Here is a 266019-nt window from a genome sequence, read left to right as displayed (position 1 = left end):
AAGAGCCAAGCTGGGCGGAAGATCCCTCGCAGTCTCCTGTCAGGCGAGGAGAGACGGGCATACAAGACTTTTGAGTTGCGACTTTTTTTTTCCGTTTTTATAGGCTGCTTTGGCTGAGAGCTGGGTAAGAAAAGAAGCCCTTTGAGTTGTCGGGAACAATATTGCAAGGTCCGAAATTGCAGAGCAGGACACTCCGGCAAGCATCTCGCCGAATGCTGTCCTTTATTGAGTACCCTTTGTGTCGTGCAAAGGCCATGTCGCATCGTAGTTGTCAAAGAGTCCCACGCCGTAATGGTCTGTCCCTAATAGTCCGTCCGTAAAAGTCTGCCCGTTAAAGTCTGTCCGTCAATCTTCGCTCAAGGCCGTGCCAGTGGAGTTCTGTATCCGTAAAGTCCTGCGTCTGCCAAGTGGTCGAAAAGAAATCGTGATTCTTCATCCATACCCCCCACGAAACGGGCCTCGGGGTAGTCATGCCACAGTTGCATACCATGATCTCTGTGTTCCGTCTCCGAGATTCAGGCACCAGTGTCCTCCTGCTCCCCCTATAGCCCTTCACTCCTCCGATACATATTCGGTATCCCACGCGGTTGGCATATCCACCTCCTCGAGTCTAGCCACAGCCACAGCTTGCCATCCAAATCTCGTGTACGTACGTTGTCGACAGCACGGGAGGCACTTCATAAGGCATGACGTAGACGCCATGCAGAGAAAGCCGAATAATCCGTGGTCGAAATACTACCGGGAGCTCTGTCCGACCTGCCTGATTGAGGCAGGAGATATATAGTTTTCTCCACACAGCATCCGGCAACAACCTGTGCTTCAGTCTCTGCCGCAGTCACACAAGACTATCACTGGCAGCTAGAGACTGTGGCGACAATGCAAAGCTGTGATAGGAATCAGAGCTGCCGCAGAGCTTGTATCTTTGTTCAACCCTCGTGGGGCTCACGAGTCGACCAACCCCGGAGATTCGTGCGAATACAAGTATATCACGGGACGGCTGGTGATATTTGATGCTGGCCGCAGCATGCCGGTGGAGTAGATGTCGGTAGGCTGTCCACTACAGAAGTTCGAAAGGTCGTTAGTGCATGCCATGTGCGTCTGAGATGGGTCAGAGAAAAACCTACAGCACAACCCAGAAGTGGCATGTGAAAAGTCGTCACCATCCATGTGAAAATATAACCGCCCGCTGGCCTGTCCTTGTTCCCTTTCCTAAAGGCGCATCGAAGTGTCCTTTTCCCCTAAACCAACCAGACACCTCAGTGCGCTTACAATCTCATAATCAGCCGTGTGCCTGATTCCTCGTCTTGTGTTGGCGCATTGTCAGCTCGTCGGCCCGCAGGAACTTCCCCATAGGCAGGCTTGAAAACAGAAACCCCTCCGGTCGGTCATTGCCATCTCAGACGTTCTCCCGGTGCTATTGGACATAATGATACTCCGTATCCGTCGGTGATTATGACTTTAGCCGGCACTGTTTCCTGTTGTAAGAGAGAGGCAAGTGGAATCAATGCTCCAACTCTGAGTGATGCTCGATTGCGGGGCCTAGAAGGTAACCCGGAGTCCGATTCTGCGGTCAACCTCATCGCAATGCCATGTTTCTTGACAAGTTGGTGACAGGGGCTGTAGACAGTCTGCCGTCAGCACGTATTGCTCGTCTATCCGACGGGATTATCAGCCTGCGTCTTCCGGCCTTGGGATGACTATAAATATGGTGCGGCGCCGAGGGATAGTGAGGACGGAGAATCATATCGTCTTGGGAAAGAGACTCCAGTACCAGGTGTAATCGGTAAAAGTCCTTTGTCGACATGCGCGATTCCCTCCAGCTGGCCTGCACTCTCTTGCGCTCAGGGGTTTCCGTGGCCGCACAGTCGCCAGTTGTGAACCTCGGATATGCCACATATCAAGGCTCGTCAGCTGGTGGAGTCAATAGATTCCTGGGTATGCGATATGCTGCAGCACCGACAGGAGATCTGAGATGGAAAGCCCCAGCGCCCCCTCCTACAGTGTCTGGAGTCCAGGCGGCCACTCAAGTGTGTTTCTCATTCCCTCATCGTGAATCTTCTCATCATGGCTGATGCTTTCATGCATAGTTTGGTCCCGTCTGCATGGCCGTAAATGCCGGGCCATCGCCGCAGGGACAGAGCGAGGACTGCCTCTTCGTCAATGTATGGGCTCCTTCTGGTGCTGGTACCGACTCCAAGCTGCCCGTCTGGGTATTCATCCAAGGTGGTGGTTTCGAAAGCCTGGCTTCCGCAGGGACAGATGGCAGTGGAGCGGTGGCCAACTCGGGAAACAACATAGTCTTGGTAACGCTGAACTACCGAGTGGGAATCTTTGGTTTTCTGGCCAGTTCTCAGATCCAGGCCAACGGAGTAGCAAACGCCGGCCTCTATGACCAGCAAGCCGCCCTGCTGTGGGTGCAGCAACACATTGCTCAGTTTGGTGGTGATCCGGCCCATGTTGTCATCCATGGACAGAGCGCTGGTGCAGAGGCGGCATCGCTGCAGCTTGCTTCATTCGGAGGCAAAAACCAAGGTCTTTTTGTAGGAGCCATGTTCGAATCTCTTCCTGCAATCACCCAGCCCAAGGTATATGAGATCCAGTTCCAGTATGATGCTCTGGTGGGCAATGCCGGATGCAGCTCCAGCTCTGATTCTCTGTCTTGCCTTCGAAGCCTCAGCACCACGGCTCTGCAGCAGTTCAACGTGCCCATCGTCTATCCTGGGCGGCCGAATGCTCCGAACTACCCGTATGTCCCTTGCATTGACGGTGTGTTTCTTCAGACCACTGCGTATGCGGCATTCCAAACTGGAAAATTCATCAAGGTGCCCATGTTCTTTGGCAGCGTCACGGATGAGGGAACAACCTTGGGCGCCCCCAACGCGTCATCACCTGACGAGGTCGAGACTTTCTTCCAGAACAACTACCCCCGATTGACGAGCCAGAACACGTCTGCCATCATTCAGCAGTATCCCGAAAACATCGAGCCTCCGTTCAACGGGCATGCTGCTTGGTTCCCTGCTACTGAGCTTGCTTATGGAGATGTGCTCGTCACTTGTGTTGGGCTCAACCTTGGCAAGTATTTTGTGCAGGCCGGCGCAACCAATCTGGACCTATCGCTTCAATGTATTGACCCAGAGCAACATTGCAAATGGAGTCGGCGTTCCTCACGGATTCGATCTGGGTGCAGTCTTTGGCGGAGGTTTCGAGGATTCCGACCAAGCCAACGTGGCTCGTCTGCAAGGGAACTACATCTCCTTTGTCCGGTCGTTGAACCCGAATACCTTTGCATTCTCCGGTTCGACGTCGTGGCCGCAATGGAACGGGCAGGCCGGAGGGCAGAGGCTCGTAATCAACAACAACAACACAGTGGTTGAGGCTGTTCCGCAGGCTCAGATGAAACGATGTGCCTTCTGTGAGAGCTTGGCTGCCGAACTGGAGACCTAGTCGTCCAGAAGTCGCAATATTGCAACATTGAAGCCGTTTTGCAAAGTCGTACATGTCCGCGAGCTCGTGTATAGGGTTGGGGAGATTTCGATTGTGATGTGAGGCTCGGTCTGTTTCCTAACAAAATGTCAGAACATGCAAGTCTTGTGAGTGTCCCTCGAGTAGTGAGAAAGAGCATGCACGTACTTGGTGTGGGGACTCAGCCAAAGGAGTGAAGGCGGGTTGGCAGAGGCCGAGGCGTCCAGTAGGTTCAGACTTTGAAATGAATAGGGGCGTGTTCGCTCTGAATCCCCCTCTCCTCCTCTATCTTCCAGTCTGCCTCCTCTTCTTCTCTCTCTCTTCATCTTTTTCTTCTTTTTTTTTTTCTCTCTCTCTCTCTCTCTCTTTATTTTTTTCTTTTCTTTTTTTTCTCTTCTTTTCTTCTTTTGTCCTTTAATACTTTCTTCTCCCTTCTTTTTCTCCTCCCTTTTCCACTTGCTTGCGTCTCCCGAATTCCCAGACACCCTTGAACTACAGCTCATGTATCGCCTCATAAGATATTCTGTGAGCAGAAAAGAAAGGGAGGGTTGTACGGTGTGATGCGGTTTCCTTGGCCTCAAACTACACTGTTGCGCCCGGAAACCTGCTCGAAATTGAAGCACAGTAAAGACAAAGACGAAGCCTGAAGTTGCAGATGAACATGCGCCTACAAGAGCACATATGAGGCAGAAACATCCGGTATCTAGGTCATCCTCGGAGCCATGCAGACATCTGATGGAATGGTGGCAACGGTGTTGAGTGATGATATGAAGCAAAACGAGTGAGGAGGCGGATCATATGCAGAGATGAGCGCGGTCAGGGCCATCCGAGCTTCTATACGGATAGCCATAGTGGTTGATTTTGGAGAGTTGTGATGGTAGGGGCCGCGTCGAGATGGCTCAAGGCATTGGAGGAGTGAACAATCTGGATAAAGAGAGAAAATCAGCATTTGCCGCTTGCAGGCTTACGAGGGAGATAAATCGTACATCGGCCGATTCTGATAAACCATGAGCGGAAGAAGCGACTGTCACGATTCCGTTAAGGAGAAGACAGAAATGTTGCTATCATGGTGCCCGGCTGTGGCTGCGTTTGTTGGTGAAAGGGAGTCGAGCACGAAGATGAGGAGTTGGAAGAAAGAAAACAACAACCCCCCCCCCCCCCAAAGCACGGTTTGCGTGCCCCGCACTGCGCCTGCCGCTTTTTTTGAAGAATTGGCATATGTGACGTGTTTGTCGGCTGTTTTCACCTGGTGACCGCTTGATAGGGGAGCTTTGTAGGGCAGTTGCCCCCTATATGTCTCCGGTATGGGGCATAAGGCAAGTGGTGCATCAGACATTCACCAGGGGAAGGTGCAAGAATCTCCCCTGGGGCTGCCTACCTACCTAACAATCAGGAACGGTTGGTAGTACTTGCAGGAAACTGCTGTGCTGCAGAAGAGAGTGTCAATGAGGTTGATGGGTAACGATTCCGACTGCTGCAGTGTCTTGATGCCTTAGATATTACCGTGACAGCAGCACCTAGAGCTATCAGGACAATATGGTCCTTGAACTGCATTGTTGACGTCTGGGAGTCAGGACCAGTACCTTTGAGAAGCTGTCACATGCTGCGAATATACCGAGATATCCCAATGGAACAGAATGCATCAGTACAAAGCGTCTCCTCCATCTTCTTCCTTCTATAACCCCCATCGCCTCCTTTTCCAGCAGTCACATATACCCAGCAAACAGCGAGTCGTAGTTCAGAGTCCTGAAGCTACTCAATGAACTTGAGCTGATCAATATCCTCTTGGCCAGAAACCGTGATTCGACAACCTTTGATATTCCGGTCGGCAACGATGGCCTCATATGCACGAGAAAAGACAGACAACTGGATCACATCAATCTCGCCCTTCTCCTGGACAACCGAAGCATAGTCGATGCGATAGCCGAGCTATAATTCATTGAAGCGAACAGGCCTTGAGATCCTCGAGACAAGTCATGCTTGCTAAAGAGAAGACTGCACCATGCGAATTGATCAGATAGGGGGGATAACGCGGTAGGCTGCTGTGAGGAAAATTCAGCGTGAGCTATACCATAGTGGAACTGGGTGCTTGGTTACGAAAATTGCCCTCCAGTTGATGATCATGGCATTGCGCAAGGCTCAGGTTATGGTGAACACAATATCTCGATACCGCCAACTTGTCAATCTACCACGTCTATTTGTGAATTACAATGATAGCCCACAAGAAGTCGAGTTGACCAACTTTTAGAACTTACCCGCAGAGGGCTGGCAGTTTCCGGGCTTTAACCCTGCCAACCACTTTCTGAACGCTGTTTGAATCAGTTACCTGGGACTTTATCAAGGTAATATCCTTCTTTGTTTCTAATTGCTGAAAGAAACTTGAACAGCAGCGTTGTTCCGAACCATGGCCAACGCTCTATCTCCGCTTCGAAGGGCAGCAATGAAGATGGAGACTCCTATATTGCCAGACACCACCAGTACTATCTCCCTAGCGTTCGTTCAACCAAATGTGCGATGGGCGTACAATCGAAGCGAATGGTTTGCGAGCCATTGCTTGAACTTTGCTAGTCTCGAGCCGTGTCCAGACCTGCAGGAATCCTGGCCGCTCCTTCGCATGAGAAATCTCCCTGCATTGGGTCTGACAACATGGTGGAACGGCGTTCTTCGTTTACTGCCCCTGAGCGAGCAAATAAATGAACGTGAAGTTTCATCCAATTGGACAAAGGGCTTACTTTCAAATTACCAAACCAGGATTCGCGCTCATGAGTTTACCGAGCTTTTTTTCTGTAAGAACACTGAATGAAGGGAAATTCGAAGATGTAGCTGACCTCGTCCGCAACTGACACTAAAGAAGCTAAGCAGTTAGACATGCATTCCTGGGGACAGATCGGGCAAGCATCGCCAGTCTATAGCTTAGAGTTACCTCAAACGGCTCCAATAAATTACTTTTCGCCGTACCAAGGGCTCACCTCGATGACTCCCATCAACAACTGAAGCATCTGGGGATTCGGAACAAAAAAACAAAACCCTGAATCGAACCCCCCTAGGCTCTCGGATCCCAGCCGGACCAAACTTTATTACAAGCCGCCGAGCTTGCGTGGCTCAAGCTGAACTTCAAACGCCCTCGAGACGGCCGACGAATGATTCGATGCTGGATACCAGGGATGGACTTTGGGGGCTGTGCTAGGATGATCTGGACCCCTGTTGACCCAGGCCCTCGAAATGTACCCGTCGAGTTCAGACACGTACCTGATGTATGTGGCGTTGGGATCGTGACCATGGAAAGCGAGCTGGAAGGGCTTACGCGGGGTAAAGGTAAATCACCAGTCAAGCCTTTATTACCAATCTGCATTGACTAAAGTTCTAGATAGATGCGATGCTGCTCCTCTCCTGAAGCAGTTTGCGTCCCTTGCAGCTCGCTCGTGTGCGGTGTCTCACGCAAGCACCAACACCAATGGCTACACAAACAGCTATCCAGATGAAAGGCCCTGGCAAGGCCGAAGTGGTCACGGACACTCCCATGCCTCGCCTTCGCGACGACTACATCATTGTGAGGACAGCGGCCGTGGCCCTGAACCCGAACGACTGGAAGCAGATTGACTACCTCGCCAGCCCTGGAGCGATTGTGGGATGCGACTACAGTGGCGTGGTAGAGCGTGTTGGCCCTGCTGTCAAGCATGGACCACGCGTTGGCGATAGAGTCATGGGAATGGTTCATGGCAGTGAGTCATCTTTTACGATTTGAGCCTACCGGAGGAGATGAGGAGACACTGACACTGGCGGTTTCCCTTGCCACTTGCTAGGTAACCACTCGAACCACGAAGACGGAGCGTTTGCGGAACATGTCACTGCTAAAGGGGATCTTCAGATCAAAATCCCCGACTACATGACGTTTGAAGAGGCTGCAACGCTAGGCGCCGGGATCGTCACCGTTGGCCAGAGCCTCTACGAATGCCTCGAGCTTCCCCTGCCCGATGATCCTCCCATGCGGCCCTTTCCGGTGCTGATATACGGAGGCAGCACTGCGACGGGCACCCTTGCAATACAATTTGCGAAGCTGTGAGTTGCACAAGTCCAGAAATCGCAGTACCAAGTTCTCACTACGGCACAGGTCTGGCTTAGAAGTCATCACGACGTGCTCCCCTCAGAACTTCCACCTCGTTCGCAGCCTCGGCGCGGACTACATGTACGACTACAACTCACCAAGCTGCGCCCCCTCGATCCGCAAGATCACCAAGAACCGGCTTGCCCACGTCCTCGACACCATTTCTACTGCCGAGACGGCAGAGCTATGCTGCTACGCCATCGGCAGCTCAGGCGGCAGATATACTGGCCTCAGCGGCCTGGCAGAGATCCCTCGTGACGACGTTGCGAATCTCCACGTCATGGCGTACACGGCCTTTGGAGAAGCCTTCGACTTTGGAGATGAGGTCATTCCCGCGGACCCCAAGGAGTACGACTTCGCCGTCAAGTTCATCGGCCTGGCTCAGGGGCTGCTGTGGCAGGGGAGGATCAGGCCGCATCCGCAGAGCATCAGGGCGGGGGGGTGGAATGGCATCTTGGATGGTTTGCAGGAGATGCGGGAGGGCAAAGTGTCGGGCGCGAAGCTGGTGTATCCGGTTTGACAGATACGGGAGCAGCCCTATAGATTCTGGCTTCATGAGGATTGACGTTGTGCTTCTGCTGTTCGCCAGAGTCTAGATGGGGCCGATGATATCCAACATACGGGTGGTCAGGTGTGGTGCTCATGTACGATAGGAATAAGGATCTGAATAATCGAATACCAGACGCATTGAAAGAAAGTCTTTTACTATGATCGAATGTGCTGTCAGTTGTTCAACGGACCTAGAGTACTACCAAGCTCAAAGGACCTGTTACGGTACTAACCAAGCCAGTGATCTCCCAGTCCCCTTTGTTCAATCTCTATTGCAGCGGGAAGGAAAGCATCAGTTGGCCATCAGATTACGTTCAGAAATTTCCTTTGTCTCTCTGGCTCGATTCTATTGAAATGGGCAGAATCTAGAATAACTACCAAAAGACGTGGGTATCCGGTATCAAAGCCTCTTCCCTCAAAATCCGAAAGGGGTGTCCAACAAAAAGCACTTCGGCTGGTATGGAAAAAGACAGAAAAAGATTATAAAAAAAAATTAAAAAAAAAAAAATAAAAGAAAGAAAGAAAGAGACAAAGAAAGTAAACGCCTATCTTTTGCGCCTGTAAGACCTAGATGTCTCTTCGCCCGGCCAATGGCATATTCACACATTTTCGTCTACCCTCGACAGAGGTCAAAAAGAAAGAAAACAAAGAAAAGAAGTAGAAAGGAGACGAAAAATCGGGGGAAAAAAAAAAGAAAAGAAAAGAAAAGACAAAAAGAAAAAGCATCCCAACGCCCGCATGACAACTCTAGTGCAGCTCAATGTCCTCCGCAAAACGCTTGAATCCATCATTTGGCTGGCGGAATCGATACGACTCGCCTCGGACGACTCGATCAATTTCTTCGCGAACAAAGGGGAACACATCTCGCCATGCATTGCGTCCCATCCAGCAGTCTAAGTGGCCATATCCCGGTACAACTCGCCGTCTATACTGGATGCCTCCGCCGGGAAGGCCGGCAGATATTCCAAAGGCATCAATCAACCGCTCGTACGTCATCTCCGTAGATCTCGGCGACAGGACGCCGCTGTCCTGGCCGGTGAAGAACAGGAAGGGAATGCCTCGGAGGCGCTCCATGTTCTCCGGGCCCGTGAGCTCCTTATACTCGGGAGCGTTGGTGCTCACCTCGCCGCGGCTCCCCATTCGCTTCAGTAAGCTCATCAGGTTCATGCTCGCTCCGCCAAAAAAACGATCAATGTTCCGATGAGTCGCCTCGTTGAGGTTTTGGTGACTCCAGCAACGCCCAAACAGCAATGTCGTACGGTGGCAAGCAGCATTTCTGCACATTTCGTTCCTCTTTTCCGGGTAAAAGCGAAGCAACTGATCCAAAGCTCGCTGGGCCAAAGAGTCTTCAGCCAATGTGTTGAACTCCAGCCAGTCTCCCAGCACAGAGTTGAATATTCTGTCCAAAGCCACGGGTGAAGTGGCCTTGATCATGTTCATAGTGTTCCATATCGGATTCATGAAGACCTGGCTGCAGGTGATTCCAAGAATCCAGTCGGATGGGATGGTTCCGTCAAGGAGACCGCAAGCAAAAGACACAGATCCCATGCAGTGGGAGATGGTGTAGATCTTCCCGCTGCCGTAAAGGCTCCGAATCTTCTCAAGGCAGGACTTGATATCGAGCCTCGAGTCGTATGTTGTCCACATCTGCTTGCGCGTTGACCTCAACTGGCAAATACGATGCACAGCAATAAAGACGCGATAGCCAGCTCGTGTGAAGTAATTGACCGCGTTGAAAGGGATAGTCGGCAGGGCAAAGATCTGATGGTCAACAGAGGCACCTGGGATCATGAAGATGTTCTCAATCTTCACCGGAGAGCCTCGCGAGTCAGTAGCAACAGCACTTGAGCTTGGCTCCCACATGTGCAGCTCGGTTTCGACACCATCAGCAGCGACGATGGCGTACGACTGTGAGGGAGGCGTATAGTTCATATAAGGCACGAACCCCTGCTCTGGATACTCGAGGCTATTCAGGGGCGTCAAGAAGTGTGACAGAGACTTGGATGTGAAGAAGGACATGAACTTGGACATATTCATGGCTCTGTCGAGGAGACTGCTGCCAGCAGGCGTGAGTGTCATCATCTCTGACACAAAGTCCGTCGGGCGTAGATGCAGGATACCTCTTGCGACCAGCTTCTCGCTGGCAGAGACGGGTATATCTTCGTAGTAGTCGGCAATATCATCGTCCAAAGTGTCGGGCTCCTGATTGGTATGATTGTGCATGACTCTAGCTGTGATAACAACATAGAGTGTTGTAGTAGAGCGCCACAGCTGGAGAGGGTTCAAAGAAACAGAGGCGTCAACCACCTTGTAGCCACGAAAGCGAAGGTGTCGACCGTTGGCACCAGCCATATCGCAGTCGTACGTCAACCTGCTGGTTCCTGTGACCTTTTGGCTCTTCTTGAACATCCCCAAGTCTCCTCTCAGTATCATGAACGGCGACCCTTCGATGCTCGGGCAGACAAAAGTGCCCGTGAGCATACCGCTGGGTTGAGACTCATCTCCGAGACTGGTGCTGTCAAAGATTGTCGCGCTGACCAGCAATCTGCCAACCTCACCGCCACCTTTGGCAGCGCGAAAGGCAGATTCGAACGCGGCCCTGTTATCGACTGCCGCGTCTGACGAGCATCTGTGTATGAAGCCAGACATGAGCTCTGTGAACTCGATGCTCTTCAGTTGGAGCATCTCTGCCATGCTCAGCATTTGGTCAGGAGCTTCGGGGCCAGAATGACAGGGGGTCTCGGAAGAGCGTCGGTCTCTTGGCTTGTGGGCTGGCTCGCCAAAGAGATCCAAGAGATCGTTCTTTTCCTCGTTGATGACGAGGCTGTTCGCTCTGGCATACGCTTCGACTGTTCGCTCCGCTAGGGCCGCAATAGTTGCAAGCGGATTCACTCCAATCGCGGCAGGAATGAGGGCTCCGTCAATCACGATGAGGCCGGCATGGGTCTCTGAGGTGTCGTTGCCGATGAAAACTTGGCCCAAGTGGTTCGTTGCGCCGTTCGCCCCCGTGTTATCCCGAGACATTGGCGCGCCACTACACATTGAAAAAGCAACGTTAGAATTAAATCATATGCAAACCTAGCAAGCGAAGGGGAAGCCTCTTACCCAAGAGGATGGGCCGTGATCTGCTGCTTGTTCATGAGGTTGTAAAAGGGGGTGTAGACCAGCGTGCCGCCAACGGCATCTGTCGCTTTTTCGAGTATAGCATTAAATCTCTTGACTCGGTCGCTTTTCCCTACGCCGATGAACTCTAGCACGGGTTTGTCGTTCTTTAGGCTTAGAGTTGCTTGGCTCCCTGACTTGGTCAGCAGAGTCTTCAGATATTGTTCCATCTCGATCGATGGGTGTAGGACAAGTTGGACTTACCATCGTGGGACATGATTAGAAAGACCTGAGTGTTGCCCAGAGTCCCTGATTTCGAAAACGGTCCAATCAGTCTGCTCTTCCACACGCCCATGGCCTGCTGGGCTCGCTGGAGAAGCGGCATGTCAGGGGCATGGCTGCCCGGCATGAGGTCCAGCATGCACTGTAGCAACTGGGAAAAGGCCTGTGGCATGGCGCCCTCTTGGATGATGAAGCCGTTGAGTGGATTCTCGTGGCCCTTTCTGTTGTCAATGGCAGAAGTGATGGTTGGGCCGACGGGCTTCGTAGGATCCGGCGACGGCTTTCCGAGAGCGTTCACCTCCTGTTCGCAGTTGTGTCTACGTAACACCAGAACCATCAGTCTTGTAAATTGAATGCCAGAGGACAAGGAAGATATATATTTATATAACTTACCCGAATGCCAACACGTCTCCGTTGCCGCTCATTCCGCGGCCAACCCAGTCGCTCGTATTCAAGCCCATCTGCTTGCTCCGTAGCAGTATTTCCGTCGTGCCAATGGCACCGGCTCCGAGGAACACGGCCTTCTTTGCATGCACCCACATCAAGTCGCCATAGGTATCATCTTCCGAGAAGCGGTTGCGGCCACGGCCATGCCAGGCAAAGTAGATGAGATAACCGCCCCTATCATCTCGGACCTTCTCAACGTACCGCACCTCGCACTTGCAGAACATGTCGGCACCCCAGTTCCATGCGTCGGCGAGGTATGTCACCAGCGTCGTGGTCTTCGATCCGTCGTTGACGCCTGTGGTGTCTTGTCCAGTGAGTGTCGATGCTTTCATGCTGACGCCGCAGCCGTTGGGGCCAGATCGGAAGCGGGTTGTAAGAGGAACTCTGCGGAGCTTGTCATCTAATCCGAGGACTTTAGCCTGTTGGCTGAAGACATCCATCTTCTTGAGTGCTGGCCATTCCTCTGGATACGGTTCTGGCTCGAGCATGTCCCTGACTTTTTGGTAATCTGAGTATTGGCGAGAAGAAGAGTTAGTCCGACAGTGTTTCGGTTGATCCTACAGGAGATGGACAGGAGGAAAGAGGTAGCTGTAGATGGAAGGGAGAGAGAGAAACTGATGATGACTTGCATTTATCCAAACTGGTGGGGTCGTTTCGTATCTCGGGCGGCCAAAAGCCCATCTTGAGAACGTCTTCGTCTGCTTCCAGAAACACATTCGAGTTGATGAGGCTTGTGCCACCCAGACCTATACATACAGCATCAGTATAACGTGAGCGAGAAGCTGCAGACGACGACCGTCTCTTGAGTAGCCACCACTTACCATTCCCGACAAGGGCACTTTGATCGCGTCCAAAGAACAGATGATACATGCCGGTGGTGTTTCCGCTGTCAACACCAACCCCACCAAAGGAGCTCGGAGTAAAGTCCCCCGTAAGACGGAACTGCTTGACTGCTTCCATGGTAGTCGTAGGATACTCGCCCGGCCATCTCTCTTCTCCTCGCTCCAGCAAGCAAACCGACTCGCCTGCTCGGGCCATGCGTGATGCAGCTACGGAGCCTCCATAGCCGGAACCTATGACGACGCAGTCATAGGAACCTCGCAGAAGCTCCACAGGCTTCGAGATCCGGGGAAATGGGTTCGTACGAGGGCCATCTGCAGCGATGAGGCCGTCTCGGGGGCAGGCCGATATGCCAGAAGAAGAGCCATCTTCAGACTCAAGCGAGGCAGTTGAAGGCGGAGTAGGATACATTTGCTCATTATACAAGCAAGCATTTGGCATCCTTTTAGGCAACAAATGCTGATATGAACTGGCCGTAGTGGCCCCAAAATTGTCGATCTTCTTCGACTGCTTCTCTGCTGTTTGATGTTGAAATGTGGATGAAGAAGGCTGGCAGCGCTTGTGCGCAGGACCATGTCGATATACTCCATCCATGGTATCCAAAATTCACCGAGGTTGGACCCCCACGGACTGTGAAGATACTATAATCGGCCTGCCCGGGCCACGCCAGCTGCAGCTCGACGGCGTTGGTAGTTGCAGAGACAATAGAAAAGACGACGCTGTTGGTTCCTCCACTAGTGTTCCGCTGCCAATTGATGAATAGAAAGGGGGAGCCGTTCGAAGCAACAATGCGGAACTAGCAGCACATGGGCCGGCCTGTGCTCCCTTCGAGTAGATCCGAGAGAACGACGATGGGATGTATGCGAAGTCGTCTCCTTTTCAACTTCGCAGAGCACTGGGCTGGACCCTCGTGCTGCCAGCGTTCAGCCGCCACAGGCCGGCAGCTGCTGAGTTGTCTGGTCGGTCATGGAGCCCACCAGGGGGGATGGCAGTCGATTCAGCTGGTTGTAACTGTCAATCACAATGGGCACTCATCGATGGGAGAGAGAACAAACATGGCAAGTTCTTTCATCATTCAGTTCCCAGGGGCATGGGCTACCGTTGCAGCGGATGGACGGGGCTTGGAGAGGACGTCACATCATGGGTGGCACCTCGGAGGGGCGTGTGCTTTTGACTGTTGAACTTAGCCGCCACGCCCGATGCTATCTAAAAGCTTGGGCACTCGTAAATATGCAGCTCGATGCATCGTGTCTCGGACCTCGAACCAGCACACGGGGAAGCTGATCTCGGCCTCATTGTCAAGAGAGGAGGCTGTTCCTCTCCACTCCACCATCAACCCAATGCATCGTAGCTTCTTCAAGGTTGACCGAGGCTGTCCGGCGAAGAGTTCCTTGTGACCGAGACAGTTTGATCAGCTGAAGAGATGGAGTTTCAGAGGCTCGTCTGTGTTGATGGAGGATCGACTCGAGGAGGAGAAGCATGTCGAGGAGAGGTCGCAGTCAGAGAGAGGCTCCTCCTTCCCTAGGGACAAGGTTCCATGTATGCATGACTAAGCGTTAAGAGGGCGACGGATATCGAGAGAACTTACATGTGACTACAAAATGTTATCACGATGAGCCTCACTTGCCAGGTCAGATCCAGCCCTCACAGTCGAGACTGTTTTCTGCGTTCCTTTTCGATCGTCATGCAGTCTTTCATCACCGTCTAGCCGAGGGTGATGACAGACCCCTGGCGAGCTGACGAACCCTCCGATCGATCTGCAAGCTCCGTATGTGTGCATGTTAGTAATATGGCCCCCCTGTTGCTGCTACTTCTGCAGGGAACGAGGGTGTCGATTAGCCCATTGTTTTGGAAACGAATCCAGTCGAACTTGGCAACGTTGGCCTGCTGAGGTGGTAGCTCCAAGTACCTGGACATGCACAACTAGCATCAACAGGGCGCTGGAAACACGGACCCAGAAAGGACTCTCAGCCTGGCAGGCTGTCCCGATTCCCTGGCAGTGTCACGTCACAAACGGCCCCCGCGAGCAGGGAATCGCCAAGAATCTGCCTCACCCAGCTTCTGACTGCCGAGCATGGTTCTGGACCTAGCCCTGGCTCCTGCTTGCTTGCGTTGCTGAGCAGCCAGATTTCTTCTGTCTCTCCAGATATGCCATCAATATCCACCTCGAAATGCGTGAAGAACCTCTTTGACAGAACAAAAAGCTGCTGCCAAGTCTCAGGATGTACGAGGTATGTAGAATACTACTAGTAAGCCCGGACTCCGCCAGAAACGTGGAGACTTGGGTCTGGCCCTGTCTGCTCGTACAGTAGCTCGATAATGGCAGCATCGCAGGTGGAGCTACCGAGGAGTTGACAGCTTGATGGAGCTTAACGCTACCCGTGGCCCTGCTCGTCCGTCTTGGTTCGCAGTGGTTCTTTCTTCCTCCCTCCTAGTCGCAGGGCTAGCAAATTCGACGGGGATACGGCCCGGGACTTTGACCAGGTCCGACGGCAAGAGAATGACTAAATATTGCTTCCCATGTTGTGAGAGTATTTCAGCATGGTTGCGGACTCACGTGTCTTTTTAACATCAAGAATACGTGTCGAAGGGGGCATGGCAGCATATTTCGGCTCAGTCACGCAGAAACAGCTCGTCACAATCAATATTCTGGGTTCGCAACACCTCGGCTGGCTACCAACAGTCTCTCGAACCGTGAGGCAGAAGAGAGGCTGTTCAAGCCTTCTTGCCAGCGCCCTTTGTTTCCCCTCCATGTCTCCAAGGCTGGTATTGAACACGCTCCGCAGCCAGCTGAAGAGAAAGGGGAGAAGAGAAAACGGAGGGTGCGTTATTATCAGTTGAATGGTTACAGCGAAATACGCAACCAGGACGAGCTCGGCAACTGAAAGTCTCGAGGTAGAGACCTCTATCGACCATTCAGCCCCTGAAGCATCCATCCCCTCGTCCGACGGCCTCGATACAACGCGCGATTTGCCCTCGAAGGTTGCCAAGCTGATATGACTCGTCGGTCATTTCAGCCCTCGCTTCAACAAATGCAAGACATGCCGTCACATTGCGCATTGCAGCTGTGGAGCTGAGTTCGTCTGCATGACGGTCCGCAGAGACGCCGCTCTTCATCACATCTTGCCCCATGGTTGGGTTGCAACGAACTTGAGCAGCCCCGAATAAGTTCCCTCCAAAATTGTGTCATTGGCAGATTTCTAACAGTCACATCGCCTAGATTGCCTCGTCAACAGGGACGTTCTAGGTCGGCAACATCTAGATGTCTCGTCGCACTCACTCAAGAATCCCTTCCCTTTTCCCTTTCTTTACTCGGAGCTGCCTAAACTTCAAGCAGGCTTATTCGCAACATTGCTATTCATCCTCGGCATGCCGTTTTCGATCACCGGGTAGTTGGCACTCGTGATTATACACGCACTCACAGACACACACACACACACATATACTAGGTAAACTGCCGTTTCCTCTTGTCGTGCGTACCTGAGTCGGGAGCAGCATTCGTCTTGATCGATAGGACGTCAGATCAGCCCTTGGTATGCTATCCCCGCGTCAACAGATAGAATACAGAGGCATCTGAGTAGACGGTGAAACCGTCTTTGACGTAACCGGATCCGACGGTCACATCGGAGTTGCATTCGCCCACATAAGACCACCATCCGGGTATATTCCAGTAGTCGTTGCGTTATGTTCCCGAATCTCCCCTGGTCAGAGACGCGTCATATGCTTGATTTGATATCCTCGATGTTTGTCTTCAGCATGTGGCGGAGCCAACAGAAACCACGTTTTCTCCCTCACTCTGCTCGGCACTTGACGGCAGTCCACCAACAAAGCAGTCATCCAACAACAGTCGACCAAGATCCCGGTCCAATGTGACGGAATGGACCCAGGTGACGAGTCTTTTCCCCTCGCCTTGCTTCCGCGGTATAGGATTCCCCTTGCCCGTCGCCGTCACATTGACGAGTGACGACAACAAGCTGGAGTTACATCGTCGCCTCCCTACCGATCGAGCAGCGCGGTGGTGGTATCTGCTCGTTATCTGATGGTGGTAAGAAGCTTGGCGTTGAGGAGACGGCGGAGACACGTTGGCCTCGTCGTCTGCCCATGGAGTCGTAAGTCATGGCCAGGCCCAGAGTCGTCTCGCTTAACAATAGGGAACGTCAGGAGTCGTGGACATGTGCATGTGCAAGATTAAGCCCTGCTAGGGCCATCTGCCGAGGGAATGATGTGCATCTACCCGCGCCAGTTGCGGAAACCAACAACTGCGGCAAGGCCCAACAGCTGTTACCAGATTCGAGGCAGTTCAGGTTTTCCTCGTTTAACAGCCTCGTATCTTGCGACACACAGCCTTGAACTGATTTATGAAGACATGTCCTCTTCATGATGGTCAAACTCGCCTCTGTTCAAAATCGCCGTCCTATTCATCAACATTTCCCAGCGGTTCGCGCGCCAAGTTCTCTCCGTAGAAAGCCAGGATTGTTGCCATGCGCTAAACAAGGGGCGAGCAATGCCCGTCTCCGCCATCATGAGGTCTCAGACTTCAGTGACGGACTTGACACATAGCCCACCGACTGCTGCGCCCGTCCCGCTGTTGAGTCACCACGGGATAATGCCATGCTTTGAGGCAAGCCTTGGGAGATCCGTGGGCCGACGCGTATGCACACGATAGTTGCGGCTTCAGGGGGATCCCGCATCGTCTGCTCAATCTGGCCAGGAACCCGATTCAGCCGGGCAAGGGTTCTGTTTCCACCTTGTCATCGTATTGCAACTGCTCCCATTCAGCTGATTTCTTAGCATCTTGAAGATTCGTATTCCATCCAGTCCAGCGGCGTAAGAGATTGAATCAGAGCTATTCACATCGGGCAATCCAGCCTCATATTGGGCTGCAGTCATCCGAATATCTGCTGCGGAAAGTTGCATCACGAGCTGATCTTGCTTCAGCTACTCCGTATTCGCCGACGGGTCAGGCTTCTTCGACGGTTCTATGAGCCCGAGATTCCATCTGCAGTTGTATGCTGACTTGTTCAGCCCGCGCAGGATGATATGTGAAACTCTCCCCTTGTCCTGTCGTTTTCTCGGCCAAGAGTAAGCACAAGGGCCGAGAATTGCTGGTTCCAAGCATCAGCACTCTCGAGAAGATGCCCCCTTGACTGTAGATATCAACCCATCCGTGACGTCTTCTGTGCAAGCCTCCGCTCGTGAATGGACAGAGCTGGCAAGTGTCTGAAAACGCCTGCAAGACTGTCAGTTGACTTGGCTCTGACCTGTATGAACCTGGGTTATCCTTCGTCAGTAGAACAGCAGAGATTGCAGCCAATGGCCCAAACCACCAGCCAAGTCACCGAGATGGATATCGAATGCCACAGAGCCCCAGGAAATGAAACTTGAAACATCTTCTCTTGGCCGCAAGAACCGGCAGTCCCGCTAAATATACACATTGGGGTCCCCCCGCCTAGTTGCCGCCCGCCACCCGCTCCGCCTCCAGTTCCCTCTCGGCCTGCTGGTAGTACTTGGCCGTGTCGACGCCGTGCTGGTTGTGGTTGACAAAGTTGAACCACGGTACTGTGCTGAAGAAGAGGGCCGAGTATCTGCTCTGGCGGGCCGCGACGCCCTGCAGGTGCGGGCTCAGCCTGCTCTGGCCGTACAGAGGCTCTCCCGCCTTGACCTTGGCGACCATCTCTCGCATGTCCATCTCCACTTCCCTCGAGTTTTCGGTGGCGCCGTAGAATCGGACTGTGAATCGGGGTCAGAGTGTCAGTTCCAGTCGTCGAGATTCCCACATGTTCCTGCTTGTCCGCTCCCCCTCCCCCGCACATAAACTCCGGATGCAAGGACTCGAGACATGACGTACGGGCTGATCGCTGGTAAAAGTAGAGGAAACCGCCGGCCAGGCCAATGAATCCGGCCAGCCGCATGGCCTTGGCAAAGCCTCCCCTGCCCACGTGTGACGGGGCGAGCCTCTCGAGGGCATAGAGAGCGGCGGGTGCAAAGGCCGCAGAGGCCGCACCAGCTACGTAGTCTGACGTTCTCGCATATCGAATGACCCGTTTGAAGTGACTGTCCAATTTCCATCTATCAGCGGTCGCCCAATTCCCAACGGCCTCAAAACACCACTATAGAGATCGTCCCGCGATATCAAAGAGGGAAAACGTACGGATCGTTGTCGATGAGCTAAAATATCCCCAGTCAGTCATTCATTCGTCGTCGTGCAGCCAATTGAGCGCCAATTACATACCGGGTAGCTGGTCTCGACGACCTTGCTGGTCCCGACAAAAGTCGACGGGTTCTGCTTGGTCGCTGTCGAGGCCATTTTGGATTGTTGGATTCGCGACCCCGAAAATTGCAGCACTCGATTGTATCTCGAGATCTGATGCCTGTCGCTGCGAGCTGCGACTGTTAGTGCCTCAGGAAACAAAAGATCACGTGGCTTTGGAGACTTTCTGAGGTTGGGTCTGATCACGTGCATCAATTAAAGTTGGTGGGTACCTGCCTCAATCGCTGCGACGCGCCTGCCCCGCCATGCTTGAGAGGGAAGACGCGTCGAGTGTAGCCATTCGTTAAAGAGCAAGATAGGGTCGATATAACCAAGACAATTACTGGGCCAGCCGATTGCACAGAAATCAAATCCAGAGGAATAGATAAAAAGCACAAGACCGTTACCATGCCCTCAGCGGCGGCTTTCGAGCGGTTGCTGGACCATGGCGACGACCTGGACGACTACGGTCTCGACGACTCAGACAACCCATTCGCATCTCCCCCGCCAGAATCGTCCACCAAGAAGCGAAAGGAGCCCGACTCTGGGCTGGGAATCGAGGAGGAGGTTTCCGTCCAGAAACGTGCACGAGTACCGAATGTCAAGCTTGACGAGGAAAGGTACCTTACTATATGCCCAGGCAACAACTATATGATCAACCATCCTACGTATAAGTGATGATGTGCTGACTCCATCACCAGATTGCTGGGCCCAGATGGTATTCCAAAGCTGAGGAAACGAGCCGCCGGCCTCAAACTGAAGGGCAAAGGCCACGAGGTACGCACCCAGTATACCTACATTGCTTTTCCTCGCACAATTCTAAATACCGTCTTTATGGCCCATAGTTCTCAGACGCCTCTCGCCTCCTCTCCTTCTACCAGCTATGGCTCGACGACCTCTTTCCCAAAGCCCGGTTCCTAGACGCCCTCGCCATGGTCGAAAAAGCCGGCCACAAAAAGGCCCTCACGATGGCACGAAACGAATGGATCAACGAAGGGCGTCCCAAAGCGAGCAACGAGGACGACGAGGACGACGACTTTGATATTGGGGCCGTCACCATCTCAGGAGACTCGCAGGCTGTTTCAGAAGGCAGACAGAGGACAGAAAAGACGCCAGAGAGGGACAACGATGTTCCCGACGAAGATGACCTCTACGATGCTACTCCTCGAGCGCCGAGATCAACAAACGCGCTTCGTGCTGCGCCGTCAAACGATGTCCCTGACGACGACGACCTGGAAGCGCTCATGGCCGAAGCCGAGAGCAGAGACAGCCGGCCAGGTCCAGCTGCTCCTAGTGCCGCTGCCGCCAAGCAAAGGAATCAGTCTATAGAGGAGGAAGACGATGATCTAGATGCCCTCATCGCCGAGGCCGAAGAGCATGACCGTTCCAGCGGACAGCCGACGGGTAAGAATGCGGGTAGCAACGCTTCCGCAGACAAGGGACACGACTTTGCGGATGAGGAGGAGGCCATGCAAGAGATGGAGGGGCTGTGGTGAGAGGGTTGGAACGAGGGTGGTGGGTTTCCTTGTGTTGACGGGTTTGATTTTGGGGGCATTGAGCTGGCGTTTGGGCGGGTTTTTATGCTTGTTTTGCCTCGTAATTGGCGTTGGACGGTTAAGAGGACCTGGCCATGACTTGATTCACGTCTGATACTATCACGAAGACTATTCCGTACCTATAGATAGGAAGTATCACTACAACTTACGACTATATCGTACAAATCTTCCGCCCTGCCGCACAAACTATGGCGCTGCTTTCCGTAAGGTTAGGTATTTTGTGTGTTTGGAAACGCTCGTGCTTTGATGATAGACTTTACCCAGAAAGACGTCACGTTCAATGAACAAGAAATAATGTAAAATGTTGCTAGACAGACGTTGTATTTTGGTACAGGATATCATCACTACCATCTAGAGAGAAGAATAAAGGGAGATGAAGAGGGTTCATATCATAAATAAAAAGGCCCATGATAGCCTTGTCAGTGGTGTCGCTTTGCGCCGTATCCTTGAGAGGTAGCCAGCCCTTGTTGCCTCTACCTTTGTGTGTGCCGTCCGCCCATTGCCTCATTAAAACACATATGCTAACTAGTTTGAAAACGAAGGAATCTGAAGGTGATGTTGTTGTCGGCGTTTGTCTGCCGAGGCGCGCTTCTCGGGGTCGAGAGCGGCGGCCTGCTTCTTGTGCTGCCTTAGGCGAATCCTCCTCTCCTCCACCTTCAGGGCCCACCACAGGGTGATGAGGACTTCCCGAGACGGCAGGGCCACGCTGCGTAGGCACCGGTCCAGCTCGCAGTCGCCGCGCGTCGCACAAGACTCGGAGGCCGGGATCCCGCCCCGATCGTCGCGTCCCTCAGACACCAACCGCAATGCCGCCATCGTCGCATCCATGAGAGGACGCGCCAGACTGGGGCTGCTGGATAGAATGTCTCGAAGGGATCTGATTCTCAGGGTCGTGGATCTCGAGGTCGAGCTCGCGGTCCGCAGCGGCATAGTTGCTCGCTGCCACAATGTCATAGGCGGCGTGGTTTGCGTCGTCTGTGAGGAAGTCGTTGATGTCGAAGTCGTAGTCGGAGGGGAGAGGATTCGTGAAGCAGGCGGCAGAGTCACCAGCCAGATAATCGTCGTCAACAGTTGAGGCGTTGGGCGAAGCGAGAAGTTGGCTTTCGAGGAGATAGCGATCTGCATCAAGGGCCGCTGACAGGCCGAAAGAATGGCCGATGCTGAAAGGAACATCATCCTGATGAACAGGGTCCAGGCCAAGGCAGTTTGCACCGGCGTCGTCTGAGAAGACAGGGACTGCGGCATCTCCACCGATTGACACTGCGGGTCGCACAACATCTCTGCAGGACGTTGTGTCGAATCAGTGGAGACGCCGGTCTGCTTGCTGTTCTTCTCCTTGGCGGCGGCCATCTTGTCGGCCTCGTGCCATGTCTGGTCCATCTCTTCATCTTCTTCCGCCTGTTCCTCGTCTTCCTCCTTGTCGGGGACGGGGGGAAGGGAGGGAGAGAGGGAGGCGGGGTTAACGGTAGGGTTAGCCGCGGATCTCATCATCTGGTCCATCAAGGACTGATCGGCGTTGGACATGGCTTGGCCATCCCGCGAGCCGAAGAGTTGCTGAGACAGAGTGATGCTGTCCTGGAGAGAGTCGAGGGGGGAGGACGAGCGGGTGACGACGCCGGAGCTGCGTCGGAAGCGGTTGAGCTCCTCGACGAGGATCAGGTTGGTCTTTTGGACGTTGATGAGGAGCGTCTCGAGCTCCTTGTTGCGCTTCTCGAGAGCCTCGACCTCGAGCCTCTTTCGCTCGCGCGAGGACTGCGCGGCGCGGCGGTTGCGGAGAACACGCTCGACGCGGCGCTGCTCCTTTTCATCTTCAGTCTTTGCACGTTTCCTATACAACAGCTGGTTAGGATGCGGTCCATATAGAGTGTGTGTGTGTGTGTGTGTGTGTGTGTGTGTGTGTGTGTGTGTGTGTCGCAGTGACATACCTGGGAGGGAGGTTGGTCTTGGGCTCAGGAAGGACCTGGCCCCATGATTTCCTCTTCTTGACGGGCTTCTTTTCTGAGGTAGAGGGCGCCGTAGCGGATGTGGAATGTGAGTCGTCGTCCTCCGCGTCCTGTGACTCGGGTATGACGGACAGGCGCGAGTCGATGTCGGCGACGCTGTCAGGAGTCATCATGTCGCGGGGGTTTAGAGTTGAGGGGGTTGAGTCGGCGAAGAGGGATGGGAAGTTGTCGCCGGGGGCGGAGAGGAAGGATTCGGCGGGAGAGGCCTCGAACTTGACGAGGGGAGACGACTGCTGGAACGCCATGTTGCCTGTCGTGTCGTGTTGCCGAGCGCAGTCGCTTTGGTTGGTGTGCTGATGATGACGATGCTTTTCTCGGTCTCTCTCACTGCATACGCCTATAGTAGATTGTGAAGAAGGCGTATTATGTGCAGGTTGATGTTTGATTTTTGGTTGTGCTTGTGATGTCAGACCAACTGCTTCTTCAAGAGCAAACAGTCTGCCTTTTTGTCACGGGCCGGGTGGAGATGCAAGAGAGAGAGAGAGAGAGAGAGAGAGATCAAATCAAAGCGAAGCGTGTCAGTCGATGGTTGATGACGACGATGCGAACAGTCATGACAGGCAACGGCGCCAGTCCCAAATGAGTCAGCGGGAAGCGGCGTGGCTGTGTCCAAGTGCAGTGCCTTCCCCTTGGTGCGCTGTGAGTTCGATGATGAGTCAGGCAGAAGAGGACAGAGTGGCCTCTTGAAAGTTCTGTCTAGCTTGAGCGAACGAGAAGCCGAGATCCAGCGGCGATGGTGGCCTCTTTATCTTGAGGACACGTAACCCCAAAGACGGGCGGTTGGCCCTGTGGTTGCCTGAGGCAGCCGCTACATGTTGCCGGGGGCAGGAAAGGGGCGGCATCGCATCGAATCGAACATGGAAGGCACCACCCAAGGGGCGGGGCGCAGCCTTCGAATCAGGCTCCAGGGGGATTAGCGGACTCTGGGGTGGACCTGCAGGGGGTCTAGAGGGTGCGAGCCACAGGGGGGGGGGGCCGCTGGAATTCCACTGGAGACCTCGCACAGTATCCTCGAGGTTGATTCGATCGGGTCCAATCACTCGCAATCCTCCGAGCCTCGTGTGTCCCTTTTTCTGAGCATGCCGGCTGAACCGGATCGTGGGAGCACGGCAAGTAACGTTTTGTAAGATTAGGCGGGATTCCAGCAGTTCCATTGATGCTTCCTGTGCCTGATTGCGAGGCTGTTCCTGGTTGACGAGGGCGCGGCAGAACCGCCGAGACACAGTACTCCAAGCCTCAACTCTGCTATCAGTGTACCTTATTCGTCCGGACAGCCAATACTGAACATGGAATATCCTTCACCGTGCCGAATTCTGACTGTCAAACACATTCTTTTGTGGTCTGCTTACTCGTCCCTCGTTCCTCGTGCCGTCTACCAAGGCAAATCACTGCCTACACGCACCTGCATTGGTTGGTAGTACATGTACCCTGCTGGCCCTGCCAGGATAGACTCTCTTCCCGCAGGCGACACGTTGCCTACATGTACATGGACATGCCTGCAGAGAGCGTGCGTGTGTTTTGTTGGGCTTTTCTGTCTCTTGCAGATATCCATGAACCATGATGCCACTCGTCTCATCGCATCGAGAACTCACAAGATTCCTCTCACATGTCATCAGGCCTTTCTCTCTCTCTCCCTCTCTCTCTCTATCATATTCTACTCCTATGCTCCGCGTACTCGTACTGGGTACGCACAGCGGTATCAACGTCGCAAGAAAAGGGGCTGAACAAGAAGATGGATCCTCCTCCTCCTCATCGATCCCACTTGTGATACGATCTACCTCAGCTCGTCAAGTGCCAACACAAGAGACGGTGTACTGCCGCTAGGAACCAGCCTCAAGTCTCCGAGTCGCCACTTGGGTTCCTATTCTCATTGCTTCATCAATCAATCATCGTCAATCAATCAGTCAATCAACAATCAATAGCAGCGCCACTCGGGACAGGCGCGCTACCCTCCGTCTAGCCCTTCTGAACCTCCAAGACACCTGAAGCCAGGCTGCAATTGCGTGTCTGCCTGCGCGACGCTGCATGTACTTGTCATGTATGGAAACGGAGCCCATGTGTGCTCGAGCTGTACTTCGTACATGTCATAATACGTGGTGAGCTCCGACAGGCACGGTCGAGCCCACATTGCTGCCGCCAACAATGGGGCGTCGGTCCATCCAGCTCTCTTTTGCTTCTCTTGTTCAAGTCCCTATTCTTCTCCCCCCGAGACAGGATTCCATGTCTCCATCCTCTCTGTGTTCTTGTGTACTGCACGAGTACGCTCTTTTGGCGTTGCGCACGTAATCACTAAAACCACGGGAGCAAAGGTGCAAAGTCTTGCGGATCCCGTGTAAGCCCTTGTTGATTCGGGACCCTTTCCATCCAACCAATTGGGAGGACGTGCGGAAGAGAGTGGCTGGTTGACATCAGCCATGCAATCCCCTATCTTGGGTCTACGGGGCAGCTGGTACGAGCAGAACATATGGAGCACTGTGGTTCTGGTGCTGATAACCCCCAGCGGTAGCTCGAGCTCACGTTTCTGCTGATGCTGCTGCCGTTCATGTTTGGAGCCAGACATCGCCAGGTTCCGGCTCCGGCATGGACTTTCTTCTCGCAAGGGTCCTAAAGGGAAGCGAGGAGAATCCCATCGATCGAACGGGGCCCGTTCGTGCGAACCCTGGCGTCTCGCCTCCGACCCGGGCAAGGGCAGGCTGATGTCGCGCAGACAGGCGAGACAGGACGACCCTAGCAGGCGTTGCACAGTAGGACGGACATGGAGCGTGTGATGCTGGACGGCACAGAAACCGCCAAAAAGAGCAGCTGGATAACATCACCACACGCGCGAAGTCTGCCTACGCAAACTATTAATACCGGTAGCGTCTCCTCTCTGCTCTGGCTGAATTGATAGCTCTCGACTCGGCTCGACTTGACTTTGACCAAGGCAGGCATCACGAGTTGGTCCAATAAACAAAAGAGGGACAGTCGAAAGGGGAGGCGGGCCTCTTCTCCCCCCCTCCTTCGGCCCTACTGTACCTGTAACCATTCTGCTCAGGCAAAACGAAGGTGCTTCTCCAGAAACAATGTCGTACCAAGTCCTGCAACTAGCGCCTTTGGTGTGGCAGCCGCTGCTCGATAGCATCTCATCTCGGAGTGCGGGCCGTTGGTGCCGCCCCTTTCTCTCTCTCTCTCTCTCTCTCTCTCTCTCTCTCGCCTCGAGGCATCCGAGAGGGAACCTCGAGCATGGTCGTACAATGAATGGCGCTACAGTACTATCGAGTGTTTCGAAGCACATTCGAACGAGCAACGTCAGACCGTTGGAGCAACAGACACAGCTCACTACCGCTGTACATATCTCACATGTTCCTCCCGGCTAGACACTCTGTGAATCACATACCCCATGCCATCAACATCAATCCAACGCTACTACTAGTATCAGTAGCTCAATATCGAACCGGCATTGTCACGGCGGATGGACCCCCTCCCTGCCCTCCCTCCAGCTCCTCCCCCCTGATTAGGCCGATGATTCCCCTCTTTCTCGCCGACAGCCCCGGATTCATCAGTTTACCCTTTGCCCTTCCATCCTTCCCATCTCTCCCGCTCTGCCGTGCTAGCGATAAATACTCCGGCTTCCAAAGCCGTTCCATGTAACCCCAGACGGGGACAATTGATCCATTTCTACCACAGTTGATTAGCAGTTTAGCCGACAAATGCTCTGATCTTCTGTCTGTTTTTTTTTTTTTTTCTGATTCTCTTCTCAATTTCAAAGTGTGTGTGGCAAGCAGCATCGGATCATCTCAGCTCTCTAGATACACACTCCCTCGAACCATCCATTTGCTGCAATGGCGCCCAAGTGGCCAAGACTGCAGCCCTCATGCGCACTTGGTTTCTGCCGAATCGACCCAATGATTGTCACCACATGAACGGAAACGAGTACGAAAGACGCCCGCTTACGCAGTTCAGAGTTTTCGAAATTACCGCCGCAGCACGGGAAGCATGTGCTCTTCACGCATGTGCGTCGTATGCGGGGGAGAGGAATTGTCCGTGTCCTGCATCCCTCTTCGACCACTCGGGCGTGCAGAATTCCTGCATACAAACATACCTTGCCTTACTTCGTGCATCCAGGTTCAGATCAACGGGCCAATGATGAGACAAGGAGAGTCCAGAACCAAAAGAAACCAAAACTCTGTTGCTGCAACGGCCTCTCACCGCAACTCATTGAGGAGTCAGCTATCGTGACCAAGCCCAACCTGCCATCGACACCAGTGCTCGACAGCCGCTGGGCTGCAACAACACGGACGCCCACTGTATTCAACAGGGCCAGCGCCTTTGGTCGTGCTCGTGCATGTCCTATCGAATCCTCTGCGCAAGACGGCGGAGAGCCCGTCGAGCATGGGACGGTTCAGCCGGTAAGTCACCGCATCGCGAGCCAGCAGAAAAGCAACAAGGAAGCAGAAACGACAGACTTTTGCTGAGCGTTCCGACGTCTCGTTTACACTCACGTCGGTGAGCCTTTGATCGACCATGGTGCTTGAACTGCTCCTCGTCTCAGTGAACACCCGCACAAGCATCCAGGCCCGTCACATGCAAGAATGCTTCTCCTCCAGCAGCTCGGTGGTGGAGTCTCGCGGGCCCAGAGCGAGCCATGTACTACGAAGGAAAGCTTGCCACGTTGGACGGGCTCCAGGCCAAGTGCATGGGCCATGATGCGCTTTTCGCGCGGCAATTGAGTTCTTTGGGCGTTCTCTTCGTTGAAGACGGACGTCGTGCATGATGTAGACGGTCATCAGGCCACAGGCACAAGCGTGTGTATGCGTGTCTTGGGCCCCTGGACGTGGCTGACAGGGGTGCAGTCGAGCCCAACAGAATCCAACGTGATCCCGGAACGTTATCTGCAGACCGCTTGTTGCATGGGCTTTCAGATGTGCTTGTCTGCTCCGGTTGGCGTAGGATGTCTTGTTCCATCGGCTGGGTGCAGGCAAGGCATGTAATCTGACTCGATGCCTGTGGCTGAGCCGGGCGATGGTTCTCGTCGTTCATCAATATGACAGCCTGCCTTTTGATGAGAGGACGCGCAAGTCCATTGTCACAGAATCAATCCACCCATTATTGATATTTGTCATGGTGACCCAAGTCAAATCGACTCTGCAACCCGATTTTTTTTTTTTTTTTGTTCTCGATTGACTTTGATCGGATGGAGACATGTTCCCATGGACCTTCAGCGCGAAGCGTAGAGTTAACTTGAACATCCGTCTTTGTGTGTCCACCGAGATATCAGAACGACGGGGGCTTCCAACATCTTACACTTTACTCGACAATCCAATAGTCAACGAGAGAAGCGAATTATTGCCGTCAAGCCAGCCCTTCCATAACGATGCCGATAGCTTTCTATGTGCATCAGATTACCCTGCATCACACGCTGAAAGAGCAATAAGCCCAACCTGAAACGCTCACCGGAACGTCCGTGTCGAACATGTGGAAGCCTTTACTCGATACAGCCAAAGGTCAGGCAGGATACACCAACCGGCTTCCCGGGTACGACGCCCATTCAGCAAAGCTCGGACTCGTCTGTGCGCCTTGAGTGAGCCAGAGATGGTGATGTGATTATCAAGCAAGGGTGCAACATCAGCACGAGCAAGCTGCCGTCATCCGGCCGTACGTACGACCGTCACACAACGGGATCCAGGTTGCCCGTCCTACCCTTGACGATGCCCCCAATCTCGCCCGTCACCCATCCGCCGTAAAAGTCGCCCGGCTGAGGCTCCACCCGCTCGCCGTCGACGAAGCAGTCCCACGGGCCGGCATAGAAGCTCAGGTACCCGCGCAGGGGCTCGAACCCGGGCGTCGGGCTGTTGTACGACCAGATGCGGTTGGAGACGATGCCGTCCGGGAGGCCGATGCTGTAGTACGTTGCAGCGCCCTTCCACTCGCACCAGCTGGAGCGGGACGTGGGTTTGAGGGGGACCTTGATGCTGGAGGGAGGGAGGTAGTAAGCTGAGGATTGGTCAGTAGAAGCAGCTTCGAGATTGGGGTCTTGGATATGTAGCAAGGCTGTCAACGCATCCTTGCATTTGTGTGGTTTATGGATCAAGTTAGTCCAGAGACGCACTTGGCGGGTGATGCGTCTCCAGCACCCAATACGCATCGCGAGTGTCCGCAATCTCGACGTCTTTGTGCGTGATGCGGAGATGCCGTGAGATTTTCTCCAGCCGCGGCGGTCGAGGAAACGACTGGACATTGAGCTTGGTTGTTTCAGTCATTCTGGTAGTTACTGAGAAGGCTATATTTCGAATCAATGACCTGAAATGTAATGCTTTCATTAGATGACTTTGACGTTCAATATCTCTGAGACGTTCAGGTTAGCTGTTCGACTTACAGGAAACGGATCATCGATTCAGTATGATGATGCGTGGCTGGTGATGTGGCTGGTGAAGAAAACTCCCCTTTCCCAGACAAGACTAGATCCAGTCTGCATCTGTGGCTGTGCCTGTCGAACCTTCTGTTGCGTCACCCCGCCTAATCCGCCACTTGATTCAACCAATTCCAACCTCCAGCCTCGAGAGAGAGAGAGAAGAGAAAAAAAAGTCATCGGAAATCAACGACACCATCTCAAACATCGCCAGCCTCCATCCTCCGACTCTCTCCCTCAGCCACAGTCCCTAAGAAACATCGCTACCACACAAAGCGCTCCTCCGCATATCCTCAACCTCCCCCCCCCCCCGGCAACCATGTCCAACCGCCAACTCGCCCGCGACATGCAGGTCGAATTCCAAGCCCGCTTCCAGGCGAAGCAGGCCCGGCGCGAGGCCCAAAAGGCCGCCAAGCAGGACCCCATACTCCGCAAGCAGATCCAGGACCTGCTCAAGAAGGGCGAGACGCAAAAGGCCTACCAAAAGGCCAAGGTGCTGCTCTCCAAGCAGGCGCTGGCCGCCCAGATGGACCAGATGGCCGACATGGCCGAGCTGTCGAGCGCCCAGATACAGGCCAACAACGCCATGAACCGCATGACGCACATGATGGCCTCGTCGTCGCGGACCATGAACTTGGCGCAGAAGAATACCAATCCTGAGAAGGTGCGTTTCCGTGTTGCCCCCCCAAATCTATCTCTCTCTTTGTTGAGTAAAATGACTGACCGTGGATACGCAGACACTCGTCACCCTGGAGCAGTTCAAGCAGCAAAACGAAGAGTACGCAATGACAAACGGCATCTACCAGGACGCAATCACCCAGTCCACCTCGGTCCAGGTCGGCGAGGACGCCGTCCACGAGCTGCTCGGCAAGCTGGCCGACGACGCCGGGCTCGAGCTCAGCTTCGAGCTCAACAAGGCCACGCCCGCCTCCGCCGAGCCGCAGACCGCCGAGCCGTCGGCCGAGGAGGAGGATAAGCTGCAGCAGAGGCTGAGGGCCCTGCGGGCTTAGCCGATCCCGGGGGTGGATTTGTGATTTTCTTGTGATTTACAGCGGATTTGCCTCTTTTGTTTTTTTGTCGGGTCTTCTTTGTTTCTTTGTTGCCCTCCTTGCTTTGGGCTTCTTTGCTATAAGCCACGGTCGAATAAATGCACACGCTGATGGAACGGAATGAGACCGACTTATCTGGCGGCTACACTTCTGATACATCCCTCGCTTCTCTGGTCTCATCTTTTCTTATCACTTTGGACAAGGGAGTTGTGGCGTTTGGGGCAAAGAATGCTTGTGCCGGATGGATTCGAAATGGCTGGGATCCAGATCATGTTGGACTTCTAACAACAAGTAGAGCTGCAACCTTGAACTTGACTCTTGTGCATTCTCTCTTTTGTTGCCTCGGGAACTTGATTCTGTTTCATACATCCGTATAACGCAAACACGCAGTCCTACCTACATACAGACATACATACGCTGCCATCCTATGGCGCCTCTATAGCCCCTATTTTGCGTCTCATTGGTATCGTATCAAATCCCGGCTCATTCCATGCGTTTGGACATGATGCGCCCTGCAAGTCTAATTGCAAAATGACCCCTTGTGCATTCCATGCAAAAAAAAAAAAAAAATGCAGAAAGCCAAATAAACGCGCCATTGCCCCAATTCACATGTACAAGCTCGCCACCGCCGTGATGTCCCTCTTGATCATCTCCTGCGCCTGCTGCATCTTCTGATACAGCTCCGGGTCGCCAATGATCCTCGCCGCGTTCTTCACCTCCCGGCACGTCTCGTCCAGCCGCGTAATCGTCCGGACAATGGTGCCCTCGAGCACGTCCGTCAGCGCCGTGATGTTCTTGAAGCTCATGCCTCTGGCCCACTCGTACACCACCTCCATCAGGCCGAACCGCGGCCTGGACACAAAGTCGTTGGAGTCCTCGCTCGACTGGATCACCTGCAGCCTCGTCTGCACGTCGTTGACCTTTTCGGAAATGGCAATGATAGTATCACGTCCACGCTCCAGGTTGCCGGTCAGGGTAGGCTCCGTCAGCGTCTTCTCTTGGAACACAAACGAAGATAAGAGGGCCGCAATCTCGGCGGGGTCAAAGTCGGCCAGCACGTTGTCGAGGATGAGCTCCGTCAGGACAAGCTCGTCGCCAGAGTGAACCTCGCAGGCCACCTTGCCCTTGAGCTGGATGCGCGATGACTCGTCGATGAAGTCGAGCTCCCTGAGCACCTGGACGCGCTGCTCGTAGTCGGGAAGCAGCTGAAGGTTCTGATCCGAAAGGGTCTGTTTCAGCTGAGCAATGTGCTCCGTGATGAGCCACTCATCGTGGCACATGGCAAACTATCGCAACCATGTTAGCATATGAGCCAAAAAGAAAATGGGTTGAAGGGAGGTGGGTTCAATAAATGGGAAGGCATTTGAGAAAGGAAAATCATCAAAAACTTACGTGCTTCAAAAACGCAGGGCACCGCAAGGCTGGAGAGTTGGCCATCGTCTTGGACAGCTGCCATCGCTGCTCCATCAGCTCCTGCAGCGGCAAGCTCTTCACCTTGCCCATGTCTATCTCGTCCCACCGGTCATCCCAAGACGAGCAGATCTCCTGGATCTTGTCGAGGGCTTCGTGTGCGGGAGCACCTCCCCTGAAAATCTCCGGGATGACTCCCTTGAGAACCCACTTGGTAAGGCACTCGACATCGCTCAGGGGCACAAACATATTCTTAGTAGTAAGACGCCTCTTGCCCTGGGGAAGCTTCTGCATGTACTTGCGGAACGCGGGGATGAAGGGCAGCTGGTCCGTGATGTCGCGACGCTCCCGAAGCGGCTTGATGGCGCAGACATGCAGGATGGGGTCCTCAAACGAGCCCTTGGGGCTCATGCCTTCGTTGAGGAGGATACCGGCGGTGCGGATGCCGTCCCAGTTGAAGACAACCAGCCGCTGCGGCGAGAACATCCTTCGCCCAAAGGAAATCTTCAGCAAGCCCTTGTACAGCTCCGTCGTCAGCCGCTTGTAGTCCTGGGCGGCCTGGTGACACTCGTCCACCACGTTGTCGCATATCTTGCAGGGCTCCCTCTTGACCTTGGCAAGATCTGCTTGAGCCAGCTTGACGTCCTTTTCGTGCTCTGGGAGAAGCTGCTGCGTTGCATGTTCGGAAAAGCTCCTCTTGATCATCTCTTCAATTTTGAGCGCTTCCACTCTCAAGAGGTTGAGAATCATGTTGTAGGTCAGTCTGAACTGAGACTTGAGCTTTGATGGCTCCCCCAGGATCATGCTGCGCAGCTCGGCAACAGGGGGGACATCGTCGCCGCCCGGTGGCACGATGATGACTGAGCCGACCTTGTCGAGACCTCGACGGCCGGCTCGACCAGCCATTTGCGTGTATTCGCCAGGCAAAAGGTTGCGGAACGAATGGCCATCGTGCTTGCGGTATCCAGAAAACACCACTGTTCGAGTGGGCAGGTTGAGGCCCATGGCGAACGTTTCGGTGGCAAACAAGACCTTGACAAGCGTTCGAGCGAACAGAATCTCCACCAGCTCCTTCACGATGGGCAGCAAGCCACCGTGATGCACCGCGATACCTCTGCCGAGGAGCTCTCGGAGCCTGATGATCTGCGGCAGGACTCGGTCCTCGGGCTTTAGACGGGCGATGGACTTCTCAATCACCATGTGGATGGCGCTCTTTTCCGAAGCAGTGCAAAAGTCTTGGTTGCTCAGGGCATCGGCGTTCTCCTCGCATCGCTTTTTGGAAAAGACAAAGATGCAGGCCGGCAGAAGAGCCTGCTTCCGCAGGAACTGGACCATGTGCACCCAAATGTTCTTGTCCTGGGCAGCCGATGTCCGTCCGCCAGGGTTTCCGGCACGTCCCATGTGGCCAGGGGTGTGACTGGCTCGAGGGGGGCCTCCTCGGCCTCTCTGCTGGCCGCCTCCACGACCTCCGCGTTGCTGCTGGCCTCCCCTCTGGGCGCCGCCTCGTCCTCCTGCTCCCCCTCGCTGGTTTCCTTGAGAGTTGCCTCCCCTCATGGCGACAGTGTTGGTAGCGGCGGGTGCCTTTTCCTTGCTCTGCGTTGCCTTGTGCGCATCCTTCCAACCGCTCTCCAGGAACTTCTTGTCCGCATCCACAATCTTGTGAATGTTCTTGCCAGCCCAAAGATAGTGCTCGAGGGGAACGGGTCTCTTGGCCGTAGAGATGACGTAGATGTCTCGTTGCTTGGTTCTACCAACCCAAGAGGCAAACTCGTGCGTGTTGGGGACGGTGGCCGACAGCAGGATGAGGGAAATGTGCTCAGGCAGCATGATGATGACCTCTTCCCACACGACACCGCGCTCGTAGTCGTTGACATAGTGCACCTCGTCGAAGATGACAAACTCGACATCGCGAATCAAGTCTGCACCACGGTACAGCATGCTGCGCAGAATCTCCGTCGTCATGATGAGGCAGCTGGCCTCCGGGTTGATCTGGACGTCACCCGTCAGGATGCCAACCTCGTCAAACTCCTGCCGAAAGTCGCGGAACTTTTGGTTGCTGAGGGCCTTGATGGGCGATGTGTAGATGGCCTTGGTCATGTGCTTGGCCGCCAGAGCAATGGCGTACTCGGCCACGACAGTCTTTCCGGCCGACGTGTGAGCTGCCACAAAGACGGAGTCGCCATTCTCCAGATGATACACGGCCTCCTTCTGGAACGTGTCCAGCTCAAAGGGCCATTCTCGAGCCATGTCGGGGACGAGCTCTCTAAAGTTGGGCATGTCGTGCTTGATGTCGACCATGTGCGCCCACTCACGGCCTGCCTTTTTGGCGCTGGAGGCTGCGAGGATACCGTGCGGCTCGAGAGATGGAAACTCGACGGGCAGCAGGTCGTCAATGTCGTCTCCGTTTTCCTCGTCTTCCGCCGAGTCTCCAGAGGCGTCAGCAGCTGGCGCCGAAACCTCCACGCTGGCTTCCTTTGCCTCTTCTGGGTCCTCCTCGAGCTCCTGCTTGATTGCCTCAGCAGCATCGGCATCCAAGCCCGTCTTCTTGGCAAAGTCGATGCCGCGGGTCATTCCAGGGGCAGTCTGCAGAAGTCCTCCCTCATCGCCCAGCTGAATCACCCGCTCCAGCTTGCTTCCCGCGGCGGCGTCTTCGGCAGCAGCAGTGCCTGCATGAATCTGGTCCTCCAAGGCCGCGGTAGCCTCGATGCCCTCCAGCCCGCCCGGCGCAAAGGGGAAGAACCCAGCGGCGCCCCTCACGAAATCGGCCCTGCTAGCTGGCTTCCGGAGAAGACTGGTCGAGTTCTTTGCCGTGGCGCCGCTCATGGGCACCGTGACGTTCTTGTATCCCGTCACGCGGCCCTCGAGCCCGTGGCGCAGGAACCTCGTCAGGGTGCGAGTCTGGGGCGGAGCAATCCTGAAGAGATCCGTGTAGTCGGCCTCAAAGTCCCATCGCTGCTGCAGGCGGTCCAGCCACTCGGTGGAAAACTCGTGGGAGGGCATTAGGAGCTCATTTTCCAGGCGCTGCTTCAGCTCTTGGGGGTCTGGAAGCCGCCGTTTCTTGAGTCCAGAGCTGGAGGTGCCCTCTTCCTGAGAGATGAGCAGGGCATCGATGCCAGCCATGGCGGAGAGCGGCTGGAGATGCAGCAGTCTTTCCGGCTGTCTAGAGTTTCTGCTGTTTCTTGTGGTGTTTTTATCTGATTTTTGTATTGGAGGTTGATGAAGTTTTGGCTGGACAACGAAGTGTGTAGAGGTTGGAGTTTGAATCATTGACGAAGCTGTCGAGGCTGCCCAGCTTGGAGGTTGAAATTGCCCCGCTAACGGAAATGCGGGTCTGGGCAGCTCTGTTGGACCATGATGCAAACAAGGCCTGATTGGGCCACTGCTATGATACGGATTTTAAGCGTCGAAAGATGATCAATTTATGATAATCTGGACAGACACAAGAGATTGCTCGACGGGCTGTTGGCTGGTTCAGGCTCTTTCTGAAGCCAATAAAGGCGAGTCCATTGCCTCTTGACGAAACAAGACACCGTTCCATGCCTTTCACAACGGTATGACACGGCAAATGGCGTGTATGAGAAAAGCGCAGAGGTGATTAGAGTACAGGTGCATTATTTTCCTCTCCGTCCGTCTATCGAGATTTTGTGACTAGAGGTCCAACCAGATTGCTACATAGCCAGATGCGCTTTACCGTCCCCGAAACCTCCTCCCTCCTGAAGCCAGAAACACCCCTTCCGAGCTTGAGTCTCCCCCCATTGAGATATTATACCGCCCACTCCAGATAGCCACCCCCTCAACCCCCCTCCTTCTTGTTTTCTCTTTCTGTTTACTTTGATTTTGGGTTCGTTAGATGGGAAGCAAGGATTGCCGCCCTGCTGCTCAACTTGCGCTGGCAATTTAGACTCGCAGCATCTTGGCGGCAAACTGCTCAATCAGCTGCTCGTTGGGGAAGGACATCTCCTCCAGCTTCTGGGCATAGGGAGTGGGCACCTCGGCACCGGTGACTCGCTGGGCAGGGCCGTCAAGGTAGTCAAAGGCATACTCCATGGCCAGAGCCAGGATCTCGGCACCGACGCCAAAGGCAGGGTAGCCGGACTCGACGACAAGCAGACGGTGCGTCTTCTTGATGGACTGGACGATGGAGTCGAGATCCAGGGGCTTGATGGATCGCAGGTTGATGACCTCGGCCTCGACGCCGTAGTTCTTCTTGAGGTTCTCGGCGGCGACGAGGGACTGGCCGACGCATCGGGACAGGGAGACAATGGTCAGGTCCGTGCCGGCGCGCTCAATCTTGGCCTTGCCAAAGGGGAGGACGAAGTCGTCCTTCTGGGCGGCCTCGGACATGGGGAAGCTCTGGCCGTACATGAGCTCGTTCTCGAGGACGACGACGGGGTTGGGGTCGCGGATGGCGGCCTTGAGCAGGCCCTTGGCATCCTCGGCGCTCCAGGGGGAGACGACCTTGAGGCCGGGCACGCTGCCGTACCAGGCAGAGAAGTCCTGCGAGTGCTGGGCGGCGACACCGGCGGCGAAGCCGTTGGGGCCACGGAAGGTGATGTTGCAGGGCTGGATGCCACCGGACATGTAGAGGGTCTTGGCGGCCGAGTTGACGATGTGGTCAATGGCCTGCATGGCGAAGTTCCAGGTCATGAACTCGCACTAACAGGTGGGAGAGTCGTGTCAGTGATTTCCAACTACAGTTTCCCAATGAATGATGCCTTATGCAGTGGAAGAACATAGAAAGAAGATCAAGGATATAGGACAAGGACAAGGACATGGCGGCTGTAACAAGGCAGTTACAGCATGGCCATCGGGGGCATGTATAAAAAACTCACCACAGGGTGCAGGCCGCTCAAGGCAGCACCGGTAGCCAGACCGGCAAAGCCCATCTCGGTGATGGGTGTGTCAATGACACGCTTCTCGCCGAACCGGTCCAGCAGACCCTTTGTGACCTTGTACGCTCCGTTGTACTGGGCAACCTCCTCGCCCAGGATGAAGACCTTGGGGTTGGCCTCGAGCTCCTCGGCCAGCGCCTCGTTGAGGGCATCTCGCACCGTGTACTCCTTGACGCCCGAGCCCTCGGCGTACGACCTGCTCTGCGACGAGCCGCCAAAGTAGACGGGGCGGGCAATGGCCTGTGACAGGGACGGCGCGGCGTGCGCCTTGATGGAAGCGGCAGCTCGTGTCGAGGCAGCCAGACGGGCTGCGGGTCGGAGGAAGCGGGACATGGCGGGCGGAGGGACGAAGAATCGGCCGGAGAGGAAACACACGAGATCTGTTCGACAGAGGGGAATCGGCGGCCGCTCACAGCTGTGCCGTCTGCTGTGTCTGGACGATGGGGAGGCGAGAGGCGGGAGTTGAGGGTTGGTGTGTATTTTTTTTGCGGTTGAGCTGGAGGTTTGCTCTGGCCTTCCCCAAAAAATGGCCAAGAGGGAATTTCCGGCTCCGAGCCCAAGCACAACTTTTTTTTTCTGCGCGGGCTCCCGTCAAATTCCTTTGGGGGGGTTTCCTTGCAGAGCTACAGCGCTGTTGCCACTAACGGCCAGGGGCCTCACAGCGGGACGTGGGCGCTGAACCCGCCTGTAGGTGACGGGTTCAAGTTGTTGGGGAGGGGCAACTGCGGCCTGTCTTGCTGACTAAGAGGGGCATCCCGATGCTCTCCGCTGCCGGAGTTTGGTTTCGACCGCGATAAAGCGAGAGGCTGTCGAATCAGAAGGGCGAATTGGTTGTTAGATCAGCAGCATCACAAGGGGGAAAGGTTGATCATTTGGACTCTTGAGCTTGAATGTCAGATTTCAATTGAGTTTCTCTTCGTCTCCAACAGACTCCAACTGAGTTGCTCCGTCCGTTCCTGTGTTGGTACAACATGATCTTGTACGATAAGGCACATGTAATTGCGCAGACGCAGTGGTGACAAAAGACGGGCATCTCACGAGCGTTGGTGGCCAGTCATGGAATGCTAGAAAAGGCAGAATTATTATAAAGATGCAGCTCGCATCTTGGCTATAGCCATTACATATGCGTACATAAATGGGCCGTTCGTGTCATCAGGCCAAATTGCATCATCGTCCCGTCCAAATAACCATGCTCGACGCCGCTTTTGTTTTATATCCCCTTAGTAGGTAACGCCCTCTTCCTGGGGTCGCTTCATCCTTCCACATCGATCGAGGTATCAAAAATCCAAGATGGTATCAGTTGCTGATCCCCTTCTGTCTGTTTTACGTCATCGTTTCCCATCTGCAGACGCATTTTTCTGCATCTAAGCGGCGGGCTTGCGGCCAACCATCAGGTACATGGGCGTGAACAGGTGCTCGCGGCCACCGGCAACCAGGCAGTCGGCCGCAAGAGCCAGGCTGTCGGCCGTCTTCTTAGTGCCGGCAGGGGCAAGGCCGACCTTCTCCAGCAGACCAGCCAGGTTGTGGGCAATGGTGCGGCCCCAAGTGGTCATGCGGACAATGGTGAAGATGTCTCCGACCGACTGAATGTATCTCAATTCGCCGGACAGAGGCCAGTACCAGGGAAGAGGGTCGGGCCGGTCGGCCAGATCCTCGTGTCGCAGCAGCTCGAAGCCTGCGGCGCGCATGGCGTCCAGGGCCTCGGACACCTTGCACATGTTGGAGATGCCGTCGCCCTGCTCGATTCCGAGGCGGATCTCGCGGTGGTGCAGGTTGTTGTTGTCGTAGTCATCGGTCATGAGCCACTCGTAGACGCCAAAGACGCCGCCGGGCTTGAGCACGCGGAAGATCTGGCTGTAGATGCCCTCCAGAGAGGGGGCGTGGACGGTGGCCTCGATGGCGTAGACAGCGTCAAAGGTGTTCTCAGGGAACGACATTTGCTAGGGGGGCGTTAGCGGGAAAGAAGAACGGTCCAATGTCAATGCCAGAACATACCATGAAGTCGCCCTTGACAAAGGCCAATTGCTTGGAGAGGCCCTCCTTCTCGGCATAGTGGGTGGCTCGGTCGATCTGGTAGTCGTTGTTGTTCAGGCCGGTGACGTGGCAGCCGGTGAACTTTGCAATCTCACGGGCAGGGCCGCCGACACCGCAGCCGACGTCAAGCACCTTCATGCCCTCCTTGATGCCGATGGTGTGCGCCAGATAGTGCTCGTGACGAGCAATGGCCTGGTAGAAGGGCTCGCCTTTGGAGAAGCGGCAGAAGTGGAAGGACTGGCCCCAGCCGTACTCGTACAGATCCGTCGCCAAGTTGTAGTAGTGCCTCGTCAGAGTGGCATACTCGGCCGTTCGTTTCTGTTGCGTTCAAGTCAGAATTGATACTCAGTCGGTCAATTCGCCTCTGCTTTCAGGAGGCAGGAGGCTGCGGGACATAAGGGGGCAACTCACGGCTCGCTCCTCTGCCGTCTCGTTCTCAGCGGGCTTGTTGTCCCAGTGCTTAAAGTACTCGTCCACGGCAGCCTTCTTCGCGTCGGCGCCCTTGGAGAACATGGCAGCAATGCCGCCCTTGGCCTTGGCCGAGTTGCCGTGCAGGGCCTTGTTGAAGGCGGCATCTCGCGCCTTGTCCTCCTTCTCGAGAGCTGCAGGCGCCATGTTGAATGATGGCTGGGAGTAGAATTAGAAGAGAAGAGAATGAATAGCAGTAAAACTCTCTATTAGTTGCGTGAAAAATAGGGTCAAGGAGAGAATTGAAGAGAGCAGGGAGAAAGACGGCACAGAACGAAGACGGACGAAAGAAAAAGATGGCGATTCTGGGGCCACGCGAATGAGCGGAGATGGGGGGGCTTTTATGCGTTGTCCTCTCACGTCGGCATCAAATCGTGAACAGCAAGCAATTTCATGGGACTTCTGTCCGCGTCTCTACCTATTTTTTACCCCTGACGAAACGGCAAACGCCAATCTCCAATCCTAATTCTGGGCTTGTGATATCGCACTAGAAGTGGAATTTGGCCCTTTGGTTGGCTGGATCGAGGCCGCATTTGCCTGCAAGTGGTAGGCGGTGAAAATCCCCGCGGTGTGCGAATACGAACGCGAGCTCGGATTGGGCTGCCCTGCATGCGCCTCTTTTTTTCCCGCCTTCCATTCCCTCCGAGGGTTCTCTTGCGGTGTGTTCCTCCGGCCGGCTACTAAGGTGCCAGTTGCTCTTATTTGCGTGCTAACGACCGGAACTGTGCGGCAGAAACTCCATATTAGGGGACGATTATCTGCGGAGCCAAGCACCAATCTCTCGAAATACGCGTATAAGCTGCGTCTAGTGCCTGCTAGGTACTATTCGCTGTTCTTACTAAGAGCTGAAGCCTGGGTTGATGTTGCAATGGGCTCGTGTATCCCGAAATTGGTGTTCAGTTTGGTTCACGGACGAATACATATCTGCGTGCCGATTCCTCAGCACGTGCAAATCATGGCGATTTCTGGCATGCTTCTGGAAGGCGTCATTTAGAGCCTAGAAGTTCCTGAGCCGCTCGATTACCTAGAACTTCAAGGTTAGTATTAGTCACCACTTTTCTTTGCTTTGCAATACGCAGTGGCGCTTTATCGATAAGATTCCAACATCAATCATGGCTTATGTAACAAGCTTCGGGGCGGGCTGCGTCAAAGTCTCCACCTAGATTTTGCTCGTCGCGATCTTGGGTTTGCAGCTTGCGAACTTGCCCACCAGCACAAGGTCATCTCTTCCTCACACCCACAGACAGGCATCGACAATCGAATACGGCAGGTCATTGCCCGTCATGCCGCCCCAGATCAAGCAGGACCTCAACCGGTCGGGATGGGAGACGACCGACTTTCCCTCCGTCTGCGAAAACTGCCTGCCCGAGAACCCATACGTCAAGATGCTCAAGGAAGACTACGGCGCTGAGTGCAAACTGGTAAGTCGCCGTCGCCTGGTATTCTCTGTCAATGATCGTATCCGTGTGCTAACCGGCTTCGTCAGTGTACGCGACCGTTTACCGTCTTCAGCTGGGCTGCTGAGCGCGCACAGGGCCGCAAGAGGCGGACCAACGTGTGCCTGACGTGCGCTCGCCTCAAGAACTGCTGCCAGAGCTGCATGCTGGACCTCAGCTTCGGGCTGCCCATCAACGTCCGCGATACCGCACTCAAGATGATCGCCCCCGGCCCGACGTCCGACGTCAACAGAGAGTACTTTGCGCAGAACAACGAGAAGCTGATTGAGGAGGGCAAGGCGGGAACGGAGGAGTACGAGAAGACGGACGACAAGGCCCGCGAGCTTTTGCGGCGTCTGGCCAACAGCAAGCCCTACTTTCGCAAGGGAAGGACCGTGGACGAGTCAGAACTGGCCGGTGCGAGAGCTGGCGGGAACCCTGCAGTAGGAGCCGGCGTAGGAGGCCCAGGCCCAATCCGAACTCGAGACTCGAGGGCCGCAGCTGCTGCAGGCGCGCGGCCTGGAGGTCGGGGACGAGGCCGACCGGCATTCCCCAGCGCGGCACAGCTGCCCCCGAGCCCCAAGGACTGGCTGCCACCGGATGACCCCAACATCATGTCGCTTTTCGTCACAGGCGTCGAGGACGATCTGCCCGAGCACAAGATTCGCGACTTCTTCAAGGTCCACGGCAAGATCAAGAGCCTGGTGTGCTCTCACATGTCCCACTGCGCGTTTATCAACTACGAGACGAGGGAGGCGGCTGAGAAGGCAGCGGCCGCATGCCAGGGCAGGGCGGTGATTGCCGGATGCCCGCTGAGGATCCGCTGGGGACAGCCAAAGGCGATTGGAACCATGGACCGTGAGCAGCGCTATCAGATGCTGCAGGATGCCCGCATCCGCCAGAACAGACCACAGCAGCAGCGTGCCCTGGAATCGGGCCAGCAGCCCAGCGCGGCGAATCGTGCAGCTGCTGCGGCGCCGCCTCCCGGTGCGGAGGACACGCCCAGCTATGCCAGTCTGGCTGGAGAGTAGAAGGGCGTCCAAACCTCTCCTGTATTAGTCTCTTCTTCATGGCGCTTATTCTTTTCTCTCATCTGCTTATTGTTCACGTCACGGTCTTGGCGTTGGGGTGCTATAGGGAGGATACAAAGGATATCTGTTGCTCCGTCTTTGTAGATTTCGCGGAATTGAGCAGGTGGAATGGCCAATCTATCGTGTGGCATTGGATTGGAGGGTATCATGAGTCTAGTAATGGTACAGATTTGTTTTACAGTGGGACATACACAAGCTGCCTCATTTGCATCCACAGCCTCCGCCGCTGGCGCTCTTTCCGTTGCCTGCCGTCAATATGCTGTCGTTGTCGCCTCGCTCGGTATGTTCGTGGATGCGGAGCTCTGTTTAGCGGCGTCAGCATGGTGATGATAATGTAACAGCTGTTCCTTTGTAGGGCCATGCTCACTGTACGTATGATCGTCGCCTTTGTTGTCCATCTTTCGGCCCTGGACGACGTTTTGCCGCAAGATCGTGGCCACGTCTTCGGCGTGCTTAATGGCGGACTCGATGCTGGAAGTAGAGTCGAGGGCGCGATTCTCCTGGAAGCCCTGTCGGATCTGGGTTTGGGCAGCGGAGAGGACGTGGACGTCGCCTGGTCAAGTCAGCCTCGCTGAGGATCGTGAGGATTTCTCTCTGTGCTTGCGCAACCTACCCTGAAAGGCGATTCGCGCAGCGCGCAGAAGATTTCGATAGGCCGCCAATGACATTGTGTCGAGTAATTGATTGGGCTTGCTGTATTTAAAAAAGGAGAAGAAATAGAAAACAGAGAGAATTGCACAATCACGCAGACTTGGTTCAATATCGAGATGCTTTTACAGTGGAGGCTCAACCATAAAGAACGGAGGCCCGGTTCTGCCGCCTTCCGCTAACCGACCGCTGGCTCAAGAAGCCCCGCCATTGGTTTAGGTGGGAGCAAAGAAAAAAAAAGAAAAAAACTGGAGATTGCCTCAACGCCTTTAGTCGAGCCGTTTCTCTTCCTCCTTCGTTCCTCAACCCCAAAACTGCCGTCATTGTCTCAATCGTAGTCACAATGGCTTCCGTCAGTCAGGTTGTCACTCTTCCGCTGCCCGCCCTGCCCGAGGGCTGGAGCGCCGACAAGGACTTCAAGGCCGTTGGCAAGCTGTCGGGCGCCGTCCAGCGCAGCATCGAGCCTGTCGGACCGCACTTCCTGGCTCACGCCCGCCGAGCCCGTCACAAGCGCACCTTTTCCGAGGACGACCGGATCCAGGCCCAGGAGAGCGCCAAGAACGTCGAGGACGTCGACGATGGCGAGGAGAGCGAGCCCGAGGACCCCATGATGCTGCAGCTGCAGGCCAAGGACTGGAAGGTGGGTTGGACGTGATGCATTCCATCTCAAGTTGGTGTCATCATGTCAAAGGATCGTGCTAACGAGAGACACCAACCAACGCAGACCCAAGACCACTACAAGGTGCTCGGCCTGTCCAAGTACCGCTACAAGGCCACCGAGGAGCAGATCAAGAAGGCCCACCGCAAGAAGGTGCTCAAGCACCACCCCGACAAGAAGGCCGCCTCGGGCCGCACCGAGGACGACCAGTTCTTCAAGTGCATCCAGAAGGCCACCGACGTGCTGCTCGACCCCGTCAAGCGCCGCCAGTTCGACTCCGTGGACGAGGAGGCCGACGTCGAGCCGCCCACCAAGAAGCAGCTGCAAAAGGGCGACTACTACAAGCTCTGGGGCAAGGTCTTCAAGTCCGAGGCCCGCTTCTCCAAGATCCACCCGGTGCCGACCTTTGGCGACGCAAACTCCACCAAGGAGCACGTCGACGAGTTCTACAACTTCTGGTACAACTTTGACAGCTGGCGGTCCTTTGAGTACCTGGACGAGGACGTCCCCGACGACGGCGAGAGCCGCGACCACAAGCGCCACGTCGAGCGCAAGAACGCAAACTCGCGCAAGAAGAAGAAGGCCGAGGACAACGCCCGCCTGCGCAAGCTGCTGGACGACGCCTCCGCCGGCGACGAGCGCATCAAGCGCTTCCGACAGGAGGCCAACGCCGCCAAGAACAAGAAGAAGCTCGAGAAGGAGGCTGCCGAGAAGAAGGCTGCCGAGGAGGCCAAGGCCAAGAAGGAGGCCGAGGAGAAGGCCAAGGCCGACGCCGAAGCCGCCGCAAAGGCCGACCGCGAGGCCGGCAAGAAGGCCAAGGAGGCGGCCAAGAACGCCCTCAAGAAGAACAAGCGTGTGCTCAAGGGCTCCGTCAAGGACGCCAACTACTTTGCCTCTGGCGACGCCTCTGCCGCCCAGATCGATGCCGTCCTGGGCGATGTCGAGCTGGTGCAGGGCAAGATTGACGCCGATGAGATTGCTGCTCTTGCCGGAAAGCTTAACGGTCTGACGGTGGCGGATGAGATCAAGGGTGTCTGGAGTGCCGAGGTGAAGAGGCTGGTTGATGCGGGCAAGCTGAAGGAGGGCGATGTCAAGACGCTGGCGTAGACGGGTCTTGGGACGGAGGTGACGGGATATAGAATTTAAAAGCACATTAGACTGATGGCAACTAGATTCGATTTCAAAGCGAACTTTTGAACATCTTTGCACTGATTTTAATTGTATACTGTGATCAATACTTCCTTGGGGTCTGTATAACTACCTAGGTATGAAATCCATGAGAGGCCCCCTCTATGTATCAAGCACGCGGCCATAGTTCTCATCACTTATACCATGAGCTGTGATTTGACACAGTCTACCGGCTGTTGATGAACATCAGCTGATAGCAAATCCTAACAAATATGCCAGCTTGATGCGAATCCTTCAAATCCCACGGGAAGACTCAAAATGTTCATGACTACCTAGTATCGTATATCCCAACCATCGCCAAGGCTGTACATGTACGTAAGTCCTCAGCCTCTCTCGGCCCCCGCGGATCCCGAATAATCCGAACCGTTGTCCATGTACCTCGCCTCACACGACGCATGCATGAGTAGGTACATACATCAATGCCACTCAAGTTTATTCTCCGCTGCAATCCGTTTAGCCTTGGTCTCTCATTTCTCGGCCACCAGCCTCTGCATCTTTGCCGTCTTAGTCCAGGGATTAGAAGACAGCTTTGTTGGAAAATTCTTTTGTGCTTGGTTTGTCTCGGACCCTGATATCGACCCCAATCTCGAGTACCTGTAGATTTTCACTGAAGATACTGGCAAGCAACAAGCATCATCCGTACCCTCTAGTGAAGCCCTAGAACCGACACTCCTCGTCTTCCTCTCATCCATCTTCTTGTCCTGCACGGAAATAATAATCAATCATCGATACAGGAGGTAAAGAAAAGAGTCACGGATCGACGTTGAATCTCCTGAAGTACGGCCCTAGAGAGGGAGAGCTACAGCCTCTTATATAATCCGACAACCAACAACATCTTTGGCAATAAGAACAATGCAGAATCTCGCGCCGTCCGCGGCCACCGACGCACGAGCGCTCCGCAAGGCTGTAAGTGCATTCTGATTCTTCTTTGCACGTGAACTCAGCTAGGAACAAGGTATAGACTGCATATCAGTCTCGGCTTCTTGGCGAGATGATACTGTAAGATGGAGTCGAAGAGATTCGTTAATTGGTTGATTCATATACAGCTGACAAGCACGTCTCCCTTATGTGAAATAGTGTGACCAGTGTCGTCAACGCAAGGTGAGTGAGCCCATCAAAGTATCTTGTCATTCTTCACCCATGAACTCGGTCGCTGAGCTCAACACGGTCTCTTCAAGATCCGCTGTGACAAAAACGACCCGTGTTCCAACTGCGTAACGGCCGAAAGACGTTGCACCTCGACTGCGTGGCAACGGCCCAAGGAGCTTCGCCAACGGGTCCTCATCTCGTCGCAGTAGTGAGTTGCCCTCCCCCTGCATCTCCAGCTTCATTCTCATCCTTGCATGAACGTTTGATGCGTCTCAACTCATCATCTCTGCTGACTCGACATCGTATGAACCTCTCAAAGTGAGAAGAAGATTGACCGGATTGAAGCCCGCCTCGCCAACATTGAGAGTCTCCTCAAGAACATATCGTCCTCAACCACCACAGACGCCTCGAGGTTCATCCACACGCCACAGACAGACCCCGCCGTGCCAGCCACCACTTCAACCGCCGACTATGACAGCTCCGACGAGGAGTCCGTCCTAGGCGGCGACTCGGGCCTGACCGTCCACACGACCTTTGCGAGCGAATTCCTCGAGCGCGCTGTCCAGAAAGCGCCCCTACCGGCTGTGAATCCCAAGATGGAGACGGCTCTCGCCAACCTGAGCCAGCTTGTTGAGTTGCAAAAGCACCGCTCCATCAGTCACGGGCCTCGATTTCCTCTGCAGCAGCCGGTGCCTCCAGGGGGTGTGAGCAAGCTGCCCATGCCCCCTATGGCAACGGTGGTTGCCCTGTTGAAGCATGTCAAAGGTATGCAACAAGCCAAACACCGGCTCCGAGCATGACTTCCTCCTATTTTTTGGGAAAGGCCGGGAAAGGTTGAACAAAAAGAGACATGCAATCTGACTCAAACCACGCTCATCCAGCCGCCCCTCCCACCTTCTTCACCATCCTCTGCACCCTCGTCGGTATCAAGGACTTTGCCGACCTGTGCCGCACCGTCTACTTCCCCGCCGAAGACTTTTCAGACGCCACCTTTGCCGTGGTCAACGCCATGCTGTACAACCTCTTCGTGGAGCAGCACTCGCTGGCCAAGGACGAGGCACTGCGCGAAGAGTACAACTCGTACGTGACCATCTGCAAGACGAATCTCGAGACGACGCTGGCCAACTTCCCGCTGTTTCTGTCTCCGAAGATTGAGAATGTGCAGGCTCTGCTGCTTGGGGTGAGTGTGCTTCTCAGTAACATAGCTTGTTGTATGCGTGATGGATTTGTGATGTGCTGATACAATTCGACGACTCTAGTGCCTCTATGCCATCGACGTCTCCCGACCCTCGGTGGCGTGGCATCTCATCACTATGGCGGCCTGGCTGTGTCAAGCAGGCGGCTACCATCGTACCGAGTCTCTCCGGAACGACCCCCCGCAGGTTGCTCAGCAAAAGAAGGTCATCTTCTGGCATGTGTATACTCTGGACAAGGGCCTGGGCCTCAGGCTTGGACGGGCGTCGGTCATAGCAGAGTGCGATATCGATATCAAACGGGAGTTCGAGGTCAACGGCTTCGACCATTTGACGTCTACCACGTTCCCGACGCTGTGGGTTGAGATTAGCAGCCTGCAGAGCCGAATCTACGAACAATTGTGAGTGGTGTAGTCGCAGGATGAAGGAGCCCGTTTGCAGTTTGGCAGGAAAAAAAAGCTCGCTAATGACTGTTGCCCCTTGCAGATACAGCCCAGTCGCTCTGGCAAGCCCTCAGTCAGATCTGATCCAACGAGCTCGAGCCCTGGCCGCAGAATGCAGCCGCCTAGAAGTTGAGACGGACGAGACGCGAGAGAAGGTGTACACACTCCTCAAGTCGATAGGTACTTCGGACGTCGTCGACGTCTTCATCAAGGGCGACGAGGTGCAGTTTTACGTCACCAAGACGCTCATCTACCGCGTCATACCGGCTCCGGAAAACTCCATCACGAGATTCTGCGACGAATGCTTAGATGCGGCCCGTCACGCAATGAGGACGCACCAGGAGTGTGTTCGATTCATGGACATTAGCACGTACATGCGGTCCATGTACATCCACTGGTAAGAAATGAGTCTCAGCCTCGTTGAAGCCAGATCTTGCCAGATACCAGAAAGCAAAACAACGAACCGCCTTTGTTGAGTCCCGAATTGCTGACCGTGTGTCTCCCCCACTGAACAGGAACCTCTTATTGACGCCATTCGCCCCGTTCTTCGTTCTCTTCTGCTACGTCATTGAGACGGCTTCGCTGGTAGACCTCAGGGTCCTCCAGGACTTTGTCGATTCCCTCGAGGGCGCAAGAGGGCTCTCGGAGCCCATTGATAAGCTCTACCGTCTCTGCCGGGTCATGTGCGACATTGCCACGTTCTATGTAGAAGCCAAGGGCCAGCAGCAGCAAAGTGAAAACTCCATTTCCATAGGAGATGAATTCGAGATGTACTTGAGCCAGCTGGGCTTCATCCCCAACGACGATCAAGCCATGGCCAACGCGGACACCACCGACGCGGGGGCGCCTATGCAGGGCAGTGACCAGGTGGCGCAGCTTGCGGATTGGTTTGTAGGCAGCCGCAACATGATCGGCCTTCTGGAGGAGGACTTGTCGCAGATTGAGTCTCATAGATGGATGCAGCCCGATGACGAGCTGTGAGGGTTCTGGACGCTTTGGATAGGCTGTTGGATATGAGCCGCAGCAGATGCAGCGACGATATTCGGTATGATCACCATGGACATAGAACTAATCGCCTGCAATAATAGAAGATGGAATCCAAACAAGTATCGACGCAGCATGTGACGTCGTCTTTTGGGCATGTCAATCGGTGGGAAACCTCGGGTCGTAGACTTCGTAGCCTTCATCTTCCGTATCGCTTTCCACGAGGGAGCCCTTGTAGAGACGCGCGGAAGATGTCGCCGGTTTCCCCTTATCTGTGAGAGCGCCAGCGGTGGGATTCGCTTGCTTGCGGGGCGAGTCTGTCGACGCTGGCTGCGATGCGGCAGCTGAAGTCGATGCGTCTGCCGGCGCGAAAGCGCTCTTGAAGCCCGTTTTCTTGAAGCCGCCCTTCTTGAAGCCACCGCCTCCGCCGCCGGATGACGGCGCATCCTGGTCGCTGATCTTGATGCTGACTATGCCGTCTGCCTTGGCCTCGGCCCTCCTCGCCTTTGCGCCGGCGTTGGGATCGCGCACCATGGCCTTCATGTCCTTGAGCCGCTGCTTGTGGCTGTGGTCATAGCTGCCGAGGTGGGCCTCATATTCGTTCATGCGGGAGTAGCCCTTGGAGCAGAGGGTGCAGTAGAAGGACTTTTGGGCCTCTTTCGCGGAGGATGTTTGCGCGGGAGGAAGGGTTTGGTGTCTCTGGAACAAGGACGCGTTAGTTGGTGATGCTGTACTGAAGAGTAGGGAGTCTGTGAGACTGCTGGAGAAGTACGTACTGGAGGCATCTTGACGGCTCCAGCTGCAATCGCGGGAGAGCTGAGCGGTAACAATTGGGATGTGAATCGTCAAGGATCGTGGAGACTGTTCGTGATAGCTTCACACTTCAAAACGTCACGCTTCTCGTTGGATTGGAGATGTCGGAAGATCGGAGGCAAAGGCCCGACAGAGCTATGGTGGGGCAGACGGAGGAGACTGTCCACTCTCGGTCCTGGGATTTACTGCTTACGGAGTAGCTGCAAGTACTCTTTGGTACGAGATCTACCGCAAGAATACCGTATAGTACCTTAGATCTAAGTGCCGCCAGGTACTGCTGTCGCTGTCCTAACAGCCCTACCACTCACTTGGATTTATCAACCAACTTGTCAAAGTTCTTTGTCACAGTATGAATTGCTGCCGTGTACGAGGCCCCATAACTGAACTGGCCGTTGAAAGTGCCCTTCGGCTCTGGCCTGGCATTGGCTCTCACAGGATGGGCAATCATCTCGCTACTTCTGGTGGCTCACGCAAGGGAGAAGGGCGATATCATAGCGTCGAGCAACTACTTGGAAGGTGACCGGTCCAAGACCAGTGGCTTGCAAGGAAGATGCCGTAGCCTCATCCGACGTGGTCCTACAGTACATACAGCACAGGGATACCCCGTCTGCAGAATAGATGAAAATCTTCTGACGCCTGTGTGTATGAAGTACATCTACACCATACATGCCCTGCTAGAGCCAATGAGACAAGGGAATTCTTGGAGGGCGTGAGGAAATACAACGTCTTAATCAAGGTGCGGGTGCTTGAGACAACTGTATGATTGCGGAACTCCCGCGGCCCAATCAGACGCCCATTGAGCGAGCCTGGTGGCTTGCATCGTCTTCCAGAAAGGGAAGCGGAAAGGAGAAGACATGTTTGAAACAGACGAGACTCAACGGCAGCTAGGTATAAACAAATACATCAAGCCGCCTCAATGTGTCTTTGCTGGTTGTTCTGTCCATCCATCACCGTACCTAAAGTAGGCAGTACTATTGAGTTGAGATATCAACCAAGTACTTCTCGATTAGGCATAGACTATCCCCCACGATCTTGTGGTCCATTGCCATTGGCAGCCTTTTTTTCCTTCTTATTTTTTCCTTCTCAACGTACTCCGTTCTCAGACCATGCTTTGATGCTCGTACGGGACATGCAGGTCTCGGGAAATTTCGTCTCTGCCTCAGACTCTTTCTCATAGCCAAGAGCCTGCCCAAGTACTTCAGTTGTTGATTTGAAACAATTCCGCTGTGAATACCGACCCCGAGCAAGGAAGAGAGGGACCGTCCAAGGAAGCCCCGTCCGCCTTCTCCATGGAGAGCGACTCAGACGCCGAGAGCCCGCGAGGCTGGCGTGAGCGGAGGAACTCGACGCTGACGGCCATTTCGCTCCTCCAGCTTGATCCTGCACCCATGGAGGACTCAGACCCGGACACACCCACGGAGGAGAAGGGGCCAATCGATCCCTTGGCTGCAGATGCCGCCATGGAAGGCGGTGCGGGCAGTATCAAGCCTGGCTCGACCATGGCGCCGGGGTTGAGTGGCAGTGGCCGAGGCGCCATCTATTACCGTGGGTGTTTTGCCTTCCTTTTCACTCTTCACTGTTCCTTTCTGTTTTTGCCTGATTCTTCTTTTCGATTTCTGCTTCTATTTTTATCCCTGTTTCCACTCAATTTCACCTGCGTTGCAACCCTGTCTCATGCGGGCTCTTTCTGAGAGCACATATCCGTCCATTACAGTTCTTTTGTGCTAATTCCACACATAGTCACCCGGTTGCAAAAGTATTCCAGCTATGCCATGTCCGCCTTCACCACCATGCACCTTGCCAATGTATCTCTCATTCCCGCAGTCACACGAAGCGTGGCTGGCTCGGAGACTTACCTGCTTATGGCCCGGGAGCTCTACCAGACCGCCATCACGGAGCCGTTGCTGGTTGGCCTGCCGGTCCTGACACACATCGGCTCGGGCATCGCGCTGCGTCTGCTGAGAAGGTCCGAGAACATTAGGAGGTACGGCGGATCGACTCCCGGCATGTACGCCCTGCTGCGTTCCCGGACAGACGCAACCGCCGCGCCGTCTCGCTCCTCGGTCCAGCTCTGGCCGCCACTCAGCTGGATATCTTGGTCCGGGTACGTCTTCACGGCTTTCTGGGGGGCCCACGTCTGCGTGAACAGAGTCTTGCCGCTGGTGGTCGAGGGCGACAGCTCCAACATTGGCCTGGCCTACGTCTCCCACGGCTTCGCGAGACACCCTCTGGTCGCCTCCTTTGCCTACAGGGGCTTGATTGGAGTGGGCTGCGGCCATATGGTCTGGGGACTCGCCAAGTGGCTTGGGATTGCGCCGTCGACAAAGGGCTGGTGGGGGAGTGAGGCGGTCACGGTGGACAGGAAGACCAAACGGCAGCGCAGGCGGCGGTGGTTGGCCATCCAGGCCGCAGTAGTGGCAGCTGCCGCATTGTGGGCGGTCGGAGGACTGGGGGTTGTCGCGCGAGCAGGGCCGGCGGATGGATGGGTTGGGAAGTTGTACGACGATCTGTTTGCACGAGTTGAGTTGTGACGATGGAGGCTGTGGTTGCAGCAACTTGCGTGGGAGATCTGTTGATGTTAGCAAGTGAGAGAGGGCCTAGACGCATCATGATGAATACACACGATCTTACGAGCACAGCAGTCACATCCTCAACCTGATTGTGATGTAGAATATCCGAGATGATGCTATGAACCACGGTCAGGATAACCACGGTCAGGATAGCCACGGACCGGATAGCCACTGGTGACTATCTCTATGCAAATGATTCACGCTGGGAGGGAGACACGGCATTTCGGACATCTATAAAGTATCAATGTATAAGCGTAGCTACATCATTCTCTTCCCCTCTCCCTCATTGTGCAATTGCGTTGGCACTTGTGCACGCTTGAAGACACTGAGCATATATGAGACCTGTGAAGAGTGGACGGAAGACACGGGGGTGACAAGAGACGAGATACAAGAGCGGACCTGAACGGAAGGCGAAAACAAATATGATCGAAGAGGGGGGGGGTATGAGAGACTGTGAAATTACATAGACGCCTTCATGGATCCATACTTGTCGCTGGGGGGTTGAGGCTCAGCCCTGCTTGGACTTTTCTCTCACTTTTCTTTGAGAGCGAAGATCAGAGGGCAGAGACTGGCCGCATCAAGAGAGAAAGGGGGGTTTGATGAGCTGTTCTGCAGCGTGCATGCTTCGTACATGCACGTACATACATTAGCAACAGCGGGTATGCTTGCAGGTAGATTTTTTTTTTTTTTTTTTTTTTTTTTTTTTTTTTTTTTTTTTTTTTTTTTTTTTTTTTTTTTTTTTTTTTTTTTTTTTTTTACAAGCCCTTTTTTTCTTTTTGCTTGCATGCGTATTGCATGCATCTCGGACTCTGGACCATGGCTTGGACTATGGCGACCTATTGGCCTGACATCCACGGCTGATACAAGCGTACCTGCAGGCGACTCGTTTGAGAAAGTGACTTGTCGTAGAGAGTGGGAATGGATCGAAGCCACGGCTGAAGTATGAGGACGAGGACGAGTCAAAGATGGGCGGAAGAAGGCCTGACGAGTGAGTCGCTGGCGGCTTGGGAGGTGGATGCCAGAGCCGGGTGAAAGCGAGGGGGGAAAAAGCAAAGAAAGATATCATGGCACATTATTCTGGTGTTTCTTTTTGATTTTTCAGAGGGGCTGAGGGTGCTACTAGTGGCGGGAGCAGTTGAGAGGTACCCGTCTGCGGAGGATGCCATACCAGGGTTACTTTGTCGAGACGGGAAGTCCTCAATGCCTGATCCCTGGCTAGCAGGTGGGAAGCAAATGGTGCCTATTCGTGGCTGAAGAGCAGTCCAACTGCGATTGGACAGGGACCCTGATGAGGGAGGGAGGGGAGGGGTAGGATTCGCGATGTATCATGTATGTAGGAAGAGTCGAGTCGACGCAAAGTACAGGTATCGAGCTGGAGCAGAGAGGAGAGAGGAACCTTTGAAGGGGAGGCAACTGTGCTCAGCTTGCATGTAGGCCGAAAGAGACGGAACAATCTACTAACCTGGACCTTGACGCGTCCCATTATTATCATATGGCCATGACAAGTGCAAGGACTATTGTATTTCTGTACGGCGGCACTGGATGAACACGGAGTCTCGAGGTTCCAATTCTCTCTCGTTGGAGGGGAGCCCTATATAAGACGGCGAGGGACCCGGAAGCCAGCACCAGCTTGGGAGCCCGCTCAAGGCTCTAAATCCCGGCACCTCGACCAGCAGCCAACAGCGCGGCTTCGGGGCCCCTTCCAGCATCCCCAGCGCTATTCCTTCAGCGGCCTTCAGTTGGCGTCGATTAATCATCTCACACTCGAATTTGCCCCCAACCTCACCTCCAGCCAACTCCTCCCCAGAACACAACATATCCCACGTTTGTGTCACCGACGTTGGGAACTCCCCATCCGCTCCTTGTCTCTCCCTCCCTAGAGAGACGCTTTTTGATATCTTACCGTTATCTCTCTCTCTCTCTCTCTCTCTCTTTTTTTCTCCGGGGTTGGAAAAGCAACGGTTGCCGTGCCCCTCACATACTCGCACCATCACCCTCTTCCACAACCTGGTCCACTGCATCCTGCATGCTGTGACGACGCTGCAAATCGCTGGACGAAGAGCTGCTGCTTGCTGTCTTGTTCATCGGTAGGGCGACTCGCACAATAAAGACATGCACTTCCGCTGACGATCTCTGCACCGAAGCGGGCAGTTCGTCCACAGTTTACAATATCATCTCTGTTCTTTTCCTCCCTTCTCCTCTCGGTCTTCGTCTCATCTTCCTTGATCCTTTTGTCGGACACGCTCCGACCTTGTATCAACCAGCCACATCTGCACATATCCATCCCACAGGCAAACACCGTTCCCCAGGACGATGTCTGTCAGAAACATGAAGAGAAAAGGGTCGCACAGCGACCCTGGCAGCAGCCACCTCCAGCCAGACGGGCGTGCCGCCCTCACCCTCCCTCGCGACGACGAGGCTTCGGCCAAGCGGCTGCGTCTCACCAGCAAGGCCGCCACCGTGGAGCTCAAAACGCCCTCGTACGACCTCGCCCGCCATGTGTCGGACGAGATCCTGCTGCGCATCTTCTCCTACGTCGACGAGCACACGCTGCTGGCCGCCTCGGCCGCGTCGCGTCGGCTCTACAGGATCGCGTCGGATCCCCAGCTGTGGCGCGTCCACTACTACCACCGGTTCATCCTGCCGCGCGCCGACCGCATTCCGGGGCTCAAGCTCGAGGCAGAGGCCAGCGGCCAGGGCGAGCCGCAAGCATCTGCAGGGGCCAACGCCGCCCAGGGAGGCAGCGGTGGCTCCAGCTCCTTGAACGACTCCAGCTCCCGAAGGCTGGCCCCCACGCTGGCTGCTCACGCCGATGCCGAGCCAGCTGAGCCGTTCAAGCCCGCTGATCCGGCCGACAAGTCCGGCCATCCCACGGACTACGTCGACTGGAAGCAGCAGTACCGCCTGCGACACAACTGGGCCCGCGGCCTCTGCGAGGTGCGCCAGGTCGAGGTCAGCCCCATCAACTGCTCCCTGGCCCCCGTCCTGGAGCGTCGGACCTTGGTCAAGGTTGTCCATGGCATTGCCGTCACCGTCGACCTGCAAGCCGGGCTCCGGGCCTGGGACCTGCGGACGCAGCTCTCGATTGCGCAGACAACCACAGAGACCCATGACGGCATCCGCCTCGTGCCTACGGCGCTCTCTCTGGACGGCCAGAGGTTTGACGCTGGGGTCTTGGACATCATGCTGGGCTTCAACGACGGCACCTTTGGCATCTGGCGGCTGACGATCAGCCAGGGCAAGCTGGCCGTCCTGTATCGCCAGGACAAGAGCTACGTGGGAAGACTCACGTCGGTCGCCTACTCTTACCCGTACGCCCTGACGGCTGCCGAGCTGGGCTTCATCTCCCTGTACACCTTTGACTCACCAGCCCCCGAGCCGGAGTCGATGCCTGCTGCTGCTGAGCCGAGCCGCTACAGCGGTGACGCGGGCTACCTCGACGACGACGAGCTGTCGACGCTCCAGGTGGGAGGCGAGGTCGACAAAAGCGCGGATCTCTCACACCCCTTTGTGCTCTCGTCGCTCAAGTCCGACTACTCGCGGCAGCCGCTGGTCTTGTCCCTCCGCCAGCTCAAGGACTCGGCCGTTGCGTCCATTGCCTACTCGTTCGACACTGTGAGCGGCTGGGCCATTGGTATTCAAAACTTTGACATCCGGCCCTCGGGCTGCTCCAAGCCCGACGTCATCACGTCTCGCGTTGCCTACACTCTGCCTGCCGATACTCGCGGCCTGACCGCGCCGGCTCACTACCGGCCAAAGTGCCCTACATGCGCCAACTTTCCCGACTCGTACTTGGACGACGACGAGGGCGGGCCGGCCAAGCTCTGCTACAGCCACCCCTATCTGCTCGCGACGATGCACGACAACACGCTCGTGCTCTTTGTCGTTACTGCAACCGAGAAGTCTTTTGCCATCTCGAACCCTACGAGGCTCTACGGGCACACCTCGGGCATCGCTGATGCCGATGTCACGCCAGAGGGGAGAGCCGTGAGTGTCAGTGAGCGAGGCGATGAGATTCGCGTCTGGGATCTTGAAGGGGGCCGTCGCGACATGAGCGTCGAGGTGAGGCCCCGGCCTGGCAGAGAATCCGACGATGTAGAAGACGAATACGCCTCTTCGGACGCGGAGCAGAGGCGGAACTGGGTTGGGACAGACGACCAAAGAGTGACTGTCCTGAGCGAGACGCTGGACGGTCGGGAGAGTCTGGTCACCTATGACTTTACCTGATTCTGTTTCAGCGGTCCATTATTTGCATACTTGTCACAGACGGCGTTTGGAAAGAGAGGGAATAGGTTACAGCATCTACAGGATGTACAGCCGTGGATATACTAGGGATCGGGAAAGCGATGGCTTTTTGTTTTTCTTTCTTTTTTTTTCTCCCTTGGGATGGATATGGAACACCTGGCAGGCGGCTCACGTTTCGATACAAGACGTATGCATTTCTGAGGACGTTTTTTCTTTCGTCCATCTGTCGGATATGATGCAAGATTTCAAAAAAAGGAAGCGTATACTGCGACTGAAGGATATAATCTGGGTGCTCGGGGTCTCTTTTGAATTTTGTTCTTTTGCTTTTTTAGCACGGTTGGCTGTGACATAGACCTATGTTTCCTCTCCGTCATTGCTATTGCTACTCCGGCTCTTATCCAGTGATGTCCCCCATGCTTGGCTGCCACGACACCTCTGATCTAGTCACCGTGGCTTGGCTGCGAACGACTTCAAGATGAACACTCATGGTCTGCCGTCGGGGGTTGACTTTGATAGTCACTCTGCTGCTCCAGCACGCGGCTAGACGAATGATGCCGTCAGACGAGAGACGCAGCTAGACGAGAGGCATGGTCATGAAACAGAATCCTGCGGAATTCAATAGCCGTCCATATTGAAGATCTGGGCATTGCGTAAAGGGGCCCCAGTCGAAGAGGGATAGACAGACAGACATGCTGAGATTTCTGTGACGGGATCTGCTGAGTGAATCTTGTGGTTGTTCCGTGTTGCAATGAGGCTCTTGACAAACGTATGCGAGACGTAGATCAACAAGAGAAATGAGATTTGACGAGTTTTTGATTCTCGATTTTACTTGGTCGTACAATTTGCTCTCCGGCAATTATGCAGTTGTTAAGACTATTATACATCTTTTATTCCCATCCAACCATCCATGCTCTCTCAAACAGTCCCTCTCACACTCGATTGATTCATGGCATCTCCGACGCAACCTGATCTGGCTTCATAGGCTCCTGCTCCGAGGCGGTAGGATGGTCCGCACTGGCGAAGCCTTTCTGGCCCTTCTCGACGCCCTCGGGCAGATCCCATCCATGGTACCTCACGGGATCGACCCTATTTGCTTCCGCAGCAATAGCTCCCAATGAAGTTCCCTCCTTCTTGCGACCCCTCGGGTGCACCCTGGACTCAGTGTGCTTCTTGCCCGGCAGCTGCGCGGCGACTTCTCGTCCTTCCTGGCCCTGCATGGGGACGCCGACGCCCTTGTATACGTCCTTTGATGTGGCGCCGGGGAAGTCGAGGGGATCCGTCCAGGTGGAGGGGTCGACGTCGGGGTTGTTGGCCTGGCCGGGGATCTCTGAGATGGGATTGGGGCGGAAGGAATGCTCTGCTGGGGCGGTTCCGGGGGGATATATCTCGAGGTGGGATTCGGGGAGGCGGTCGTTGCCGACTTTGACGCCGGGTTTGTGCTGCAAAAGATGATTGAGTTAGCCACTGTTTTTGAAGATGACGAGTCAAATTGAAGTTACTCATTGATGACTTACTCCTCCCTTCATCATGGGCTCGGATGGCGGGCGGCGAGCGTGGAATTCGCCAGTGTAGTGTTTAGGCCCGTGTTCAGCCATGTTTGACGATTGTATGTTGTGATGTTGCGTTTGACGGAGTTTTGTTTGGGTGTAACGTGTCAATGAGTAAGTAGTGGATGAAAAAATAAATATGAATGTCAATTGAGTTAATTCGAGTCACTTAATGTTTGGTTGTCGTTCAGTTTATATAGGCCTCTTGCTCTGAATCAAACGTGTCTATGATTTCATCGCCTGCGGTTGTCAGAGGATTACATCATACCGCGTCTCCACTGAAGGCAATGGATTCAGTTCGGTTTGGAGTGTTTCCAGGCGTTGGATCTCCAAGCGAGGATGATGAAACGGCTGCATCATTCTTTCGAAATGCATCTAAAACGGGCAGCCAGTTGCAATGAGACGAGGGTGGCGACCAGCCTCATCTTTGATGGCGCTTGATAAGTGGAGAAGGGGTCTTTGAACTTGCTATGAACACTTCAGGAGAGAGAGAGATATGGAAGATGGACGACGTTGATTGAATACATTTCTTGTGTTCCTTGATTTGTTAAAATCGACGAGATGCAGATGAGCGAGCAATTGTCAACGTTGTCGTCTCGTGTACGTATGTCTTGAACAAGTGGTGAACACAAAGTGAAGGCCTCGTGTTAGTTCGAATTGCCTGGTACTCCTATGTACTGTATGCAATTGCCTAGTCTTGATCAAACCTAGAGCTATACATCGCTGGAAAGCTTAATATCCTTTATCTGCCCATTAAATCCCCGTCCAATCGTCTGCATCGGCGCCTCAATCGCCATCGGCCCCTCCTGCATGTATCCTCCCCAGATGCCCATCAGGATCGTCACCTCCTGGCGCTGCTTGCCCACCGAGATGAACGTCTGAGGACCAATTCCCTGGACGGTGACGTCGCTCCATTTGTTGAGAGGCAACGTCAGATTGACTGGATACGCAATGTTATGGGACACGAGCATGAGGTTCGTTGACGAGCCGTTGCCGTTCAGAAAGCTGCTGTCAGGGCCAGAGAAGAGCGTGCCGCCGTGAGACTTTGGCATCACCGAAAAGCAAAGCGTGTAGTTGCGTCCCTTGCTCGTCAGAGGAGTCTTGAGATGGGCTCCGCGGCCGTTGAGCTGGAGAGCGCCGCCGCTCACATAGGCGCCGTTTTCGAGGTGCCCGTGATAGTTGTTTCCAGAGCCATCGAGGACAGCAACCGCCGACAAGAGGCCACCATGGCCGAAATTGTAGGATACAATGGTCGGACCCTTGGAGGGAATGCGCTGGTCGAGATTCTGATCCGGCACTGCTGGCTGCAGAGTAGCGAATAGGCTGGCATAGTCCTTCTCCTGCAGCGAGCCTCCCCATTGCTTGTCGGCCAGAGCCGGCAAGCCGTTGCGGACCATGTAGTAAGCTTCGTGGTATGTACTCGCGTTGGGGCCCCAGTCGTTCCATACCACGGCCAGATGGCCAAGCACGTTTGGGCTACCTCGAGGGGGATTGTTTGTCGCGTTGGCATTGTCGAGAATATTGGGCGCGAAAGCACTGCCATCGGGGGCGCCGTGGAAGACGCGCTGGGTATCGAGCTCCTTGGGATAGACGTCGCCGTCGGAATACTTGAGATCGAGGTAGAAATAGTCGTCGCTGTTAACAATGTTGTATCCCTTGTCGATAAAGTCGAAGAGGCCGTTGTCTTGGCCAATCTGCCAATGCTGGATCGTCACGTCCTTGTCGACGTTGACGGAGCCAGGGGCAGACGAGGGCGGGAACGTGCCCCAGATGCGAGTGCTCTTCCCAGAGATGGACCGGATGTAGGCGCTCATGTCGTTGACAAACGTGCTGTACTCGTCAATGAAGTTGCTGTCGTACTCGTCTGCCCCGATGTGGACAACCTTGGAGTGAAAGTTGTTGATGACGGCCTTCCAGTACGACTTGACCGTGGGAAGCGTCTCCGGATGGCTCAGGTTGAGCATGCTAAAGTCGGAGAGCGCAATCTCGGGCCTCCAGTCAGTCGTCGCCATCGAGTGTCCCGGCGACTCGAGCTCAGGCAAGATGGTCACGCCACGACGAGCACACTTTTGCTGCAACTTGTCGAAGTCGGACGGGCTGTATGTCTCGTTGACGGGGCGAGCGAGGCCAGCGACTGCCGGGTCAGGGGAATCGACTCGAAACGCCGCGTAGAGCTGGAGGGCGAGCTCGTGAGAGCCGAGCTTGGCGGGGTCCCAGACGTGGTCGCTGAGGTGGAGATGGAAGACGTTTTGCTTGAAGAACGAGAGGTAGGAGCACATTTCTGCGAGGAAGTCGGCTGGGTAATAGTGGCGACCGACATCGAGCTTTAAAGAAGCGAACAGGCAGGACACTGGTCAGTCGTTGGGTGTTCAAGGTGAGCTGTTTGTCCTGACTCTGTGACATACCATCATGCCTCTTTCTGACCATCCAGGAGAGTCGACACCCGTCCCAAGCTTGAGCTTCTTGTCGTTGATCAACGACTGCTGCAGGACTGTCCGAGTCCCCCACCAAGCTCCAAGAGGGCTGGCACCGCTGACGGTAACTCCTGAAGAAGTCACGATAAGGCGGTAGCCCTCTGAAGTCCTGTTTCCCGCGGCGTTGACAAACTGTGGCTTGTCACGGTCCAGCGTGAGATAGATGGAATTTTTAATGGCCTTGGATCCAGGGACCAAGACGGCGTCGATGCCAATGCCGGCCAGATCATCTCGAAACGTCTCTGCAAACTCCCACAGGGTGGGAGGAATAAAGGTGAGGCCATCTTCATCGCGGGCAGACGAGTGGGCAAGTTCGACAACGATGGTGTGGACCTTGCTCAAGTCGAACGTTCGGTCAGAGGAGATGTCGAATGGCACCGTCGGTATTCCTAGGAGTTGGGTGCGTGCTATCTGCTGGATTAGAGCTGATCAAAACCTGCTTCAATGAACTAGTAATCACGTACCTAGGGCAGCCAAGCTCGTAATCACCACGAGAAATTTCATAGTGTTTTCAATGGCAATCCCTCCGTGCCACGTCCCGTTCCTCGCTATGAGAAGTCCTCTCCATGCTGGGACTGGGCGTTATATTCCATAAATACCTACGATGGCTGTAATTGCCCGTATTTTCGATCAGTATCTTGACTTCAACCGCGTAACGTTACAGCAGCAACCCCATGGGGATAGCTCTGCCGGTTGGGGCGGAGACGTGCCAGGGGTGAGGGAAGCTAGCGTGGGGAGCATCGTGGTAGATAAGAGATTCGACATTTCGATGCGTCGAACTGCTTCGGCAAGTGAAGCTGGGGTTTCGAGAATTACTGGCGAGTGATCTTGGTGTCAGCTTTTGATGAGGAGAGAGAGGAAGGAAGAAGAGTTCTCTTGGGGCTCACCTCTGGTAGAACCGAGCGAGTGGCTGGCGTTTCTGGAGCTGATGGACAAGGATGGGGAAGATAAGAGTTAGATCGAATTTGGTTCGTGTGGGGACGGAAGATCTGCCTGTCAGATCGCATAGCTACTGCTGCAGACGATGGTCGAGCTGAGGTTGCTCTGATATTTGGATTAGATTCTGATGGAGGGAACGAAGATGAAGAGGGAGATGGGAGCTGCGATGGAGGTGAAGATGGAGACGAAGATGACGGTGAAGAAGAGATGGAGCTGGAGCTGGAGATGGAGCTGACGATGGAGTTGAACATGTAGCTGAACATGAAGCTGAATATGGAGCTGAACATGAAGATGGAGATGCAGATGGAGGCAAGGATAGAGCTGGAGAGGCCATCAAGCTGGGTCGACGAATCTCGAAAAGAGTTGGAATAAACACGGCCGACGAGGCAGACTACGGGCAAACACCACAAGGCAGGATCCCCGACAGGTCATCATCATCAAAAGTCGTCGCAGTCTCTGCCAGACATCATAGCTAGCTTCAGCTCCCAAACATTCTCGCTTCTCTACGTTCGTGTGATATTGTGTTTCCGTCCTCGCGTGCTTTCTCCTCTCTCTTCACCAGCAGTCCACAACGCCATCAAGGCAAAGCAGCATCTGTCTGTTGATTCTTCCTCATGCCACAGGACAAGCCTGTGCTCACAATGAAAAGTGAAGATCTGCAAAGCAGGTAAATCAAAAATTGTTGCTGACTAGGCCCCCCCTCGCTAGTATTCCGAGTTCTTGAGGTCGGAATACTAGAAAAACCCTCAGGGTTCTGGGGAAGGGTTGAGAGGGAAAAAAAAAGAAAAGGGAATCAAAAGTCGGGGGGAGCAGGAGATGTTTATATAGACGGCCTCCTGGCCCGTGCGCCCTCGTTGTCTATGCATAGGTAAGCAGATGCAGTGAATGATGCCTCCTCTGCCAGCAGCTCGGGAGTGTTGACAGCCAATGAGGAGGGAGAAATGGGGGGGGGGTGAGCTCCTTGATGTTGCTGGAATGTGCTGGAAGATTGTGCCCAGTCTGCTCTGTGGCGGCTCGGCTGACATCTGAGGCTTCTGGAGAGTATCAGGGCGAAGTAGATCGAGGATTACTTGATAACAAGTCCCCTTTTCCTCCTCGACATCTCCGCTGGCTCTCTGGGTTTCTTTCAAGGAGACGAACCTCGGAGACATCCCCAGCCGAGACTTGCTCACAGCATTAGACAGATGGACGAAATCAAGTAACAAAAGTTGAGCAAACTGAATCTCCACGGCTGTGACTGAAATGGAACGCGTCTTAATATTCAACTGGTGGGATTTGTTCGGTTGGTGCTTGTTCTGAAAGACTGTGAGACAAAGAAACATCCAACAGTGTACCGTACCCAGACCCGAACAACGTAAGATGATTCTTTCAGTCTGAGCCTCAAGGTGTGAGAATATTGTTCAGCACCTCCGTACCCAGCTCCAGAAACCTGACATCCTGAGAGCTCCCCGACACTCTCCCCCCTCGAGTCCACCATCAGAGCCACAGAGTTTTACGACACGACGACCTACAAGCAAGAATCCTCAGAGAAACGCCGCAATCGACAAGATGACGAAATAATATTCGCCAATATTAAGACTTTTCTAGCCAGCTTTACAAAATCGACTTTCTCTGTACCACCAGATGGGCCAGCGATCCGCAGCTCGTCCATTCCTGGCCTTGCGAGCCTGCTTCTGAAATCAAACCTACTGTTGTTCTTGCCCCTGTCAAGAGAAGGCGGCACTCTGATGGTGATATCTCGCCTCGCGGTATAACGACCGAAAGATGGCATCAGATGCCTGCTGCAAATCTCACAATCCGGTCAAGCTAAATCGACAACCCCTGACCACATGCAGGTAAGCTGCCTGTCACCTCTTTGAGAAGGTCCCTGACTCCAGATTCGATTACAACTAACAACCTTCTCCGCACAGTACGAACGGTAGATGCTGCTGATTTGATCCCATCCCACTGTCCAAATCCGACCTTCCTGATCGATCGAGAGAGGCTCGCCAGCATTGGTCAAGTCAGGCCACAAAGAAGGGTTCAAATAGAGGCAAGTCTCCACTCAAATGCGCGCAACAAACATACTTTTAAATCACAATCACATTCCTGACGCCATTTTTTAAAAAGAGCAAGATGAAAGTCACAGTGACATTCGGAGCTGCAGCCTGTTGCTTCGCTCAGCTGCGTGCCATCGAGGGATCCTGCCCCCTGCCTCATGCATCGCAAGCGGAAGCTCGCCATCGCTGCCACGATTGGAACCATTTCACCGTCTTCGAGCAGTCAAGATGTAACAAATGAGACGTTACGGCCTTTCCAGGTATCGGAGTTGAGCTGTTATGCATCTGGTGGTGAGGATATATAAAGCAGAGAGGGAAGACCCTTCGTGAGACGAGCTTCTTGTCCACCTTCCGGCCAATCAGTACGCTCGTTAGGAGCTCCATTACCAGGCGCTGTTGCCAATAGTTGGACATGGTGGCCTACCTCCGTTTGTTGCCCGTTTTGGGCTTGCTTCTAGCAGATGGCGCCCATGTGGCTGCTCAGGGCTCTCACGGAATAGCTAATGGAAAGGAGGACTGGACAAAGGGAGAATCGAACTTTATCCCAGGTGCTTACATTGTCGAATTTGAAGACGGACATGTGAGTCTAACCGATTGCTTCCTCATTTCAGATTGTTCTCCCCCAAACCTATCTTGTCGAGTTCTAACCCCATGGTCGACTACAGGGTGAAGCATCACTGTTCAGCGACCTTCAGCGACGCGGTCTTGCTGCAACCAAGCGGTTAAACCTCAACTACACCCTGTTCAAAGGGGCTTCATTTCAGCTGAACGCTGTTGACCTGGATCCCCATTTCGCCTCCTCCAGAATCGCATCGGTTCCCTCGGTAAAGCAGGTGTGGCCTGTTCAACGATACAAGCGACCGGCCAACACAACACTGAGCCCCATAAGCAGCAACTCCAGTCACTTGCGTGACCTTTCGAGTCTGTCACGCAGAGAAACATCGGGGAATGACACTTATGCGGTCCACGCTCAGGTCCAGGTTGATAAACTCCATGCGGAGGGAATCACCGGCAAGGGCATCAGGATCAGCATCCTTGACACGGGAGTCGACTTCAACCATCCCGCCTTGGGCGGATGCTTTGGCAAGGGCTGCGTTGTCAGCTACGGAAGAGACATGGTTGGTGATGACTACGACGGCAGCAACACCCCTGTGCCTGGTCCTGAGCCCTTCAGCACATGTGACGGCCATGGAACACACGTCACGGGCATTATCGGAGCCTTGCCCAACCCCATGCGCTTCGTTGGTGCTGCTCCCGGCGCGACAATTGGAATGTACAGGGTCTTTGGCTGCAGCGGCGATGTTGGGGCCGATGTTGCCATCTCAGCAGTCAACCAGGCTTTCGAGGATGGAGCGGACATCATCACCCTCTCCCTTGGCGGAGCATCTGGCTGGACGGAAGACTCTTTTTCGGTTGCCGTGTCGCGAATCGTCTCAGCGGGCGTCGTCTGTACCGTGGCCAACGGCAACTCGGGTTCTGCAGGGCTGTTTCTCGCGGGAACTCCAGCCAACGGCAAAGGCGTCACTGCAGTCTCTTCAGTCGAGAGCACTCTGACGCCATTCCTGGGCACGGGAGCTTTCGTGAGTACGGACAACTCGACGGCGAATCAGACCCTCTTCGTCTACACCCCCGGAGCCTTTGCGTTCCCCAGCAACATCACCCTTCAAGTATGGCCAGTGACACCAGATGTCACTACAGACAGTACTTATGGAGCTTGCAGTCCTCTCAGTGACAAGGCTCCGGCCGATCTCAGCGACAAGGTCGTTCTCGTCAAATACGATTCAGCCTGCGGTTCGTGGACAGAAGTGAGCAACCTGCAGAAGAACAACGCCACGTACTTTATGTTCTGGTATGATAGTCCTGGAAAGTAAGTGTGGCCAAGTTCCCCTCTTTCTTCTCTTCGGACACGGAAAGACTAACCACTTCTCAAAATGACAGCCCTTGGTCTATTGGGGCTACCAGCGCCTCCGGTCTTGGAATGACAGGCTACTCCCAAGGTGTCCAGTGGCTGGATGAGCTCAGCAGCGGCAAGGACCTCTGGTTCACATTCGTGGAGTCATCATCGTCCACCAAGGCCGGTGTGTTTGTGCCCAATGCCATCAACCCCAACTACATCGATACCTTCACCAGCTGGGGCCCGACATGGCAGGCTGATGTCAATCCTTCCATCACCACTCCGGGTGGTACCATTCTCTCCACTTGGCCGTTGCCCTCTGGTGGCTACTATATCGATACTGGAACTTCCATGGCGACGCCGATTATGGCTGCTATTTACGCCCTCATCATGCAAGCTCGAGGCATCAGAGACCCAAAAGCTCTCCTAAACTTGGTGTCGTCAACGGCTCTGCAGCTACCCTTCTATGATGGAACCAACCTGTATCCGAACGAGCTGGCTCCCGTAGCGCAGCAGGGCGCAGGGCTGGCCCAAGCGTACAAGGCCGCCCATGCAACAACGCTGCTCAACGTCCCCAACATTGCGTTCAACGACACCGACAACTTTGTCAAGAAGACGAGCTTCACCATCAAGAACACTGGGAAGCGAAGCGTTACTTACACCATTGGCCAGACGCCTGCTCTGACCATGTATACATATGGAAATGGCGACAGTCACTTCCCGGCCCCCTTTCCGAATCCCATCGCCGAGGGCGCCTCAGCTAAGTTGTCCTTTTCGCACAGCAAGATCACGGTGCCGGCAGGTAAGTCGGCCGATATCACCGTGACGGCCACTCCTCCCCAAGGACTGAATGCCTCTGCCATCCCCGTTTACAGCGGATATGTCACTGTCAATGGCACGAACGGCGATGGACTCGTCATTCCTTACCTGGGAGTTGTCGGCAGCCTGGCCAAGCTCCCAGTGCTCGATCCCGACTTCAACTACATGATCCACTACAACGTCTACTCAACCGTGCCGGCTGCTGACAACACCACGTACATTGTGCCCTATCCCATCTCGACGGCCGCACAGCCAATCGATCCTCCACCAGACTATCCTGCTCCTATCATTCAGATCGACGCTGGCACGCCCCTCCTCCGAGCTGACCTCACCGCGGTGGGTAATACAGCGGACAAGGTCAACACGACCAAGGTGCTGGGCGTCGATGTCGTCGGTAGCCTGGCTGGCTTTCCCCTTGCGTATACTTCGAGGTCTTATTTCGTTACTGCATTCACGGGAATGACCCAAGAGGGGACCATCGTGCCTGAGGGGAGTTACAAGTTCTTGATCCGGGCGCTTAAGATATATGGAGATGTGAACAATCCGAAGGATTATGAGAGCATGCTCACGCAGACTTTCAACATTCAGTACAACACCACAGCCATTGCTTGATTCGGAAGGTCGTGAAGCACACGCGGTTCACCAGTTTGGAAAGACAAGGAACAGGAAATGAGCACAGTTACCATGTTGAGAGTGACCCTCGGCTTTGGACGCAGATTCAATGATATGAGACTTATTTTGGAACCATGGTTCTATTTTCCACTTCAAAGCCTGGAACCAGCTGAAGAGTTCATGAATACTTTTCTGAAGATCCAAATCATACAAAAACATCCGATATGGTGTAGTGGCTAACATCGCTCGCTCTCATTCCTCAAGTGCCGAGCAGCCCTGGGTTCGATTCCCAGTATCGGAGATTTCTTTTTGCAGATTTTGCCACATATTGAGTCATTCAATGAGCAAAGAGCATCTTGCTTCTTTTTTTCTTCTATCCCGACTCTTTTGTTCATTCTGTACAATGTGCTACGGGGCAAAATTACTTCAGTTGGTGAGTGAAGTAGCGCAGCAGGTGAACAGAGCTGAGAAACTAAACACACAGAGGCGCATACATTGGACAATGCAAGCTCAAGGGACGATCTGAACCGAACTTCTCTCTTTTAGGTGTTCAATGATCATGAAGCAATTCTTCTTTCTTTTCATAAAATTGAGGAGAAGCGTCATTCACCTCGGCGGATGTGAGCAGCATGGTCGGATGGAAGAGTGGTGGCTCAGGGGCCGTTGCGGCTATATTCATTGAAGACTCATACATTCATACTATCATAAACAAACTCTATCATAACACTTCTTGGACTCGTCACAACCTCTCCAGCTTCATCTAAGCGCAAAGAGTCAAGCTTACATCAGCATCGGCCGCGCAATTCTTGACTTGGCTCCCGGCAGGGGGGACACCGCTGGTCCAGACGATCTTGGGGCAGGCAGTGTTGGCACTGGCAACAACCACCTTGTGGCCGTTGAAGGCATCGCCAAAGACGTCCGAGAGGTCGTACCAGATGGTGTTGCCGTCGAGGTTGGTGGCGAAGATGGTCTGGGGCTTTCCGGTGTAGAGGCCGTCGGGCTGGACGGTGACCTTGATGGCGCGGCCGCCGGTGACGGGGTCTCGCGAGAAGGTCTCGCCGTAGGAGCCGCCCTGGGCGAGCGTCGTGGGCGCGGAGACTGCGCTGCCGACGGACCAGAGGGTGACGCTGAAGGGGCAGTTGTTGACGACGCGGGCTTTGCCGAGGGCAGAGGCCGACTCGACGAGCGCGGTAATGGCGAGGACGGCGGTGGTGCTGAACTTCATGGTGGAGGTGTTTGAAGAATTAGATGCTTTGAAGGAGTCGTTGATGGTGCTGTTGCGAGCCTTGGGAGTCTGTGAGAGAGTCTTGAGAGTGTGAGCTGATGATCTGTCTCGAGAGTCTCGCTTCAAGGGAACAAACCTCTCCTTTTATATCTCCCAAGCTCCCACTGCTCCTCGCGGCGGATGCCTCTTTCGATGCCTCATACTGCACTTCGTATCGAATGCTTCCTCACGAGCATCCCGTGTGATTCCTGCTCGTTGCGCATAAGCTGCTGGCACCAAGCCGGCCAGCACATCTTCGCAGCCTCTCGCATTCCGGGGGATCTGCACTATCCACATTGCCACGTTAAGCTTAATGCCTCTCAGAATACGAGCACCGCGATGCCCAAAGCAGCGTCGACCTGAGCGGTGAAAAGGGGCTCGATGCGGCTGAGAGCTGCAGCATATTGGGTTGGACAGTCGAATACGAGGCCGGAGGATGCTCTCTTGTTCGTTTCCATTCGATTGCGTAAAATAAAGAGACGGCCCAGGTTGTTTGCCTGCAGAGCAGAAGAGGAGAATAGAGTCAAGACTGGAGGCTTCGACTGTATGTCAGGGAGTGCCGGTCCGCTGGCGGAGGAGCTTTTGGCGGGATCGACGCGCCAAGCATCGTATTTCTGGGATGCGGGGGTTTCCAACTCAGACAAGTCCCGAGGCTGGGATTCGCCAGAGGCAGAGATACTAGGATGCAAGCGGCATGGTGTTTTGGCTCGGGCCTGGCATAAGCTCAGAGGGCTCCCGAGCCGTGCCTCCTCCTAGAAGCTGAATTTCATATACCTTGGATGAGATCATGTGTGCTGGGCTCAGGCATCAGCCCACAGACGGCTGGTCAGCGGCGTGACTGGAGGTGCCCAAGTCTGGAACATTTCCGCTCCCATTCGGGTACCAACATCGGGCACCGCGTCGGCTCGTGGAAGGGCTGAGCTGTGGGATGAGCGGGAGGATGATGCACCAGGTGTCGTATTATGCAGCCAAATGCAGGGCGGAAGCATGGCCACGGCTTGGGTGGCACAATAACGTATGACAGGCACCACGCGTAACGGTTTACCACGTTACCTCGGTATATGCTTAGAAGGAAGTAAGGTACTTTGTCCGTCAGTTCTTTGCTAGAACACTGTGGAAACAAGGTCTGCTCCAAGATGCTTCTCAGTACGATGTACTCCTTGAAAACTACCTACGTATGCTTTAAACCATGGTGCGACTTGGAAGCCATCGTACGTTCGGATCATCATGCAATCCAGTACTTAAAGAATGAAGCTGTATTCTATCAATCTATATGATCTACACTGGCGCAGTGCTATGCGGAAGATGAGTCGAGATTGACCAATTCCCCCCAGTTCACTCGTCATATCTTCGTCGTCTTCCCATGACGACCTAGTCAATTGCTCGCCTTGGTAAAAGGTCCCGGCAGCGCCTTTGCCCCCTCCACTCCATGCCACCAGTTGACACGAGTCGCCGTGAAAATCTCGTACTGGGGCCGTAGCTTGGTCTCGTGCAGCGTGAAGTCATCGACCGTGCCGATTCTCATGAAGCTCTGCTCAGGCGTGAGAGCGCTTCTGCGATACATGAGGGTGCCGCAAGTCTTGCAGAAGTAGTTTGCCATTTCCGTCCTCGAGGTCGGCGTCTTGTCCTGGCCCCAGCGGCTCAGGTTGTCCTCACCTCGGAGATGCCTGATGTAGGAGTTGTCGACGGTGAAGTTGGAGGCGAACATGGAGGCGGTGACTTTGCGGCAGTCGAAGCAGTTGCAGACAAAGGTGTTGATGAGACCTGGAGCTTGCGTAGGCTATTTGCAATCAGTCAGTCAATAGATTCATCAAGATTTGTGAGTTTGTCACAATGGTGTCGAGTTGAACGTACAAACGCCAGTTGCACAGCGCCGCAGAAGCAAGTAGCTGTAGCCTCAGTATCGGTAGACCAGCCATCTCGAGCAACCCCGGAAAGAGGAAGATTTTGAGATTGAGTTTGGCTGCTCATGATGGATGAAGGAGTTTGTCTTTTCTTTCTGATCTTTTTGGAGAGATTGGTTACTGTTTGCTGGAGTGGTTGCTTGTTGATGCAGTGGTTGCTTGTTGATGCAGTGGTTGCTTGTTGATGCAGTAAAGGATCGATTCATCGTCTTCAAGGCTCAACATAGTTCTATATATACATGAGGTTCTCACAGGGATTCTCAACACATTTCTCGTCTGGAGACTCAACATCAATAATGTTGCATCGACAGCTCGACATGACAAACGTTTCCTTCCATCGCCGCCTTCTCTCCCATTTCCCCATTCAGTAATTTTCGTCTTACAGGGTAGTTTTGCTTTCATGATGTCACTAGCTCAGGAACTCGTCAGGTCCGTTTAGTAAGGCTGGAATGGAGTACGTAAACGGGGCCGATGGTCGCCACTTCCCCATTCGGCAAATTTAGCCTGGGGGAGTTTAGTGCCTACGGAAGATGCCGCCTGCCTTCTTTGAATTCCCCATGCAGCAGATATTCCCCAACTGAAGGTGTCTTGGTCAGCTCGCCTTCAGTGGGCAATCAATTGGCTTCTAGATTCTACACGTCGGTGGCAGCTTCTGCGTATTTGCGACTGCCTTGATTTTCTTGAATTCTGCTTCAGTGTCCCTTCCCAAAGGCTGGAGAATCAGGATTACCCAGCCGAGAGGAGATGCCTCAGGCAACAGCATCGTACCTTGCTTATTACGCTGCAGCCATGGAGAGTGAAAGAGGCAAGAGCGACGTTGTTGGCAATGTTCTCGCTTAGAAGGTGGGGTGTGTTCAATCGGGGAAGGAAGCAGCGATGGCGAGCTTGGCAGATACTTCACCACCTTTGATCAGATAACAGAAACGGTCAATCATTACAGCAATAAACTACCTACCTACACCAATTACCTGTCTTGATCATCCCCAATCAACATCAATCAACATCACCGCAGTCAACACAAACCCATACGGATGACCCGGTTATGGTCACTCCTTTGTCCAAACTCCCTCGATCCTCGACTTGCGCAGCACCAGAGCCGCCAGATCCGCAACTCGCCCGCTTGTCAGCAGCTCCAGGACCTGCAGATGAGCCTGCAGCTCTTTGCCAATCCAGTTCCGTAGCTCAATGGCATTGAGCGAATCGAGCCCAAAGGCTGTGATAGACGTGTTTCCCTGCCGTGCCGCCATGACCTCTTCCGGCAGCATCAGGATGGCCCCGAGCTTGTCTCGAAGACCAAGCGTCACGGCGTCCTGAGCTTCTTCTTCAGTCGTGCATCTTCGTAGCTGCTGAGAGATGGACATATCCTCAGACCTCGACAGTTTGTCCGCATCGGCTGATGAGGCAAGCAGAGCATCACGGAGGTAAGAAAACTTGGCATCCAAGGCATAGAACGGCATTGACGATGCGTTGTCGAAGCCCAGTCCGGTAACCACTTGCCCCTGGCAGAAGCAATCGACTTTGCCTGTCATGGCGGATTCGATCAATGCCAGAACCTCAGCCTCGCCCACAGTGTTATCGGACAAATTCCTCATGACCTGGGACATCTTGGCCGCATTGTCAGCTAGGTACCCGACGCCCTCGACCGCGGCAAGGTCGATAGACGCGGCTGACAAGCCCTTGCGGCGTCGATGCAGGACAAGGGCATCGAGAAACGTGTTGGCAGCAGAGTAGTGTGCTTGGCCCCTGTTGCCCACAATGCCAGCAACGGACGAGAGAACGATGAAGAATTGGAGAGGAGTATCGTTGAGTGCGGTATGGAAGTTCCATGCCCCGGATATTTTGCTTCTGACAACGGCCTGATAGTCTTCAAATGTCATCTTTTCGAACAGGACGTCCTACGAGGTCGATTAGCGACGAGCCAGGCAACAGCAGCAAATGCTCATTCAATGGCTTGGTGGGCATCAAAAAGGGGGAGACACATACTCTGAGAACCATGGCAGCGTGAATGATACCTCTGATCGGAGGCAGATCATCCTGCAGCTCCTCCACCAATGACCGGACGCTTTCCGCATCTGCAACATCACAAGGCACAACGTATATCGAGGCACCCAGCTTTCGGCTCTCTTTCGTCAACTTGCTCACGTCATCTGTGATCTTGCCGCTCCGAGAGAGCAGGATGATATGACGAGCACCTCGCCTTACCATTCGCCGTGCAATAGAGCGCCCAAGACCACCTGTCCCGCCAATGATGATGTATGTCGCATCGCGCTCCAACATATCCGAGCGAGGTGCAGGGTGTGTGACCCTGACTTGGCTTTGGCCACTATGCGTCACCACCAGCTTGCCTGTCGTCTTACCGCTCTGCAGCCTGCGAAGTGCTGCTTCAACGTCTTGGATGCTCACGGATGTGATGGGCCCAATAGGATTGATTGTCTTGTTCTCGAGGAGACGCATGACGGACGCAAAAGTGCGCTCCATGATCTTGGGCCGCTCTGCCGCAACAAGCGTCAAGTCCACTGAGCTGAACGTGCAGTTGAATTCGAGCTTGGCCATCTCGAGCCTTGTGTTTTTCGTGATGTCTCGCTTCCCCAGCTCGATAAAGCGGCCAAACGGTGCAAGACACTCCCATGTCTCGCGAAGGAGATCACCCGCCAGCGAATTGAGCACAACATCAATGCCGTGACCGGCAGTGGCCTCTCGGATGGCCGGACCGAACGAGGTATCTCGACTGTAGAAGATGCGATCTTCCGGGATGCCATACGTCTCCATCAGCAACTGCTTCTTGTCCGCACTTCCAACAGTGGCATATATCTCGGCGCCTATCATCTGAGAGAGCTGGATGGCCGCTTGGCCAACACCGCCAGTTGCAGCATGAATCAATATCTTTTCACCATGCTCCAGCCGGGCCAGGTCCACGATGCCATAATAAGCAGTACAGTATACAACGGGAATGGAAGCTGCCACCTCAAAGCTCATATTGTCGGGGATGACAGCAGCGCTAGTCTCGAGACATCGGGAGTACGTGCTGTAGGCGCCCAGAGACATGGCGCAGACACGGTCGCCAATCTTGAGGGAACGAACGTGCGTACCGATTCGAGATATTACGCCGCTGCATTCGACCCCGAGGTACGGGCTGGCCACTTGGCCCATGGCGATGACTACATCTTTGAAGTTCATCCCTGTGCACGCCACTTTGATCTCAACCTCGTATGAGCCCAAGGGCGCCTCGTCCTCGTCCTTCCAATACAGAGAGTCGAGAGCGCCATATGTACCGACGGCGACTTGGAGGCGTCGTCCGGGCTGCTCGAACGGCTGCGCATATGGCGGTGCGGCCGAGGCCTCTGTGTCGTGATAGATGGCGAGGTTCATGTCATCTTGCTTGACAAGACGGGGGACCATGAGTTTGCCACCCTCTTCGGCGAACTCATAGTCCATAGGGGTGTCGCCTTCTGGAATTGCCATGGAGACTTTGGCGGCACGAAGAATGAGCTCGGCTTTGTCGCGGACATCGAGTTCAGAATGGGGATCCAGATCGAGAGAGGCTACGGCCTTGCTTGCCTCCGAGCGGACGGTACGCAGGAGCCCCTGCGAGATGTTGGCCTCTGGACGTTCTGCGAATCGATACGCTCCCGAGGACACCCAAAGTACCGACTGGCAGTTGGTGAGCAGATTCTGCATCTTGTCAAATGTTTTTGCTGTCATGTTAGCAAGGAGCGGTTCGTCTATCTCTGTCAAGCAGATATAGCAAGAAGTGGGCTCAGGAATAAGGTCAAAGAAATTGACGACTCGTGGCCTCTTCGCGGTACGCAGCTCCAGGAGGTCGAAGAGAGCCTCTACCAGTGGATCGCTTCTATCATGACGAGATACGAGGACAAACTCGGCATCAGCTAGGCTGTCGACTTCACCTGATACAGCCCCCTCGCCATTTGTTCCGTTGCCGTTGCTAGTTATAGTCCCGTTCTTGGCTACTGGATCTTCTTCCAGAGGACTGTCGGTCTTGTGTCTTCCATTGCCATTGACCTTCGCGCCGTTTTTTCCCCCGAAGACTTGAGCAGATGATTCGAGATGGCTGTTTTCCCCGTTACCACTTGTCGCCGCCCCGTTGGAAGAGGTACCATCCACATGTCCATTTTCAGCGGACGTCGGTTCCTTTTCTTGTCTTTCCGTTGTCTCTCTTAACTCATCAAAGGACTCCCACTCTACCCTGTAGCATATAGATCGCGGGCTTGGACTCTCATTGATGTCGCCATTTACGGGTGTCATTCTGAAGCCGCTAATCTTTATCACGGGCTCAACGGCATCTTTGTACCACGTGTCAATGACAAAGTCAACAGGTCCAGGAGCCGCAAAGTCTGGGCAGCCGTGAGCAACAACTTGCACCTGCTCGCCAGGAGACTTTGGTAGTTTGCTGCTTATATCGATCTCCTTGACGGCTGACGGCATGAAGAGAGAGGGCATCTCGCCGCTGCCGGCGCCGAGTATAGGAAAGGTGAGCTGGAACAACAGATCCACGAATGCTGCGGGTGCAATAGATGCTGACTCGAATGAAGCAGGCATTGTCATCGCTGTGTCGGGAATGGCCAAAGATGTGGTCGAGTACTGCTGGTGAAGCTTGATGTCGGCGTTTGGAGAGATTCGAAACACTCCGCTATATCCAGCTCCGCGAGTTTCCAGCTCAGAGTAGAAGCTGCCCAGGGGGAGCTGTTGGCAGCTCATGCTCATGATGTGTTGGCGACGGATAGACGCGGCACGCAACAGGCCAGAACCGATCGGATTCAACGGCGCAGCTTTTTTGATCCCGACAAGGCCGCTGCAATGCTCCAGCCAACCCCTGGCTGGGGTCCACGAGGAGACGCGGAACTCATCCCAATCATTCGAATCGGACCTTGTACCCTCGGCATACGGTTTCAGGGAGAACACAGTCTCATATGGAGCGCCGTCGTCGAGGATAAGAGCTTTGGAGACTTGAACTTCACGAAGGCGAAAGCCTTCGATCTGCTCAGCTGGGATACCTCGCAACTGAGCCCGCTGTGACGCCGCCTCCACAGCCATACAGATGTAACCTGCGAGAGGGAAGGTGGCCAAAGACTGCATCCGATGGTCCTTGAGCCACGGCACATCATCTGTCGAGATGACGTTCTTCCATTTCGGCTCAAGCTCACTGTATGAGTCCTCCAAGAGACCTAGGAGGTCGTGGCGTGCAAAAGGTTTCTGGCGTGACTGCTTCGACGAACGAGGCTCGAACCAGTACTTGTATTGCGACCAAGGATACGGGTGAAAGTCTGTAACAACAGCAGGCGGTTGGACACCTTCATTCGGATGGTTGAGTCTCCCAAAGTCAATGGTGTGGCCCTTGACGAACAAATTGCCCGCGCAGTTCAAGGCCGTGAAGGTGGCGTGTTGGTCTCGAACGAGGCAAGGCATATATTTGGTTCCCACGGCGGCTTGAGGGCTGATACCCTTCAAAATCTGCTTGATTGGGCCCTCAAGGGCAGAATGAGGGCCGACTTCGACAATGACATCTGGCTTCTCTCTCAGGTGCAACTCTTTGAGAGCTGTAGAGAAGAGCACGGGACTTGTCAGATTTTCGACCCAATAAGATGGACCGAGGGACGATGTCGAATCGAGCTTGCAGCCCATCAGCGAGGAGTAGAACTCGACGGCCGAGGTTGCTTGAGGTGCCACATACTTGATGGCAGCCTTGTAGTCCTCTGCAATCAGCTGCATGTGAGCAGAGTGGTATGCCATGTTCACCCGCAACTTGCGGTTGAAAATGCTCTGACGCTCCAGCTCTGCAGCAAGACTATCGACACCTTCTTCGTCTCCGGAAGCCGTGACAGAATTTGGAGAATTCTTGCAGGCCACGGTGACTCCCTGCAGCCCCTGGGCCTTGATGATGCTCCTGACATCTCCAGCCCCCGCACCGACAGCCAACATTGCACCTCGAAGATCCGGGTGCTTGAATTTCATTCCCCAGGCCACCTTTCCGCGCCAGTAGGCGACAGACATGGCATCCTCGAGGCCAATGGCACTAGCAGCGAAAGCGGCTCCAATCTCTCCGCTGGAATGGCCAATGACCGCTGACGGCGTGACTCCCCAGTTCTCCAAGAGCTTCGTGAGGCCAAGCTGTATCGCTGTGCAAGCAGGCTGCGAGATGTGCGCCTCGTTGATCAGGGTGTCTTCTTTCCCCTTGGCCAGCTCGTCCAGGAGGGAAAATTCGGCACCAATCTCTAGCAGATAGTCACTGCATCTTCGGACGGTGTTGGCGAATACCGGATGGCTCTCCATGAGCTCCTTGCCCATTCTTGCCCACTGGGCTCCTTGGCCGGTATACACGAAAGCCACTTTGGGCTGCTTGGAGGAGACAGCAGGAGTGGCCCCAACGCCGTTGAGGGCATTCGCGAGCTCATCGCAGGACGATGCCGTGATTGCGATGCGCCACTGAAGATGTGTCCTCCTCTCACCGAGCGTGTAGGCCATGTCCCGGGCCAGGCGCTTCTGAAAGACTTCGGGATGCTGCTCAATGTAAACGCCGAGCTGTTCGGCCACTCGCTTGGCCGCACTTTCATCATGGGCAGACAGGACAAACAATTTGGGAGCGTCGTTCCGGGTATCTTGAGGAAGGTCGGCAATCGACAACGGAACCTTCTCCAGCACGACGTGCGCATTGGAACCTCCGAAGCCAAAGCCGTTGATGCTGGCGAAGCGCTTTTGGCGAGGCCACGGCCGTATACTGGTCGGAACCTTGATGTTCCATTCGTCAAGGGGGATGGCTTCGTTGGCCTTTTCGAAGTTGACGTTGGGAAGAATGAAGCCCTTTTCGAGCATCAGGGACGCTTTGATGACGGATATGATTCCACTTGCATTCTCCAGATGGCCGACATTCGACTTGACGGAACCCATGTACAACGGCGCGCGCTTCGTACGGCCGGCTCCGAAGACGCGGAATATGGAATGAGCCTCTATGGGATCTCCAGCTCGCGTCCCGGTTCCATGAGCTTCGACATATCCGGTGTCCTCGGGAGAGATGCCAGCTCTGGCATAAACATCGCGAATCAAACGCTCTTGGGCTTCCCCACTGGGATTTGTCAGTCCCGTTGTCTTCCCGTCTTGATTCGTGCCGGTGTTCACGATGATGGAGCGGATCTTGTCGTTGTCCTCCAGAGCCTTGTGGAGAGGTTTGAGGATGAGGCAGCCAGTGCCTTCACCCCGGGCGAAGCCAGACTTTGCTCTGTGATCGAAAGCAAAGGTTTTGCCATGCTCGTTGAAAAGACTGCAATCATGTCAACAGATGCTCATCCTGTTTATCGCAGTTTGCTAGGGCCACGTGAAACAAACGACTCACCCCAACAAGGACATGGAGACCATATCGTGAGGCTGCAGATGCAAGCTGGATGCCGCGACAATTGCCGAGTCTGACTCTCCTGAGCGGATGCTCTGTACTGCCAAATGAAGTGCGTATAGGCCAGATGAACAGGCCGTGTCTGCCGCGAATGAAGGGCCATGAAGGTTGAAGTAGTATGAGATGCGTCCGGCTTGGATGGACTGATGGTTGCCCGTGGCATCGTACATGGGTATCTGGTCAACTTCTTTCAGATTGCCCAGTCGATAGTCCGAGGAGGTACCACCAATGAAGACGCCCATGTTGCTTCCAGAAACGGCATGTCTTGGAAGCCCAGCATTTTCCAGAGCTTCATACGTGCACTCCAAAAGATGCCTCTGTTGAGGATCTACCAACAAGAGTGAGTCTTCAGTCTACATACACAAGCAGCCGCTGCTGCTGCACAAGGAGAAGGAGATATTCATACCCATAGCCTCGGCCTCCTGTTTGGTGATATGGAAGAACGGAGCATCAAACGTCGACAAGTCACCATCCATGAAATAGCCACCTCGGTTGTTGAAGCACCCCTTTTTCTGCGGATCCGGGTGATAGAAGGCCTTGGTTGAGAATCTCTCCTCAGGAATTGGCCGCCAGCCATCACGGGAGCGCGACAACATGGTCCAGAAGTCGTCAATTGTCGAGACGCCTCCCGATAGACGGCATGACATGCCGACTATGGCAATGGGCATCAGACGCTGCCGATCCATGTCCTGCTTTGAGGATGACATTTTGATCTGCGAGAGAGCCTCGATTGCCAAGTTGTCAAAAATGTCAATGGATAGCTCTGCGTGGGAACGATCAGGCCCTGCCTCCCTTGAATCGTGGTTTGAAGAGAAATACGAAGTGAGAAGCAAAAGTCGGTGCGGAGAGGATGGTTTAATACACTAGACCTCATCTTCATTTTACACCCGCAGATCAACTTTAGCTTCGCCGATGAGAGAACACGCCCTCGATACGAGACATGCCAAAGCGAAAAGGGAACCACCGATGCGACTGTCAGACCAACACAGTCCTAGTTTCCGTGAACATCAGCCAGACACCTCATGGCTGGTGGGTATCAACAGTTTGCGGCTTCGAGGCACGGCGCCACGCTCCCGCAGGGCCGGTAATTACAGGAGAATCAGGACCGAAAATCAGCTCGCGGAGCGTCCAGGAATGCTGTATTTAGACAAGGGGGCCGTTATTCCGTTATTCTCTTGTCCTACAACTGGACAACAAGGGCTGCCCCCAATGAGTCCGTGTTGGAAATGTCTTACTGAGGTCTGCCCCTTGCACTCTGATTTGCCGCCGATCCATGTATTTTCAAATGTCTTTTCAACCTCATCCTGGCCATCATGAGTGGCTCTGAGGTGGGTACTTGAGACATGATGCGTCTGCATTTGCGGAATTGAGGCTTGCTCATTTCACAAAACCCGGGAGATGCAGTCATCAAGACGGAGCCATCGCGGTTGACGTGATTCTGACTGCTGTCACACACGCGCGATAACGAGGGCAAAAAGCTTACTATCTACGTGCATGTTGTTCTTCCTCAGCTGTGCCGAATGTCCTGTAATATTACATGTGGTGTAACAGTGGCCAAATTGCCAGATGCAGGGAGCATCATTTATGGCCAAAGCGACGAGGCACGCTCAACAGCGCGGCTCGAATCGGCCATGGTCGATATGAGCTGTCAGTTATCATGAACTTTTCAGTCTTGAATCAACCAAATGATAGATGGCAAGGGCATCATCAGGATCTTCAGGACACGTGGGTGGCTTTACATTGTCACTTGTTCTGCACGGGCGAGCACTGGACGATCGTGGGAGTTCAACTACGAAAGTACTAAAAATGCCAGATTGTGGTACTCATCGACCCAAAGGGAGAGGCTGGCTGGAAGGGCTTCTTTGATGTCACAAGGAAGAAAGATTGGCAACCTACCGGTCATATGTGTGTGCGCCTGTGAGTCTCCCTCTGCTAAACATGGACACGGCCTGGTTACCCGGAGGCGTTGAGTTGTGTAACAGTTTCATTTGACGGCTTTCACGCGTGGCTTTCTCATGCATATCTGGCGGCATTGCCACGATGAGCTGATGACCTTGCTTGCTTGCCATGGTTTGTAGTCTCAATCTAGGCTTGCTGGCTTTAGCATGCTCTGCCGGTTCTCCTTGCACATTGTTTGACAGCATGTTCGAATCCTTGCCCAAAGGGAGCGTTGAAAAGGAAATGTGGGGTTTCGGAGCATTAACCAGGCCACTAGCGGTTCAATCCGTCAACTTCATGTTGAAAGCGACGTGTTCCTGCGGGACTGTCTCAGACTGAACACGATTTCTCCGACTTGGTGTCGCCCCGATTTCGTCTCTTACAGAAAATTGTGGGATGGGGCGAGCAAGGGACTCTCCCTCCATATCCTAATTTTAATTGATGACATCCATATGTTCCACATACAACCAACACAAGGAGAGGAAGAACGGTCTCCTTTCTAAAGAGGGACAGTGTGGATGAAGAAGGGATCATTCTCTCGACCTACTTGCTCTTGCCTTGGGAGCTTGACTTGACGATCCACATTCAAATCCGTACCAGGCATCATTCCCGGGCATTATGAAGGTTCTTTGTCTTCACGGTGCCTTTGGCAGCGCTTCTGTGAGTCTTGAAAGGCCATCAATGAAGAGCGTTGGTGTGAATTACTGATGATTTCCCTCTTTGCGTGCTCAGAACTTCAAGGTCCAGCTCGGGGTCTTCACCGATGCCATCAAGCAGCCGGACATCGAGTTCAAATGGATCAATGGCTTTACGAATGCGACGCCGCCATCCGGCTTCGACGACTATTTTGGCGCTCCGCCGCTGTATCGATTCATAGACGTTGATGGCATGAGCGAGCTGGAGCAAATGGTCGTCAAGATCAGGGACATTCCTCAAGGAGACTCGCCTGAAGAGACAATGAGGAAGCTGGTTGCCGACAAGGAGCAGTTCACTACCCCGGCTGTAATCATGGCGCTGAGCCAGCTTCTGCAGCTTCTGGACGATGATCCGGAGATTGATGTGAGATGAAGTTCTGTCTCGTGATATGGAGTTTCTTTATCACTGACACGGCTGGACAAAGGCGATACTTGGCTACTCGGAAGGAGCTACAGCTGCAGGATCTCTGATTCTCGAAGAGCAGCGTCTATTCAGAGAGCAAGGGCGCCCTCGACACATCAAGGTTCGATGCCATTATTGTCTTGCCTCTCCTGCTGTGGTTTCTCGCTCTACTGACAACGTGCGCAAGTGTGCCATTTTCTTTGCGGGCTGGCCGCCTGTTCGTATCGCCGACGGCCGTGTGAAGACGCTGCTTGCAGACGAGCACGACGAGGTGATTGACATACCGACGTGCCATGTCGTAGGCTGTAACGATCCATACATTGATGGCGCCGTAGCGCTGTACGGCATGTGTGATGAAGATATGGCGATCTTGTTCGACCATGGGAAAGGACACACGGTACCGCGGGACGAGACGACGGTGAGGGAGTTGGCTAAGTCGATTGAAAAGACGTTTGATCAAGCTGCGTCGTTTGTCCACTAAGTGGGAATTCTACGGATTCGAGTAAGAGTTGGTCCACACGGGTATCGTGTCTATGAAGCAAGGTGTCTCGCACCAATTGTAGCTCCCGCGCTTTCCCGCGTTCTTGAACGGAATAGCAGTTAGTGTTGACAATGGATAAAACAAGCTCAGGGGTAGTTCTGCCCACTTAGGCCGGAAGCTATCGTGGGGGAACAATACCGTTCCGCGTAAGGTTCGATCCGAGAAGCGTTGGTGTCTTTTTATACCTCCTTTGTCCGGAAACGGCGTCATTGGAGCTCGAGTTCATCGATGCTGTGTGCCTTTTGTTCGGAAAAAAAAAAAAAAAAACCACGATAAGTCGGTCCTTTTCCACAGACGCTTGCAGCGAGATGAAGAGTCTCGACGCCGCCAAGAGTCAGTGATATCTAATCCAATGTCTGATTGCACACGTATTCACAGCTGCAATTACTGGTGCTGTTTTTTCAACACTGACTCGTTCAATTCATCGAATAGGGAGAAAAGATAACAAATCTTGAAGGGCTGATTGTATCAAAGCAGCCGTTTGAGACAAGAGAGTGAGACTAGGACATTTGCAACGCTTCCAATCCGGGGGTTCGGAATAACAGAAGCTCCTCGACGAATTCACTCAAGGAGAGACAGACGCAGAGAGAAGGGGAGAAGACGCACTGGGGGCCTGCTCGAACGGTTCTGCTTAGGTACTGAGTATAGGTAGAAAGTAGGTAGAGATTGAGAAATATGTGAAAGCAAAGTGAGGCAGCTGTCAGGCAGCTGCACGCCCCGGCCAAGGTCAAGCAATTCACTCCATCGAGGCCTGCAGCCAAAACAAGGAGAAATTTCCAACCTTCCTCCCGCAAGACATTTCTTCCTTCTCCCAACCTCCTCCAACAACCCTTTCTTCAACCCTGCAAGCCAACAAAGACGGGTCTGAGACAAGCCCTGACCACAAGCCATGGCTCCCTTCATCTCCAAGAAGGTGCTGATGATCACCAACATCGAGCGTGGCGAGATCAACATCTTCCTCGCCACGGCGGCGGCTCTCAAGGCTGCCAACGTCCACCTGGACCTGCATCTCGCGACCTTTGCCGGCGCTCAAGATGTCCTCCCCGAGGGCGTCACGTATCACCAGGTCAATGGCATCCCGATGTCTGAGGCCCTCCAAAAGCACTTCCTTCGCACGCAGGGACACACCAACTTCCCGGACTCCTTCACCAAGAAGCCTGGCTTCGTCAACACTCAACAGGCCATCAAAGATGCCATGTCGACCTCTGTTCCCTATACGGGACCCCAGATGGTCGACGTCTTCACCTCCATTGCCACCATCATCAAGGACGTCAAGCCAGACTTGATTGTCGTGGACAGCCTCATGGCGGCGGGCCTGACTGCCTGCTACGAGGTGGGCACCAAGTTCATCTGTCTTGGCCCAACTTCCATCAAGGAATTCGCAGTCTCCTCGCAGCCTCGCGCCGCGGGACTCTGGAAGTTCCCAGCGTAAGTGACATGAGGGAGCGACTCGTCCTTGCAAGCCGAGACATAGGACTGACGATTCTGCCTAGCCTTTTCTCGGGCTTCTCGTTTCCTGTGCAGTGGCACAAGATTCCGCTCAACCTTTGGTATGCCTTCTCCAAGGTTAGGGCCTTCAAGAAGGACAATCAAAGAAAGGATGTTCAATCGTACCTCAACGCGCACTGCGTCATCAGAACCCCTGTTGACCTGATTGAGAACCGCCCCAAGGACGTCAAGATCCTCGTCAGCAGCCTTCCCGAGCTGGACTATCCGCTCAAGGTCCCTGCCCACATCATCCCCTGCGGACCTGTGGTTCGAGCCTACGCTCCCCTCTATAGGACCAACCCCAAGCTGGCCGAGTGGCTTGCCAACGGACAGACGATCCTCGTCAACATGGGAGCTCTGGTCAAAGTCTCGGAGGCGCAGGCCGTGGAGATGGCGCAAGCCCTCAAGGCGGCCATCGACCGTTTCGACCAGGACTCCGAGAAGAAGCGGCTTCAGGTCTTGTGGAAACTTCAGAAGAAGGGAAAGTACTCCGTCTTTGCGCCCGAATGCATGCTCGCCCAGGTCCTTGGCCGAGAGTTTGCGTATGATCGCGTCCGAGTGATTGACTGGATCCAACCCGAGCCTCTGTCCATCCTCCAGACCGGAGATGTCATATGCTCTGTCCATCACGGCGGCGCAGGCTCGTTCAACGAGGCCATTGTGCAAGTTTCCGCTTCTTAACCCCATCTCCCCCCTCCTAGGAAGTGCACAACTAACAACCGTCTCTTTTGATATACAGCACCGGCGTTCCGCAGGTCGTCCTTCCCGCTTGGGCGGACAATTACGACTACGCTCAGCGCGTTGAGCTTCTCGGCGTCGGCCGCTGCGGCAACAAGACCACGAAGCCTCGCTGGACCTCGGAGGAGCTTTCTCATGAAATGCTCGAGGTGTTGGTGGGCAACAACGCAGCAGCCATCAAGGAAAAGGCGGTTCATCTGCAGCAAGTTTGCCAGAAGAATGGCAGCGGCGCTGAGAATGCGGCCATGGCCATTCTGCGTGAGTGCAACCTTCTCTGACCCTGCACTCTCTATTGAGGACGGATGAAGAGCCACAGGATTTGCTTCTTCAGGGCTGGAGTATGGCCATACTGGGACATGGGATGGATGACGATTTGATGAACAAAAACGGGGCTCGACAGTATCAAAAGTCGCCCGCTTTGCTATGTTAACAGGGACTTTATTTCCTTATGGACAGGAACGGGGTTCAGGGTTTCAGTATTTCCTTCGCAAAGGAATAGGTTTATGGACGGAACAACAAGGAATCATTACATATCAGCCAGCTTCGTCGTAGTTGTGCAACACGTGTCGTCCGTAGGTGCCTCATCGCCATGTTCCAGTGAAGAATGCCGGCCATCTTCTACCTATTCCGAAAGAGAATAGTAGAAAAGCTGCTAGATCTGCCTGTGCCTTAATATATGCGAGTCGACACGAAAGCACGTTTGATCTGCGCGCCCCAGCCTGGCCAGGGCTTTGCCTCCCAAGAAAGAGGCGCCCCATCTTCCAGCCACATGGGAGATTCCCTGTTGCATAGGGAGGGGGTCGTTCGGGTTATGCAGACGCTGCATGGTGCGCCTCGTATCCCCCTTGTTTCCCCCCTCTTTTGGTTTCCCTTTTTCTCTGTTGCTTGCCCGGGACAGTTTCCAGGAGAAAGATGAGTGAAGAGAGATAGCAAGGGTACCTTAGGGGAAGATGGGGGAGGATAGGAGCGGGGAAGGCATCACGCACGAGACCGAGGGAATTCCGCAAAGTGCCGTTGGGGGAGGAGGCGATGCAGAAGATGGAGAAGAGGGAGGGGGTATCTTGCTTCTTGGGTTTGGCCCATGTGCCAATGGGGGATCAAGATCTAGCAGCCATGCCATCCTCGGAGCCGAAGCAGTACATGGAGAGGACGAAGGAAAAGGCACGATATCAAATCAATGACGCAGCTTGTCTCACGCATAATGGCTCACGACTGGCTTCAGACTGGTTCCATCTATTACTGGGGAGGAAAGGGTTGCCCGTGACCTCGTTAAACACCATCACCCGTCCTTGTCACGATGTCGCATTCTGGCAGCCCTCTTTTCTGCTGTTGCTGCTTTTCTAGACTACGAAGTACCGATAAGCATCCCTTCCCGCTAGACTATGGCGCAAAGCGGCCCGTATCGTTTGGCTTTTCCCACCCAAGGGAGGAATGAAAGGAGGAGGAGGTGGTGGTGGAAGAGGAGGCCAATCGGGCGGGCGCTTTCTTCACCATGTTGGCGCGATAGGGCCTTGTGTGGTGGTGGGAGTTGCCCTTCTCTCTTGCTCTCCTCCGCATCTTCGTACTCAGTTTTCGACCACGCCCCCCAAATCTTTGGGTTGCTTCTGGGGTGTCATGCGCGGGCTGTCGCGGGATAATGGTGTCGAGGACGGCATGGCCCTTCTGGGCACTAGCGGAGAGGGCTTGAGGGGGGGAAACAGAGCCTGCCGGCTGGGGTGTGATTCTCTGGTGGTCTGCTAACGGACCCCGTGGTTGCTGATCAATCACCGCCGCTCTTTTTTTATCTCCCCGGAAAGCCTGGGGAGAGGGATGATCGAAATTGCCGTAGAGCAGGCAGTAATTGTTCCTACACGGTCACCGGAAGACTGGGAGAAAGAAGGGGAAGGGCTTCCTTCAGTGGGCAGATCCGGTCAGGCCGGATCGTCCCCCTTTGCGGTGCGAACGGATGCTTGTTTCCCACGTTTGGTGCGCCTTGCTTGTCGAATCAAGTCAAAGCGAGCGGAAGCAAATCAAAGCAATCAAGATACAAAGCAATAATCTGGACCGCATCAGCAAATCAGACCAGGCGGGCTGATCTGATCGTTGTCAAGCGCGAGTCAGACTGACGAGAGACGATGACGATGGCTGACAGGCCTGGAATCCCTCATGATGGCGGCTATTGCCAAAACCCGCGACCAGAATCCGATCCGAGACTGAAACCCAATGCACAGCCAAAGGCCAATCCCAATTGCGAATTGCGAATTGCGAATTGCCCATTGAGTCCCGAGCGGCGGCAAAAGGCAATTGATGGGTGGACTGGACGGATTGATGGAATCATCGGATTCAATCCTCCCAGCCCTTTCCTCCTGTACGGGTACTGGCAGCAAGCTGATGTGTCTCTAGACCTCTTATCGGGAGCAACAATGATAATTGCAATCTCGTGTCACTCGCTCATATTCCTTGTCCGAAGGGGGAAGGCAATGGAGAGGGACTCGCCAGTACTTTGCTCCGGCGAGTCTTTTCTTCTTTCTCCCCTTGTCATCTGTCGATACTTCGCGGGCCTCATTAACGACACCCCCCCTCCCTGGCCTGCATCTTCATCCTTCTGGCTCCCCCACACTCCAAAATCAGACCGACCCCGAGCTAACGAGGTGCTCGAACCGCCCGCTCCAGGAGGCTTGAAGGCATCCGCTGAGATGACGTTGACGTACGTCTGGCATGACTGAGCTCTTTGCTGCGGTTCTTCACATGGCAGAGACAGTAGTAAAAACAGATAGGTGGTGGTAATAGCGGCGGAACTATTCGAAGTGTTCGAATTGCGCCTCATATGCAGGCGACGGAATCCGTCACTTGGAAGCCCAGGCAAGACACATTCCAGCCGCAACAGGGCTGAAATTCCTCCCGTCATCAGCCGCAGCTAGGCGAAGAGGAAACGAAATAATGCCCAATACATGCTGCCTACGGTATTACCTGTTTGAAGTAGAGTAGCCAGTTTCTCATAGTCACGGCTGAATTCAGGATGGAAGACGACCAACAGCAGCAGGCAGCCGCGCACCGATTCTCGCCGTCTTGTTGATTCGATAGATGCAATGGATGCCTTGCGCGGGATGGGAGAGTTGAGATGTTGACGTATCATCTTCAGCATCGCGACAACAAGGAGAGGGAGTCGTGTCAGCTTATCGATAGAAACGGCTGCCTTGGGTGCAGAAAAAAAGGCACCTGAAGCAAGCATCGTCGGTACAGCTAGGCCGGGTCGAGCATAGAGGCAATCCCGCAGCTTCGGCTCCCCTTTTAGTGGCCGTCATGCTAAGACGACGATGCCTCGTCAGCCCCATCTTGTGACTCACTCTCCCGTGGGCTGCTTCTGCGCTCAAGGAGGCGTAGCATGAGCAGCTAGCCGGTGCCACTAGCGGCTGGTCCTGCGGTCTTCATGCACGCTGTTTACGCTTCTCAGATCCAGATGCTGCCTCTTGACACAGCTGACACGCCCCTCGCCTGGTTGCTCTGATGGTAGCGGGAGGTACCTTGCCTCCGCTCGTATCTGGTGCTGCGACGAAGTACCTACACGCACGTCCAGACTACCTACTTTCAGAGGTACCAATAGCGCTGCTGTAAAGGTAGGTACCTATCTCTCCTCCTACTACCTAGTTGGATGATTGATTCATGTTCGCTCCCGAGCCCTTTTCATCGCATATCACATTGCATGACAGTACAGTACCAGCAACTACATCACGGAGGGCGTTTTGCTATCGAATTGGCCAAGAGCCCGAGACAAAAAAGACAAGAAACCGCCTACCAAACGGCCAAAAAAAGGGGGGGGCTCCNGGGGGGGGGGGAACAGCAACGCTCAGGTGGAAAGAGTCACGCGAGTTACGGTGTGGATGCCGAAGCGCAACCCATTGGCCAATGGAGCTGCTACTGGCCAATTGTTTTGGAGGGGGAAGAGGAAGGCAAAAATCACATTGCCTTTGGGAGTCTTGTTCAGCTTTTGCCTGTCTCTCTCTCTGTGGTGTGCGCACGTTTAATTCTTGTGCCTGTGCGCTTGTTGCCTTGTCCTGTGCCTCTGAGCAGACACGACAGACACGACACACGATGTCGAATTGGCCATTCCGATAGGCAACCTGAAATGCTTGCTCTATGCATGTTACGAGTACAGCACATGTGCGAGTGGTGCCGTCAGTCACTGACGAGCTGACTCGATGGGGGACGTGGCGGGAACGGAATTGGCCAGTAGGCCTGCGCCAGCAAAACAAAACAAGGCGGTCATGTTTCATCTTCTCTTCTTCTCTTCATCGAACGTCGTCATCTCTGTTCCGCTTCTCCCATCTTCGGACTCCGATCTCTTGGACCCTTCTCCTCCTTGCTTGGCGACGACTAACATACAAGCAACGTCAGCCAGTCGTCCCCATTGCTACTAGCAGTTCACGCCAAGGCAACGCGAAGCCGGAACCGATCCAGAGAGCGAAATACTTGCGACATGAACGCAAAGCATAGCAAGGAAAAACAGAGCGCGCAAGCAGCATGTGAGAAGGGGGGGTCACGGCTCCCGCAATGGCCCGTTTCAAACACGACGACGTGCCTCTCGCGATTGGGCTCCCTCACTAGCCATTACCCAGAATAGGTAGTCCGGGGGGGCCCATTGGGCATCAGGCACCTGAACTGAACTGACCGAGATATGGGATCAACAGACATGGATACGGATACCTGGTAGGTATATCCAAGTCTCCCAACGGGGGTGGCACTGTGAACACAAAGTCTCGGGCTCTTTGCCACGGTCACGGAGAGAGAGCGAGAGTCAGTCAAGTCGGTCCAAACCGGGGGGAGCCCTGCTCTGTCTCGCGCTCTCGGCAACCTTGCCCAGAATCTTCATTCGTTTCTTTTTCCTTGCGGTACTTGTTGTTGCTTCAAACGTTCCTCTGCGGACTTGCAACGGCCACTCCCCCCCCCCCTTTAGCTCTCCTCCATCCTCAATCGCCGTCCAAGTCACCCCACCGACGCAGCCCACTTGTTCCATCACCCGTCCGCCGCTGGGAAAATCGTCGCCAGAGCTGAAGTCCAGTCCCGTCCTTATCGCGCCACTGCCGCCAGAGATGTCGTACATGTCGTCTGCTGCTTGCATTGAGCGCCAGATGCACGGCCTGCATGAGTGCTCCTTCTTTCCCCCATTGCCCACCTTCTGATCTTTCCTTTCTGCTCGTCGTTCTTCTTCTCTTTCTCACCAACTACTGATATATTCTCCGCGGCCAATTACCCGAGCATGCCAGGGCAGAAACAAGTTCCAGTTCACGAAAAGAACCATCCCATCAAACCGCCCCCCCCTCTTTCGTGGTCCAATCCTACCAAGCCGGACCCAGATGGACCGAAGACGATGCTACGCCGAGGCCCTTATCGACGAGGAAGTTGAGGGGTGATAAACCAACTGCCCCTCCTTCTCCGGCTCCTCTCGCGGCTATCCGTCTTTTATCGCCAAAAAGATGCCCCTCCGTCTATGTATGGCCTCCCTCGCCCGCCGATGATCCAAGCAAGCCTCGCATCGCCATCCATTTTTAGTCCGTCAGTCGCCCGTTTCTGCTGAGTCTTTGGACGGTGCTACTGATGCAATTGAGGTCTCTTGACGGCTGCTACGTGACCCAGATGGCTCATGGCGTCTCTCGCTGCTGCGACGCTGGAGAGAGGGCCAATTGCCTCACTCAACGGACGGAGCAGTATTAGTAGATTTCCCCTCGCTTTACGAGATACACGCCTCTTGTTCTGTGCCTGATTGCCATGCTATGATTAATAGTTTGCCTCAAGCGGCAATTGGGCATCTCTCATTGTCGGGAAATTCATCCATGCCAGGCGCTATTATCCCATTCCCCCTCATGCTGTCTTCTATTTTTCCCTTCTCTGTCGTTCCTTTGCGTTCTATCTCGCGGCGCTCTAGCCGCCAGTCGACGGACATGCCACCCACCAATTGATGCACGTTTTGGGATCCGGCCCGTTCTTGTAAACTTGTATGATAGAATCATCCATCACTCGATTCAAGTAGAAGATACCTAGAGAGGCACCAGACCGGCGCAAATGAGGCCATCTACCGCTATGGTAGCGGGTACGTGAATCATCGGATACGTCAATTGATCCTTTCCTCTCCGCCTTTTCACCTGGTCTGCCCTTTCCTTGGTATTTGATATTCTGATTCATTTCTGAAACCAAAGAGTTCAGGGCTGGCTTGTCAAATGGCTTGTGATGCGGTGAGGCTTCTCAGGCACCACCTCATTCTATCTACAGCCACACTCCCGAAGGAAGCCCTGAGCCTTGGCATCAAACAAGCCCATCGATATATCTGTTTTTGTGTAGCCAACATTTCAGGGCGCAAGTTTGCCGAATTGACTGTCTGGCATGAGTCGGGCTGCTGCTGTGTAAAAGCAAACAGGCAAGTTTTCCACTCAATGCTGCTACAGAGCAAGCAATCTGTCCTCGTCTTGTTCACATGAGTTCTATCGCAAATTCGCCTACGAGATGACAAGACACCACCACTCAGTGGACCTACATACTACAAGAGGCACCATCAAAGAATGACGGCGCGGGAACGGACAGCTGCTTGTGCGAGTATGTAGGTACTGTACACAAAGATGCGTATCTCTGGGAGCTGCCCCAAGAAGAGCAAATCAAATCATATCAGCCACACCTTCTTGCTCGGCCGGTGTGCCTGATGACCGCCTCGAGGCCGCACATGACTGGGCCGCGCAAGATGGTGAAAGAAAGGGAGGGAGGGTGAGCGTAGTGAAGGAGTGGAAGTGCGTGCGTTTTGAAGTTGAGCGTGAAACTCGCCGTGCAAATCCCGCGAGAGGTTTCTGGAGATTTGCGCTTTCAGCAGGATTGACCTGAGGAGAATCTCTTGCTCTTGGCGGAGCAAGATTGATTCACACTTATCATCTAGATGACCAACTAACTGGCTTCTTGAGTACCAATTCGCCAATTGACGGTGAAGAGACGAGATGGATTGATTGCGCGTTGAGACTGACGGAGAGAATCATCAGGTGCCTAGCGATGAGGTCATAGCCCGACTTCTGACCGTACCGTAGGACTCACAAGGCACCTCTGTGCTATGTAAGGAGTACGCAGGTCCTAAGTAACCGCCTTGCCGCCTTGGTACTAGCAGGTACTCCGAGGCAGAGTCCCCATGCGATGATGCAAAGGTTTCCTTGGTGCTTTAGCATCCACGTTTTTGCAGGGCATTTATGCAGCGCCTTCGCACGTACCTACATTGGCATGGCAGATGGGAATCTAGGGAGGCAGCATCCGAACAGTGACTTTCTTTGCGTTCTGCTCATTCTCTTTCGATATGATCTAGAGTAGCGTAGATCAGGTAGACAACTTCAAGCTGTACGGGCTTGAACGTGCGGAATACGTATGTAGATCGATGCTTTGAAACACAAATCGGTGCTTCATATGGACATGTACCGAATCTTCCTGATCAGCTTGAAGACATGCTCACACCCCCTCGCTCCTTCCCTCCTTCCCCTCCTTCCCCCTTCCCTCCCTTGCGCCAAGCCCGCCCCAAGTGCAGCCTGACCCCCCAATTGAGCAGCCGCTCCTTCCACGCCGTCCTGTCATTGCGACTTGCGGCTTCCTCAGTAGCAATTGATGGGTGGCTACCTAGTACGATTGTGTAACGTGAACGCCTCAGATACGAGATGCGCTGGGCCGAGGCTTATGTCCAGAGCCTCAAAGGCAGCAGCAATCAATCAATTGATCAATCAGCAGAAGTAGGCACTTCTTATTACTCATAACAAACAATTTTCTGAGTAGTCCGGCAGGAAAAGGACCCAAGAGAAAGGAAAAGGAAGGAAGCATCCTCAGATGCCTGTCCTCCGAATGTACTCCGTAACTTGGTCTCCCACTCACACCCCCTTCCTGCCCCCCCGTCAGGATCCAGCCTCTTATCCGCACCCCCCTCCAGGCACCAAGTTCAACTCAGTGATCGGATTTTAGCATATACTTGTCGGTACTTGCCCGCTACGCACACGCCCCCTCCGTTTTCCCGCCGCTTCCTTTGTGTCTTGGCTTGCTCCTCCCTTGCGGGGGGGCGTGCGCGCGCGTGTGTGCCTGCATCAGGGTCTCGCTGGCCGCCACATCACAGCTTTTAATAGCAGGGCGGTCCTTCCTGCTCATCGGGTATCAACACTGACAGAGTGCAAGAGCGAGTCACTCGAATGGCAAAATCCGATTTCGCCAGCAGCAACTGACTTGACTGACTCCTTCCCTCAACACTCTGCCCGGCTCTGCTTGCCTCTCTTGAACAACCCCCATCGTACCTTACTCAGGTACCTGTCGTGAACCAGAACAGAAGAAGAAAGAAGTACAGAGAAGGCGAGAACCAGACGAAGAAGCGGCCAAATAACACTGTGAATATTTCAAATATCTCGGCCCTGGGAGAAGGCTTACCAAACGGACGTCCTCCTCTCTTAACCTAGCGTCAATTCGAGCGGCAAAGATTCCAGTTGGACCAAAGACAAAAGAGTCATCGATCCCCAAGACCCTTCCTTAGCCGTCTCTTGCCTTCGTCGCCAAGCGCAACACATAAACAAGGCAAGCCCCCCATCTTCCCCCAAAGAAGAACAATTCAGATACACACAAGCTTCGGAAACTGCACGCACAACGGTATCGCCTCCTTTGTTCACGGTCCCTTTTTTGCCTTGCTCAATTTCTTGACCGTAATATCAAATATCCGCTGCCGAAGGGGGGCAAATCACCGTTATTTCTGTTCCTGCATCTGTGCCACAGAAGACGAAGAGAGAATCCCTTTTCCCCCTCGAAACTCAATTTCCCTCCCATTTGCGATCGTGGGCCCTGGTTCCAAGGTCAATTCGAACTCGGACTCGGCTCGCTTCTTCCTCAGGACCTCTGGGCCGCCTCTTTCTAGGATCTCTTCTTGGAGCCAGTTCGTCCTCGTCTTGGTCTATTTCCGGCCCTTGTTTATCCTCCATTGACCATTCATCATCCTCCCTCCTCCTCACACTCATCACCATTCAAGCCAGCGACAGTGTTTGCGCAAACAAAGCAGACCAAAAACGCACACAAGCAAGGGCAGACTCCAGGCAGCAATTGGTCGGCCTTCTGATTCCCCCGCGGCCTCCCGCATGCTTGAATGGAAGCTGCCTGTTCTATTCATCCACCTTGGACAATCAGCTCGTCCCCGCCTGCCGCTTGACTGACCTGCTGTCGCCGGATTCACAGTCAAAAGAGCCTCCCTCTATTGTTTCCAGCCAGATTCACTTTTGACTTCTTCTACCTTATCCCTTCCTCTATACCCTCGCTCCCCTGCTTTCAACCATCCGCCACCTCGCCTCTTCAGCATCGCCATCCTCGCATCTCTGCCTCAGAGGAAACGGATGCACAAGAGACACATACAGAGACAAAGCACAAAAGGTAAACAAGTCCTCCATCCGGCCTCTATCTCCGGCAGGGCTAAATTCCGAAAAGGTTGTGACCGATCTTGACAGCTTCGCCCGACCCACCCGCTGTGTTGCCTGCGTCCGGCTCGTAACGGCTTCGCCACCCAAGGGAAAACACGTCAGACGGGGGCATCGCCATCGAGGAATGGCTGACAAACCCGCGGCAAGCCACGCATACAGCCACGCCAAACCAGCTTCCACCCCGTTCGACAACATCCGGGGCATTCCAGCTCCTCGGGGTCTTTCTGCTGCTACTTCATCAACCTCTACTCCCTCCCCTTCATTCATCTCAGCTCCTGGTCCTTCTCCTTTCTATCAATTCCTTCACAGTCGCCAGCCCGCAGTCGAATCTCGCACAATGGCGACCAGTTTCACCCGAGGCGACCCTGCCGCCGCTTCTAAGGAGAGCGGCAAGGTCGAGATTAGCAATCTCATGTCGCCCCCTGACAACCTGCTTGAGACCTTCAACCAGAGCCATGGCCGCCAGCAGTCAAAGATGCTCTCTGCCATGGCCACCGTCGTCGGCTCCATGCCAGCAAGCGGCGGCCTCTCCTCTGATAAACACCCGCTGCCCATGTCGCCTCCCATCTCACCCTACAACAAGCATGTCTCGAGCAGCGCCTCGCCCAGCACGCCGCCCGGCCAGGCCATCCAGGATCCCGTCCTCTATCCCATTGACGAGACTTCGCCATCCAGCCCGCCGCAGCCGCCTCTGTTCGCCCCTGCCGAGATTGAGCACCACAAGCGCATCGTGGACGAGCATGTCCGCGCTCGCCAATCGTCCACAATCATCTTTGAAAAGGTGTCGCCGCCGCTGCGCGAGGACTACGAGCTTGCCTTGACCTTCCGCTCGCAGGTCATGAAGCACTTCACCAGCGACCGCCGCGGATGGCTGCTCAAGGAGCGGGCCCTACTCGTGGCGGATCGACAGGCGGGAGCCGGGGCCCAGCGCTTCCCAACAATCCTGCCGGCCAAGCCCATCGCGGCCAAGCCGGCCCGATCCCAGCGCGCCGATCGAGTCTCCAAGCCTCAGGCCACGGCTCCCCGTCCGATCCGCTCCGGCACGGGTCCCTCGGTCGTCGCGCGACCCGCCGCTGGCCGCCGCCCAAGCGCCACGCCCGAGCCATCCCGCCGGATCGTGGCTCCCAACCGCGAGGACAAGGACTTCAACGCCCTCCCCGACTACTGCCCGCCTCTCAGCTCCCTCCCCAGCCGGGCCAACAGCCTCAAGGTGGACTGGAAGGGCCAGCCCATCGACCTGTCCAACGACCCGTACCACGACTTGCTTCACCCTGACGAGATCATCCTCGCCGGCAATCTCCGCCTGGACTGCGCCACTTATCTCACCAGCAAGCGTCGCATGTTTGAGCGTCGTCTCCAGTGCCTCCGGACTGGAAAGGAGTTCCGCAAGACGGACGCTCAGCAGGCCTGCAAGATTGACGTCAACAAGGCCTCGAAGCTCTGGACGGCCTTTGACAAGGTTGGCTGGCTCAACGCCGACTGGGTTCGACGGTTCTTGTAAATGCGAGCCTTTCACAGATACCTGGACGGACAGAAGATGGCCGGAGCCCTTGTCTTCATCCTCGTCGTCTCTTCTCTACTCTCATGCCTTTCACCCTTACATTAACACAAACATTCTTTCTCCCCCCCCCCCCCCCCCCGGCCTTTACGATTTTGACGACCATCAGCACTTCATCAGCGTTACGACACATATTGCCGTTTTCATCCGTTCTTCGTCTTCATTTCTTGCCCGCCATTGGTTTCTCGCTTGATTGATTGCCTTGGTCTCGGCTTGGTTCAGCGTTGCCGACATGATTTTTGTCCGTTATTCGGCAATAAATCTACGCAGCAATATCACGCAGGCCACTTACGATTTCGTTACTCATCTTCCCGACTTTCCCCATCAGCCTGTTTCCCCCCTTTGTTCATCTCTTACACGATACAACGCGTCTTTCTTGCATTCTGATCAATTTTCATTACATCGTCTCTTTGCTTTATCTCCCACTTCGTATTTTCACGGATAACGCACATACACCAAGCATGAGGGGGGTTTTTTCCACCATGATACCCAGTGGGCGATCGCGCCAGGCTCTTGAAAGACATGACGCCGCTCCAATCACGATTTCCTTTCTGTCTTTTTTTTTGGCTCCAGGTTCACATCTCTTTCCAACATCCACTCTGTTCATATTGGTCTTTTCCGAATCCTTGGATTCGGCTTTCGTTTCAGGACGTGGGCTTTCAAGCTCACACCCTTGATGAGACTCTTTCGTTCTCTAGGGACACGGCTTTGGACGAGGACGAAGGGATTCGGATATTGCATGCGTGGCGTTTGATATCTTTCAAGCCTTTTCTCTGCTTCCTCCATACAACTGATCGGTCTGCGCGAAGAAGATTGGAGACGATGGGATTCACCTTGACGGTGGTCCCCAATGAGTGCGCATACAAGACCGATTCAGTTGTGGAACAGAGGGAGGATTGAACTTGCTTATTTCCTATTATGGTTTTCCTTTTCATTTTGGGCCTGTCATTTGCGTATTGTCATGAAGCCCGGCTTATGCATGGAAGGCTACGCTGGAGGAGTTTCTCTGCCCGAATTTCCTTGTCAAGGAAAGTTAGCGGCGAGGGGGCTTTCTACCAGTAGCTCATGGTTTGTGGTCTATGGCAGCTAGTTGTTTCGCGGGAGCAATCGATGCCCCAGGGATTGCCATGGGTCATGCCGCATTTGTGCAAATTAAGATACCATTTCATCTCTCTTAGCAACCCTCAATGACTTATGATGATGAGTGACTGTTTCGGTGCTTCACCTTTTCACGTAGCATCATAAATCCATAGGAATGATGAGCGACAATAAGGTACATGTAGGGTTGCAGGTATCATTCTGTACCTCTCAGCCCTATGGACGGGGTGCAAGATCTGGCACGATCTCCAGACGTGCAGCGGGATCAACGGCCTTGCTCCAGCTGGAAGAGGGTGGATGTACGTATGTACCACGTAGTCTGCTCTCCGGAGTAAGGGTAAGGTGAAGAAGAAAATTTTCTGGTCATCATGCATGACAAGCATGATACCTGATCGATCGAGGGGCGCTGNGGGGGGGTCAAGGATTGGGCTGAAAGGAGGGATGTGAGTGGACAGGAGGGGGTTCCTGGGACGAGCTTTGTGGGGGAGACAGACAGACCCCAGACGAGGCAAAATTCTCCGGATTCATTGATTGTCATGGTACGTACCGTGTAGGAGTTTCCTATGTCTCATGAGAGATCTTTGAGTTGGATTGATGAGACGGGGGCTAGATTCTGTTGTTTGGGAGAGGGTTGAGAGTGGTTGAAGAGGGAAAGGCTTCAACAAGAACCTGAAGACATGTACATACGCCTGTTGTAGCTCAAGTCACGAGTCCGTATCGATAATCTTTCTTCAAGCCATTACATGACAACAATCACATCGCCATCCTGAAAATTGCTTCTCTTCTTTGGAATTCCATACCCATCTTCTTCATCCTTCGTGGCTCTCACAATCTCTACTCCGCAGTGCTCAATGCGTCATGTCTGTTCTGAAATACGACACAGATCGCCTTCGTAAAAGCAAGCTAATACAGCACACGCATCTCGCATTCTTCGCCTTTTTGCCGTCTCAAACCAAGCATGCCTCCCTCTTCCGCTGCCATATAGGAACCTTCCCGACGGCTACCTAATGAAATAGGCAATATTGTTACAAAAAAGAGACGTCTATAATTAGGTACTAGGTATTGTGCGTCATTCATCACGTCATCCTCCCGAGCCGGCCTCCCTTATTCATACATCTACATTCAATCAGGGCTCCTTTTACCGCACCTCGATATGCTGCACTGCAGCCATCCACTTCTTCTCATCAGACCTATTCGAATAGGTTAGTCTTTTGTTGGGTCGACGGTACAGATATTGAACGTCAAAACTCACTTGTCAAACTTGAGAATCTTGCCCAATACGGGGACAAGCTGAGCTCTCAGACGGCTGTCCTTTTGCTCCAAGAACTGCAGCAGAATCGTCTTGAGATACAGCATGTCTGACAGCTCTGTTCCTCCAGTGGTACGGTTCGAGTCCACCGAGGTCCGAGACGTCGAGACGCCCGATGATGATCCCGACTGTCTCACCGATGCTGCCGCAGCCTTGGCCTGGGCCGCCTTGAGCTCCTTGGATATCTTGTCATACAGCAGCTGCAATGATTCGTAGTCCTTGCGCAGGTTTGCCTTGACCTTTTCCCCGTCTTGAACCTGCAGCTCTGACGCGTCCAGCGCAGCCCTCAGCGATGAGATGGTGTTTCGCATCTCGGTGGTTTCCGTCTCCATCCTCAGCTCGAGCGCTTCAAGCTCCTCCCGCCGACGCCGCCAGCTCCGTTCTCGCCCTTCCAGCTCGTCACGCTCTTCGCGCAGCTCCTTGACCTCTCCCTCCAGCTCGCGGACCCGGGACTTGAGCTCTCCCGTCAGCTTGACATTTTTCCTCACCACAGCGCTGGTCTCGTCTTCCAGTCGCTCTCGCTCGGCGGTGACCGTCTCGACGCGGTTCCGCATCTCACGAAGCTTGGATTCTGCCTGCTGCTCTGCATCTGCAAGCAACCGCCGCATCGTCTCGCCCTCCCGAGTGCGTTCCTGCAGCAGATGCTGCACCTCGCCGAGCTCCTCCTCCAGCGACCTCGCCTGGGACTGCGCCTCCTTTAGCTGGACAGTCATCTCAGATGCCTGGTCGCGCATGCTGCTCAGCAGGCCCTGGGCTGTCGTGTACTGCTTCGCCTTGAACTCGGCTTCTTCTTGAGCCGCGGCCTTCTCGCGCCTTAGCTTGTGCATCTGCTCCTCAAGCTCGCCCACGCGCGGCGATGCTCTGGAGAGCTCCTCCTGGACCTTCTGCAGCTCTCGTTCCATCTTCTCTGCCTTTGCGCTCAGCTCAATCTTCTCGGCCGTAGCTCGCCTAAGGTCCCGGCCCGCGACACGCTGGGCTTCCTCCAGCTTGGCCTTGTCTTCCGTCTCGGCGGCCAATCTGCTCTTGAGAGTCCCAATCTCCGAGTTGCGGATGTCAATCTCTTGCCTGGCACTCGCCAGGTTTCGCTCGAGCTCTTTCGCCTTCTTCTCCAGGTTGGCGAGCTCTTTGCTTTTGGCGGCCAGTTCCTCCCTGGCGGCCTTGAGATCCTCAGAGTCTTTGCGCAAGCGCTTGAGCTCTGGTTGGGCCTTTTGCAGAACCTCGCGCAGCTCGGTCAAGTCCTTGAAGCGGCTCTGCGCCAGCTGCTGTGCAGCACCAAGGTCGGACTGCAGTGTGGCCGACTTATCCTTCAACTCTTGGTAATCTTTCTGGAGAGCCTGCATCTCCTCCTGCAACTTCGAGTTGGCCTCGGTGTTTGAAGAGAGCGAGGACATCTTCTCCTCCAAAGCGGTGATCTGTGCCTCCAACTCCGCCTTCTCTCCCACCAGCTCCTTGATGCGGATCTTATCCTCGACGTGGTCTTGCCCAATGTTGAGGAGATTTTCTTGCAGCGTCTCAATTTCTTCGCGGAGGTCATCTTCCGTCTTTCTCCTCTTCGACAACCGCTCGATTTCCTTATCCTTAGTTTCTATTTCCTCCTTCAGTTTGGTGACTTCTGCTTCAAGGGCTGAGGTATCTTGCCCCTGGCCAGCATCAGGAGCACCTGAAGCAGCGGAAACGGCGACAGGAGAAGTAGGGGTAGCCGGGGGAACGGGACTAGTAGCACCACCGCCGCGGCCCTTCTTCTTCTTGTTCCTCTTGTTTCCTCCGCCACCGGTCGTAGGCGGTGCAAGGGTTGATGGGGGTTCGGCAGGGGCAGGAGGCTGCTTGGCCGCTTCGTCCAGCTTCTTCACCGTTTCATCAAGCTTGCTCTGCATCTCAGACTTTTCTTTCTTCAGCTTGTCGAGTTGGGAATTGAGCTCGTCAATCAGGTTCTTGGACACTGTCCTGGCAGCCATGGCCCTGGCAAGCTCTGCAGCCGCATCGCCGGCCTGCTTGGTAGATTTAGCAAGTAAATCCTCCACCTCCTGCGCCTTGGCCGCTGCTTGGTTCTTCTCTGCCTCCAGTTGGCTCTCGCGCTCCTTGTGCTGCTTTTCCGCCTCGTCTAGTCTCTCTGTCAAGCTCTCGATTTCCGTCTTTCGAGCCTCCAGCTGAGTCTGCAGGGAGTCCTTTGATGCAGAGGCTTCGCGGGTCTCGCTCAGCTCCAGGGCTGAGTTCTCCAGTTTCTCTACCAGACCTGCGCTGTCCTGCTTAAGGGAAGAGAGTTCTTTCTGGAGACTGTCCACTTCAACCTTGAGTGAGTCGATTTCTTCCGTTTTCGCAGCAAGCTCGGCTTGGAGCTGGGGGATCTCTTCATCGTAGGAAAAGAAATCCTCGCCATCCTTTCCTGCTTTATCTGATGCTGTGCCATTGGCCTCTGGCTTATTTGTTTCCGAGGACTTTTCCGCCTTGAGGGCATCGAGTTCGTCTTGCAGCTTCTTGATCTTGTCTTCGTTCTCGTCATTCTTCTTCTTCAGCTCGTCCTTGTCCGCAGACACTCGCTTCAGCTCATCCATGACCATGTCGCCTTTCAGCTTCAGCTGGTTGAGGTATTCAATCAGAGCCTCTGGGTCGCCAATCGAGGCTAATGGTGTGTTCTCGCGGAGGGCCTTTTCAAACGGCTCGATGGCAGTAGCGCGCCGATGCGCAACACGGTAGGAGCGGAGGAGCTCTAACAAAAAAAGCCATGATCAGTCTCTGGCCCTCTTCGTTGGTTCCTTCTTCCACCAGGTTATCAGCACACTTTCCGTGAGAAGGACATACCGGGATATGTAGCCTCGAGCTTCTCCAGCTTGCGGAGCTTTTGCCGCAACTCCGGAGTCAGCGCCGGCTTGGGCGCATTCGCAACCCCATCGTGTGACGACGCATCTTTGCCATCGGCATTGGCGTTTGAGGGGCCTGAATTCTCTCCAGCCTCTGCATTGCCGACATGCTCTCCGGCAGGCGCGTCCTTTTCAGGAGGCACCGGCTTGGGGGTTCCAGCTCGGCTCGGCTCCTCGCTGTCGTCGATCACGAAGGCGGCTTCGAATACGGCAGGGTCGGGGTTCGGCGCCGAATCGCCAACATCGGAGCCCGGGTCCTTAGGCCGAGATCGTCTGCCTGAGACGCTCTCGTTTCTTCGCGACGAGGTTGAGGCGGATCTGTTGACGGACGAGCCGACTTCAAGCGCCCTCTGCTGGCGGGCTTGCTCCTCGGCGATGGTGCGGTCGATGGCACCTTTGATTCTCTATAGGTCGAATTCACGAGACAGTTAGTAAATCGCCATGATTTGTAAAACAAGAGTTTCGGCCTCGACAGAGTGTGCGCGCATCGAAAGGAGACTGACTTGGAACATGATGTGAGGGGTGGCCTCTGGGCCGGTTGTGGACAGAAATCAGTGATTAAAAGGTGTAGATCATAAGAGGCTTTGCATTAAAGCACTGCGGAATAAAGAGTGCAAGAGAAAAGAAACATGAGGAGATCGCCAAAAAGCCAGCAAAGGGGGTGAAAAGATGCGACCCTATCGAGGCTTTATCATGCAGGTAGCCTCGTGGCGTAATTGTTGGAGTGTCGAATTGTTGGATGACCAGAAGCTCAGCCTCGCTCGCATACGGAGTACGTACAGACAGCGCTTTTGACCATTTAGGCTTAGCGGCGGTCAAGTTGCTGTGCTCGTGGTAATTGTACGTACTTCGTACCTTCCAAGCCGTTGGTGGCTGATGAGACCTGCTGAGAGGCAGGAGCGAGCAATTGATGTATTGTACCTTCCGGGTGCTCAAGCGCTGTCCAAGGTACTTCCTCGCCTCTGTGCTTTCCTGAAAGCGAAGCGAAGCGGTCGCCTCGCAAGAGAAGGAAGGAAGATTGAATTGCTCGCTAATGAACATTCTCTGCTCACCGACTGTTCTTCTTCGTCTCTACTCCCTCCGTATCGCTTTTGAAATTCAAAGCGGCCATGTTTCTTCATTTTCCATTCCAAACCAGAATTCCGGTGCAAAAGATGCACTTTCTTCACAGAGACGATGCATGGCGTTGGAGCCTTTAGGTGCAGCAATTCAATGCCAGTCCGGGGTGAGTCTTCTGGGCAGCTTCCTCTCCAGTTCACCCATATCCGCCTTGTTCTTTTCACTTACTGATGCCACCTAGGTACCTTACTTAGGTACCATCAGTTGTATCATTGGCATTCTTTCTAGCTGGTCCTCGCATCCTCCGATTGCCTGTTGAGGCTTGACCGTATTTCGTGGTATGGCAGCGGCTCACCTCCTTCGCAGCTTGCTAACCTGGATCAGGGAGTCAATAGCCCAATCTGGGTTGAACCCGAAGCCAACGAACCTCTTTCTGCCTCTCTGCGCTCAACAGCTCATGGACCAGCGAGATTCCCTTTCCTCCCATCGTCGTTTCCCCAGAACATGAGGTCTCCAGTTCGAGTAGGTAGTCTGCTGGGTAGATGGACATCCCTCTCAGCGTGTCGTTGCGCCTACTGACAGTAGCATTGCCAACAGACACCGACCCAAGACCATCCTTCTCTATCCCCTCTCCACACCTCTCTATAACATAGCCCGACGATGCCAAGTACGATCTCATCGCGATGGCCATCCTTAACCATCGTTGACTCGCACATCGAAGGCCTTTTGCCTTGCCCCAACGGTACAGTGATGGGTTGGGACAGAATCACAAGGCAGTCCATTTCGACTCGAATGCCTGCCAGAACTGGTTAGAGACCGCTCGTCTGCCAGACAACCCATATCCGGTCAGCGCCGTGTCGTACCTCATACCCGGACGGTGAGATGGGACAAAGCAGTATAGCGCCCCGGGGTCCCTAATCATTCGCTTTACCTCATACAATCAAGCTCAACAACGGCTCGTCTATCAGACGAACCTTACCTGTTCAGCGCGGTGTCATTTCAGAACCGACTGGGCCACTCGAGTACACGCGGTACTATCCTGAGGGAACCTTTGGCGGAAACCAGCTACTGGAAGGTTTGATTAGCCTCTCGCCCCATGCCCATATTCGAGATCGATCTGCACGTCGACTATATGCTGAATATGACTCGATAGGACAACGACGATGAAAGAGATCAGGAATTTGGCCACAGTTCCTCAAGCCTCCGGATGATGATACAGGATCGCCAGTGGCTCTCAAACGAGTACACCTTAGGGGTGTGGGTTGCTTGGGAGAAAGGTCATGTTTGGGAGAAGGGTCATCCGATTCAGTCAAAACCACCTGAGTTAGTTGATGAAGTATATACACACAAGGCATCACGAATCGCTCGGCACAGCTCACTGCAAACTATCGACCCTCATGGTGGGTATGGAAGAGTCACACGATAGCAAATCTATCTGGCCTCGATAAGTTCCAGGCTGTGCCCTTTTCCTTTTGCTCAACCAGCCCTTTCCCATCCCCCGGGCATGACTACCTGCAGTAACCCGTCGCAGTGCCTGTAATCTCCGTCTATTCGTGGTTGTATGCTCGATGATATCGTTAGCCGTCGGCGCTTTCGCTCACCTAGCAGCATGATACATCCTCCATAAATCCATTCACTATAGCTTGCCCTCTGAAGTCTTTTTTGGCAACGACAAGCCAGAGAACCATCTTGTGATGTTCCAAGCTGCCTCTAACGCCAACGTCTTGTCTCGAGTTGGCTATGAAAGAAGATTGAGAGGAGTGAGCTGTCGGCGTCCTATTTGAGAAGAGGCATCCCATTTGAGAAGAGGCAGTCACGGCATCATCTTACCAGGAGACCCTGTGCAAGTTAATCTTACAATCATCTTCCTCAGACATTTCGTACAGTAATGACGTTTGCCTTTACATTGAATGAAGAGGTGAGTGTCTGGTACGTGAAGGCGCTCGAGCGTCCAATTTCAGTGCCTATACCAGTTGTCCGCCCCAAAGCTCCGCGGCTACGATCGAGATCACTAGGAGATCCATTGATTCAACATCTGCCTCGGTACGTTCAATTTCTTCTCGGCCTGGCCAAAGGGGCTTGATCACGACATGGTCGTGCAGGTGCCTACGTGCATCGTCTGGCTCATTCCATTCCGTTTCTCTGCCAAGAGCAAGCAAGTCATGGCAAGCATGGACACGCGTTCTACGATCCAACGTGTAACGTTAGGCCCTCATGGCTTGCATGGATTGGAGGTTACACAGAGGAGGCAGCCACCGCAACGGTTGATCAAGAGACACATGGCACGCCGCTCGTCCGCTTCTTGTGGTCGGATTAACCGGACCCCGGCATCGGTTCTTCTTACTTCAGAAGACGCAGAAGCCAATGAGCCAATGTGGTTCATGTATGTCAAGAATGAATGCGTAATGCGGTATCCTTGGCGACTTTGTGTAATAACGTGATAGACTGGGTGCTTCAGCAACTCGACTTGTCTATATGTAATTCAGAGCGGATTCGGAAGAGACGGACTGAGTGCGTCATCAACATCATCTACGGAGCAGTTCGTACTTGCAAGAGAAACCACGTTGCTATCTGATCTCTTTCCATATTTGCTTGGCCTCCTATCAAATGACGTCCAGTACTCTCTGAGAGNGGGAGCCGACATATCTGAGCGATCGGCTACGGGGGGGGTTGACGGGTACGGCGAGCCGGACTTGGGGCGTCTCAGCCGAGCAAAAAGCAACAGCAATCCATCGCATCCACGATTGAGGAAAGGAAAGGAAAGAAACGCGTCGTATGAGACAGGGTGAGGGGTATGTACGAGGACGCCAGTTGCATATTTCTGCTTCATAATACAATCTGCCAGCAAAGCAAGACTGCCGGTCAAGCCAATCGAAGGTCATGCGTGTACAAGGATCAACAGCCTCAGCGGAAGGCGAGCAGTCGTAGTTAGAGGTTCCGCAGGCTCACCGGTTCGTCTTGCAGCAATCTCGGCTAAGCGACTGCGACTGCATGTATGTAATAGCATGTCTGTGATGGGCTGTGATGGATTGCCATGGGACTGCCGAGCGGGCTGGTCAATTTCAAGGCGGATTTTTTGGGGGCGGTTTGGCTTCTCCGTCGTCCCATCATAGTTCATCACGTCGAGGCCGCTGTTTGGAGCGAGTCAATATGCAGTCGCCTGTACTTGCGTCAACCAAAGCATCGACCGTGAATGCCGGCCGAGCTGTCATGCCATGCAAAGGAGCCCGAAGTCCTGGTGGTTGGGCATCTGGACAGTACGGATCGACTCAAGTAGATCAGACAAGCTGGGGGGGTTCCCTAGGCTAAAGTCAGCCGGCCAAGCGCAGCTCTCTGCAGGCAAGAGAGCGAAATACATATCGCGTCACACGAGAGTCGAGAGGAGGTGCTCTTTGTGGCTTGCAGTACAAGGCAGGGAGACGGGACCTTGTTTGACCGCTAGAACAGCAAAAAGCAAGAAAGAAACTTGTAAGTGGACAGCCAAGTTCCGTGTCTCTCAAGGGAGGGAGAGACATGATCGATGGAGCCTCGATGAGTTGACACGGCAGTGAGGAAGTCGGCGCTTTGAAGAGGAGACGTCGATAGGAAGTTGGAAGAAAAGTACTTGGATAGGTAGAGGACCTTTTATAGAGGAGTGTGAGCTCTTGAATTTCAGCATTCGAGCTTCGTGTGAAAGGAAGAGGGGGATCAAGCCAAGGCCAACAATGACGAGAGACTCGGAGCCGAGATCTGGAGATTGGTTAGAATCAATGGACGTAGCTCCGTATGTACCTCGCTGCCGACCTCGTACCGGGATAGGTGGAGGTATGTTTGGTAGGTTAGGTGGATTGGAAGGTCTAGAGCTCCAAGATTGAAGCTGCACGATGCACGAGAGAACGACCAGAGTCAACGTGCGCGCACACGTCACGGGCGGGCTCATTGGTGGGTTGTCCGCACTGTGCGGCTCCTTCCTTGCTCCCTTGCCTCGAACTCCCCTTCCTGCCTTCCCGCACTTGCCACTTGCCAGCAGCCCCACCTCTTCCCGCCAGACCAGAAGCCGGGCCTGATTCTCCGACTGCGTGCCTGCCCAATCAGTGGCCGCATGGCTCGGGGGGGGCTGAAACAAGGCCCCATGCTGCTAAGGCAGGCGCAGAGCAGCAATCCAGGTAGCCAGAATGATACATGGGTACCTACTTGGCCGAGCGACTACCTACTAGGTAGGTACGTTGCCGTAACCGCTTGTGTAAGGCAATACTCGAGAATACAACATCTTTTATGTACTTGTCCGGTGATACCTAAGGTACCTAACATCCTCATCCCATGTTTGCTGCCGCTTGCCCGTCAGAGATTCCTTAGCCGCCCGTGCCTGGTTCTGCTAGTGTCCTCTCGTCTCGCCTCGTCTCGTTGCTTCGGAGCCGGAGGGTTGGGATCTCAGCTAAAGGATCGCTAATCGACCTCAACTAAATAAACAGGCGGGCATGGGGGGAGCATTGCGAGGGCACCAGGAGCTTGACAATGATACAACCATTGCCGGAACAGACCGGCATCGAATTCGGCTTCACTGCTTCACTCTCATTGTCGCCCATCTCCACCATCATTCTCCTGCTCAGAGCCATCCGCACATGTGTTCCACCACCCATGGAGTGCGTCGAGTCTTCTGCTAGTCTCTCCTCGCAGACCTCCTTCTCGCACCCCTCTCACAACCGACTGCCTGCCTATCAGATACCATGGCAGCTAATACAGTACATACATGTCTAGCTTGGCGCTGAGGCTGAAGCGTTCTTGTGCAGCTGCAGCCAGCCACTTAGTGACGGATAGCCTCGTTCATCTCTTTCCCTTCCCTTCTGTCTAATTGCTCTTTAATTTCCAGTTCTCTGGGGAGGCCATGCCGTCCTGACGATCCACCTGGACTGTTGTCCTCAGCTTCTTGTGCTTCTTGTGCTTCTTGTGCTTCTTGTGCTCCCTCTCCTGGCGAGATTCGATTCTGGTATATAACTCTCCTCTACGCTCCGTGACTCGACTCCTCATCTAACATTGTCTGATCAGCAGTCTTCTCTTTCGGCATACGGGCATCGGCGTCTTTTGCTGCTTCAAGCTTCTACACCTTCTTACTATTCTCTTCTCCAAAGACATATGTAGACGAAGGCAACATCTCCACCATGGAAGCAAACAAGTCTCTGATCGAACAAGATGGGAGCATGATGCAGCAAAACAGCAAGAAGACGGGACTGCTCAGCATCCCAAACGAAATCATCAGCCATATCGGAGGGTACCTCACCAGCGATCACGACATTGCCGCCTTTGCGAGGACATGCAAACTCTTCAACATCATGTTTGGCGATGCGTTATACCAGCGGAATGAAATGTATAACGGGGCTTCCTGCCTTACGTGGGCAGCCAGCCACGACAGAGTGGAGACTCTGGAGAGAGCCGCCAAGGCCGGCATCCGCCTCGAAGACCACTCCTATCTCGTCTTTGTTGTTTCTTGCCACGGGAGTAGGGAGGTTGCCAAGCTGGTGCTGTCGATGCCTGGAATCGATCCCATGGCCGAGGACGGGAGAGGGTGGACGCCCATCACCCTCGCCGCCAGCTACGGACACACCAACGTTATCCGGGTGCTGGTAGACAACGGAGCGGACATCAGGACACCCACGAGGAGTGGCTGGTCGCCGATCAACGTGGCTTGCAGCCATGGGAGCATCGATGTTGCGAAGCTGCTGCTGGAGGGCTACGGTGCCTCGATGGAGAGCGACGAGGAAAACGGATGGTCACCACTGAGATCCGCCTCCGTCTTCGGCCACGCAAACATACTATGCTATCTTATCCGGAGGGGAGCCGACATATCTGAGCGATCGGCTACAGGCTGGACCTGCCTGCACTCGGCAGCCGAGGCCGGCCACACAAGGGCAGTGGCAGAGCTTCTTGACCATGGCTTGGATCCTATGGCTCTGACTGATATGGGGTGGACGCCCATGATCCTGGCGGCCGACAAGGGACACGACGACGTCGTTCATGAGCTGCTCGACCGAGGTGTTGATATAGAGCAGGCCTGCCGAAACCTCTGGACTCCTCTGTGCATGGCTGCAAGTCGGGGCGACTATAACATGTGCGGGCTCCTGCTCAGCCGGGGGGCCAACATCGCGGCCCGGGCAATGGGTGGGTGGTTTCCGCTCGCGCTGGCTGCGTCCAACGGCCACGATCCCGCCGTCAGTCTGTTGATTGGCTATGGCGCCGACATCCATATGACCAACGACAACGGATGGACACCTGTCATGGCCGCTGCAGACAATGGCCACAGCTCGACAGCCATGATCCTCATCGACAAGGGTGCCGAGGTGGAGGCCAGGAGCACAAACGGATGGACGGCTCTCATGTGTGCTGCCGACGGCCGCCACCTGCACACTGCCAAGCTGCTCTTGGGCTACGGAGCCAAGATCATGGCCACTTCGGATGACGGCTGCACTGCAGGCATCCGAGCCGCTCACTCAGGGGGCATCCGGCTCTTGAACATGTTCCGCAGGATCCCTGGCTTCGAGCTGGACCACCTGGACAACCAAGGCCGCTCGGCATTCTTCCATGCCGCCATGCGAGGCCACGCGCGCCTGGTCAAGAAACTGCTTCCCTTGGTGAGCACGGCCAACAAGAGAGACCAGTACGGGACAACACCCGTCTTCGCGGCCGCTAGAAACGGACATCGCAAAGTGGTCGAGGTGCTCATCAAGGAGGGATATGCAGACTTTGATGAGAGAGACTTCCTCGGCTGCACGCTTCTCGCCTGGGCACAAAGGTCCAAGAGGCGGCAGTTTGTCCGGTTCCTCAAGAAACACGCGCAGAAGGCCGGCATCCCCATCTGGCTGGAGGACCCGGTAGGCAAGCGCACGCAATTCAAGTACGACTGCTCCATGTGCCTCTGCAGCATCTGCTGCCGGACCAGCCCGCATCTGGAGCAGGCGTATGTATGTGAAGACTGCAACGGGGGCATGCTCATCTGCGCGGAGTGCATCGACGCCGGCATGACATGCGAGGACAGCTCTCACACGTGGAGGGCGCATCAGTGTTTCTGGAACCACGACTATGACAGTGATGCTCCCGAGTACCTTGCCGCCAGCGCCAGCGTGAGAAGCAGGCTAACTGCGGATGCTGCTGGGGGTATTGACGGTTTTGTTGCTGGCGTTGAAGGTCAATGAGGACATAAAGGGCTTTGTTTGGGAAATTGCAATTGGGGTTCAGAACATCATTCGTTTCATATGCACAACATATACACATTACACGGAGGTAGGTTGGGTCCAAGGAAGAAGGTCAATCATGAGTTTGTAACTCGAACCGTTTGACTTGAGTTTCACACAAGGCACGCTTTTTCGAGCCATTTTCATGAATTGACGATTCACGGCCTACGGCGTGATTCAACAAGCGATTGAGCATGAAGGAAACTGAGAATACCTTATATATAAAAGACAAGGAAGAGAAAGAGACAACAGATATATAGGTGCCGCATTTTCCCTTCAATCGACTCGTCATGTCAAGCCGCATCAGAATTCATACCTTATGCAAGATCCAAAGTCCCTGAATCTTAGCGGCCGATCGGCCAAACAGTGGTGCCTGTCTCAAGGGTTGCATTTTTAATATATGGAATCCGCCGGTAGAATACGAGAGGCTGCAACTCGTGGCGTATGACTCTATCGTGGTTTGAGATATTGGCTATTTTCTTCTCGTTGCTCGAGAAACCCTTCGTTTCAAAGTTTCTGACGATTGTGGCGATGATATCATCTCCATCACCGCATCATAACTTGGACGCTCTTTCTTCGCACACTCTGTCATACCTTCTCCAGTAGGCAACTGCCCGCCCATCCGTCTGTGGCTCACCATCTGGGGTAGCTGCAAGTCTGCACCAGCTGTGGCTGTGCGCCAATCCTCACGCCCAATTAGCCACCGCGGATAAAGTGACATTGCCCCACCTGCCTGTGGCGCCGCGCTCCCACCTGCCCAATGAAGTCACCACGAGCTCATTCCTGCCTCTGTGTCCAAAAAGGTACTTCTTCATCCTGCCGGAGCTACTCGCTAGACCCAAGTCACTCGCTTTGCCTCCGGTCCTGCCATCTGCCTTCCAGTCGTGTCTCGTGCTTCTCCTCCGCGAGGGCTCACGAGGGCCTCAACCAGCCTCGACTCGTTTTGCCCTGAGGCTGCGCCGTTTCCAGAGCACCAGCTGCAGACTCTTGCTTACTTGCAGGGAACTTGCGCAACCCCCTTTTAATCTCCGTCTTCATAACAGTCGTCCTCCGCCAGCTTGATCTTCCCTCTCAACTGCCAACTATCCGGTATACCAGGCCGAGCTTTTGTACAGGGAGAGAAGCTCTGTCTCTCTCTGCTCGTCTACTGTCCTTCTACCCTCCTCCAAAACAGCAGCCCGCCATGGTGTCCTTTTGGCCGTGGAAGGTAAGCTTTCAACCAGCATTGACTGCCTCTACTACCGACTCTCCCACCCTCCTACTCCTCCTTCTCCTCCTTCTCAAGTTTGTCACTGACTAGCTGGCTTTGCGCGCGCACAGAGCGACGACTCCTCGCCGGCCTCGTTCGAAAAGGCTCTTTCGGCTCTCTCCAAAAAGATTACAACCACTCAGTCTCGCCTAGAATGGACCCGCCTGCGGTCCCGCAAGATCAAACTGCTGGGGACTCTATACACCTCCTTTGCCTACCTCGTCAGCGTCATCGTCCTCCTCCTGGTTGTGGGATATCCAAATCTCGGGCCTTGGGAGTGGACCGGAATGGCTGGAGGACCCGTCCTGTGAGTTTGATTCCTTGACCCCCCCTCCTGCTCGATGAGTTTTTTTGCGCAATTCATGCTGGGACTTGCGCACAAACCGCATACATACGCATGCACCGAGCCTACGCATAGTTACTTGCTTCCTTTCCCCCTCCCTTGGGTCCTTGGCTGACGTTTTTTGCCCCTCCGCCCTTCATCGTCGCACAGCATCTACACAACTCGCGTCGTCATCACGAGCTACTACAACTTCCGCATAGACAGCCTCGAAGCCAAGCTCAAGGCGTTGCAGGAAGAGCGCGGCAAGACGATCCAGAAGCTCAAGGACGCGACCAAATATGACTCCACCATGGAGCTCATTGAGAAATACGGCGGCGCCGATGGAAGACCGCGCAGCAGACAACAGGAGGCGCCCGAGGAAGCGCCAGACGCCAAAAAGCCACAGCAGGGCTCGTGGACGATGCCGGATCGCATTCATATCTCGCCTCCCCCGACCGCCAACGTCCCTCGACGAGAATTTTCACCCGCCTCGCTGGCTCCCAGCAGCCGGCCCGTGACGCCGCTGGCCCTGAGCGTCGGCTCCCTCGACACCACGGCCGAGTTTGCGCCCAACGCCTTTGGCCATGCTCCTCCTCCCCGGCCTCAGTCGGCGCAAAGTCAGCAGACGTACAACATGCCGCCTCCGGCCCCCTCCGAGCCTCACTGGTACGATCGCATCTTCGACGTCCTCCTGGGCGAAGACGAGACGGCCGCCAAGAACCGCATCGTGCTGATATGCCGCTCCTGTCGCCTGGTCAACGGGCAAGCGCCACCCGGCACTAAGAGCCTTGGTGAAATGGGCATGTGGAAGTGCATGGCCTGCGGGACGCCCAACGGCGAAATGGACGAAGGGAAGCGCATCGTAAGAGAAGTCCTCAAATCACACGAGAAAGAAAAGGACGCGAGCTCGAGCAAAGAGCCGACGACGCCGGAGACTGACGATGGTGCCAAAGAAGCCGAGGACAGCGAGCTCTCAAGTTCCCATGCCGATGGCCCAGCAGCTTCAGTCAAGGCCAGGAGATCGACGAGAAGTAAGAAATAAATGGTTGCGGATGGCTCTGCACCGGGGCAGGCGTATCGGTTTTTTGCAGGCTGAAACAAAAGCCTAAAGGAGCGAAGGGAAATGATATCAAAGAAAAGAAAACGAAGTCTCTTCACTTTGGAAAGGACATGAAAAGTAAATGCTTCTAAAAGACGGCAAAAAAAGGCAAAGGGAGAGGGGAAAGCTTCAAAAAAAATCAAGGGGGCTCGGTGGAAGGCGTCCTTTCTTTTTTTGCAGTGATATCTCTCCGCATGGGTTTCCTATGGGTTCCTGTCGGCTTTCCCCTTTCATTATTTTCGTCTTCATTCTGCCCTTTGTCATTTCACTGCGACACGCAATTTCTCTACGCAATTTTTTCTCTGTATCGGCTCTGCCTATCTGTTGTCTGGTTCTGGTTTCTGCTCTTTGGCACATGGAGCTTGACTTCCCCAAGCCGCCCTAGGTGTCATTTCAACTATACCTATACCCCTATCCTTACCTTACTTTTTAGCTCTCGCTACCATGTTCACCTACCACCTACCCTTTTCATCTTACCCTATGTTGCATGGCCAGGACATGAGAAAGATACATGTGCTTGATATAACCGTATCGACAGCAGGACGGGTCTTCAAGGGCGAATGGAGAAGCCCACGATCAATATCATCGAGACAGGGCATGCATACGTCCCTCTAAGGGGCATTCGGCTTGTTTACTCGTCTCTCGCGATAGGGTGGACTGAAGGACGATAGATAGATAGTCGGCACTACCACTGACTTGACTCCGCCAAAGGGAGCGCATCTAGGGATTCCAAGGGATTTCAAAGGACTTTTAAGGAATTTCAAAGGGACTCAGAGGCTCATAGGACGGGGCGAAATATCAAGGTGTGATGCAAAATCGTCACATTGCAAAGTCTATTTATCTTGACGCCCCTCCGAATCATGTTAAACATCGTAGCGACCAGCTTCCTCCAAGAACCTCACCTCCCTCCGAGTCTCTCTCATCTTCTTCCCGGGTGTGCTTCGTTGTTTGTGTTCTTTTTCTTCTTTGCTTCGTAAGGGAATCATTTTTTCGTATCTACTTCGACATCTGCTGAAAAAAAAAGGCTACCCTGAGCGTCTTCGATTCTGCCCGGGAACCACAAAAACCCTCTACTGTCCACTCATCATTAACTGGCGGCGTAGTATGGTTCAAAAAACAACAGGCAAAAAAACACACAAGCGCGGCATGGCCCTGATCCATGACTTCTGCTCCGTCTATAGGGCAGCTCCTCCAACTCATCGCTTCCGCACCTCGCAGGCCCAGCCCTCAATGCCCTCACCCCGGCTGCCAGGCTCGAGCCCCTCGATCTTGATGCCCTTCATGCCCGGAGTGTCGTCCAGCCAGGGGTGGGCGGCCATGCCGCCGGCGTTGGCCCGCTTCTCCGGCACCAGCTCGAGCATGGGAGTCAGAAAGGCCGAAATGCGCTTAGCCTCGTCCTCTTTGAAATGATATTTCTCTCGGAGAACATCGGGGAGAGCCCAGTGCCGCAGCCTATGAATGTTCCGAAGCTCTCCCTTCCTGTTGAATATTTCCTGGCTCCACTTGCCACTGAGGCACAACGATCGCGGAAACGGGCCGAGCAACTCTATGATCTGCGCGATGTGGTCGTCGTCCTTGCCATACTTAGTGCCAGACTGGGGATCGAAGAGATAGTCGCCGGTAATCAGTTCAAAAACCTGTTGACGGGCATTTGTTAGCTTGACCGAAAAGCGTAGACGAAGATAGGACGCCGGGGTAGTCAGAACTACTCACCATGGCCGACATGCTCCAGACATCCGTGCTGGCTCCCCATTTTGCGCCCAAAATCACCTCGGGGGATCGGTACTGTCGCGTCTGGATGTCGTTGGTGAAGTGGTGGTTCACCCAGCACGCGTTGCCCAAGTCCGCAATCTTGACGCTGATTATGTCGTATGCATGCGGATCGTCCGCCTTTCGCTTGTCGCTGGTCGAGGCTGACGACGGTGTGCTAGATTTATCTAGCGAGATGCCCGACACTTCGCGGGTCAAGAGGTCACTAGACGGCGAGGAAAAATCAAACAAAGGAGTGTCAGCAGGAGGACAACCTGGAAGAAACAAGATAGAGAGGGGCTGTGGCAGTTAGACTTACGCGGACTTTTCTCTCTTGCTCTGAGCATCATCGGCCGTTGACGACTCATCCTTTTGCTTACCTAGACATAGAAAACGAGGAGAGCGCCAAATGTCAGAAAAAGCCACAAAAGGAAGGAGTTGAATCAAACACCAGACAATAGGAAGGCCATACCTTCTAGCATGCCGCCGAGGCTGCCCTGAGAAGCAGACGAGGGGAAGAGGTTGTTGTGGTTGAAGTTGGCGTTGAGAGGAGATGGCAACGGCTGGCTGCCGGTGATGAGCGTCCTACGTCTCCGGCGGCCGTTGCGATTGTTTTCCTTGTCGGGGGTCTCGGGCTTGACGACCTTCTTGACAATCTGCTCAACGTCTCCAATCTCAATCAGGACGTTCTCGGGCTTGAGGTCCGTGTGGATGATGCCGCATTCCCGGTGCAGGTAGTCGAGGCCGAGCAGGACCTGCTTGGTGATTTGCTTGACCAGCGGCATGGGGATGCCGCGGTGGTTCCATCTCTTGATGAGGCCCAGCAGGTTCTCGCCCAGCACCTCAAAGACCATGCACATGTGGGTGCCGTTGGGGCCCTTGTGCTCAAACGAGTCGAGCAGGCTGACGACGTGCTTGCGGCCGGGGTGGTTGGGGTTGGCCTGCACAATCTTATTGAGCAGCTTGATCTCGTCGACGGCCGTCTCGGTGTAGTGGGTGGCGGATCGCACCACCTTGAGCGCGACGTGTTTGCCGTTGGTGTTGTCCCGCGACAGCCAGACGGTCGAGAAGTGGCCCCAGCCCAGCTTGCGCACGACCGTGTACTTGCCGTCCTTGAACTTTTCGCCAATCTGGACGGGGTGGTAGCCGCCCTTGCAGTAGTCTTCGGAATCTTCCTCGTCGGCCGTGTTTTCGGCGGGGTCGTCAGCGGCTGACGATGAGGACGGCGAGTGAGCCATGGCGGCGCTGGGGAATTGGCGGGTTCTAGATGGCAGGAAAAAAGGAAGCAGGACGGGTTAGCGATCGCGATTCGAGGCTCTGGAAGCGCGCTCAACAGGCGGGATAGAGAGGGGGTTGATGTGATGATGGCCAAGGAACGATCTGGCAGCAAGTCGACAGGAAACAAGAGAGAAAGGGTTGAAGTTGGAGAGGCGGGCGCAGGGATAGTCGCTCCTGATTGGGCGGTCTATCTGAGAAGGGGGGGGAGAGGCTAGTGGGCAAGTCGAACCAAAGAATCCTTTGCGGGGTGAACTGGCATCAACATTGGATCCCATGTGCGTATAGTTGCGGTTTCTCTCGCCAGCTTAGACTTTCTAGCAACACTGCCTCCTCTTGCCACTTGACCAGCCAGCACTTGCTAGCAGCAGTGGAGGAGTTGGCGAGAGCAGCAGGAGATACCGAAGGCACTCGAGGCACAGTGAGGCAAGTGGTAAGCACGTAACACTACTCGACGCTACTTGGCAGCATACAAGCCGCAAGTAGGAGCAGTCTGTACGTGAGAAAGCGGGCCGCCCACTTGGGCACGAGAACCTCGAAAGGAGCCCCTTGCAGCACCTCAGCTTCAGAAGAGCCCTGCGGCTAGAAAGGGGATTTTGAAAAGGCGATGGCTTCGGTGAGAGGAATAAGGAAAGGTGAGGGGAACCTAGTCTTGAGGAAGCTCATGCTGCCTTTGACATTCTGCAGCGTCTCTCTGCGGCAAATGGCTGGGCAACGATACTCGGGGCTGGCTTCCGGAGACGACCTCCAAGAGGGACGATGAGATAGCGCCCGTTGCGGCTAGCTAGGAAAGGGAAGAGCGGAAAACAGACGCAAATAAAGATGAAAAAGAAGAAAGAATCAAATAGGGAAAAACAATAGCAGAGTGATCAAACAGGACACGGGATAGAGCCTCGGGCGTTTTCCCTCCTCCCCAAGGCAGCAAACCGGGCAGGGTGGACAAGGTGAGGTTTATTGTGGAAAAGGGCGGTATCGTGACAAGGTGACGGAGGGGAGAAGGGCAAGCAGGGCGTGGCAGAAGAGAGTGAGACTTGGCTGAGCTCACACACGCGCGCGCACACACGTCGAGAGAGCCATTGGCTGGGCCCAATGATGACGGCGAGCAGCTGAAAGCGGCAGCACCTGCAAAACGCACTTGGGCCGTAGCAAAAAGCTGCTTGATTCATTACCCGCCCGAACCTGCCCCTCCAGCGGGGCAACTGCAAGCGGCGAAACGCCCTGAAGCACAGCCTGAACTGTAATATTTCGTATGCGAGCCGGGGCGGCAAACAGCACTGGAGAAGGCAAAAGAGGCTCGCCAGAGGGAAGGGACCCAGGGGATGGCGGCGCCGAGGCCTATCAGTGCAGAACAGCAGACAGAGGCCAGGAAAAGGACTGCTCGAGCCCAAACAGAAGGAAATTGGGAAACGGGAACGGGATGCCACCGCCGGAGCAGCCAACGGAGCCTTTGACGGGCAGCAGCGGGTAACCCAGGCCACATTGGATGCAGCAAACTTGGGCCCGAGGTGCGAGGTCGTTGCTGTAGCAAGCAAGCAACAACGACGAAGGCGCGAAGGTCCAAATTGAAAGGAAAGAAATCAAACGCAAAATCAAACAAAGCACACACCGGCTCGGTGCAGGACCCAGCCCTCATCAGCTTCGGGAGCGGCCTCCCAGGCAGGTCTCACTCGAACGTTGTTCGCGGTCCCGCTGAAGCGAATAGCATCCGTACAGGGAGCATCCTCACCACAGCCTCCTTCAAGGAATGTAGGCAGTATCATGGGGCATCAGGGATAAAGGTACACATGAGGTAATCATCCTCATCTGCCTTGTTTTTTTTCCTTCCCTCTCCTGCAGCTTCTGGGTCCCTTTGGGCTCAACTGGAGCAAATGCCGGGCTCGGGACAGCCAAGATGGTGGAGCCGGCCATGTCATAGAGGGGGCTCAAAGCAACGAGGGGCAACAGCCAAAGCGAGTTGCCGTCCGCAGCGGGTGGTAAAGGCCATGCAGATGCCATGCAGAGAGCGCAAAGGGGAATAGAAACGAGCCTGCGGGCTGCGAGGGGGAATGTTGAGTGATGTGACGGTGGAGTTGGACAGCAAGGTCAGCCAGGCACCCGGCCAGTGCTTTGCCAATAGCAGCGCAGATACATGAACGATGCCAGATGCACATCATGCTCATCCCGTCACTTTTATGGCTCGCAGGGCTCTCAGAGGGGAGAGGGGGACGATAGGCACGGAAAAGTAAGGTAGGCGAAGAGGTAAAGGTAAAGAGAGGCGTAACAGAAAAGGTAAAGAAAAGCGACGGACTCACTCGTGCATATCAGATGCCTGCAGGTGCCAGGCCGGGTTGGACTTCTCCATGGTGACTATGGGCTTGCGGTCCTTTTTGCGCTTCTTGACGATGCTGGAGCCGTTGGAAGTTGGTGGGAGGGCGTCGTTCTTGGTACGATCTGCATCCACGTCGCTGCCGCTCATAGCTGCAGACGCTGTTTATTGCTTCAGGTGCAAAAAGAAGGAGAAGAAAAGAGCAAGCAGAGAAGAAAGCAAAGAAAGAAAGAAATCGCCGAGTCGGGAGGCGAGGCGAGGCGAATGTGGCGAGAAAGAGCGGAGAGGAGGAGGAGAGTCGCGATGCGACAAGGACGAGGCTGAGTTGGGTAAGGTAGGTATCGATAAAGGCTGGCAGAAGAGGAAAAAAAGGTGCAGGAACGGTGCGTGTGGTTGCTGTTTATCGGGTTGCCGTATCTAAGGATAATATTGTCGTGGCAGGTGGCAGGTTCGGGGCGAGGGCAAAGAGACACTGGACAGCTGTAAAAATAGAATGCGAATGGGTAGGTAACTAGGGAAAAACTTCCCTCCATAGACTACCTACGGCGGCTGTTGAGCTGCTCGCGCTTCCTTTCGCTTCTATCTATCTACGTTTACGCCTTGCTATGAACATGAGAAAGATATCTGGCGGCATGTATGCATTTAGAATTTCTGAGATGAGGTTATACCAGGTACCTCGCCTTGCTCGGTTTTGATATGGAGGCAGGTACACGGGAGGCGATGGAAGGAATGACAGTGGTGAATACCTTACCTTGCTCTCCAGCCTTTGACCGACATTGGTTGTTTCTTTCATGGTGACGAAATCGAGAGCATGGGTAGAAGGTTCAGGAAGGCACTTGAGACAAACTAACGGGTCGTGCCTGTCATCAACAGAGCTCTCCAGGTGTCCCTTCCTACCTACCTTACTGATCATATGGCATGCGAAGGCGTCGTGATAGCATCAGCAAGTTGGAAAAGAAGCTGTCGGACCTCGTTCGGTTTCAGTATGAGACAAATGGGTCAAGGAACAGTCAGTATCCTCCAGTTGAAGGGTGACAAGCGGACTCATCGCCAGAAAGGCAACATCTCCAGTGCGTCAGCTGAGATCGACCAAGCGAAACTCAGCATAGCGGCAAAGGCCTCGTCGACTGCGCCGTAGGGCTGCTGCGCAATTTATTCCACCGAGGATCTACAAACTACTAGCAGGTTTGTTGATCACCGCTACAGCTCGGCGCTAAGGGACTTCGGGCGACTCATCCGTGTACAGTAATACGATGCCGGCCACATATCGACACGCATCGACATGCCTCATCCATGACTCGGCCGAGAAACACCAAGCGCACGGGAGGTATCACTCAAACGGACCCAACAAAGCCACAAACGACGAAACTGCCGGGGGGATCTCGATGGGGGTCTAGGAGCGGTCCGGTCCGGCTTGGATATCGGTTGGCGGCAAGCCATGAGAAGAGCATCGAAATCTCCGGCATTCCATACGCCAAAAGCTCCGGAAGAAAGCAGAGCGATCCCCAAAAGAAACCATACAGGGAGCGGGCCAGGGCAGGAAGAAGGGGAGCTGACATGTGAGAAATGTGTGAATCTCGTGACGCCGCTCCCGCACTACCAGCACTACCTAACCTTGACACATACACGCCATTCTCGTGCAGAAACAGATCGACCGAGGAGAACATCGGTGACGCAACTGAGGCAACAACCACCTCCACGCGGGACGCCTTCCTCCCGTCTTCTAGGCTACTTCTCTTCCCATTCTGTGCCTGTTCTCATCTGATCTCGGTGCAGTTGTCTTGATGCGGAACGAACCCTCGAAACTCTCCACATCCCGGATACTACACGAAGTACAGGCTCTGGACCTCGGTTTCATGTCCTAGCCAACGACGCGATTCAGACTTCATCATCCTCGGAAATCGGCCTCTCCATGCTTGATAGCGGTCAAGGTCAAGCTCCTGGAAGCATAACTTTTTCCCCCTATGATTATATCTCAGGAGTGACTGATGAGTGCCAAAAGCAGAACACATGTACAGCAACAACAGGCATCACCAGCCGTCGGCCATCATCAGCCGTATCTTCAGACCCCTGTACTCCGTACGAAGCACGAAATGCATCATGCTCTTACAGCAGGACACTGACTGGATATAACGCCTCAAACATTACCCGAAAGCTATCCTTGTCATATGGCATTCCAGATACTACTCCTCTCCTGGGAAGTAACATTGTCTGTGGGCTAAAGAAAATAAGGCAGCTGAATGGATCTCGAAAAGGAGACATACTGAGGGTCATCGCCTCAATTGAGAAGAGCGACCACAACTCTGACAACTTGCTGCACTTGTGCTACTGCCCAATACTCGAAGGTAGCGCAGGAGAGCGCATGCAAGATATTTCATGCACGCGGCGGCTCACCCGTTATGCAGTCGGCCGGGGCAGTAACTTTCCATCAACGACTGCAGGGAGGTCATCCACCTTGCCGGCAATTCCAGCGCGGTCCGCCGCCCTGGGCGCACGGTTGGATATGAAGGCAATATGAAGCTGCCCCTACAAGTACGGTCTTCTGATGCTCAAAGCGGGACATGGGCTGATTACAAGGTCCGAACTTGGTCGATAGTCTGTCATGCTAGAAGAAAACCGTTGCAACTAACATACCCCTAGTAGTTGATTAATGCATCCGCCACCAAACTGCGGCCCGCGATGCCAACACAGGCGCTCGGACATGTACCTCACATGAAAAAAACTCCGTATCCCAACTGCCTGCCGAAACCCTTTCCCACAACGGTTTTGACGGGGCTGCGGCCTCAGCTCCCATGGACGCTTTGGGACGAGAAACCCATCATCACATGTGGCGACGCGACAGCTACCTACATGTAGCTCTTCCTCATCGCGGGAGCGTTGGCCGAAGCCTACGGGGCAGCAAACCCGGAGAAACCCTGAACGCCTCCCCGTCCATGACGGATATTGTGAAAAGCTGCCGATGGTGAAGCCGTTTCCATTCGTCATTTTTCCAGACGTGATTGGTTGTCATTGTACCCCCATGTCCCGGTTCTCGGCAGACAGCACTGCATGTGCGCGCAGGAACATGTCAATATCCATCTGGATAGAGATTTTCTTTTCCAGCTTGTGGCGTGTTTGCCGCAATCTCCATATTTTGTCGTTCGATATGCCAAGGGGAGTCCACAATCTGCAAAGCCCCTGACGCAATCCGTGGCTGGGCTCCGAGCGACAAGATGCACCAAGATGCCGGCCATGGCTGCTCGCGTGCTTTGATTGCTCAAACGTCCACTTTTCCCATTCCAATCTTGATTCCGAGTCGGCGGCACCAGGGCAGGCATGGCCATTCTAGAACGTGTTTGGAAATGGTGTCAGCCCGGATCCAGCCCCTGGCCCATATCGTACGATTCGCCCAAGCCTTCGTCAAATGCGATCTGGACGGCCCAAAACGCCCGTGGTATTCGGTGGTTGGTTGAGATTATGGAGATGGCTTTCGGTTTTTCCTTCTTTTTTTCTGTTCCTCATGATCCAATATTTCCTCAGCCGCTGATACATACCGCCGGAGTGGACCTTGTGAAGCGTGAAGCGGCACAATGCGGCGCATCCGGCTCGTCACGGGGGACGGACAATCATCCCATGGACTTTTGACCAAGAGTGTTCAAGGAGTGAGGCTCGATTTATTGATAAAGCTCCATGTCCGCCCTAGAATCTTCAGTCTTCTTCTCCGCATAGACACTGATTGCTGTTGGTTCTTACGTGCTGCGACTACCTGCTTTCTGCTTTCCTATTCGCAATTAGTTGTATGACCTTGATACCCTTTTTTTTTTTTTTTTTTTTCCCTAGTCCCTTGTTTACCGGAGCTTGGATACATACCTACTTTACATCTTGATATCAAGGCATATCCTACACGCCTCATAGCCGCCTTGTCAACAACTTGACTCTACAGCACTCAAGCGTCTCTTCTATCAAGCATCCCGAACATGGCCTTGACTTTCCAGCAGGTCAAGCTCGTCAGGGACACGATCCCAGCCCTGACTGAGCATGGAGAGCTCATCACAACGACCTTCTACCGAAACATGCTGACGGACCATCCGGAGCTCCACAACTACTTCAACACCGTCAACCAGGCAAACGGCCGCCAGCCCCGTGCCCTGACGGCCATCATCCTCAGCTTCGCCAACAACATCAACCACATCACCGAGCTGATCCCCAAGATGGAACGCATGTGCCAGAAGCACTGCTCCCTCGGCATCCGGCCGGAGCACTACGACATCGTGGGCAAGTATCTCATCGCCGCGTTTGGAGAAGTCCTGGGGCCGGCCATGACTCCCTCCGTTCAGATTGCCTGGAACAAGGCCTACTGGCTGCTCGCAAAGATGCTCATCGGGCGAGAGGCCCAGCTGTACCACGACTGGCAGCACTGGCAGGGATGGAGACGGTTCCGCATCGAGCAGAAGGTGGAGGAATCGGACGACATCTACTCCTTCTACCTCGTCCCCGAGGACGGCAAGCAGCTGCCGAGCTTCCTACCGGGCCAATACGTCTCTGTGCGAGTCCAGGTTCCTGATAAGGACTACAAGCAGCTGAGGCAGTACTCACTCAGTGAGCAGCCCAGGCCAGACTACTACCGCATCACGGTCAAGCGGGATCGAGGCTCACAGACGGTTCGACACCCGAGCTATCTGACAAACTCGTTTGGCGCCAATCCGGGCGTCGTCTCCAACGTGCTCATTGACCAGAAAAAGGCCGGGGATATCATAGAGCTTACTCATCCGGCGGGAGAGTTCTTCCTCGACACCTACAACACCTCGAATGCTCCTCTTGTGCTCATCTCGGCCGGCGTCGGCGTCACTCCCATGGTATCCATCCTCAACTCTGTCATTGAGAAGCAGCCCAACAGGCAGATATCGTGGGTCCAGGGATCCCGAGATTCGATTCCGTTCTTCCTCCATATACGGAAGATCGCCCGGGATAAGCCCAACGTCAAGACGAACATATTCAAGACGCGCCTGGCCGAGTCCGATTTAGCGGGCGTCACGTACGACCACGACGCGCGGGTTGATCTGGACAAGGTGCAGGCGGAAGACCTGTGGCTGGGCAACTCGTCGACAGAGTACTTCATCTGCGGGCCGGAGCAGTTCATGATGGAGATGGCGAAGCGGCTGAGGGAGTTTGGCATCGGCAGCGAGAGGATCAAGCTTGAGCTCTTCAGCACGGGCGATACAGAGTTTCAGGTTGATGCTCTGAGTATTGCGTCTGGACGTTCAATGGCGGCGACGCCTTGCAGTAGCAGTAATTGAGCGTGCTGCTTGTCTACCGATGGCACGTCTGAGGCGGAAGACACGAAAGCTTGGTGCGGATTCAAATCGATTGATGACGGGAAGAACTAAGGGCGGTCATGGCACGGGAACATAGAGATGGGCTTGGGCAATATTGCAAGGTCTGGATGGCATACACTGGGTAGATACGGCAAGATGTTAATGAACCATACGGAATGATAATGAGGCCTTTCAAAGGGGGGAAATAAAAGCGATTTCTCTGTTTGCAGATGAACAGCGCTCAGCATTGTGATGTGCCGGTTGAGTGCTCATCTAGTTCATTGAAAGTTCATGAAATCTAACGGAGCGTTTTAGATGGCTCGGCACCAGTATTTTTATGAATTGAGAGCGTTTTGGTCCATGAGTCCCTTCATCCGAAGAAAAGACCCGACGAATTCAGAAACAGCTTTGTAGAGTCAATCGGAGATCAGGTGGAATCTCCCTTGACTTTCTCAACCACCCACCTCGCAATCGCGCACTTGTGTCTTCTGACTTCTCCGGCCCAACGGGATGCGCGGCCTCGATGACCGTCTCAGTCAGCCTCATGCAATCTCGTCTCGTGATAACGTCGGCTCTTGCAGTTGGTGCCGAGTCTCCTCAACACCGGTTTCTTCTAATTCCAGTATTCATTCCTGATGTGAACCGCAAAAAGTATTGGGATTCAGGGTAGTACAAAGCCCACGTCCGGGGATTTAGTGGGAGAGGTTGCCGCCCGCGGGCGCTCGCCAGAGTTACGCGGGATCGTCGGGGCTATGCAGATCCAACAGACGTGCAGCGGAGGTGAAACAACCCGGAAAAGGACGGGCCCTAGGGATGCTGATGCCTGCTAACGAAAAGACGGAAGAGAGGGAGTCTAATACAGAGCCAGGCTGGAAGATGCGAGGTTTGCAGAGCCCGGTTAGGCAACTGGACAGTACCCTGAGCACGTACGGTAGCCTCGAGGGGGGTTGCTTTGGTCTCGCTTGGCTTCAGGATGGCTTCACAGCCCTTGTCGCTCTCCGAGGACGCCAAGATGGCCGGACGGCCCCCGAGTTTCGGGCATCCATGAATGTGTGTCTTTTATGTGTGTCCTCGCGCTTCCCGCCCCCCCCGCCGATGGGGGGCATCAACTTGCTACCGGTAACGGCTTAGGCGGTGCCCATGGGGCGGTTCGTGACGCCTCGCAGCACCTCAGTCAGCACTTTCGGCGCGGGTGTCGGTAGTGGATGATTTGCGCTGCGGATTTCGAGACGGGAGGTCCCTGGCATATAGGTAAGGTCGCCGGCATGTCAACGACGTCGACGCCCATTCTGGTAAGGGGGGGGCGATGTCTAGGTNTGCGTTGCGCTCCGCCGGGTGCGCAGGGGGGCCATTCTTCCAAGATAAGGTGCGAGATAGCGAAGTAGGGCCAGTGATAGACTTGAGGCCTAGAAGCTCGAGGTCAGCAGGATGAATAGACAAGAATAGCTCGGTAGGCGTCGCTGGCTGTTGCTAGTCGGAGCTTGATGGCTTGGGCTTGTTGCCGCCATCAGATCCGTCTATTGCTCTTCATCCAACGACTTCGCATGTTTTTTTTTTTTGCTAGACTTGACATCTTCTGCGATGAGCTCCTTTGCGTTGCCTCGTCTCTTGGTTCAACTGCGTCCAGCTTGGTACTAGTAGTAGCAGCTGTCAGATTCAAGCTCTGGCTTGTTCTCGGCCCTTCCCCCTTTTTTCCTGTTCATGCTCCTCTCTCAAAAGTCCAGGCTCCGGCCCATCTGGTTCTGGCCCTGCTCCCCATCTATGCTTTATGCTCCCGCTCTCAGCTTTCCCACACCCCTAACCTTGCTCCTTCACGAAATGGCGAATTGGCCCTCCCCGAGCAATCGACGGCAACCCAACCTCGACGGACATTTTGCAACGCCAGCGGTCCCTTTACCCCGCGTCTTCCCGGCTTGCCTGTGGCTCCTTGCTTCTGGCCCTGACCCGGGTTTGATTTGCTCATCCAGAAAGCTTCCATATCCATCCAAAAGCCCATAATCCATCTCAACCCTTGCCCGGCTCTTGGGGTCTTTTTTTTTTTTTTTTTTTTTTTTTTTTGCTCTTCCTCCATCAATCTCAAACCCCGGCACTAGGGCGATTTTCATTCTCCAGTGTTCAATCCCAGAGCCGCCTTTTGTTTCCCGCGTCCTCCTTCTTTTTCTGTCTGGATACCGCCGTGTTGATTCTCACGGCGTCTTCCGCTACTTCGCTTCTTCGCCTCTTCATTTCTTCGTACTTTGATTTCAATTTCCTTTTCTTTTACGAGCGATATTGATTCAGTGACTCTTCCTTTTGTCTTGACCTTGCCTTCTCATGAATGCTTCTTCTTGTTCAGCCATGTCTTTCTGATTCTCATTTCACGACTTGTCTTTGATTGCAACGATTCTCTTCATTCCTCGCTCTAGGCATCCCCCCACTCACCGACACAGCGCCTCGGGGATTTCCAGCTTGCATGAGGAGCTTGTAAAACGGCCTTTTCATCATTTGAGCATCACTTGTTCCTGGATGGCGCGCCGGATCCGAAAGACGCCATGGAGCCGCACGGGTTGCAGTACGTGCAAGCGGAGGAGAAAGAAGTGTGAGTTCCTTTTGCGTTGCGCTCCGCCATTCTTGGTCCTGACAGGTGGCTTGGGGGCGGCATCTCTGCTGATGGATGGTCTCGGGTGGAGTGTCTGTTACGTGAGATGAAAACTGGACTTACTGACGCTGAATACCTACAGGTGATGGCCAGAAGCCGAGGTAGGCCCTTCATGTTCAGCTACAATCTTCTCTTATTAGTCTCAATATCGTCTCCTTTTCCATACGCTGTTCGTCCATCCTACTTTGTCATATAGCACTCACGCAAAGACGTCACCCCTACAAGAAGAGACGAAGAAAAGTCTACAATGACGAGAAGCTGCTGGGTCTTGGCCCTTTGGTACATGCAGTCTCACTCGACCTGTTCCCGCTGACGGCTCGGCGACTTGCAGGTGCCAGACATGCCTCCGGCTCGGCCTCGAATGCGTGCAGTTCGACATCTTCTGTCCCATCAACGTCGTCACGCCGACACGCGACACCCGGCCGTCGAGATCCGTGAGCGACGCCGACCCGGACCCGGATCCGGACGAAGCGAACCACTCGAGCCCGGCGTCGACCTCGTCGGCGTCTTCCGGCGGCTCGGCAGAGGATGCGGAATCCAGCTCCGGCCGCGAGCTGGTGCCGATGAAGGCGCGCAGGCTGTCGCGATCCTCGACTCAGTCGCAGCCGGAGCTGCAGTTCCAGACGCAGTTCCAGCTCGTACACCCGGGCCGTCGCCGCCGCAGCAATCGCGACAACCAGGACCGCCAGGCCGTGGCCCTGCGGGCTCGCGGCGGCTCGCGGGAGATTCCGTCGCTGTCCGAGTTTTCCTATCTTTCTACGAGCGAATACTTCTACCTGCAGTACTACCTGGAGCGGCTGAGCAACGTGCTGGTCAACGCAAACAGCCGCGTCAACCCGCTCAAGTCGCTGATCCTGCCGCGCATCGCCTCGTCGAGTCTGCTGCTCGACGCCATCTGCGCCACGGCCGCTGTGCACCGCTCGAGCTCGTCGGAGGTTGATCGCTCGGAATACGCAACCATGGCGACGCGATACTATGTCCGGGTGTTGTCGGCGGTGCGGGAGTTGATCCCGCGAGTATCGAGTTCAAGTTCCGGTTCCGGCTCAGTCTCTGGCAGAGCAATAGACTTGATAACTGATGGGGAAGAGTCGAACCCGGTCGACGACGATACCGAAATGGGCGGAGACGATGGTGGCAGTAGTAGCAAGGGCAAGGGCAAAGGCAAAGCGAAGAACAAAAGGAACATGGCTATCGAGGACAAGGACACGGCCGAGATGGCCATCCTCGCCTCCATCTTCCTCTGCAAGTATGAGATTATCAAGGACGGCGTGGAAAATTGGCGCTTCCACCTGCGAGGTATCGAGTCTCTGTGCCAGTCGCTCGATGCGGACCAGGCCGCCTCCATGTCGGAGACGCTGGCCTACGTTCGAAGCTTGTGAGTGGTGCCGCCGTCTTGCCCCTGACTGTCCCCTTTCTTCCTCCTCTGCACCCCTTGGCTAACGAGCAGCGAATAGCATGTCGTACCATAAGAACATTGCCCGCGTCACCGAGTACTCACCGCAGCCCGTCGACGAGTTTGAGCACGAGCCCTTTGAACAAGGCAGGCTGTTTCCGGTTGACCCCTACATGGGCTTCTCCCAGAGCCTCATCATCCTTCTCGGCCGAGTCAACGACCTCCTCGTCATCGACGTCCGGCAAGAACCGGAGAAGCTGGAACAAGGAATAAGGGAACTGTATGTGAAAGAGATGACGAGACTCTCCCTCCATGACTGAGCGCCTGGGTGAGGGAATGAATGACTGACTGAGCCCGTCTTTGTGATAGATTGCGCCTGCTTGCCCTGAGGAGCTGGGACGCGCATCGATTCGCCATTCCGGAGGGCATGAAGCCCGAGACGATCGAAAACTCGTCCCACATTGCCGAGGCGTATCGGTGTGCCGTCATTGCCTGCACCCATGCCGTGCTCGAGCTTCTGGCGGAGAGGGAGGCAAAACCAAAACCCGTCGTGTTGTCTCCACCAGCCCTGACGCCGCTGGACGTGTCGTTACAGTCGGAATCGCTCTCGCAGTTGACCTTGTCACCACAAGCCCTGTCACAGGCTCAGGCACATGCCCAAGTACAAGCTCCACTTCGAACCCAATTCCAGGCACAGGCCCGGCCCACGATGCGCATCAACTGGGTTTACCTGCATTCTCTGTTGCCCACGACAAAGGCCGACGCTCTGACAGAGTGCCTGGCAGCGATTGCTCGGGTTCCGCTGGGGTGTCCGGAAGAGGCCGGCCTGCTCCCTCTTCTCTTCATCGTTGCCTGTGAGACCAGCCGGCCGGACCAGGCCCGGGAGGCGCTGCAGCGTGTGGAAGCGCTGGGCAGCCACATTGGGCTGGGCAACGTAAAGTGTGCGAGTCACTTGTTGAACCAGGTCTGGAAGAGGCGGTCGACGCAGAGCAACTTTTCGGACTGGAGGGGCTTGCTTGCAAATGCGAATTGGGATCTTATCATCACTTGAACGCTCACTTGAGAGGGATGTAAAGGACGTCTTCGTCACCTCTCCGGAGATAAGGTCATCGTCCCTTGAAGTGGTAGCCTTCACTTGAATATGCGAGAGTGAGAGGCCTTCACCACTCGGGATAGACATCTCACACCCCCCAAAGGTGACAAGCCCCATCACCAACCATCTGTTGCCATCACCATCACTAGCGAGCGATGAAGACCTCCTCACACACGCAAAGAAAGGAAGACGGAGATGGCGCCTTTCCACTCCGTGATGATGTGTTGCTTCCCTCTTCTTTTTTCTTTCCTCCGTTTCCTTTGTTCCCGCTTTTCATCATTATTTTCCTTGGTGCGGTTCTATCCATTTTCCTTGGCCCGTTTTCGTCGTCGGTTCGATATGGATTCGCTCTCTCGATGGTGTCATTTGTCTTTGAATATTCGTATGGGAATCATGACTGGGAGCATGGCGTCTAGCTATAAGCACATAGCCAAAACTAGTAATTCTGTGAGAAAAAAAACGCTTCCCATCACCGGAAAAGAGAGAGAGAGAATGGGGACAAGGACAGACCTTGGCTTTAAATGTCATCGACTAGCCCGCCCGACCACGCAGAAACTAGCAAGGGAGCTGCTCCATATAGCAGCACTGTGATGTGACCAGAAATAGTGTCAAAGTTCGGGATGGGGCCCAAGCTGATGATGTGCTTGCTCTGATTATCAAGGAGCTGTTTGCTTCTTTTTTTTTTTTTTTTTTCTCCTTTTTGTGCCCCCTCTCTCTTACTGACATGGACGACCAGATGGAAAACAAGGAAAAGCCAAGGGGAAGAAAGCCGCCTCCACAGCGGCTCTGTTGACTCTTTTTTTTTTTTTTTTTTCTTTTTCCCGTTTTGGGCGCGTATCTTTGGCCCAAATCGGAATCGGAATGACGGTTGCTGTACTGGAGGGCGTCCTTAAAGAGAAGGGAAAAGTCGACTAAGGCAGTGCTTGGGGCCACCTCCGCATTTTATGGCGGTTGGTTCGATGGGCAGAGCAGGCAAATCGGATGTTGTTGGTTTTCGTCTTTTTTTTTTTTTTTGCTTTTGATCTCTTTTATTTGCCTTGCTGGGCCCTGGCAACTTGGGTTAAATTCGCAAGGGGGGGATCCTAAGAAAGATAGTCGATAGATAGATTGGTGAGGGGATGGGGGGTCGTTCGGTATTCGGTTTCCCATCCGATTTGGAAGTTGAAGCGTAACTTGTACATTACGCTGGCGCCGGTTTCCGATGCTCGCATGTCTTTTTCCTCTCTGCTTATCGAGTGGAATGGAGAAAGTAGCGGGCGTGATACCAAGGGGACGGAGTTTAAATACCTGCACGAACGGGTGGTTGGACACGTCTGAACCTTGTATCTCGGTCCACGTCTGTGGGTAACTCCCAAAATGTGTCGTGATGGCGAACAAATAGGCAAGACGGAATGGAGCCTTTGCCAAGCTGCGAGTTATCGACGGACTTGAAGGAGGTGATACGGGCATGGTTTCAACCGTTAGTGTTGTGCTAAGTGAGGTGGTGGAAGTTGGAGGAGATAAAACGGCCTCCCGGCCCCCTCCTTTCTTTGCAAGATCATGTTGTCCCGCCTTCTATCAACTTGGGGAAAACTTGACTCGTCAGCTTTGGGAGTCTCGGTTGGAAGAAGATTCACGGCTGAAGGAGAGCGCATGGCCAATCCTTGCTGGTTGACCTGGGTATTGCGATTCTGACTACTGCGGGCGAGAGCTTTTGGATATTGGAGGTAATCAGGATACTATTGCGGATACTGGACGGTTTGCCGCTATTCCCGTCAACACCAAGCACACAAGATGCATCCCTTCGACCCCATTCGCCCAGAGGAGATCACTCTCGCCGCATCCATCCTCAAGGCGTCTCTCCCCGGCATCAGCCTCCGCTTCAAGGTCATCGACATCCAGGAGCCCGTCAAGCAGCATGTCATCCCCTACATCGAGGCTGAGCGAACGGGCCAGCCTCTCCCCAAGCCGCCGGCCCGGCTCGCCTACAGCTACCTGCACCGCCTGGACACGCACGCCTTCCTCAAGGCCGTCATCAACCTCGACACAAAGGCCGTCGTCTCTCTCAAGGAGCTGCCCAAGCACATCCAGGGCCCCGTGGACGTGGACGAGATGATTGGGCTCGAAATCGTCTGCCTCAAGCACCCCAAGGTCGTTGCCGAGATCGAGAAGCTGCAGCTGCCCGAGGGCGTCACCGTCTGCACGGATCCGTGGATCTACGGCACCGACGACGAGGCCGAGCACCGCCGGCTCGTGCAGTTTTACATGTTCATCGTGCCCGTGGCGCACCCGCAGTCGAACCACTACTCGCTGCCGTGTGCCTTTTCGCCCGTGCTCGACGCAAACTCCAAGGAGCTCGTGCGGATCGACTATCTGCCCACGGGCCGCGGCCACGAGGTCAGCGCTGAAACTCAGCCGTGGAAGCCCGTCAAGGCCGTCGAGTACGCCCACGAGCTGCTGGAGACGCCGCTGAGGACCGACCTGAAGCCGCTGGTTGTCCAGCAGCCCGAGGGGCCCTCCTTTTCACTCGATGGTCACCTCGTCAAGTGGCAGAAGTGGCGGTTCCGCGTCGGCTTCAACTACCGCGAGGGCCTCGTCCTGTACAACCTCACATTTGACGGCCGCAACGTCTTTTACCGCCTCGCCCTCTCCGAGATGACTGTGCCCTATGGAGACCCTCGTCGGCCGTATCACAGAAAGCAAGCGTTCGATGTTGGAGACGTCGGCCTGGGCATCACCTGCAACCAGCTCAGCCTTGGTTGCGATTGTCTGGGCCACATCAAGTACTTTGACGGCTTCCGCATCGACTCCGAGGGCCGGCCGGTGCATCTCAAGAACGTCATATGTCTCCACGAGCAGGACGCCGGCATCCTCCACAAGCACACAAACTACCGCAACGGAGAGGCGACGGTGGTGCGGAACCGGCAGCTGGTGGTGCAGATGATTTGCACCGTCTCCAACTACGAGTACATCTTCGCCTGGGTGCTGGACCAGGCCGGAGGGCTCGAGTTTGAGGTTCGAGCCACGGGCGTCCTGTCGACGATTCCCATTGACGATGCCGAGGGACTGGATCTGCCGTGGTCGACCCCTGTAGGACCGGGCGTCTCGGCGCCGTACCACCAGCACATCTTCAACCTTCGCGTCGACCCTGCCATTGACGGCTTCAACAACACGGTGACATACGAGGACAGCGTCCCCCTCGACCCGGAGGAGCACGGCGTCGAGGACCCTTACGGCGTGGGCTATGTCGCCCGGACGACGGTCCTGGACACCGCGGGCTTCGCGGACACAAACGTCGAGCTGGGCCGCGTCTTCAAGATCCGCAACGACGGCATCATCAACGCCGTCAGCCGCAAGCCCGTGGCCTACAAGGTGCAGACGGTCGCCAGCCAGCGGATGCTCATGTCGTCGCGCTCCTTCAACGCCCGCCGCGCGCGCTTCCACGAGCACGCCGTGTGGGTGACGCGGTACCGCGACGGCGAGCTGTTCGCCGCGGGCGAGTTCACCAACCAGAGCCGCGTGAGCACCGGGGTCGACACCTGGGCCGCCAGGGGGGACGACGTGCGCAACCAGGACGTGGTGTTTTGGCATACCTTTGCGCTGACGCACAACCCGCGGCCGGAGGACTTTCCGGTCATGCCCGTGGAGCGGCTGAGCGTGCATTTCAAGCCGGTTGGGTTCCACGAGAAGAATCCGGCGTTGGACGTGCCGAATTCGCAGCAGGGGGTGAATAAGTCGACGTTGGTGGAGGAGGTGGCCAAGGAGATCAAGGAGGCCAAGGAGTGCTGCAAGCTGTGATGTTTAGGATGAATATTGTAGTCTATGGAGCGTGCGTGTATTGGATAGAGACGTTGAACAACGTGAGAAGCCTATACGGCCTGTGAATATGAGGCAGATTCTACTTGGATATCTGTAGATGGACCCTGGCAAGAATATACAGATGATGATGATGCTGATGAATAGTGAAGAACTGGATCGAATACTCCTTACATCTCCTCGCAAACCCTCGTGATACACTTTCGGGGTCGTCTATATACCAACCATAATGATCCTTTGAGTACTGAAATATCCATCATGGCATCGATCACGTCTACCTCAACAAGCTCATCACTCACTTCCCCAGCAAGGCCTTTTCAATCACCCGCGCCGCCTGCAGCACCAGCCTCTCGTGATACCGCTTGCCCACGACCTGCACTCCAACCGGCAATCCCTCGGCGTCCTCCGGGGAGTAAATCTCCCAGTAGTGCTTCTCCAGCTCGTTCTTGGGCTCGTACGCCTCCCTGAGCTCGGCCGCCGTCGCCGCGCCCACCAGCTTGTTCGCCGGCATCGCCACGGCAGGGTACTGCAGCAGGTTCCAGATGGCCGTGTAGCCCCAGTACCTCGTCGCCCCGTGCGGGCCGGCCACGCTCGGGTATATCGGGGCGAGCACCACGTCGACGTCGAACTGGTTCCAGTGGTCGCTGTACTGCTGGCGGAAGGCGTCGCGGGCCTCCTTGAGCCCTTCCGGCGACGAGGCCACCTCCGCCCGCCCCTTTTGGCACTCGTTGATGATCCATTCGGTCAGCGGCAGGACGGGCTCGCCCCCCTTTTCGCAGATGGCGCGGATGTTGGCGCCGCCGTCCTCAAAGTAGTTTGCGGCGATGATGCTCCAGCCCCTGGCGTGCTCCATAGGGGAGAAGGTCACGACCTGGACGTCAATGGCGCGGCCCAGCTTCTCGGCGATGCGGCGCATGGCGGTTCGAACAGGAGGCAGGGGCGAAACGACGCCGTCGTCCATTAGCAGCCCGACCTTGAGCGGTCGAGTCTCGTCCAGCTGGCGGCCCATGGCGGAGGACAGGATGCTGCCGGGGATGAGCGAGACGTCGTCGATCCAGGGAAGCGTCGACGAGTAAGCCTTGCAGAAGAGCTCAATGTCGCGGAGGGAGCGCGCAAAGGGGCCCAGAGTGCCGACGATGGCGTCGTGGCCCGGCGTCGGGACGACGACTCCCTTGCCGCTGAAGCGACTGGGTGAGGGCATGAAGCCGTAGAGCTGCGTTGCGTCAGTGAATGTCGCGTACAAATTCGTTCAGAGCAACAGGCGTCCTATGCTTCTTACCCCATTGAAGGCTGCAGGAATCCGGATAGAACCCCCGATATCACCCCCTATGCCCAGCACCGACGCATTCATGCCCATCAGCGCCGCCTCGCCTCCCGTGCTGCCTCCCGCCGTCAGCTGCCTGTTCCGCGGGTTCACCGTCGTGCCGTAGATGTTGTTGGACGTCTCCAGGTGCATGCCGGCCTGCGGCTGGTTCGTGCGGGCGAAGACGACGGCGCCCAGCTTGCGGAACGTCTTGACGATGGCGGCGTCGTCGCGGCTGGTGTTGTTGATCCAGGCGACGAAGCCGGCGTTTGTCAAGTGCGAGGCGACGCCGATCTGGTTCTTGAGGGAGAGGGGGATGCCGTGGAGGGGGCCGATGAGGCGGCCGGTGAGGGCGAGGTGCTCGTCGCAGGCCTCTGCGTCGTAGATGGCCTCGGCGAGGAGTTCTGTGAGGCAGTTTGTCTGTCCCTGTCAGCTTGATGGAAGAAGAGAGCACTAAAACTGTGAGAGAATGGAGAGGTGACGCAGAGCATGGGAATTCAAAGGAAACATCGCCAGTAACTCACACACTGCTGGGCTATCGTGGCCCTCTTGCGAAACGCCGACAGAAGCTCAACCGCCGTCACCTTCTTCGCCGCCAGCATCTCCAGCAGCGCCGTGGCATCGTACTCCTCCGTCAGCTGCAGCTCCGCGTCCGTCAGCAGGTCGCTGGATCGAGGCACCGACGTCACATCCTGGGGCAGAGACGTGATTTGCGAGAGGGAGAAGAGGACGCTCTTGTCGAGGGAACCGTCCCGCAGGGAGATGGCGAGGCGGATGTGGTCCTGCGATTCGGGCATTTTTGGTGGTGGTTGTTTGTTTTGCTAATTAGTCTGTTTATTCCAGGTCGAGAGCATATGCGGGATTGGACCGCAAGTTGGCAGACTCAGGGACCCCGATTAGTCTCTGACTGATGCGAGGCTATCGATTCAACTGCAGATTCCGAATCTCAGGTTTCTGCTCAGGTCACAAAAGCCTGAAGCTACCTTATCCTGCATCTTGGTCCCCCAGCTTGCGTGGTTCAACCCCTCATCAGTTTGCCTTCCAAAAGCAGCATTCAGCTACCCCATGGCTGCCCAACATGCATCTATAGGAACTCGATGGAGCAAAGAGGATCAGGAAGAAAATGGAAAAATGAATTATCCAATTATTCGATACGAAACAAAACACCATCTGTTATCGAACATCTCAAATCGAAATGCATGCATTTCCCCCTCCCACCTCTAGCGTAGATATTGCCCCCTTTGGCATAGCCGTCGATGCGGGCAACAGGAGCATGAAGCCGGAGGAGGATTGAGCAGCTTCCATTCGGTCTGTTCCCGGCATTGAGAGACGCTGAAACAACCTGCATCCTTGTCCTGTCATGTCATGCCACTTTGGGCCTGCGTGTGTGTGTGTGTGTGTGTGTGTGTGTGTGTGTGTGTGTGAGGGTATAGTACTACTACTACCGTAGATAACGACCTTGTTAATCACATCGCCCTCCCGCGCGGGGTTTTGCGAATACTAGGTAGAGCTACCAAGAGCCTAGACCGGGGTTGTTTTCCTGTTGTTACGTGTAGTTTTCGAGTCAGAAGCGGCGGGAACGATGGGGCTCGGGAGAAGCACATGGGGTCAAGTGTCGGTAGTGGCCTGTGGAGCAGGATTGGATTGCGACGCTGTGTTGGTTGTGATGAGAAATGCGAACCGGCAAGGTGGTTCGACGGCAGTGCATGGCTGCATCGTGCATGGAATCCGCTGGCCCGGATGCGACGGCCATGTTGATGTCATGAACGACATGAACAACATGAACAACATGAACAACAACGGTCATGATGCTGAATGGTGGTGGTTTACATCTGCAACACGTCGTTCCTTCGAGGAACACCATCATGATGGTAGAGTAGAAACGTCTCATTGTCATCTTGTAACTTATGCTCGAAACCGAGCTCGTACATGTTATGGGCGTATCAATAAACAGCCCATTAATCCCATTCCCGTTTCCCATTTCCATGCCTGCCTTGAAAGACATTCATCCATTAGTTTGTATAGTATATCGTCGTCAAATCAGATCCCATCGGTAGCTCCAGACCCCGGGTCAGTCAATACACGCTCAATCAGATGAGTAAAAGAGAAAAGAAGACAGAGCGAGAGACGGCCGCTTTAATCCTTCTGTGAGCCCGTCGTCTCGCTCTGGTCGAGCGACTTGTCGTGAGCCTCCTCAGCGTGCTCGTCAACCACGTCCTCAAACGCTTCGGGAATCACCACGCCCTCCTCCTGTCCGTACTTGGTCTCTGTGGTGTAAAAGTAGATGCTGATCATGGTCAGAATCAAGCCCAGCATCATCATGCCGAAATAGGCGCCAGCCTCTCTGACGAACTGCACGCCGTGCGTGTCAATACCAAACGCCGTCGCCGTGCCAAACGCCTGGAATCCCTTAAAGTATCCGCTGTAGCGTCCCAGAACGTGCGGCTCGTTGGAAAAGGTGCTGTATGTCCAGTGGTGGAAGTTTTGGAAGATGGGATAGCAGGCTCCAAACAGGATGTAGATGACAAAGGGGCCGGCAAACTTGGTCGTCTCGGTCCAGTCAATCGCCCTCGGGGTCTCGCTTCGATCGATATCGTTGACGGTGAGGAAGGAAATCATGGCGATCCACGTTCCTCCAATGACAATGGCTACGAAGGATCCAGCAGCAAAGGCTCGGCGTCGACGGGATCCCAAGATTGAGGCATCGCAGATCCAGGCAATAGCGAGGGCTCCCATAACTTGGAAGATCCAGTAGCAGAACTTTCATCGCAGTTAGTTTAGGACTCGACTGTATATGACACTCATGAAAGATAAGATGCTCACATTGGCCAGGGATCGTGTTCTAGCGTTAAAGTACCACGCGTTAAAGGCTCCCGTCAGCGACAGATACATCTCGCTGCTGTAGATGGACAGCGTAATCAGCGCCATCTTGGGCTCCAGCATTGTCAGACCGAGAGCCTTGAGCTCCTGGTACCATGGAAGAGGCGTGAACGAGGCGATCGGGCGGCCGTCGTTGCGTCGGAGTTTGGACGGATCGAGCAGCAGGCCGGCAAGCACGAGACCGACGCACTCGAGGCAGATGAAGATGATGTAGACGGACGAGGGCACTCCGGAGACGGAGGTGTTGTTGATGGTGACGCCCAGGACGATGGCCGCTCCGACGACTGAGCCCATGGCGTTGAGAACCCATGACGTGGCAATGTATTTGCCCTTGTCCGCTTCGGTAGGATAACATGTCGTGATGTAGCCTGGGTGTCCCTGTATGAGCATGGGAGCTTGAGCAACGGATGTTAATGGTTGGTTTGGTTACCTTGCGTGGACCAGAGAAGACCCGCGGACAGTCCCAGCCAAGCACCACCAAACAGCACAAACCAGGAGCCTTCGCCTTTATCAATCCACCTTTGATCACGGTCAGCTCGAGCACTCCAATTCCTTGTAGCAGATTGTCTGTAAACGTACCACAGAGACCCAGCATACATGGGATAACCCGTGGCTCCAATCATCAGCGCCCATCGCGGTCCAATCTTGTTGATGATGCTGCCTCCCAGAATGCCAGACGCTCCAAACAAGCAGTACAGAATGACATTGGCCTTGTTAACGATACCAATCAACTGCGGCTGCTTGCCACCAGCACCCAGGCCGGTGATGGCGAGGTACGTTCCGGGATTACAAAAGAGCACGAAGCCGACAATGATGGTCTGGACAAAAGGCCTATTCACACGAGGTTGAACGCACGAGTCAGCAATCCATGCTTACAATCACCGCAGTAGAGTCAATGCCAGAGACTTACGAGTTGTAACGCCAGGTGGAAAGACGCTGATGCTGTGGCTGCGCCTCGACGATGGCGGCTTCGTCCTTTTCAGCGGCCATGATGAGAATGCCGAGAAGGTCTGCAACGAGTTCAGGCTGCCAGTCCTTTTGAGCTTCCCAAGTGGTTGATGAAGAAGAAAGGAAAAGGGATGAGAGTGGGAAAGGCGTTGAGGTAGGAGACCGGTAGTATAGAAAGAGCGGACCGCCTTCGGTATTATAAGTGCATGCCCTCTATGGAGACGATTTGGCTTGCTGCTTCCCGTCTGGGCAGTCTCTCTCCTCAGTAGCTTCCAACAGCGACTTGGCAGGCAGTCACAACCGGGGAGACAACTGATAATTCAAAGGGAAAAAAAAAAAAACGGCGAGATAAAATCAAAAAAAAAAAAAAAAAAAAAAAAAAAAAAAAAAAAAAAAAAAAAAAAAAAAAAAAAAAAAAAAAAAAAAAAAAAAAAAAAAAAAAAAAAAAAAAAAAAAAAAAAAAAAAAAAAAAAAAAAAAAAAAAAAAAAAAAAAAAAAAAAAAAAAAAAAAAAAAAAAAAAAAAAAAAAAAAAGAGACAAAAGCTCGCAATCTACCTGGACTAGTATCGATTCACCCCAGCCAACGCTTGATGTGGCGCCCGCAAGTCAAAGAGCCAAAAGAAACAAAATCGACACCATCTAGCCGTCCCCCGGTCTGCAGCTTAAACTCTTCTCGGAGGCCAAGCGTATCTTTATCCCTGAAAGGGGGGCGAGGCGAGCGAGGAGAAGAGCGGGAAAAGGCGATTTGTGACTGCCGACTGGGAGAGGCGGAAGGGCGACCAGAGCGTCAACGGGCGCCCTTGTTGAGGGCGAATGCCGATTCGCATGAGTCTGGCAGGGACATGGATGCTGGCTTTCTTGGAGGGGGGAGAGGAGGAAGAGAAAGGGCTGGGATCATGTCACTGCAAGAAGCTGAGAAGAGGAATAGGAAGAACGTAGCTCTGAATCAGAGAGACTTGCGGTAAGAGAGTTGAAGAGGGGAGATGTCTGGTGACAATGTCGAGTTTGTTGATAGAAGTTGTTACTGTCGATGATGGAGTTTCCGTCTTCATGAGGACTGCGCCAATCAGCCAAGTGACGGGTACGAGACGAGCCAGAAAGCCTCGTTTTGATCGGACACGAGTCCGGGCGTACAGGTACCGGCCCAGCAACAGCCAAACAATAGATGCCGGGTCCAGGTACGCCAGCCACTAAGCGGTGCTACCGACAGGCGGGTATGGGTTACATTCTCCCCATACGCATAAAGTCATCGCTTGCGCATCAGTCGATCCCGGTTCAAGCAGACTGCGTCAAAATATCACTCAAGGGCATGGGCGCATTTGCCTACAAATCCGCCTGCCAATGGAATGCATCTTGAAGGGGATGGGAGGCCAGCGTCAGTCAAGCCAACCGAGCAGCTTGAGGATGAGGCTAGAACGCTGTCAACACATGTAGGTAGGAAATAGCTTCAACTCTAGGCCGTGGTTCCCGATCAAACGCGGCCGTGCTTGTTTGTACACCGATTCTTTTCTTGCAACGGCAGCTAGTAACGCATGGTTACGGGCTCTCCCGTATTAAGCACGGGTCTCCAGGTCTCCATAATCGACATCCATGGCCCTTGCAGAGGCCTCTCCAGCCCCCTGTTCTCTTACGGCGTACATACAGGCATCATCGGCCCTGCTAAAGCATCACAGACCCCGGTGCTCCGTACAGCAAAGACATCCATATGCAATCCATGACTCCCAGGCCCAGCAGGCCAGGCGAACAGCTGGGCTGAGCTGAGCTGATAGTTGAAGCGAGCAATCCATCACTTTTCATCCTTTCCTCGTCCTCGTCCATCCATGCAATCTGCAATTCTTCTTAGCCACAGACCATACCGCCTGGTGTTGCTGCACGTTTCGCTAACCCTCACAGAAGATGCCCTTGGCGAAATGATCCATGTCCCAATAGTCCCTCCAACCTCAGCCGTTGCCGCTCCGATGACTCGTTGGACACGGGTTGACCCCAGACGGCTCGCTAATCTCAAGACACCGCCACATGCCGGCGGCACAAGCAGAGCCGTGAACATTGGTCCCATAACCAGTCAAAGATTTTCAAGGCCTCTTTAGAGTTTGGAGTTTCAATCGCTTCGCCGAATTCTTCAGACCACTCTTCCGACCGTCAAACCTGTGTCTTTGAAAGACTGCCCCAAAGGACTTGGATTCAGCAAGTGCCGCTTGTCGAGGAGCTGACTTTGCTGGTGGCTCTTCCGCACCCTTGGAGGGGTGAATCTCGGGAGACGAGACTAGAGCCGACTCCAGGGTTGAAAGACATTGTTGGTGAAGACATCGTTGGAGTTCGGTTGAAAAAAAAAAGGAAAACAAAAAAAGGTGGAATCTGTGTCGATCGAGTCGGTCGAGTAGAGTCTGGCGAACAGAGGCCCTGGAGTTGGCAGAAACTGTACGACCAAAAGACGAAGAGAAGGTTGAAACGAGCTGACTCTGGACTCTTTTCGTCCATCATGGCCGAAGACCGGACCAGCACTTGTTCCTCAAAGTCATCAAAGATCTGCAAGGAATCTTCCATTAGGCGATCAATTTCATGAGGGACCGTGGTCTTCTGAACATGTAGTACACTCGCCGGACGTATTACAGCGAGGATAGCGCTGTAAACTGACTGCTAGCCGGCCTCATGTTGCTCACGGCGTTCTTGCGTGGCTCAGGCGATCCATGCCTGCCCGGCCATTATTAATGATGAGGATCAAGTCACTCCGTTCTGACGGACTTCCCACAACGTCCAACTTGGACAACGTCTGAATACCACCAACTCCCTCGTCATTCGCTTTACCGTCTTCAAAAACTACTAGGTACATGAGCAGGCTCTAGAATCGCATGTTTTGCTGACCAGGTCTTATTTGATCAAGGGTAGGAGGCACAAGAGGACATCGTCTGCTATCCTACGAGCATCAGGAACTGCTAATATCACATATTAACCGCTGTCAGTAGAAATTCCTCACGATCCTTCTTCGAACGCGAGGCGAATTGCATCGACATCGAGTAACGAGCCTCGAGGAGGGTCTGAGTCTTCCAGTCTCCGCAAGTCCCTCCACGGTCCACAAAGTCTACATATTACAAACAAGAAGCTTTACGATACGATTCTCGCTTGCGTGGGAACTTTGACCATAAATCGCGCCTCAGGATCTTGTTGCGGCAGTTGAGATTAGTAAACGCAGAGGCTTTCTCGTGAACCGCAACTGGATCCTGGTCCTCGATATCACTTGTAGGTAATCGAGATCAACTTGATTACTCACGCAATGCAACGTTTGTATTTAAAAGGTTGGTTGCTGGGACTCTTGACGGCCATTGTACCAACCAAACTGTGCCACAGCTGCTCAACATGCGTCCTGCCCAACCATACACTCCCTAGTGCCCGTACATTTCGATCAGATAACCACAACATCCTTTGTCCAACTCTAGGTACTTCGGAGGTGGCAACTGATAGGAATCTCCATATCTCTTCGGCCTTTCCGTACGAGAAGAAATCGGTCGAGGTACCGGGGAACCGCATGGTCTATGTCGATGTCGGCTCTTCTTCTTCTTGCCGGTCTGTCGTCATCTCCCTTCACGGCAATCCAACCTCATCGGCTTCGGCGATTCGGACAAAGTGCCTGGACTAGAGTATAGGATCTGCGACCACCAGCGCTATATCCATGCTTTCCTTGATGCCGTCTTGCCAACAGCGCGCATCACTTTCGTGATCCACGACTGGGGCTTTGCTCTTGGCCTGGACTGGGCCAGTCGCCATCGAGATCGCGACGCCGGCCTCGCTCTTATGGAATGGATCACCACGTGCTGAGCAGTAGGGCCTCTCGAGATCCGGGGTTTTGAGACCATTTTCAGAACTTTCGTACGCATGATGTTGGGAGAGCCATGATTATCGAGCGCAACTTCTTCGTGGACGCGATTCTACCCATGTGTGTCGTTCGAGGGCTGACGGAAGAAGATATAATCAACTATCGCCGGCCGTTCCTGAAACATGAAGATCGTGAGCCGGCCTGGATATTCCCCAACGAGATCCCCATCGAGGGACGCCCAGAGGTTGTGTGGGAAAAGGCTGAGGAATACACTTCATGGCTTCTCGCATCGTACGTACCAAAACTGTTCTTCTGGGTGAAGCCTGGGTCGTTCGTCACCGAAGAGGACTTTGTGAGGCTGATAAGAGCAATGAAGAATGCCAAGCCCATCTTTCTAGGACTAGGAAGGCATTTCGCGCAGGAGATTATCCCCACACTACTGGACAAGAAATTGTAGAATGGATGGCAGAGTCGACTCTGATAGAACACAGTCTATTGTTTGTGTAGATGTCCTAGGTAAGTAGGTAGGTAGGTAGGTGGTAGGTAGCTTTTGATGGGTCACTGCAGTCACTTCAAGTTGGCAGTATCCCTATCGATACAATGGATGCTATTGTGAGAGTTGACCGCCTTCTTCTTCCTTTCCACGCCGCACCTGCCTCGAGAATCTGAGAGTTAGGGCAGAGCCCGCACCAACCGGGTTATTCACTTGGGCAGGAACCTCCGGTATGGTTGATGCCCACCGCTTTTCAAACAATGCGCCAAAAGCAAACTTGGAACCTGAGTCTTCTCTTCCATCTGTGCACACGCCACACGGCGCCGATACCATCATTCTATTTCTTGCCAGGACAAGGAAAACGCCCATATTCGTCATATGTGCCGCCCCAGCCAACTCCCTACCTGACAATGTCTTCAGCCTGGCTCAGCCTGCCAGAGACCTTGGTGCCAGAAGCTGGCGTAAGCCCTGCCTCTCCTTTCTGACAGAGAACGGACAAAGCTAACAACAACAGTGAGATTTCAGCAGTGCCTTGCCTTGCTGGCGACGAAGCTCCCACCTATTCTACAGAACACCCCCAGTTCTGCTGCCCTTGCACGGAGGGGTGCCCGGGCTTTGACTCTCAAAGACGACCTGTGATTCCATTTCGACTCTCAAACCCAATCTGTGGTTCCGGCCTCCAGTCATATGTGAGCACGCCAGCCGTTGGCCAAAACGGACGAATTATACAGGCTGGTTGAGCTCGTCCACTCTCCCATCCACCTTGCCGTCGACCATATCGACCACTCTGGCGCCCAGCATGCCCTCGACGATGGGAACATGATGACGCCTGCTTTGGGAAATTTCATGACCCCCGGAATGATGCCCGTGATGACGCCGTCCCCGGAGCACAAGGCCGGGGCCACTGTGAGTAGCCCACACTTCAGCCACTCCCTGCCCTTCCACCATCGAACGAGAGCTATGCTAACATGTTGAAGCCCGACTTCCCCATCAGCGACGATGAACTGGCCATGATGCTCATTTTTATCGATTCCTATCACAAACAGTATTTTTCAACAGATGTACATGAGCTCCGACAGTCGCAGCACAGACAGACAGAAATCCGAGGTCACTGTGAGTACACCACCGACACTTCGTTCATTCCGCATCCATGATCTAATGAGATGTATACTAACAGGCTGGAGCCCTGTTATACAATCAGCGATTATGAGTTGGCCATGTTGCTACAGTACAACGGCACTCACCAAAGAGGATGCGACTCCAGGCACGATAGTCGCAGCACATACCGCCGGCAGATGGCGTCTTCATCGAGAAGGGAATGGAGACGCTCTGCCACAATTCGACCCCTTTTCAGAATCGGCCCCTGCCAGCATTTATAGATACTGAAAAGCCGAAAGAGCATGTCGAGCTTGATACATTATCCAAGCTCAGCTATACATTATACGGGCAAAAGTTCCTCGAACCTTGCTTTGAAACGATTCATCGCCGGCACAAAGCCTGTCGATTCGACTAGTTATCATGGTTCTCCAGATCAAAAGAACCCAATCATTTGGGGAGCAAAAGAACCTATTCATTGGGGCGGGGGTCCTGGCAGGCGCATGATGCCTCTGGGAGTTGCTGGGGTGCTGGACAGCTCGATAGCCACTGACTTGGACAAATTGTACTTCAGTTCGTCATTTCTCTCTCGTCAACTCTTTGCCACTCAAAGAATCTGGGAGCATGCTGCCCCCCGTTGCCGAGTGAAGGCCGCGTGCCGCAGAGGGCCAGCAGTCCACTGAACCCAACCGTTTCCTCGGGCCACTATCGAGGCACACCTGGCAAACGTCAAAGAGGAGCTTAAAAAGGCAGAGTTTGAGCTTGGTGATCTCAACTAGGAATGAGAAGGCATTGATTGGTCCTGGTCTTGGTCCCGGATGAACGGTGTTGGTCCTGGTCTGGACGGAAACCGATCGTTCTTGATTTCGGAAACGTAACAAAAAAAAGTCAAGAATTCCCAGGTCCCTTTCAGTTGCAGTCTCAGGAGGCTGTACGATCACGAGTGGCCGGTCTCTGCTCGATCATTGCCTGCTTGCCAATACGCCGCAAGAGAAGAATATATTCACATCAGGGCGTGTTCAGAAAGCTGTGGTATCAGTATTCCATCTTCAATGGTCAAAGTCCTGAGTTCTATAAATCAGCAACAGCATTTGCCATCAGAACCGAGTATTATCGGCGTTCACCTACCAAATGTCATCATCGATACAGTAACGCAGAAAGTTCAGTATCAACTGCGCCAAAGAACATGCAGCATCTAGGCAATGAGTGCGGCAGACTAGGCATTGAATATCAATCCTTGGCCTCCCTCAATGCATGAGACCTGGCTCATATGTATTAGCACAGCCTCTTCCTGCCACAACCATGTTTCGTCGTTGTTTTTGTCAAGCCTCGGGCATCCGGCTTTCGGATTTCGGACTTTGAAGACTGCACGTCATCTAAAGGAACGCTCTCCCCATCAGCTCATTATTAGTCAAGGACTCCTCACTGCTTCTCCGAATTTATCCTCCAACCTCTTATCTATCTGGCATTTTGTCACACGAGCTTTGGCATCTCTCGACGTAAATGCTGTGAGCAGCCACGCAGGGCCAATTTCCGACTCCTATCCAACGGATCCAGATCGCGAATCCAGACAAGGTCAACATGTCAACCTGGAATCCGTCGCACCTCTCGTCTTCTGTGATTGCTCATATACGACATCACCCCATACTCTTCAGTTCCGCAATCGCGATTGTGCCGCTGGCGGCTTTCTTGATCCCTTCGTACCGTGGCTTCATCGAACTTGGTCGTGGCGGCCTCCCGCACAATGTCTTTGGCTGGCTTCTCCAAGGTGCCTTACGCCCATTAGCCCTGAACAGCACCCGCGACCAGAGCGTCTTTCAAAAGCCTGGAATTTCTTCTTCCTACGAGCCTCATGGAACCACTCGATTTCTACAGGGCGAGCTCTCACCGCGTCGAGGCGAAAGACCAATCATCCCGAATTACGTGGCACCTCAGAGGCAGATGACAGAAAAAGGTGATGAGGCCCTTGTCAACAAAATGAACAGCCATCTGAAAGACTTGGCGAGTCATCGTTCCGAGACGCTGGCCGTGCAGGGGTCTTGTCTGGAAGCAAGAGACAGCCCTGCGCTGTGGATGGTCGGCACTCGGTTGCCCAAGTACCTGGCGAAGACCACAACGGGAGAGATTGTCCACGTACACCCAGAAGCCAGCTCCCACATGGTCCTCAGCCTGAGTGATGCAGAGGAAGCGATTGCAAAGGGTTGGGCTGAACTGCACCCGCTTAGCGGCGTTATGGGATTGATTCCGCTGCCGTATGTCATGGTGTATGCGCCACGAGATGAGGAGGAATTTGGAGTGTGGACGAGGTTCGTTGATGCAGCTGTGGCTTTTACGACGGCAGAACTGCAGTAGCATATTCACGTTGATGGCAGACGTCATCTTTTCTTTTGCATCTGAACAAGGTCTCTTTGGGGGCATTCATGATTGTCTTCACATTATTTCATTCATTTACACGCACGTTCAAAGGGGGTCACTGTCCCTGTCCGTGTTACTGTTTCTGCGTAAAGCAAGTACAATAACAATCGAACTATCATTGAAGTATTAGGCAATTCGAACATTTCATACTCTTGGCAACCTGGCTGGCCCCTGCAACAACCTTCATCGGCATACTTGAGATTTCTTTTAGCATTTGGGCTCTTATCTCGGGCTCCAATAACAGACATTGAGAACCGACTTACGGGGAGAACTTGGGCGATCAATCCACCAGCCCGCGACCCGGCCCAGACTTCGGCTACCCGAGACCACGGCAGGCAGGCCACTCTGGTATCACAACAGCAAGAGGAACATCCCCAGCTCGCTCATTACAACAATCCAAAGCCCAATAGCCTTCCATCATCGTATTTGAGACTTATAAAGAAGATCTGGACATGAGCATCGCTTGCGATAGTCCAGCGATCTTCATCAGCGCTCTGCTACCCAAGGTTAAACCCCAGGAACCCGTCCGAGGTTTCATGTTTCTTACATGATGGTGTGAGATTCGTACAGTGCGAATGGCTTGCGCTGAACCGATCGTCATATCGCTGTACTGATCGTCTCCAGTGGCTATGATTCGCCAGAAGAATGTCAAATACAGTGCCGAGATATTGCTCACAATATCAGAGGAATTTCTAACCTGGAAGACACAGGACAGATGAACTACCACATGAAGTCGCATAATATAAGATAAGCCCTCCCGGGAATGATCATGCGGGGTCATTATCTGTACATCTCCTTGCTTTAAATCCAGCCATTCATTCTCTTCAGAATCTCGCATAACAGCTTCACCTGAACAGCTCCCGATATGCACCATCAGAGGACGTAGACACTATTTGTTCATGTATGTTAATCCAAGTAGAGAAGTACTTCCCTACGTCTGCATAATATATGCATCTATCAAGATTTCGGCTTCAAAAGGAACGTCTCATATCATCGCGACATTCAGCTTCTCTTTTCTTCCTCGCATACAATCTTGGCAGGTCATCTCTCTCCTCGGTACGTGGAACCCACAAGGCAGAGAGACGCTAGAGGCGGCGATACAGAAGGTGGGGCGCCGTATTCTGCACCTGTACCTAGGCTTATCGATTGCTTGGTGGGGGACGACCGATGACTGCGAATCTCAAATTTTGTTTCCAGCCTCGTCCGAATTATCTTAGCCCTGCAATCTTCCCTGTACCGACCAGCCCAGCCGACTCCTCCCCGTCCGACGACCTCGCGCATCGCCTCCTTCCGGGTCCTCAGAGTCGAAGCGGATTGAATCGATATCATGTCTTCATGATCAGCCGCGCAAATCCAAACTCCGCGCAGGCGAATCCGAATTAAAGAGGCGACAAGATGGCGCACGCCGCGTTCGTGGGCTCTACCAAGGAGCAGCTTGTTGACAACCTGCCCAAGCGCTTCAAGGGAATCAAGTTTGGAATCCAGTAAGTGTCCGACTGTGCCATGCCTGATGTTGGAAGCATTCCCGGTGTTCTAACCACTACTCTCTGTCAGGTCCAACCAGGATATCGTCAACCAAGGTGTGCTGGAGGTTTCCCAGCGCATGCTCTATGATATCGACAACAACCGAGCACCGCTTACCAATGGAGCCCTCGATATCCGCATGGTGTGTATAACGAGTTGAATCTATCTCGGCATCCTCATATTGACTCTCTTCTAGGGAACGTCCAGCAAGTCTGGCAAATGCGGGACCTGTCAAGAGCCTCTCAAATTCTGCATCGGCCACTTCGGTCACGTACGACTAGCGCTCCCTGCTTTCCACATCGGCTACCTTCGCTTCATCCAGACGATTCTCCAGAACGTGTGCAAAACATGCGCCAAGGTGCTCCTCACCGAAGAGGAGCGGCGATCGTTCCTCCAGGACCTGCGCCGACCCGGTCTCGACAACATCCGCCGAACCCAGATTTGCAAGAGGATCAACGAACAGTGCAGGAAATGTAGGCAGTGCCCGTACTGCGGCGAGATCAACGGCCAGATTCGAAAGGTCGGCGTCCTCAAGCTCACCCACGACAAGTTCTCCGCGTACAAGAAGTCGACTTCGCAGAAGAAGCTGCCTCCCGAGAGCAAGATCGCCTTCGACGCCTCGTTCGACGAAGCCAAGAAATTGAATCCCGACTTGGATAAGCATCTGGTGAGGGCCATGGAGGATCTGAACCCGCTCTGGGTCCTGAACCACTTCAAGATGATTACCGCTACGGACTGCGAGTTGCTGGGTCTGGATCCCACCGAGGGCCGCCCCGAGATGTTCATCTGGCAGTTTGTTCCCGCTCCTCCGGTGTGCATCCGGCCGTCGGTCGCACAGGAAGGAGCCAGTACGGAAGACGACCTCACGGCAAAGCTGGCCGAGATTGTCTACATCAGCGGGCTGATACGGACGGCTCTGAACAAGGGCAAGCCGATGCAGACGATAATGGAGCAGTGGGAGTACCTCCAACTGCAGATTGCCATGTATGTCAACAGTGATGTTCCCGGCCTTAACCAACCGGGCTTCGGGAAGAGCATCAGGGGCTTCTGCCAGCGTCTCAAGGGCAAGCAGGGCCGCTTTAGAGGAAACCTGTCGGGAAAGCGAGTCGACTTTTCAGGCCGAACCGTCATCTCGCCCGATCCCAACCTGGGCATCAACCAAGTAGCGGTCCCCCAGCTTGTCGCCAAGAACCTGACGTTCCCCGAACGGGTGCAGAGCCACAACATGGAGAAGCTGCGGCAGTGCATCTTGAACGGGCCCAAGGTCTGGCCCGGGGCCAATCACGTCATCAAGGACAACGGAAACTGGAAGCAGGACTTGCAGTTTGGTGATAGGGCGCTCGTTGCCCGAGATCTCAGGATTGGCGACATCGTGGAGCGTCATCTGGAGGACGGAGACGTGGTGCTCTTCAACCGACAGCCGTCGCTGCACAAGCTCAGTATCATGAGCCATTTGGCAAAGATCCGCCCCTGGAGGACCTTCCGTCTCAACGAGTGTGTCTGCGGCCCTTACAACGCCGATTTCGACGGAGACGAAATGAACCTCCACGTCCCCCAGTCCGAAGAAGCCCGAGCTGAGGCTATTACCCTCATGGGCGTCAAGAACAACCTGGCCACGCCCAAGAACGGAGAGCCCATCATTGCAGCCACGCAGGACTTCATCACAGCCTCGTACCTCCTCAGCAGCAAAGACAGATTCTACAACCGAAAAGCCTTCACCTACATCTGCACCCACATGGTGGATGGCGTGACTCACATTGACCTCCCTCCCCCTTCCATCATCAAGCCTGAGGCCCTCTGGACGGGCAAGCAGATCTTCAACGTGCTGATGCGTCCGAACAAGGAATCACCCGTCCTCGTCAACCTGGACGCAAGGTGCAGAGAATACTCGGCCAGGCCGGGGCAGTGTCCCGACATGGATCCGAACGACGCTTGGCTCGTTATCCGAAATTCGGAGGTGATGTGCGGCCGCATGGATAAGTCCATCATCGGCTCCGGAAAGAAGAACTCCGTCTTCTACATCATCCTCCGAGATTTCGGCCCCGATCATGCCGTCTACGCCATGAACAGGCTGACCAAGTTGTGTGCCCGACAGCTGGGGAACCAGGGCTTCTCGCTCGGTGTTGGCGACGTCTTCCCCAGTACCGAGCTGACCAAGTCCCGAGACCGGCTCGTGCAGGACGCCTACGACAAGAGCGATGCGCTCATCGAGACGTTCAAGCAGGGCAAGCTCGAAAAGGCGGCCGGATGTGACATGGAGCAGACGCTGGAGATTTCCATCTCGGGTATCCTCTCCAAGGTTCGACAGCAGGCCGGTCAGCAGTGTGTGGACGCGCTGAGCCGCAACAACGCTCCCCTGATCATGGCCAACTCCGGTTCCAAGGGTCTGCACATCAACGTCGCCCAGATGGTTGCCTGTGTCGGACAGCAGATCATCGGCGGCCAGCGTGTGCCTGATGGCTTCCAGGACCGCAGTCTGCCGCACTTCCACAAGAATGCCCGCCAGCCAGCTTCCAAGGGTTTCGTGCGCAACAGCTTCTATTCAGGGCTGTTCCCGACCGAGTTCTTCTTTCACGCCATCTCTGGACGAGAAGGTCTTATTGATACCGCTGTCAAGACGGCAGAAACAGGATACATGTCACGACGACTGATGAAGTCGCTGGAGGACCTCTCCACGCAGTACGACAACACCGTCAGGACATCGTCGGGAACCATTGTACAGTTCCAATTCGGCGCGGACAAGCTCGATCCCGTCGACATGGAGGGTTCGGCCGTGCCTGTGCAGTTTGACCGCACGTGGACTCACGCAGAGAGCACCACCTGGGACAACACTGAGAGATCACTGCTGCCTCACGAAGTGCTCGAAGTGTGCGCCAGCATGCTGGACAAGGAAAAGCTCCGCTACAAGAGACGACGGCTGGTGGACAACGCCCTGCTCGACTATTCCGATCCGACGGACGAGGCTCTCGACGAGCACGAGAGCGCACGAGGCTTCATCGACACAATTTACTCATACGTAGCCGAGCGAGCACAAAAGATGTCCAAAGCCCGAGCACTTGTTGGGCTGGACCCGGATCCGAGGCACGACGAGGATCTTGCCAACGCCTCAGCGGACCTCAAAGCCCGGCTGGCCCGCGTCGACCGAGTCTCCAAGGTCTCTCTCACCACTCTGCAGAGGTTCGTCAAGGAGTGTCTGGAGCGGTACCACAAGGCCCACGTCGAGCCGGGCCACGCCGTAGGTGCCGTCGGAGCGCAGTCTATCGGTGAGCCCGGAACGCAGATGACTCTCAAGACGTTCCATTTCGCAGGTGTCGCTGGTATGAGTATCACCCAAGGTGTTCCCCGTATCAAGGAGATCATCAACGCGTCCAAGAACATCAGTACGCCCGTCATCACATGCCCTCTGCTCAACGACAAGCAGATCGAGGCGGCGCGCATCGTCAAGGGGCGCATCGAGAAGACGTATGTCATCGACGTGCTCAAGGCGATTGAGGACGAGTGGGTGAGCGACCGCGGCACCATTGTGCTGTACATTGACATGGAGGCGCTCCAAAACATGCACCTGGGCATCGGCATCGTGGACATTGCAGAGGCCATCCTGCGGTTCAAGAAGCTCAAGATCCAGCCGACCGACGTCTCGGTCGGCCCCAACTACATCAAGATCTACGTGCTCAATAGTTGGGTCGACCCCGACGCGGCCAAGAAGCGCCAGCGCAGCACCGCCTCCCTGACGATGACGGAGGAGGCTTCCGACTTCCTGCTGCGAGTCAACCACCTGCGCCGCATGCTTCCCAAGGTGCCCATCTCGGGATACAACGAGGCGACGAGGGCCATCATCCAGACGTCGGAGCAGAACGAGCACACGGTGCTTGTGGAGGGATACGGACTGCGCGCCTGCATGACCACGGAGGGCGTGATCGGCACCAAGTCGCGATCCAACTCGGTCATGGAAGCCCGCGACGTGCTGGGCATCGAGGCCGCTCGAACGACCATTGTCGACGAGATTTCCAGCGTCATGGCGGGCATGGACATTGACCCGCGCCACATCCAGCTGCTGGCCGACGTCATGACGTTCAAGGGCGAAGTCCTGGGCATCACGCGTTTCGGCCTGTCCAAGATGCGCGAGAGCGTCCTGCAGCTGGCCTCGTTCGAGAAGACGCCGGATCACCTGTTCGAGGCGGCCGCCGGCATGAAGACGGACCGCATCGAGGGTGTCTCGGAGTGCATCATCATGGGCCAGACGATGAGCGTCGGCACGGGCTCGTTCCAGGTCGTCCGGAGGCTCAACATCCAGGAGTGGGAGGTGAAGCCCAAGAAGACGCTCTTTGAGGACGCGTGGACGGAGACTGTCAAGGCAAAGAAGGAGCGGCGAAAGCTGCGAGGGATGGTTTAGGCATTGAGATGTGTGTGTGTGTGTGTGTGTTTTGAGTTATTAGGGAATGCTCTTTTGGACTTGCTCGAATCCATGTGTTTATACAGCAATTCTTATGGCCGGATGATGTTCTAGGGCGGTTTGGAATGGCAAAAGTATATAATGAACATTTATCAAGCGGATGGATAATAGAGGACTACACGGTCAAATGCACCTTGTTCCTTTGATAGCACGGTAGATGTTTGTGATTAGATTTGTGAGAACATCATGCAAGCAACGTATAAGCATTCTTGCGTGGAATGATATGACCCCCAGCTCCCCAAACGCCGGTTCCCCTTGATGCCCCTGGTTGAAAGAACAAGGATAGAAAACAGAAAAAAAAAAAAAAAAAAAACAAGGAATATGTCGAGTCCCTGCCATAACGTGCCTGGCTGACGGTACAAGCAAGGTGGTTTGGAGAGAGTAGGTAGCCGACCATTTAGGCAGCCCTCTTCTTGCTCTTTTGCGTCATCTTCCGGAAAGCCTCCATTCCTCCAGCGCCAAGCGGCCGGTGATCCTGGTTCCTGGTCCCGTCAAAGGTGCTCTTGGGAGCGATGGTGTAGCTGGCAGGGAGGTTAACCATGCGGGCTCTGTTGCCACCGCCGACAGGAGCAAGCAGCCGTTCGCGCTCGGCATCGCGGGCAGACTGGGCGGGACGCTGGGAGAGGGTGAACTGAGAGCCCGTCTTGCGGCGTTGAGCCAGTTTAGCAGCCCTGAGTAGTTTGTCATGTTAGCACATGTATATACCACAGAAAGACGTCTGACGTATGACCAAGGAGTCGGTGAGGAGGGAACGGGCAAACGTACTCATAATCAAACTCGCGCGTCTCGATATGGCGCTTCTTGTAATCGTCGGTCCGCTTGAGGATGGGGCGGCTCCATTCTCCCAGCAGCCGCTCGGCCATGCGCTTGATGCTCGGCTCGGGCTTCTTGCTCCTCGTGTAGAACAAGACGACCTTGCCGATGCCGCTACTAAGGAGAGCCTCCTTTTCGATGTTGAGTCGCGTCAGGGCCGTGAAGATGTCCCGCTGGATGTTGTAGGCGGGCAGCGAGCCGTCGTTGAGCGGCTCGAGGAAGAACTTGACATGCTGCAGGAAGTTGGTGTCGGGATCCAGCACGGCGTGCTGCACGTTGTTGCGGTTGAGCAGGCCGGCGACCTCGGGCAGCAGCTTGAGCTTGTGCAGGGCGGGCTGTCCAGACTCGCGCGCCTGGTTGTCTGCCTGGCAAGCACGCTCCATCTGGACCTTGAGGGCGGCCAGCTGCTCGTCAATCTCGTCCTCGAGATCCTGGCATCACGACGGCGGTCAATTTCTATATCGGACAAACACGAAATGGCGCGAGAAGGAGACTTACAATCTCGTCCTTTCTCCGGCGCTTGGGCGCAGACCCCCGGTTCTTCATGGCGGCATCGAGCGCCCTGTCGATTTCGCGATTCTGTCGCTGTTCCGGCGTGAGGTTCTCGTCGTTCTCTTCGGGCTGGGGCGACGTGGGCTTGACCCGGGGCCGCCTCTCGCCATCCGCCCGCTTCCTCCGCGGCTTCTTCTCCGCCTCGCCGCTGGAGCCCTCGTGCATGGACGCATCCTCGTCTCGATCCCGGCGCTTCTCGCGACGGGTCTCTCTGGGCTTCTTGGCCGCCTTCTCGCCCTCGGCGCGCTTGCGTTTGGTGGCCTTGAGCGTGCGGGCAATGTCCTCGTCAATCTCGACGGGTCGGTCCTCGATGTTTGCCGTCTCGGGATCGTAGTCTTCGAACTGGTTCTCGTCGATTTCGGACAGCAGGTCCGAGTCGCGGTCCGAGTCTGCCTCGGCCAGCTCGTCGAGGTATTCCTGCTCCTGGCCGTCGTCGACTGGCCCGTTGGCCGGCGAATCGAGGTCAGACATGGTTGAGCGCTCGTGTGCCGGTCGGGAGGCGGCGGGAGGGAGAGAAATGAGAATTGATAACGGAAATGAGCCTGAGATTCAAGAGGAATTCGCCACGCTCGCAAATCGATGGGCCTGGGAATGCAAAGAGAGGGAAAAGGTGAGACAGTCGTTGATTTGGGAGAAAAAGATTCATTCCTCTGGCTTCCCTCGAGCCTCTCCAGCAGCGCGTGGCTGACATAAGCACGCAGTTCTGGGCGGAACAACGTTGTTGCCGCCTGAGGCAGACCGACGCACGCCCCCGGGCTTTGTTTACTTTGGCCCCGGTTGCCACTGACGATACATACTACTACAGTACTACCTTACCTAGTTATGTGCAGGTGTGGATAAGGTAAGCACATAAGCCTGATCAAAAGTATCTAATGCCCGGCATTTTCGAACAAGGGTGCTTCGTACATACATACAAGTCACTTATCCGCTACCTCATTAGACCAACATTTCTGAATCAACACGAGCCGGACCAGGGCAATAATACTGCCTACATATTGCTTGCAGGAGCACGCCCCGAAAACTCGGATCATGCATTGCGCCAGCCATCTTTACGACTAGCCGCTACTCGCTCGCTTGACATCGCCATCGTTATACGAAATACCCAGCTCGAAGCAGCTCTCGGCCATGGAGCGCCGAACCTTTGAAGCCCCCATGGAATGGGAGTACCAGAACTCCGGGCCCGTCGATCTGACCAGCCCGTTTGCGCAGGTGGCCAAGAAGAGATCAGAAAACTGTTGGTGCTCTCCGTGACAAGGGGTGGTCGAGTCGAAACTCGGTGCGACGACAGACAGCTAACCACGACGTGTGCCGTTGCTTTCGCAAACATTCAGTGTTCAATTCGCCGCTCAAGTCATCGACGACGCAGAGCACTCCGTTTTCCGCCTTTGGCACGCCGTCGAACCCGCCGTCGAGATCGTTTTTTACTCCCCAGCTTGCGCCCCGCGTCGTGGCGCCACCCTTTCGAAACCCGGCATTCACGACGCCGCGAAAGCTCGACGACGCGGGCACCTCTGAATCGTCCTTCGCCGAAGCGTCCTTTGACACGGCCGACGCCTCCTTCACGACGGCCCTCGAGGGCAGCCCAGCGCGCACCGAAGTCTCTTCGTTTGCCAACGGTACCCCCGATTCGGAGCACATGAGCGATGCGACGGTGGCCAACAGCCCGACGCCGACCAAGATCGACAAGAACTCTCGCTACAACAGGGCCTCGCCTCGGAAGCACGTGGCCGGCAGGGGAGAGATTCGGCCGGCGAGGGATTCGCTGCAGGTGCTCAGGAAGAGGAAGCGGCACAATTTCGACAAGGACGTGAGCAGCGTGATCCGGCACCTGCCGCGCGACTGGGAGGGCGATGCGTCGGATTCGGACAGTAGCATCGTCTCGTACCAAGGCGCATCGCCGAGCAGGATCGCGCCGCCGCCGTCTTCATCGCAGCACAAGAGCCAGAGAGCGGCGTCTCCCCCGAGCCGCGAGGGCTGGTTCGTCTCGGCGCTGGGCACAATGGACCGATATCCCGGGGCGCCAGACCACATCTACAGGTGGCTGCAGCTGGGGCTCAACTGCTTCGTCATGGGCATCGTCGTCTTCTGCGTCTGGGCCGTCGTCGAGGCCGTGCGGTCGGACATTCGCAACGCCAACGAGGTGGCGCGGATGGAGATCATGAGCCGCATCTCGGAGTGCCAGAACCACTACACCAGCAACGAGTGCACCAAGAGGGACAGGCCGGCGCTGCGGGCGCTGTGCGACGAGTGGTATGACTGCATGACGCAGGATTCGGAGGCCATCATGCGCGTCAAGGTCACCATCAAGCAGGTTGCGGAGGTGATTAACGAGTTTGCGGACGCGATGAACTTCAAGGCATGGGTGAGTACCTTGGCTTATGGATGATGGTCGCCGGCTGGTGCCGGCTCAGGTCATTGGTTACTGACAGCTCGTGGCATCTACCACACAGGTCATGTTTGGCACAATCGCCGTCTTCATCATCTTTTCCAACGTCATGCTGCAATGGGGACGGTCCAAGACACAGCCGGCTCCCGTGCACGCGGCCGCCTTCTCGCATGTGCCCATGATTGGGCCCGACGCCACGCCAGCGCACTTCAGGGGGCGGTTCGAGACGCCCAGGTCGCAGCGGTACGCCTACCTCGAGGACGACGTGAGGGACGCCGACATGTCGCCTTCCAGGAGGGCGCTGGGGCCGGGCTTTATGTACACGCCCTCAGGCCGGCGCAGCCCAGGCAAGGGAGAGCGACCGCTCAGTCCCATCAGGTATCAAAATCCTGGCAAGGGTGTCGAGCGATCCGGGGGGTCTCTGCGCTGGCAGTGAAGGAGCGTGGCGGCGGGATTTGGGCTTGATTGCATTGTTGAAAAGGTGTACGCGAAAAAAAGGAATTGATTGGTCTTACGAGGGTTATGTTTTTCTGTTGATTGCTTGTTTACATGGGATGGCGCTCATTCATTCACATTGTGTGGCGTTGGCGGAAACCGGAAAGGAAGGCTCATTACCCAGGGGGGTCACGACGACGACTCGGAATTGCTTTGTACCAACAAGATTGCGCATCAGGGACATGGAAGGAAAAATGAAAAAGAAGCAGCATTGGTACGATGAGATATGACAATGGTGAGGGCCCTCAGTGATGGGTGACGACGTGCATGTGACCATCAATCAGTACCTACTAATGTTCTGCTAGCTGCTAATACCGACGTCTGTTGTTGGCTTACCTTCAATTACCAATCACGGTAGCTTCTACCAGAGGTACAATTACAGCCAGCGAGTGCTCAAATAAGAGTTGTCTCTCGAAGTACGAGCCACCGAATGGCATCTCATTCTGTAAGATTGCTTTCAAGTTACCGTGCGTCCCGGGATTCTACCTGCAGCCGCAAAGGAGAAGGCGAGAGATCGAGATGTGTGGCTTCTAGCTGCCAACGCCAGTGGACTGTTGACCTACTTAGCCTTTGGATCAGTGGTGTGATGTGTTCTTTACTTATTTCTCAGGAACTGTATATTTCTGTGTCTAGCTTTTTCCTGGAGCATGTGTCAGCCCTTGTCGGATGAGCTACTTGGGAGTACCTGGCGGCACTTGGGCGGACACGGCAGCGCGGCTGCAGAATCTGGGTGCGATGGCTGGCGCAATTTGACGCGGTGGGTACCGGCTGGTACCTGGTCGGTAGCGCGCAGGTTTGGTGATGACCTCATGGCTCAATCATGATTGAAACAGTGCGCCTTGGGCAATCGGAGGGGTTCCGGCAATAAGGTAGGTAGGTGCCTGTCTGCATAGCAGCAGCCAAGCAAGATTGCCCTTGTATCAAGGTAAGACAAGACAGCTATAATAACTCCGATAAGTCACAAGGTAATCGCATCGACACCCTACAGTACAGACAAACGTAGCACTAACAACAGGAGAAAGGAACGTTGAAACCACCGAATGGGGTGGTTCAGATGGGCGAGATTGCGAGATGCAGGTGACATGTCAAGTCGGGTCTTGGGCGAGAAGAACAAGAGCAAGCAAAGAGTAGACCAGGACATTGGTTGGAGCAATGTTCCCTGTTTTGCCTGCCATCACCCCTCATACAGTAACCTCCATCTCTGATGCCTCGCCCCCCCTGTTCGCGGCCTGCCATCCAGTTCAGCTTCGGCGGCTGTCTGGTTGGTTCTAGCTGGTCCCCCCCCTCTCCTCTTCCGGCTTCCAGCTCCCAGCTCCAGGGGCCCATCCAGTGCATTCTGCATCTTCGCGTTCAGCCAAATGCCGCGCCTGTGAACGGATTCATGGATCCCAATCTCTCTTCTCTCTTACATACATACTGACCTTACCCTACTTGGTATGTGGTGAACGGCAGCTCCCCACTACCTATACATCGTGGGTTGCATCACATTAGCAGTTTGCACGTATAGAATATAGTAGGCATTCGTAGGGCCAGCACGCATACGAATTGGGACTTGTTCTTGTTGACGGCAATTCAGCCTCTCGGAGATGTATTCGAGGTGGTCTTGCTCCATGTCTCTCGCCTGCAGCAGCCCGTCCATCCCGTCAGGTGCCTTCAATCTTGGTTCGCGAGGCCACCAATTGCGGAGATGCACGCTGTCGGCCGAGACGAAAAGCAGGGCAAGCGGCCCAGTTGTGTCAATTGATCCAGTCGTCGGTTGCAGGCGCCTCATTGTCATGGATGGATCCTGCATGTGCTCGTGTATTAGTAGTATACTAGCAACAACCTTGAACCTGAAGCATGTCCGGCTCGCCCAGCATCCGTCTCTCCCTGCGTTGCCTTGGATTCAGATGCGTCCGCTCTCGTTGCTCATCGCTCGATCTGAACCTTGAATACTGGAGTACATGCACGTCCATGCGCTGTTACGTCCTCCCCCAGCCGATCCGTCCCCTGCGTCAATGTCTCTCCGGCCTCGATCTCTTGTCCCCCCTCCCTCAGGCGGTCCCTAAACCTGCTAACCCAGCCGCAAAACGTGAGAGTGCCGCCAGTACCGTCCCCTTGGGAGCACGATGGCGCTCCGTCAGCGTCATCCTGGACGCATGTGCCTACGCTCGCACGTTGGCAATCCGGTAGTCAGGCTGACTTCCACGAGGCCGGCCATGTGCCGGGAATCGCAATCGCATGCGCTGGCGCCATCTGGCCACCGAGCTGGAACATGGAAGCCCTTCCCAGCCCTCCTAGCGGCTGCTGGGCCCGCGGTGGTGGTGAAGCGGCCCCGAGCTCTAGTGGTCGAATAGCGCCCTCGGCTGCCCAGCCCACAGCTCTAGCGGCTGATGGCACCTGTGCTCTGACGTGCTTGGGGGGGCGGGGGGCCACTGGAGCTCTGCCAGGCTCTCGCTAACTCGCTGCCCCCGCCCCGCTAGCAGCGGCTGGCCTCTGCCTGTGCGGTGCTGCGGATTGGATGGACGCCAGATCATGTTCTGCTCCATGCACGAACTGCCATCCGCGACTCTGGGACCATCGCGACGCTTCCATTGACTCTCCTTTTTTTTTTTTTTTTTTTTTTTTTTTTTTTTTCTTCCTCCCTTGCCTCCAGCCTTCAGCGCCTCCAGCCTCACGGTCTCTGCCGCTGCTGCAGCTGCTCCCGCTACCGCTCCAGCTTCTGCTCCCTGCTGCTGTTGCTGTTGTTGCTGCTGCTCGACCTGCAGATATCGCCGCTCCCCTCCTCGTCGATCCCCCGGTTCATCACCATATATAAAACTGGCCTATCCTCCCGATGCCTTGCCGAATCTGATATCCAGCCGCGCGACGCCCCGCGAACCCTTCGCACGAGCTCCAAAGATCCAAGACGGATTGCTTCTTCCCCCCCCCCACAGCATGTCTATCCCACCACGAGGCTGCAGCTACCGCATCTCGAGCCCAGGAACCGCGCAGGTTCCGCATCGCTGAAGCAACCCGACTTGTTCAGTCTTTCTCTCGCTCTCGCTTCTTTTCTCTTTCTCTCCCTCAGTGGACCCCCGTCAGCCTCAACCCCAGCATCGCCATCATCCTCGGACCCGCGGCTCGACCGCCTCGATGGAAGAGGACACGGGCGGCCAGACGCCGGGCCCTGGGAGCGGCCATGGGAGCACCGGCACCAGCGCCGGCACTGGCACTGGCAGCGGCACGACGCCGCAATCCCAACAGGCGCAGCCGCAGTCGCAGTCGCAGGCCGGGCCGTCCACGTCCAACTCGCTGCTGCAGCTGTCCAAGCGCAGACGCGGCCTGGGCGTCGTCACGCCCAATGCCTGCACGGAATGCCGCAAGAAGCGAGCCAAGGTGAGCCCTGCTGTCTGGCGACTGGGCGCGAGAGACGCTTTGGCCTCGTGCGTGTAGAGGTATGGGCATGGACTACACATGCACGGCGATGTCATGGCTTCTTCCCGCGGCCGCTCACTGCTTTCTTATATGCTACCGTCCGTACCTGGGCACGGAACCGAAACGATTTGCTGACAGCTCCGCGTGTGCGATGTGTAGTGCGACGGCCAGAAACCCTGCGGGCGCTGCAAGTCGCAAAAGGACGTCGAGTGCATCTACGAAATCCCCATCCGCCAATCCAAAGAACACCTCCGCAACGAAATCGAAAACCTGCGCCTGCGCCAGCGCTCCTCCGACCAGGTCTTCGCCGCCCTGATACAGCCGCAGCTGTGGGAGGAGGTGCTGGCGCGCCTGCGCGGCGGCCAGTCCGTCGAGAGCATCTCCGAGTGGCTGGCCAACGTCCCTCCTCCCGCGCCTACAAACGCCTCGACGTACGACCCGTCCCTGAGCCATGACCTGGCCTCCATGGCCGCCTTTGGCGAGAGCTCGGTGGCGCCGCTCCCGGGCATGGCCCTCGGCATCGGGCCGGGCTCGCTCTCCATGCCCGGCATGCCCAGCGAGCTGGCGGGCAATCCGGCCAGTCCCTGGCAGTTCTCGACGCAGAGCCAGGCCGGCTCGACCAGGAGCGGCTCCCATCCGGACCTGATGAGCTGGACCACCACCGACATGGGCGCACCGCCATCACGCGTCGGCTCCTGGGCCGAGAGCATGCAGACGGACCACCTCGGCAGCGGCATCCAGCGCTACCGCGGGCTCGAGCAGGTGCTGTCGCCGCTCAACGAGCGACAGGCCATGAAGCCGCCCAGCGGCACGTGGACCACCATCACCGACGACGTCGACCTGGTGCAGCACCTGCTGGCCCTCTACTTCTGCTGGGAGTATCCCACCTTTGCCTCCCTCAGCAAGGAGCACTTCCTGCGCGACTTCCAGGCCGGGAGACACCGGTACTGCTCCCCCATACTCGTCAACGCCCTGCTCGCCCTCGGCTGCCGCTTCTCCACCCAGCCCATGACGAGGGCCAACCCCAACGACCCCTACTCCTCCGGCGACCACTTCTTCAAGGAGTGCCAGCGGCTCTTCTACGAGGAGACGGACCACCACTCCCTCACCACCATCCAGGCCCTGGGCATCATGTCCATCCGCGAGGCCAGCTGCGGCCGAGACTCGGAGAGCTGGTACTACGCGGGGCAGAGCATACGGCTGGCCGTCGAGATGGGCCTGCATCGCATCCACGACGACGACGACGAGGACGAGCTCGCCGTCCAGTCCGCCACCTTTTGGGGCGCCTTTGCCCTGGATCAGTGAGTACAAGCCACCCAAAGTCATCTCTCGAGTGCAGGTACTTGGCCAGCAAGGCTAAGTTCTGAATGCGCCATAGAGAAGCAGCGGCTAACCCCCCCTCGTCCTCTTCAGCGCATGGTCTCTGGCCACCGGCTCGCTGCCGCAGTGCTCGTGCTTCCCTCACTTGCCACCCAAGCCGGCCATCATCAACGACATCGAAGCCTCGCTATGGGTACCGTATACCGACGACGGTGAGGACCGCACGACTACCTTTGGGATTCATTCGAAGGGGCTGCCTACTAACGTGTCAGAAGGCGCGCCGTTGCAGCGGTCATGCGAGCAGCCATCTAACGTGCGGTCAGTATACAAGTGCTTCTGCGAGCTGAGCGAGCTTGTCCACCAGTCCCTCTACGTGCTCCATTCCCCCGGAAGGCCCCTTACCGCCCGAGATCTGTTGAATATCTACACCCAGTACCTGAACTGGTACGACCGCATACCCGAGGTCTTGAGGCTGGGCCACAACTTTACGCCTGCGGTCCTCTTTGCGCAGTGAGTTATAAAAACCCCATTTCTTTCTGTCTCTTTTTTTCCCTCTTGCTTTTCCTCTTCTCCTTTTTTCTCTTGCTTTTCCTCTTCTCCTTTTTTTTCTTTCTTTTTTTTTTGGACGCTGACGATTGTGACTACTTGTTCGCAACAAACAGCATGTACTACCACTTCGCCATACTCCTCCTCTTCAGGCCCCTGATCAAGCTACGCATCATCGGATCCAAGGTGTCGCCGCGGGACGTCTGCTCGCAGGCAGCCGACGCGATCCAGGGCCTGCTGACCTCGTACGCACAGCTGTATACGCTGCGCAGGACCCCATCGTTTGTCCCCTACTTTGTCCTCACGTCCGCCATCATGCACCTGGCCATCGGCGCCGCCTCGGTCAAGAGCGAGGGCCACGAGACAAGCGAGGAGAAGATGAAGAAGGCCGCCAAGATGGACCCGCGCGTGTCAGATGCCCTCAGCAGGGGCATCGCCGACCTGACGGAGATGGCGCCGTGCCACCACTTTGCCGAGCAAGCGCTCAACATCCTGCGGTATCTGGCCAAGAAGTGGAACATTGAGGTCAACGTCGACGGCGACAAGACGCCGCCCGAGGACCCCGACAAGCTGGTGCGGCCGTACTCGAGCAGCCTCAACTTCTTCGCGCCCAACATCCAGGAGAGCGACTACATGTGTGGCTGGGGGCCCGGCGCCGAGATCGTGGAGACGCTGCAGACGCCCAGCATGAAGAAGACGGCCGAGGTGGTGGAGAACCCGCTCTTCTGGCCGTTCCCCATGCAGGGGAGACCGCTGCTGCCCACTGGCGAGGAGCTGGAGCGGGCGGGCTTCAGCAGGCTTTGACAGGGACGCCGGGTCATTGTCGCCCTGTGCTGGTGACGATGAACCCACGAGGGGCATCTTTGCTTGCCCATGTTGCCTTGTCTTTGATTTCTGGATGGTTCCGGCGGGACATTCGAAGGGGTGTTTGGTAAACGAAGCGATGCGCCTCACGGACGCGAATTGGGAGTCGGGTCACAAACGGGAAGGGGGGGAGCCAAACTTGGGCCAGCTTCACGGCAATGAGGCTTTTGTACATATTATCAAGATTCATCCATGCAGCCTATATATGCAGCGCTGATAATGTTGATGGACATGGATTTCGGTATTGGGTAGATAGGGTACGCAAAATTGAAATAGAATTCACAGTTAACTTGTATGTCTATCGATTTAGGAACAACTTGTGGGGGAAGCCTAGAATAGTAGACCTACCTATATGGCTACATGCCTCTATGCTACATATTTATACCACGGCGTACACTGCAGTTTATTCATCTTCTTTCTTGTAATACTAGTACTTCCCTGGATAATACTCCTTTGGCGTATATTGATCAACAGCTTTGTGTGGAGGATTTCCCTTGCCTTGCATCCAGGGTAGAAGGCGCATCATGTCCATCAAGCACAGCCACAGCTTCACGAGAATGCGCCACAAGGGGGCGTTCCCTTGTACCTCGGCTTGCGCCAAAAGCGTCATCTCGCTCCATCATTGGACCTTCCCTGTGCCGCAGCAGCTGAAAATCGAAACTCGAACAACAAGCAGCAACAAGCGACGAAGCAGCAAAAGAACGCACGATCCGGCCACTGCTTCCAATTGCCGCGACTCTCTACCAGGGAGCTGGAAGATTTATCACAAGGCGACGCGCGACATTGTGCGACCAAAGCGAACAGCGACGTCACGGCGACCTGCGAAAGAAGGACGCGATAAAGGGAGCTTCGTATCGATCAAATTGACTCTCACGACAAGTACACTGAGAGAGCTGCGAAAAAGCAGAGCAAAAGAAGAGGCAGAGAAGCATACAGACGCACACACGCACACGCACAAAAGAGGCAGATGCAATGCCGGCAAACGCAACAAAGCCGGCGCCCAACCGGCCGCAGCGGCGCGTGACGGTCGGCCAGGTGCTGGCGATGCCGCCCAAGTGGCTGGGCATGTACGACGACTTCATCACAAAGAACGCCGGCCAGGTGTCGCAGATTGAGAGCGCGCTGAGGAGCCTGACGTACATCATTCCCGGTTTGTTCCGCCCTCTCCCACGTCTGCGATGCTACAAGTCTCGAGAAACCATTCAAGCTGACAGCTCTCCTCCACCAAAGGCCGCTTTCGCGATGCCGAAATTGCCTCCGAGTCGATCCATTCCGGCGTCCAGCTGCTGTCGCTCTACCACGACGGCATCCTCTCGCAGGCCGTCTCGAAGCTGCCGACGCAGCCCGCCCGCTCCGCCCACGCGCGCTACACGCGGTACTGGACGCAGAAGAGCAAGACGTACCGCCGGGTCGCCATGGTGCTGCAGATGGTCGTCTACACGGAGCTGCTGTGCGAGATGAGCGCCAAGCGCCGCGGCGGCGAAAAGGCCCGGTGGAATGTCGTCGTCCTGCTCGAGGCCATCAAGGCCTTTTGCCGCCTCATCCTCATGCGCGTCACGCGCTCGCGGCCCCTCGTCACCCCCGCGCTGCCGGAGCGGGAGCCGATCCCCGACGACAGCGAAGAAGGTGACGAGGATCTGGTGACGGCCAGGAGCGAGAGCGAGCTGATGGACGAGACGTCGCCCAACGGATCTGCCATCCTGGCCAGCGGCAGCCCGCAGAAGCCGGCGTACGAAAAGGAGTGGACGATGCCCCGGACCGGCATGAGCCTGCCGTCTCTGCCGAACCCCGGCGACGTCGGATCTTACCTGCTGGGGCGCGTCCTGACAGCGGACGACATCAAGCCGGCCAACAAGCTCCTCAGCACGCTGCAAGGAGGCGGCCAGTTCGCCGAGATCCTGCACATCCTGACGCCCTTGATCTACGCGGTGTCGCTGGCCCGCAGCAGAAACAAGAAGTCGTGGACGCCGTGGCTGGTGGGCGTGACGCTCGAATACGCCGCTCGCCAGCTCCGTCAGCGCAGCATGCGGACGTCGGCGCTGGAGCGGGACGAGTGGAACAAGAGGGGCTGGGCCATGATCTGGTGGATGATGCGCGGCGCCTTTTACGAGAACGTGACCAAGGGGGCCGTCAACGGTGTGACGAGCAGGATGCCGAGCTTCATCGCGGGCATCCTGCAGGACTACGAGTATCTGTGGGAGAATTACTACTTTAGCACGAGTGGCTGATGCTTCTCACGCTCTTACAGTGGTGGATCCCTCTGACATATATTATATATCCATCGACATAATGGTGCTACCGGAGCACGCACATGCACATCCATCCAGCCTCTTTGGCGAATATACCGAGATGTACGTGCCACGGATCTGGCCTTGAGAGGGAGCGGATCTCACTAGATGGACTGGACTGGACTGGAATGGTCCGGGCTCATGGGAAAAGGCGTCTCGGCTCATGTTCTCTTGCTGTTTACATATGAAGGGGGAGGCAATTTGAGGCAAAACCTGGCGGTTCAACCTTGTCGTTATCAGGAGTTGGAGAAGAGGCGCACATCGAGACCGGCATCACGATGGAGGCATTGCATTTACAGGCAACCGTCCCGACGGATACACCGGGATACGCGGAGATACGAGTGGAGAGACGATATCTTTGGACCTTCTTTGCAGATGCGCGGCATCATCTTGTTGCGTCTTCCCCCCCGCTCTCGCTCTGTTCCCTAAACGAGGCAAGGGTTGGGCGAGAGGATAATACACGATAACAAGATACCCAGCATCCCCGGCTTGCTTCTAGGCTTTCCGTGCCCCTTGTCCTTGTCGGATCGGAGATGACGGGCGAACAAGCTTTGAGGATACCGAGGCAAAATCCATCGTCAGGTTCATGCAAACATTCATATTATGGGGAACCGGCGGGATGTGGTCTTTCCGTCATAGATGCGAGGTGTCATCTCCGCTCCAGGACTATTTCTTATACAGGCATGTGGGGACGATGTTTATGGGACGATGCGAGGAGGATGCGGTTCGGTATTGGCGGCTGGCGCTTTTCTGCTTCTTTTCTGTCATTATACCTTTTTGTTGCCTTCTTTTCTACATCTTCTTCCTCTACTGGGCGAAGGAGATACTATTCTGCGTTCGTGTGCGATTCTTTCGCTCCTGTTTTCCTTTGTACGAGTACTGTACCGTCTTATCGGGTTCTATGTGTGCTGCTTGCTGTGTAATTCGGGGGGGGGGCGGCGGTGCTGGTATCTAAAACATGTCAGAGAATATACTACGTCTGTTCACTTTTACACTTCGCATACTGAGACAAACCCCAATTGACTTGATTGTGATTTGACATGACGTGACATCTGCTTGTCGAGCCGGAAACTTTGTTCCTCGGTTTCAAATCACAGCTCCCCATCTCCCTTCATTAAGATTGAGATCCCGGGCATTGCCATGTGGTCCGATTATCAATCCCTTAGCAAGCTGCACTTTTATCACATCTGCAACACTAATCATGCAACTTTATTGAAACTTTCATGCTTCTTCATTTCCTCGCTCCGTATTCCGATATGTTCAGGGTCTCCCCCTTTTCCCACTTTCACACGTTTTTCCTCGTGGGAGAAGGGACCCGCCCGTGTCCGGGAGCGGGAAGTGGATCGTTTGCTGTTCTATTCTTGTCTTAAATTTCTCGAATTGGATGTATTCATGCGTTGACATTGAAGGATCTTTGACAGCTTGATGGGCAAGGGAAAGTGTCCGTAAATGCATTGGCGTCTGTAGATACATTGGCCGTGTATTGTGTTGTGAAGGATGAGGAGGAGGAACGAGGGTTCGTCTGAAGGGGGACAGAATGATGTGTCTATGCGCACTTCGACATTACTTTGTCCGGAATCAAAATACATCGGTTCACAGAAGAGGAGCAGAATGCATTACCCCTCCTCCTCCTCTTTCTTCTTCTTCTTCTTCTTCCTCTTCTTCTTGTTTTTTTTTTCTTTAAAGCTTCAGTGTTCGTGTCATGTGCTTTGCAACGATGACGACAAATGACAGGAGGAGCCGGCAGCCTTAGACTCGGCCCTTGGCAGGGGTATGTCGAAGAAGTAAAGCTCGGCAAGGGAAACGCGCCGGTTGGCTTGTGCGGTTCCTCGACTAATCTTGAAAGCCACGTTTCCCTGCTGTCTTCCGTTGATTGACGTGCTTTCGTTGATGGAAGGCGGGCAAGGGGTCAATGCTTGGGGTTGAGGGTAGAGCCTCGTGGGAACGTTGGACGCTTCGGAGTTCCTGTTAAGGGTTGGGGGGGTTAGGGATTGTGAGAATGCAACGCTTTGATGTAAGACGCTTATTGTGCGTGAGCGTGCAAATCGTGAGATGAGCTTCCTCTTTTGAACGGGGCTCTGGGATAACCTGGAATGTGCATCTTCAAGTTGTTTGTTGCTACAGGTACTGACATCATATCCGAAATTCTCAAGATAATATGAGATGTAGATTCTCTGGAAGCTTCGGCTCTTGCCCGAACCTGTCGCTGTGAAGAAATTTGAAAGGGTGCGAACAGGCAGTGCCCCCATCTATCTCTGACAGACTGATTGCACCGGGGTCTTTGAGCATGGGGTCTGTTCTGGAGCTTCGGTTCTCTGAGTGTTCTCGATGTCCGTGGTTCAGTCCCTTTCGAGAAGCAGTAAAATACTTCAATGAGTTTAGAACAGCGCCGGTTAGGAGGCTGTGCAGAAGATGCAACCTTGGAACAAGCATCGTGGCCCCATGCTGTTGATATTGCAGTGCTGCTTGGCTGGGTTCCTGAGGGCATTGGAAGGGCCTCAAGAGTCAGAGATCGTCCTTGAACACGGATGCAACACAAGACAAGTGCTGTACGAGTACGAGTAATTGACTACTACCAGTAGTTGTAGTACAACAAGTGATGACTGTACATACATGTGCTAGTGTCTGTAGACAACTACTGAGGGAAGCGCTGCTTGGTACGGAAATAGAAGCCCAGAAGCGAGCCGTGATGCTGGGATCTGGCACGTCTCGATTCGGCGTAGAGCCTTTACGGGGCCAGAGGGGATGGTGATACGGGAACGACTCCGTATTGCCCCAGGAGGGGCAGGGGGAATCCCCGTTTATGACGCGAAAAGGGAAATGCCGGGTAGAGTTCTTTCGCGTATGGACCTGCGCTTGCTCTCTGTCGGACTAGGTAGCATCTTTGCAGAGTCCATGACGAGCGTTGAGTTTGATGTTTCAACCTGATCGGCCCAGTGCCCTTGGGCTTACGCTTGTTACCGTCCGAAACCAAACAAAGCGTCGTGGGAACAGTAAACATTGTCTAATGTATGAGCCATCCCGTGGGTACATAGACTCTACATCGGGGCAAAGTACATCTCACGATGAGTTTGCCGGTGCTAAAACCCAGCAGCAGCAGTAGTGGTGATAGCTCCAAACTCAGCCGCAGCTCGAGTGTTTCAAGACGATTGATGTGCGGCAGCTTTTCCGGGTGTGCGGCTTCCAATACCGTGTCTGGTCTTGGCATTTGTACAAGCGCAATGTTTGTTTCTTGTTTCTTTTCCTCATTGAGTGAGTCCAGGGGTAGTTGAAAGCAGATGTACTCCGTAACCATGACTACATACAATGACACTGAGAATGAGAACTTGGAAGGAGTGGAAGTTAAAACTGAAAGTGTGGTGTTTCATGGTGCATTAGTAGTCGAGCGAGGATCGGGAAGGGGGAAGAAAAAAAGTAATACAAAGCAAAGATGGAGATGGTGTCGAGATGGTGCCTGACTCGCGCCGAGTCTGGTCGGTGATCGACGCAGAAAGGTTTCAGCTCGTGAAACTGAGGCTCAAAGGGCGTCAACTGAAAGAATCTTGAAATTCTCTGTCAAGCTCATTGTTTTCTTCTGTAAATGTTTAGTAATAGTACTCCGTACCAGGTAATAAGCTGAGACATGGACTCACCTCGTCCGCTGATCTCAGACCAACCAACAGCTTGTCTATAAGGCGTCCCCCTTTTGTATGGTTCACACAAGGGAACGGAAGCAGACCGGGATCAATAACGGTAAAGCCACACAGAGCGAAAAAAAAAAAAAAGCAAGCCCAGGTCAGCTCCGCCTAGGCCGAGCGCAACACTTCCCAGACACGGCATGGATGAGATGCATATGAGCATCGGCCATCTCCCATGAAGCAAGGGAGAAAAAGGCAGCCGAACTTCTCCGTCGGTCTTGGCTGGACGCAGCTTTCGCGACCTTTCAGTAGGTACTGAGCAGGGGGGGAGGGAGGCTTGTACTCTTTCGTCTCCCTCTTGTTCGCTGTGCCCTTCTCTCTCTTGTCCAGCTGCTCTCATCATAATTTGTGTTGGCGCAAAAACGAGGGCCAGGGGGGGCGGCATCTCGTCATTGGCTCGAGATGATGCTCCCTAGTGCCAATCTAAATCAATGTGCCTATTGCTCGGTTCTTGTTGCGTCGTGACGAAGAGGCATGGCTATCCCTGCTGCCACACTGCTTGCTCTCCCACACCCGCACACACGATCCCCCCCCTCTCTGCACGCACAAGCCCAGAGGGCACACCCGCACCCCTGAGCTAAACGAAAAAAAGAAAAGAGTAACAGGGCCAAATAACAAGAAAAAAAAAAAAATAGAGCGTGTAGGGATGAGGGATCGATATCACCTTACCCGGACCAGTCATTTCACTCCGTTTCCAGCCGTTCAGCAGGTCAAGGTTTCTTGGGCTGCGGAGTAATCGGCGATGGCTTTGATGGGAGAGATGCAGAGACACCATAATATGACAGAGTCAGAGAGGAGCATCTTCCTCTGAAAAAGATGGCCCTTTCAGAGACTACAGCCACGTAAACGCGTATTTCGAACACAACATTACCTCAATAGAGCTCTTGACCTCAATCTCAGCTCATCCTGCTGGCTCCGTATTGAATGCCACCTCGCGTTGGCTTGCCTCGCGAGCGTGCCCGCATGGTTAATGGCAAGACGATCAAGCAAATCCATGGACCATGTACAGTGCTGCAGATGCAGCAGCAGCAGCAGCAGCAGCAACAACAACAACAACAACAACAACAACAACAACAACAACAACATGCGTTGACCACGTCCCTTTGGCTGCTGATTTTGGAATAGTAAAAAACCTTGACGCATGCTGCATGCTTCATGCCTGGAGAACGGAGATCCAATGGAAAATGGAGACGCCAAAATGTCCGTGAGAGGGCCGCTAAGAGGGGGCACGGATTGCTTATTGCTGGTAACACGGGGGATTATCGCGACAGGAGTGGGCACGCATCGTCATGGCTCTTTTGCTCATCATGTACCCATTTTCGTTTCTTTGTTTTTTTTTTCTGGTTCGAGTGCCTTGGATGCCGCTGTCGGCGTTTGGATCGATGGAGATGTAAGTGGTTGACGGAGGAGCAGGACAGGGACAGACGAGTATTGGAGCACAGATGGACAGAAGTACAGTATGCAATGTGATGAACAAAGAAGCAACTGAGACAAGCCTGTGTCTAGACTAGAGCAGCTGCATATTAAATGTTGGTTGCACACATACTCCTCCTCCTTCGCACACGTCCATGCAATCACACGTCGCGATGCGTCCCCATCCGCTGCCGTTCCAGCCCAAAGAAACAAAGAAAACAACAACTTGAACGAGGCATCCGAAGCACTGCTACACGCAAGATACCGGTGAGATTGTCGCACGGATTCAGGTACCGTAGCACCATCTTACTTGTCTCTCTCTCTCTCTCTCTCGTCTTCCCCGTGTTTCTCTCTCTCGTGTCTCTCATTTCCTCTTCTCGTCTGCCTCTCCTCACTTGTCCGACCCATCCCCATCTGCCGTGTCCCCCCCCCTTCCTCTCCCTCCCTGTCCATGCCGATCGAGACGTGCAGCAGCAGCAGGAGCATCACAACAAAAAGAAGGACCCCAAATCCAAGACATTTCGTTGGGTCCGGCCATCCTCCTAAAAGGGCCCCGCGAGACTAGCCCAGGGCCCGGTCCTGCCACCACCTCGCAAACCTCGCAGACGAGAGAAAAATGAGGTACCCGTACATGCAGCAATACATGCACTCGAGGTGATGCTGCTTCCCTTCCCCCATGACGAGCTGCGAGCAATTTACCCCGGCTCGAGTGCTAGTGCAAAGCCAAGATTGCATTCGCACCTTGCCCAGACGAGCAATAACACTGCTGCAGGAAGCCCATTCTCACGTCTCACGGCGGACAGTCATAGGTAATACTAGGTAGTAATAATGAAATGAGCCCGAAGAAAAAGACAACAGGAGCACGAAGTACCTTAGTTCTCCAAGGCTGGCTGGGCGGAACACGATTCAAAGCACGGTCTTTGGGGTTTATTCATCAAGTGACCCCCCCGGCGCGTTTCCAGAAGACAAATCCCATCCATCCATTTCATCATAGCACGAGGGACGGACCAGCTTTCAGAATGAGGCAAGGGGAAGGGCGCGGTGCCTGGATTAGCTCTGGAGTAGCGCCCCCCCCCATCATCTGGCTTTATTTCCGTAGGAATTCACCCTCTCTTTTTCTTTTCTTTGCTTTTCTTTCCTTTTTGTCAGCTTTCGCCAATGACCGCGCGCTTTCGAGAAGCAAAATAATCCATTGGGCAATGGGGCTATGCAGTTAGATTTCCCCAGCTGGCTCACTCCCTTGACTCTGCTCGCCTTGTTTAAGTCTCGGCTATCTCTTTTGGCGTTGCTCCTCTGCAGCTGTACGTGGGACATGTCTTGCCGTCTTATCTCGTGTTGGCTTCGTGACTCTGCCGTCTCCTCTTTCCAGATCCTTCTCTTCTGCTGATCGGTCGGCTGTGCTGCAACACCCATATAGCGTCGATACGACGTATAATATACACACAAACATACACATGGCCGAGTCCGTGTCTCTTGCTGTTCATGTACTGGGTATCCATCCCGGACGCCCGCTTCTCCTGACCAAGTCTCCCACCACTTGTGCCCAAAGGCCGTAGAGGGCTGTAATTCTTCTCCCCAGACACTTGCGAGTACAGAGGTTCTCCCCGACCTGATAGACTACTGCCTCGGTATTGCTTCCGGGACCTTGATGAGAACCCGCCATCTCCATCGGGCTGTTATGCATTCTCCACGCAGGGCAAGCACGGCATGGCCTGGTCCCGAGCAGGCCATAGAGCAAATATAGATTGCATATTAATGACAATTAGGCATTGATACTCGGTAATCCATGCCCTGCCAATGACAGTGACAGCAGCAGCGCTCTGTATTCGCTATGGTCGTCAAGGTTCCTCCTCGCCTTGTACCTGAACAAACAAGAGACACCCCTGTTCTGCCCAACCTTTTCTCTCTTCTCCATCTCCAGCTCACGGCCTCCATCACTCCCGCGCCCTCTCTCTCATCTCCCCTCCGCCGTTCCGCCTCCATCGCACCACCTCTCTTTCTTCCCTTTCCCACCTCAGTATACCAAGGAGAAGAAAAAAGGAAGATAAAAGTCACCCACCCTGTTCGCTTCCAAATCCGTCCAGCAGTACTGTTTCGTCTCGTATCGTCGGTGCTGCTAGTGCCAGTTTGGCGCTGTTTGCTACGATTCGGGAGTATCACACTGTTTCAAGCGGTCTGATTATCAATATCACCACTTATAACCTCGACCACACCTCTGCGATCTAGACTTGGTACGAATACGGAATAGGCAATCTTTGACATAACTCAACACTGTGCCTTTTTCTTCTTCCCTTGCCTCCCTGCCCAGAGCCCGGTCCCCGGTGCTGGTGCGCTTTCCAGGTCCCCGACAGAGTTGAAAGCTCACTGCAGTGCTTCCTAGACTAGAAAGTACCTCAGCAGTACGTCGGCCTCGGGTACTGTTTGTACCACGGCGACACGAGACATCTACAAGCCCAGCGAGTACCGCCTGGGGGCTATTTGCAACCGCCAGCCAGCCACGCTAGCCTTGATTCTGCTTCTGCCACTCTATTTGCTACGCAAGCCCCTCTTTGGTCATCATTCTGCTATTATTTAGCAGCCTTTTTTTGTTGTTTATCATTTTTTTCCCCTTCGGCCTCGTTCACTCGATTTGATTTTCGCTCGCCTAATTGCGCTACAATTTCACGGGCTGTCCCGGGCGCTGCTCCTGCCCACTGAAAGCCGCCTGTGCGGCAGCCGCTCAGGCGCTAAGACAGGTACTAGAAGCTACCTGGGCCCTGCTAGAGGCCGCTAGCACGCGTGCGCCGCGCGAGCCTGGGCCAGGCGTTAGCACGTGTACCTGCGCCCAGGTACCGGGGCCGTACCTTGTACCCCGCTGCCGTCCGCCGACGCGCGAGTGAGCTTGCCAAAGGGTACGGCAGCAGGTACCGAGTACCGCGCCGCAGGTACTTTGGTACCTCTGTGCAGGTACTTCGCGCCTTGTACCTTCCGCACTCTCTTGCAGACGCCGTTCCTTCCTTTCTTCTCTTTCCCTCCCGCAGCCACAACCGCCCGGCCTCACCTTCCCAATTGCTCGCGCTCACACGCACAATCTTCCTCCCAACTCTCCTCCTCCTCCCCTAAACCTTGCCTTGCCTTGCCTTGCCTTGTCCTTCGCCCTGCTCTTTTTCTTCCTTCTTCTCGCCTCGCCCTCTTTGCTCCCTCTTTTCTCTTGTCTCGCCAAGAGTCTCACTCGCTCTTTTTATTCTTCTGTATACTTGAATTGCTTTTATTCGTCAAGGTCCATTCGTTTCTTGCCTCTGGCCTCTCGCTCCGCTTCTCCCCTCGTTTGTTGATTCTCCCTTCCTCGCCTCGCTCGCTCGCTTCTTCCAATTTGTCCCAATTCGTGTCTTGCGCCTCTATTCGAACAATTGCCGTCCGCTTCCCCAATCCTTGACTTTTTGCTCGAAAATCAAAGACCCGCATAACGCCACTCGCTTACTGTCCTGCCTGCCTGCGCCGAAACAAAGGGGGGAGAGAAGAGGAAGAACAAGACGAGGAAGAACGGCAAGCAAGGGATAGGGCGCAACTACAGGACGGAACAGAACGAGGGACAAGAGAGGAGGGAACAACACCATTGCGAGCTCAAGCAGGGCCGTCAGATGTGAGGCGCTTTTTCTCAATGGACTCCAATCTTCAGTCTCACCCGCTCCACCAGCTGGGCCAGCCTCAGTCCCAACTGGTGTCTCAGTTTGAGCAGCCACACCTTCAGCAGCAGCAGCAACAACATCTCCAGCAGCAAGATCATCAGCAACAGCAGCAACGGCATCAGCAGCAACCGCTGGACTCGACCAGCGCCGCCCAGGATGTCCTCGTCGAGGCGCGCAAGAACCTCCAGGTCCTGATCGATTCCGGCCTCTCCAAGGATCTCCTCCATCAATGGGTCGACGACGACAGCTTCTCTCTGCAGCTTTCGTTCCCCGGCCAGCAGTCACCGCTCTCCCAGAGTCTCTCGCCATCCGCCTCCGCAACCACGCCTCCCGCCTCTGCCTCGACTCCCATCCCGTCGCCGCTGCTGTCCAACCCCGTTTCCGCATCCCCTTCGCATCGCATCCAGTCGCCTCAGGCATCCTCCCTCGCGCCATCTCTCCATTCCGCGACTCCGCAGAACCAAAATCAAAACCAAATCGCCCCTCCGCCGGCCGCCTCCGCCGTCCACGGCTCCCCTGTCGCGTCTCTCTCGGCCTCGTCCGCCGCCACCTCTCCCGCCGCCGTCTCCAGCTCCGGCACCATTGGCACCTCGGCGTCTCCCGGAAATGGCGCGCCGCCGTCCATCGCCATCATCAAGACAGAGCCCTCGTCCTTCGCCGACGATGTGTCGAGGGCCTGGGCTGCAGCAGCCGTGCTTCCGCAGGCCCCGGCTTCCATGTCCGGAGCGCCTCCGGCCCAGGTTGCGCGCGTTGCCCCGGCTGCCAACATCGTCAAGTCGGATACCGCGGCCTTCATCTCGCCCTCGATGTCATACCTCCACCACCGTCCGCGCATCTCCGTCTCCTCAACCAGCTCGGGCTCCTCCGGCCATGCTTCCCTGTGGTCCGTCAACTCGGCGCGGTCGTCCATGTCCTGGGCGTCGGCATCGTCTTCGCGCACTCAGGGATCGCTGCCCATGACCCCGGCCTCGTCCTCCTCGGCCAACAAGACCAACATCTACTGGTGCACGTCGTGCGAGACCAGCTTCAAGCGCAAGTATGACTGGAAGCGCCACGAGGACGAGTTCCACGAGCGATGGAGGAAGTATCCCTGCCCCGAGCCAGGCTGCAATCGCAGCTTCTGGGGCTCCAACTCGTTCAACCAGCACCACAAGCAGTGCCACGGCTGCAAGACGTGCCCCCATGCCGAAAAGGTGGTCAAGTTCCTCCGCAAGCGCAAGTACTGGGCCTGCGGCTTCTGTTCTGCTCTTCATCCTGCGCGCGAGCGTCACGTTGAGCATGTGGCCCGGCATTTCGAGTCTGGCCTCGGCAAGGCCGAATGGATGCACTCGAGGGTCATCTACGGCCTCCTGCACCAGCCTCTCATCCACAACGCATGGGATGCGCTCGTCTCGACCAAGCAAGCCGAGTTTGGCGGACGCCGGCCCCAGTTCAGTTGGCACCCGAGCAAGACCGGGCGAGCTCAGGGTTTCCTCGAGAAGGAAAACCCCGGCCAGCTGCAGGACCTGCTCGAGTTCTTCTCCGGCGACGAGAGCGAGGCCCAGTGGATTGTAAACATTGCCTTTGAGCTGTCTGATATGGCCTTTGCGACTCCGCAACCTCCCGCTCCCGCACCGTCGCCGCAGCCGCAGTTTGCGGCCAACATGATGGCCGCTCCGACCGGCTTCCCGCAGCAGCAGCAGGATGCTCGCATGTCCTTCGCGGCGCTGCCGTCACAGGCGACGCAGCAGATACTGGCGTCCTCCCCCTCAGCCACCTCCAACCCCTTTGGCACTTCGCCTTATCGAGCGTCGGCCTTTGTCCCCTCGCAGCCATTCCCCTCGCAGGTCCAGCAGCACTCGTCCGACATGTCAGCGTCCGCTCCGATGACTGCCTCGCAGCTTCACCTCGACAAGCGGGAGCTCCCCCCTATTCCTCAGGGCCACACGCCCTCCATAACAGATGGCATGATGGACTTTGAGTACTCTCCCGCCCCTGTTCTCTTTGAGGACTGGGAGAGCATTGCCAGCTCGACCTATCTCGACACGACGGCAAGCCAGCAACAGCAACAGTCCAACCAGGCTGCCGACTGGGGAATTGCCCAATTCTACGGCAACCCAGGTGCCAACTGATGCAGCGAAAGAGAGCGACGAATGGCAAACAAGAAGTAAAAGAAAGAAGAAATATGAACACTAAAAAAAAAAAAAAAAAAAAAAAAAAAACATGAAGTGAGACACAGAGGACGAAGAGAGCAAACGGCGAAAACCAACAGACTCCGAAAGAAAAGAAAAAAAAAATCTCGACACTCCTTTACCACTTATTGCCACTTTTATTGTTGCCGTATAGGCATCGGGTCCCTATCATGATGACGTTGCATCAAGCTATTTTCCTTAATTCTCTCCCATCCATCAGCGAATCTGCGCTACACTACGAATGGTTTTTCTTAATTGTCTTTTCTGTGTCTCGGTCACATTATCCTGTTCGTTCAACAGGCATGGAGCGTCTCGGGGCAACAACGCGTGCTTTTTGGCTGTTTATTTTCCCCTCTATACATTTTGTTGCCTTGAAATAATAATGATAATACCCCCTTTTACCGCAGCCGAAAGCGTGGGCGCACATCTACCTTGCTGTCGGACTTGAGATGGTCCTCACCTCAGTCTACACATACGATCACTCAACACCTCTTTCCCTTGTCAGTTCCTTTTCTTTTGTGTGTTAATACATCTAACCCTTCCCAAGGGAGGAGTTGGGAGGTAATCTACGCGTATCGAGCTCGGTTAATGGTCTGTCATTTGTCGTTGTCTCGAAGCAAGCCTAGCACGGCTAGTTTCTTGTTCTATTTGTCTCTGGAATGCTCGAAAACATATGCGCGCAGATGGAAAATGGGAGGACCCGGATTTGCTTGTTGGTTTTTTGTATTTTGTTCCTCAGTTTAATCGGCATTGTACACTCGGGTACGATGGGGAAAAGGACTCTGCAAGAGGACGGGTATGTAGCTTAGTGCTGGGGAATAGACGGGCAAATGGATGATATATTGCTTGAGGCGCTTGTTCCTTTGCTTCTTTTCACTTGTTCTCCTTGGTAGAGAGCCATGGACATCACTCACTTGCAGTTGTCCTTTTTGGCCTGATCCAGGAGACGCAAGATTTCCCGTTCCTCTCTGCCCCCACTCTTTGACTCTACACCTCGACATGCCCTTCACCAACAAGGACCTTTCAACCTTTTTTTCCCAAAGCAAGGACGTTTCTGGACGATGAACAAGTCAAAACATGAACGTGAGTACATTAAACAAAAGAACAATATCGCTGCTCCGGGGCTGATGAACACCGTTCCACTCACGACATTCTTTGTGCAGAAAAAATAGCACCCTCAATTCTCAAAGCGACACAACACAGAGCGATTCCATACCTGTTCAAATTTTCTCCGAATGGCGCCGAAATTGTACACCGTCGTGATGGAAAAGAGCTTCATACATGTGAACTGATGTGCGTGTTCAAAAGATGGCCATATGAAGAACTGCTGCTGGGATGACATGTCCGAAGTCGAGTCGAGTCTTTGGAGAAACAGTCCTCAAATCTTTGTTTCTACACAATGCCAGCGTTCAAGCATCGACCGAAGAAAGGGGGAAACCATGGTCTTGCTGTTTGAATCACTAATGGAAGATGGACGTTGAACCAGAGTTTTACAGGAAGAGTATTGCGATTCCAGCAATGTCGAGGTGCATTTAATCAGCCCCTTCCCGCCCATCGATGAGCCTGGGGGTCCGATTACCATCACTCTCAACCACAAACACATACAAACAAGCCTCAACAAGTCACGACAATATCTTTCAATCGCTTACCCAGCCGATACGCTGACACTCGCATCACAGATTCTAACCTCGTCGCTAATCGCAGTTCACAATGGGCAACGGACATTCCTCCTCAAGAAAGGACTCCCGGAAGGATTCCAGAAAGGACTCCAGACGGGAGCCCAGGCGGGATTCAAAGAAGGACTCAAAGAAGGACTCGAGGAAGGATTCTTCTAGGAGAGACCAAAAAAAGGACTCCAAGAGCACGTCTTCTCGGCACGAATCCTCCCATCGCTCCGATCGCCATCGCCACCGCCATTCCCACTCCCATTCACATTCCCACCCTCACTCCCACGGCACATCCCACAAGCACCACCGCAACACCATCCACGTAGCAAACAGCCATGACGGTTCCCATGAACACGCTAACCAGCGGATGGACTTTATCCTCCAGCTCTTCCAGGACCACTCCTTCGTCCCCCAGATCCACCCCCTGTGGGAGAGAATGAACGAAAGCGCCAGGAGCGCGGCCATCAAGATTCGGGACAGAGGCTCGGCTGTCACTGCGCCGGAAAGGGATGCCTTCGTCTCGATGCTTTACACTGCGGCCCCCGAGGCCCCCGAGGCCATGAACTACGGCTACGATGTCGAGGAGGACCGGCTATACAGCCGCGAGGCCTCGCCCGTCGTCAACGCCCTCGGCATCATGAACAACGAGCCCCCCAGCGAACAGGACGCCGTGCGCCGCCACTCGGCACTCGCGTCATCTAGTGTTTACTCTGAGGAACCCGAATCCGCTCAGCGAAGCCGTGGTCGATCCCTCTCTCCTCTTATTCCTCAGGCTGCTGCATTTCCCCCGCCCGCCCCTGCGCTCGAGCGTGCTCCGGCTCTCCAGCAGGAGGCTTCGACGGGTCACCGCCATCGCCACCACTCACACTCTCGCTCTTCTCATGCTCGCGAGTCCTCGCGTGAGAGGGCTAGGAGGCGCCCTCGCAAGCCGTCGTCGTCGTCGTCGTCGTCTCACAGGTAATGAACTAATGAACACGCGGCTGGGATTCCGCTGCATTGAGCACGAATTTCTCTTCTGGAGCCCATTTCCCCTTTTCCTTTGATTATCTTTCTTTTTCTTTGACTGTATTTGGCTTTGCGAGCTGCTTTTTGGACTTGTTGTACTACGATTGGACAGATGCGTTGGTAAGTATTTGGGAAGCTGCCATGGAGGACACCGCACAGGGAAGATCCTCACACACACAAATAGGGGGAGATGTTGGGTCAACGAGAATCGGTACTTGGACATTTTCTTTGAATAGTATTGCAACTGTAGCATATTTCATAGAGCTCCATCCTGCTTCGGATTGGATAAGACTGATCGTTCTGATAGAGACGAATTTGATTGTTGAGCGAGTTTGCCCGCCCAACGATATAAACACTCGAGGAAGGTGCAACCGCGTATCGCAACGTGACCGTGATAACTACCCCCGTAGGCGAGCCTTTAGACGAACCTCCGGCCCCGCACACTTTCATTCATCTTCTTTAATTCTCGTGAGACCATTTTACTTGTTCGCTTGATCGATTCGGCTCTATTCGTCCGCTGTTGATCATGTTCTGACTATAGTGATTTCTATTCGCTTGCCGCTTTGGCCGTTCTTTTCCAGCTGCTCGCGCTTCGATCATACCTATCGAGACCCATTGCGCCATCAGCAACCTAGAAATTCTTCTTCCCATCGATTTCTCCAGCCAACTCAATCCCTTCGTTACCTTGATTATATTGTTCAAGCTGTTGCAATCCGCCGTATCAGTTCCCCGTCCATTGGGTATCACCCACTTCGATCATAAACTCCTCAGCACCAAGTCATTATTCGCAAGCCCCATCCCAAACTCCTGCAATGAAGATACCCCCAATAAACGCCGCTGTTCACCATTAGCTAATAAAGTGTATCAAGTGTCGTCGTCGTCAGATTCTCCAAGCGATCCCTTTCATCGTTACCTCAAAGACATGGCCGCATGCCTCCCTAAGCGCCCGAAACAACGTGAATCTCATACCCGATCAGAACCTCAGTGTTGGTTCCTTCCCATCCGCGGTTGCCCGCTGCACTGAGCATGAATCTGCTCGTCGGATCAATGTACAGACTCGAGATGACACCGGCTCTGGGCGGTCCGGGGATGATGAGGAACGGGACGGTCGAGTGCTTGAAAGCGCGAGATTCTCGCAAATCATAGAGTCTGAGAATGTCGTATGACGCACTGGATCGAGAGTTGTCTCGTCAGCTCTTGAACAAAGGGGGGTTCACACATGAATCTTGCCGTCCTTCCTCTCTCCGACTATTTCCCCCCTCTTATTCTCCTTGTTCCTTTGCCATTTCCAACTGACATCAACAACAGACAAGGGGCAAGGAAAACAACTCACCAGACCAAGTGTCGCCCGTTGACCATGGGCTTGATGGCACTCACTGCTCCGCTGCCTGCCGGAAAGCGAAGCACCCTTTCTGGCTCCCATCCCCTCTTGGCTTTGGCAATGTCAAACTCCTCCACCGTTCCGTTGCGTCTGCCCGCATAAATCTTGTTGCCGTCTGGACTCCAACAGGCACTCATGCACCAAGGCGGCACGCCTACCCTGTTGGAGATCCTGGCTACTGCGCTAGGAACTCGCCTGTCCCAGATGCGAATCGTGCCGTCAATGGCTGATGACAGGAAGGTTGTCTGCGACACCTGCGTGGGATCGAATTGGGTTGGTGGTGGCTGCGAGCTGACAATCATGGGAGATCGCGGCCTCTTGATGCCCATACGCTCAGAAGATGCCTCAGCCGTGGACTCGCCCTCCAGTGATTGGGTCTGTTGTTGGAGTGCCTGGCTTGAATCGTCCACCTTGATTGCCTCATTATCCGTCGCCGGTTCTGTCTGCTCCGTTACTCCGGAGATGGTCGAAACTTGGGTGTCTCCGAGGTCAAGAGCTGGAGCCGAAGCCGAAGCCGAAGCTAGGGCTGGCATCATTGATTCTGGAGCCGGCGCTGCATCCGAGTTGGTTACCGGCAGATCGACGTCCATGGCATCGTCTGCAGACTCTGAATGCTTGGGTTGCTTTTCCGCCTCCATACGGCCCATGGTCTCCATTGCCTTGTCTGCTGAATGGTCCATCCCCGCTTCGTTGCCCCCTGCCATGTTCATGCCACCGCCAAACTCGTCGTCATCATGGCCAAATGGCTGCTCGCCTGCCGTCTCACCAAAGAGGCTCCCAGCATCATCGCTTCCCCCAAACAGACTCTCGTGAGCCGGAGAAGCTGCAGCCGCAGCCGCAGCGTCAGTCTCACCCCTCGTGGCGACAGTAATGGACCTGTCCAGTCCGTTGGGGCTTCTGGCGGTCACACTTCCGGTGAAGCTCGCGCCGGCCATGGGTGCTGCGTTGTTGGTGGATATCGTACTGGAAGGCAGAGGCTCGTCGGCATCGGCTGGAACTGGGGCACCGCTCGCCGGCCGCAGCTCAATGGACGAAATCTGGCCTCCGCTGCCGTCAAAGCTCCGCTTGATGTGCCCCGTATCGAGATCCCAGTCAAAGATGTTCTTGTCCCAGGCACCGCTGAGCACGCTTCTCTCGTCGGGGGCCAGAGTGAGCACGCTGACGGCGTTGGTATGCTTCTGGAGACAGCATATCCGCTTGCCCTCGTCGTGGCGAACGCTCTGCAGGTTGATAGCGCCAGACTCGAGGCCGGACAGCAGCCAGAGAGCTTCTGAATGGACGGCCAGCGAGTAGACAGAGGAGAGCACGTGCTCCTGGTCGCTGCGTCCCGGGACGGCCGGTTCCTCGTTGGGCCAGTACGACATGAGGATGCCGGCCTTTGTGACCGAATCGACAAACGGGTGTCTCTGGGCGACGGTCAGCGGCAGCTTGCCGTTGATGGTGCCCGGACCGTCGTACTTGCGGATGTAGCCATCGGCGCCGCCGGTGATCCAGTACCGCAGATCGGGGGTGATGGCCATGGCGTTGATGCTCGTCGACATGGGCGCCGCCATCGTGGGAACAATGTCGTACAGGCGCGCCGTGTAGACCTCGTGCCGGATCTTGGGCCGCCACGTCCTGTAGAGGGACGGGAGCCGGTCCAGCTGCAGTGTGTCGGATTGCACGCTGGGAGACTCGGGCTGCTTGCCGCGGACTCGGCCGTCGCCCTCGGCGCTCAGGTTGTCCGTCGCCTGGCCCTCGTCGGCCGCCACGAAGGTGGTGTTCTCTCCGTCGACATCACCATTGTCACCTCCTCCGTCTGCCGTCTGGTCGTTATCATTGTCGCCATCGCCCTCGTCCTCCCTCTCGCCGTCTTCTTCCCTGTCGCCTTCGACATCGACCTCGGCCTCAGCCTCGACCTCAGCATCGACCTCCCCCTCGTCGACGTCCTCCATCACTTCGTCCGGCTCGTTATCGCGGTCCGAGGCGGGCGAGCTGGCTCGTGACTGGTCTTCCTCGTCCATTTCCGCTGTCGCAATGGCCGTTATGAGCTCACGGGACGGCTTTTTCGAAGCAAGATGACCCTCGGACGACTGGGACAGCGTGACAGCGCGGCGAAGTTGCGCCACCACAGGGAGACGCAAGCAATTGGCGTTCGCCGTTTGGGGTTTGTTGGGGACGGTGTTCGTATGTTTTGTGTCGGCGCTTGGGAGAAAGAAGCCAGAGCTACGTAATTTGCTTACTAAGTCGAAGCTGTCGCGCTGCAACCTCGGACCCGTGCGGCAGCCTCGTCTCGACGTCGCCAGTCTCACAGCCTCCCAGCCTCGCTCCCTTGCCCTGAAGTGCCCGCTTGCCTCTCTTCGCTCAATGCAGCTTCATTGCCTTCTTTTTCTCTACAGTCCCATTGGCCTATGAGGCTGCCATGGCTCGCTCCCCTCCGTCTCATGTTGATCATATCAGATCTGAATGGGAGTGTTTTAAGAAAATAGATCTGCAAGAAACATCCAGATCTGCCAGGGGAAATAAAGTATGATAAAGCAAGGTTAAAGAAAGCTGTTTTATTATCTGGTCCTATAGCTACCTAGGCTTCAAAAAAATCATGTCGAGACCTAGCATTGAGCAAACATAAAGAATCCTCTTCTACCTAAATCAGATCCCCCGACTCCCCCGACCCCTCAGCCCGCCGAGCTTGCGCCCTTGCACGCTCCACAAGCCTCTCCTCGTGTCGAAGAAAGTTGCGATAGCCAAAGGCCATCATCTCGTCGCTAGTCGCATTGGCTACCCGCCTACGCAGCGCCATCAAAGTAGCTTCCCCATCCTCGTCTGCAGCACCACCCATCCCCTCCCACTGCCTCATTTGCCGCAGCAAAGGCGTATCTAGCGGAGACTCTTCAGGGCTCAGAGGAGGCAGCACGGGAGGTGTCATGGCAGGCTGGCGGGTAGCTGCAAAGGGGAGGACAGGCGCAGGCGGCCTGCATCCGCGCGGGCATCTGCATAGCTCACTGCAACGCTTTCCGCACAGATGGCCGCAAAAAAGAATCCTAGGGCAGGGCTCCCGACAAGTGCGGTGCCTGATGTCGTTGGTGTGGCATTGGTAGCTGCACTTGTGGCCCTTGGGGCACTCTTGATTGCACGGCTTCAGGCAGCCCCCCGGAAGGATGCGCTTCCAGTCGTCGGCCGTCTCGACGGCCGTCAAGTTGCCGTGGGTGCGGCATGTGAGTGGCACATGGTCGCCCGTCTGCGTTCCGAAGGCGTTGAAGACCTTTTGCCAGGTCTCGTAGCTTTTCTGGCTGCTGCCCAGGATGTGCCGTGCGTTTCCAAACACGTACAATCCCCGTCTTGCTCTGCTCATGGCAACAACAGCACGATTCTCGTCTTCCACAAATCCCACAGTCGTGCGGCTGTTGCCACCCATCGGGTCTGAGGGGCTTCGAACCAGGGAGAGGATAATGATATCATTCTCCTCGCCCTGGAATCCATCGACGGTCCGCACTGACCAGACCGGATGCAGGAACCTGAGCATATGATCGTGATGGATCAACTCCTTGATGAGCTCGACCTGGGCGCTGTAGTATGTCAAAACAGTAACCTGGTTGGGCTCGACGTCCTGCATCATCAGGTGGTGTAAGAAGCCGACGACCATCTCTGCTTCCGCATAATTCGAATATGACAGCTTCTTCCCCCATGTCTCGGGCCACTGGTGCTGGAACCACCACAGATTCGTTCCGCCCATTCCCGGCACCGGCGGGCGCTTTCTGATGTCTTTGACCATCGGGTGATCCCGCAGCATTGGGTAAAACGTCTGGACCACCTCGCGGATTCGCGGGATCATGCGGCGCTGCACTTGGAGGGTCTTGTAGGGGAAGCCAAGTTTCACAAGCCTCTCAAACATGGATACCTTGAGGTTGTATGGCGCGGCACCAAGGAATTGGATGTCAACTTGGGGAGCCAGTTGCTGGTGGTCCCCTACCAAGGCCAGCTGCTCCAGGGAGGGGAACAGTGCGGCGGCAATGCTCCCCTCCCGCGCCTCGGCCGCCTCTTCGATGAGCATGACACGAGGCAGCAAGGCGGCCAGCAGGCCACGATACTTGGACAAGCCCGTGGTGGTGCAGCCGATGATATCGATACCTTCACAGTCAATGACATGGAGTGTGTTGGCCAGCTGATGGACCTTGAGCGTCTCGCAGACTTCCTTGTACACCTGCAGCCGCTCTCGGATCGCCTTCGCGGTGCAATCTCTCAGCCGCGTTTTCAGGTAGTAGTAAACCATGGGTCTTGCCTTTGCACTGATTTTGTTGAGGTCTGGACTGCCCTTGACCAGCGCCCTGGCCTCCTGCCACCACCGGCCAGTCCTTCGACAGCCAGGAGGCGCAGGGGCAACGGTGTGCTGGGGATCAAAGGGAAGGTACAGACCGCGGAGCTGGAAGGCAGCGTCATCTGGGGCTTTGCCTCGTACAGCCTGACCCTCTTCTTCCATGTCGTCATCCGGGGTATCGTCAACTCTTCCTACAATGGGCTTCCTAGACTTGCCCGGCAGCATGGCGCGAATTCCCTCTTCGGGGTCCTGGTTGGAGAAGCTGTAGAGCCAGCCAATGACCAAGCTGATCTTGTTGGGGTCTTCCGTATGTTCGTCCTGGGCAATCTGCGCAGCCGCTGGGCTGCCTTCCACGAGAGATTGATATTGCTGGGCAGAGATGATGTTGGCGTCAAGAAGCTCTTGGGCGCCGACAAGGTCACGGGTATAGGTCTCCACCAGCTCTTCAATGCTGGCGCAGATCCGTTTCCATGATGCCAGACCTCGATAGTCCTGTCTTCGAAACCTGGACTTGGACCGGATGTTGAACAAAGAATGACGAGAAACGAACTCTGAGCGGGATTGACCACCAAGGCGAAGGATCTTGCCAACGTTATGATCAAGGCACAAGTCCAAGATCTGGTCCAGGGCGTGATTCGTCTGTGCTGAGATAATGATGGGCGCTCGACGCGATCCCGGGGCTGCTGCTTTCTGGGTTTCAACAAAGCCGCGAATGGCCACCACAGAGGTGAATGTCTTGCCAGTTCCCGGAGGCCCTTGGACGATGGAGAGCGCCTGAGTGGACATGATGTCGAATGCTTGCTTCTGTGATTGATCGAAATGTTCGGCAGCTTGGGGGACGACGACAGTATCGCCAGCTGGGTTGATGGCGCTTGCCTGCCGGCACTCTTCGTCATCCACGCAGATAGTCGAGCTGCCAGTTGCAGCAGCTGACAGTGTGCCGCTGGCTGCGGGGTCTAGAATGAACCGATCAAGAGGAGTCCTGGAGAGGATGTTAGTATAGGACAATACCTTACTTATACGATGGATAAACATGACAAAGAGGCTGTTCAAAGGATAGAAGGTAGTACTTACTGGTACATGGCAGCATGCTGCAGGCTGAGCATCGTATGGCGGACATTCTCAAAGTAACTAACCTTGGCCTCAAGCATCACGAAGGTCTCGACTGGGTCAATCAGCGTCTCGCTGGTGTTGGCGAAGAAGAGCTCAACGCGCGGAAGCTCAAACGGGTTGTCGCCGTCCTCGACGTCGGGCACCGCCCTGCCATTGAAGGAGCGGGTGGCGATGGTCGCGACAATGCACTTTGAACGGAAGTTGTCCCAGCTCGGCGATAGAGCCACCAGCGTGCCCGGAGTGAGCCGATCAGAGTGTCTCCAGTCGATGGGTGTGGCAACCCTTTCTGTCGAGAAAGTGATGCGGCTGCAAGCTCCTTGCTTGCTGAGGAGTATGCCAGTGACTCTGACCTGAGGAGGGAGGAAGAGAGAGAAAGAAAGACAGAGCGTCAGCTTAAGTACTTTTTGCAAGGTCGGGGAGGAGCGGCAAAGAGCAAACCTTGGTATAAATGTACGCCTTGCTCCTCTCGCCCTCCATCATTTTCCGATCCTCGCGAAACTCGGCGACGGCCTCCCTCAGCGGCTCGGTGGCCTCGTAGCGACACAGCTCGTAGTGGACCCTGAGATACTCCACCTTGGAGTCTGGGAAAATGTCGAGGCGGTTCTTTGGGGGCAGAGGAGTGTCGTCGGCCATCAGGGCTGAGGAGAGGACTATCTCGGGAGCCGATCGCCAAGCCTCGCGAAAGTCGTCACTGAACTGCTGGTCGAGTTGACCATTCCGAACATGCAGCGATAGTTTCGCAAGAGTCTCCAGGCGAAAGAAATCCTAAGGTGAACAGTAAGGCCAAGTAAGAGAGCGAGAACAGATTGGGAGAAAAACAAAAGGTAGGACTTACAGAAGCTGGCGCTGGCACGTAGCTGAGTGGCTCGTGAACTGGCTGTTCTATAAGAGGGCCTTCATCTTCAGGGTTAATAGGCGAAGAGGGACCGGCATCTGGGCGGTCACCATTCGCAGGTACTGGGTAGAGGGGCTCCTTCCCTTTGCCTTTGTTCAGTGAAGGCTGAGGAAGGGGATTGTCATCTTGAGGGGCCTCGGAATCAAACTGGAGAAGATCTTCGCCTTCGTGAACAGGCTCAAGGGGGACGTAAGCCTGCCAGGCTCGGCCCGAAGGCTGATCATCAAGGAGACTCAGGGCTTGAAGCTCCACAGGCCCAGTAGGAGCAAGGCCGACAACGCCCTGGTCGTCGCCTAGGGTGTCAAAGACAATGAGATCCTGTTCGCCATGCCTTACGGGCTCAAGTTGAGATTCTTGGTTGGTCTGTCCTTGGTCTCTCTGGTTTGCGGCGTGCTACGCAGGCCGGTCAGTCAAGGACGACAGAAGCTGCAAAAGAAAGAACCAAAATAAAAGGCCTACAGAGACTGAGCCAGGCTCAGGATGCCCATGCCCGTTGTGGCTATTGTGATTCAACCAATCATGAACGTAGGTGTAGACATTTGTGCCAGCCGACATGGCTGGCTGTCGCTTCTTCAGCTAAAGAGAACGAAAGTCAGTAAGAATGCAAACATAGTGGCAAGAAGAAGGGAGGCTCACGAGTTCTGAAAGATTGTTCATTGTGAAGGCAGTACGACGAAGAGGGCCATTGATGTGATGGAGGAAGACGAAGATGGGCAACAAGTGGAAGAGGCAATGGGCGAGACTTGACGACGAAGACAATAGGAGAACGCGATAGACAGAGACGGTGAATGACGATACAGACCGCCAGCTGTGATAATGGCGGGAGAGGCGAGTGCTCCAGTAATGAATGACATAGAATCCCAGTGCAGGCTGGTGAGAAAGGACAGTAAGAACTGGAAGACAAGAGGGAGAGAGAGAAGAAAAGAGAAGAGGGGGGAGGGGGGAGGGAAAGGAACAGAAGAGGTCGCGTGCTTTGGTTAAATCTAAGGAAGGAGGCACCTGTGGGAAGGCGGTCTGCAGACGTGCACCTGAGGCAACAGCCCTTTCCGCGCCGGACAGGTGCACGGCATTCGCTCCTCCCTCTGATATTCACTGAATCAGTGACGTATCGAGTGGCATGATTTTCGAGTCTCCCCTTTTGTTTCCAATCTTGGGGAACGGAGTGATGGAGTGAGGAAATCTAGGCTGATCCCTGAAGAAGGAAGTGTTATCTCCCCTTATGCAGTGGTTTTGGGAAATATTTTGCAGGCCTCAGTCAGGACTGCGTGGAGATAGATATTCCAAGAGGGAAGCAGTTTGTAATACTTCTGCATGCTTTCACAGAGCACCTCGAGGTCACCTGCCAGTTGCCCACCTAAGTATGCTTCGGGTGGGTGACAGTGCTTGCCAGTTGACACTTTGCTTCTGCGGTCCAATGTGTCAACTTCTGAAGTTGCATTTCTTTGTCTTATGTCTGATTCTGCGTCTTACCCATTCGTTCGAATTTCAGCTTCTCAACTCTTCCCATTTTACGTCAGGGGTGATAATTTCTTTCCAATATCTAGGGTTTGGCAATTCGTCAGCTCCTCTCTTTGTCTTGGGCGTCTTCAGGTGGTCACCCAGTCTGCTGATCTAGTGCTCTACCTGAAGCCTCTGACATCAATTGATACTAAATTCACTATTCAAGTACCTGCTTCTGACGTCCACCCTCTCTGCCCACGCGAGCGCTATCTCCCATCTCAAGCGAAAGAGCAGCGACCGACTTCCTTCGAATCGATACCCGAATGACAAATATCAAGGAGACAAGGGGCTTTGGCAAAAAAGAACTACTTAAAGGGCAGAGAGGTGGAGGAGGAGGGGGGAAATGGAAAAAGGACGACATTAAAGGCTACTCCAAATGTCCAGATGCCGCCTGAGACCTTCTAAATACAACTCTTCCAACCTGTCTGTCCTTCATCAGAACCATTGACGGCCTGTCGCACTGAGAAAGTTGCTTCCTCTGACATTTTGGGCCTGATAATGGTAGAGTCTAAGCAGTGAAGATTCAAATTGTGTAGGTTAGTTCCCCGTCAACAGTCACGAGCAACATCTTACCTCGCCTTGAGCTATTAGGAACCACATAGAAGCTGCTTCGCAATGCTATACCTGCTACAGATGAGGGAGTGAGTGGCTCCCAGAGGCGTTGGGAGCTTTGATCTGGTAGTACAGCAGCGCACTGGAGGTCATTTGTATAGAGTAGCAGAGCCGCGGTTGAGAGAGTTTCATCTACAGTTGCCTGTTGGCACGGAAGAAGCTGGCCTTCAAAATCAAGAATCACGCCTCCAGACCACCACACATTCGATTACACTCTCTACTTACGCAGGCAAATAACACGTTCCACGAGCGAAACAAAAAGAAAAATAGATGTTGGAAAGAGAAGCCCATAGCAAACATTTGGGCTAAAAAAAGAAATCTTCATGCGTAATCTGGGAATCGAACCCAGGGCTCCCCGACGTTGCGGATGGCAACGGAGAATTTTACCACTAAACCAATTACGCTTTAGATGTTATTTGGCTTCAGAATTTCATACTATGATTCTTTTGCAAAAGCGTGGGCCTTTGTAGCGGAACATTACTGCAAGTTTCGTGATAATCGGTTGTCATAGTACCTACCTTATGATTTTTACATTCTGGGCGTGTCGCTCAGAGTTTGTATTTATGTTCGTTCTGTTCCAGAGTCCCCCGTAGTCGGAGGCAGTTGTGATACTGTTCAGCGCAAAAGCAACTCCAGGATAGCTTTGAAGATATACAAGAAGTGCAACTATCTAGAACCGCTTTTATCATTCAATCATGCCGCTGAAGATGTTGAGGAAACGTCCTTGAACAGGTACTTGTCATATTCTATCAACAGTACATCGGGTATTGGTTTGCCAAATTCAGGGGGGGTGCAAGGACAGGCTCTCCCGTGTACCGCCGATCAGCATACACCAGAAAGAATCGACTCTGATTCAGAGATTGGCTGTCTCTTCCAGTTCAGCCGACCATCGGGCCTGACGCTCCAGTCTGACGCCTCCTCCACCAGTTCCCAACTTCCAGTCACGGGGTTCTTCTGCACAAAGCGGAAGATGATGCTGGAGCCAAAGTCCTCGAAGACGAGCTCACGCCGCCTGAGGCGCATCCACTGCTCATTCTCGTCTCCTTCAATGGCATTTGTAATCTCCGTCTCGTTGTTCTTGATGCCAATGGCTCTGAAAATCCTGCTGTCTCTCAGGGCGTTGCGGATAGGATACTGGCCCAGGATTCGGATTGCGTCTTCTCTGACGGCTCGGTCTCGGCAGCCAAAGGAGACGACAAACAGAGGCCAGGTCCAGCCTGCGTCCATGGCAAAGCCGCAGTTGGGCCGGGACTTGAGCAGCATCTCTGCGAGAGTGTTGATTTCGCGATATTGTGGCGTGAGACCCTTGACGGTGATGAGGCTGGAGTACCGTGGAACGGTAGTATAGATGTAGAGGATGAGATACTCAATTCGGATGCTCATGGCCTTCAGATACTGGGCTCGGTCGGCTTCGGCGTCGCGGAGAATGGCTTGATACATGGGCTCGTACGCCTCTGTCCAGCGCTGCAGCCAGTACCGCGACTCTGCGATGAATTTGGACAACGTTGCATTCGATTTGAGGCTTGCAAATTTGCGGTCCAACTCGGCTGGGTCGGTCGTCTTGTGAAGGGCTAGATCTGCCGTCACCCTGGTCAGCATCGGAACGTGGCGGACCATCTGCCGCTGTACCAGCCCCCAATAGTCTCGCATCTCGTCCCAGGAGGTGAAGTGGCGTGGCATATCGTCTAGTGAGGATATCCTGGTGAGCCTTGGTCGAAAGTACGGGGAATGCTTGGTGAAGGGGATTATCCCCGGAGGTCGTCGAGGACTAGGAGCAGGGGCCCGAGGTGACCACGGGTCACTCTGGCTCTGGGGGCTCGGCAGGCCGGTTATTTGCACCTGGGGGTTCCGGGGAGACAGCAAGGGGGGCGTTTCGGTCTGGCTCGGGGGGCTCGGCGCCGCTGATGCAGAGGAAGACTTTGTGCCTGTGTAGTCGGTTGTTTCCTGGTATTGCCGTTGCGGATTTTGCGGCGGTAGCGAAGAGGGGGAAGCGAATGACGATGGTGAGGAAGCTGAGGGAGTTGGAGATGAAGATTGTTGGCCTGTTAGCTGTGGAGGTTGTGGTGGGAAGAAGGCCTTTCTATATGACCCCATGAAAGACCGCGACTGCAGCTCCAGGGGCTTATAGCAGTCCAGAATGTCCTGCACCAGAGCTGGTGGCGCGGGGGCAATGCTGACGAGATCTGGAGCTTTGTCGGTGCAGTTGGCGAGTTCGTTGAGCATGGAGAAGCCGTGGGTTATGTGCTTGAGAGCAGCCGGTACGTTCCCTCTCTGAGTCTCGAAGCAGATGAATAGCAGAGAAGAAAGCAGAGCAGTTCTCATGCCCTCTCTCGTAGGCTTCATCTCCGATTGCATACGCAGGGCTTCGCAGTAGTAGACGACGGCGTTCAGATAGTGTCGATTGCTGCCGTCGAGCCCCAACTCCGACCCCTGGACTTGGTATGCCTTCCGCAGAGCTCCCACAGCCATGGCTCCGTGTCGCAGCGTGTTTTCTTCCAGCGTGACCTGGGGCATCGTGGCTGTCCAGAGACGAGTTTGGTCGAGGAAGCCTCCCAGAAAGGTGACCGAGAGTCGTGACCACTCGACAAAGTAGTCTCGCTGGTCATTGTTGGCGAAGCGGATGGTGTTTACAGACGGTTCGATGATGAGCAGAGGTGCCTTTTTGGAGTGTATAAGTTTACCCTTGGACGGCAGAGATGGAGTTTGTTGTTGCGAAGAGGAGGCGGAAGAGATGTTGTCTGAGTAGGAGTCACAGTAGCCGCGCCACTTCATGCAGTTGAGGCACGCCGGTCGAGTCTCGTCGCACTTGACATGTCGTTTCCTGGGGGAGAACAAGAGAGTTTAGTCCCGGCTACCAGGGCAGCGTGTCCAGTTTGTGAGTACGGAGAGAAGGAGAAGGATCCGATGCGGACGCAATCAGCCAACGTTTAGGCTTGAGGCAACTTACTTGCCTGAGCGTGACCATTACAGCTGGTTAGCAACAAACAAAATATCAAGGCCCGGGTTCGAAGTGTACACATACAAGTGAGACAGCCAGTGCGGGCTCGAGTTGAGCTGCGTCGAGTATGTCTTGCCCTGGAGTCTAGGGCGAAGCGATGAATTCTGGGCTGTCCGGTTGGCACGGGCTCCTCCTGTGGCTGAGCTGAACGTGCTGAGCGGCTGCTGCTGTCCAGAGAACTTCGTCAGCTCATGGTATACCTGGAAATTTGGTGCTTGACAAGGCTGGGCCCGACATTGTTCGACCAGTGTTCGCCCTCACTCGAAGCACGCGACACCTTGTGGACTCACCTGGCTGAAGCGCTGCTTTTGACGATCGGCAAAGTGAACTGAAGCTCCATTATGTCGGCGCGATGCTCATGGACTATCGGGCGCTTCGTGCATCAGCGAGGCCTTTGTCAAAGTCCAATGCTTGTATTCAGACTTTGTGTTGCGTCTGTGGTTAGCAGCTATGGAGTTGAGCTCGATCTGACGGAGGTCGTGCCGAAACTGTCTCCTTGACGGCTTTTCTGTGACCAAGATCTTGGCAGAGATGACAGACAACACCAATAGATGGCATAGCAGTCTAGATCCCTCGCTCGGCGGTTGTGACTATCGTTGACTCATTTCTCCTCTGCAGTCTCTCTTCAGACTCAATGTTGTCTGTGGCCAACGAGAAACCGCAATGGTCGCCCCAAACGCGAAGCGCGCAAAGCAGAGAAAGGGAAAAAAAAGAAGGGATCAAAAACCAGGCCGTCGCCGGCTCCTAGCTCAGGATTCGTCTGTGCTTTTAGCCACCTGAAGAGGATTCCGTGGTCAACGACGGGGCCTTTTGGCTTCAAAATGCCGGTTCGGGAAGTGGCGCTTTGAAGACTGGAAATAAGACCGGAATATAGCGCAAGCCAGAGGAAGCCTGGGGGTGGGAAATTTGACCCAGCGACCAGGATCGGATCTCGAGAGATGTTACATTTGTGTTCGCCGCGACACCAGGAAGAGAAAGGCAATGTCGGGCGAGGGGAAAAAATAAGGAATTGCAAGGTGAGGGACGAGAACAAAAGGCAGAAAAAGAGATGGCCTGCCTGGTATCCCGTAGGTAAACATTGAAGAGCCAGGGGGGGCAGTTGAAAGCAAGATGCCACGCCGCTATCCCACACTCCGGACAAGGATGTTGAGTCGGAAAAGGCAAACCGCAGCCTGGCAGGGATGATTAAGCTGGGGGATGCGGACCCAATCTGTCCCCGTCTGGGCTCGCACATTGCCGCCGTTATCAGTCCCAAGATGGAGGTTGGAGATGGCGTGGAAATGGGGCGAGATGGAGCAAGATGTAGATTGGAAGATGTCTCTTGGCCTTGATGGCCCATTTTGGAGGATGCTTGGGGTTATCTTGGATGTGACTGTCGTCTTGGTGGTTATGATGGTCTTGTGACTGCTTTGCCTTTCATTTCTCGATTGTCCTGATCGCCGAGTGTGTATCCCTTTGTCCGGGAGAGAAAAGGGGACATTGAACCGCGGCACAATTGGAGCATCATGGAGACGCCTCTTCTAAGGGACCTTTCATAGGGACTTGATGTTCAAGAATTCACCGCATTACCAAGCACGAGAAATGGTCCGGTTGTGCTACAATGGCATGTCGAGAACAAAGAACAAGTACAAAGTGGCGCTGCGTCCAATTCCAAAGCGCCGGCGGGCAACTGTCTTGAGCCGGACCTTTCACGTTCTCTTTGCCTAAACTAATGTAGCAAGCCACCTCTGTACTAAGGTAATCTTCTCCATCCATCCATCCATCTTACGTTCAAGGCTCAGGGACGGCCAGCGCAGGCAAGCGGAAGTTGAGGCGGATGCTGACTGGACGCATCCCAGCCGCCCAGTTGGGCTGAGCAATGTCTGGAATCTGCCTAAGCTAACCGATACTCGCATGCCCGTCGATAGTCTTGTGGGGAGGAGGTCATAAGTTGCCCTTGCTGGGATCATTCCAGGGTGTTGAAGTAGCAGAGCCTCGAATTTATGTCTCAGGGGAGCCTGAGAGAGTACATGGCTGCTTGGAAGATACTGGTCGAGGGAAGCAGAGGAGACCGCCCGCTTTGCCTTGCGCTGGTCTCTTTGCACGTGCTTTGAGAATACTGCCGGATTCGCGTGGCTGCAGAACAGCTTGACTCGGTTTCCACCTGATGCCTCGAATCTCGTGCTGTAGATACACATCGCTAGATCATCGCTACCTAGAGCATGGCCTTATAATGGTTGGCCCCTCTACAAAACGGTAAGTCTACGGAGCTGCTCCTCTGGGATGTCGTCTGGTCTCTCGCGTTCCACCGAATTCCCAACTGAACAAACTCTTCGAATAGGACACCAGAAACTCCACCTGCTGCAGGAAACTACGGATATACGAAGACCCAATGGGCGGAGCATGGGGCTGAAACTCAGACATGGAGCAGATGAGCAAGAGAAATGGCAAATTATTGACACACGGTCTCTGTGAAATGCCACAGGATCGAGAAGAGAGCTTGTGTAAAGGGCCTGATATGGTGCTGACGAAAAGCCGGACGCAGGGGGTTCTAATTGCCGAACAATCCTACAAGAAGCCTCCTCTGCCTCCCTTTGTCACAAAGCTGGGCTTTGGTTACATCGTGCATACAATAAGATCACCGAACTTTACACCGCAAACGACGCCAAAGGATTGATTCGACTCGGCAGGTCCGGCCATGCTGGTCGAATCCTTGTAGGTGCGATCAAGATACCATGTTTGATTGCCCTCCGAATCCCGCTGACAGAATCTCTTTCTCTTTGAGACACCGACGAGCCCAAGAGAACTACCGAGAACAAGGATATGTGGATATCCAACCCAGCTGTTCGGGATACAATGCGCCACGATGAAACGCAAAAGCTGAAAGGTATTCAAGATGTAAGACATGGCGAGCCGCTTCAAGTCTCATTTCCTGCTCTCCATCTCTGGGATTTGTTTCAAAACCAGGTCCGACTTTCGAATCCACGAGGAGAGAACGCTTCAATTGCCAAGCAGCTTCGGGCTGGTTCCCGCTGACAGCTTTTGTCGCGCTTCCGTCGCATGCCTATGGCCTTGTCCAAAATAGACACGATCCAACGTTGCTTGCGCCGAGATCGCCAATGCCGGAATATGCTACCACTTCCTGGAACCGACGACAAGATATGGAGCCAGGGTGTTTCTCGAATATTTGGTCGGCATCTGTCGGTAGGAAGTTAGACACGACAGCATCGTTTGCGCCAGAGACTTCACTGCTCTAGTCTCGCCCTCGACGGTTCCATGACCAGGTCTTGGCTTGATTCCATAATAGGCGGGAAGTAAGACTTTCCTGAATTGTATCGGTAAGTTGGTGGGCGAGGACACCCTTCCCCTTACCGCTCACTGTCAACAGTACTGGTACTGTGATTGAAGTTCAAGATCTATGCACATGCCATCGTTATCGAGGCGATACATATGGCTGTTACGTACACGTAGTGTTGGCACATGAGCTAATCATGGGCGTCGTTGCTAGCTCAGTTGGCAAAGCAGATATCACATCAACTTTACAAGGGACACGGCGGACTACGCCAAAGGCGTGATGGACAACGCATGCAGGACGACGAATCGAGCTCAGCGAGGATCTGACAGCAAGACCAAAGCGGCATCGGTCGACCGCATGAGAATGACAATGGCCCAAGGCAATGGACACTAAGGCCGAGCCTGTCCACATGCCGCTTCACCGGGGGATCGCGACCTGGCAGCTAGCGGCCTCGGCTGTGCGCTCTGGACGCCTCCTGCCGGGGGTTCGTCAAGCCCTCTCTGTTAGATGCGGGCACCTGCATCTGGTGGGGGTGATTCCTTGTTGATTGGTGGTGGCCACGACTCTTTGCTGCACTCGGTGCTTTGTCCAGGGCAAAGGTTGGTCCGATCCTGAGGGGTTGTTGATCTGCCATTTGTTTGGAGCTCGTCCTCTTGAGCGAGGAGGCCTTTCTGACGAACTGCAGGGCGCTTCCAGTTTGGTTTGGCGCCAGACCGAGGAATCGATACACGAATTGCAGGACAGACACTGAGTATTCTGGGTACAAGCGGACGCAAGCAGGTGCAAAGTGGTGGAGTTTGGCAGCAGCATAGATCGGCCTGTGGTGGATGTCATCTCATGCATTTTAGTGGATTTGTTCTGTTTCGTCTTTATCATGCGACGTAGGTGTGATCGGTCAATACTAGAGGTATTCGAGGCAATTCACCGAGTATCTCACAGCCGTTTTGCCGTGCGAGCCTGTCTGATTCGACATGATGGAGACGCAAGTTCCGAGAGGGGGTCATTGCATGCACGTTGGCGATTGTCTCTTGGGATACATGGCCCTCGAATCGCATGCCGGACTCGTTGAGAACCGCGTCGACCGGCACTGAGCAGTTCTTTTGCTTGGCAGTTGTTGCAGGCTGTCATCGAGCGAGGGGCCATGCAGCGTCAGAAGTCAAGGGCCAAGGTTGGTCAAGTGCGAAAGGGGCAACCAGGACAATGGCGCAGCTCTCGTCTCTCGGAAGGCGGGAAAGTTATTCTTAGTGTCGGCGTGCCGGTCAAGGTGCTGACAGACGTGCTCGTAACCAGGCAGATGTTGCAGGATTATACTTTGGTCTGCGGGCATCACTCAAAGCCTCGTCGCCCGTCCGAGCGACTCCCGATCAAGCCGTATCTGGACATCTCTCATCTCAAGCGTGACTGAATGGCTTCACCTTCTGAGCTTACTAGAATGTTTCCAATACGAAAGCTGAGATGAGCCATACGAGGAAGAAGAGAGAGTCAGAAAACCTGGGGAGATGAGATGGGGGATGCCGGAGTGACCCACTCAGACCCAGACAGTACCAAGATTCGCAGCAACCGGCTTTGATTTTCGCAACCCGACTAACAGCCCAGAAGCCTCGAAAAGAGGGCTGCGGTAGATGAAAATGGCTGGAGATTCTCGTCTGCATATCAATTCGTCGACCAAAATACATAGGAGCAACTAGAACACGCCTGGATCATAGCGCAGCACGAATCTTGCGTCTCGTCCATCCATCTGGTTCCCGGATTTCCACCCCCTGGCCGCCACAATCATCTTCAAGTCATCATCGTGCTTCCGCGTCTTCAAAAAGTGACGCTATAGCCGCTCTCAGTTAGCAGCTCAGGCGGGCGACCTGCGCCATTGGGGATTAGTGGCGGCGGGTTAGGGGAGGAGAAAGGGCCTCAGCCGCCGCCATAGTGGCATTCTGCCCCATCTCCTCGTTATTTTGGGGTCCAGTGGCAGAGGCGCTCAGCTACAGCGGGTTGAGTGCTTGAAGCCACGCGGTTCTTACGAGGGGGGCTAACGGCAGCTTCCAAGGTCGACGTGCTTCTAGTCTGGTCAATGACGAGTAACGCAATTTGCCGCGATCCCGATTCTCTGACTTTCGACACATCGTGAGCTGATTCTCTCGCTCTCTTCGACTCCATCGCTGCCTTCTCAAACTTGTCATTGTATTGAGGTGGGAGACAAAGGGAGAGCGAGCGTCGGCAGCTGCTCTGTTGCTTCCCGCTTCTGGTTTGTCTTCCCGTCGTAGCCTTGTCGTATCTCGTGTTTCATCCAGGTTCTCTCTTTTTCTCCGTCTCTCGAGACACTAGACTGACGATACGAGCGCCAAACTGTCAGCTCATAAAGGAGGCAAAAGGCAGAGGAGGAAGAGAGTCGCTCGCTTTACGAACAGTCCCACGATCGCTCAATCGCCTCCCAGCCTTGCGTTACCGGGTCGCGTCGTCATCGTTGTCGATATCTATCTCATTTCCCCAACCCCCTCAAGCAAGGGCCTCTATTGTTTTTTCCTTCCTCTGATCTTGCCGACTGCAGGCTCTCGGCATCTGCTTACCCGCATGCGCCTTTGATGATCTTGCGCCGCTGCTTTTTGCGAACCCCTGTCGACTAGTTGTTGCGTTTTTCTTTGATCCATCCATTGATCGGCGTTGTTGGCCCGCCAGTGAGTCGTCTTTTCCTTGATAAACAGATCGATCCCCCCGAGGGAATTCGATCCAAGCTCCATTGCTGTGGGCAATTGCATCGCAAAACTGCCTCAAGCTGCGGCTCCTCTCTGCCATCGAGTTGCGAGCCAGAACCACGAGTCCGCTGACGTCCCGTGTAGCCTCAGACCGGAGCCCGTCATGCAGCGCTACGGTGACCACGGCGACTCTACCGAGAGAGAACCTCTGGATGGCTACGGAGCGCAGTCGCATCGAGCAGCTTCTCCCGACAGCCACGTCTACTCGCCGCAGGAGTATCACGACCAGCACCAGCCGCCGCCGGTCCCCCATCACCAGAGCCAGAATCACGACTATAACCAAAGTCAGGGCTACGATCAGGGCTACGACCAGAACCAGAGCTATGGCTATGACCAGGGCTACGACCACGACTATCGTGACGACGCTCCTCCACCGCCGCAGCATCAACAAAACCAAAACCGCATGCAGAGTGACAGCGGCTACTTTGCTGGAGGCGGAGCACGCAATGACGGGTATGCGCAACCGAACAGAACCAATTCCCGCCGATATTCCCAAAACAACGTGACCCCTGGCGCTGACAACTTCAGCGACATGGCCTCTGGAGGAATGGCCGGCATCGCCTACGGCGTAGCAGAGCGCAATGCCCGCGAGAGCGGCATGCAGGCGGCCCACGGCGGACTGCCTCCTCCTCCCTCGCACTACCAGGGCGGCTACGACTACCACCCGGACGGCGAACGAGGCTCGCGAGCCGCCTTCAACCCCCTGGGCATGCCGACGGCCGCCGCCAGCTCGCGCTCGCCCTCGCGCAGCACGCGCGATCCCTACGGCGACGACTACTACCCGGCCATGTATGCGGCCAACTCGCGGAACAGCAATCCGATGCTGGGCATGGTCAATCCTAACGAGATTGTGGATGACGGCGACGACGGGCTGGACTACTCGCGACGCAGCCAGCGCAACTCGATGCTGAGCGCCTCCAACTCGGACCGAGCAGCCAAGGGAGCTGCCGCCGTGGCGGCCGTGGCGGTTGGGGGAGTGGGAGCTGCTGGTGCCATCAAGAGCGCCTTGGGACGTAGTGGTGAGTTTCTGCGATTATCCTGGGTTCTCCTGACCTTCTTGGTGACCTTGGCCTTTGACACTTGACTCACCCAACTCCCCTGATGGCCCTCCGCCCCCTTATTGGTTGATCAAGCTTTTTCATGAGGAGTCCGACTTGACTGTCTTCATCCTTGTGTTTCGGTGGATCCATAAGAAGTCAACAACGCTGACGTGTCTATGTAGCAAAAGCAGCAACAACAACGACAACTGGAGCAGATGCTGGAGACGGAGGAGGCGAAGGTGGAGGCGGAGGCGGAGGAGGCATATTCTTTGACAGCGGTAGCACCGAGGAAAAGTCGGCCTGGATGGCCCAGCAAACGTCCAAGAGCAAACGATGGCGCTGGGCCATTACCATCCTTGTCGCCGTCATCATCGTCGGCGCTGTCGTCGGCGGCGTCGTCGGCAGTCGAGTCGCCCACAATCACGGCAGCAAATCTGGCAGCGGCAGTGGCTCCAAGGGCGGAAGTGGCAGTGGAAGCGGCGCAGGCGGAGGAAGCGGAAACTCGGACGACGGCGAGGGCGACCTCGACATCAACAGCCAAGAAATCAAGGACCTGCTCAACAACCCGGACCTGCACAAGGTCTTCCCCGGTGTCGACTACACCCCCCTCAACACGCAGTATCCCGACTGTCTGTACAACCCCCCGTCTCAGAACAACATCACCCGCGACGTGGCCGTCCTCAGCCAGCTCACCAACAAGATCCGCCTCTACGGCACCGACTGCAACCAGACACAGATGGTCCTGCACTCCATCTCGAAGCTCCAGATGACCAACGACATCAAGGTCTGGCTGGGCGTCTGGCAGGACAACAACGCCACGACCAACGCCCGCCAGCTCGAGGAGATGTGGAACATCCTCGACGAGTACGGCGACGACCCCTTCGAGGGCATTATCGTTGCCAACGAAGTGCTCTTCCGCCAGCAGTTTACCGTCGCCAGCCTGGGCGAGCTGCTCGACGACGTGCGCACCAACCTCACCAAGAAGAAGCTCAGCCTCCCCGTCGCTACGTCCGACCTGGGAGACGACTGGACGCAAGCTCTTGCTGACGACAGCGACTACATCATGGCCAACGTCCACCCCTTTTTTAGTGGAACAAAGGCAAGCGAGGCCGCCGCCTGGACGTACAGCTTCTGGAGCGAGCACGACGGCCCCTTTTGGAAGAAGGACAAGTCCAAGAACATCATCTCTGAGACGGGTTGGCCGACGGCGGGCGGCAAAGACTGCGGAGGCCCCTCGACGTGCCCAGATCCTGCCGTGGCGGGCATCGACGAGCTCAACACCTTTATGAACGACTGGGTGTGCCAGGCCCTGGAGAACGGCACCAACTACTTCTGGTTCGAGGCCTTTGACGAGCCGTGGAAGGTGATTTACAACACCCCGGGCCAGGAGTGGGAGGACAAATGGGGGCTGATGGACGCCAACCGGAAGCTCAAGGACGGAGTCAAAATTCCCGACTGCGGCGGCAAGACTGTTTCTTGAGGCTGCGGCAGACTGCTTGTGTATACTCCTATTGTTCATTTTGTTTTGTTTTCCTTTTTACCGGTTGATGAGGCATGATGGAAAGCGAAACGATTTTCTGTGCTGTTATGACATACGCAAACCCTCCACCCAGCACCCCCTTTACCCCGATTTGCAGGCCTCGAGTCTTTTGTTCTCTGTTTATTGTTTCCGCTGTCTATAATTCTGTGTTTAGGTTTTTTTTTTTTTTTTTTTTTTTTTTTCACCAGTTGTTCTCTTCACCTAACTGCCCCATATAGTGCTAGGTGATGGATCTGGCGAAGCGAACATACGGACGAGGCTCTAGTCACTTACCCTGCGCTTTTTGCGCTTGCTTCTTGTTTTCTCTCTTCGCTGCGAAGAGGCATATCACATGGGGCGTTTGAGGATTCAGCATGCACAAATGCACATACACAGCTTAATACACATAATTGAAGCCGATTAAATGATTCAGACCTGAGGAGAATAACATGACTCATATGAACCCAATTGAAAGGACTCAATCTAATTGAAGATGATGATACTGATAAAGCAATCAGAAGAGATTGAGAAATTGCATATCATGAGACTTGATTTAAAGTAACTGAATCTGACTAAAGGAACAAACTCCATTCATTATGCGCCCATTGCTTGAATCCACGTCTAGAACTGCATCAACATTCTACAGAGTTCAGCCTCCTAAGCAGCCTCCCGTTGAGCCGTCGGCGGACGGAGGCAAATGTATGTTCCATGAAAGACGAGGCCGTTCTTGGCCTCTGGGAACTTGAATCGCTGGTATTCCGAAAAGATCTTTTTGAGGGGAGCTATCGTAACTGGAAAGTCTCGCGGCAGGAAATGGGTACTTAAATAGACATGATTAGCAGCAGACTATCAAGGAGGAAAAATGCAAGAGGGATAAAAAGCATACTTCAACTCCCAGCATTCGATGCCAGAGCCCACATAAATCACTGGCAGCTCACCCTGGAGAGCTTCCGCGTACAGCTGATAGTACAAGTGAGGGCCGTAGAAGAGCGTGTCGGAGTTGATGTAATCGGTGCCCTCTGGAGTGTCCACGACGATATGGCCAAGAGACTTGATGAATGCTATGTCGTTGAGGTTGAAGGCGGGCTCCTGGAAGATGATTTTGAACGGGTCCCTGCCTTGGGTCCTTGCTGGAGTTTGTGTAAGATTGCTAGGTCAGCAAGTTGTATATACCAGTGCTAAGGAAGAGGGGAGTAAAGAGAGCGTGAATTGGTTCTTGAAGATAGTTACTTATGCAGGGTAAGTAGGATCTTACCCAGTTCTTCTGCAACAAGAAGCAGGGCCGCCAGCTGGCAATAAGAGGTTCGCTTAGCCTGCCAGTTGCCATCAGGATGGTCGAAGCAGCCGATGCCGAAGCAGACAATCTGGGAGACGGGGCCCTGGCCGGATTGGGAACATGCAGCTACATAAGCTGAGAAGATCCCACGCAGCTCGCCTTGGGGGAACCAGGCATCAAGGTCGCCCTGGATAGACTCCAGTTCCTTCTGGAGCTGCGCAACGATGGCCGGGTTGACTGATGTAGGTTTGGTACCGGGGTTAGGGAGATTCGCCGCATCCCTGTCGGCGGATCGAAGACGGTTGGCCCACTTGCTAGGCCTCACGCGGGTCCAGCCTTCATCGTCGTCTGCCATGGTCGCCAAGTTGTAGCAGGTGAAGGCTGTGGAATAGGAAGAGAGGCTGGCTGGCTGACAGGGCAAATTGAGGCTATATAGGAGGCTGCCTAGAGGGCTGCTAGAAGGCAGCGTCGGCAGGGTGCCCGGGCCGCTGTAAAGAATTGAGAAGAATGAGGCTGCAAAGCCGCGGGTTGGCGAAGTTGAATCTGGCAGTCGGGGGTTTGTGATTTGTGGGATTGATTTTGTGGCGGGCTCGCTTAGCCCCGCCATGTGCGAATCACGTGCATACATGTGCAAAATTTGCGCACTGCCCTTTTCGGCTCGCTACAGCCTTATTATAGCGGTGCTCTAGGCGTTGAGGCGCTGTAGCTTAGTGCTGTTTCCAGCCCAGACCACCTGACGGCTGCACCTCGAGATGCTGCCATTTCGGACTTTTGAGGAGAGCTGTAACATTATACCAGGTCTAAGTAAGGAAATGAAACCGATGGGATAACCAAGTCATTCGATCTAATTGAAGAAATCAAGTTTGTCTAAATCTGTTTGAATCTGCTTGAATCTGCTTGAAGGAATCAGATCTGAACAGATCTGATCCAACGTGGTTGAAGGAATCAGATCTCAAGTCTGGTTGGTGGAGGAGTCAGATCTCATATACACAATCATAGGGATCATATCAGAAAAAGGAGGTGACATTATTATTTTCTCCAACTTGTATTCCAGAGCTCTCTGATTTCTCATTTGATTAACCGTCTCTTCTGTTGCATTGCGCAATCCGTCTGACTTGCGTCTCCCGATTACTATACACATATTCCCCCTCAGTGGCTCGATAGATCAACACTACCCCAACGCATCCCGTCTCCAAGCAGGAAATAGCCAGGATAAATTCCCCCTCAAACCCCCAAAAGAACCAATCGAAATTCTCTGTGCGTTAACAGCCTAATAATGCCTTGACTTGCCGAGTCAATCATATGGCAGAATTGGGCGGTGAATGCAAGACGGCTTGTCTCAGGCACTGAATCGCTTCACTCTATTGGCTTACACCTTGTCGTCATACCCGTGAGGCCGAAGCGGAGACGTCTCGACGAGACGGCTATAAGTCCATGTGCTGCCCAACTGCTGCCCGCAATGAAGCCCTCATGACTTGACTTGCGTCTATTGAAATTTGACTGACTGATTTTCTTCTTCTTTCTACAGCCTCCTCCGCATCTCCAGCCTCGCCATCCGCAATCACCATGGCTGCTCAGCTTCACAGCCGCCTGCCAACCTGCGAGCGTTCAGCTCCTGGATCAATCAATATTCGTCCCGCCGAATTCCCCCAATCTGCGTCTCCTCCGCCCGCAGACCTCGATCCCAACCAGACTGCCCTGAACTTGGTCACGGCATTGAACGAATCACTCGCAAAAGGAGACTACGAAGCCGCCTCGAGGCTCTTTGTCGATCAAGGCTTCTGGCGAGACCACTTGGCCCTGACGTGGGAGTTTCGCACTGCTCAAGGACCCGAAGCTATTCGCGAGCTGTTGGACACGAGTTCCAAATCCAGAGATGGCTTTCGGCTGAAAGAAATTGCTGTTGACACGAGCTCTGACGTGCGGTCACCTCGAGTTGCCCCTCTCGACGGAGAGGGCGAGGTTCCTGGAATACACTTCTTCGTCAACTTCAAAACGGCCGTTGGATTCGGCGTAGGCGTGGCCCGGCTTATGAACGACAATGGAACCTGGAAATTCTTCTCCCTCTACACAGCACTTCAGGGGCTCACCGGCTACGAGGAGCTTATCAACGGCAGACGGCCCCATGGGGTCCAGCACGGCGCGAAGCCAGGCCGGCAGAACTGGGCGCAAAGGAGAGAAAAAGAGATCCAGTATCAGGATGCCGATCCAGCTGTTTTGATCATAGGTGAGGATTGTCCCTTTCTCTACTCCTGTAACCTTGGAGGATCCTGTTCAACTACGAACCTGCCCCAACTAACAGCTTCCAGGTGCTGGACAAGCCGGGCTGACGGCAGCGGCAAGACTCAAGATGATTGGCGTTGACGCCTTGATTATCGATCAACATGCCAGCGTCGGAGATAGTTGGAGACAGCGATACGATCAGCTGGTGCTCCATGATCCTGTCTGGTACGACCACATGCCGTATCTTCCGTTCCCGCCGCATTGGCCCATCTTCACGCCAAAGGACAAGTTGGCGCAGTTCTTCGAAGCCTACGTCAACCTGCTTGAGCTCAACGTGTGGACTCGCGCTACAGTCGAAGAAGCATCTTGGGACGCCGCAAAGGGCAGTTGGACCGTCAAAGTTGTTCTCCGATGTCAGGGAGATGGCTCGGTAGAGACTCGTACTCTGCATCCACGACACATTATCCAAGCAACAGGCCATTCGGGCTTCAAGAACGTGCCGCAAATCAAGGGAATGGACACTTTCCAAGGCGACCGCATCTGCCACTCTTCAGAGTTCCCAGGGGCTCGGGAGGAGAGCCGAGGCAAGAAGGCGGTCATAGTCGGATCGTGCAATTCGGCCCATGACATTGCGCAGGACTTTGTCGAAAAGGGCTACGACGTCACAATGGTCCAGCGCTCGAGCACCTTTGTCACCACATCCAAATCCATCACTGACATTGCTCTGCGCGCCTACGCAGAGGATGGACCCCCTGTGGAGGACGTTGATCTCATGATCCATAGCCACCCCATGTCTGTGCTCAAGACTCTTCAGATTTCGGTTGCTCGAAGGCAGGCCGAGAACGACCGGGACATTCTCGAGGGCCTCAAACGCGCCGGATTCAATGTAGACTCTGGGCCCGGCGGAGCTGGCCTCTTCTTCAAGTATTTCCAGTTGGGAGGAGGATATTACATCGACGTCGGGGCCTCTCAGCTTATCATCGACGGCAAGATCAAGATCAAGTCCGGCCAGGAGGTAGCCGAGATACTGCCCCATGGCTTGCGCCTTGCAGATGGCACTGAACTGGAGGCAGACGAGATCATCTTAGCAACAGGATACGGGAACATGCGAGAGAAGACGCGACAGATGTTTGGGGATGCGGTTGCAGATAAGACACAGGATGTCTGGGGGATTGGCCAGGGGGGAGAGCTTCGTACTCTCTGGCAGCAGAGCGGACACCCCGGCTTCTGGTATCACGGGGGGAATCTAGCGCTGTGTCGGTACTATTCGAGGGCATTGGCGTTGCAGATCAAGGGGATCGAGGAGGGCCTATATCAGTATGGCGAGAAATAGAGTAGAGAGCGGATTTTCTTTCTCTGAGAAGTGTTCGCCCGAGACTGGTGGTTACCCACACACATTGGATGCCGAATGCCACTCTCTTTATAGCATCATATACGTAGGAATAGCCTTCCATTAGAGACCGTCCGATTCTGGGCTCATATGCCTGTGTAAATTGCAAGCCATGGAGCGACTGCCTATAGCAGCAACGCGTGACGTACCTCCTGCTCGCAGTCAGGGGTAAACTGTACCTGAGCAGGCAAGCGTACTCGAATCACAAGGGACCATCCGCTCCATGGACGAGCAATCAGTACGCTGCTGCCATTCACAAGCTGCAGGTGTCTCTTCGGTAGCCATTGTCGGCCCGGGGAAATGTCGTTTGGGGAAGGCCGGGAGGAAAGGGCGTACACAGAGGCATCTCTGCCCGATCCGTCTGTTTCTGCTTGCTCGTTGAGCGTCAGCACTTCGACTTTGGGGTTATCTGGGCTGTTGGGACTCGCAGCTCATGCTTCCCATCGCCCGTGCCTTCAAGTCTCGCCACGTTAAGCCTTCCATTCTTGCGTGTTGAGAGCTGAATCCTTCTTGTTTGGGCCTTCACCGCTGGTTTGTTGACTGCCCAAGCGAGACACCTTCTCTGCCGTATTCGCTGACCCGCTGCCCTACGCTTTCCTTCGTTTCTTGATTTCTGCACTCTGGCTCTCCGAGATTGAGTATAAATTCCCTGCGCCCTCTTCGATTCTTCCCTCTCAACCTCTTCTTCTCTTCATTCTCCCCAATCTTGAGCTGGCTCTGTCACGAGCATCACCACCACAACCATCAACCACCAACATCATCACCCTAATTGTCGTCGTCGTCGTCGTCGTCGTCGTCGTCGTCGCCGTCATCATCGGCATCGTCATCCGCCAGTTTGCAATGCTCGTGACAGCATAGAACCACCTACATCTCTTCCTATCATCATTATTCTTTATCTTTATTCAGCATCTTTCCTCCCATTCATCCTTATTCCGCATCTTCTACAAATCATTATTACATCAAAGGGGGTCCAGCACTCCACTGCTTTAGCTCTGGTTCCGGGTTTGGCTGGTGGGTATTGAGCAAGCAATCTTGTTGTGGCATCGATAGTGACTTGTTCTCCTTTTGTAGGCATCTGCTCCCGTTTCTGCTTCTCCCAACGCCCTGTGTCTGCAGACTCGCGTCGACCAGATGCTGTTCACCTTGGAGACCTGCTGCGGTTATGAGATACGACCTGGCGTCAGAACTTCTCTCCTTACCGCGGATTTTTGAGACGGATGTTTGCGACCGGAACCAGCAACCAAGAGCATCAAAGACGAATTTCCAACATTTTTTTGTCGATATTCTTACTGCAGTCATTTTTTGTCGAATATCCTCTTGATTCCACGGCGAATATTGTTATGGCGGACGAGCTCGAGGCCATGATGATGGTGTGGGAGGATCTATTGAGGCCTCAGGTCATATGTGTTCCGGCATGTGGTTGTGGGAATCGGTAGCCAGAGAGTGACAGACAATACATTTTTCTTCCGACATCTTTCGTTTCCAGCTCATCTCGTGATTCAGTGTGAGATTTGTCGCTGATGGTTGGCACTTGGTGTTCACAGTAAGTGAACGACTTCTCGTGTTTGCGTGTTTGCCGCCCAATGGCCGAGGCACACTGTTTGGATAGCTAGGGGATCCCGGTTGAAACTACGCTTCAAACTTCAAGCTTACACAGATGCTAGATCCCGATCGCCACCGCGCCGATTCCCCCGTCTTCCCAAGCTTCCCCTCTCCTTGTCGCCACTCAACTATTGTCGACTAAACAAACTAGATGCGCATCTCCGCGTCGACGATCTAGCCGCCCTTGGACGGAAATTCGAAAGGACCTGCGCTCGCTGCAGTGCATGGTCATGATTACTGTGTTCCATTAGCATTGAGTTGATTGGCATGAGCATTGCGAAGCGTCATCATTGTCCCGGCTACCGACAGACCAAGCATTCCGTCTTACGGTCGAGGTGTCAACTTTACGATGCGATAACGTCACGACAGCATCAACATTTCAAATGGCATTCATATCATTGGTTGACTGGAATAACACGAGCATCATATATCGTGTCCAAGAAGTTGCATGTTGGAGACGAGATGCAGTATATATAATGGCACGAGTTTGCAGAGTCTCAGCTCTCTTCCCATCATTCCCTCGCATCTAAACCCTCGTTCATTCTCATCCCCTTCCCAAGTTCTTCAGCAAGAGAATGTTTAGTGTGCGCACTGCTTCTCTCCAGTTGCGCCAGTGCAGTAAATATTGTTCTTCCTCGTTCGCCCGTCGAACCTTTGCTCAAGCCGTCAAGATGTCGAGCATTTCCGAGGCCATCAAGAAGGACCACCGCGAGCTGGAGCAGTACTACAATGAGGTGATCAACAACCAGGGCGATCACGACCACCAGGAGCGGTACGGAAACCAGTTCGTCTGGGAGCTCGCTCGTCACTCTGTCGGCGAAGAGCTGGTTGTGTATCCTGCGTTCGAGAAGTATCTGGGGAGCAAGGGCAAGGAAATGGCCGAGAGTGATCGAAAGGACCACCACGTTGTGAGTAAACCCGCCTGTGCCATTACCTATTCGTCGTGTCATGACTGTGGATTACTGATGGTGCAACTCAAAATAGGTCAAGGAGCTGCTCAAGACCTTCCAGAACCTGAAGCCGTCAGACCCAGACTACGTCACCACGCTCAAGGACCTCTGGGCCCCTCTCTCGGAGCACATCAAGGAGGAAGAGGAACGAGACCTGCCGACCCTGGAACAGAAGCTCCAGGAGGTCGAGGGCGAGTCTGCGTCCATGGCCAAGTCCTTTGGCCGCACCAAGGCCTTTGTCCCCTCGCGCAGCCATCCCAGCGCTGGCGAGCACCCGCCGTTTGAGACGGCCATGGGCTTGCTTGCCGCGCCGATTGATCACATTGCGGACCTGTTCAGGAAGTTTCCCGATAACACCATCTCTCCCAACCCTTCGACCAAGTAGGAGGAGTTGGTTATGATGCGTTTCACGGCTGTGTATTAGTTCACGATCTCTATGAAAAGTGTCTGTTGGAGTATGTATTACTAGTAGTATACGATTTATGAAACCTGTCTATTCGAACCCGCCTGAACATGAGAGTACCTTCAAGACTTGTGTGTATCCGAACTCGTGTGGTGTGATGCGTCCATGAGTCGTTATTTTCTCTTCCTGCTTTTTGATCTTTCTTCCTGTTTTTTGATCTTGTATAATGCTTCCATGTGCTCGTAACTCATGATGACCTCTTCTGTCTCAACCTTTTTGTATACGACCTCTTGCTGTTTCTTTTGGTGCAAATGCATGCTGTTCTGCGAGTGCTCCTAGCTACGTGTATTTTCTCCTTAAAAGCCCTTGTCTATGGCTTGGACAGACCCTCGGTCCTGTAGCTGCCGCTATCACCCAGCTTGAGGACATCAATGAGCCTCTTCAGCATGCTGCTTACGCAAAGCTGCACGTTCCCCTGGACCACACGCTGGTACAAGGCCTTGTGCATCTGATTCCGCTCCTTCGGCGACATGGTCAAGGCGCGATGGATCTCATCGGCCACCTGACCCACGTCCCAGGCGTTGATCCGGATCGCCTCTTCCAAGCTGCTTGCCGTTCCGCTGAACTCGGAGATGATGACCGGTCCATGAGCATCGCGTTGACACGCGACATACTCCAGGCTCGTCGTGCTCATTCCCTCTCGCACGCAGGTATTCACGGCTACATCGCCAAGGCGCAAGACGGCGAAGTACTCGTCCTGAGACAGCCTCTGGTTGTGTATCTGAACGGGCGTAAAGTCGAGAGAGCCATAGGCCTGGTTGATGGAGCTGGCCAAGTCGTTGACCTGACGAGCATAGACGACGTTATCGCCGTCATCGTCGTCCATGGTCGCCGGGCTTGTGATCTGCACCAGGACGACGTGATGTCGCCACTCTGGATACCGGTCGAGGAAGCGCTTGAAGCCCTGGAGCTTCTTCTCCACGCCTCCGAAACGGCTCAGGGGGTCGCTGCCAATGATGACCTTCTTCCCTTTGTATAGCTTGAGCAGTTCGGCGTATGTCTTGTCGACCGAAGGGGCGTAAGCCAGAGATGTGATCTTGGCAACGTTGATACCAAATGGGAGTACGGTAAGGTGTACTCGTGCTTTGGTTTCTCCTCTTTCTACCCATTCGCTGGTGGCATTGTAGCGAAGGATACGAGAGCACGCGTTTGCAAAATGCTGCAGATAGTGAAAGGCCTGGAAGCAGACGAGATCAGAGGCGAGAACTCCCTTCAATATCTCCTCGCGTCGATGCAGACAGCGGATCAGCTCGCTGGTGGGAAAGGGGGACTCGAGGAAGAAGACGATGTGCATTCCGGGGTGACGCTTCCGGAGAAGTTCTGGGACAAGCATCAGGTAATGGTCGTGGACGATGACAATGTCGCCCGGCTTGTAGGCTTCGCAGACTCGCTCTGCGAAAGCTTCGTTCATTCGGCGGTAGTCGTTCCATCGTACAATCGCCTGATGGCCGCCTGTTGGGGCACGTTGCTTGTAGTGAAACAATGCGCAGAGATCGTGTTCCGCATAACGCCTCCATCTCGTCTGGTTCTTGAGCTTGATTCCGGCATCCGTGATGTCGCGCTCATCGGCGAGCCAAACGGGCAAGGTTCGTATCTGGTCGTTGTACAGCTTTTCTTCGAGAGCTGCTTTGCTTCGGTGGGAGATGAACGTCTCTACAGATCCCACCTCCTCGTCTCCAGGGGCGTGTCCGCCGAGCGAGGTGGTTGTCGAAGCCGGGAGCGATTCCTGAAGGTTTTCGTGCGAAACGGATGCGCTATCTGATACATTGTGTATCTCACCCGTCCATGCGATGACGGTGTGTTGCCACGGGCTCTCTGGCGAAGAAAGGTAAGAGAGCGAGTCGAGATGTGTAGAGCAGTGGTACTTGTGCTCCAGTTCCTGTCAGCCTGTTAGTTGCCTTCTGCATCCAAGTTGAAGTTGTGGTTGATATTGGTTCCGGTTCAGAGACTGACCCATTTCCCGCCTCTCCGAAAACGCAGGAGCTGAGGCAGAGCAAACGTGACGGACAGAAGGTTCCCACTCAAGGGAACATCGCCTTGTCGTGCTGCCAACGATATCGCGTTCAAGGGTGATACAGCAGGTGGCTGAGCCGGAGCCGGCGCCGTATGTGGCGGTCGTCGAGGGAAATAGTCTTGTCTGTCGTGCTGAGGCCGCCTCGAGGTTGGAAATCCGTTGGGACGTTCGACGCCATAAGTTCCCTGAGATATTCCGGGAGTCACTGGGATGCTGGTGATGGCTTCAGACTCATGAGGCGGCAGCTGCGTATCATTCCGCTGCGGCACGGCTGGCCGAGTCGGAAGGGCTCCGTGCGGAGTGAGTCTGTTGGCCATTTTGAGATGTGAGTTGCAGCAGCCGCAGTTGACCGATAGCAACGCAGTATGACGAACAATGAATGCCTCAAACTAGGGGTTGAGGTATTCAATCACAGGACAGCGTTGCCAAAAGGCCGCAAATGAATGAACAGATACGCCCGAGCGTAAGTATTTGTCTCTTTTGTTCTATCAAGGTCGTCAATGCACGGTCCAGGATCGGCTCCAACAGCGTCTCGCCCCCTCGACAGATCTGATGGTTCTACTTGCCTCTGGAGAGCCGCATCTTTCAGAAGGGACAATGCTGATAGGCCCAACTCATTGGCTTGGCGACAGATCCGTGCGATTCGAGAGTCATCTTTTACCTTGTCTTACCTTGTTTTTTTCTCCGGAGCACATGCGCCGAAAAAGATCTTCATTACGTCAGTCGCCGGTCATTGATTGATGCCATCGTGAGCGCATCGCCAACGCCTTTTCTGAAGCCGCGACACGAAGAACAGAATGCATTAATTGTTTGGGCTAACCAGACAAGGTTCCTGTTTCACGTTAATTGACACAAGCCCATCAAGAGTTTCGCAATTGTCAATACATGTGGTGCAAGACTTGGCCCTCGACACGGTATTCCCAACTTGATGTGTTGTTTGGGATGGTGACGATGAGGCCTTGACAGGTCCCCATTCAAACGAGAAATTCCGCATCATCATGAAGACCCGACTGAATCTTGGTGAATTCAACGCAAAAATCTAGGAGAAAAATGAGATTGATAAGGCAGATTCCAGTAAATAAATGCATGTCCTCGTGCAGAGACAAAGTAATTTGAAGAAGATAATCTTTGTACAAAAGTCTAGCTGCTCTATTGGACACATCCATTCTCATTAAAAGTATTAAATAAACCGCGCTTTACCACGCCGTGTGTCCACCGTCGATTATCAGGTTGCTTCCCGTCATAAATGTGCTGGCATTGCTCATCAGGAACAGCGCCGCCCCCTTGAACTCGCTCGTCTCGGCTAGCCGTCCCATCATGTTGGCCTGGCTCCATGTGTCCCTCAAGCCCGGCACCTCCTCAAAGTTCTTGAGGACCATGGGCGTGACGATGTGTCCCGGGCTCAGCGAGTTGACGCGGATGCCGCCCTCGCCGTTCTCCTTGACCGAGCTCCACTCCATGGCCAGGTTCCGGGACAGCTGAATCACCGCCGCCTTTGACGAGTTGTAGGCCGCAGAGAGCAGTCCCTTGTTTGCAATGGTGCCAGACATGCTGGCGACGAAGCAGATGCTACCGCGGTTCTTGTACTTGAACATCTGTCTCGCCGCTGCTTGCGCCGTCATGAAGACGCCCGTGTAGTTGGTCTGCAGCATCTTGTTGATGTCTTCCGCCTTGTAGTCAATCGCGGGAGTGAGTTGCTGGATGCCGGCAGCCGCAATGACGCCTTGGATTCCCTCGTTCTCCGCGGCAACGTCCTCCATCAGCTTGTTGAGTGCTGCCGTGTCATTGACATTCAGCTGCTTATACTGTAGTGAGCCTCCCCATTCAGGGACGACTCGTTCCAAGGCCCTCTGGTATTCATCATCGGGCTTTGGTAACCGGTCAAGGCAGTAGACTATGCAACAGTTAGGACACAGGAATGGGCCACTAGGGGGATAATCCAGAAGAACGAATCCGGGTAGGGGTCGCCATACCTTTACCACCAGCCTCGACAAGTGCTTCTGCCATGGCCAATCCCAGGCCTCGAGCACCGCCTGTGACAACAAATGCTTTGCCCGCCAGGTCAAAGTCGGCAAATCTCTTGGTGCCAACTGCGGTTCCCTTCGGCAGCCCGGTGACGTTTGTCCCCGTTTCCCGGGATGTTGCAAAGTGTCGTCGATTGTGATGAGAGGCTGCGGCAGGCTTGCATGACGCTGCCAGGGGAGCGTTGCTGATAGGAGCCGCTTGCCATCTCGTTGGGGTTGCAGTTGGGACCTTGCACCGACCCATTGGGTTGCGGCATCGAGCAACTAGTCTTGCAGGCATGGTCTTGGTTGTCTTATTGTCTTGTTATCGAATTATCGAACGGCGGTCTGGTTGTTCTGCTGTCGTGTCAAAGAACAGCGGCTGACAATGTAACGCAAGGAGAGTAAGTAAGTTGCACTACCACGAGAGCAGCTCGTCGGACGTTGCAATGGCATTCTTCATCCTCAAATATTTTGAAATCGCAATCTATAGAACCGGATCGTTATCCAGCCTCGACGTCATGATCTGCGGCTGCCCTATGCTAGTCTGTTCCTGAAAGTGGCAAAGCTGACCCATAGGTAGAGGCTGAAGCCGTATCACCACCACTCGGAGCTTTGGCTCCGCCCGACGATGGTGAGATCTGGCAGACGTTAGAGATAGGCAACAGTATTTCGTTCGATTGACGAAGAAATTAGCTATGCCACAGTTCCATATATGCTCCACAGGATTGACGATAGGAGTATTTTCATACAATCGCACACGCGTTGCTGAGCAGCTAATGACGATGTTATGAAGGCAGTCTTACATGTCAGCTGTGGACCATGAGGCGTCCAGGTCAAGGCACTTTCGCGGCATATGCTTGAAGGGCAAAATGGCTTGCATGAACTTGACCTGAGCAAACGGGATCTTTGCATTGAGCGTCAAAGTCCAAATTTGGAAATTGATTCGTCTAACGCCAAGACGATATGATGTAGAGATTCCGTGTTGATGAGTCTGTGCAGGCCCTGCCAGGGCCGTAATCTCACTCATCCCATGGTGTAGCAGGCAACTGGCCCTCGTATATGGATTTTCGTCGCGCTTTTGGACTGGCAAAGAGCGGCTGGGACCATCTCGATCCATCATCGCGAGAAATTTCGGAGGATCACTCGACTATCAGCGACTTGAGTCCTTAAGGCAAAGTAAAGTGACAGTAAAGATTATGGGCTTAATTGATGAAATTCGGGAAAGCTTCTGGAGCAAAATTGAGAAATCAATGCGTTGAAGCAGTGCGTCCAAATCGAGATCAAGGGCTGAACATGTCCCTCTGTTCAAGCTGATTTGCGATGCCGAAGCGGTGGCCCATTGCATAACAATGAGGCAGTTCCTCTCATTGTTCAATCCGTGACTGTCCTTCCAAGTCCACTGGTATTGGAGTGTTGTCTGTGCATGTCTTATTGATCGATGAGGTTGGGCGAGCATATGTGAGCCCATGAGCTGAAAATCGACTGTCCTGTAGACGCGAAATCCAGAAGGTGGTGCTACACGCAATTGCATATCCATTACATGCATGACGAGGACTCTGAATCCTTGCTAAAAGACTTACGGAGTGCAAAAATCACAGCAGAGACGCCAAGTTCGAGGTAGTATCCCTCTCCTTTACAGGAGAGCAATGTCATGTGTCTGTTCCGGATATTTACAGGTGCATACCCCGTATATCCAACGGCCCGCTACATCTGACAGTACGAGCTGCGACATCCAGTATCAAGTCGAAGAGGATCATCACCATTGACAATGATTTCCTCCTACGAAATGACAGTAGAGCATCCGCGGCATTCCTTCACTTACTGTTTCCTAGGTAGGTATCTTTATTCTCAGAAGAGGCACTATGGAAGCCCATCTACACCGTCATCTACTTCCAGGTTGACCACAACGCCATCAACTGCACCTCCTTCCCTTACGGAACCGTAGCTTCCAGACAAGACTGGTGATAAATGCTCCTTCCCCATGGCTTGCCGAGATGACGTGGCCGGTGAGCCGATTGTGAGCAGGTGGTGAGCATTAACCGAGGCGTGTGTTTCATTGTAAAGCTCTTGCCTTCGACCAAAGCTCCGTCACTCTTGAATGAAAGTCTCACCGCCCTCCAGAACTGCAAGCTCACAAGCCTTTCCCTTCTGCTCTCTTCTCTCTTCTCTCTTCTTCTTTCTCTCCTCATACTCTTTGCTCTGCCATAAGCACCCCCAACTCTTCTTCCTCTTCTTCTTCTCCTTCCACCACCTCCTCACTCTCGTCCTCCCCGCCAACCTGGGGAGGTGGTGGCAGCAAAACGGTCGGCCGTCAATATCCTTCCCCCTTCCTCCACACGGGGGAGGGTGGCCCCCATCACCTCTCGGGGGCAGCATTCCTTCCCCCAACGCCTCAGCGCACAAAACAGGTATGCTTTCCGGCCTCTTCGTCTCCTTTGTTGACCTCTGGTCACTGACATTGAGCTTGGACAAGGGCCCAATCCCACTCTTCGTCTTCTTCATTCTGCTGCCGGTGGGCTGGACCCGACGAAGCCCAACCCATGTCGGCCCACCGGCAGCTGGAGATACTACGAACGGTGCTTAGTATGTCGAGTGCACATCCTGACGATGCTCCATGGGCTGACAGAGAGACAGGGAGTTTTCCTGGGGCTGCCGGCAATGGCAGCTGCAACGGTGGCAACAACACAGCACCATCGCCGCCGCCACCGCACGAGAACCACCGCACGAGAACCACCACACGGAACCACCACAAGAAAACATCTTCAGACTGATATCAATAGGTACTGCTGCATTGGGGTACCTTGGGCAAGTAGGAGTCTTGTCGGATGGCAAATCGGTCAAGAGGATTCATGGTTGACATACGGGAGGACAAAGGAATAAGGGGCCAGACTAAAGTGACAGATGCAATATACACTACAACTCCTCTTCCTCTCTTTGATGCGCCAATCTCTCTGAGTGATGACCACCTAGTCTCAGCCATTGTATGATGACTTGCTAGTCAATATCACAATCCAGTACCAAAAATGCAGTGATGTCCACGGACGTTGACTGTCGTTTTACTGGTCTAATAAGGTGCCTGCATGTCCGCCCAAGACCATGTTTGTGTCGTGGGTCGTTGTTCGTGGCTGCGCCGTCTGTTAGGCACGTTCCGTCACTTGAACTAAGGTAGTATCAAGGCCTGCAGGACTCACCCGCTACATTCCATGGGGAGCTGCCGCAACTTCCAGCTGCAGCTACCTAGTCTGCCAATTCAACCAGACACAGCCGAAAGACTCGAATGGGCGATTCTAGCGACTGAAAAGAAGTCATCACGGATATACAAGCAAGAATCACTGATTGCAGATCCCCACTCCCGGATGTGAAATGTCCACTATTAACACACCTGGTCCACGGATAGCAAGCCGACTAGCATCTCGCATATCGGTCGATCTAACGGTCTACAAGCGACTATCACATTACTAGGAGGGTCAGACGCTTGAATCAGGCCTCAGCGTTCGCGCTGTAGGTCAAGTATCGCCGAGTACTTTTGCCGGAATGAGCCTGAACAGCGTGAGCAAAAAGGCAGCTCGGCTCGAGCCCGAAAGGGAAACCCAGTCAACATGCCAAACCATCGGTCGACAAATGCGGGAAATACCGTCCACAGCGAGCCGTGAGTCGTGGGAGATCGAGATATCACCAACATCGTTCCATCGCATCACTGTCGATATGCATATGCGCTGGGCTGGCACCAACCATCACCGGCAAATCATACCCACAGAGGCAGTTGGACAGGCACCGCTGCTACGTACCTTTGTATAATAACTTCTGCGGCAAGATACAGTACCTGTACCTATCTATCCACTGATGCGGCAGCTTTGTTCGAGTCCGGCCAGCTCGTCGCCTGCCATTGGACCGTCTCGACATGGCCAACGAGGGCCCTGCATCGCCACAATTCGACATCTGCGAACAAGGCACCCATCCCGCGAACTTCTGGACAGGCACGATTCGGTCGAGGCGATTGGCCCAAGGTGCGTCTCCGCAGCCACCGGCACGCGAGACCAGGGTCGTGGGCGCTTAGAACCCAGCCGATCGGCCAACCACGAGCGATTCTCACATCAGCATTGTGACGCCTCCGAGGCGCCACAAGCCGCTTATTGGCCTGCCGGCAACGCTGGAACGCAAGTCCGCCTTGGTTCCTTGCTGGAGCCGTGAAAGAACTTGTCCTGTCGAGGTAACTGTGCGTTGTTGTCCCGCGATCTGGGGAGGACATGTACGAGTCTGTACGGATTCTCGACCTCTGTGCTACCCAAGCTGATGTTCAGATAGCTCGACTAAACTCCGGATTACAGTTATTACTCCTCCGTCGGCTTCGCGAAGAGGGTGCTTTCTGTGGCTTCGAATAAGCGTGGCGTTTGCTGGAATAAATCAAACAAACACGAGAAAATGCCTAAACCTCAGCTAGCATTCTTACTAAAGAACAGCTCTCTGACCAGCCAAAAACGACGCCTCCAGAGATGCTGCCGTGCTCAGCTCGTAAACTGCAGGCAAAGAGCAGTCACCCGCCTCTGTGGAACAGCCAGTGAGAGACCAGAATCGGAGGTATTCGCACACAAGGATCGCCCATCTCCAGCCCAGGGCCGGGGTCCCTGATTTGGGCCAGCCAGCGCCAAAGGAGCTGCTCAAATCAGAGCGGGGAACAAGAGACAAGACCAGCGGTTCTACATCTCTTGGCCACTCAGCTTCTTGCGCCTATTCTTCTGCTTCTCCGCTAGCCTGGTCCCCGTCTCGGGTGGCGTCTGCCCTTGTCCTTGTCGAGGGAGGGGGGAGGAAGGAAAAGAAGCACAGTTGGGCGGCTGCAACGGGGCCGCTGTTGGTCGATTGAGTGTGCATACTTGGTGCCAGGGCGGGCCTTGGCCTCTTTTCGGCCCCCCAGAGAGACACATCTTTAAGACCTGCTGGTTGCGCACGCTCCTCTTCTCCATTTCTTCTTTTCGTTCTTTTGACTTGCCGGCTGCCTTGAATTCTGTCGACAACAATCGAACCTCGGTAGCTGTTGTCTCAGAGGAAGCTTCCTTGAGGTTCTGTCTATCCGCCCAAGAGCTGAACTTGAGCTCTCGATCTGTGCGTCTTGAAGCAGCCGAACATCGAATACGGGAGAGAGTCTGGTCGGGCTTTTGGGGAGCTGCCCCACACGGAAAGTACATACAGGGCGAACTCTTGCGACGAAGCAAGAAGGTCGTCTCGAGACGACATCCGAATCAACGTTGCAGCCGACCTACGATATACGAGTATATATTCACGCAACTGCCGAACTCCATCCCTCTTCTCGATCCACATACATACTTGAATTTCTCGAATTCGAGCTGCATATAAAAAGAGGGGAAATCAAACCTGTCTCGACCAGGGCAGTGATACGAGTTGCCAAGCTCGACGACGAAACTACACACGCTCGAAGAGTTACACAGATTTCTCCACACACAATCACGCAAACAATACCGACAATATGCGGCTATCATTACTCGTCACGCTCGCCCTAACGGCCCTCATCGAGGCCCATACCGTCATGGTATACCCGGGATGGCGCGGCAACAACCTCATTACCAACGATACATTCCCTTATGGCATGCAGTGGATGTATCCATGTCAGTAGCACCCAGCTTCTCTTTGACGCTTCCTGGAATATCTCAACCAAGCATCGTCACTAACATGCAGCATCAGGCGGCGGCATGGGGACGAGCAGGAACCGAACGTACTGGCCCACCACCGGCGGCGCCGTCTCCTTCCAGCCCGGCTGGTTCCGCGGCCACCTCCAAGCTCAGCTGCAGATCAACCTGGGATACGGCACCGACGGCCCCGACGGCGGACCCCCGAACATGTCCAACATCATGGTCAAGCCGTTCATGCTCCTCGGACCGACGAACAATCCCTACCCCGGGACGGTCTGCCTCCCGCAGGTCCCGCTGCCTGCTGGCGCCAACGTCTCCGCTGGTGATAGGGCGACGATCCAGGTTGTCGAACAGGCTCAGCACGGCGCATCTCTGTACTCTGTAAGCTATACGGCTGACTGACGTAGCATTCCTCAAGCTAACCGTTGTCGAAATCAAACAGTGCGTCGACATCATCTTCGCCGAGCCAGGCGACCCCCGCATCCCCATCGTCAACGAGACAAACTGCTTCAACTCGACCCAGTTCGGCTTCGCCCAGATCTACACCGTCACCACACAGGAGCCCGCCCTCGACGTCATCGCCTCCACGACGCCCCCGTCCGGGTCGGCGCCGAGATACTACAGCTGGGCCGGATGGCTGCCGCTGGTTGCCGGAGCGGTGTGGATGGCTCTGTGATGGAGGAGAAGGGCATTTACAGACCGTGTCTTCCTGCTGGTTCCTGTTCTTCCTCCTTCTTCGCTCCGTTATTCCGCTCTGTTCTTTTTTCTTTGCGTATGTGCGTGTGGCATTCGCGTAATTCTTCCAAGATATACCCCCTGGGTCTCACTCTGTCGACGAGAGTTGGTACCCTCACACCTTTAGGTTATTCTTCTCCCTCTTGTCTAGCGTGGCAAGCAGGGCATGGCGTTGTTGGCGTTTTACGAAACCCGGAGGGCGAGGCCACGTTTGATTACTTACAGCCTGTATATTTCACCAATGTTACTTTCAACTGCTTAACCTCGAAGAGGATGATTCTCTACAAAGCGAAATCTGTACATAGAGTGCGGTTTATATATGTATAGAGAGCAATGAAATGTCTCTCTCATGCTGGCGAACTGCCATGATTCATTATGCATATCCTCCCGAAATCATTTGAGCGTCTTATATATCGATTGCTCCTTTTCCTTAACATGCCATTCTCTAGTACCTTGTCCCATTTCACAAGCTTACCGAGGAATCAGATTCAGGCATTCACTCGCCACGCCCTTGATTCTCTCTTCGGAGCTCTTGTTCGCCGCGCTTTGAACCCATGCCGCCACGCCGAGACTCTTTGCTTCATCCTTAGATGTCGACAGGATGGTGCCGAGAGCAACGAGAGCTCGATACAGAGTCTCCGAATCGGTCTGATCCGTAAGGATAGCCCCAAGCACAGCAACCAGACGTCGCCGTTGCTCGGGAGACAGCAGCTTCTCCTTGTTAACAAGCACGGAATAGTTGACCGCCACCGTGGTCACCGCAACGAGGACATTGCGGTTAAATTTGCCAATGGGCTCGGCCCCCTTGATGCCCGTGACGCGTTCTAGAAACGAAATAGCCTTGTCCGCCTGTGAGCTCGCAAGGCTTCGACCATCGGCCGATCCAAACAGATTAGCCAGTGTTCGAGCGCCCATCATGGCCGCGTTTTCGTTGGGTGGAAAATCATCGGGAACCGACGAGGCAGTGGCTATATCCACGAGGGTTTCGCCCAGGGGCCCTTTAAACTGTGCTGCTATGGGGTACCTGGCCACGCAGCGCAGCAGGTCGAGACCAGCCAGTCGATCAGAATACGGCCACTCGGTGACAATTTTGAGAATCACATTGAGCTCAGGGACTGAGATGGCCTTTGAAGAGTCCAGGGCTGCCTTCACTGACAGCAGGGTGCTCTCTTCTCCGGGGTTCAGGGCCACGTCTTTTCGACCAGAAGAGATCATAGTCTTGTTGACGTTTGTAATTTTGTTTAAGATGGCTATCAGGGGTTAGTATAAAAGCTGCGGATCTTCTCTAGCAGGCAACTCACCATCGAGCTTTGCTGCAGAAATGCTGAGGTATTCCTTCTGCGGTAGCGCCTTTGCTGTTTGAGACTGGGATTCTTCGCCAGGTCGGTATCGCGACTCTGTGCCATACGGGTCAGGTCCAGAGGACGGGGCAGACTTTCCAAGAGTGGCCCCCTTGGTGTTTTCAGTGATGAAGTTGGCCACGTTATCCAGATAGGAGAGCGGCAGCTCGTTGTCGTTGAGGAACTTGGTCGCTCGCTCGTAAGGGTTCTCAGAGAGATTGTAGGGTAGCTTGAGCGGAGGCTTTCCATCCTCAATGTCGACGTCGAACACGTAATCGTACGACTGGCCGTTGTATTCGACCTTCTTGCCCGTGCTGCCAACGGCATCCACCACGGTACCAACGTTGATCCATTGCTGCTGTGCCATTGACCAGGTATGGGCCGTGACGTTGCCATTGCTCTCCTTGATCATCTGAACCTGGCCCTCCTTGGTGCCTGCCTTGGAGGTCAGAAACTCTGGGCCTGGCAGTTTCTCCTTGTTGATGCCCCCAAGCTGCTGCTGAGGGATGGCTGAGGCCTTGACAGAGTCTTGGAACTCCTTGAGAGTCGCATCATCTGCCATAGCTTCCGACCGCCGGGTGAAGATGCGCGCGATGCCATCACTGGCGCCGGTAATGATATCCCCCGTTTCTGCGTTGACAGCAACCGTCCACACAGAGATGGCCGGGTGCGTGATGGTCTGGATGCATTCGGACCCCTTCCATATCCTGACGGTTCGATCCTCGCCAGAGCTGACAAGCTCGCCGGATGGTAGGCTGGCCAGGCTGTACACAAAGCTTTCGTGGCCATGGAGCTCGCTCACTTGCTGGCCGTTGAGCTTCCACAACCGCAGAGTACCGTCGTTGCTCGCACTGGCAATGTCCGCACCGCTGGGGTGGCCCTTGGGGACCTTGCACAGCGCACGAACGACATCAGGAGTGTAGATGGTCGCCGCGGGCATGACCTCGCCGCCTCTGCCCTGCGTCAGATCGAACACGCGGATGCTCTTGTCTGCGCAGCCCGTCACCACCGTTGTCTCGTCAAGGGCAACGACGCTCCAGACAGCCATGCCCTCGTGGCCACCGAGCATCAGCTGAGTCTCCCACTTGCTCAAGTCCCAGACACGGGCCTGGCCGTCCCATCCGCCCGACACGAGGTAGGTCCCCTTGGGGGAGACATCCAGCGTACAGACGTTGTGCGCATGGCCAATGAGAAGACGCTCGGCATTGTCTGTTGCCAAGGAGTTGGGCGATTTGACCTCGATGATGGTGTCCTTGCCTCCCGACACCACGAGGCCGTTCGGGTGTTCTTGGTTCGGGGGGAAGAAGGCCACCGTATTGACGTATTCGGAGCCGCGGCTGACGAGGGTTCCCTCGAAAGCTGGCGGGCTTGTTTGTGTGCGGCGCCATATCCTGACCGTGCAGTCTCTGGAGGCCGAAAGGGCGAAATCGGGCGAGGGAAAGCTGACGGCGCGCACCTGTGGCACGAAGAGGAGTCAGCAAAGCAATACATCGTGAGTAGAGGGCCTTGGGGGATCTCGTACGTCAGCCTCGTGGCCGAGAAGCTGCGCTGAGAGCTTGAATTCAGCCATGCTTCCGGCAAGCTGTGGTGGGGTTTGTATCTCGAGAGTGACGATGACGACGGAGAAGACGGCAGATCAAAAGAGAAGAGCGAAAGTGAAGACGAGGCAGTAGCTCTTCCTCCAAGTCGGTAGATCGTGGCCCAAAGGCAGCAGCGGGATTGCTTTGTCAGGCGATTCAGGCGTCTGCAGAGGGAGTGGACGACGATGGAAGCTTGGAGATGGTGGAGGTGATTGTTTGCTGCAGCTGTTCTCAGTTGGTCATCAAGGGAGCATGAAGTACGTACCCCGGCTGTTGAACTGCTGCGACGCCCCACCAGGCACAGCACAGGCACAGGCTTCAGTGGGTATTTTAGCGGGCAGCTCCAGCGAGGGACCTTGAAGCTTTGGTAAGCGACCGAATGTGGCTTGTGCCCTGCACCTTGAGGAGTCCTTGGCGCCGCGAATACGTACCTGAGAAGACTTTGAAGCTTCATATGATGTTCTAGCTATTTTCTAGCGAAAGTTTATTACATGAATAACATAGAAAAAAATCAAACATGATGTATATTCCACGAATTTTCATGCTATCGTTCTCTAACCAGCAACAGCTGCCACACCAGCAAAGAGCCCAAAACCCATTATCGCCACGCCAAATACCTTATCTGTGACCCCTCCTTTTGTGGCGGTGTTAGAGGCAAAGGCACCCCCATCGCACCTAAATTACAGCGCTTGCTATAGCGTCGCTCTCCCGCTAAACGGTCAACAGGGCAGTCAACAGTCTACCTGCCTAGTGCCAGTTGCCCAACTGCCCCGCTTCCCCAGCAGCTGACAGAAATCATCATCCAGATCGTTCTGCGTCTCCAAATCTTAAATCCTCAATCCCATCAAAGGGGCTGCCGGTGATCGCCTCTCTGCCCTACCTTACCACTTCTCCCCTAGAACCCCCCCCGAGAAGCCGGGCACCGACACTCTCTGGCATCCTGCCCTCCCTCTTGTTGGCCCTGTTTCTCCCGCCGCTGGCCGCACGAATCCCGCTGCGAGCTGCCTCAACTCCCTGCATAGCAGATTTGAGACCACTGCCCTTGACGCGATTCGATCACTGCAAGCTGGACACCCTCTTCTCTGTCCACGTCGGCCAATTTATACCTTTCGCACTCTTCTCCTTCATCTTCTCTTCTTTTCCCGACTTTTAGCCTTGCAGCCTCTCAACTATCAGAGCTGGGCCTGTCTGCGTTGCTTGCCTAGAGCCTGCTGCCCCCTAATCCGTTTCTACTCGTCTTCGAACTTGAAACACTTCATCCAGTCCTTTCTATTTTCCGGCCGCGTTAGAACTCCCAGCCTCGATCTCTACTACGACGCAGACCACGATAGTCTTTCAGTCCCTACTTTAAGATCCACGATATACCCTCCGACTATCACCATGTCGTCCGAAGCACCCCGCCAATACGTTCCATTGACGTGCCACGGTCACTCGCGACCCGTTCCGCACATCAGCTTCTCTCGGCTCGAGAAGGAAGATAGCTACTACATGATCTCGGCTTGCAAAGGTCAGCAGCCCTCAATTTCAGCCATATGCAGTAGTTAAGCCCAGCCCTAACCTTGGCATTTACAGATGGCAATCCGATGCTCCGCGATGGTGTGACGGGCGACTGGTATAGTTTCCTCTTGTGCAACCCTGCGATATAGACGGATCCATGCTGACCTTGTGCGTCAGGATCGGCACTTTCATCGGCCACAAGGGAGCTGTTTGGCAGGCTAGACTGAGCCCTGACACCTCCACGGCCGCCACCGCGTCTGCCGACTTTACTGCGTACGTGACACTTGATATTTCTCCCAACCCTACCTTGTCTTTGCTGCAAGCGTGGTAAGTGCGCGCGTCTAATCCGAGTCTGCAGCAAAATCTGGGACACCCACACCGGCGAGCTCCTGTACACGCTGCAGCATGAGCATATCGTCCGCGCTGTTGCGTATCCGCCTGACAACGCGGATCTCGTGGCCACAGGCGGCATGGAGAAGAAGCTGCGCGTCTTTGACCTGTCTGACGTTCCCGGTGCCGGAAGGGGCAATGCCATTACTATCCCTGCCACGGCCGGCTTTGAAATCGGCGAAGGCATCCACGAGGGCTCCATCAAGTTCATCTGCTGGACTCAGGACCCCAACGTCATCGTCACGGCCTCGGACAAGACCATTCGCTGGCTGGATCTTCCCACCCGTGCCTGCATCCGCCAGGAAGTGCTGGACGGCGAGATCCGCTCTTGCGAGATGGTGTCTCTCGCACCCGAATACGCCTCTGTCACGGACATTGGCAGTGGAAAGCCCGTACTCGCCGTTTCCGCTGGCAAGACTGCCTATTTCTGGGGCGGTCCCCGCGCGATGGAGGAGCTGAAGCGCATTGTGCTCCCCTACACCATTGCCAGCGTGGGCCTCGACGTCAAGGGCCGCAAGCTGGTGGTTGGAGAAGAGCCTGGAACCTGGGCCAAGGTCATCAGCTACGACACCGAGGCGGAGCTGGACGTCCACAAGGGCCACCACGGTCCGATCTGGTCCATTGCCTTTTCGCCCGACGGCAAGCTGTACGCGACGGCCTCGGAGGACGGAACCATCAAGATGTGGAAGAACTGCGACGGCTTCTACGGCCTGTGGCGAGGCGGACCCGAGCGATCTACGGACTAGAGAGATGTTGATCGCAGCTTCACCTCCTCCTCGGACGCGGCGCGCACCTCGAGCCGTTGCTTCACGCCCAACAGCAGCCGCGACCTCGACGACGTCTCCATCGGCTCGTCTTTGGCGCAACTGAGCGAGAGCTCCTCTGCTCGTCAGAACCCGAACTCTGCTGACGAGGCGTCCAGCTGCAGCCGCGGTTCACGACGCCGAAGCCCCTTTCCGTTCAAGTACTAGATGCTGCTTTTGAGAAGCAAGCATAGGACTGGAACGGCAGAAATGGGACACTCGTCGGGGCCGCCGTCCTCGTCATCGTCGCCGCTGCCGCCGCCGCCGCCGCGATGTCTGGTTCCATGCGTTCTTATATACATGCTTATATGGACAGCATGTATAGGTAGTTCCACACATATCTTGAGACAGCTCCATTTGAGCCATACTATCAGTAGCTTATCTAATGGCATGTCAAATGGAAGAATGAAGACGTATTAGTCAATTTCCTATCCTGTTCCTGTGATGCTCTAGTTTCCCAACATGTTTAATACTCTATACCCATGCTGCAAGCTCTTACTCTGTTTCTCTATGGTTCTGTATTTTACCTACCTTATTACCTAGTGTGGCTTCATATGTGATGCATATGCCAATTGCATCCTGCCCTCTCTTCCTTGTTTCCCCTGCCTCACCCTATTATAGGACTTGACAGATACCTTGTTGTCTCCTTTCAACGCCTCTCATCTCTTATTCCCCCCCCCCCTATCTTCTTGATTCGATTTTTTCTTTTCCATTTGATTTTGATTCTTACTAGGAGAGTCTTACAGCATGCGGACCGTTGAGTACGTGTGATACTTGTGCACCTCTAGGGTACGGAAACTATCTATACCCAGGTCTACCCGTCAGCAGTTGCCATGCGCACAAGCCAGCGGCGGGTGCAAGGTACTCCGTACCTCCTCCGGAAATCGCCCAGCGGCCGGAAAAACGTTGTTGCAACACACCCACACTCTGCCCCTCCCCCTCCATTTGCCCAGCCAAAAGATTGAGTCACGCTCAGAGAGGCGCCGATTTCGACCAAAAAAGAGGCTGCGCCAAAACATCGTCAAAGTCCAGCGTTCTCGAAAGGCGGCAGACAGAAGCAGAACAGCAACAACATGGCTCCCGTATCCGCTGACTCGGCCGGCGACCTCGCCCACGAGGTCCTCCGGGCATTGGCCAACACCGACCAGATCCTCTCGACCGAGGCCTTCCCGAAAGTGCCCTTTGAGACGCTCAAGGCCGCTCTCGACCGCCTCTCCTCCCGGTCCATGGTTGTCTACGAGCAGATTGAGCGACAGGAAGCCGTTCTGGAGCCCGAAGCCGAGCAGATTGTCCAGCATGGAAGCCACGAGGCTCGCGTCTTTGAAGCCGTCCACAAGGCCCTCGGCGGTCTCTCGATCCAGGACTTGGAGACGACGATTGGCGACAAGAATGTGACCAAGGTTGGCCAGGGAAAGGCCTTTAGGGAGAAGTGGATCAAGAAGGAGGACAACAAGCTTGTTGCGCTGGTTAGTCTCGGCTTGGGAGAGAGGCTGGAAACGTTCATCTAATTTGGAGTCTCTTTTCTCTCTAGGTCGACTCGATCGAGGACGTAACCAGATCGCAGCTCCGCTTCATTCAGGAGACCAAGTCGCACGACCCCAAGATTATTGCCGACCTGAAGAAGCGAAAACTACTCAACACTGCAAAGGTCATCTCCTTCAAGGTCTCCAAGGGTCCGAAGTTTGCGCTCGAGATTGTCAAGGAGGAGACAGACCTGACGGCCGACATGCTGGCCACTGGATCGTGGAAGACGGCAAACTTCAGTGGGTGCTTCAATGGAGGTTCTGAATATGGATCGATGTTTGCTAACGGTCGTGGCCGAACACAGAGCCGTACAACTTCAAGGCATTGGGCGGGCACCAGGTCGCTGGAGCTCTCCACCCTCTCAACAAGATGCGACACGAGTTCCGGTTAGTGAACAAATCAATCGCTATACCTCGACGAGTTGGCAGTATTGGGATTCTAACATAGTTCCTCCACAGACAAATCTTCTTCGAGACTGGCTTCACGGAAATGCCCACCAACCAGTACATCGAGTCTGGCTTCTGGGTATGTATCCATCGATACGATTCTTACCTCTGGTCCCTTTGAAATCAATAACCAATCAAGGATGCTAATATTGGAGCTGTATAGAACTTTGACGCTCTTTTCGTTCCTCAGGTAACCACATACTCATCTCTTAACTCTCTTAACCCCCCTTTAAGACTCACTAACAGTAGAATAGCAACACCCTGCCCGAGACTTGCAGGACACCTTCTACATTTCCGACCCCAAGACGGCTGGCCGCCCCGGGCCCACCTCTGCAGACGATAAGCAAAACTACGACGAGTACTTCGAGAACGTAAAACAGGTGCACGAGAATGGAAAGTATGGCTCAATTGGCTACCGATACCCCTGGGCCGAAGAGGAGTCATTAAGGCAGGTCTTTCTCAACGCTGATGCTGCTATGGATGCCTGGGCTAACTGGAGATAGACTTGTCCTTCGCACTCATACAACCTCTGTTTCGGCAGCCATGCTGTACAAATTGGCGGCGCAAAAGGGTCCAGATGGCCGCGTGCCTCCCGTCCGTTATTTCTCCATTGACCGCGTCTTCAGGTAACAACAAATGCTTCGAGTTATACATGTGGCGTAGCTTACAAAGTGCAGAAACGAGGCTGTGGATGCGACACATCTGTGCGAGTTCCATCAGGTAGAAGGTATGATGAACTGGACATGAAAATGCTTTGATGTTCGAGTTGGAAGCTGACAATGGCATAGGTGTCATCGCCGACTACGGACTGACCCTTGGTGGCCTGATGGAATTCTTCGAGACCTTCTTTGCCAAGATGGGTCTGACAGAGTGAGTGAACCGCTTCCCAAATACTCCACCTAGTGTGTGTTCTCATGCTAATATACTTCTATAGCCTTAAATTCAAGCCAGCGTAAGAGAAGATACAGTCTGTAGGATATACATGGGAATCACTAACAAAGTAAACAGTTTCAACCCCTACACAGAGCCCAGCATGGAGCTCTTCAGCTACCACAAGGGCTTGAAGAAGCTCGTAGAGGTACGACAAAGCATAATGATGAAAGTGGTTCGAAAGCTAACGGCGAGACAAATTCCAGATCGGCAACAGTGGCATGTTCCGACCAGAAATGCTCGAGGCCATGGGCCTGCCCAAGGATCTGAGAGTCTACGGCTTCGGCCTTAGCTTGGAGAGACCGACGATGATCAAGTACGCCATTTCAAATATCCGCGAGCTGCTGGGCCACCAAGTAGATCTCAACTTCATCGAGAGGAACGCTGCTGTACGGTTGGACAAGGATTAGAAAGTTGAGTAAGGACCATAGACAAGGGCGATGAATGGGCGAATATGAAAGCTATGTTCGTCGAGGGAGGAAGAAGAAGAGTATGGAAAGAGAAGCAAAATAAATAAAGGGAAGCCCAAACAATTTTGGAGCGGCCCATGATTTTGTCACGATATCTCCATCAGACAGAAGCAACGATGTAACGACTTGCTCGGTCGTAGAATGCAAAAGCAAAACTTCATCCTGCAATATACCTCGGAATCTGAAGATCAATCTTACTGCACCGCCATTGCATCCCATCTGATGCCCTGCTCCATATCCTCTCTGCGACTACTCACTCGAGCGCAGCGTTGCCTCGTGCTTCGATTACGTGGGTTGTTGGAGAAGTGGCATGACGCCAGCCCCTTGGCGTCTGGAAAAACTTGCCAACATTCAAGTCATCGCGACTCAGCGGAGCTTATGAATCCAAAGCCTCAACTCCGACATCTCCGCTTCAGGCCTGCATAGTGGGGTTCCCTTGGATAGCTCTCCGAAACGTCTCCATGAGGCTTGCGGATATCTCTTCGCCAGGGGCTGATCAGCTTAGAAATATGCCCTGAGAACATGGCCACGGAGAATCTGAAGTGGTATAAATCGATACAGTTGTCCCGACAGACTGACTTTCCTGTCCTCGATAGATCAGAGATTTGAATCTATCAGTCGTTTTCAGTTGCTGTTGTGATAAACATACCGGCAAATATCAAAAGCGCCTCAGAATGTCTTCCTGGGCCATCGTCGGAGCCGCCCGCGGCATCGGAGTGAGTGACGGGAGAATCTGGTATTGATGCTTCTCTTTTGTTCGTGCTGCTGACTGGTGAGACCAGTTTGAATATGTAAAACAACTGGTGCGTGGAAAATGGTTTCTGGCTGTTTTATTATCTGGATACCAATCAGCATCGCCTTGATGACATAACCACTCACCTACTTGGCAGTCTGCAAACCCGAGCAACACCGTGGTTGCCTTGATCCGAAGCCAGGCGACAGCCGGTCCACTGAACGAGCTGGCCGCCAAGCGCAACAACATCAAAGTGATCGAGACGGATATCTCCAGCGTCGACAAGCTCAAAGAAACTGCAGAGAGCATCAGCAAGGTCACATTGGGCAAGTTGGATGTCTTGATCTATAATGCCTACTCCGCCGGAACCGACGAAGGAAAGCTTCTGCCCCCCACTGCTTTGTGAGTGCTCGACGGTTCAGTCCGCGACAACTGATAGGCGTCAGAGAAGCTAACTTCACTAAGCCATGGAAAGGAGGACCTCTTCAAGCGAGAGATTGACGAAACGGCAAGCGTTCTTCGTGGATAAAAGCCTGATGAGCGTGTACTAACTTGCCTCTCCTCAACAGTTGAGCGTGAACCTCTTCCAGGCTGTGAACACGGTCAACACCTTGCTTCCTCTGATTGAAAAAGGCCAGCAGAAGAAGATCATCTACATTTCGTCGGGCATCGGGGACATTCCCACCACGCGGGCGACTGAAATGCCGAACCTTGTTGGGTATGCCATCAGCAAGGCAGCTGGCAACCTTGTCATGGCGAAATACGCCGCGGAGCTCAAGGCCAAGGGAATCCTCACGCTCTCGCTTAGCCCTGGCTGGGTGGAAACCGATGCTGGTGAGTGTTTGCCGATGGATGGAGGCAGGGCAGATTCGACATTCGACTGATTGCTGAGACTGACAACCTGCAACATTAGCTCGAGAGATTTCCAACTCGCCCGAGGCCTTTCAGTGGATGCTCTCATCGTTCCAGAAGATGGACCCGAGAGTCAAGGGCATGATCTCGATGGAAGAGTCCGTCAGCGCCCAGTTGTCTGTTATTGATTCGCTCGGCGAGAAGCTTAGCGGAGCTTTCGTATCTCATCGGGGCAACGATCGGGACTGGTTCTAGATTCGATCCCTTTAGCTTTCCGAGTCTGGGCAGTCGGGCCTCGGAGTGCCGAGTGAAATTCGAGGATTTTATGGACAACTATTTCCGTGTTTAGGCGGAGACAGTATAGCGAAGAATTCAGAGTATGATTACCATATCATGTGCAAAGTGTGACTGACTGAATACAGCCTTTCAGTCCGTTTCATCCACACTTGGAGATGTTGTTGAGTTGTCTCGTCCGACCATCAGTTCAGGTTCTTCCAAGATGACGCCAACCAGTTGCCTCGAAGCTGTCCAGCCAATGTAAGTAGGTGGCTTGGGGCGTGGTGGCTACCATGACACTGGTGAATATCCAGAAGATCGTTCTTTCGAAGTGTCCAATCAAGAGACACTTCAGCCATCCCAACCCCTGGCCCCGAAATCAAGGGGACCCCATAGATTCTCTGCCTCCACCTCGAAAACTTCCTTATTCGGCATGTGTAGTGGAGTGCACAAGTTGGGCCGGCTAGGAGGCAATTGGTCAGAGCGCCACAGTAAACTTGGGAATGGCCGTCATTGCTCCTTACCATGTACAGTGTTCATTCACGAGCATAATAGAGACAGTCCATCCTCGAGATGCTACCTCGGCTGCTGAGGAGGAGCCTTCCTCTCGAGAGAGAGCAAAAATGCATTGGCAGCCATATGTTGTCTCGGACACCGGCCTAATAGCCGGCGTATTGTGATACTGTCTTCATTGACGAAATCGAACGTCGCAATCGTCATGGGTATTTTGGTACGCTTGTTGTTCGCGATCCCCAAACTCGAACTGGTGGGCCAATGTGAGAAGCCAACGCCGGGGAATATCGCTATGGGTAGTCGTCAGAATTGCACACTCTGTCAGCAACTTCTTCAAGTGATAACCGGACGAAGACTCAAAAGGGAGATGGATGGACCATATTTGGGGCGAATACTGGCCATTGAAGGCTATCTGAGGAGCTGTAAGGGTCTACGTCATCCGACAAATCTTTGGGCGTAGGGCCGCTAGGGGCGTGATGACTTCTCCGTGGACTTTTCGACAATTGTGACACACTGGTCGATGTTGGGCCGGTTGACGGGAATCACCTAGGGTAGCGGTAGCGGATGATCTTCCCTTTTGTTCACGTCGGTTAGGGAAGAATAATTTCTGTTTGCGGCTGAATTTCTTGACGAACGTTGTAGTATGACTGGAGCAGAGAGTTCTGCCGTGCTGGCTGTAATTCTCTCATCCTCTCATTGCGTCTATCAACCCGGGGACCGTGTTTCTGTGGAAAGATATCTATCACCATGAGCTGAGAGCATCTTGCAACTTGTGCTTCGTTCGAAGTCTCGAGGTGCGTCAGTTGTTCGGCTGGGTTTCTTCGTGGAATTTCTGGTCATCATTTGCGGCGTCGTTCTGAAGGACTCATGGATCATGAAGTTCAGATGCGAATAGAATCATTCCAAGCGTATCATTATCATCTGTCGTCTCCTGCCCATTTCCTTATCTGCGCACGTGCAGATCACGGTGCCAGCAGATGGATTGAGATTTGAGAAGGTGTGGCCGTGACTGATGCTGGAAAGAGCGAGTTCGTAGCTCGATTAGGCAATATGATGCGAGCTATGCGAGAGACGCCGCAGGGCAGGTTTAATGGGAGAGAAGAGGAGGCGAGGAGAAGAGACAGATTGGAGGCAATGTGATAAAGTTAAGCGAGGAGGTCTTAATCGGTCTATCGCTTGAATTATAAGGCGGCAGACGGGAACCTTTGAGCGTCTCAGCTTGCAGACTAGAGTACCTACCTAGGTAGAGTCGGGGCAGAGACCAACGGGAAACCATCGTACCATGTCTTTCGCGCGTCCCTTATTACCCACGAATCGGGTAATATCACAATACGAGAATCGTCAAATGTCTGCCGTCTGCGCTTCGCGCCGACCATCCAAAGAACCAGATCAAAGAGCAGCCTTGGTTGAGCTTGCACTGCGGGCACGGACGCTGCCTCTGTCTCAGTGAATCGATTGATCGTCAGTTCTTCCATTCAAGAGCATGAAGCACTCCTTTTCCGTCGTAACATACCTAGCTTAACGAAACCGATATACTGATCCAGCTATCGGAGTGGTCAACGGGCATCTGAGTGTTCGGTGGCAACTGACCTTGAGCAATCCGTCCGACCATGATCATTGATATAGTTCCAGTTCGACAGTTCATCACTTTTCCATTTACCTCAGTACCCTGAACTTGCCTCTAGGGATGCTGGATTACGGCGATACCGCCTTATTGTAGCTATGATGATGATGATGAGATGGCAATAGAGGCTGCGGTCATAGAAGGAGGACCTACACAACGGCTGCTTCACAGCATCTTGTTTATTCTGGAGTATCATTCAAATGTATGGCTGCGCATTCGAGAAGCTGGGGTTGGTATAGAGCCTAAGCAAAACACTAGTAGAAGCACCGTATCATGATTCCGGTCACCACTTGTAGCACCATTGTGAACTTCCCATTCTCGCGTCAGAAGACACATTCGTCTGTAGATATCTGACTGAGGGCCTTACGAACGTTGAGCACTAGTGTGAGGATATGTGGCTGATGTGCAGACAAGGAGACAACAGCTGCAGGGTATGCAGTTGCACAATTTCTTCAATTGCAAGGTTGTGAAGTAATCCGATGGGAGGATCTTGATAGCATATACGGCCATCAGGAAGATCTAAGGTGCTCTGGCTGAGCCATAAGACTTGGCAGTGTGTTATAAAGCGCTGGACTGCAATCCTTCTCCCCCAAGCTCTCGCCCCGTGAACGTATGCCAGCATACCCTACAGCTCCAGTGAATTGGCTCGGTACCTACAAGGCAACAAGGCAAATGCGAACCACGCACGGCTCGCAACCTGTGTTACTACCCGGTTCCCTCACCTCAACCCAGTAGCCAACAAGCATGACAATGTCCGGCGGGCAACTATAAATATCTGCCTGATCCCCATCCATCTCCTCTCGTTTCTCTGTTCTGTTCATCAGCCCTCACTGAGCATCGAACGCTGAGCCAGAATGTGGCAGCATCCCCTCCCTCGTCCCATCATGCCGAGTTGTGGCATCTACTGCAACGACAACGGCATCAAGTTTCTCCCCATCGTCTCTCTTGACGTCCACACTTCCATACTTGCGTCAAGCTCTCGCACAGTCCTCAAGCAGACGTTCGCAACCACCGGCCGCCTCCTCAAGAATGTGCGGTATGCCTTTCCTCTCTATGATGGCTCATCAGTCGTCGGATTTCAATGCACCGTCGGATCACGCATCATCAAGGGCGTCGTGAAAGAGCGGAACGAAGCCAAGCAGGCGTATGACGCCGCACTTGCACAGGGAAAGGCGGCAGGTCTGCTCGAGCAGTCGCTGGAGGCCTCCGATGTGTTCGTCACCTCTCTCGGCAACATCCCCCCGGGCTGCCAGAGCGTCGACGTGGAAGTCACGTACCTGGGAGAGCTGAAGCACGATGCCCAGGTGGACGGACTGCGCTTCACCATCCCCAACAGCTTGGCCCAGCGATATGGACAGCATTCCATCACCGGAAGTGACGCCCTCACCTTCCAGGGCGGAAAACACATCAAGATCACGGTCGACGTCGATATCTCTAGCGGCTCGGTCATCAAGAGCATCCAGTCGCCGTCACACCCAATTTCTGTCAACATTGGCACCCTCTCTACGGCCCCATCGGATACGCCATCCCTACAGAGAGCCCATGCTACTCTGGCCCAGGAGGCACTCGTGCTGGGCAATGACTTTGTCCTTCAGCTTGTCGCCACCGGTCTTGGTGACCCAATCGCAATTCTCGAAAACCATCCGACAATCCCAAACCAGAGAGCATTGATGACGACGCTCGTTCCCCGTTTTAACCTGCCGATGGAGATGGCCGAGATTGTCTTCGTGTGTGACAGAAGCGGTAGCATGGGGGAAGGAAACAAGATGGGCAACGTCATTGAAGCCCTGAACATCTTTCTCAAATCCTTGCCCGTTGGCGTCAGGTTCAACATTTGCAGCTTCGGGTCCGATTTTTCGTTCCTGTGGGAGCGGTCGATGACTTACGACCAGGCCACGTTGGACGCTGCCATACGCCACGTCGTGGACTTTGGGGCGGATCTTGGTGGTACGGAGATGTATGCCCCAATACGGGAGATATTCCAGCGGCGCTACAAAGACCTGAATCTCGAGGTGTTTCTGCTCACCGACGGAGAGATCTGGGACCAAGAAAGGCTGTTCCAGCTCATCAACACTCATGTTGCCGAAAGCAAAGGGGCCATCCGAATCTTCACATTGGGCGTGGGAAAGGACGCCAGCCATGCCTTGATTGAAGGCGTCGCGCGAGCGGGCAACGGCTTTGCCCAGGTAGTAGCAGAAAACGAAAAGATGGACAAGATGTTGGTGCGGATGCTCAAGGGAGCGCTTACTCCCCATATCACGGATTATTCTCTCGAAGTCAAGTATGGGGGCAGTGAGGCCGCCTCTGACGAAGAGACCGACGGCGATGAGTTTGTCGTCATCGAAAGGGTCATGGATGCAATGACCTTGGACATCTCTCCCTCATCCGAGACAGCAGCAGAGCCCGACCGAACCATCTCGCTGTTTGACCAGAGCGTCCAGGACTCGGACATGGAAATACCCACAGCTTCCAACTCTGTGAGCACGAAGCTCCTCCCTGTGCCTGTTCCACGATATCTCCAAGCGCCATTCCAGATACCATCGCTTCTCCCGTTCAGCCGTACAACTGTCTACGTCTTGCTTTCCGACGCAACGCCAGGGCGCCAGCCTAAGAGTGTCATCCTCAGGGGCTCCTCCGCCCACGGCCCAGTGGAGCTGGAGATTCCCGTCAGGACTCTTACCGAAAGCAGCACTACCATTCACCAGTTGGCGGCACGGAAGGCTGTTCGCGAGCTCGTGGACGGCCGCGGATGGATCTTCCACGTCAAAACCAAAGATGGCAAGCTTTTGCAAGAGCAGCTTGAGGGCCGGTTCAGTGACATGGTGAAGCGAGAAGCGGTCCGCCTGGGAACGCAATATCAGGTCAGCGGCAAGTGGTGCTCGTTCGTTGCAATCCAAAGGGCCGATGGGGATGACGTTGCCAACACGGGGCAGGAGAATGCAGAACCAGAGAAAGGCGACGACGACCATGGTGGCGGCGACGAAGAGGACATTTCATTTGACGACATCGTGCAACAACAAACCTCGGCCCACGTCTCCTCCCACCCAGTGGCTGGCAGGATGAGGAAGCGCAAGATGGTGCGATCTATCGAAGCGCTCGAGGATGAACCTCCATTCGCTCAGCAGTCGCCCATGTCACATGGGTCTCGTCTGCAGGGGATTCCAACTAATTACGCTGCCGGCATGCCCAGACGTCAAGGCATGCATATGCATGGTGCGTCGGCTTACCAGTCTCATGGTATGGCGGGACGCCCAATCGTACCTCCGCAAATGTCCATGCCATACAATGTTCAACTACAGATTATTGCTGCTCAGCAGATGATGCAGCACCAGCAGGCAGCAGCAGCCGCTGCAATGACTGGGATCAATGGGAACAATGACGCCCAGACGGCCAATCTTCGAGCATCTCTGGCTGCCCAGAGAGCCGCTGCGGCGCAACAAGCTGCGAGTGCGCAGCTCCATCAGCAATACCAGCAGCAACATCAGGCGATATATGAGCGATTTCAGCAGCAGAGGCAGCAAATGCAGCTGGGGTCCCCTTCGCTTCACACGAACCATCCGATGGGCGTGGCTCCTGATCAAGGATCCGCCTCATACTCGAATCCTAATGCCCTCTTTGGCAGCGCCAGCACCTCTCCCTCTCCCTTGTGCGTCCTCACGGCTCTGCAGACTTTTGTTGGCAGTTGGTACTGGGACTCGATGCTGGAAGCTGCTCTGGGAATCACGGCAGAGCTTGCCGCAGACAGGGTCCAGCTTCCTGGTGACCAGAGTACGCAGCGGACGGAGGTGCTGGCAACGCTCTGCGCCGTGGTGTTTGTGAAGAAGAAGCTGGCGTCTGAAAAGGAGTCCTGGGAGCTCCTCGTCAAGAAGGCAGAGGATTGGTTGCAGCAACAAATGGGGGCAGATCTTGTCGAGTGGGAGAAGAACGTGGAGGATAAGCTGTTTGCGGAATAAGGGAACTCGTTGGAGTAGAGACCCGAGAAGCAGGGGAAGCAGGGTATTTTCTTGTAATGTGTTTCAAGAAGTTTGCAAGGGAGAATGGTATCGAGGATGTGCTTACACATCTAGTACATGGATGCGGGTTTTCAGTGCTGTCTACTGCTCTATTCAGAGAATGAATGTAACGAATATTGGTGATTAATTCTGTTTTCTATCTTTTTCTATGTATGATTCATTCACAAAGAGAATCAACCCTTTGCTTTGTCAATGGCAAGCGCTCCTAGTCTGGCAAGTTCCTTTGAGAAGGCATCTAGAAACTTGAGGTGCGTCAATGCCGCCAATGTCAGCTTTCGTATAGGGATACCTCTGATAAGCGCAGGGGCGCTCCTGAGGATCTCGAGGTCTCCGGCGGTAGACTCGTCGAGAGGGTCGGAGAGAATGTTGGAGAAGAAGGCGAGGATGGCGGTGATGGGGTACTAGATGACGATCCTGAGGTGAAAGTGATATCAGTAGCTTTCCTCTTCAATGACGGACGGCAGCGTGAAGACGGAAAGAGAGAAAATGATTAGTACTAGAAGCAGTCGTCTGTTATGACGTGGAGAGCCATCCGCAAATATATCACCGTCGATCTGCAAGCATCAAGAGAAATGTTGAAGCTGGATTGAACACCTTCGTGGTAGTGGTCTGGTAAATGAGCCTTGCATCTCCTACTGTCTCGATGAACTATCGCAACAAAGTGATAGTATGCCAGCCGAATCATGGACGACTGCATGCTCACATCTGCGCTCTCGGGCGTCGTTTCACTAAACGTGAGAGTCGGACGGATATCCGGCGGGATGGACAAACGCCATTGCTCGATGGACTCGCCAAGAACGCGGATGCTCTCGAGGAGCTCGGATTGCGTCTTGCGGTGGGCCATGGGCGAATATAGGGCGTCGTATGCTCGGGACTTTAGCTGAGAGAGCTCGAGGTCCCAGGGATACATGGGGCAGTGTTGCTGCCGAGACTCGGGATGGAAGGGCTCTGGACGTGACGGCTTTGCATCAAGGAGTAGTCAGGGGGGAGTGTGAGATCACAGTGGAGGTCTAGGAGGCAAGAAGGCTGCCCAGTGCGGATACACAAGTCCTTATCGATGGCGTAGTAGGTCCAAAAGGGGTCGCGAAGATGATGAGCTGGATTGCTCTTGTCGTACAGTTGCGAGAGAGGCGGCGAGGCGTGGTTGGATGACGACGGCGAAAGAGAGCCTGATGCGGTGGCATAGTCGGGATTGGCGTGAGCATTGAGTGCGAATATGAGCCGTGTAGCAATAGAGATGAAGAGACCTGTAGACTGAAGGTCCCCTAGGAAGTAGTAGACTATGGCCTGTTGATAGAGCCCAAATCAAATTGTGAGCATCACGATACACTTTCAGTGCATCCCATTAAGAAGAAAATCGAGAATTATAGCGCAGAGGTAAAGGATAGACGAATCGGAAACACTGTTAAGGAATTGTAGAACATACCATTGTGACGAGCATTTGAAGCCCACCCCCCGTCATTTCTTGCGTAATATGGGGGATTGACGATGTAGCAGCTGCTACGTATGATTCGCACGCCATTGTTGTAATCGAGTCATCCTCAATCTTGAGAATGGTTATCAAGGCAAGGAACGAGTAGACACAGGCTCTAGCAGGAACCGTAGAAGAAGAACCGTGTGACTGGTAGGCCAAATCGAGAGTCCTGCCGAAAAGGCATCTGCTCGAGACGGGGAAGACGAGGCACGCAAACGAAGAGCAATAGATGTTGACATACCGCTCGACCGTCGCCCTCGGAGGAAGCTCACAGGGTTGCGTGTTGGTAACTGCTGTATCCGGATCTGGATACAGACGTCGAGGGTTGCGCCATTGGCGACCAAATGAGCAGAGCGTCTGGGGTGTCATGCAGCTTGCGGTCCGGGATTCGATCCACGCTCGTCCCCTTTCAGAGAAGAGTGGGATGTCTGTGGAAGATGTGGCATTGCGTAGATGGGAATGTGAGAAGGTCAAGTGTTCTGTCTGAGTGTCTGAAGAGAGATATCAGAAAGAGATTCGGACACATGTAGGTAGGCGATTAGGGCGAATAAGTGAAAACACCAAGGGAAGTGTGCAGGAGAAGAACCGACACTTCAAAGACGTAATGAGGCCGGAACTGAAATGCAAAGAAAAGAGAATTGAGAGCCTACCAGAACCGTGCTGGGATAGCCGCTGAACCAAGATGGCCTCCATTCGACTGATGGAATCCGGCTGGGAGACCTTGTGGCCTGGGCTTTTCGTCAAAAATCAGTGAACAGGGCTATGCCAAGCAGCAAATCTACCCGAGTGTCCTGCAGGATTTGGGTACGAATATGTACAAAGAGACACAATGGGAACAACCTCACCTCTTAGTGCTCCTCTTCCTGTCGGTATTTGCCACTAATCGATGGTATGTGCAGGCTAGATCGTGGTGTCTGCACCAGTTGCATTGCGGAACATCAGCATCGCACTGGATCTGTTGGGGCAACCAGTCAGTTGGTTTCCTGGATCAGTTCTCTTCGTAGGCTCTGAGCCCAAGATCATGTCAATTGGACCATCTGGAGATGCAAATCAAGTGGTGAAATCACACCTTTCTCCGCGAGCACGAGTCACACGCCTTCGCTCGGCGTCCCCTGTTGGAGCTGCGAGGCGATTCAGCCGCCATTGCTTGCTTGCGATTCGACGACCTTTTACCCGTAGGCCACGTTGAAACCAAACTTCCGGGGATCGAATTGCACAAGGAGAGTAAAAGTAGTCTGTCTGAATTGGCGAGAGCAAGAGACTGAAGATGAGGAAGTGAGAAGGCGCAGAATCTGGGGAAGCCGGGGACATAAGCCGCTGAGTCAGCGGAATTCGAGCCAGCCCCCGACTTGCCCCTGGCCAGCACCGATCCAGTCTATCCATGGTCGAATGAGGAGAAGGAGAGGATACAAACTGAAATCTTCAAGACGAAAAATACTGCGCTGTGACGATCTTGTTAGCGACCAGACAAATGGTTGTTCTTCAGGAGAGCGTTCTTGCATCTCGAGTCTCGCAAGAAACCCCACATGGGCGCCAATACGTCACCGTCCTCGTTCTTCTACCAGGTTCAATCTTTATTCAGAAAAAGTATCAAACATCAATATCGTGAAATCAACTACTGTTGACCGAATTTTATTCAGATACCTTATTCTTCGTTAGCACCTCCTTTGCCGACAATCGCACCAACCATTCTGTTACTGCCCCTGTCCTGCCGACGCCAATCCCACCCGCCTGCTGGAAGACACGCTTGAAAGCAGAATGCGATCGGTTCGCCACTCTGGCTATTGAAATGCCTCCCAAACGACTCTCTGAAGAAAGAATTTGCGACCAGTGGTCTGTGATCTCTGGTCGGGATTGTCTTTCTACGAGTATGACCACGTTTCTCCCGGCCAGTCAACGCTCACCACCGAGAACGTCCATCTCCCGATTCCATCTTGGCCATCAGCTCCTCCTTGTGCTCCCGGACAAAGTCGTCCCAACTCTTCAACGACAGGTTGGGAATCTAAAGCGAACTTTCGTCAGTATCACGCGGCGGCTACATATGTCCAGGCAAGTAAACGCTCACCTCCCTAGCATGAACAAAGTCATGGCTCGCATACACGTTGCCAAAATACTCAAACATCAGAAGCTGTTCCGCAAAGTCCAGAGAAATCTCAGGAGTCAGGCCAGCTACCTCCAACCCTTTTTGAAACTGCTCCGGGGTTGACTTCTTGTATTCGAACGGCAGTCCAAATTCTAACCGTGTCATTGTCAGCTCTCACGATGCCTCACCGAACGATAACCCACGACACCAAAACGCCGAAACGTACCGCTTCCAAGCTTTGCCAGCTTTCCGCCTTCCGACAGTCCCTGAGCCCAGAATGCGATTGTCTTCTCGAAGTAGGTCGCCTTGTCCTCTACAACAGCCCGAACAAGCTTCCCAGTGTCGGCAATGGCGACGTTTGGCAGTATCGTGTAGGGACTGAGGGTAAACTCGCGCACAAGCGTTCCCGAAATCTGGGACCATCCAAAATAGTAGCTTCACTCCATTTCCTATACTCCGAGAATTCAAAAAAGGTTACCTGACGGGGCAAACACCGTTTGGGATCAGTCAGACAATACTCGAAATAATTGGGAAAGAGAATCGTCGTCGTCTTCTTCCACAGCTCAGGCTTCTGCGTCTTGATGTACTCCGTCACATCCGTCTTGCTCTTCCACTGGTGCACATGATACAATCTCCTCGAGAGCGCTCCATCGGATCAGGGAGAGCGCTCCAAACAAAGTGCTCCAACGTGGGAATCCTCGCAGCGGCATCGGCCAGGGCCTTGCCTTGAGCGACTTCCACGACTTTGGATCTCGAAGGCCAGAAGTCCGTCAGGGCGAGGACGATGTCCGCCCCAGCAAAGACATTTTCCAGAGCTTCGTGGCCAGAATCGAGGTCCGCGGCTTGGACGTTGACTCCTTTTACGGAGAGAGCCAGGGCGGCCGGCTTGGAGACATCGCGGGTGAGGCCTCTGACAGGATACTCGTTGGGATATTCGAGGAACTCTTCGACAACGGATCCCCCCTTTTTGTACCAAGTTAGAGATTACATCGGCAGAAGATATGAAAAATTGGAGTACAGACCTGGAGGCCGGTAGCTCCAACCACGACAACTGTTTTGGGAGCCATGTTCTGAATTCTTGCTTCTCAGTGTTTATTGCATGAGCGTATCCCAAGCTGCCGATCCATGAGATGGATAGGATGGCGTCTTTATATACCCCATACCATCCCCGGCCGGCCCGTTATTGCTTCAGCAATCGTTTCAACTTATCAGGTCAGCGGAGAACGTACATCTTCGCTTTACCGAAGGCTCATTGTCCGGGCCACTCTCTTGATCCACATCCTCCGGACATGCCTTATCCATCCCTAGCCCCAGGAAGGGGGATTGACAGAGCGTATCCGATCTTTGTATCACGACCCCTGGGGTGAAATCGGCCTCCCCAAGTGCTAGCTGCAGATCTCTGGCTCTGCCCATTTATGCCCATCTTCTTCATTAACCGCTCGCCATACGGAGCACCGGCCTTGGCTGAGAGACTGAGAGCCTGGAAACGTCGGAATGCAAGGAAGTTTCGTTTGACACTGTATCTTGCCGGATTGGCCTCGGAGCTGAGCATTGTGCGGTCGGACGAGGTGTTTGGCTGCCAGAGTGGCCTCGATGCCTGGCCTAACGTCCATATGGTTCGACGACTTCCTATCCTGCGTACGAGGAGGGCATACATACCTCTGCTGGCATTAGTGATGAGAACGCTGGATTGAGTCATGACGATCCGACTGATGCGCTATGAATAGTCAAGGCACGCCTTTGGTTAGGAGCAATATCCTATCAACCGCGTTTCCACATCGCTCTCAAACTTCCATCTTGCCCTCGTTCCCCTTATTCGCGATTACTAAGCGGCAAGGTTGGTCTGTCCTGACTCTCGTGGAAGCTTGTTCGATTGACTTTGGAGTTGTCTCAATGCCGATGTCCACTGACGGTCCGATGGTCTCTGCTGTTAAGATGAATGGAGTCTTCGAATATGCGATATGTCACGCAAACGGGGCCTAGTGTTTGAGGCAACGACCAGCATATGTAGACTAATATGATTAGTTCATCTACATTACTATTTGGACCGTCCCACCACAGATGCAGGTAACGAGGAGATGATGAAACATGACAGTTGATTGAAGACATGTAAACAGTGTGCTCAGGCATAGTAGTTCTGAGCTTGCTTGCAGAAGTGCAACCAGACTCCAATGTTTGCCATCCAGAAATTTGACGATAAAGCTATTGCGAGGAGATGACGGCCAAGAGGTCGATAGTGAGAACTGCGGAGAAGACAAGCATCCACGATGGAGAAACCCCTTCTTAGGTCCATCCAGTGCCGGTGACACAAAGATAGGAGAACGATATAGCGGACGCAAAAGACAGAACTCGCAGACTGAGGCCTCAATAGACGGTAGGAAATGATCTGGCCAGCTGGCTGGGGACTTTTGTAGCCCCCTGACCAGCCGGCCAACATCTGTCAAAGGCTTTGCTGACTTGACGGTTGCAACACGGTCAAGGCCATTGGTGTGATGGCTGCAGATGTGGATAGAGACGAGACACAGTCTCTGATAATGGTCAACCCACCCCAGTCATCCACTCCCACCCATCCCCTCTCCCCCGATTTATCCATTCCCAGCCATCGCCCCTCTCCATCCATATCCTCTGCACCCGTCACCCTCCTCTTCCATGCTGGGAGGGAGACTGAATCCTCCTCGGCGCCAAGCCGCCTCCCTGCCCTCAGCCGGCCGCTCACCTTCTGTGCAAGCTCGAGGCTTTCGACAGCTGACGAGCCTCGGCGTCAAAACGCCTCCTGCTACATCAGGTGCGTCCTCAATCACTCGAGCTTCCCAAAAGGCCGCCGCTTCCTCCAAACCCTCCAATTTCTCCATCTCCTCCCCACAACGCCGCGGAAACTAATTGAGCTCGACAACTGATGAGCCTCGGCGTCGATACACCTCCTGCTACATCAAATGCGTCATCACTCAAAAAAGCTCTGCGAACAGCTCCAACTGTGCCCAAGCACCCCAAGGTAGGCGGTATGCAGGAAAAAGGGGAAGGCCTCCAACCGGCCAGCTGAGGCCTCAATAGACCTCCCGCCGAACCGAGCATCCATATTCCCTGATTGGCACATGATTTAGCAAGATGTAATGACTTCGTTTCATGGCCCTAACTTACCGAGATTCCGTAGGCGACATCGTCAACAGCTCCCAACCCGCGGCTTCCCTCGGCAATTGATGGGCCTCGGCGTCATTACACCTCCTGCCGCACCGGTTGCGTCATCAAGAAGCTATGGATCAGACGCGGACATCAACCAGACGCCGAGATGGGGGTGCCGTCTCGTTATCACAGCCATCTCAGCAACTAAAGGGCCTCGGCGTCAATACGCCTCCTGCCACAGCAAATGCGTCCTCGATAGCCACCAATGGCGGGACTGTTGTGTCATCTTACAAAGACAATCCGGGCTATCTGTGATAGAGAACGGTGGCGAGAGGGAAGACGACGACGTCTCTGGATATACGAAGACCTAGCACGGCATCAGTATTGCTTACAGCCAAAAGAACGCCAGAGAATGACGGAGTTGGACTATCCATCACTTACCCGACAATGTCGATGGGCTAGAGCCTCAATAGACTCCTCACCACTATAGCCAGCAAAATACCAGCGGTTTGCCCAATGGCCCGAGGAAGAGACAGCACGAAACAGGAGTGTGATTAAACCGTCACGGACCATAAGTTTGACAACCTCTCAACGCTCGACGATCAGAGATCGCTGACTGGTGCGAGAAACTCTTGAGCGACTAAGGGAGTTTTGGCGGCGATGCGTCTCTTGATAGATCAGAAGAAACATCATCGTATTCTGTTCCAACGTGTCTGGAATGGAAGTTAGCAAACGTTATGAAGTAGAGACGTGAAGTGTCGAAAGAATATGGGCATACCTTTCGCCTCAGACGGCTATGGACCTGGGGCAAGGTAGGCGGTTTGGCACGAACGCGTTGGAGAAGAGATGGTAGCAACAGCGGTGGCATTACTGTTTGGATCTGCTTGAAGACGTAGGCCAGTGACTTGTAGATTGAACCGTGGAATAAAGTGGCTATTGTTGGTTTGATGTGTTGGCTGCCGTGAGGCAGAGACGACTGCGGTCGACGGAGGAGGATAAGGAGTGGAGTAAAGTGAGATGAAGAGGATGAAAGGTGGGAGATGCAAAAGGGAGAAGAAGTGGAAGAAAGTGGAAGAACCAGCGACAGGCCTTAGAGGAAGTGCCCGTTTACGCTCACCCCCCTTTGGACCCACGTGATTGCCCTCGATGCTCCCAATCAGAGCTTCAAGCGCCAGCCGTTGCCAGGAGGCAGCAGCTCTTTCTCACTGGAAGAGATACTGATGACGCGTCTGAATGCCTCTGGAAGGTGAGAGATGGGCTGCAGACGCGTCTTCTTGCTTGGGGAAAGCTCTGCAGTAACGTGGCCCTCGCTGGATGCCTAAACCCAAGCGGCCTGCACTTGTCGGGCCACCGCCTTGCAACTCCCTCGATCGGGTACGGGGAACCAAGGTGAGGATATTAGGCATCTGTCCTTTCTCTCTCTTGTTTCAGTCTTCGTTCACGGAGGAGCCGTGGGACGAGGAGGTAATCCAGCAGTCACAGACTCTCTAGTAGGGAGGCAATCTCTAGCATTGGCGGATCATTACTACGAAGCCCTGCAGCCTTTACTGCGCTCTTAGATAGGAGAACCATTGTTGGAGCCCGGAAGTCGACAAATCTTGTCCCATAATCGCCTGCAGGTGGCGAAAGCTGGCTTCACGAGAAACGCATGCCTTCCTCTTTGCTGCAGTCCGAATGTATATCTCTAACTGTCCGTCTAGCGCATCCTTATTTACATTCTCCTAGTCAAACAAAGGCTGAAGTTGGTCGAGTCGAGGCACCAGAACAATACAAACAATGCCAGCTGTCGTTACCTCATTATTTCGGAAAGCAAGCAGGCAAAGCTCGACCACCAGATCACTCAATCCCCCCTCTGAGGCCGAGCATCTCGCACCATCGCACACTGAACATACGTCCCCTCCAAGAACGTATCACTCTGCACAACTCTGAACCCATATCTCTCGTAGATCGGCTGTCCCTTGGGAGACGCATCCAGGAAACATTCCACCTTGTCCTCATCAGCCTTGTCCACCCCGTACTTGAGCATCAAGCTCGCCGCCCCCTTGCCCTGATACCGTGGCTTGACGGCCAGCAGCTCAAGATACCAGTGCGGCCTCTCGCCCATAGCCTCGTAATGCATGTCACTGAGCCTGCCGAAGAAGAAGGCTGAGAACCCCTGGTCGCCCTCGCTGGGCCACTGGTCAACTGCAGGGACTGGCTCGGGAGAAGCCCTGGGAGCGATCCATTTCGCAAAGCTAACAAAGGCTTTGGGGCTGGCGGTGTCGTCCCAGACAGAAAGGAATTGGTTGTTCTTGTCACGGATCTCAGCTGTAAGAGCTTGAGTCCAAAAGTAGTGGGCCGACTGCGTCCCTTTGGGAGCAAAACGCTGATGGATCGGATCTTGCGAGAAGGCCTCAAAGTATGTTTCCACCATCAGTGGCACGTCCTCGGGGCTGCTGGGTACCATTTTGAGCGGCATACTGTCGGTAGGCTCACAATCGGCTCGAAGTTTGTGGTTGATGGGTTTGTGAGGGGCTCCAGCGGTTGTGAACTGGGGTTCTGGACAGGTGGACAGCTTGTCAGCTGAGTACGGAATTGGATAATAGCCCGTTCGATAGCATCTCCGCCCTCTCGCACATTGCTGCCCCATCATTCCCATTCTGGTTCCAGGGCGAGGAAATGCAAAGAAAGAACAAGGCGATATGTCGGAAGTTGGCCATAAAGATGGTCCCAAAGTCCGGAAATCGAGAGAGAGCTTCCGGTTCTGTGGCCGTCGATGAACACAGCAACCAACGACGATGGGCCTTTTTTTTTTTTTTTTTGGAGAGACACGGCTTCGGAACAGAAAACCCAACGGCCGACTTTCGCTCAGCTGTCAACAAGAATGTTCCTCTACAAGGGTGGCTTCATCTGAGCATTCCAAGTCCGAGTTCGGCAAACCACGACCCAACCGTAATGGAAGTATAGATGAAGTAATTTTGATTCGGCAGAGCTACTACTATCGCGAATAATAACATGGACCATCCTTGGCAACAGAGTAAGCCCGCCGTTGTCCGTCCACAACCAAAAGAGATCAAACAAAACCTCGTCGATGATCTTGACAACCTCCCGCCAACAATGCACCCCAACACAAGTTGTCAACCACATTGCCCCCCCCCCCGGGCTGACGTGTCAACGTTCGAGCAATGGACTTGATCCAGCGCCGGTTCTTGAAAAGGAATCGTTGGTCTCAAGCCGTGGAAATCCCATATGTCCTTTTGGACATGACTAGTTCCGAAGGGAGAGCTTCGTCGCGCGACTGACGCAGTTTCCCACGCTGGTCGCTCCTCGGCGTGCTTTGCGTAAGACTTTACCGTGCACAAGAGGCTGGTGGTCGCACGCCGTGAAAATCCCAGATATCTTGTCGGGCGTCACTGGTCCCGAATGGCGAGTTTCGCCTCGCTGTCGAGGCAGTTTTCGTAAGACTTTACCGTGCACATAGGCTGGTGGTAACGTCCGGCTGGCTAGCTGGGGCCTCAATAGACCCCCGGCTCGCCAGCCGTCGGTAATACCCTCGCTCGGCCATGGGTGGTGAACACATCCACTCGATAGGCCTCGACCTCAATAGATCTCCTGCCGAATCAAGCCTTGAGAGTGTTGGTAGAGTAGGCAACAGAGGTAGTAGAAGTCGGAGTGACCAGAGAGCAAGAGTTGCAGTGGTGGAGGTTGGAGAATCTCTTGATGAGCCTGGACGCTGTTGAAAGGTGATAACATGGCTGACGGGATCTTCGACGAAGCTTGCGTTGAGGCTCATTGACGTTGGTCGGACTGGGCGCCAGCGACATGCTTGTTGGATGCTTGAATGCGTGTGACGCTGGCTGACATGGTCAGGATCCAGTTCATCTTCCACAGCATCAAAGAAGTCCAGGCAAGCAAAGGCTGAAGGCTTGAACTGGTCTCTAGGTCAAGAGTCAGATGCAAGAACAAGAAAATATCATGCGTGACATGGTCAAACAACTCACTGAGATTGCGTATGCCTCGCGCTGGAGAAAAGGTCGGGCAAGAGAAACACGTTTATCGAGAGAAACAGAAAAGAGGTTCTCAGACGCCGTCCAGAGCATTGAAGTCGTCAAAGCGGGCCAGAGCCAAAGGTCTTGAAGACTGGTTCCTGTTTCGAAGAGTCAGAGACACGAAATGGACTTGGTCAGATACAACGACATGAGGAAGATGGCTCATGACTCACTGAAATAGGCGTTGCTTGATCAGGGGTAGAAGAAGTGCCGGCTGTTCACGTGAAAGCACGGGCCGGGAGAGAGAACGCGTCCGGCGAGAGAAACAGAAGAGAGTGTCTTGGCGGATGCCACCAGGCGAGAGTATCTGACGCAAGGCGTAGAACGGGCATCTCCGGCAAGACGGGCAATAAGAGACTGTCTGCTGATGGGACAGAAGATGGCATCTCAAGGCATGGGAGAAAAGGACGGGCGAGAGAATGAAGAAGAAGAGGAGGAGGAGGAGGAGGAGGAGGAGAAGAAGTAGGAGACGAGAGAGGCGGAGGGGAACTTGAGGCAGATGAGCAGAGGCCACCCTTCCTCTCCAACGCTAGACTTTCCTGACCGCTCTACTGTCGCCCTGGCAGCTGCTCGGAGAGCAGGCACGCCTCTCTCCGCGATAGAACGGATGTGTCACGCTCCAGTGAATGGGGAGGAGACTGCCCCAGACCGCCGAGCTCGTATTCTTATTGCGTGCTTGCTCATTCGCCGGCTGCTCGCTTATTGACACCTGCCTGCCTATTGCCTACGTAATTGAGCAAGTTCTCGATGTCAAGAGCGGTGAAAGGGCTTGAATCAGAGGAAGGCGAGGTGATTTTATTGGGGCTTGCATCATCTGGTGCGGGTTGTTGATGAGGAGTTCCGTTTGTGAAGGTGCAACGTGAGGATTGTGAGTGCCATTGTGGCTCATATTGTGTCTTTGTACGGCACGGGGTGTTGGGAGCGTGATGGTTGCAGTGGTGAGCGAGTGGCGTCGTGACAGATGGCTTGCGGTCCAGGGGGGCGAAGTGGCTTTTATCGGGCTTCGATGCAATATGCACAGCAATGACAATACTTTTTATTGCTGATGGAGATTTTCAATCATATTTGCTCCTGTCAATACTGTCCAGGCCATGGTAATTGTGCTGTATCTGTGACTGTGTTGTAGTTCCAAACATCACCGCTCGCTCAGTGGGTGGGATGTTGTAGATGTCGACTACTCACGGAGTCGGTCGATCGCACCATAAGTACCAGCATTGAAACAGATTTAATAACAACTTGAAGTTTTTTTTCTCTTCAATTACTCAATTGAGAATGCCTTGGTCCACTATCATTCCGCCATGTCAGGAAAAGCACGAGTGTCGACCAACCCCTGGACGTCGGTATCATTTGTATCGTTTCTCCATCTTTCAGCTAATCCCATCATCACTGACTATTCTAAGCCTTTGGGAACCACATAATCTTTGGTTCAAAACCAGGCAGCTTCATATACTCTTCTTCAGTCAAATGCCTTCCGTCCTGAAGATCCGTCACGACAATCTGCACTTGCTTCTCCGCAGCCAATCGGTCCGCAAATCTTTCGGCGTTCAAGATCCTCGATGCCGCAGGTTTACGGCACCGACCGGGATTCTGCAGTCCAGCTCCTGCTCTCCCAGGTCCCATCCCCAGGCGAGTGATTTGGCCAACAAAGTCTGGGTTTTCAACAACATCCGGGGCCAAGGACTGTGCGTTGGGGGCGAAAACGTCAATACGGTAACTCGAGGCCGTGCAACCGACGTCAGTAAACACCACGAAAGGAATCTTGACAACAGGTTTGGCACCGTTGGTTTCAGATATTGTGCTGTCGCATTTCGCGCTGGCTTCGACCCCCTTTGGTATGTGCACGGCACGGCCACCAGAGGGGCGCAAATTGCGCACTCCGCGTTCGACAATGGACGGCGGCCTGTAAACGTCTGGGCTGACGGACATTCCATACATGTATCCCAGCGCTCGTGTATCCTTTGCCATGTCCCCGATCGTCGTGTATATCCAGCGACGCGGATCGTCGTAGCTGCGATTCGTGCCATTGTCGATGAAGGGCTGGAGAGGGAAGTTTGAGGTGAAGTGGTTCTCGGGATGGGATTCGATAAACATGCCCGCCAGTCGATCCATGTTAGCGTGGTAGGACAGGAAGATGGGGTCGAACGCCGTGTACGTGTTGTCAGCCTGCGGAAAGCACATCAGTAAAATGACAAGGATTTGCGTCTCGGAAGGAGAGTTGTAGCTACCATGTCAGGCCCTATCCAGCCGTGAAAGTTGTCGTGAACTTGCTCGAATAGTCCGTCAAAGTCGAAGCGATGGGGATACCATTTATCGGGCTGGTTCTCCGAGAAGGTCTGGATATTGGCCCAGGGGATGCCAAAGTGCTCCTCGGTTTCCGACGAGGTATAGGTAGACTGTTTCAACGCGCTCGTGATCTGCTCATGATACAGCTTCATCATGCAGATCTTGTTGGCCCATTTGGCTGAGGACGGTCCCTCAGCCAGGATCTTGTCTCGAGTCACATACTGACTTGTTCCATCGGCAGATTTTCCGTCCAGGGACAGGGCATACTTGAGGGGATTGGGACGAATGCTGCCGTCTTTGGGGTGGACGTAGGTCTCTTCAAAGAAGCATGGTGGGATTCCTGCATGAGGGGAGTCGGGATCGGCAGAGGCAACAGAATAGCCGTTCCAGTAGGGGATTGGAAAGTCAATGAGCTGCTCCACGTAACGGAGGAAGGCTCTGTGCCACAGAAAGGTGGCCTCTTGGTAGTGCAAACACCATTCAGCATCTACAATATGTCGTCAGTAAGTGTTCTCTGGAGATATCGGAAGCCATACTCACGCAATAGTCCAAGTTCCTGCCACCTCGAACCTAGCACGCCCACCTTGAGAACGTCGTCCAGCTTGGCCTGATACTCGGCGAGCCTAGCCCTCGAGAGGCTCATGATGTCTTCTCTGACTTTGTACGTCTTTCGCGGCTCCACAGGCTTGGGAATGATCACCTTGGGTACCGTGATATGGAATTTGGTCTTTGGAAAGCCCCCGTTCGCCCAGTTTCGTAGCACCTCGAGTGCGCTCTCCGGCCAGTAGTCTTGGGGATCGTTGGTGATTGGCATCGACTCCGATCTGAGATGGCGATAGATGCTGACGACTCTCTGCTTCACATCGTCGTAGGAATCTAGGCTCCAGTGGTTGGCGCCCCAATACTTCATGGCCTTGATCCAGCTCGCTCCTTTCTTGGCTGGGTCGCCTTTGACCCAGTTGGGAGACGTAATGAGAGGAAGAACGTCGTCCTCCCAGGTTGGCGTGTATGGTTCATTTGCGGGAGTTGAATCAGTGGAACCATTTGTCATCTCTCTAGAAGCCAGATAGGGGCAGCCTTGCGACCCCGTCGCTTTGGTGCTGATTTGTCTCGAGGTTGCAAGATTTTGGCAGCGAAGAGCAAGCCTTGCTGGCTTGGGGAGTGCTTGCAAGCCCAGTGGTCCTTGAGAGGATCCTGCATCAGCCTTGGGAAGCACTTTCGGGTCTACGCCACCCAGGGCATCTGTCCATTCCTTGAGAAACGTCTGCCCACGCTCTGGCATGGGCACAACTTTGCCCTTTGCAGTCATTTCCAGTAAAGGCGTTGTGAATGGCATCTTGGTCGCGTAAGGCATGGTGTACCCGAACTCGTCGAGAGGCAGGGGACGGTAGATTCGCCTGCGAGACTCTGCCAGCGAAAGATAGTCGTACAGGGCCTTTCTGGGCTCCGTACTCATCCGCGCTTTGACTGCGTCGAAGTAGTCGCTGATGCTCTTTTGATGGTCTTGCAGAGTGCAGTCAATCAATTGAAGGAAGCGGTGCTCCGGAGTGCCATCGATTTTCGCCCACGCAGAGTTTTTGACATTCTCGACAAACCGAGCATCGAGGTCGTATGCATTGCCGTCAAATGTCGCGTTTTGCGGCACGTACTGCATCAGGCGGCCCCTCTTCCAGGAGTAGATGGGGTTCCAAAAGTCGACCATGATGACGGCGTTGAACGTCTTGCTAGAGAACAGCCCGATGAACGAAGCCGGAGTAATCGCCGCGTGATCAGTTGTTGGGACAATCTTCTTGAGTGTCTGCATTCTCTGGACTCCATGGGCATCTTCAAATGATGCATGGAGCATATTGAAGGGGGTCTCTCCTTCGCCGACCAAGACCTTCTTGAAGTATACGTCTTCGTAAGAGACGCCGGTTTCTGTCCGCTTGTCGCCTCCGAGGGACTGCCAGGGGAGCTGGATATCGGGGGTGTAATCTTTAGGGTCAATTTCCTGAAGCAAACAGAGCCCGAGGTCGTCGACGGCTTGGTGGTAGACTTCATCAGAAAAGGAGACGCCGAGTCGTCGAGGTGGCTATTGCCGAGCAAGTGTTAAGGCAGAAAACCAATGGCAATATTGGAAGGTGATTTTGCGGTAGAACGTACCAAAAGTGTGGAGAAGTTTGTCAGGCTCAAAAGCTCTTGATCATAGAAGTGATTATCGGGTATGACCCAGACACCTTTGGGCTTTGGGACGTTCATGACCAAAGCATCAGAGACCATGGATGGCGGCGGCTTGAGGTTGGGCTTGAGCGCTGCCCCTTCCATGTTGATCGTCGTCGTCAGGAACAGGTGCGAAACCCATCGCGGGATATTTTTGGGGTTCTTGAGCAGCTTGGAAGCAGAGTCGAAAAAGTCATTCTTCCTTCGAATCAGAAACCAGTTGACAATGCCATTCTTGATGGCGGTCTCTAGCTCTTCGGGATTGTGATCAACGGCTGAAAACACGCTCTGGCCGTCCTCGGTGATGTAAGGAAGCTTCTTGTACATCTCTTTGATGTCACTGGGAATGCAGGCTTCGAAGTTGACTGGAGCGCCACCAAGCCAATGCAGCCAAGGCCTAATGGTACATAATGTGAGAGTTGGGAATAAGATAGGGTGTCATGGTGGAGGAAATGGACCACTTACGTATGGAGTTCTTTCATGATGCAGGCTCCGTTGACATGTCCGTTGAACGGCCCGAGATACTCGGCAGGCCCAAAGGCGTCCATGGACTCTCCAAAGTATGTCCAAGACTGATTGCTTCTGTCATTGTTGGGGAAATCACTCTGGCTTCACGTTAGAAGAGGCATGCAAATTCAATGTTGTTTGGGATGGACAGACCTGGTAGAATCGGAATGTGAGGCCGTCCCAAGCAGCCACTTGGAGGAACGACTTGGCTCGAGATGACTGCAGGGGATCCCTTCCTCCGACGATGCACAACGTCCACTCGGAGGTTGACGAGCTGAATGAATCTTTGTCAACTAATGTGATGAGTGTCACAAGTCGAAGATGCGGGTTGAACCATGTGGCATCCGGATTCTTGCTGAGATCAAAGAAGCTTCCGTCGGCCACCATGAAAGTCTTGATGCAATACAGGGGCTGATCTCCGGTGCTCTCGTCTTATCAATGTTAATGAGGCATAACCATGACAGTGTAGCAGAGACTTACTCCAAAAGTGCATCACCAGCGAGTCAAAGGACTGGCACAAAGCATTGTCGCCCTGTTGCAGCCACTTGCCAAAGAAGTCCTTAAAGTTTGCTTTCAGAAAGGCTTGATCAGCCTCATGGTCTTTGTCCGAGCGCCCGTCACGGGTGAATTCTCTCCAGTAAAATGTCGGTGCCATTGTGTATGTAATGTTTGTTTCAGTTAATGGCAGACGTCTTCATCTCAACAACAGTATGTCGTCGTCTCTACTTATAGAGGGACAAGTCTTTCGACTTGACAGCCTGATGTTCTCTCTCAACGATCCATTGCCGTGAAGCCGCACAACAATGACTGACAGGTTCCCGACACATGATGCGCAGAGTCAATAGTCGACATAATTGGGTCAATGTGGCTGGCTGAGTTTCAATGCATGACCATTTCGAGACCTGGTCTGGATGTTGAGCTGTGGTTCGCTTGGAGGAGCTGGAGGCAGTGAAGCTCGGGCAAGGCGCAGACGAGGCGGAATGCTTCGAAACAAGTCGCCGTGATAGGACGTGACGGTGGTGACAGCGAGGCTAGAGTGAGCCCGACTGGAGCTATTGTACTCACTATTGCCTCGGCCCTCCGTTCCCGCAGTCTGCAGGGGAAGGACGCAGCTGGACGGTTTGGTCCCAAGACACGGCCCGTAGTGCAATTGTGCTCGGCCCGTCCGTTTGGTCGGGTCTAGCCGCCGCGTGCTGGGCGGTCCACTTGGAGGCAAGGGTTTTGGAAAGGCTCCAGAGCTTGGGGCATTCGGCTAGATGATCTGGAAAACGGAGATGTGACGGGAGACGAAGCGTGGGGACCCCGAAGCGGATTAGCCACCAACACTTCGCAGGGATGCATTCAATAATGGCTCCAAGGACCCAATATTGGCTGGGGAAGCTCCAGCTTGTGATGTGGTTGTGGCTAGCTGAAGCGAGTCGAGACTGTAGGAGATGTTGCTGGTGGAAGACATGAGGCCTCTGATTGGGTTGGACACTTCTCATCGTGCTGAACTCTTCGGGGCTGGCGAGCCTGTAAAGCGGTGATGTTCTGGTTCTGGGAGCACCCAAGAGCTCATCTCTTTGCAAACGGTAGCATGGCTGTGCGATGGTCGTGGCGAGTTGAGCCGGTCTGCCGTGGTGTCGCAATGAGGGACGATTGACTGTGTTGAGCCATGGACTTGATTGAGGAGTTGACATGGCCGGGTTGAGTATAAAGACGAGATGATGCCCATCGAGTTCTAAGACGCAACATCGCGCCTCACCTCTCCAAAGCAAGACAGCACAACTTCCTATTAACACTTTCAACTTCGTCACTTACCTTGCTTTCAGTGCACCACTTCAGCTGCCAAGATGGCCGATCAAACTATCAGAACGCTGGCGGTCTTCCGGGCTCCGGGATATCCTTACCAAGATGACAAGCTCACGGCTGGGCAGACTGGCGTCTGGTCGGACATTATCGACACCTGGATGACTGAAGAAATCAATGCCGAGTATCGCGACGATGACGGCAATATGCACCCTCTACCTAGGCCGAGGAAGCGCGGCTGCGATGGCAAGCCGAGAACCAAGCTGAAGCAGTTCTTCAACGGCCGCATCACTCCGTACAATGTGGGCCAGAAGCCTACCCCCATCACTTGGATCGGATTTCCTCGACTGGTGAGACTTCTTGAGTTGAAAGGGTTGGTTGCTTGGTTGTGGTATCGGTATTGACTTGGTTCTCAGATCCAGAAGGAAACCAACACGGATCAAGAGCGGTGGAAGGAGGCGGATGCTCACCGCGACCGTCAAGATGAGTATCTCGAGTGGACTGTGAAGCGGGACGAGGATGGGAGGATCTTGTCTGTGACGTTTACCTGCGAAGGGCCCGAGGTGAGTAACTGACGACCAGTGAGAGGAACGTGACAAGGGGAAGCTAACGTACTATGTCAAAGTACTGGGCGTTCCTTGCAGAGTATGCTCCCAAGAAGATGTTCGCCATGTATCAGAGCTGCAACCCCGAGTTTGCCAGCCAGATGAAGCAGGAGGATCTGTTTGACAGCAATGGCAAATATGAGCCGTACAACAAGTGGAACGGCGTCGTGAGGAGCGACCCCAAGAGCGCAGATAACCTGATCACGACGAACCCGGGCTGCATCATGCACCTGGCGCAGAAGAACAACACGCTGAGCGCCGAGATTGACATTGCTGCTCAGGGGACTGTGATTCGCAAGAGAGATGACGGGACCATCATTTCTGACCCGGTTGAGCTGTGCAACTGCTCGGCGTACGGAAACCCGACGCGCAACTCCGATCCCAAGGTAAGCGTCTTGTCTACCTACATGTATGTTTGTGCTTCTTGGGTCACTAACAGAGGGTGCTAGATTGGCTCCATGATCAACTCGCTGGTGGTCAAGGGGGCCAAGGTCTCGATTGCCGACCCGGTGGCCATCTATATGCGCGAGTTCGCCGCGTCCAAGTTCATGCTGGACGTCGACGGCACCGGCGAGAACCTGCAGCCCGTCCCCGCGGGCACCTTTACCTGGGTGCGCGGCGACATCAAGAAGTACATGGGCCTGCGTCTGCACATCCAGGTTCCCGACGGCGTCGTGGGCACTGACGGCAACGAGGGGCGGCAGCTGACGGTGAGCGACCTGGTGGACACGAGCAACAGCCAGAATGTGCTGTACGGCGCCCAGTTTGCCGACTACATCACCATGAGCGTCAACGGGGTGGTTATCCCTGGAGGAGAGCCGGAGCCGGCGCAGGAGTGTCCCTGCAAGTGCAAGACGGAGGCCAACGGAGATGCCGAGACGGTCTCGATGATGGCCTCATCTGCTGGAATGGAGAGGTTCGAGGGCCGGATGAGAGTGTAGAGGTCATGCTGACTCGAGCCGGGGAGTCTTTGCTCTAGCAGCAGATGGTAGACGTCAGCCGGATGTTTGGGAATGCAATCTGATAAAATATCTTACCTTGTGAAGCCTCTGAGCATTTACAGTTGCAGGACTGGTGATGTCAATCGTGCTGGTTGTGTTCACTTCGTGCGAAGCTGTTGAAGTCGCATTGAGATTCGTGGAGATGGGATGGTGAACCAAAAGGCTCGTGTTCAAATTTCCCCTTGATCAGGCAACTTTATTTTTCCGCTCCTCATCGGCAGAGACCATCGAGACGCTCAGCTTATGGACGGCCAAATTGCCCTCAATGCCAGTCAAGTGAAGGGTGCGATGACGGGGCACTACCTACTAAGGTGTCTTCATCCATTGGACTCCTGCGAGTCGCATGTACTCCATACACTCTCTTGTAGTTGCTGCGTCACGCGGTGACGGTACCCGTACTGGATATGATGAAAGTTGATCAAATGATGTCCGATAATAAACCTGAAGACAGACACGATACTACGTTTGCTTCGAAATCCAACACTCTGAAAGGGTCACTTGCAACTACTCCCATTCAGAGACCTCTATCGGTTTCAGTCTCGAAGGCAGATGACATCGTTTGTTTGTTTTTTATGTATTATTAACGTGCAGAAAGATGGCATGTGGAAAAGTTGAAGACGCCGTAGGGTAACTCAGCCGTTCACAAATCCCAGCTTTTCGTCGTACAGGTGCCTGACACAAAGCTTCAATCTCGGCATTGCCCGGACCCGAGAACGATCGAGTAATGACCGTATGAATCTTTGTCTTTGGTTGAGTCGCATGCCTGCAGTGCGAGTTTCATCTGTCAGTTACTATGTCAAAGTCATAGATAACGCCACGATTACGAGCCGAGACTCCACGTCTTTGATCAACATCGACCCTTCTTATACCGGGCTCTTCCATTATGCAGCATCCAATCACAATGTCATGCTCTTCATGCCAATGCAATTCAGTCTCGTAAGAATGGCTGACAACAGCGAAATCGAAAGAAAAAAAAAAAAAAAAAAAAAAAGAAATGCGCAGAGCGGCCGCTCCCTAGCGCTCAAGCGGCCGCCTCAAAATCGGCCGCAATCCGCTTCGGCTGGCCTTGACCCCGATCTCCGGGAGCTACCTGTCAGCCATTTTATCTACAATCGGACACCTAGCTTAAATCGAGCTTCTCAACTACTGGCTAGCCTTGATGGCTGTCCACAGATTCGTGTCGATAACCAAGGAGAACAGGCTCATGGCCTGTGGAGATGAAGGGCGGAATGCCGTGATTGGCAATCCCCTGGGAGAGGCAAATTGACCACAGAAAGTCGGACAAAAACTGCCAGCTAGGTTCCCGAATTCCAATCGAATCGATGCACCGTGAACGAGATCCAGAGTCGAGAAAAAGGAGAATCTAGCATGTATATAAAGGACATGTTGAGCCAAAAATGACGCCTACCCAAGACAATGATCCATCATCGATACCCATCAACTCCTCTCCTTTTCCCAGATTCAACAAACACCGACATCATGGGCATCTGGACGCAAATGTGCCCGCCTAAGCCAGCCTTTACGGAGCAGAACCTGGGTGACCTCACGGGCAAGGTATGCAAAGTTCTGCACTCCCTTACTCGTGAACAGTTTGCTCATGCAAAACAGGTCTACATCGTCACCGGTTCCAACACCGGCGTCGGCAAAGAGCTCGCGCAGATTCTCTACTCCAAAAACGCCACCGTCTACGTCGCAGCCCGTAGCCAGGCAAAAGCCACGGAAGCCATCGAGGACGTTCGCAAAGCCTTCCCTGCGTCCACTGGCCGCCTAGAGTTCCTCTCTCTGGACCTGGCTGACCTAGAAGCCGTCGAAAAGTCGGCCAAGGAACTCATTGCGAGAGAGACGAGGCTTGACGTTCTGTTCAACAATGCCGGCGTCATGCATCCGCCGCAGGGATCAATGACGAAGCAGGGCTACGAGCTTCAGTTGGGGGTGAACAATCTAGGCCATGTCCTGTTCACTGAGCTCCTGACGCCGTTGTTGGCCCAAACTGCTGCGAAGAGTGCGCCCAACTCTGTCCGGGTCGTCTGGGTGAGCTCCCTGTACTCGGAAATGGGCTCGCCCAAAGGAGGAATCGACCCGGATAACCTGGGCTTCACGAAAAAGGAGAAGAGCACCTACTACAAGTACTCTGTGAGCAAGGCGGGCGTCTACTACCAGGGCGCAGAGTATGCGAAAAAGCACAAGGACAAGGGGATTATTAGCTTGGTAAGTCTAAGCCATGCGAACGGTAAGCCGCAACGATGGGATACCTTGCTAATCTGCTATAGACTGTGAACCCTGGAAACCTCAGGTCTGACCTCCAGCGATATGGCGGGAATGGAATCATTCAACAGATCAACCAAAAGATCGTCCTGTTTCCCCCAATCAACGGAGCATACTCAGAGCTCTTCTGCGGCCTGTCTCCAGAAGCGACGGCAGACAAGTCGGGAAGCTATGGTAAGCATTAGCGAGGCTGAAGTTCCTTCGTGGCATAATCTGTGAGCTAACTCTCTCGGCAGTGATTCCGTGGGGAAGATTCGCCAGGATTCGAGAGGATATTGAGAATGGAACCAAGAGCCCGAAGGAAGGGGGAAGCGGCCTGGGAAAGATATGGTACGACTGGTGCATGGAGCAGGTTGCCCCATTCATCTAGTAGTCTCGATGCCATCTTCTTTGCCCTGCGGTTTCATCGAGGTTCAATTTCCTTTACGCTATGCACCAGTACCTCATCAGATTCCTGTTTCCACATTCATGTTGAACTCCAGTCAAACAGTCATCAACAGCTCCTCTAAATGCGTGTCCGTTGACTCCGCAATCCACGAGTCAAGCTTGTCCGAGTTGAGCGTGAGACTCATCATGGTCAGTCCAAAAGGATCAATGTCCTTCACAGTTGTCCTCTCAAACAACCAAGCCGTCTGAAACGGCACCACGAACAGAGCATCCTTTTGCTCCAGCATGATCTTCCACAACGGCGCAGAAGCAGCATCCCAGAGCCCGCGTCGAGCCGTAAAGTCAATGGTGCCGTCGCAGTGGCCAGTTCCGTCTCTCAACACCAGGTATATGCACGTCGTGCAAGTGCTCACCATCCAGACGCGTCGAACATTTTCCATCAGGATCCAGATACGCCACAGCTTGACGACTGCTTCTGGATTGCCCTGGGCCGCGAGAAAGTCGCCGCCAAACGCGTTTTGTAGGGTGACGTCGATGTTCACTGAGTTCCACAGCTGGGCGGTCCAGTCTCGTAGCAAGGGGATGAGTTTCTCGGCTTCGGCTCGTTGGCGGACGTGGCCGTCGAAGAGGCGGATGAAGACGTATATGAACAGGGAGAGAACTCTCGCGAGATGTTGGATGGTCGAGAGCGGTGACACGGAGGCGAAACCACCAACAAGTAGGACTTGCTCGGTAGTCGAGTGCCTCTGTAGTAGGGCATCGGCTTTGTCCTGAATGTGCTGCATCACAGTCTCTTCGTTGTTCTCGTTCTTCATCCGGTAGACTGCTAGGGCGGCATAGGCGTCTTGGACACAGGACGGCATCCCCGTCTCGGCAAATAGCGATCTGTGAATCATCGGACAGTGACCTAACTCGACCCATTGCACCAGCCATTTCCTCACGCAGCGATTGTACTGCTGCAAGACAGTGCTGCGAATTACGGGAAGCTGAGGCGGCTGAGCGTCGCCGTGGTAGATGACCCAGTGCTCGACCCGAAGGAACCAGGAGACAGTGGAATAGTCGGCATCCTTTGAGTAGCCTCCGCCGTGGTTGTTTTCATGGCAGTCCTCGGTGTCTAGCAAGGCTGAGGGTGAAGAGCCCAGCAACGGAATCGCGCGAGATTCTGCGCTTCGACTGGAGCTAGGGCTATCCGTCTGAGGCAACTTGGCGGCTCGACGAGCATACGGCCGGGTCATGGAGTATCGACAGGCAATTTGCTTGTCCAGACACCGCTCACACGCAGGCCGATTCATGTCGCAGCGTCTCTTTGCCCTCGTGCAGGGGATACACGCTCTTCGGCGGAGGTGGGCGGAATTGGCATCGGAATTGGAATCTTTGCTGGGCTCGAGCTGCATGTCTGAACTCTTTTTTTCTGAGAGAAGTGATGATTGAGTGCGGATGGTCTGCCAGTAGTTTCTTTCAGATTGAGACCTTGAGAATAACCGGGATACTAGTCGAATCGGAGTGGAGGAGAGACGGAAGATGCTGAGAAGTTGCCGGGAAATAAGCATCCGCTGGCGGCAGGTTTATAAGCAGCGGAACATTTGCGGAACTCCGGCCGAGGTTGATTCATGCTCTGCAGCCATTTGGCGGACTCGCACGATTTATCATGACACGACGGAATTTTGCAAGCCGTGTACCGACTATCAATGACTGAGTCCAAGCAATGTATTGTGTGCTATAGGGATTGAATTTGTGCTGTTTAGACGCTATTGAGAGGTGGTGAATCGGCTCGGATGCTCAGCCGTCGAAATCAGGTAATGTTCAGACATCACACAACTACTGACCACCTCAGAAATAGTTTCCTATACCTCCCTTGTCTCAAGACCTCTGAATTTCGAATCTGGGATTATCACGAACATATTCCTGAATCGGTCTTTAGGTTCGATTCGTAATATCTGGATGTACTAACCAATCCCGACCCAACTCATGCCAAGTGCCACCAACTGCCCGCAATGATCCGACAGATGCCAGGAGCCCTGCAGAAAACGCAACTCAATCAGCCCCTACTCTGGGAGATCGAGATGGTATTTCGAATAGTAGCTGGTCTTTGGAAAGACGATCGTGTATAAAGGCATCCCTTCCTCTGGCTGTATCCCCTCGACTGCATTCATCTCACCCCCTTACCTTCATCTCGCAAAATCATCCACGAGGACTTGCTAGCACCAGCCTCTCCCATTATCAGCCTTCACGACCATAAATCGCCATCATGTCCCTCACAGTTTCTCCTCTGACCAAGGCCATCCACAGCGCCGCATATCCGGCCATATCAGCCTCCCGCCCAGAGCTCTCCCAACAAGGCCGCGTCGTCTACGTGACAGGAGGCTCCGCAGGCATCGGCTTCGCCATCTGCCACGCCTTTGCCGACGCTCAAGCCGCCACCATTATCCTCACCGGTCGCCGTGAGGCTGCTCTGAGCGAGGCCGTCGATGCCCTCTCCAAGGAGCACCCAAGCACCAAGTTCATCGGCCAGGTCCTCGATGCCGCCGATCGTCCGGCAACGGAAAAGGCCTGGGCTCAGCTTGAGAAGGATGGCATTATCGTCGATGTCTTGGTTCTGAATGCCGCCTACGTGACGCACAGGCAGGCTGCCTTGGTGGATCTTCCATACGAGGAGGCGTGGCCGAGCTGGGTGACCAACGTGGGGGCAAACTATGACCTGATTCAACGGTTCTATCACCAGAAGAACCGCGTCCCTGGCCGAAAGCTGGTAAGTAATAATCTCTGGAAGTTGACGCATTATCGATCCTTTCTTCTTTCGTCTGCTGGTCTCATATTGACATGAACTTGGTATCTAGTCGCTCGTCAATCTCTCGACCATGGCTATTCACGCGTTCGAACAAGTCAAAGTCTTTCCCGCCTACTGCGCCTCCAAGAACGCGGGAACTCTTCTCGTCCAGCTCTTCGCCCAGGATATTTCTCCCGACGACATGCAGGTGCTGAGCTACCACCCCGGAGCAATCTGGACTGACTCGGTGAAGAAGAGTGGCGTTCCCAAGGAGGCTTATCCGTGGGATGACGGTACGTATAGATCATTTCCTTCTGCCTTCGCATACCTTAGCCACAGATCCGCTGATTGAGGTATACAGAGACGCTTGCATCCAACTATGCCGTCTGGGCGGCATCGGACGAGGCCAAGTTCCTCCACGGACGTTTTACCTGGGCCGCCTGGGACGTGGAAGAGCTCCAGAGCCAAGAGTTCAGGAAGAGGATCGAGGAGAAGCCGACATACCTCCAAATTGGAGTTGTTGGTCTTTCATAAAGGTCATGAATCGCTTGGTAATCCTTTCCTCGGCAAAACAGTTGTTCAATTGAGCAACATAGTCAACGCAAGACCAGTCGGTCGCAGACAAGGTATTGAACATACAACTTTGCGTATAACGTGTAACCCTTTGTTCAAAGCTTGGATTGTCCTCTCTGCGTCGTCAAAATAGGATAAAGCTCATCAGCTAGAGCAAGAAGCTTCTCGTCTTCAAATCTTTGCCCAATCAGTTGTACTGCCAGCGGCAAGCCATGGAATTTCTCTGCATCATATAGCTCCTGTATTGATCGATCCAAATCACTGTAGCAATTTTCAAGTGGCATCCCGACATCCAACACCTTGTCCGCAGCCTCATTCAAGGGTATCGAAATGCCCGTCCAGTCGACAAGATTCATGATACTCGTAAAGGCAAGCCAGGTGAACTTGTCAAAGGGCACGGCAGTATGTGGTGCATTGACGAACAGAATCCCATCGAGGGGTCTGCCACCGTCCGGTCGCCAGAACCTCTTCATCTGCATGGCTATGCGGATTATTTGGTAGTTGAGCTGATGTAGATATTCGACCGTTGGTTTCGGCCGCTCCCGCTTGGGTGTCATGACTTTTGCTGCTTGGACAATCTTGGTATACGGCTCGGACTCGAGCAGTTTGCGCATGTGGGACAGATCCATGAACTCGCCAAATTCGCGGTGGACATCCCACACCTGCTGGAACGGAGGGGGCGAGAGCTCGACCACCTCGTATCCAGCCCTTCTGAGCCTGTCACATGCAAGGCGAAGACCTCGCTCGACGGGTGGATGAAGATGGACCACGTCGGGTTTGAGCCAGACGCCGATTCGAGGCTTACTGGGACACGTAATCTGCATCCATGGGTGAGGGTATATGAAGGGGCTGTCGTTCCACGGCTCCGCATCTGCCATGACTCTGGCCGCGAGTCTCGCGTCTCTCACTGACCTGGCAAGGAATCCAGAGACACCCGGAGGCCCCAGAGCTGTTGTGCCCATGATGCCCTTGCCCAGGATTCTCTGGCCGTCAATTGGGATTCTGTACGCGCTGGGCTTGTATCCAACGACGCCGCATACTGCAGCTGGAATCCGCACACTTCCGGCCGCATCCGTTCCCAGTCCTAGGGCAGAGCCACCCATGGCGATCAGCGCGGCTTCGCCTCCTGAGGATCCGCCTGCTCCAAACTCAGCATGATGCGGGTTCACAGTACGGCCAAAGACGATCGAGTCGGTGTCCGCAGTCAAGACGGTTTGGGGAACTGTTGTCTTGCCGATGATGACACAGCCGGCGTCGAGCAGCATCTGGACGGATTGACTCGTTGATCTAGCCGGCCGGAAGCAGAGGGATGTAGTTCCCAGAGAACTGTCATAGCCCTTGATGAAGAATTGATCCTTGATGCTGATCGGGAGTCCGTGAAGAGGCCCAACAGTTTTCCCTCGTTTCTCGTACTCGGCATCCAGCCACTTGGCCCGATCGATTGCTTCTTCAAACATGATTTCCGTCAAGCAGTTGGTCAGCTGCTGCGCAACGGCGGCCCGTTTGCAGAATGACCGAACGAGCTCCTCAGCCGTCACTTCGCCGGCAGATAGCAAAGACAGCAATTCGGTGGCATCTCGAGCGGGATTTGTGAGGAAGAGGTCTTGGTCTGTGAGGATTCCGCACTGAGGAAGATAGTCTATCGGCCTGGTTCCAGGAGGAAGAGACTCTGAGAGGCGCCATTCGAGAGGGACTTTGGCGTCTCGTTCGGCTCGTTTGCGGGCGGCAATGTCCCGCCAGGATGACTGAGGCATCGGATCAAATCGCAGGTTATCTGCGAGGGAGTAGTTGAGGTGTTGCACGAGAGAATCTGGGTAACGGCATGGCATGAAACTTGGTCATTGCGTGTTGCTTCTGAGGTCATGGCATGCTTTGCCGTGAGATCATAGGGCGTTTTGCTGAGGGGCCGGAGGTGAAGCGGATTACCTAATAGTTGACGAGTCGTTGAAAGAAAGAAGACGAGATGTGTAAAAGTGCAGGCAAGAGAACAGGAAAATTGTTGATATAAGATGGTTGTTGGTTTACTCCGCTCATGGACAACTCGTGCTCTGAGTCGATGCATACTGCTATCTGTAACAATGTGTTCCCTTGCCCGTCAAAGATGGGTACTACTTGTTCCCTGTCGCTTACATCCATTATTGTCCACAAAGGGCAGACCGAGCCATTATCGACGGGAGACCATTGGACATGATCAACACTCTTCAATGGATCGAGCTACAGAGCGTCGTAAACTGAAAAAAGCAGACGCCAATGCCATCAGTGAGTCGAACTGCTGGGTGCAAAGTCTCCAAGACTGTCCCTCACGATCGGAGCTCGGCGCTGCTAGCACCAGCCATGACAAGCTACCCCGGAGCCAAGAAATCTTCAGGGATTCCACAGCTGAGCTTTGGCATTTTCCATGCTTATTCTATGTCATACATCGAAAAACACGTCGCAGTGAGCTGTCGCTCTACCGAACGAATCGATTCAGCTTGCCTTGTCCTACATGGCGAGCGATACAGCTCCTCGATAGCCTCAGGAGCTCTTGATCTTCTCGCCTCGCCCCCAAATCTCGGAGAAGGAGCCACAATGCAACGTTAACCTCAGCAACTCCCCCACTCGCTCGTACTGTCTCGTACCTGTGTCTGTCCCTCGCTCCAGAGTAACTCCTTCTGGTGCGAGGGCCCCTTGGCTGATCTCCTCCTCAGTCAAGTGCGGGGAGATGGCGCCAAGGCTCTACCATTCCGGGCAGTAAGCACACATCTTGCAGTGCCTGGGCCTCTGATAGCCGCCAACTAGCGGAAGCCATCCTCGGCCGCGATCCGCAGCTTCTTGCCGTCGGTATGTCTCCGTATTCGACGAGGAGGAAGGACAGCACGTAGAAGTAGGGACACCAGCCTTCCTCGTTGCTTCCCTACTCGATCACAGCTCGAGAATCAGGCCATGTCCAGCATGAAAGACGTCAGACATTTCAGTCAGAGGAAGCAACAGGGTCAGATGCTGCAAGAACGGAGAACCGAGCGGGGAATAGCCAGCATCCAGACCAGAACTCCGTGGGCTCGTCTTTTTCAACCTTCTTCCTTTCTCTCCATCCCCGCAAACGGCGATTCTCCTCCTCGCTCCCCTCCCTCTCCACTGTCAACCAGTTCCTCTCCGTGTCTTCCTCAATCTCCACTCCTATCAGCTCCATCACCTTGCCTCGATGCCGCCAAGCGTCTTCTCGTTTAGCCGGCGACATCCACAATTCCGAGGCACTGGCAAGCGACCGTCGCCCCGCAGCCGTCTTCTCCCTCTTGGAGGTCATCGCTTGGCTTGGTCTGTGTCTCTGCGTTCGCTGCATATCCTGCATATGCTGCATCTTGCGCTCGACCGTGTCTCCAGGGGAAGACGCGTCTATCGCGGGACACACTTCCCTCGGCAAGTCGAATATGTTTCTTTTTAAGCTTCCATCTACTTAACTCTTCAGCGAGGACCCCTCCTCCCCCGTGCATCTTCACTGATAGGTGGAACAATCATCAACAGGTCATGCTAATGCTTGCCTGCAGTCCTTCGGCCCACCCTGGCAACCTTGAACTGATACCGTGGGATCAACCATGCTCTCTCGACCTCGAAAGCACCACTCCAGCCTCAGCTAGCCGGGGTTGAAGAGCCACAAGGTATGACATCCATCCCGGTAGTTTTTGATCGGCCAAACAGTTTGCTCGAGCTGACAAAGGACTTCGTATCGACCAGCACTCTTGTACCACCTAGGGCCCCCTTCCTTACACCCATTCCAATCCACGGCTAGTGGCAATCTCGTTACATCGGGCCAAAGCAATTCCCAGAAGTTGCACAAGTGACGGCAGCCTTATCAGTCACTTGGCAATCCACGCCATGCCCTTGTTCACCTTCGACTTCTTGCTCGGTATATATCCATCATCCCCTAGCTCTGGCCCCGGCCTGCACAGCTCGGAACTCGCTGTCCTGTCGCCTCGACCTGTTTCAAGCTCGTCTCTCAGCCTCGCCTACACCCAAGGCTATTGTCTCAGAGAAGCTCCCTATTCCTAATTTCCCTCTCCTCTCCATACTCCATCTCATCTTGAGCCATCTGAACAGTCATCAGGCCACCCACCACATCTCTCAACAATGGCAGACGCCCAGCTCAAACGCGAAGTCACCCGCCCCGAGTCCGTTCATGACTTGAAGCATGGCGGAGCAACCGCCAAAGCCATCGAGGCCATTCGTGCCGAGCATGAGCTCACCTTCACCGAGGCTTTGAAGCTCTATCCCAAGGCCATTGCCTGGTCAGGCTTCGTGTCCATCGGCGTCATCATGCTGGCCTTTGACCCTCAGCTCATTGGGAACCTCTATTCGACGCCTCAGTTTGCTCGCGACTTCGGGCACTTGTACAAGGGTGATGTGAGTCATCCCTGCTTTCATCCTCGTCTTCAAAGCAACTGACATTCCTCCCCTTTAGTGGGTGATTAAAGCATCATGGCAGACCGCTCTCTCGATGGGCAACCCTATCGGCCAGGTCGTCGGTGCCCTCTTCGCCGCTTACCCTATGGACTACTTCGGTCGAAAACTCACCTTTGCCGTTTGCGTCATTCTCACCGCTGGGATCGTCTTCATTCAGTTTTTCTCCAAGACACTCGGCGTCCTACTCGCAGGAGAACTGTTGGCCGGTCTTGTGCTGGGCATGTTCGTTGTCATTGCTCCGGCTTACGCCTCTGAAGTCTGTCCCACGGCACTTCGGGGCCACCTCACCTCCTTTGTCAACCTGTGCTTCGTCATCGGTCAACTCCTCGGCAACGGTGTCACGGCTGGTACCTCGAAGTTGAACAACCACTGGGCCTACAAGATACCCTTCCTTCTCCAGTGGTTCTGGATCATCGTCATCCTCCCTGGCATGGCCTTCATCCCCGAGAGCCCTTGGTGGTTGGTCCGCAAGAACCGCTTGGAAGACGCTGAAAAGTCCCTGAGAAGGCTGGCATCGCCCAAGGTCAACGTTCAGGCTACATTGGCCTTCATCATGGAGACTGATCGTCTGGAGCAGGAGCTTGAGGCTGGCAGCACGTACTGGGATTGCTTCAAGGGCGACAACTGGCGCCGTACTGAGATCTCCATGGGCGTTTACTGCACTCAGGTTCTCAGCGGCATTTATCTGATCAATTACGGCACCTTTTTCTTTCAGCAAGCCGGTCTTCCTACCGATCGCGCTTTTGACATGTCAGTTGGTTTCCTGGGTAAGTCCTCGCCTGACCTCCAACCTTTCTCTGTTCGTTGTTAAGGCTCTGTTGGCTAATCGGCTTCATTTTTCGGCGCTGTAGCTGTCGGTTTCGTCGGAACTCTGGTCTCGTGGGCTCTCTTGATCAGAGTTGGCCGTCGAACACTATTCGTGTCGGGTCTGGCGTGGCTGGTCATCCTCCAGTTCGTCATCGGCATCCTCGATTGCATTCCCGGTCGACCTTCCGGCGCCATTTGGGCAGAATCGTCACTCATGCTCATCTGGAACTTTTTCTACGACATCTCCATTGGCCCTGTCTGCTTCGTTCTCCTCGGCGAGTGTTCCGCTACCCGTGTTCGTTCCAAGACCATTGCCGCGGCTACTGCTGCTCAGGGAATCCTCGGCATCGTCATGACCGTCGCCATTCCCTACATGATCAACCCGGAGCAGGCCAACTTGCAAGGCAAATTGGGTTTCTTCTTTGGTGGCCTTGCCCTCATCTGTCTGATCTGGTCTTACTTCCGCGTGCCCGAGACAATGGGTCGCACATTCGAGGAGCTGGATCTCCTGTTCGACAAAAAGGTACCCGCAAGAAAGTTCAAGGGCTACAAGCTGGAGGGCGCGGTGTCTACTGGTGCAGCGTGATGAGATGCCCGCTCCTGGAGTGAGACTGGAAGATGGTGGAGCATTGGAAGGAGCAACAAAACGGGATCGTCAAAACACGAGAACAGATGAGCGAGGCATTCAAGAGACTCTCGACATCTCATCAAGTGGTTGCCAGCTGCTCCAAGAAAAGGGAGAGGTGGTTGGAGGCCTTGAGAAGGAAAAAAAAGGAGAGAAAAAAAAGCATATCGATTGATCCCTCTTGGGTACAAAGCATCAATATGAGGGATTGAGAAGCTGGAGGGCATTGTGGGTGTTTTGGAAACTGTTTTCATCTTCATGGGTGTCTTGTTGGACGCACCAGCGAAGCATCTGATTTGCCGTGCTTGGTACAGGCGAGCCTTGTCCCGCTGAAAGCCGGTCAAGTTGCATTTAGGGCCAAACCAAATACGTCTCTGTGGGAAGGTGTTGGATATACGGAGGAAGTCGACTGACGGATGTCTGGTATGTCTTTCTGGATACTGGGCTGGGAGGGAGGGATCATGCCTTTTTGGACATCGGGGCGAGCGGCATCATTATGATTCTTTGGCCTCTTCTGTGTTTTCGTTTTCTTTTTTCGCCTTCTTGTTCTGGGTTGTTCTTGTTTGGTGTGTGCTGTTTTGTGGGCTTTCTTGAGCGGGCGCTTCTTGTTCTTTTTATTGGTTGTTGTTCCCCCTTTACTCCTTGCATTGCGTCTTTCTTTTCATCATCATTCTCTTCTTGTTTATCATGGTATGGGCCTTTTTGGAGAGGACTCCTTCTATTTTCTGCGCTTTCTTTCATCCTTGCTTCGTTTGTCAACACTTCTCATGTCCTTTATGCTTTTTTGTTCTTTATACTTTGATGGGATTATAGAGGGATTTTCTTTTCTTTTTCTGCTTCTTCCTTTTCACTTTGTCGTTCCCCTTCTGCTTTTTCTTGATTATCTGCTATTCCTTGTTTTTCGTTTCCTTTTCCTTTTTTCGTCCTCCTATTTCTTACTTTTCCTTCCCATCAGTTCTTCTCCTTCTATTTCTTCTTTATTCAGATATCTTACCTAGTTCCCCCTTGGTTATTTGTTCTCTTGTTGTTCTGTGGCTTTCTAGAGGAGTTCGCTTTGCTCTTGTTACCGTTTTGCAGGCCCCTTGATGGGACTTTTCTTGGCCGGTCGTTTCTCTTTTTGTTATGCTTTTTTGCTCTTGGTTCGTGGGCTCTTTAGAGAGAAGTCTTTGCTTTTTTCTTTGTTCGATTAGAAGTCTTTTTCGTTTCTGTTGTCGCGTCTGTTTCTTTTATTCCTATTTCTTTGTACTATGCTGTTATTTAAGCCTTTGGAAAGCAATTGCTTTTGTTCTTTTTGGCCATTCGAAGGGCTTTTCGGGGGGGTTTCTGACGTGGAGACTTTTGTCGTTTTTCTGGTTTGCTTGACTCGCTGTTGCTTTCCTTTGCTCTGTCTTACTCTGTGCGCTTTTTCGAAGCATTCATCATTGTTCTTTCGGGTGTCTCGGGGTACTTTTCTGGAGACCTTTTCTGGGAAGAGTTTCGAGGGGTTGTTTTGGGGTGGCGTTCTTCTATGGGCAGTTTGCTGACCCTTTCTCTTTCTTGATCCCTTTTCTGGTTTACTTTCTCTGGTTCTCCTGGTTGGATGGCTTTGTTGGTCTATGGGTTTGCGGGTTTCTGGCTTTGCGGGTTTCTGGCTTTGCGGGTTTGTGTCTGTTGTTTTGTTCGTTTCATCGCAAGGTTTTGTGGGATTAGACAAGTATTTGGGCCAGGTATCTAGTAATGAATATCTTTAAATTATCCGCTGTGTCAATTGCATATCTGGCGATGTCTCGAAAAGTCCGTATATGGACTCCTGATGCTCGCGGATGTGATGCGGAAAGCTTGACATTTGTAAAATACCTTGCGGTGGCTTCCCTATTGTAGCAGTAAACTAAGGACGTCTTTGTACAAGGCGACATCCTCCTTGTTCCCTGTCTCTCCTCATCACAAATCACCGGCCTTTCTCCCTTGAACACGCTCTGTGGGTGCTTCCTTGCATCACAGCTTTCTGAATATCTTGAATGCAAAACGCCGGTCTCCCACTATCTATGATGACAAACACATCTGCAATAGAAGAAGAAAACGCTTGTAACGGCCAATCTCCATCTCTTCATATTATATCCTTGAGTCGGACGGGGATGTAGGAACTCTTCAGCTCGCCGGATAGAACTCGCAGCCTGAAGTTAGGGAATTGTCTTCTAAAGGTTGGACGCGATGCCGGGCGAGATAGAATCAAGCTTGACGATGAGTTCGTTGAAGAATCTCTTTTGCGCTCCCTGACCCCGGCGGTTCGTGGCGTGCTTTGCTGGTCTGTTCGAAGGGGATCGCATGGTGAGTCCCATTTGATATGCAAAGAAGTCTACTGGCAGAGGAATGGACAGGATAAGGTACTCACGCTTGGACGTGGCAGTTGGCCAGATAGTGGCCATGGCTGGATTCGTCCGCCAACACACCGTGGACCAACGTTCGGCTGCCCTCTTCTGCAGTGCGAGCCAAGAGTTTCTCAGCCAACTTATATCCGGCCGACTCAATCTCCTTGCCGAGATCTGACTTGCACCAGCTTGGGTTTGGAGTGTTGATGATGAATCTGCCCTTGTTGCTCGTCTTGCCTCTCTCGGCTATTTCTCGTACCATGTAGAGAACGAGCAGCTTGGATAGGGGATACCTACCAGCCATGTCGGCTCGTTTCGGGTCGTTGAGTCGTTCCAGCATCGTCGTCTCCTTCTCGTTGAGCTCGGCAAGGGAGGCTATGTAATGCAGGGCGCTATTGGGGATTGCGAAGCGGCACGGATTGCCGGTTTGCTGCTCTGACCTGCGCATCGACGGCAGGAGGAGGAAGAACAGGAGAAAGGTGTTGATGACATTGACGTTGAGCGTCCTCTCGTTTCCCTCGCTCAGGGTGAATTGGGTGGTCATCATGCCCGCGTTGGCCAGAATGCCGTCAATGCGAGGCAACAGAGATGCTCGATCGGCAAAGGCTTTGACAGAGTCCTGGCTATCCATGTCGATGGACCAGACTTCAATGGAGGATTCGGGTTTGCCGGTTGATTGGAGAATCTGTTGCTTAGCCGCTTCTCCCTTGGAGGGGGTTCTAACTGCCATGATAATCTTTCCCACGCCGAGACGGGAGAGATGGCGGGTAGCTTCAAAGCCAAGGCCGCTGTTTGAGCCGGTGACGATGATGATGTGATTCGATAGATCGGTGGACGCGGTGGGTATAGGGAGGGTCACGCAGACTTTGCCATAGATGACAGATCCCAAACCGTGAAGGGAAGACATGTTCAATTTCTCCTGGAGCAATATCTGTCGTTGAATCGGTCTTGACGAGGGAAATCAGATGGTTGCTTCACTCGCTGAAAAGATCGGGTTATTAAGGTTCGAGTCATGTTGGCTGTGTTTCTGTTCGCCTATTTATTGAACATTGAGAAGGATTCAGCTGAGTAGTCTGCCGGCTTCACCTTGTTCCTCATTATCTCGACAGCTCAAACTCACACCAATCCCATGCTTCCACACCGACGTAACTCCTAGCGGCAGCTCGCGGGTTTCCGTTCGTTGTGGGGATACGGGGATTATATCTCCGCAATAGTGCTCACTCGACGAGGGCCAGCCCGTCTGTGGCGTTGCTGTAGCAGGGGTTCATTGCCCGTGCTGGTCCCGCGGATGCCCCAGGCGGGAATTGTCGAGATGGGGACCTGACCGGAAATAATATCCCCGACGGGAGCATTAAATGCTCCGCGAGTCGCGGTGTCAAGCGGCCTTTGCTCGTAGGGATCCCTCTGGTTCGCGCCTCAAGTCTTCCTCCTCTTTCCTGCAGAAGTGAGGCACGGAGCGCAATTATAGCTTCGCTTCCTCCGTCGGAGTCGCACAATGGAGTTTGGCCCCAGGAGAATCGAGAAGCGGAATCGGGCGCCCGTCTCGTGCGAACCATGTCGAGCTCGAAAGTAAGCACATTAAGTGACGGACTGCCCCGAGAGAGAGAGACCCTTCTCTCGAAGGAAGGCCAGTCAAAGACATGGCAGGACACTCATCTCTCACAGGCAAATGTGCAATCGCGGCCAACCGTGCGAGGGATGCACCAGGCGAAACCAGGCGTCGTTGTGCCGCTATGCGCCAAACGCCATTCGAAACAAGCCCCGACCGCCTAAAGCGGGCAACATCCAGGAGCGGCTGGATAACCTCGAGATGATGCTGTCTTCGATAGCGCCGAATCCCTCCGTTGCCGGGATCGGGCTGGGAGTCAAGGCCGGCAAGCAAGCTGCGTCTATCACCACCAGCAGAGTGTCAGCAGGTTTCACAGAGCATCGAGCATCCGTCACTCCGCCACAGGCTCGCCAAGAGGATCTCGCCTTACCGCCCGAACAACCTCATCGCCATGAATCCGGAAATGGTCAAGTCAGCTACATCGAGCCCAGCCACTGGAGAGCAATTCTGGACGAGATCAAGGAAGTCCGGGAGCATCTGTCAGCGTTTGACCGCCCATTGCTCCAAGAGGAGCCGGAGCGCAAGAGCTTTGTCCCGGAAGAAGGGGCCGAGTATCTCTTTGGGAGGTTTCCGGTCATTGAGATGGAAGACGTCATCAGTTCCGTGCCCGCCAGATTGGTCTGCGATGCTCTTG

The 266019-nt window shown here is 54.2% G+C and overlaps 82 protein-coding genes across 82 annotated transcripts in view; 43 read left to right on the top strand and 39 right to left on the bottom strand.

Moving 5' to 3' along the window:
• Positions 1 to 74, top strand: part of CCMA1212_009158 (uncharacterized protein) — a gene marked incomplete at both ends in the record, with an annotated part of 854 nt that extends 780 nt beyond the window's left edge. The window contains one exon of the mRNA XM_073706256.1: positions 1 to 74. This exon is cut by the window's left edge and continues 399 nt beyond it. Within this exon, the coding sequence (XP_073555190.1) occupies positions 1 to 74 (74 nt within the window).
• A 1728-nt stretch (positions 75 to 1802) lies between these two features.
• On the top strand, positions 1803 to 3444 carry CCMA1212_009157 (Lipase 2; the record flags this gene model as incomplete). Its single annotated transcript, XM_073706255.1, has 3 exons — positions 1803 to 2027; positions 2088 to 3123; positions 3188 to 3444. 3 exons carry the CDS (start codon positions 1803 to 1805, stop codon positions 3442 to 3444), a joined length of 1518 nt encoding a protein of 505 aa, XP_073555191.1.
• Positions 3445 to 5214: 1770 nt separating this feature from the next.
• Positions 5215 to 6110, bottom strand: CCMA1212_009156 (uncharacterized protein; the record flags this gene model as incomplete). The annotated part of the gene is given in 5 exon segments (XM_073706254.1): positions 5215 to 5391; positions 5534 to 5624; positions 5718 to 5830; positions 5842 to 5950; positions 6106 to 6110. 5 exon segments carry the CDS (start codon positions 6108 to 6110, stop codon positions 5215 to 5217), a joined length of 495 nt encoding a protein of 164 aa, XP_073555192.1.
• An 806-nt stretch (positions 6111 to 6916) lies between these two features.
• On the top strand, positions 6917 to 8087 carry CCMA1212_009155 (Protein TOXD; the record flags this gene model as incomplete). Its single annotated transcript, XM_073706253.1, has 3 exons — positions 6917 to 7184; positions 7266 to 7521; positions 7574 to 8087. 3 exons carry the CDS (start codon positions 6917 to 6919, stop codon positions 8085 to 8087), a joined length of 1038 nt encoding a protein of 345 aa, XP_073555308.1.
• A 776-nt stretch (positions 8088 to 8863) lies between these two features.
• CCMA1212_009154 (uncharacterized protein) lies at positions 8864 to 13381 on the bottom strand (the record flags this gene model as incomplete). Its single annotated transcript, XM_073706252.1, has 6 exons — positions 8864 to 11150; positions 11222 to 11411; positions 11483 to 11817; positions 11894 to 12504; positions 12563 to 12693; positions 12769 to 13381. 6 exons carry the CDS (start codon positions 13379 to 13381, stop codon positions 8864 to 8866), a joined length of 4167 nt encoding a protein of 1388 aa, XP_073555309.1.
• Positions 13382 to 18236: 4855 nt separating this feature from the next.
• Positions 18237 to 19094, bottom strand: CCMA1212_009153 (uncharacterized protein; the record flags this gene model as incomplete). Its single annotated transcript, XM_073706251.1, has 4 exons — positions 18237 to 18517; positions 18636 to 18841; positions 18939 to 18955; positions 19020 to 19094. The coding sequence occupies 4 exons, from the start codon at positions 19092 to 19094 to the stop codon at positions 18237 to 18239; spliced, it is 579 nt and encodes a 192-aa protein (XP_073555195.1).
• A 351-nt stretch (positions 19095 to 19445) lies between these two features.
• CCMA1212_009152 (Chromosome segregation in meiosis protein 3) lies at positions 19446 to 20533 on the top strand (the record flags this gene model as incomplete). Its single annotated transcript, XM_073706250.1, has 3 exons — positions 19446 to 19657; positions 19739 to 19814; positions 19883 to 20533. 3 exons carry the CDS (start codon positions 19446 to 19448, stop codon positions 20531 to 20533), a joined length of 939 nt encoding a protein of 312 aa, XP_073555196.1.
• An 850-nt stretch (positions 20534 to 21383) lies between these two features.
• On the bottom strand, positions 21384 to 22841 carry CCMA1212_009151 (Transcriptional activator hac1; the record flags this gene model as incomplete). The annotated part of the gene is made up of 3 exons (XM_073706249.1): positions 21384 to 21829; positions 21883 to 22421; positions 22519 to 22841. 3 exons carry the CDS (start codon positions 22839 to 22841, stop codon positions 21384 to 21386), a joined length of 1308 nt encoding a protein of 435 aa, XP_073555193.1.
• A 3608-nt stretch (positions 22842 to 26449) lies between these two features.
• CCMA1212_009150 (uncharacterized protein) lies at positions 26450 to 27349 on the top strand (the record flags this gene model as incomplete). The annotated part of the gene is made up of 4 exons (XM_073706248.1): positions 26450 to 26588; positions 26701 to 26984; positions 27031 to 27077; positions 27151 to 27349. 4 exons carry the CDS (start codon positions 26450 to 26452, stop codon positions 27347 to 27349), a joined length of 669 nt encoding a protein of 222 aa, XP_073555194.1.
• Positions 27350 to 28243: 894 nt separating this feature from the next.
• CCMA1212_009149 (uncharacterized protein) lies at positions 28244 to 28835 on the bottom strand (the record flags this gene model as incomplete). The annotated part of the gene is made up of 2 exons (XM_073706247.1): positions 28244 to 28569; positions 28685 to 28835. 2 exons carry the CDS (start codon positions 28833 to 28835, stop codon positions 28244 to 28246), a joined length of 477 nt encoding a protein of 158 aa, XP_073555276.1.
• Positions 28836 to 29303: 468 nt separating this feature from the next.
• CCMA1212_009148 (Vacuolar protein-sorting-associated protein 46) lies at positions 29304 to 29994 on the top strand (the record flags this gene model as incomplete). The annotated part of the gene is made up of 2 exons (XM_073706246.1): positions 29304 to 29648; positions 29722 to 29994. The coding sequence occupies 2 exons, from the start codon at positions 29304 to 29306 to the stop codon at positions 29992 to 29994; spliced, it is 618 nt and encodes a 205-aa protein (XP_073555275.1).
• Positions 29995 to 30638: 644 nt separating this feature from the next.
• CCMA1212_009147 (uncharacterized protein) lies at positions 30639 to 34563 on the bottom strand (the record flags this gene model as incomplete). The annotated part of the gene is made up of 2 exons (XM_073706245.1): positions 30639 to 31319; positions 31426 to 34563. The coding sequence occupies 2 exons, from the start codon at positions 34561 to 34563 to the stop codon at positions 30639 to 30641; spliced, it is 3819 nt and encodes a 1272-aa protein (XP_073555321.1).
• Positions 34564 to 35340: 777 nt separating this feature from the next.
• On the bottom strand, positions 35341 to 36715 carry CCMA1212_009146 (Pyruvate dehydrogenase E1 component subunit beta; the record flags this gene model as incomplete). The annotated part of the gene is made up of 2 exons (XM_073706244.1): positions 36276 to 36715; positions 35341 to 36099 (listed from the first exon to the last, which is right to left on the bottom strand). The coding sequence occupies exons 1-2, from the start codon at positions 36666 to 36668 to the stop codon at positions 35341 to 35343; spliced, it is 1152 nt and encodes a 383-aa protein (XP_073555320.1). The 5' UTR covers positions 36669 to 36715.
• A 984-nt stretch (positions 36716 to 37699) lies between these two features.
• Positions 37700 to 39084, bottom strand: CCMA1212_009145 (uncharacterized protein; the record flags this gene model as incomplete). The annotated part of the gene is made up of 3 exons (XM_073706243.1): positions 38781 to 39084; positions 38331 to 38687; positions 37700 to 38275 (listed from the first exon to the last, which is right to left on the bottom strand). Exons 1-3 carry the CDS (start codon positions 38982 to 38984, stop codon positions 37700 to 37702), a joined length of 1137 nt encoding a protein of 378 aa, XP_073555278.1. The 5' UTR covers positions 38985 to 39084.
• A 1036-nt stretch (positions 39085 to 40120) lies between these two features.
• On the top strand, positions 40121 to 41304 carry CCMA1212_009144 (uncharacterized protein; the record flags this gene model as incomplete). The annotated part of the gene is made up of 2 exons (XM_073706242.1): positions 40121 to 40258; positions 40324 to 41304. The coding sequence occupies 2 exons, from the start codon at positions 40121 to 40123 to the stop codon at positions 41302 to 41304; spliced, it is 1119 nt and encodes a 372-aa protein (XP_073555277.1).
• A 261-nt stretch (positions 41305 to 41565) lies between these two features.
• CCMA1212_009142 (Mitochondrial zinc maintenance protein 1) lies at positions 41566 to 42032 on the bottom strand (the record flags this gene model as incomplete). The annotated part of the gene is made up of 3 exons (XM_073706240.1): positions 41566 to 41666; positions 41732 to 41917; positions 41978 to 42032. 3 exons carry the CDS (start codon positions 42030 to 42032, stop codon positions 41566 to 41568), a joined length of 342 nt encoding a protein of 113 aa, XP_073555316.1.
• Positions 41724 to 41939, top strand: CCMA1212_009143 (uncharacterized protein; the record flags this gene model as incomplete). The annotated part of the gene is made up of 1 exon (XM_073706241.1): positions 41724 to 41939. One exon carries the CDS (start codon positions 41724 to 41726, stop codon positions 41937 to 41939), a length of 216 nt encoding a protein of 71 aa, XP_073555317.1.
• A 323-nt stretch (positions 42033 to 42355) lies between the features above and the next one.
• Positions 42356 to 43777, top strand: CCMA1212_009141 (Zuotin; the record flags this gene model as incomplete). The annotated part of the gene is made up of 2 exons (XM_073706239.1): positions 42356 to 42652; positions 42737 to 43777. The coding sequence occupies 2 exons, from the start codon at positions 42356 to 42358 to the stop codon at positions 43775 to 43777; spliced, it is 1338 nt and encodes a 445-aa protein (XP_073555319.1).
• Positions 43778 to 44710: 933 nt separating this feature from the next.
• Positions 44711 to 47564, top strand: CCMA1212_009140 (uncharacterized protein; the record flags this gene model as incomplete). Its single annotated transcript, XM_073706238.1, has 8 exons — positions 44711 to 44764; positions 44936 to 44959; positions 45037 to 45155; positions 45267 to 45712; positions 45829 to 46127; positions 46207 to 46541; positions 46627 to 46980; positions 47099 to 47564. The coding sequence occupies 8 exons, from the start codon at positions 44711 to 44713 to the stop codon at positions 47562 to 47564; spliced, it is 2097 nt and encodes a 698-aa protein (XP_073555318.1).
• A 162-nt stretch (positions 47565 to 47726) lies between these two features.
• Positions 47727 to 48352, bottom strand: CCMA1212_009139 (uncharacterized protein; the record flags this gene model as incomplete). The annotated part of the gene is made up of 2 exons (XM_073706237.1): positions 47727 to 48266; positions 48344 to 48352. 2 exons carry the CDS (start codon positions 48350 to 48352, stop codon positions 47727 to 47729), a joined length of 549 nt encoding a protein of 182 aa, XP_073555161.1.
• Positions 48353 to 49578: 1226 nt separating this feature from the next.
• CCMA1212_009138 (uncharacterized protein) lies at positions 49579 to 49881 on the bottom strand (the record flags this gene model as incomplete). The annotated part of the gene is made up of 1 exon (XM_073706236.1): positions 49579 to 49881. One exon carries the CDS (start codon positions 49879 to 49881, stop codon positions 49579 to 49581), a length of 303 nt encoding a protein of 100 aa, XP_073555162.1.
• CCMA1212_009137 (uncharacterized protein) lies at positions 49670 to 50911 on the top strand (the record flags this gene model as incomplete). Its single annotated transcript, XM_073706235.1, has 2 exons — positions 49670 to 49925; positions 50121 to 50911. The coding sequence occupies 2 exons, from the start codon at positions 49670 to 49672 to the stop codon at positions 50909 to 50911; spliced, it is 1047 nt and encodes a 348-aa protein (XP_073555163.1).
• A 2352-nt stretch (positions 50912 to 53263) lies between these two features.
• CCMA1212_009136 (uncharacterized protein) lies at positions 53264 to 55177 on the top strand (the record flags this gene model as incomplete). Its single annotated transcript, XM_073706234.1, has 1 exon — positions 53264 to 55177. The coding sequence occupies one exon, from the start codon at positions 53264 to 53266 to the stop codon at positions 55175 to 55177; it is 1914 nt and encodes a 637-aa protein (XP_073555164.1).
• A 962-nt stretch (positions 55178 to 56139) lies between these two features.
• Positions 56140 to 56790, bottom strand: CCMA1212_009135 (uncharacterized protein; the record flags this gene model as incomplete). Its single annotated transcript, XM_073706233.1, has 2 exons — positions 56140 to 56634; positions 56710 to 56790. The coding sequence occupies 2 exons, from the start codon at positions 56788 to 56790 to the stop codon at positions 56140 to 56142; spliced, it is 576 nt and encodes a 191-aa protein (XP_073555165.1).
• Positions 56791 to 57455: 665 nt separating this feature from the next.
• Positions 57456 to 59720, bottom strand: CCMA1212_009134 (Beta-N-acetylhexosaminidase; the record flags this gene model as incomplete). The annotated part of the gene is made up of 3 exons (XM_073706232.1): positions 57456 to 59066; positions 59148 to 59623; positions 59681 to 59720. 3 exons carry the CDS (start codon positions 59718 to 59720, stop codon positions 57456 to 57458), a joined length of 2127 nt encoding a protein of 708 aa, XP_073555166.1.
• A 2886-nt stretch (positions 59721 to 62606) lies between these two features.
• On the top strand, positions 62607 to 65519 carry CCMA1212_009133 (Minor extracellular protease vpr; the record flags this gene model as incomplete). The annotated part of the gene is made up of 3 exons (XM_073706231.1): positions 62607 to 62774; positions 62860 to 64061; positions 64133 to 65519. The coding sequence occupies 3 exons, from the start codon at positions 62607 to 62609 to the stop codon at positions 65517 to 65519; spliced, it is 2757 nt and encodes a 918-aa protein (XP_073555167.1).
• Positions 65520 to 66279: 760 nt separating this feature from the next.
• CCMA1212_009131 (Antigenic thaumatin-like protein) lies at positions 66280 to 66744 on the bottom strand (the record flags this gene model as incomplete). Its single annotated transcript, XM_073706230.1, has 1 exon — positions 66280 to 66744. The coding sequence occupies one exon, from the start codon at positions 66742 to 66744 to the stop codon at positions 66280 to 66282; it is 465 nt and encodes a 154-aa protein (XP_073555168.1).
• A 1414-nt stretch (positions 66745 to 68158) lies between these two features.
• CCMA1212_009129 (uncharacterized protein) lies at positions 68159 to 68862 on the bottom strand (the record flags this gene model as incomplete). Its single annotated transcript, XM_073706229.1, has 2 exons — positions 68159 to 68563; positions 68638 to 68862. Coding segments are annotated over 2 exons (630 nt in total), but the record flags the coding sequence as incomplete, so codon positions are not given.
• An 871-nt stretch (positions 68863 to 69733) lies between these two features.
• Positions 69734 to 77113, bottom strand: CCMA1212_009128 (Lovastatin diketide synthase mokB; the record flags this gene model as incomplete). Its single annotated transcript, XM_073706228.1, has 5 exons — positions 69734 to 70582; positions 70671 to 75960; positions 76033 to 76417; positions 76496 to 76881; positions 77109 to 77113. The coding sequence occupies 5 exons, from the start codon at positions 77111 to 77113 to the stop codon at positions 69734 to 69736; spliced, it is 6915 nt and encodes a 2304-aa protein (XP_073555248.1).
• A 1432-nt stretch (positions 77114 to 78545) lies between these two features.
• CCMA1212_009127 (uncharacterized protein) lies at positions 78546 to 82170 on the top strand (the record flags this gene model as incomplete). Its single annotated transcript, XM_073706227.1, has 8 exons — positions 78546 to 78687; positions 78760 to 79086; positions 79148 to 79246; positions 79313 to 79593; positions 79785 to 79999; positions 80554 to 81094; positions 81160 to 81820; positions 81910 to 82170. The coding sequence occupies exons 1-8, from the start codon at positions 78646 to 78648 to the stop codon at positions 82168 to 82170; spliced, it is 2427 nt and encodes an 808-aa protein (XP_073555253.1). The 5' UTR covers positions 78546 to 78645.
• A 9496-nt stretch (positions 82171 to 91666) lies between these two features.
• CCMA1212_009126 (SWIRM domain-containing protein FUN19) lies at positions 91667 to 92830 on the top strand (the record flags this gene model as incomplete). Its single annotated transcript, XM_073706226.1, has 1 exon — positions 91667 to 92830. The coding sequence occupies one exon, from the start codon at positions 91667 to 91669 to the stop codon at positions 92828 to 92830; it is 1164 nt and encodes a 387-aa protein (XP_073555252.1).
• Positions 92831 to 95123: 2293 nt separating this feature from the next.
• Positions 95124 to 98664, bottom strand: CCMA1212_009125 (Golgin IMH1; the record flags this gene model as incomplete). The annotated part of the gene is made up of 4 exons (XM_073706225.1): positions 95124 to 95175; positions 95238 to 98001; positions 98094 to 98556; positions 98656 to 98664. The coding sequence occupies 4 exons, from the start codon at positions 98662 to 98664 to the stop codon at positions 95124 to 95126; spliced, it is 3288 nt and encodes a 1095-aa protein (XP_073555251.1).
• Positions 98665 to 104349: 5685 nt separating this feature from the next.
• CCMA1212_009124 (Ankyrin repeat domain-containing protein 50) lies at positions 104350 to 106377 on the top strand (the record flags this gene model as incomplete). Its single annotated transcript, XM_073706224.1, has 1 exon — positions 104350 to 106377. One exon carries the CDS (start codon positions 104350 to 104352, stop codon positions 106375 to 106377), a length of 2028 nt encoding a protein of 675 aa, XP_073555250.1.
• Positions 106378 to 107599: 1222 nt separating this feature from the next.
• On the top strand, positions 107600 to 109029 carry CCMA1212_009123 (uncharacterized protein; the record flags this gene model as incomplete). Its single annotated transcript, XM_073706223.1, has 3 exons — positions 107600 to 107623; positions 107737 to 107972; positions 108159 to 109029. 3 exons carry the CDS (start codon positions 107600 to 107602, stop codon positions 109027 to 109029), a joined length of 1131 nt encoding a protein of 376 aa, XP_073555257.1.
• Positions 109030 to 110282: 1253 nt separating this feature from the next.
• CCMA1212_009122 (Protein kinase dsk1) lies at positions 110283 to 114565 on the bottom strand (the record flags this gene model as incomplete). Its single annotated transcript, XM_073706222.1, has 5 exons — positions 110283 to 110723; positions 110800 to 111061; positions 111155 to 111215; positions 111308 to 112098; positions 114402 to 114565. 5 exons carry the CDS (start codon positions 114563 to 114565, stop codon positions 110283 to 110285), a joined length of 1719 nt encoding a protein of 572 aa, XP_073555256.1.
• A 3806-nt stretch (positions 114566 to 118371) lies between these two features.
• Positions 118372 to 119691, top strand: CCMA1212_009121 (Flavohemoprotein; the record flags this gene model as incomplete). The annotated part of the gene is made up of 1 exon (XM_073706221.1): positions 118372 to 119691. The coding sequence occupies one exon, from the start codon at positions 118372 to 118374 to the stop codon at positions 119689 to 119691; it is 1320 nt and encodes a 439-aa protein (XP_073555255.1).
• Positions 119692 to 122240: 2549 nt separating this feature from the next.
• Positions 122241 to 124791, top strand: CCMA1212_009120 (uncharacterized protein; the record flags this gene model as incomplete). The annotated part of the gene is made up of 4 exons (XM_073706220.1): positions 122241 to 122287; positions 122679 to 123722; positions 123802 to 124020; positions 124110 to 124791. The coding sequence occupies 4 exons, from the start codon at positions 122241 to 122243 to the stop codon at positions 124789 to 124791; spliced, it is 1992 nt and encodes a 663-aa protein (XP_073555254.1).
• A 1815-nt stretch (positions 124792 to 126606) lies between these two features.
• CCMA1212_009119 (uncharacterized protein) lies at positions 126607 to 128610 on the top strand (the record flags this gene model as incomplete). The annotated part of the gene is made up of 1 exon (XM_073706219.1): positions 126607 to 128610. The coding sequence occupies one exon, from the start codon at positions 126607 to 126609 to the stop codon at positions 128608 to 128610; it is 2004 nt and encodes a 667-aa protein (XP_073555170.1).
• A 313-nt stretch (positions 128611 to 128923) lies between these two features.
• On the bottom strand, positions 128924 to 130998 carry CCMA1212_009118 (uncharacterized protein; the record flags this gene model as incomplete). Its single annotated transcript, XM_073706218.1, has 5 exons — positions 128924 to 129841; positions 129908 to 130351; positions 130456 to 130752; positions 130915 to 130969; positions 130994 to 130998. The coding sequence occupies 5 exons, from the start codon at positions 130996 to 130998 to the stop codon at positions 128924 to 128926; spliced, it is 1719 nt and encodes a 572-aa protein (XP_073555171.1).
• A 1069-nt stretch (positions 130999 to 132067) lies between these two features.
• Positions 132068 to 135293, bottom strand: CCMA1212_009117 (uncharacterized protein; the record flags this gene model as incomplete). Its single annotated transcript, XM_073706217.1, has 6 exons — positions 132068 to 132691; positions 132755 to 133179; positions 133242 to 133330; positions 133391 to 133642; positions 133722 to 133854; positions 135290 to 135293. 6 exons carry the CDS (start codon positions 135291 to 135293, stop codon positions 132068 to 132070), a joined length of 1527 nt encoding a protein of 508 aa, XP_073555178.1.
• A 2353-nt stretch (positions 135294 to 137646) lies between these two features.
• On the top strand, positions 137647 to 138027 carry CCMA1212_009116 (Haloalkane dehalogenase; the record flags this gene model as incomplete). Its single annotated transcript, XM_073706216.1, has 1 exon — positions 137647 to 138027. One exon carries the CDS (start codon positions 137647 to 137649, stop codon positions 138025 to 138027), a length of 381 nt encoding a protein of 126 aa, XP_073555179.1.
• A 2712-nt stretch (positions 138028 to 140739) lies between these two features.
• CCMA1212_009115 (uncharacterized protein) lies at positions 140740 to 141510 on the top strand (the record flags this gene model as incomplete). The annotated part of the gene is made up of 1 exon (XM_073706215.1): positions 140740 to 141510. The coding sequence occupies one exon, from the start codon at positions 140740 to 140742 to the stop codon at positions 141508 to 141510; it is 771 nt and encodes a 256-aa protein (XP_073555176.1).
• Positions 141511 to 142958: 1448 nt separating this feature from the next.
• CCMA1212_009114 (DNA-directed RNA polymerase III subunit RPC1) lies at positions 142959 to 147490 on the top strand (the record flags this gene model as incomplete). The annotated part of the gene is made up of 3 exons (XM_073706214.1): positions 142959 to 143057; positions 143128 to 143239; positions 143294 to 147490. The coding sequence occupies exons 1-3, from the start codon at positions 142969 to 142971 to the stop codon at positions 147488 to 147490; spliced, it is 4398 nt and encodes a 1465-aa protein (XP_073555177.1). The 5' UTR covers positions 142959 to 142968.
• A 457-nt stretch (positions 147491 to 147947) lies between these two features.
• On the bottom strand, positions 147948 to 149386 carry CCMA1212_009113 (Transcription factor IWS1; the record flags this gene model as incomplete). Its single annotated transcript, XM_073706213.1, has 3 exons — positions 147948 to 148221; positions 148316 to 148794; positions 148862 to 149386. 3 exons carry the CDS (start codon positions 149384 to 149386, stop codon positions 147948 to 147950), a joined length of 1278 nt encoding a protein of 425 aa, XP_073555174.1.
• Positions 149387 to 150040: 654 nt separating this feature from the next.
• On the top strand, positions 150041 to 151737 carry CCMA1212_009112 (uncharacterized protein; the record flags this gene model as incomplete). The annotated part of the gene is made up of 3 exons (XM_073706212.1): positions 150041 to 150149; positions 150247 to 151277; positions 151345 to 151737. 3 exons carry the CDS (start codon positions 150041 to 150043, stop codon positions 151735 to 151737), a joined length of 1533 nt encoding a protein of 510 aa, XP_073555175.1.
• Positions 151738 to 154910: 3173 nt separating this feature from the next.
• Positions 154911 to 157862, top strand: CCMA1212_009111 (uncharacterized protein; the record flags this gene model as incomplete). The annotated part of the gene is made up of 4 exons (XM_073706211.1): positions 154911 to 155153; positions 155352 to 156493; positions 156606 to 157022; positions 157175 to 157862. 4 exons carry the CDS (start codon positions 154911 to 154913, stop codon positions 157860 to 157862), a joined length of 2490 nt encoding a protein of 829 aa, XP_073555172.1.
• A 1032-nt stretch (positions 157863 to 158894) lies between these two features.
• CCMA1212_009110 (Peroxisomal membrane protein PEX16) lies at positions 158895 to 160150 on the top strand (the record flags this gene model as incomplete). The annotated part of the gene is made up of 2 exons (XM_073706210.1): positions 158895 to 159072; positions 159153 to 160150. 2 exons carry the CDS (start codon positions 158895 to 158897, stop codon positions 160148 to 160150), a joined length of 1176 nt encoding a protein of 391 aa, XP_073555173.1.
• A 188-nt stretch (positions 160151 to 160338) lies between these two features.
• CCMA1212_009109 (uncharacterized protein) lies at positions 160339 to 160639 on the top strand (the record flags this gene model as incomplete). Its single annotated transcript, XM_073706209.1, has 2 exons — positions 160339 to 160353; positions 160385 to 160639. The coding sequence occupies 2 exons, from the start codon at positions 160339 to 160341 to the stop codon at positions 160637 to 160639; spliced, it is 270 nt and encodes an 89-aa protein (XP_073555266.1).
• An 8301-nt stretch (positions 160640 to 168940) lies between these two features.
• CCMA1212_009108 (uncharacterized protein) lies at positions 168941 to 171079 on the top strand (the record flags this gene model as incomplete). The annotated part of the gene is made up of 1 exon (XM_073706208.1): positions 168941 to 171079. The coding sequence occupies one exon, from the start codon at positions 168941 to 168943 to the stop codon at positions 171077 to 171079; it is 2139 nt and encodes a 712-aa protein (XP_073555265.1).
• Positions 171080 to 172849: 1770 nt separating this feature from the next.
• CCMA1212_009107 (uncharacterized protein) lies at positions 172850 to 173767 on the top strand (the record flags this gene model as incomplete). Its single annotated transcript, XM_073706207.1, has 1 exon — positions 172850 to 173767. The coding sequence occupies one exon, from the start codon at positions 172850 to 172852 to the stop codon at positions 173765 to 173767; it is 918 nt and encodes a 305-aa protein (XP_073555259.1).
• Positions 173768 to 174749: 982 nt separating this feature from the next.
• CCMA1212_009106 (Transcription factor spt8) lies at positions 174750 to 177195 on the bottom strand (the record flags this gene model as incomplete). Its single annotated transcript, XM_073706206.1, has 2 exons — positions 174750 to 174981; positions 175145 to 177195. The coding sequence occupies 2 exons, from the start codon at positions 177193 to 177195 to the stop codon at positions 174750 to 174752; spliced, it is 2283 nt and encodes a 760-aa protein (XP_073555258.1).
• A 620-nt stretch (positions 177196 to 177815) lies between these two features.
• CCMA1212_009105 (Helicase required for RNAi-mediated heterochromatin assembly 1) lies at positions 177816 to 182564 on the bottom strand (the record flags this gene model as incomplete). Its single annotated transcript, XM_073706205.1, has 5 exons — positions 177816 to 180468; positions 180561 to 180949; positions 181038 to 181364; positions 181435 to 181825; positions 182560 to 182564. The coding sequence occupies 5 exons, from the start codon at positions 182562 to 182564 to the stop codon at positions 177816 to 177818; spliced, it is 3765 nt and encodes a 1254-aa protein (XP_073555260.1).
• Positions 182565 to 184428: 1864 nt separating this feature from the next.
• On the bottom strand, positions 184429 to 186378 carry CCMA1212_009103 (uncharacterized protein; the record flags this gene model as incomplete). The annotated part of the gene is made up of 1 exon (XM_073706204.1): positions 184429 to 186378. The coding sequence occupies one exon, from the start codon at positions 186376 to 186378 to the stop codon at positions 184429 to 184431; it is 1950 nt and encodes a 649-aa protein (XP_073555262.1).
• Positions 186379 to 192728: 6350 nt separating this feature from the next.
• Positions 192729 to 195145, top strand: CCMA1212_009102 (putative glucan endo-1,3-beta-glucosidase btgC; the record flags this gene model as incomplete). The annotated part of the gene is made up of 2 exons (XM_073706203.1): positions 192729 to 193644; positions 193848 to 195145. 2 exons carry the CDS (start codon positions 192729 to 192731, stop codon positions 195143 to 195145), a joined length of 2214 nt encoding a protein of 737 aa, XP_073555261.1.
• A 696-nt stretch (positions 195146 to 195841) lies between these two features.
• On the bottom strand, positions 195842 to 196815 carry CCMA1212_009101 (uncharacterized protein; the record flags this gene model as incomplete). The annotated part of the gene is made up of 3 exons (XM_073706202.1): positions 195842 to 196004; positions 196071 to 196314; positions 196440 to 196815. 3 exons carry the CDS (start codon positions 196813 to 196815, stop codon positions 195842 to 195844), a joined length of 783 nt encoding a protein of 260 aa, XP_073555264.1.
• A 1173-nt stretch (positions 196816 to 197988) lies between these two features.
• CCMA1212_009100 (putative indole-3-pyruvate monooxygenase) lies at positions 197989 to 200016 on the top strand (the record flags this gene model as incomplete). Its single annotated transcript, XM_073706201.1, has 2 exons — positions 197989 to 198687; positions 198770 to 200016. Exons 1-2 carry the CDS (start codon positions 198027 to 198029, stop codon positions 200014 to 200016), a joined length of 1908 nt encoding a protein of 635 aa, XP_073555263.1. The 5' UTR covers positions 197989 to 198026.
• Positions 200017 to 202151: 2135 nt separating this feature from the next.
• On the top strand, positions 202152 to 203010 carry CCMA1212_009099 (uncharacterized protein; the record flags this gene model as incomplete). Its single annotated transcript, XM_073706200.1, has 3 exons — positions 202152 to 202160; positions 202236 to 202583; positions 202660 to 203010. The coding sequence occupies 3 exons, from the start codon at positions 202152 to 202154 to the stop codon at positions 203008 to 203010; spliced, it is 708 nt and encodes a 235-aa protein (XP_073555160.1).
• A 388-nt stretch (positions 203011 to 203398) lies between these two features.
• Positions 203399 to 205419, bottom strand: CCMA1212_009098 (Trehalose-phosphatase; the record flags this gene model as incomplete). The annotated part of the gene is made up of 2 exons (XM_073706199.1): positions 203399 to 204967; positions 205042 to 205419. 2 exons carry the CDS (start codon positions 205417 to 205419, stop codon positions 203399 to 203401), a joined length of 1947 nt encoding a protein of 648 aa, XP_073555159.1.
• An 879-nt stretch (positions 205420 to 206298) lies between these two features.
• CCMA1212_009097 (Sorbose reductase SOU1) lies at positions 206299 to 207406 on the bottom strand (the record flags this gene model as incomplete). Its single annotated transcript, XM_073706198.1, has 2 exons — positions 206299 to 206996; positions 207076 to 207406. The coding sequence occupies 2 exons, from the start codon at positions 207404 to 207406 to the stop codon at positions 206299 to 206301; spliced, it is 1029 nt and encodes a 342-aa protein (XP_073555154.1).
• Positions 207407 to 209518: 2112 nt separating this feature from the next.
• CCMA1212_009096 (uncharacterized protein) lies at positions 209519 to 209692 on the top strand (the record flags this gene model as incomplete). The annotated part of the gene is made up of 1 exon (XM_073706197.1): positions 209519 to 209692. The coding sequence occupies one exon, from the start codon at positions 209519 to 209521 to the stop codon at positions 209690 to 209692; it is 174 nt and encodes a 57-aa protein (XP_073555153.1).
• A 1245-nt stretch (positions 209693 to 210937) lies between these two features.
• On the bottom strand, positions 210938 to 211357 carry CCMA1212_009095 (uncharacterized protein; the record flags this gene model as incomplete). The annotated part of the gene is made up of 1 exon (XM_073706196.1): positions 210938 to 211357. The coding sequence occupies one exon, from the start codon at positions 211355 to 211357 to the stop codon at positions 210938 to 210940; it is 420 nt and encodes a 139-aa protein (XP_073555152.1).
• A 448-nt stretch (positions 211358 to 211805) lies between these two features.
• Positions 211806 to 212291, bottom strand: CCMA1212_009094 (uncharacterized protein; the record flags this gene model as incomplete). The annotated part of the gene is made up of 1 exon (XM_073706195.1): positions 211806 to 212291. The coding sequence occupies one exon, from the start codon at positions 212289 to 212291 to the stop codon at positions 211806 to 211808; it is 486 nt and encodes a 161-aa protein (XP_073555151.1).
• Positions 212292 to 212552: 261 nt separating this feature from the next.
• CCMA1212_009093 (uncharacterized protein) lies at positions 212553 to 213429 on the top strand (the record flags this gene model as incomplete). Its single annotated transcript, XM_073706194.1, has 3 exons — positions 212553 to 212729; positions 212806 to 213134; positions 213196 to 213429. The coding sequence occupies exons 1-3, from the start codon at positions 212591 to 212593 to the stop codon at positions 213427 to 213429; spliced, it is 702 nt and encodes a 233-aa protein (XP_073555158.1). The 5' UTR covers positions 212553 to 212590.
• Positions 213430 to 213959: 530 nt separating this feature from the next.
• On the bottom strand, positions 213960 to 216398 carry CCMA1212_009092 (Ubiquitin homeostasis protein lub1; the record flags this gene model as incomplete). Its single annotated transcript, XM_073706193.1, has 3 exons — positions 213960 to 214738; positions 214790 to 216284; positions 216351 to 216398. The coding sequence occupies 3 exons, from the start codon at positions 216396 to 216398 to the stop codon at positions 213960 to 213962; spliced, it is 2322 nt and encodes a 773-aa protein (XP_073555157.1).
• Positions 216399 to 217788: 1390 nt separating this feature from the next.
• On the top strand, positions 217789 to 219041 carry CCMA1212_009091 (Serine-threonine kinase receptor-associated protein; the record flags this gene model as incomplete). The annotated part of the gene is made up of 4 exons (XM_073706192.1): positions 217789 to 217915; positions 217981 to 218020; positions 218083 to 218178; positions 218264 to 219041. 4 exons carry the CDS (start codon positions 217789 to 217791, stop codon positions 219039 to 219041), a joined length of 1041 nt encoding a protein of 346 aa, XP_073555156.1.
• A 1130-nt stretch (positions 219042 to 220171) lies between these two features.
• CCMA1212_009090 (Phenylalanine-tRNA ligase alpha subunit) lies at positions 220172 to 222408 on the top strand (the record flags this gene model as incomplete). Its single annotated transcript, XM_073706191.1, has 12 exons — positions 220172 to 220564; positions 220630 to 220861; positions 220927 to 221008; positions 221081 to 221147; positions 221232 to 221258; positions 221323 to 221507; positions 221572 to 221694; positions 221746 to 221795; positions 221857 to 221938; positions 222003 to 222020; positions 222077 to 222146; positions 222205 to 222408. The coding sequence occupies 12 exons, from the start codon at positions 220172 to 220174 to the stop codon at positions 222406 to 222408; spliced, it is 1533 nt and encodes a 510-aa protein (XP_073555155.1).
• A 733-nt stretch (positions 222409 to 223141) lies between these two features.
• Positions 223142 to 224308, top strand: CCMA1212_009089 (uncharacterized protein; the record flags this gene model as incomplete). Its single annotated transcript, XM_073706190.1, has 5 exons — positions 223142 to 223184; positions 223359 to 223603; positions 223667 to 223715; positions 223771 to 224035; positions 224115 to 224308. Exons 1-5 carry the CDS (start codon positions 223143 to 223145, stop codon positions 224306 to 224308), a joined length of 795 nt encoding a protein of 264 aa, XP_073555245.1. The 5' UTR covers position 223142.
• A 3012-nt stretch (positions 224309 to 227320) lies between these two features.
• On the top strand, positions 227321 to 230419 carry CCMA1212_009088 (von Willebrand factor A domain-containing protein 5A; the record flags this gene model as incomplete). The annotated part of the gene is made up of 1 exon (XM_073706189.1): positions 227321 to 230419. The coding sequence occupies one exon, from the start codon at positions 227321 to 227323 to the stop codon at positions 230417 to 230419; it is 3099 nt and encodes a 1032-aa protein (XP_073555246.1).
• Positions 230420 to 230652: 233 nt separating this feature from the next.
• CCMA1212_009087 (uncharacterized protein) lies at positions 230653 to 233119 on the bottom strand (the record flags this gene model as incomplete). Its single annotated transcript, XM_073706188.1, is given in 7 exon segments — positions 230653 to 230880; positions 231000 to 231427; positions 231439 to 231766; positions 231906 to 232436; positions 232515 to 232686; positions 232799 to 232908; positions 233023 to 233119. The coding sequence occupies 7 exon segments, from the start codon at positions 233095 to 233097 to the stop codon at positions 230653 to 230655; spliced, it is 1872 nt and encodes a 623-aa protein (XP_073555237.1). The 5' UTR covers positions 233098 to 233119.
• Positions 233120 to 233853: 734 nt separating this feature from the next.
• On the bottom strand, positions 233854 to 235103 carry CCMA1212_009086 (NmrA-like family domain-containing protein 1; the record flags this gene model as incomplete). The annotated part of the gene is made up of 6 exons (XM_073706187.1): positions 233854 to 233955; positions 234019 to 234188; positions 234263 to 234449; positions 234515 to 234649; positions 234712 to 234999; positions 235059 to 235103. 6 exons carry the CDS (start codon positions 235101 to 235103, stop codon positions 233854 to 233856), a joined length of 927 nt encoding a protein of 308 aa, XP_073555238.1.
• Positions 235104 to 235330: 227 nt separating this feature from the next.
• Positions 235331 to 235735, bottom strand: CCMA1212_009085 (uncharacterized protein; the record flags this gene model as incomplete). Its single annotated transcript, XM_073706186.1, has 1 exon — positions 235331 to 235735. The coding sequence occupies one exon, from the start codon at positions 235733 to 235735 to the stop codon at positions 235331 to 235333; it is 405 nt and encodes a 134-aa protein (XP_073555239.1).
• Positions 235736 to 238996: 3261 nt separating this feature from the next.
• CCMA1212_009084 (uncharacterized protein) lies at positions 238997 to 239602 on the bottom strand (the record flags this gene model as incomplete). Its single annotated transcript, XM_073706185.1, has 1 exon — positions 238997 to 239602. One exon carries the CDS (start codon positions 239600 to 239602, stop codon positions 238997 to 238999), a length of 606 nt encoding a protein of 201 aa, XP_073555240.1.
• A 2977-nt stretch (positions 239603 to 242579) lies between these two features.
• CCMA1212_009083 (uncharacterized protein) lies at positions 242580 to 246828 on the bottom strand (the record flags this gene model as incomplete). Its single annotated transcript, XM_073706184.1, has 7 exons — positions 242580 to 243347; positions 243410 to 243954; positions 244008 to 245538; positions 245610 to 246063; positions 246132 to 246271; positions 246327 to 246604; positions 246654 to 246828. The coding sequence occupies 7 exons, from the start codon at positions 246826 to 246828 to the stop codon at positions 242580 to 242582; spliced, it is 3891 nt and encodes a 1296-aa protein (XP_073555241.1).
• A 921-nt stretch (positions 246829 to 247749) lies between these two features.
• CCMA1212_009082 (uncharacterized protein) lies at positions 247750 to 249507 on the top strand (the record flags this gene model as incomplete). Its single annotated transcript, XM_073706183.1, has 5 exons — positions 247750 to 247755; positions 247985 to 248311; positions 248378 to 248524; positions 248587 to 248952; positions 249016 to 249507. The coding sequence occupies 5 exons, from the start codon at positions 247750 to 247752 to the stop codon at positions 249505 to 249507; spliced, it is 1338 nt and encodes a 445-aa protein (XP_073555242.1).
• A 1539-nt stretch (positions 249508 to 251046) lies between these two features.
• Positions 251047 to 252202, top strand: CCMA1212_009081 (uncharacterized protein; the record flags this gene model as incomplete). Its single annotated transcript, XM_073706182.1, has 4 exons — positions 251047 to 251121; positions 251176 to 251775; positions 251838 to 252006; positions 252069 to 252202. 4 exons carry the CDS (start codon positions 251047 to 251049, stop codon positions 252200 to 252202), a joined length of 978 nt encoding a protein of 325 aa, XP_073555243.1.
• Positions 252203 to 252314: 112 nt separating this feature from the next.
• Positions 252315 to 253613, bottom strand: CCMA1212_009080 (Transcription factor gsfR2; the record flags this gene model as incomplete). Its single annotated transcript, XM_073706181.1, has 1 exon — positions 252315 to 253613. The coding sequence occupies one exon, from the start codon at positions 253611 to 253613 to the stop codon at positions 252315 to 252317; it is 1299 nt and encodes a 432-aa protein (XP_073555244.1).
• A 574-nt stretch (positions 253614 to 254187) lies between these two features.
• On the top strand, positions 254188 to 255520 carry CCMA1212_009079 (uncharacterized protein; the record flags this gene model as incomplete). Its single annotated transcript, XM_073706180.1, has 4 exons — positions 254188 to 254194; positions 254481 to 254968; positions 255057 to 255279; positions 255348 to 255520. 4 exons carry the CDS (start codon positions 254188 to 254190, stop codon positions 255518 to 255520), a joined length of 891 nt encoding a protein of 296 aa, XP_073555323.1.
• Positions 255521 to 255654: 134 nt separating this feature from the next.
• CCMA1212_009078 (Acetamidase) lies at positions 255655 to 257313 on the bottom strand (the record flags this gene model as incomplete). The annotated part of the gene is made up of 1 exon (XM_073706179.1): positions 255655 to 257313. One exon carries the CDS (start codon positions 257311 to 257313, stop codon positions 255655 to 255657), a length of 1659 nt encoding a protein of 552 aa, XP_073555322.1.
• Positions 257314 to 258509: 1196 nt separating this feature from the next.
• On the bottom strand, positions 258510 to 258896 carry CCMA1212_009077 (uncharacterized protein; the record flags this gene model as incomplete). The annotated part of the gene is made up of 1 exon (XM_073706178.1): positions 258510 to 258896. The coding sequence occupies one exon, from the start codon at positions 258894 to 258896 to the stop codon at positions 258510 to 258512; it is 387 nt and encodes a 128-aa protein (XP_073555325.1).
• Positions 258897 to 259663: 767 nt separating this feature from the next.
• CCMA1212_009076 (Maltose permease MAL31) lies at positions 259664 to 261389 on the top strand (the record flags this gene model as incomplete). Its single annotated transcript, XM_073706177.1, has 3 exons — positions 259664 to 259936; positions 259995 to 260763; positions 260848 to 261389. The coding sequence occupies 3 exons, from the start codon at positions 259664 to 259666 to the stop codon at positions 261387 to 261389; spliced, it is 1584 nt and encodes a 527-aa protein (XP_073555324.1).
• A 2213-nt stretch (positions 261390 to 263602) lies between these two features.
• CCMA1212_009075 (Short chain dehydrogenase yanD) lies at positions 263603 to 264683 on the bottom strand (the record flags this gene model as incomplete). The annotated part of the gene is made up of 2 exons (XM_073706176.1): positions 263603 to 263714; positions 263800 to 264683. 2 exons carry the CDS (start codon positions 264681 to 264683, stop codon positions 263603 to 263605), a joined length of 996 nt encoding a protein of 331 aa, XP_073555327.1.
• A 588-nt stretch (positions 264684 to 265271) lies between these two features.
• CCMA1212_009074 (uncharacterized protein) lies at positions 265272 to 266003 on the top strand (the record flags this gene model as incomplete). Its single annotated transcript, XM_073706175.1, has 2 exons — positions 265272 to 265345; positions 265442 to 266003. Coding segments are annotated over 2 exons (636 nt in total), but the record flags the coding sequence as incomplete, so codon positions are not given.
• Between the last annotated feature and the right edge of the window lie 16 nt (positions 266004 to 266019).

The sequence above is a fragment of the Trichoderma ghanense genome (assembly GCF_004382785.1).
Source record: "Trichoderma ghanense strain CCMA-1212 chromosome Unknown scaffold_15, whole genome shotgun sequence".
Lineage (NCBI taxonomy): Eukaryota > Fungi > Ascomycota > Sordariomycetes > Hypocreales > Hypocreaceae > Trichoderma > Trichoderma ghanense.
This window is presented reverse-complemented; position numbering and strand designations above follow the sequence as displayed.